The sequence below is a fragment of the Ostrinia furnacalis genome, unplaced genomic scaffold (assembly GCF_004193835.3).
Source record: "Ostrinia furnacalis isolate ACB-3 unplaced genomic scaffold, ASM419383v2 OfSCF1918, whole genome shotgun sequence".
Lineage (NCBI taxonomy): Eukaryota > Metazoa > Arthropoda > Insecta > Lepidoptera > Crambidae > Ostrinia > Ostrinia furnacalis.
The window spans coordinates 445730-734087 of NW_021132157.1; the positions used below are offsets into that span (position 1 = coordinate 445730).

At 35.7% G+C, this 288358-nt stretch overlaps 13 protein-coding genes across 17 annotated transcripts; 8 read left to right on the forward strand and 5 right to left on the reverse strand.

The window, feature by feature from the left end:
- Positions 1-1120: 1120 nt before the first annotated feature.
- Positions 1121-11263, reverse strand: LOC114354088 (RING finger protein 10). 3 transcript variants are annotated; one of them, XM_028306344.1, is made up of 12 exons: positions 10738-11263; positions 10274-10448; positions 9432-9635; positions 9107-9197; positions 6822-6949; positions 6556-6649; positions 5872-6030; positions 5283-5769; positions 4993-5129; positions 4784-4898; positions 4242-4474; positions 1121-2521 (listed from the first exon to the last, which is right to left on the reverse strand). In XM_028306344.1, exons 1-12 carry the CDS (start codon positions 10829-10831, stop codon positions 2288-2290), a joined length of 2151 nt encoding a protein of 716 aa, XP_028162145.1. In that variant the 5' UTR covers positions 10832-11263; the 3' UTR covers positions 1121-2287. The 3 variants fall into 3 exon arrangements, with proteins under 3 accessions (XP_028162145.1, XP_028162144.1, XP_028162146.1); XM_028306343.1 differs by lacking the exon at positions 6556-6649 and having other exon boundaries at positions 6728-6949; XM_028306345.1 differs by lacking the exons at positions 1121-2521; positions 6556-6649 and adding an exon at positions 3967-4052 and having other exon boundaries at positions 6728-6949; positions 10738-11262.
- Positions 11264-11479: 216 nt separating this feature from the next.
- On the forward strand, positions 11480-14323 carry LOC114354089 (zinc finger CW-type PWWP domain protein 1). Its single transcript, XM_028306346.1, has 6 exons — positions 11480-11700; positions 11973-12064; positions 12341-12528; positions 13138-13334; positions 13414-14050; positions 14149-14323. The coding sequence occupies exons 1-6, from the start codon at positions 11629-11631 to the stop codon at positions 14268-14270; spliced, it is 1308 nt and encodes a 435-aa protein (XP_028162147.1). The 5' UTR covers positions 11480-11628; the 3' UTR covers positions 14271-14323.
- A 3250-nt stretch (positions 14324-17573) lies between these two features.
- On the forward strand, positions 17574-20356 carry slim (scruin like at the midline). The gene is made up of 3 exons (XM_028306352.1): positions 17574-18068; positions 18158-18369; positions 18824-20356. Exons 1-3 carry the CDS (start codon positions 17736-17738, stop codon positions 19482-19484), a joined length of 1206 nt encoding a protein of 401 aa, XP_028162153.1. The 5' UTR covers positions 17574-17735; the 3' UTR covers positions 19485-20356.
- Positions 20357-20785: 429 nt separating this feature from the next.
- AdoR (Adenosine receptor) lies at positions 20786-100230 on the forward strand. Its single transcript, XM_028306350.1, has 3 exons — positions 20786-21886; positions 92907-93115; positions 99029-100230. Exons 1-3 carry the CDS (start codon positions 21460-21462, stop codon positions 99731-99733), a joined length of 1341 nt encoding a protein of 446 aa, XP_028162151.1. The 5' UTR covers positions 20786-21459; the 3' UTR covers positions 99734-100230.
- Positions 67225-68894, reverse strand: LOC114354097 (uncharacterized). Its single transcript, XM_028306354.1, has 2 exons — positions 68240-68894; positions 67225-67432 (listed from the first exon to the last, which is right to left on the reverse strand). Exon 1 carries the CDS (start codon positions 68810-68812, stop codon positions 68249-68251), a length of 564 nt encoding a protein of 187 aa, XP_028162155.1. The 5' UTR covers positions 68813-68894; the 3' UTR covers positions 67225-67432; positions 68240-68248.
- LOC114354091 (filaggrin-2-like) lies at positions 70698-73525 on the forward strand. Its single transcript, XM_028306348.1, has one exon. It carries the CDS (start codon positions 70851-70853, stop codon positions 73128-73130), a length of 2280 nt encoding a protein of 759 aa, XP_028162149.1. The 5' UTR covers positions 70698-70850; the 3' UTR covers positions 73131-73525.
- LOC114354095 (uncharacterized) lies at positions 77751-79383 on the forward strand. Its single transcript, XM_028306351.1, has one exon. It carries the CDS (start codon positions 77849-77851, stop codon positions 79160-79162), a length of 1314 nt encoding a protein of 437 aa, XP_028162152.1. The 5' UTR covers positions 77751-77848; the 3' UTR covers positions 79163-79383.
- On the forward strand, positions 81236-84067 carry LOC114354092 (prisilkin-39-like). The gene has a single exon (XM_028306349.1). The coding sequence runs from the start codon at positions 81326-81328 to the stop codon at positions 82691-82693; it is 1368 nt and encodes a 455-aa protein (XP_028162150.1). The 5' UTR covers positions 81236-81325; the 3' UTR covers positions 82694-84067.
- A 1916-nt stretch (positions 100231-102146) lies between the features above and the next one.
- Positions 102147-108001, forward strand: Or-54 (olfactory receptor 54). The gene is made up of 4 exons (XM_028306385.1): positions 102147-102311; positions 105977-106145; positions 106796-107007; positions 107318-108001. Exons 1-4 carry the CDS (start codon positions 102179-102181, stop codon positions 107962-107964), a joined length of 1161 nt encoding a protein of 386 aa, XP_028162186.1. The 5' UTR covers positions 102147-102178; the 3' UTR covers positions 107965-108001.
- A 1310-nt stretch (positions 108002-109311) lies between these two features.
- LOC114354122 (laccase-2) lies at positions 109312-122665 on the forward strand. Its single transcript, XM_028306382.1, has 9 exons — positions 109312-109628; positions 110347-110697; positions 111712-111925; positions 113904-114067; positions 117435-117586; positions 118767-118968; positions 119633-119830; positions 121752-121890; positions 122044-122665. The coding sequence occupies exons 1-9, from the start codon at positions 109505-109507 to the stop codon at positions 122276-122278; spliced, it is 1779 nt and encodes a 592-aa protein (XP_028162183.1). The 5' UTR covers positions 109312-109504; the 3' UTR covers positions 122279-122665.
- Positions 122666-122919: 254 nt separating this feature from the next.
- Positions 122920-125576, reverse strand: LOC114354110 (granzyme K). The gene is made up of 5 exons (XM_028306369.1): positions 125508-125576; positions 124946-125112; positions 124309-124460; positions 123706-123920; positions 122920-123326 (listed from the first exon to the last, which is right to left on the reverse strand). Exons 1-5 carry the CDS (start codon positions 125569-125571, stop codon positions 122920-122922), a joined length of 1005 nt encoding a protein of 334 aa, XP_028162170.1. The 5' UTR covers positions 125572-125576.
- Positions 125577-127172: 1596 nt separating this feature from the next.
- Positions 127173-199479, reverse strand: LOC114354101 (laccase). Of its 2 annotated transcripts, none has more exons than XM_028306358.1 (9): positions 199158-199479; positions 138327-138768; positions 136681-136965; positions 136112-136587; positions 135747-135931; positions 131213-131408; positions 130164-130376; positions 129324-129554; positions 127173-128805 (listed from the first exon to the last, which is right to left on the reverse strand). In XM_028306358.1, exons 1-9 carry the CDS (start codon positions 199252-199254, stop codon positions 128636-128638), a joined length of 2295 nt encoding a protein of 764 aa, XP_028162159.1. In that variant the 5' UTR covers positions 199255-199479; the 3' UTR covers positions 127173-128635. The 2 variants fall into 2 exon arrangements, 1 of the variants encoding a protein (XP_028162159.1); XR_003655982.1 differs by lacking the exons at positions 127173-128805; positions 129324-129554; positions 130164-130376; positions 131213-131408 and adding exons at positions 132050-132709; positions 132952-133501; positions 133592-133804; positions 133890-134085 and having other exon boundaries at positions 199158-199474.
- A 36284-nt stretch (positions 199480-235763) lies between these two features.
- Positions 235764-238438, reverse strand: LOC114354119 (myrosinase 1-like). 2 transcript variants are annotated; one of them, XM_028306380.1, is made up of 6 exons: positions 238389-238438; positions 237728-237861; positions 236928-237592; positions 236536-236844; positions 236155-236396; positions 235764-235948 (listed from the first exon to the last, which is right to left on the reverse strand). In XM_028306380.1, exons 3-6 carry the CDS (start codon positions 237531-237533, stop codon positions 235789-235791), a joined length of 1317 nt encoding a protein of 438 aa, XP_028162181.1. In that variant the 5' UTR covers positions 237534-237592; positions 237728-237861; positions 238389-238438; the 3' UTR covers positions 235764-235788. The 2 variants fall into 2 exon arrangements, with proteins under 2 accessions (XP_028162181.1, XP_028162180.1); XM_028306379.1 differs by lacking the exon at positions 238389-238438 and adding an exon at positions 238118-238369.
- Positions 238439-288358: the final 49920 nt, after the last annotated feature.

The window sequence follows — 288358 nt, forward strand, 5'->3', positions numbered from 1 at the left end:
CGGATTTTTCGAATATTGGGTAATTTTTTTAAACCATCAATTTAATTTAAATAAAACGTAGTTTTTTTCAAAAAGATGGAAGTATTTGAAAAAAAGCGTTTTATTTTATTATCGCGCATGGAATTTATTCCTCTTTTTTTCGGTTTGCGCTACAAGCTTTCGAAATTATTTGAACTTTGCATTATTTTTTTCGTTTTAGTACAACTGCATTTCAGAATAAAAACTTGCTTGTACCTATAAAATATTTTTTTTATTCTTCTTCTTGTCGTGTCGACAACAAACCTACACAGCGTCAGCACAAAACTCCGCCACAATAGTGGCGTTGTCAGTAGCCTTCATTAAATCTTCCTGCTTGCAGTTGTTTGGGCACGCAGGGCACGACATCATGTTCTTCGTCGACTGGGGAACAAAACCACACTTGCACTCCAAGTTTGATCCATCCAAGAATCCCCACCTGACACCTGAACAGANTCTAGGTGGTATTATAGTAGCCTTCGTTTTATTCCCATTGTCCCCACCGGTTTCTTTCTTTTTATTCCCCCTGTCCCCACTGCTCCGGCAGGTGGGGAATAAGCCTAGGCGCAGACTACCGACTTATAGTTGGCCTAGGCAATAAATTTTAATTTTTAACTGGTGGGGACAACGGGAATAAACCACCCCTTAATTCCCCTTGCCTTAGTTCGTGTTTATAGAGTAGATATTGGTTATTGGACGCAATGTTATAATAATATGTCCAATAACTGTTCAAGACCGATCTACACTACAGTGAAGTGGATCTAAGTAATCTAAGGCAATGAGATAAGTAAATGAAAAGTCTCGGTTCTTTTAAGTTGTATAAAATAATAAAATCACATTAGCTCAGCTGCTGGAGAACCTTATTAAAACACTTGCCTTGACCATGGACCGTGCCATGGAGTGCCCAAGTTAAAAGTCCCAGGGTTCACATTTCAATAATAAAACAACAATGTTCATGACAAGTTTTATTACCAATACATTTTTACATGTTCTGCAAAGCTATTTCGTACACAGTCACAGACATTGGTAAAACAAACATTGTTATCATGAATACTTTAATTAATTAGCTTCCTTTAAGCCCTTTTTAAAACATTTTACTTTGTCATTTTTTACATTTTACAATTGAATAACGTAATTAATCAAACACACAATGAGTTATGTTATTAAAATAGTCTATACATACATAAAATAAAGTATTTATTGCATAATTTTAATGATGGTGGCATTGGTAGTAAAATATACCTACATGTAATATTTTTAGTACCTTCTTATAGTTCAAGAGGCAAGCAGGGATTTATTTTAATTGCTTTTACAGTGTCAAATTATTTGGATTCTGCTATCAAATTTTGTGTTACAGTGTAATTTTATTTCCAGGGAAGTGGAAGGTTCAGAGGCAAGTTAGCATTATACATCCATCTGATTTATAAAAAATCATAACACAAAGACAGCAAAATCTTCCATCTTGCCCGCGTGTAATGGTTACAAAAGCACAGTATGCGAGGCTAATCAGTCGTTCCTTAACTTATGAATAGTTGTTCATATTTCATGTTCACTCTACGACTTTGGATGGATTCCATGACATACATTCAAAATACCAATAAAGTCCAGTATTGTACACACTTCACAAAAGTTGCGGTACATGGCGCGCAACTTGTATTCGAGCATAATTAATATGATATGATACAATATGATAAATATGTCCACAATCCTCAATGAAAATGTCTGCAATAGTGCCAGAACAATGTTGCGATGCCGTGTGCCGCAAGCATTGTGATAAGTGTGTAATAAACTTAAGTGTAACGGCATTTTAAGATACAAGGTTACAAGGATAAAAGACAAAATTATGGTTACATAAATCCCGTCGACATGATTCGAAATATATCGCTGACTGAAACTAACCAGATGATGAAAGGATGATTCTAACAAATATTTGATTCGAGTCAGGAAATTAAAACTAGTTAATGTTGGTTTATTATTTAAAATCAAAGTGTAAAACTGACTCCATTTATATCCTGCCTCAATTTATTTATTCAGAGCCATGTCGCGATGTGTATAACTATATCTTTTTCCGAATAAAATGAGGGACAGAAGACGAAACGACAAACGAAATATTGCTATCGAGAGCGAGTATGTAAAGTAAAGAGCGAAACATTGTTGCCAGCGGATTTTTGGGGTTGAGAAATCATGATTATGGTCGGCTTTAGTTCTACAAAAGTTCGCTGGCCACAACATCTAGATCATTGAGTGAAGATGTCGATTTAAAAAAACAAAATTATTCACGGGCTCCGGCCCAGTGTTGCTGCTGCATGCCAGTAGCGAAAAGGAGCTTCTGTTTGTTCTTTTTCTTCTTGCCTTTGGGTTCGGCGGCGGCGGGGGCGGCGTGGAGAGCGGCCTCGATGGCGTCGCTGAGGCAGAGCGCGCGCGGCGCCGGCGGCGAGTCGGACGGCGGCGGCGGCGGCGGCTCCACTGCCTTGCGAATGCGCCACGTGCCGCTCGCACTCGCCATCTGGATTTATAACAGACCAATTTTAGATTACGCAAAGAAAAAACAAAAATGGGACCACCCCGTGAATGTCGTAAGAGGCGAAATATTCCATCATCAGACCCCATCCGGGATAGGCGGGACGGGATAGACCATCCCGTCTGGCCAGCGTGGGGTGAGGAGTGTAGGTAAAATTAGAAAGATTTTTTTTGGTCTTCAATTTAATTTTTTTAATTTTCATACAAAATAAATTTTATAATATCCGATTTGTATGAAAATTAAAATAATTAAAATGAAGATATCAATTTTCTGACTTCACCATATCATTACATGACCATTTTAACATGGGCTAGTGTCGGCTCATAATTATACCCATTTACCTAACACCCTGTAGACAGCAGGAAAATGTCCTTTTCTGCTATATCAATCACCTTAGCAAACGAAGGTCCAGAAGTCGGCGGTGATACAGCGCTGGTGGACGGACTGGCCTCCAGAGACGTGGATATAGGCGGGTCCGGGCTGCCGAGGGCCGCGGGAGGGAACATCAGCTCGGAGCAGCCAGAAAACCGAGGCGTACACACTAAAAGACTCCTATGCTCTTTAACTTTAGGAAATATTACCTTAGCAAACGAAGGTCCGGAAGTCGGCGGCGATACAGCGCTGGTGGACGGACTGGCCTCCAGAGACGTGGATATAGGAGGGTCCGGGCTGCCGAGGGAATATCAGCTCGGAGAAGTCAGAAGACCGAGGCGTACTCACTAAAAAGACCCCGATGCTCCGTCATGTAGCCCTTTTCTGGTATAACAATCACCTTAGCAAACGAAGGTCCAGAAGTCGGCGGTGATACAGCGCTGGTGGACGGACTGGCCTCCAGAGACATGGATATAGGCGGGTCCGGGCTGCTGAAGGCCGCGGGAGGGAACATCAGCTCGGAGCAGTCAGAAGAACGAGGCGTACAAACTAAAAAGACCGTCATGTAGTCCTTTTCTGGTATAACAATCACCTTAGCAAACGAAGGTCCCGAACTCGGCGGCGATACAGCGCTGGTGGACGGACTGGCCTCCAGAGACGTGGATATAGGCGGGTCCGGGCTGCCGAGGGCCGCGGAAGGGAACATCAGCTCGGAGCAGTCAGAAAACCGAGGCGTACACACTAAAAGACTCCTATGCTCTTATCATTAGGTATAATTACCTTAGCAAACGAAGGTCCAGAAGTCGGCGGCGATATTGCGCTGGTGGACGGACTGGCCTCCAGAGACGTGGATACAGGAGGGTCCGGGCTGCCGAGGGAATATCAGCTCGGAGAAGTCAGAAGAACGAGGCGTACTCCAAGACCCCTATGCTCTTATCATTAGGTATAATTACCTTAGCAAACGAAGGTCCCGAACTCGGCGGCGATACAGCGCTGGTGGACGGACTGGCCTCCAGAGACGTGGATATAGGAGGGTCCGGGCTGCCGAGGGAATATCAGCTCTGAGAAGTCAGAAGAACGAGGCGTACACACTAAAAAGACCCCGATGCTCCGTCATGTAGTCCTTTTCTGGCATAACAATCACCTTATCAAACGAAGGTCCGGAAGTCGGCGGCGATACAGCGCTGGTGGACGGACTGGCCTCCAGAGACGTGGATATAGGCGGGTCCGGGCTGCCGAAGGCCGCGGGAGGGAACATCAGCTCGGAGCAGTCACAAGACCGAGGCGTACACACTAAAAAGACCCCTATGCTCTTATCATTAGGTATAATTACCTTAGCAAACGAAGGTCCGGAACTCGGCGGCGATACAGTGCTGGTGGACGGACTGGCCTCCAGAGACGTGGATATAGGCGGGTCCGGGCTGCCGAGGGCCGCGGGAGGGAACATCAGCTCGGAGGAGAAGTCTGGCCTCGGCGGGCCCTCCATGGCCCGGCGTAATGCCCTCTCCCGACGCTTTTCATCGCGCTCGTGACGCGCGCGGTTCCGGGCGCGACGTTCTAACTCTTCTGCAATAGGAAATACGGGACTAGTAAATAAATAGGGGTGGTTGGGTTGCTTTGAAAACTATCCAAATCTATAGTGTTAACTGAAGGTTCAGCCTTCAGTATACACTACAGATTTCTACAGAATCACAAATAACAACTAGCAAAATATAATCTTCCAGATTAACTCTTGCTTGGCTAATAATTCTCAAAATAAACATAATTTCATTATGTAATCATTTCTATTTTAATTTCAAAGCAAACCTTTTGAGAATAGTAAGAGAACAAAATAATAGCTGATGATTGTGATGTTTGAAATTACGAATAACATACCTGCAAAACACTTCAGTGCTGTAGTTGTCACATAGGGTGGTTGAAGGTCCATTTCAACTATGTCGAATGAACAATTTAGAGGCAAGTGAGATGTATACGGCATGTGTTTTCGAGTCTAAAAACAAGTACATATATTTTTAGAACATTTATCTTATATTTAGTACATTTTAAATAAAATATTATGTAGCTTTTATGTAGTTATCATTTACCTGTGCAGTAAGTGGTAATGTTTCACGATGCAGCACTCTGCCGCGGATTATAGGGGGCGCTGCAGCCAGCGCTCCCCATGAAGCGTTCAGAATACGCACGTTCAAACTGTTCAGGAACACTTGCTGTCCATCTTCAGCTGTGAAGTAAAAGTCAAGTTATTTATTCAGAAGTCATCATTGTTGCTATGTTAAAACTTGTTATAGTTTTCTATTTGGTTAACAATCAAATAGTCATCAGTTACAACCACATAATTACATTTTAATGTAACAAAAAGAAGTTGGTTAATTACCTTGATAAAAGTAAAAGTATTTAGACTGATTTTGTTTGTCTACATCTGTGACGGTTGGGCTGTCATCTTCAATAGTTTCGTTCTCATTTTCAGGACCCGAATAGTCAATCAATGGGAACTCCTCAGGTTGGTTATCATTCAAGTCACCATGGACAAAGGACGGGGCATCTGGATTTAGATTTGAGTCTAGCCCTATTTCAAGATCTTGCATCTGATCTTGAAGGACCTCAATGCTGGCTGCGCCTTCATCGTTAACATCAAACCAGTCAATTTTCTTTTCATTTACCTCCTGTTTTTCATAAACAGTCGGTATTGTACTTTCAGGTGTCTCAACTATAATAGGTTCATCTACTTGGGCTTCGTTATACATCTCCTTAGTTTTGAGCATGTCTAGGGCTTGCTCCATGAATACAATTTCAGTTGTATCAATTTCCGCCATAATCTGGTCTTGGATTTCTTTGCGCTCTCTTGCCAATATTTCTTGCACCTGCACAAAAAAGCAAAGTTTAGATATAGAAATTTCCATAGTTTAAAATGAAAATCTTAGGACTATTTTAAATCTTATGATTTCATGATGTAGGAATGTTACCTGTTGTTTATTAGCCATGAAGAACTTTGAATATGGTGCACTGTTGACATTTTCAAGAGGCTGCACAGGTTCTGGTGGATTCTGAGCTAACTGCCCACGCGGTGGGGCGATCTCAACCGTCGTAGTGCCTCTAAGACGACGCACCAAACGCATAGTTACCTGTAAATAAGGTTAATAATTAAAGTACAAGTGTTTTCTTTCTTTCTGAAGTTATCTAATCGATTTATCTCGTACCAGGCACTTACACTTCAAATCCTGGCTACAGCAGAAGTGTCATTTCTTACGATAGTCTTCCTACCGTTTTGGCACTCACCAACTGATGCTACTGTACCTAGTGACCGGACCTTGGCCTCACAGACCCCCGCACTATGACTCACTTCCTCAACCGTGGACTCCCACTGCACCATGCGGGTAGTACACGTGGCCTCACAGACTCCTGGTTATAACTCACTTCCTCAGTCGGGGATTCCCACTGGGTGCAGTGGGAATCCCCGACTGAGGAAGTGAGTTACTTCCTCAGTCGGGGACTCCCACTGCACCATGCGGGTGGGCTTCATATAAGTCACGTGCATGGGCGCGGCGCATACTGGACAGGGTGGCGGCTGCCTTTCGTGCCCCAACGTGTAGTGCAGTACGCATGCCCAGCAGTATACGTGGCCTCACAGGCCCCTGGTTATAACTCACTTCCTCAGTCGGGGACTCCCACTGCACCATGCGGGTGGGCTTCATGTCAGCCACGTGCATGGGCGCGGTGCACACTGGACAGGGTGGCGGCTGCCTTTCGTACCCCAACGTGTAGTGCAGTACGCATGCCCAGTAGTACACGTGGCCTCACAGGACCCTGGTTATAAGTCACTTCCTCAGTCGGGGACTCCCACTGCACCATGCGGGTGGGCTTCATATCAGTCACGTGCATGGGCGCGGCGCACACTGGACAGGGTGGCGGCTGCTTCTCGTGGGCCGCCGCGTAGTGCAGTACGCATGCCCAGCAGTACACGTGGCCGCAAAGGCCCACGCGCCCCGCCACTGGCGCGCCGAGGCAGATTGGACATTCCGACTTGCCAGTGCTTCTCACTACCTGGTGATTAAAAAAATGTTTTACTTCACATTGTTAGTGTGATAACAATGAAATTGACGGTTCTCTTTTATACAGGGTGGCCAAAACAGTGAGGTCTAAAAGAAAAATTTAGATTCCTTACATCAAGGTGTACCTAAATCATCCCCATGTATATAATACGATTGTGCTTAGTTTAGGAGATAGAGTTAATTTTGTAATATTTTAAAATTTTATGACCTTGTAGGCTTTAAACATTTTTATCTTTTTTTTGGGTTCACTTTTTTCAGATTTCTTTTTTTCGACAGATTTGTTATTAATTGCAGATGTTTGAAAAAAATAATCAACTTCCTATCTTTGATTTAAGATACAAAAGTTTTGCTAGAAACATTAAAATTATGCTTTTATCAGAACATTATCAAATTTTCTACTTAAAAGTTTAAGTAAAAAAAAGAACTTCCATAGGTCCAAAACCATTTTAAAAACTGCGCCGATTCCTGAACATTCATAATAATACAAAAAAACATGTACTTAATGGGCCACTATTTCCTGTAATCGGTCCACTAAAGTGGTAAGTCGGAGATTCCGTTACATGTTTTTGACTTTCTTAGAGTTAATTAATATTGGGAATCCTCTAAGTTTACATTACGTAGAACAGATTTAGAGCAGTAACTGGACAGAACATGTTTTTATTCTCAACGAGGAAGCTCTTGCCCTTCATCACACCCGGTAGAAACTGATGATTAGGCTCAAGGTGGAAGGGAACTTCAACTACAGAGGTACTATGGCTTCCTACCTCCAAATGCCGGAATACAGTAATGCTATTAACATTATTGTTATAGTGATAGACTTAGGAAAATACTTGCTAGCCAGGCAGACTTAGATCAAACCCTACCACCAACCAAACCGAACATAAAATTTCACCGCCACTGGGAATCAAACCCGGGACCTCTGAAGCTTACCTCTTACCACTTGAAGACAGAGGCAGTTGTTACATTTTACTATTACCCTTGAAATACCTATTACAGTGAGAAGAAAAAGGGAGGGATATTTGGTTTATGTTCATTAAGACTTACTTAAAATAACAATGTGTTCCGGAATTTGGAGGTAGGAAGCCATAGTTCCTTTGTAGTTGCAGTTCCCTTCCACCTACAGCCTAATCATCAGTTTCCACCAGGTGTGATGAAGGGCAAGAGCTTCCTCGTTGAGAATAAAAACATTTTCTGTCCAGTTACTGCTCTAAATCTGTTCTACGTAATGTAAACTTAGAGGATTCCCAATATTAATTAACTCTAAGAAAGTCAAAAACATGTAACGGAATCTCCGACTTACCACTTTAGTGGACCGATTACAGGAAATAGTGGCCCATTAAGTACATGTTTTTTTGTATTATTATGAATGTTCAGGAATCGGCGCAGTTTTTAAAATGGTTTTGGACCTATGGAAGTTCTTTTTTTTACTTAAACTTTTAAGTTGAAAATTTGATAGTGTTCTGATAAAAGCATAATTTTAATGTTTCGAGCAAAACTTTTGTATCTTAAATCAAAGATAGGAAGTTGATTATTTTTTTCAAACATCTGCAATTAATAACAAATCTGTCGAAAAAAAGAAATCTGAAAAAAGTCAACCCAAAAAAAAGATAAAAATGTTTAAAGCCTACAAGGTCATAAAATTTTAAAATATCACAAAATTAACTCTATCTCCTAAACTAAGCACAATCGTATTATATACATGGGGGTGATTTAGGTACACCTTGATGTAAGGAATCTAAATTTTTCTTTTAGACCTCACTGTTTTGGCCACCCTGTATATCGCGTAAAAACAGCCACATGCACGCTCAAACAGTAAGGCAGTGCCTTTTAATTTTTTTACTATCTGTAGTCACAAACTTCTTTTATTTTGATTTAAAAAAGACATAGATATTATAACATAATAGGTGCCTCCTGACCACTGAGACATTTCTGTTAAACATGTTTATTGTATGATGATTATGGTTCATTTTGACTTACACCTGAACCAACAAAAAGTTGGTAGCCCAGTTATGGTCATTGTCATGTGATGACATCATAGACACCAAATAAGCAATTTTCTTGCATAAAACAACAGGGTTACTTTGAAAGAACCATTGGCATTCAATAGGTTTAATGTTAATCAGACAGAATGTATAATTAATTTACTTACAATTTCCTCAATTTGCTCCCACTTCACAGGTATGTCAGGATCTAACAAATTCACGTTATAATCCCAACCCTTCTTCATCACAAATTGACAACTGAAATAGACATATAAAATTAGTTAGCAAAGGTAAATAACCCTCTTGGTGCAGTTGGGTAATGAATACAGAGTTCTTTTCAGATTTGTCACCTATGTTTTTGTTTATTATTGACTCATGAAAGCCATTTTTGTGTGTTACTTCAAAAATAGTTTTTTGTTGATCTAATTTGTAATGATTAGTATTAAAAATAATAAATCGTCATAAAAATAGAAAATAATACCAATTACTCACTAAGCTCGTAAGTAGAGATCATGTTCGTGACGTATCACAACTCTTTCGCGCTGCTGTTGAGGGCGGCGGCCTTGAGTCTGTGGTCCCCTGTGCTCGGCTTCTCGGCGGGTTGGGTACGTGAAGTTCAGCAAATGATTCAAATTTTGCTTCTTGCTTCCAGGCACAAAAACCGAGCCGATTTCCGGCTCTTGATCATCTTCTAACCTGTTAATTAATATATCACAGGCTTTGTAGACTAAAATGTGTAATCTTTATAAACATAAAAAAAAATATTCTTATTATAAGTTAAAACAGGCCTGTTCATCTCCGCGAGTTTACATCGAAAACAAAACACGCACGATGGCCCCCTACAGGGTTACTATTCGACAAGGCCTCACATATGAGCGAGCATTGACTCACGCACGCCTATTGTATGATGGAAAAAAAAGAAGAAAATGGTGTACTAAATACTGTGCAGTATTTAACTGCCTAAATAATAATAAAAACACAGAATGTACATTTTTAAGTTGCCTGAAGACACTGAGAGGTAAATAAGTAGTCAATATTATTCATGATAATTCATGCTAAATCATGTATTTCCTCCGCCATTTTCTGCAGTTTGGCACCTCACGTCACATCATTTTACCGAAGCCCTATAGCTTCGGCGCAGTACCGATCACTGACGTTTGTCAACAAAATGTTGCTTGACTCTTGAGACAAGCTAAATTACACCATATTGTTAATGACATTGAGCATACATTTTTTTAAATACCTTCGTGAAGTAAAACTTCTGTAAGTAGTACTTATTATTCTTCTCTGGTTAAAAGGACCATCAAACGCAATAAATACAATATACAACTTACCCGGTGTTCTGCGCTCCACCCACATTGAAACCAGTGGGACGAGTACGTGGTCTCCGGTCAACTGCACCCCTTCCACGCTGTGCTGGAACATTCTTGCGATATGGTTCATTTTTGGGAGCACCTGCAGGTCCTTCACGTTTCTTGTTATTCCGAGGCCAAGGTTTATGCGTCAAATCTGGAGAAATTATAATAAATGGTGAGTTGGGCACTCAATGTTTGATTATGTGTACCACTACTGGATATTCTTAAGTGTGTCTCGCAAAATTGCATCAGGTGTTTACAAAATATTCTTTCAAATTTCAAGGTTACTCATGCAAAAATTGCCAATTATTTGGGAACTTCATAATTTAGGGCTAATACTAATAGGCTAGGAAGATAATTTTGGGATTAACATAACTTCATGAATAGCAACAAGTCACGCAAATGATTTTGAGAGGTGAGTGATGTGACCTTTATTCACTCACCTGTGTTTTTTTTACAGTCGATGGCTGAAGCCCTCGACTGTGGTTGAGAAGATCGGTTCGAAGATTTCTTGTCCATTTTGGATTCCTCCAACATCCACAACAATAGCTGAGCGGGATACTCCGCAAGGAGATAACGATATTACGTGCAAGACCGACATTTTAGAAAGCCATGTTTATAATACGAAACAAAGAAAAAATATATTTTCCTTTGATATAAAGCTATACCCACGGGTAATAAAGGTAGATATCACTTTAACACAGAAAAGGGAGTATAATTTACTCCCTTTCGTCGCCACCGACGAATTTCTTTGTAGAAAACCCAAAACTCGCTCGCCACAAATATGGCGACCAGCCGGCAGCCAGCCTGATGAATTTAGATGCGCACTTCCGTTAATATTATTTTTAATATAAATTTACTTTTCAACTGGTTATTTAGTTAAACAAATAAATCTTGTTTTATTTTATTTACTAGTTGCTTTATCACTTTCCTTACTAATTTGTCTAAAATGATAGGTGTTCTTTTTTAAGTAATTGACATGACTAATATTTTGAATTTGAAGGTATTTTCGTATGTATCTGCAATAAATGTGGCAAGTAAAAACTAATTAATGGCTCTAAATTTACTATTACTAGATTTTTAAAGTAAATTAAATTCGATTACTTATATTAATTTTGTCATAATAATAATTCATAAGTTACGGGATGATTTTGTAGATAAATAATAAAGGATATGTATTTCTGAATTCATTGACATATTGAAGTATCTACCTGAAATTGGCGGGAAATGTCGAAAATTTATTTTGACTCTACCCTTTTTTCTTTCATAGATTTTTTTCGGTTCGTGTTGTGGCGCCTTTTTTTCTGAATTTCCTTTCACTTTAATTTTGAAGTATGGATCTGTTAGGCGATTTACCAACTGAAAAATCTGCTAAAGAACCCAAAGAAGGAGCTCGGCAACCTAAGGTAATAAAGAGATAATTAAAAATAATCAAATACATAAAAGATAAACCATTTTTTAGCTAGCCATAAAAATATAGTATGTACCTTTTGTATTTTTAAATTACGGGCACTTTTAAATTCTTGTAAAGATTGTAATTAAAAAAACAGCTATTATGGTGTGCTATGGTACTGATATTTTTCTTCATCTACCTGCATTTCAAAATATTCAATATGGCAAGGCGACACTAGTTAGAGTAGATTATATTCAGTTCTCATACATTATTATCTAATTTAAGAATATAATAACAATGTCACCTCCGTTGGAAAACAACAGACCGACTGAAACACAAATTTCGGAGGTTTCGTCTTCCCAATGTAGTAAAAAAAGGTAAGAAGTTTTTTGTACTTATTTCAATCAACAATCGAATATAAGTTAATATTCACCCAATGAACCTATTTCTATGTTGGGTATTTACCCCGGTTTCGCACGGGTGCTATGATAAACCTTCCTCTTGAATCAATCCTGTTGCTGAAAACTGCATTAAAATCCGTGGCGTAGTTTAAAAGATCTAAGGGCATAGATAGCGTGAGCGTCTCGTCTTGATAAAATGTAAAGAAGATAGGTAAGTAATCTAATATTGTTCCCTTCACACACGGTATGCAGTTCCTACAAAGATGCTCTAAGCCAGCCAGGCCCGGGGATGACGCAGAAACAGCGACTCCTGTGGCTTCAGAAGCGGCACAAGACCGGCCTCTGGGTGCAGTGCGACGACTGCGACCGCTGGCGGTATCTGCCGCATGTGCTAGACAGCACGGAACTGCCCAAGAAGTGGTACTGCAGGATGAACCCAGGTACACAATACATACAGACAATATAAGATTTGTTTTTTCTATGGTATAAGTATACCAAGCTAAACACTACCAATTTATCATAATGATACAATTAATATTTATATTTAATCTTCAAAGAATGCTTTGAGAATATTGATAGGGATTTTTTTTGTAAGCAACAAAGGCCCCAGCCATAAAGGATGGAATGCTTTGATACTTACCTATTGTGAGAGCAGCGTAGGTTAAAATTAAAAACAATAATGTTTACTTAGTGGAACTGCACAAATTGAGTTAGAAATTAAAATAACTAAATACTGACAGCAAGCTAAATTAAAGTAAAAATGTATTTATTTCCAAAAAATGACACAAATAATGTATAATTTTAATAAATAGCGGTCTCTGCACTAAGCGAAGCAAATGCTTGTATCGCAGTGGCCAGACACTCAATTACCATAAATGGATGATACATACCTACATGGTCATAGGTCTAATAAAGATTTTAAACATAATTAATTCTATATTCTGTCTGGGCTAAAAATAATTACAACAAACTCAATATAAATGGAATACAGAACTCCAGATTATGTTTGGTTTTTGTAAATTAACTGGTAACTAAGTAATATTTTTCAGATCGTTCCGCAGCCGACTGTTCAGTCCCTGAGGAGCCAATTTGCCTGCGCGGCGAAGAAGATTTGATTCACAGCGAATATTCAGCTGGGTCCATAGTACTGGCTCGGCTTGCGGGCTGGCCGTGGTGGCCGGCTATGGTCGAAGACTGCGCGGACACGGAACAATTTTATTGGCTTGATGGGTTTTCTGATATTCCGGTACAATTTCGTCAGTTTCTCACTTCTTACCCTAAAGTAGACCTAGGCCGTGTCATCACTATTTTTTAATCTTTTCCAGACTTACTACAATGTCGTTTTCTTCGATTCCTACGATGCCACAAGAGCATGGATAGCTCCTAAAAATTTGAAACCGTACAATGCCAACAAAAAGGCTACAAGAATTGCCGCCAGGGACACAAAATATAAAAAGCGCTTAGATGCTGCTTATCAACAAGCAGATGATGCCAATATGTTACCGCTAGCCGAGCGCCTGGCCAAATACAGTTTTTTGAATAGGTACAAAGGAACAATCGGTGAACCGAAAGAAATTAGTCAACAAGAGCTGATGAGGTTCAAGAATAAAATCAAAAGAATACTGAACATTGATTTATCTGATGAAAGCGCCAGTGACTCGGACGATAGCTCTAAGTCTGATAGAAGTGAGAATTCTAAGGCCAAAAAACGGGCGATGAAAAACCCGAATGTTATATTAGTAGGCACGCCTAAAAGAAGGAAACTTAATAACGGCTTAGTGAAAGCAGCACATATTTGCATTGACGCTACCAACGAAACAAATCAGAATTCTCCAGTACAAGTAGATGAAACTGTGAATTCTGCAGATCAAAGTCACTCGATTTTCAAGCAACCCAACTCTTTGACTGTTCAAGTTGGTAGTACGACAGTTCCTGATACTGATACAACGACGCTTGATGATGGTAAGAAATTAATTAGAATTACAAATTGCTTTGTAGATATTTTAAACCCTATTGAATAGAACCTACATGTACTTACCTACATAATTATATTTTTCCAGACACTTCCAAAACATACCTGCCAGAGAATGAAATGGCTCATGAACTAACGAATCCTTCGCAGACTGGAACGGAGATGCATGTTCGAGTCACTACACCCAGCAGCGACGACTTTGAATTTTAATTTTTTCTTTATTTTATTTATTTAAGATAGTCCTTTGAATTAATTGTAATAACAAAATACACTTGCGAGCAAAAGTATGGAATCACTTACATGAAGTTGTTTCCACGCGATCTTGTGTACAAACCAATTTGTTAATAACAAAAAAAGTAGCACCATTTTAAAGATTAAACTTTTAACTTTAAATTGATACCAAATTAATTTAAATCACACCAGTGATTAAAAAGATATCCCGGCTGATGTAAAGAAGTAAGGAAAAAGACATGTATCAACTGTTTGATACGTCGCGAGTTGCGGCCTATTTACCCCCCATAAAAGCAAGTGTTTTCGGATTTTTGCTTTCACACGTTGATCCATACAAATCTCCGCTTATTTTGACACTTTACCTGGGATTCTACACCTTCAGAAGCAGCACAAATCGTTGCATTATTGCAAGAAGGGCTCAGCCAGAGGGCTGTCGCACGTCAGCTCCACATAAGCCAGTCCTGGGTTTCGAAAGTTTTAAGACGCTTTCGGGAGACTGGTGGCTTTATCCCGAGACCAAGTTCTGAACATTGCCGGTGCACATCGCAGAGGGAAAATCGTTTTTTCATGTCAACTTCTCTACGAAATCGTCATTTGACTGGTATCGACGTCCAGCAAGAGCTCAGAAATGTTCGTAGGATAGCTGTTAGCAAGTGGACAGTTCGTCTAAGATATAAACAATAGAATTTGACTCCAAAAAGGCCTACCACAGGCTTGAAACTGACGGCAGGTCAGCGATAAGCACGCTTTCAATTTGCTCCTACACATCTCGATGGGAAGTCGAGCAAGCCACCCCCATAAGCCAATGTTTTAGCGAAGCAGGACTGCACAAATCGCTCCCCAGGCCGTCTATAGACCCGACCTCTTCGACTGCTGCACTGCAAAAACAGTCTGCATTCATCGGAGAACAAAACTCGCCTCCATTACTCGCCTTCCGAGTGCGAGCTAATTGAAAGCGTGCTTGTCGGCGACCTGCCGTCAGTTTCCAGCCTGTGGCAGGCCTTTTTGGAGTCAAATTTTATTGCTCATATCTTAGACGAACTGTCCACTCGCTAACAGCTATCCTACGAACATTTCTGAGCTCTTGCTGGACGTCGATACCAGTCAAATGACGATTTCGTAGAGAAGTTGACATGAAAAAACGGTTTTCCCTCTGCGATGTGCACCGGCAATGTTCAGAACTTGGTCTCGGGATAAAGCCACTAGTCTCCCAAAAGCGTCTTAAAACTTTCGAAACCCAGGACTGGCTTATGTGGAGCTGACGTGCGACAGCCCTCTGGCTGAGCCCTTCTTGCAATAGTGCAACGATTTGTGCTGCTTCTGAAGGTGTAGAATCCCAGGTAAAGTGTCAAAATAAGCGGAGATGTGTATGGATCAACGTGTGAAAGCAAAAATCCGAAAACACTTGCTTTTATAGGGGGTAAATAGGCCGCAACTCGCGACGTATCAAACAGTTGATACATGTCTTTTTCCTTACTTCTTTACATCAGCCGGGATATATTTTTAAATACTGGTGTGATTTAAATGAATTTGGTATCAATTTAAAGTTAAAAGTTTAATCTTTAAAATGGTGCTACTTTTTTAGTTACTAACAAATTCGTTAGTAAACAAGATCGCGTGGAAACAACTTCATGTAAGTGATTCCATACTTTTGCTCGCGAGTGTATATGTTTTCTGTAACGCCTGCTTTCTATAGGCCCGGTTACTATATAAATCAATCACAATGCAAATCCGTCCTTCAACTGTCTCAATCTCAAGATTTTCGATGTTCATCAAAATTTTGTGGGTCAGCTGGACGGATTTGGATTGGGTTTATTTGATCTAGCGGGCATAAGAAAATGAATTAGCGTATTATTATTAACTTATTATTAAGTTTATTTATATTAGTAATTACATATTACTAAGTGCAAGAATGTTAAAAATATTACATAGATATGTGACATAGTTACCTACTTAGGTAAGAATATTAGTAGAAGTGCCTGGTTATTCTTGAATATTATAAAATATTAATATTACTTATTAAAGCTCTATTTCTAAGTTGTTTTTATTTTTGTATTTCCTTAACATAAACGCGAGATGCATGTGTAATGCGCAAAATAAATCTATTTATACAATATAGAGATTCGCGAGAATGCTCATTTGATCGAAAAGAGTGTTAAAGCTATCAGAATCCCACGTACCTCGTTTCATCCGTTTTGAATCTCGCCGGGGTCCGAGTTTCTCCGGCATCCGACGCTCTGGGTCCACCTGCTCGTTGTCCGGAAGACACTCGTCCCCTTTGGCGCCAACCACCATCACGTACATGTCGTTCGCGGTCACACACGCGCAGTCAATTGCACTTTTTAATTTTAAACTTAGTATAAGAACGTTGAGAAATAAATTATTTCAGTAAAAATCTGAGCAGAGTTTCTGCTTACGATGTTGCTAGTTTGGAAGTTAAAGACGCTATGAAGAACTCCGAGCAAGCTCGCCCCCAGGTGACTAAAATGGCGGCAAACGGAAGTAAGTCAAATCAATTCCTATTAAATAATTGCGGAAATGACGTCATTTAAGGTATAAAATGAAAAAAAAAACTACACCGGAAGTAGACGCATCTCTCTCACCAGATGCTGTGCATCGTCACATGCCGAATAATAAAATAAAAACCGGCCAAATGCGTGTCGTGCGTGCCACGCGCAGTCTAGGGTTCCGTAGTGGTCCTTCGTCGTTACCACAATATATTTCAGAAGCAAGCAATTATTTCATCTAAAGTCACTTATAATATTTTCAAGGAATTTTTATTAATTTTAAATTTTAAATACATAAGTAAAACGGATATTACTCTTAAACTAACTAGTTTTCCTTGAAAGTTCATAAAAAGCTGTGATAAAAAGCAGTATTTTGTTTTGGAGTGATGAATTATACAGGATGTTAGGTAAATGGGTATATGGGTACACTAGCCCACGTTAACATGGGCATTTATAAATGGTATGGTGAAGTCAGAAAATTGATATCTTTATTTTTATTTTAATTTTCATACAAATCGGATATTATAAAATTTATTTTGTATGAAAAAAAAAAATGGTGATATCAAACTGACTTCACCATACCGCTTTATTAATATAAGACCATACCTACCATTTAAATGCCCATATTAAAGGGGGTTAATGTTTAGCACAGAGGATTAATGGTTAATTCTCTAAGATTTTTATTTACTAAAATAAAAAAAAATAAGACTTGGTTGTATGGCATTATGCCTTTTCCTACCAACCAACAAAAAAAAAGTAAACTGTCAAACAGCTGAGTGTTGTCAAATAAATCAATAATTTTTTACAAGGATTTTTAGCGCTAGCAAAATGTGGGATACCTAATTCATTTTTATGATCTAAATTGTAAAACTTAGTATTGATACTCATTAAACAACGTTTGTTTACAAATTTAATTTAGGAATTGTGAAGTTCAAGAATGTCTTTGCCACGAAAAGATTATATTTTTGAGCCTTTTAAGGTTACCGTAGTAGAGTATCGAGATCGAGATAATCGGTGTCCCAGACCCAGAAGTGGTCATAGGATCGCTTGTGATGATGCTAATATATACTGCTTTGGAGGCTATAACCCTTCATTACCTTTACCGAGATTTGAAAGAAACAATGCAACATGGACCCCGGCGCGACCACTCTTCAAAGAGCTATGGAGTTTTTCTATCGCTAGAAAGAAATGGAAGCGGCACAAGGTCATAGAAAATATGCCCGACGAACTAGCATCAAATGCTATGTGCATGTATGGCAGATATCTTATGGTTGGTGACATTTTGTTAATTATGTAGTTTTATTTATTATCCACATTAATTTCCATATGTTACAATTGTTACACTCTTTCATTTTGTAGATATTTGGCGGAACTGGTGCTCCCTTCGGCAATAAATGCAGCAATGATGTATTTCTGTGGCGTGCATACTCTGGTGAAAAAAAACTTCAGATTATGGAAGTATCAGGGACTAAACCTCCTGGATTATATGGACAGTCTGTGTTCTGTCATGATGGGTATTTCTATACCATTGGAGGGACTAATGGCTTTGCCTATAACTGTGATATTTTTAGGTAAGTAATGATACTTATTAATTAATTTGGAGCGTGCTATGCTCAGAGTTTCCCTGCGTGATCGAATCAGAAATGAGGAGATCCGTAGGAGAACCCGAGTGACTGACATAGCCTTCAGAATCGCTATAATCAAGTGGCAAGAGCTGATGGCCGCTGGGGCAGGAAAGTTCTTAAGTGGCGACCACGAGCCGGAAGACGTAGCGTGGGCAGGCCTCCCACTAGCTGGACCGACGATCTGGTGAAGGTCGCAGGAGGTGCCTGGATGCGAGCGGCGCAGGACCAGTCTTTGTGGAAATCCTTGGGGAAAGCCTTTGTCCAGCAGTGGACTTCTTTCGGCTGAAACGAATGAACGAATTAATTTGGTTTATTTTAAAAGGTTTAGCAAAAATATAAATGAACTTCTTAATTATTATTTTTTGGTGCTGTAAATTAATATCATCACTTATTGTTACAGACTTGATCTTCGGTCACAGACATGGGAGCAAGTCTACGTAGGCACTGGTCAGGAAGGAGAGCCTCCCGGACGTTACAGGCATGAAGTAGCTACGGTTGACAATAAATTTTATATTATCGGTGGAGGCACAGGAGAGTGGGCGTTTGAGCTCATGGAGATGCCTATGTATGACCTTAAATCTAAGACATGGAAGTTACTATTCCCAAGGCCAGATTACAGAACGGATTTTCCACTGGCTCCTTCGCCAAGAAAATGCCACAGTGCAGTCCAATTCGATACACCAGATGGGGTGCAGGTGATTGTGGCAGGTGGTTCAGATGGTCAGTTAGTATTTGATGATGTTTGGATGTTAGATGTCAATAAACTGCAATGGCATTTAATGCAGAAGACTATTTTGCCTCGTCCATTATATTTTCATGGATCATCCGTCACTTCATACGGTTGTATGTATATGTTTGGAGGTATAGAGCCGAACGACGATATAGTGGATAGGAATAATACTATGTATAAAGTGTGGGTATGCATACCAAAGCTAAGCGAGATATGCTGGGAAGCTATGCTTAGCTTGCATCCAAATTTACATGAACTAGATAGACCAACATTGTTGAATCTAGGAATCCCACTTCATTTAGTAGACAGGCTTCATTCAGATCCAAGCTAGATTATAACATAATATTAATATGAATATAAAGGTATGAATGATTTTTATACCTTTCAGTACAGTCATCTTATAAACATTTTATATGAATAAGAGTATTTCTATTGGACAATGATGGATATATTGTAACTGTATTTGATATAAAACATTTAATGGATATGAAATGCTTACTAGTAGCCAAAAGTTATGGACAAATTCTTGAATTGCTATTTGTTTTGTGTAGTCATGATTGGCCTCTTTTCCTGAAAAACAAAAAAAACACCTGTAAAAACACAATCGTGGTCGCAACATCGTCGTAGTCGCTACATAGCCTCCACCATTGCTAGCAAAAACAATGTATTGATTTTCTTTTGCATGCTTTTGCGAATGTTAAAATAGGAAGATTTTGTGCAGAAACTGTCCTCACGTCATTTGTAATTTATTGTCTACAAAAATTTCAAATTAATTAAGTTGTTTTCTGTTTACGGACTTTTAATGGGACTGTGTATATAATACATCTAAATATATAACTCAAAGGTGACTGACTGACTGATCGACTGACATAGTGATCTATCAACACACAGCCCAAACCACTGGACGGATCAGGCTGAAATTTGGCAAGGCATAATTTCTTTTGACGTAAGCATCTGCTAAGAAAGGATTTTACGAAACTCCAGCCCTAAGGGGGTAAAACGGGATCCACGCGTACGAAGTCGCGGGCGGCCGTTAGATTTTAAATTTGATTATATTGTAATGCTATGAGGGAATGGAATGAGGGCTTCCATAATTGCGTTGGCGCCACTTAGTGATAGGACCTTAGTCGCCAGTGGAGCCAAATTCTGAACAAAATTAAGGAAACTCTCATTGGATTTATTTATATTATATCTTTTAGAATAGATGTTAGTTAAGTACCTATCTATCATTCATCTTTACATGTAGTACCTAATTAATGTCTTGACATATTTTGTTAATAAACCATCATGCCATTAAACAGGGTGCATTTTATACGTTTTGCTCCACACATATCACTAAAACCTTGAACTAGACTGACAAGGAATTCCCTGACGTCAATATGAAATGTAAATGGTTGGTTGCTGAAATCTTTAGAAGAATGTAAACACTTCTTGCAATTTATTATTATTTAAACTATTTCAGTTATTGGCTACTTCAGTTTTTACAAGTGGCTCTGTTCAAATATTACTTGATGTTTAATAACAGAAAGTTATTGTTGTATTAATGAATATTAACTTTTAAATTAATAGATTTTTAAAATAAGTATTCTTGTAGAACTACATAATACCTATAATAAAAATAAACGCATTTATTTTGTGTGGAAATTATTAATTGTTTTATTGATAAGCGATAACCCCTCTTCAAGTCTCTGATCTTACTGATGATAATCGAGACTCTTTCTTTCTGAGTAGACCAAATTATGTGTCCGAATAGGTAATAGAACCAACTTGGCAATCAGTTGTCAGCAAGCCCTAATAAATTGGAATGCAACTTCCACAACTTTTTCTTAATGATACACAAAAATAATGAATGACACTCGATCCCTGGACTTCCAGTGCGAGAGTATTGCTTACAAGTGTTCTATTTTATCATCTACGCGTCGGACGTTCGTTAGTTACCAGCGATAACTATCTGCCTCTATTTACTAGTTACCGGCATCACGTTACGGACTCCTTTTCAAGGGTAAGGTGTCACTTGGCCGCAACAAGTGGTGCGTCGGCGTAGGGCGTCCCGGCGCTCGCCGTTTCGCGCCAATCGGCCGCAGTGGCGGGAAGCGCGCGTCGCGGGTGGGACACTGCTGCGATCTGTCCTCTCCGATCAGTGACCGAACACGAACTCGACAAACTAAATAATAACTAATTTAATCTTCATCCTAAAATGGCATTTCTAAAACTCAACTGTGATTGTGAGCGAACAAAAAATCAAAGATTTTAAACTTCAAAAAGTTTGATACGTAATAAAATATGGGGTAAATGTGTGTCGAGCTATGGCTGAAGACACGACGACTGCAGAGGTGTCCACGTTGGCACCAGCTCCTCATAGGACTCCCACTCCTGAGCTCCACGCGGCGTATACGACCCTGGAGATTTTAGTGGCGTTAGTGGCAGTGGTAGGGAATGCTATGGTGATCTATGTGTTCAGACGCGACCGGCGGTTGCGACGTCGCACGAACTACTATATAGTGTCTTTGGCAACTGCCGACTTCCTCGTCGGTCTACTGGGGATACCGTTCGCTATCCTGGCCTCAGTGGGCCTGCCGAGGAACCTGTACGCGTGTTTGTTCACCGTCTCGTTGCTGGTGATGCTGTGTACCATCAGCATTTTCTGCCTGGTCGCAGTTTCGGTGGACCGCTACTGGGCCATTCTTCACCCAATGTGCTACTCAAGGAATGTCCGCACTAAAACGGCAATTGGTAAGTTAATATATCATTTATCAGAGAGTTATTTTGGTTTATTTTTACGATGTTTAATTTATTGATATAATTAAAGACACGCTCAATATATCGTTCTATTTGGCAGTTATCTTTCCGCTGAGGTCAATACCTACTTAGTTTTATTACTATTCGTCAATGATGATTTGAATACAATAGCCCACAGGGCATCAGTTCCTTAAATGACCGCAAGTAGCTATTATCGATGCACCTAGTTTGTTTCAGGAGATAATAAAAAAGCGATTAACTAAATTACTTAGTGCCTGCTGCAAAATACGAGTAGGTAGGTACGTATAGTTATAACTTCAATTCAAAGGGTCAAAGAAAATCGATTTTTGATAATATTTGTAATTAGTTATATTTATTTTATAAGTCAACTTACTCATTTAGGGCTATTACTTATTTAGTAATAGTACTATGTATTAATTAATGTAAAATTAAATATTATCACCAAATAGAAAATTAGAAGTAACAAGTCACACATAAATTCTAGTTAAATTAAAAACTTAATAGGCGATTCGTAGAGAAGTATTAACCTATACTAAGGCTAAGTAACCGCAACTCGTGTAAGGCTTTCGTGGCCTTCACACTTTTAAATGGCGTTTGATAAATCGTAGGCTCACAATATGAAAAAATAATAAACTTAAGGTGAAAAAACATTAGCAATTCAAATCCAAAAAGATTTTGCATATTATAATACACACTCATACTTTTTGCAAAGTAAGTAGGTAGGTGATAACTTACTTTGGGTTGGTAATTGAATACTTAATTATATTATTCATTAAGTTAGTACGAGTAAATAAAATACCTGTAGTATAAAATAGTTCATTAAAGAAACCTACCTATCTAAACGTGCAATTTAAAAAGATTATTCATCCACGGATGTCGGATGCTCACCATGCTGAGATGTGTTACTCAGACATCCTGAGTAACTGAGTAACTCTATGAGGATGCTAGAGATTGAACAGTAGAAACATGCATGCAATTTAGCAGGCACTTACGCGTGCAACTGTCCTGGTATTTTAAATCACAGTTATCTCAGTGTGCAAGAATATGATACATACGCATCAGTGTCAAGCCAAAGAAGAAGAATTTCTTCATAGAGTCGGGCGATAAAATATTACCTTAGATTAAACTTTCGGCTAATTCAGCCGAAAAGAAGATTCAGATTCAGCTGAAATCTGTATGATTTGTGTGATTTAAAATACGACACAAAATTAAAAAATGCTACTCCCGAAAAATACTCGTCCAGGATAACGTCCAAAATAGAGTTCGACGATTCCCACAAAATATATCGAGGACTTGTTGATTTGTTACACACAAAGCGTGTATAATATTTTAATGGTTTTTATTTTATACCTAAAGCAGTCTTTCTTTCTATACGTGTTGTCAACTTTAACATGTTTTCGCACTCTTCCTGCATACATGGTTTCATGTGGGTAGTAGTAGTTAATAGTCCAAAGACGTCATAACCATCGATTTGCCATTAAACCTACCGTTAACTGACTCCATTATTGGTGCGGCAAACAAATCCAAAGTTATTTAGCGTTGGAAAGTGAGGCCATAGGACATAGCCATTAGTGATTCGCATCAGCCATGATTGGAATTTCGAATCGAAAGGTCAGTTGGAAAATAATTTGTTTGTGGTTTAGTCCCATCGCAGTTTTGGGGTTCTTAGTTTACTTAAGTAATTATGTTCGACGACTTTAAACTATAAATACGCACGAATAAACATCGAATTCGTAATGAAATCACTGAAAACAAATTGGAAGAGCAGATAGCTACGCTTCGCGCGACAAAATCTCCATGAAATTTAAACCAAACAAGGGATAAAACAGTATTTAAGATCAGGACCATAATGATACACCTTATCATAAGAAATATAAAGACAGTTTAACCTTAACCAATTAATCTTAGTATTGTATTGCAAAGTTTGTTAATTATTATAAAAATTATAATGTATGTTTTAACTTTTGTACCTTTCTGGGTTGGTTACGACGTTACAACAATTATAAAGTTGAAATGAGATTCATTTCGTGGAAAATTTCACTCATATTTTAATTTCTAGTTATATTTTGACAATTGCATTAACGTCTTATTTACGAGGGCTTTGACCTAAATTCATATTATTAACTTTCAGTGATCTTTCTAAAAATAGTTTTGATGACGTTTTAACGCAATACGCGTGCATAAATTACGTCTAAATGTATAAAAAAATAATATAAGATCAAATTATTTTAATTAGCCATCTGGGTTAGTAGGCACTTACCTGCTTGCTTTCATAAAGGCTACCATTATTTTTTTGGTAAAAAACCGTTTATTTTCAACTAGGTAATGTTTTACGTCGCAGAACTATGTTGGTACTTCATCTTTTAAATGTGTCTAATCCATTTAAAACAGGTGTACCTGCCTAAATCTTATGGGGAACATTAATATATCATCACGTAAACAGACTATAGAGTCGTGTATTCGAAGATTGCTAGGATTTATTTATTACAGTTGAAATAGCTTACAGTTTTATTCGCAGGTAAAAGAACTGTGTGCACACGGAATAATTTTAGAAGTTAGAAGAGTTACTATAGTTCCGAGTATTTTGGAAGTTTTCAATACACAGTACTAAACATCTGACGGCGTATAAAAACCTAATTGAGCGTCCCCAAGTTTTAAGTACGTAACTTGAAAAACAAAAGGAATGCTCAAGACTACAAAGGCGTAATTCGTAAAGTCGCTTTACTGAAAGTGTATTTCCACGGTTGGATTCGCTTTTCAGAATAAAGTTGTGCAATATTAATAAGGTCGTTTCGCTGTCGCTCTTATGATCATGGTACGAGTAGCATTGCTTTGAACAAATGTGTAACTAGCTGCTTCGCAATTTTTAACAAAAAATCTCTCTTGTTCCTTTACGCGGTTCGTGCCCCGGCTTCAACGCGGAAAATGTTAATTCCGCAAGGGTAAAATGTTTGTTTGACGAACCCGACCTAAGCTAAGCTACAAACCTTAATTGATTAATTTATTATATTCAAACACCTATGTGTATTTTAGCAAGACGCCATAGTAGAAACATGTAGACCCTGCTATCTAGAGACATGCAAATATCCTTGGACAGTTTTTTGGACTAACTATAGGCGCAATGTAAAATGTCTAAGGATATGTAATATGTGGCTAGATAATTGTACAGTAAAGTACATAGATACTTACTGCCCTAAAAATACTGGGACGCAATGTTTTCAACTAGATTTCAAAGCGCGTTTACGGCTTCAAGAATGTTATTTGAGTGCTCCATACGGTAATGTAGCAGTTGCTACGGATGCGGCGCTACGAACTTTGTAGTATTTTGCACTTTGGCTTTTTAGTCCTTTTCTGTAAATGAAAAATTACTTTATTTTTTATTTTGTTATATTGGTAATATTGTTTTGTAAGTATATTTATGTATTGTTAGTTGAAGGCTCTACATTGTACATACGTTCCTACTTTGCGGTCACAGAAGCGTAACTGATGATATTAATACTTACATACTTTTAACAAAAAAGAAACTTATATTAACATAATGAATGGAATGATATTACTAATGTGCGATTTTGTGCTACTTACATTTATTTTGACAAGTTTAAGCAATTAACTAATTTTAATACTTGCATGCTATAAAAAGCATGGAGAGGATAAAATAGATATTGAATCCTTTTTTAAACAGACTGAGGTCCACATTTTAGGGACATAGATAACCCGGGGTCAAAGTTAGGCAGCACTAGGTGGCTTTATTTGCTTGCAAGATTGCCTATTCTATTTGCCTTCAGTGATCGTGGAAATCCAAAATCGAATCTATTGTTACGACTCTATCCCCCGTTTAATATTGCACAGAGAGACATTGGCGACGAATTTAGATTTGAATGGGGTGACACACACCTTTCCTTTGATGTAGGTATACAGATAAAGTTAGACGTAAAGTTAAAAAAGTCGCCGCCGAAATTCACATACTTTTTGTGGGTGATTTCATTATGTATTCAGTATTAATTTACCCTTGTCAAATGGCTTTCTTATCTTAACACAGAAGGGTGAACTTTCTTTTGTTTGAGCGATCCGTGATCAATCAATGTCGTTCAAAGCCAGAGCAAAGTCGTGTTAGGATTCTTGATCGAAGATAATGTTTTGCTTGCTTTATAAAGTATTTCGATTTATGCATTATCAGCGATAACTTAATGACAAGGTTAATATAATAATACATTACCTAAACAGAGAATTTCGATTTAGCCCAATTTTTTTTATTTACTTCTGTAGTTTATAAGCTTAGCAATCTGTAAATCTAGCATGCCAGACTTATGCCCGTTTTCACCATCAATCCCAATTTTTATGTGACCCCTATGTCAACAAAATTCCTGTTATTTATCACCATAGGGATCACTTAAAAATTAGGGATTGATGGTGAAAACGGGAATTAATCATCTTAGTATCGAAATATACATAATAATTAATTAGTTCAGAGTAACTTTATCAAAAAATACATAATCGAATATTGTGCTCTAATCAGGATCGATAGGCAGGCAGTCTGTATTCTGTTACGATTGTCACCAATCTGGGGTGGTTTATCATTCATCCATCATGTGGTAACACCGCCAATATGTGATTTGGTAGCAATATGAACCTACAATTGGCAGGATATCAGCAGACTATACACTTAGTATAGAAAATACATCATGATTGCCTTGAAGTGCCGTGGTCCGTACCTAAGATTGTTTTATATCTACATTTAGGGTTGCCAGGTCCAAAAACACAAAAGCCGGACTCTGTGCTTCATTTGGCCGGACATTTTACCCTAAAAGCCGGACNTATATCTACATTTAGGGTTGCCAGGTCCAAAAACACAAAAGCCGGACTCTGTGCTTCATTTGGCCGGACATTTTACCCTAAAAGCCGGACATGCGATGGGGGGGGGGGGGGGGCAATTAATGAGGTCGCGAGTGAGTACTATCAGCATCGCTTGCAAACGTCCTGATGCGTGCGTACCTTATTCTGTGGCTCGACTTTCGCCTGGCGCGGTAGCCAGATAAAAAGCCTAACAAAAGCCGGACAGGCCGGACATCGGTTATTTTGGCCGGACACGCAATCAAAAAGCCTAACTATGTCCGGCTTTATCCGGACGCCTGGCAACCCTATCTACATTTATGATTGAAAGTAATGATAGGTAATAATAATAACTTATTATTCTCACCAAAGTACTTTTAATTAACTTACAAAAGTGTTACGAATCGACTTTGTGGCAAATCAACAATAAATAAACGACTATCACTAGCAGGTGGTTGACCACAATCTCACCAAGTTAATTATAGATTATCTGTGGCATAAATAGACGATAGCAGGATGGTACATGTAGTATGTATGTACTAACCCTTCTAACCACATAAATGTTTTAGACATGTTATGCTGACTATGGAATCATCCATGCAGTCGTGATATGGTACCGTTAGTTATATGAATTTCAGGCTTGGTGCCCTAAAAAAGTTCTACGTTTTATACTTAAGTACTCTATGTAGGTTATACGTAGAGTTTAGGACACGTTACACTTGAATGAATCACTCAAGAAATGATGGTAGGGCAAGATGATATTTGAGGCATGAAAGTGCCCTGAAAAGACTCTACATACTTTTAAAGAATTGGAACTTGTAAGATGTAGGGTGGGTGTACCAGTAACAAACCGAATAAGCGACATTTTAAAAGTAATTTTGATATTGCGACTCAATTATTACAACAATCATTGCAAAAAAAATTACTAAATTAAATTACTCCTTGTCTATCGTAGAATCAAGTAGCTTATTCAAATTTTCTTAATAGCTGTAAGGTTTATTTTTATTTAACAATCAATGTGGAAAGTCGCAATGTGCCTACCAAGTCGTGTTTGTCGCTTTTATTTATGACTAATGATTGGTAGAAGTACGGCAGTGCTACCAAACGTAACAAAAGTGGCGGGAAATTCGACAGATTGTTAATATTTTGATGTGAAATTAGAAATGGTGTACTATTGGTTCCTGGTGTGGGACTGGTGCACCCACCCTACCTAGTTCTTCGGTAATTTTTCTATTAGACACGGCACAAGAATGCATGTCATATCCATTACAGTACGACTATGATATGATTGAGGTAGTGGGCCAGGTGCCTCGCATCACGTTCATTCAATTACTCCGCAGAATAGCAATTGGTTTATGTTTGTTCAGTTGTTACTGTGAATTTACGTTAATCTTGTTTGTATGCTCTTTTAAAGACGGATACTATAGAATCTCGTAATGCGATGACTTTTCGTCATAAAAGTACTATTGTTACAGCAATGACCCTACTTTTTCTGCCGTTAAATGATAATGAGTTCAAAAACTTTCTAGCGCTTTTACTACTACTTTTACAAGCTTAGTTAAATGGGTTGTAGCATTTCACCCATTTTTACAGGACTTTCAGGAATGTTTTACAGGTGTTTACTTTGTACACAAAATGTGGACGAAGCCGCTACGTAAGGACCGTAGAATATTTATTACTAATTTTAATAATCGATATTTAATTTCCGCGTGATAAGATCTTTGGAAGAATTGGAAGGACAAATATTTATAAACGCTATGTCAATATTCCTTTTACTTTACTATAACTATAACAGAAATCGGATATCTACAATATATCAAGCGGTACAATTCCAACGTTTTCGCTTATTTGTGTCCTTGACAAAGCTATTATCTTAATTGGAATGGCGCTCTTAGGCTGAGTTGCACCAACGTACTTTGACCGTAACTTTAACAATAACTGTTGCTTTTTGTATGGAGTTTGACAGATTTTTGACGTTTGTCAAAGTTAAAGTAAGATGGTACAACTCAGCCTTAGTCTTCGTGGCTTGATACCAGCTCTACAAAAAGTTGAGTGGACGAAGAACGTTTATTTCGTAGCAAAGAACTACTGCTATTAAGTACTTTTATATCTTTAGTTTGTAGATTTTGTCTTTAATGGGTCGGGGGCGAGATAAAAGATAATTTCTCACATTGATCAATCGATTGTTTTGGACAAATAGAGTATAATGGGCTCCTGCTAAAACAATACTCACAACAATACTCGATTCAAACTTAAGTAAGCTTATAAAGTAGTATTCCGATAACCAGATCACAAACTTGAACCTATTCTTGAGAGTAGATTCGTACTTGAGGGTCATTTTATAGTCCGGGCCTATTTATACCTAAGCCTTTGCAGGTGCTGTCCTCTCCAAGGATTTGGGATCTTGTTATGAACTTATCCTGATTTGACCCGAAGTAAAGTTCGCCAAAACTTGAACTTTGAATTGGAAATCTTTGATTAACACTATTAGAACGTAAGCTTTAAAAGATCGTTTAAAATGATATTCTACTTTTAAGCGATGAATTAAGTATTAATGGCCTGCAAAGATAGCAGACAACATGACTTAACTATAAGTTACTAGCTTTCCGCCCGCGGCTTCGCCCGCGTGGAATTTNATATGTCGTATAATAAGTAGCCTCTGGAGAAATTCAGTTAATTAATAACAAAATGTGAGAAGCTAGTCTTATAATTTTCTCGGAATATAAGAGTTCCATTGGGTATAATTAAATTAAATTACATGTAAAAGGTAAATTCGAAATAAAAATATTAATTAATGGAGCTGAATTTAGGCCGATAGGCTTTATTTATAAGATACGCACTGATTTTCATAAATTAAATAACGTGGTAGTTAATTAATGGAAATGTTTTTAGAATTTGAGGAATTGCCCGACCTAAAGGGGGTAAAAGTTTTATGCTTCTTGGAAAATGCGTCGCAGCCGTTTGCAAAGTAAATGTAAAACAAATTAGCAATCAAGGGTAATAAAGTTCTCCAAATGTTTTGATCAAGGCGCCTTTTTACCAGCACTTGCATTGTAATAAAGTCCTTCAATCGTTCACTAATGAAATCATTCTTATAGATTTCATTCAAAACAAAAACTAAATATCAGCAAAATGAGTAATTTTAAAGAATGGTTACTATGGTTAGCTTGACCTTTAGTACAATTTTGACCTTATTAATTAATATTTAGCCATTCGTAACAAGAATAATAGTTATCAAGTTTATTTTAACTAAAAAACTGGGGCCAGTTTTTGATCCGTAGTTAAAATGAACTTAATAACTATTATTCTTGTATCGTCGTATCACTATCCAGTTAGCCCTAACTGGATAGTGATACGTCGATACAAGAATGATAGTTATTTATTTATTAAAAGACTTTATTGCACACACATAACAACGTTCCGTACAAAAAGGCGAGCTTAATGCCGTAAGTCAAGTTATGTTTATTTTAGTTAGGGCTAACTGGATAGTGATACGATAGTCAGTTCAGTACTTCATACTCAGTACTTTATCTCTACATACCTACGAGTAAAAATAACCATACTACATACATACTTGTACATAATATATTGTATCACCATTGTTGTGTTTTGATATACGTACGTAGTGAGTGATTTATATTAAACTGATGTTACTCGTACGTTCGTGTTGACAGGTAATGATAGAGCTTTATCATGGTGTACAGTTTCAATATTCAGGCTTAATCTATCTAGGTCACCCATTTTTCAGACTAATGTTAGGCACGTGAGCCACCTGTATTAGGTGTTCCAAAATAAGGGTAAGTCGCATGCTAAGGCACGTGTACTCGTGTCGTTTTAAAAAGTGTAACGATATACATATTATATTTTGAACACTTTCTTAATCATCATCACGTTCACTGCTCTACATTGGCCTCCCCAATGATTTTCATGGTGACCGGCTGGTATTTGGAACACTTTATTCATAATAATATTTTTGACTAGCGGCCGCCCGCGCCTTCGTACGCGTGGATCCCGTTTTACCCCATTCATCTATCTTAAACGCGGTTTAGATTTTTTCATACAAATGTTTTTCCCGCTAACTCCCGTTCCCGTGGGAATTTTGCAATATCCTGTTGTAACTAAGCTTTAAGTTTACTAAGGTACCTGCATGCCAAATTTCAAGCGTCTAACTTAAGCGGTTTAGATTTTTCATACAAACGGATTTTTTCGCTAATTCCCGTTCCCGTGGGAATTTCGGGAATTTCGGGAATTTCCTATAACCGGTGCTTTTTATTACAAAGTAATAAAAACCGGTGCTTTTTATTACAAAGTAATAAAAAGCACCGGTTATAGGGGCATTTTTTGGAGAAATTTATCAAATAACCAAAAAAACAAGTATTTAAAAGCAGTTTTTTTTCAAAAAGTATCATTTTTTATAATTTTTTGGCCTTTTTTGTGTATTTTATGTATTTTTTTACTATCGCCTGTAATTTAGCATTATTACTGTTTATTATTTTATCAGGATATACTGCTTAGTTTAAAAGTTATTACGTTTTCTTTACAATAAGTAATTGGAAGAAAAAAATTCTATAAAAAATAAAAAAAAATCTCAAAAATTTTTGGACCTCTTTTTTGTCGATAAAAATAGGTCTAGTTTCATCTATTTTCATATGTACACTTTAACGTGACTCACACTGTATTTAAAAGATAATATTTTTTATGACGACCTGTAAGTATACATAGTAAACTGTTACAGCAATCGGCAAAGACAAATTTCCCCTACTAAGTACGAACATGATGACCCACTCGCCATATTTCAGATACCTCCATCAATCAATTGTATTGAGACATTTTAGCAAAAACACACCCTTAGACAAAAAGTGATTAAGTGCGGTTCTATGAGAAACAACACCAAAAACATCGTGTAATGTACGGGAAAAAATCATGGTCGACGGGAATTCCTTTATTTTGTTTCGTAAATCTTCATTATTGTCCGGTACTTTAGCAACCCTGCATCATAAATTTTGCTACAATAGCGTTTTGTGCTGTTCCATTTTAACAGTCGCATAGAGGTCCATATTTATGTGATAGTTTACTAAGAACTTTAGTAACATGAAACGGTAAAGGTGTTTTTTTTATATTTTTGGTACAATGATACGTTTAAGCACTTTAAAGGTATATAAAGTACCTAAAAGGATTTGTCCTAATACGTGGCGATTCTTCTGTTGCCTCTCAACAAAGGGTGATTGTATACGCATTGTATCCGAAAGCCAAGAAACTTTGTATACATTAGAAACAGTATTATTTGTATGGAACGTTAAAACTCTTTGCCCAAATTGTAATACTAGTTGCTGTTACATACATTTCTCGGATTAGGATGGTGACCGCTTTAATACAGTGGCTGATATCATGTGAAATATAACCAGCACCTGCAAACGCTAAACGCGCGTGCGCACAATGCCTCCCACACGGCTTCCTGCGATACCGAGATGGACCACATCCTGAGCATTGTGAGGTCCTTGAGCAACACGCTCAGGCTCGTTAGCGCATTATGTCATCCTCATATGTCTTCACACTACAGAGGATATTGCTCTGAGTTTTAGGACTTGCGCAACAATGGATATTTCTTTGTCAACTTGAATTGATTCTACTATTTGTACAGTCTGTGGTATTGAGCTACTATATAGAACATTTGAGCCTTACCACAAAAAGTTCAACGGTATACTTTAAAGTGAAAGTCAAAGAAAGTTAGAATTGGATGAGATTCAAAATGTCTCTACTATAGTTTATTAAATGATGGGATGAATGTAGGATCAGATTCAAGAGTACCTATACACTTAAGTATTTATAGGATCTAAACCTCCTCCACCTACGCGTAAAATAATTAAGACTAAACATTTTGATAGGCCTATAGAACGGATAAAATTTCAAACATTCTAATTAACATTCTCTGCATATTCTACCCATCATACATTGCGGGCAATAAAATTAGTCTCCTATGGCCACAATTTATAAGAGCCTACGAACGAAATAGCCGGGATAAGTGGAAACTCGAAACTTCATTAGGCAACTTTTGCCACAATTTGGTTAACAATCTCAGAACCAAGTGACAGAAGTACTACGTAAAGTTGTATCGTGACATGACTTTTTGCTTTATATTTGTCGTGCATTCTTATACCCATTTACAATATTTTTCAGATAGAAGTAGAGTTTTTAAATTGATTTAATGAATAATTATTAGATAGAACATTACAATGTTCATGTTTTTTGAAATCGACAATCATAGTCACTTAAAGTTTGCCTTCTGTTATTAAATACAGTTATCAATAATTTTATGTAAAATCCGTAACTTAGATGTTACTTTACTAAGTTTAAAGTAAGTTCGCACTATGAATGTAACAACTTTCAAAGAATTACAGAGCATCACCCCCGTTTAGCTACAACATAACTAGCTCTTTCTAGAGATGTAAGAATCCGCCCTATTCATCTTGTGTGGGTTCGGGCGGCCGCCTGGCGCCGCCGAGTCTGATGCAGGGCGCCAGCGCCATCTCCCCGCGATGCGACGCCAGTCGCCCGCCGGGACCCGCCCGTCGCACGCACTATGCCTTCCTTCCAACTCTGCTGTGTATACCTCGCGTTAACCAGTGCCCTAACCTGTGCTAAAATCAGTGGCGGACCTCACGGACGCTTCGGCGGATCTGCTCAGATATCCTCACATCACGTCAGCGCGCGACATGCGCACTATTCCTACCATCCGCCCAATCAAATCAAATTCATATGCCGCCATTGTGCCAGCCCTGCCACCTACCCTGTGTACCACGGCGCCCCACCTTCATACGTCTACGTGTACAGGGAATCCGGCACTCGATACAGCGGCCTGTTAACAGGACTGGCCCTCTACAACCTCGGAAGATGCTGTGGAACTCATCACGATGCAAACGTTTACACGCCAAACAGGGACGAAAAGTGCTCGCTTCAAATCATCGATCGATCGCATTTCGAGGAGACAAAGTTTCCTTGTTTCATGATGTCGTCCTTTATGGAGCCTACAAATAAGACAAAGTTGGAGATATTATCGCAAACGAAGCCTAATCAGACTGAAACGCAGAAATCTGAATCGTTTGATATATTGGCGTCGCATGTTAATGTAAAACCGTTTCTGACAGCCAATGACACTGAGCTAGAAGTGCGAAGGGAGCAGGAATGCGTGATTTGGCACAACTTGACGTTGAACAGGGAGCGACATATCGTGCCTTGCTCCTTGCTCGAGCAGTATGCAGAAACTATGAAGCCCTCTGGAGTGCCTGTGTATATTTGGATGCCGGCACTGCTGGGAACTATTGTAGGGATATACATATTCTGCTACTGCTGCTGCAGAAAGAAGCCAAGAAAGGAAGACGCTCCGCTCAACCAGACGACAGTGGCTGGATATTGTTCTAATTATTAGCTTGAATTCGTATGAAGTGTTTACTTATAATCAAAGTTCCATCGTACCGCGGACTTTTAATTAAGACAGCCATCAAGTGTTTTACCAAATATTTTGTTAGCTAATGAACATTGCATTGACATAATTTTTCGGTTTGAACGTTTAATGTGTATAATGTCATACATGTATAAATGTTGCGTTAGTATTGTAGAATGAAAAGTAGACTTTTGTATTGTGTATAATCTAAGTATTCATGTTGATTTAGAGGTGTATTCAAAAATGTGTTAGTATTATATCACCGTGTAACTTACATTACCTAAGAAATGTATTTTATCGAAATAAGCGATGCAAAATGTTAACCTTAGAATCAACGCTTTTATTTCCGGTATTTCCGGTAATTGGACGGACACGAAAGAAAAAGAAAACGTCTTTAAGCTTCCTTTTTTGAGCGAAAGGGCCTCATATACAGCCAATCAATGAGGTTCTGAAGTTTATTTATATCGTTCTTCAAAGATCAATGCAGGACAAAATAAGATCCTATTTGATTAAATAACTTCCTTTTAGAGGCATCTTAAAACATCAAATACACCTTTTCTTATAAACTGATTGAGTACCTATTTCAAGTAAGGTACTATATCTTTGGAATAAATGCCTTTCCAAAAAGTTGTTGTTGGATTTGAGCAGTAAAATCATCTCTTAAAATGATAAAACTAATTAAATATGTATAGGAACGTATGTCGTACGTTTGGGGCTGTCGTTTAGCATAACAACCAAATTACGGTAAAGCCTGAACTTCCATAATTTTAATATGGTAATTAAGACGTGGAAATCGTAGAAAACTCATTTTTTGTGTAAAATTATGATAATAGAAAATTGCGCAATACTTTGATCATTTATTCACTTATTCGTAGTTAGGAAGGACTAGTATTAAGACATAATATACATACTACGAATATGTACTTAACTACTTAGTTAAGATTGGTGAGGTATTATAAGACCCATGAGTTTGGTATACATTCTAGTAATTGGTGTGTTCAAAATGTGATTTAATAATATTAATAAAATGTTTTGAAACAGGTAATTTTCTTCATTTTACTACTTCACCTACAATAAAAGGCGCTATAAGTCTTCTTATCTAAATGGCTTCCTAATGTCTCGAGAGATTTATGAGTGTAAGTTATACGAGTATTAAAATAAAATTCTTAGACTCGCTTGCACCATCTTACTTTGACTGTAACGAACGTCAAAAATCTGTCAAATTCCATACAAAACCACCGGTTATCGTTATAGTTACGGTCAAAGATTGGTGGTGCAACTTAGCCTTAGGATTTTCACTACTCGCATGAAAAGTCAAAAGCTATTACTTCACTAGATTTAATTTGGACAAGTAACGGTCTGAGGTTAAGTCAATTTGGAGCTGTCTCTCCGTTTGAGCATCATAATTGAATCAACAACTTGGAATTATAGTCTATTTCGCCCAACTTGAAAGCAATCAGTTACCAATAACGAAACGAAACACGGGTTTGGTTATCTACAGAATTTAATACTATCCACGCCACTGAAACGTGATTGCATTTCCGTGAGCTTTAAGCTAAAAAGCATAAGGTCGGTTTTTGATGCTAATGACGTGGTATAATCTAGAATCTAATCAGTGTCCGAAGAGTGATTAGTGATTAATATGCTGCGCGCGCGATAGCGTCATTTATCGAGAAATATGGAGGCTCAATGGCCTGTGTAGAGTCAATGCATGTTGCAGTGGGTTCTCTGGTCTGTCTTTTTGAGATCTATATATTTTGAAATATCACAAAACATATTGAAAATGAATGAGTCACTGATATGTAGAAAATTAACGAAATCTACACTTATTACCTGTTTGATCAAAAACCCTATCGACATAATATTATACCACTGAATTATAATTCTACGGTCTAAGTATGTAGTCGGAACGAAGTCCCTTGCCTACTCATGTGGGTATATTAGGATTCGCGCAGTACTACTGAATGCTTAGCACTCAAGACAATCTGGTGAAGAAGTGAAGATGTAGAGACAATCAACGGCTAAGGGTAGACTATTATTTATTCTGTGACGAAAGCTTAGCTGCTTAAACATGTTTGTTGTGTTCTCAAATGAAACACAAAACTCAATCAAGCTATTTAAAAAAATCTTATGCATAGGTTATCCTGCATTTACCTACTCTTGAATGTAGTATCATTTCATAATACGGGAGAAGTACGTCTGCCTTGCTTCTTGCATAAATGCAGGTTCATCAAATTCACGAAACCTGATTGAATTTGTAGTTCTGTTTGCAAAATTACTCTTAAAATACAAGAAGCGCGCTTATATTACTTATTACAGTTTCCTACGAGCGCGCGTCCTTCAGATATAAGCCTGTATAAGAGAGCTCTTGAGAGCGCGTGATATTGCCTTCTTAGGCCGTAACCTAAACCCTTATACACTAATAAGTGATATAAGTGAACGTAAGTGTTTAGAACTCGAAATTAGGAAGTTCTGTGTGATTAGCGCACCTACTGCTTGTATTTTTACTATGGTGCAGGCACAGATAATATAATACTAGGTGCAGGTAAGTGCCAATAACAAATTATCAGCGCGTCGGCAAGCCTTTGTAATGCATCTTGAATAATCACGCGCACGCATTATGGAATCATTTTTCAAACCAGAATATTAAAAAGCGAACGCTAAGCAAGCAAGTTGGTTTACTAATACCTAACATCGCGACAAGTGTAAATCGATTATTATATAAAATATCGTTAGCTACGTTTTGGTCGCAAACTCAAATACAAATATAAAATTCAATCATGGAGTCCGTAGAGCCGGATGTATTCAATTATTCATTGATACGACTACGAGTACATTTTGAAATCAATATGGGTACGAGAGCAAACATGGAAGAAAGATCATTTCAGAAATGGCAACTGAAAAAGGTTGCTTTCAGTTGTTATAAGATTTCACTAACCTGGTTCCGATTCTGTGTATTCGAAGAACGTTCGTTGTTTTAACCAAAAGACGTCCACTGCTGACAAAGGTCTCCCTATAGAATTTCCACCATCGTTCCTGCGCTGCCCGCATCCAGGTGCTTTCAGTGACCTTCACCAGATCGTCGATCCACCGAGGATTTTCAGTGTTTAAATAAGTAAGGCCAATCTATAAAATTGCTGTCAACTTCATATTCATTCAGTCACACAAAACAGTCATTACAAAAATCAAAATAAATTGCGTTAGAGAAGCACAGAACCCTCTCTAGTTTGTTTTTACACTCTATTTAACAAACGTGTGTGCGTAAATTATGACGTAGTAAACGTAAATACTCGTACATAAACCATTCATGTACAGTGATTTGCTGGAGCTTAAAATTGTAATCAATCATTATCTACTTGAGCGCAGATATTTGTCAGTGGTTGTAAGCTGCATATAACGTGATATCAGATAGTGGATACAATGACGCACTTACAACTGTTGATAAGTTTATATGTCCTTCATCATGTAGGTAGTAGTGTTATCAATATAAACAATGTATTACCTGAACTTATTGATTACTGACCCGCATTACATCTGGGTTGATTTCCCTTCGGCAATAGTTATTCTGAAATATTGACTTTGGCTAGAAACATAGTTTTGAATCGAAGCACGTTTTTGAATTTGTACCGATACCAGTTTCTATGAATATTAAACTAAATCTTCTAATCTTTCGGTGTCTGTATGTGTTATTGTTATTTTACATTTGTATATTAAGTTTGTGACAGTTATACTCGTAGTGTTCTTTATCTTTACCTTTAGTGTATCGTTCTAAGCTTTAATGATAGATCGCCCGGAGTCCTGCCAGCAGGACTTAAAGTACTTCCGGTAGGACGCAAAATTAAAAGATCACAGTTTCGTAAGTATACATTGTACAAATTTCAAATTTACACGAAAAAATAGAGTGTTTCTCTCTCTTTCACCTAATAGTGCCCAAGATCGAAAAACGCGACTAACCGTTAGTCGGAGCCCGATGGCGCACGAGTATACACGGGGGCAGCGCGTTCGCGCTCGCGCGACACATTTTGACGCGCCGGGCGTGGAGTCGGCAACATTTTGGAGATAATATTATAATGAATGTGAAGTATTCCAGCCTAATCAAACATTTATAATTTACTAGCTTTCCGCCCGCGGCTTCGCCCGCGTGGAATTTTGTCTGTCACAGAAAAACTTTATCGCGCGCGTCCCTGTTTCAAAAACCGGGATAAAAACTATCCTATGTTCTTTCCCGGGACTCAAACTATCTCTATGCCAAATTTCATCAAAATCGGTTGCGAGGTTTAAGCGGGAAAGCGTAACAGACAGACAGACAGACAGACAGACAGACNCTAATACAAAGTGACGTACCAAAGTAATTAATTTAAAGTTCCTTATTATAGTTCCTATTAGTTAAGTTGAAAGAAGATAAACAAGTTTATAATATATTAAGAAAAGTAAAATACTGGTTAAACAAAATGATTCTACGACATGACTTTTTATTTAATAAACACTAACCAAGTGTTTACTACTTCTGGTGAGGATGAGTTCAAATTTGAAGGTCACCGTACTGCTGGAAGGACCAGCAAGCAAACACGTACAAATTGCGTACTGCGGGCAGGACTTGCGATAATCTTCTGGCAGGACGTTTAGAACAAAAGACCAGTCCTTCCAGAAGAGCTTCCAGCAGGACAAAGCACCGGGCGATCTATCATTAATGAAATAGATAGTACAAAATCTGTTTACTAAAAAAGCAGGAGTTGCAGGAATCGCCTAAACTAGCCTACATATGAAAATACTTAAAGGTTACGCTACCCAACTCAACTACATAATGTTATTTTGGTTCTTTGAACTATGAGCAGGTACTTTAGAATAGAATAGTTGAATAATATTAAAAACTTTACAAACAAAATGTTTATCAAAATGTTAATTTAATAATAACCTTTTAATATGACTATCCTCTTCCATGGTTCAGACATTCCCTTGATTGGATGCCACGAACCCCTACGTGTTTACGAAGACTGTAACTAACGGCATGAGCGCCCTTCGTTCTTAATTAGCTTGCCTCATTAGCATAAATCCACGACAGAACGGGGTTTGCGTAACTACTTTGTATATACGTTAATGCATTTTTGGTATATTGTAGTTTGGTATATTTTATGGTGTTTTAGATACTTAGTTTCAAGTTCAAGTATATACAAAAAGAAAACAGTAAAAAAAAAGTACCTATATGATTGTATTATTGTACTGTTCAATCAATGTCCTGGTTTCAAAGTTTGAAGGAACATCCATCGTGTAACTTTTTCAAGGATGGGTCCCAGTTTTCGGGATTCTGTCCCTAAAAGAATTGGATCACGGAAAAATTATGCATTGGAAAACCCAAGCGAAAATCAAACCTAAGTGCTGCTCTATATTCTTCTACATACATCTTCAGTGGAAGATAGTAAATATATTACGCCAGAAACATGCTATTATTTAAAACTCCGTTGGGAATATTATCTGAACCGTATTATTTCTATTTTGAACCATGTCCGCTATTTTAGACATAAATATTTTTCGTGTTTAAAAACTCGTGTGTGTTTGTATTTCAGTCCGATGAATGAGTGAGAGCGAGAAAAATATTATTATTATTATAAATGGTTTTAATCAGAGTTTTTTCACAATAATTCTAGTACACGTGTGCTGCGTTCCTAGCACGAATTACTCTCGTAATCATATAGTAATAGTATTCTTTATGAAACCTAGTGGCACTTTTTTGTTTTTATACAAAAAACGTGAACCATATAAAGCCTGGTCCGTGAGCACGTAGAATTTTGTCCAATGACCTCAAGCTACCCATCCTTATCGCTCGCGCGTAATTATGTTACTGTCGCGCTCGCACACTCACTGCGGGCGCCCGTCGCACAGTCGCGACAGCAATATAATTACGCGCGAGCGATAAGGATGGGTAGTTTGGGGTCATTGGACAAAATTCTGCGTGCTCACGGACCAGGCTTTACCTACCATTCCATAACGGGAACGATATTTGATTGTGTTTTGGGTCTCCTGTACTTACTCGTAGTTTGTTCTATAAATAAGAGTGACGCCTACGTCTACAATTCTAAGCATTTATACGAGAATATTGTGCATATCAGGAAGTACGTAAATAACAGTTCGTTCTGAGTACAGTATCTTCGCCGAAATTGCACCAAATTACTCGGATGTTGGCGCCGGTCCAGCGCACAAATCAGCTGTTCTTGTAAATGTCAGTACCACGTTCAAGTAACCTTAGGGTAATTAATTTGTGGAATGTATAATAGAACTTTATAAATGTATAATATGCATATAACCATATGCATTCCCAATACTTATAGGGTGTTCTAAAACTTCCAGAAACTAGATCAATAGTTTATAAATAACTCATGTTTTCAAAGTGTAGCTAAAGTTCGCCAGGTTATGTAATTATTACTCAGCATATACGGCGTGTATGATCTATACTCGCGAGCAAAAGTATGGAATCACTTACATGAAGTTGTTTCCACGCGATCTTGTGTACTAACCAATTTGTTAGTAACAAAAAAAGTAGCACCATTTTAAAGATTAAACTTTTAACTTTAAATTGATTCCAAATTCATTTAAATCACACCGGTATTTAAAAAGATATCCCGGCTGATGTGAAGAAGTAAGAAAAAAGACATGTACCAACTGTTTGATACGTCGCGAGTTGCGGCCTATTTACCCCCTATAAAAGCACGTGTTTTCGGATTTTTGCGTTCACACGTTGATCCATACACATCTTGGCTTCTTTTGACACTTTACCTGGGATTCTACACCTACAGAAGCAGCACAAATCGTTGCACTGTTGCAAGAAGGGCTCTACCAGCGGGCTGTCGCACGTCAGCTCCACATAAGCCAGTCCTGGGTTTCGAAAGTTTTAAGACGGTTTTGGGAGACTGGTGGCTTTATCCCGAGACTAAGTTCTGAACAGCGCCGGTGCACATCGCAGAGGGATGACCGTTTTTTCATGTCAACCTCTCTATGAAATCGTCATTAAAAACGGTTTTCCCTCTGCGATGTGCACCGGCAATGTTCAGAACTTGGTCTCGGGATAAAGCCACCAGTCTCCCGAAAGCGTCTTAAAACTTTCAAAACCCAGGACTGGCTTATGTGGAGCTGACGTGCGACAGCCCGCTGGCTGAGCCCTTCTTGCAATAGTGCAACGATTTGTGCTGCTTCTGAAGGTGTAGAATCCCAAGTAAAGTGTCAAAAGAAGCGGAGATGTGTATGGATCAACGTGTGAAAGCGAAAATCCGAAAACACTTGCTTTTATGGGGGGTAAATAGGCCGCAACTCACGACGTATCAAACAGTTGATACATGTCTTTTTCCTTACCTCTTCACATCAGCCGAGATATCTTTTTAAATACTGGTGTTATTTAAATGAATTTGGTATCAATTTAAAGTTAAAAGTTTAATCTTTAAAATGGTGCTACTTTTTTTGTTACTAACAAATTGGTTAGTACACAAGATCGCGTGGAAACAACTTCATGTAAGTGATTCCATACTTTTGCTCGCAAGTGTAGTATAGTACTCGTAGCTTTTCATTAAAAAAATACGATGACACTTTTACATTGAAGTAATACCAAGTTACTATGTAACTCAATGCACTTTTATTCAATGTCCTTTGTATTGGTACCTCATCTTGTCGAGTTAAAAACTCCTAAATTTTTTACAGTTCCGCGGCCGTTCAGGCGCTAATCTACGGTTCAATTAACATTGATTACTCTGGTAACTGGAGGTAATGCAGTCGATTCTTCTAGATTTACCAGCTCCTTTGGGGACGGGTAATTTATTAACCGTTGTGTTAATTCTTTTGGTTTCGATCTTTCCAGAAGTTTGCCTAATCCTTGAAATGAACAGTTATTTTAAAACATGCTGCAAAATTAAAATGTTCGACAAAAATAACCTATAAAAATAAATTTAGTCGCTCCTGTACGTCACATGCTATATTTGACATATGTTTTATCCAGAATCTCATTTCGTAAGTTGGGATAAAATAATAAACTTTGCTTGTCACGTGTCAATCTTGGAACTTCGGAAAGATCCTGCTACGTGATAACGAGATAAGACTTTGTTAAGAAGTTAAATTGGAAACCAAAAATTATACAGATTAGATACATTGGTATATGGATCGTGTTAGTATGCTTATTTTCCTTATTTCCCTTGAGGTATAAATCCGAATGTTTACATAATATGTTACCGAAGCGCAGACTGTACAGCGATAGATTAATTTTGTTGTTTGTGTACAGTTCCTTAAAGTGTAAACTGTAATTAGAGTTGTTTGTTATTGTTTAGGCTTTAGATTATGTAATGAAGCTGAAGGTTTCCCAATTAGCGTTTTAATATTTAGGTATTGGGAGGTGTTTTTATACTTCTAGCATCTTAGTTCTAGGTACGAAGACTTCGGACCTATATTTGTTTAGAATACTGCTTTAACTTAGGTTTATTTATTACATAAGTACTTGTACGATCATCATATCGTGTGTGTGTTATTTAGAGAAGTCTCTCTATTATGACGTAGGCATCCGCTAAGAAAGGATTTTACGAAACTCCACCCCTAAGGGGGTAAAACGGGATCCACGCGTACGAAGTCGCGGGCGGTCGCTAGTCGACATATAATTGTCTAGTCAGACAGGCATGTCACATCATGTTCAAGGTATTTTTTCTGTAAAATAGATCTGTTATACTAGGCTGAGGTAAAACCTAATTGTGCTATTAAGATTATAACACACGAGTCGCCGTGAATCATTTACAAAGCAACACAGCAAAAGATTAAGTGCTCTATAACTATTGATGTATTTTATAGTTTTCGAGTTTACGACAGTAGTCGTGACAAGGCGCCGAACATTTACTGGGTATTAGCATATACATTACCGACGTTATGGCTACAGTCTTAGGTCACTATGGTTTATGATCCATGCTAGAGGGGTTAGTAGTAAGCAGTAGTTACAGTCCTTAAGAAAATCTGTACTATAATGTTGACTAGAGATTACGAAGTAGTTTTATTTCTTTATTTCGAGGTTGGAAATAGGCCTTTATTATAACTTAATAACTAAAATCTGAAAGTCATGACTGCCTTTTGTGCGCCATTTTTTATCATAAAGCCAATATGTTGTCCTGAAAAGAAGAAAGGTGGCAAGGTAAGCTGTATTCGGGACGTGTTTAATGCTTTCACTCTGTTTTAAAGAGGTGAGTGTGTAATAGTCAATATAAACTAAAAAATAAGAGGCGTACCTAAATACTTATAGTGCAAGTAATAGTTAAAAAAGATTCATAAATGACGAAACACTAAATATATGTATCAATATAGCAAGTACCGATAAGTGCTACAAGAGGAAATTGAACTCTAGGGGAAGTGAAAAGGAAGCGAAGTATGTATCTTTCAGAAGCAAGATCAAAAGCATGTTGAACCCTGTGACATCGATAGCACGTCTCGGCTTCTCGTTTTCTTTACATTGTCGGGTCAATGTCGGGTATATCAGATAGGTAGGTACCTATTCTATCATAAGATTTTTCCAATGCAGACTCCATAAAGGAGGCGCATTTTCCTTTATGTTTCGTAGTACCTTAAGCTACGAGATTATACTCGTAGCTTTTCGATAGGCGGAGGTCTTAAATAGGATCGTAGCACTACAAATAATGACTACGAAAAAGCTACGAAAACGGCGTTACGGAGCTACGACCCTTTTTATTTATGAGAATAGAAAAGATAGCGGCGCACATTACCATTTTGTTATAAGAAAAATATACAAATAAGTATATGTAATCAAAACCACATTCAAACTATAACAAAAGTCGTATATTTATGGCCAGTTTTCTTTTCTGCAAATGGAAGAATATTCCTCGCAATACGTGCAAGTTGTCATAACGAAAAATATACTTTTATAACACTTTATTGTTGAACAATAATCTATATTGAAAAAGTTATTTTGGCCTAGTTCTTCTGACCCGTTGGCTAAGTCCAACATTTTATTACAGTGCCAACTTTTTTCATCTAACCAACCACTTGTGATTTTCTGTTATGATATAGTTTATAGTTGAGGTCATATAGTTGTATTTGAAACACTAGGTCAATGACCGACGTACGTTTTGAGGAAAAGTGGATCAGTAATAGAATTTTAGTCTTTTAATACGTCGAAGTTTATGGTGAAAATAGGACAACGCGGTTTCAGTATCGGACTGCCAAATATAGAGGTAGTTCGAGTCCAGTCATCCATTGGACAACACAAGCATATAATTTAACTTTAGCTGGAAGGGTTAAAAGGACAAATTCTTATTATTAAAAATAATATTGGCCAAGGGAAATTAAAACCAGAACATACTACAAATAAAAGAAATTACCATTTAAAATGAGGCCACAGGTTGGTACCAATTACTCGTGACTTTCATCAACGTTTACCTTTTTCGGACAGCTAGACACGCAAAGAAACGAAAGGCAAACATGCAATAGAAATTGTACTAAAATTGTACTAAATAAAAGCGAAGAAAATGGTTCTTATCGTAAAATGTAATGCAAAGCTTTAGTGGGACGATACACAGTGGAAATCGGTAATGTTATTGCTTGTATTCACATTTCAAATGACACGATCATGCATGGCATAGTAACACAATGGTAATGCAATATTGCATCGTTATTATGACCCTTAAACTTTCCTTGTATTATCTTTTTTTCTCCATATACATTAATTAAAAGCTTGCAGTATCTGTGGGTTGATGACGTCATCACTAAGATAGAAAATTGTAGCCACAAATTATAATAAGTAAACCTCAAATGATTGCTGTCTGGCTCAAAATATTCATGAATGGCAATGATTCATAGTATTATCATAGCATTAGAGAAAAACTCATGTTAATTTTAATAAATGCGACTGTAGTAGGTACTGTTTGTTTGTTACGTTGCGTTGTCTTTTCTCGTTCACACCGATCACACAACCGATTTAAGATGATATTTGACATAGAGATAGATTGAAAGATAGGGTAGGTATTTTAAAAGGGTAGTAGTAAACACGAAGCCCGCGCGTAGTGAAATATCTGTGACAAATTCACGTAGGTGAAGCCGCGGGAAAAAGCTAGTCCGTAATAAAGCAAACCATGAAATAGCAAAAAGTCAGTATTGATGCCCTAAAAGTCGCGACACTTTCAAGAGCGAGACGGAAAATAATGTGCTTCACTCCAATTTCCTAAGTAAAACCTTAGCACAGTATACGTGCCAAAGCACAGTAAAAGTGTTAAGTACCCTTCATTTCTCTTGGCTAGTATCGCATGTATAATCTAAGAAAACTGCTTTCACTGTACTAGATTTGAGGATTTCTATAAATATTTACGAATAAAAATAATATGGTTAATTCCAAACAACCGACAAGTTAACCTCCTTCTGTTTTTGTTTTCGACTACCTAACTAATTTAGGGTAAAATGGGGTGACACTATCTCTATTCTATTCCACTGGGCAGTATCCAAGAACAGAGAAGTGACAATTAATAAATTACGAATGATTTAGGAACGGAGAGATACCTACTTTCTTCTGTATAAGACTTAAACAAAGCAATCCTGTTTAGTGTTCATTAAATAAATGTTTTGAATTTTAATACTTAAGTATACATATTAAGCAAATACAACTTACATTACAGGATTCACATATTATTATACCTACCCTCCGTAAACTTAAAGCTCCTAAAGACTATTTCGTAACGCTTAAAGCTCTATTCAAACTCATGCATAAACAAACTTATAAGCTTTATGTAATCATATTTTATTTACTTTAAATGCTCTATTGCGTTCTCGTTTTTAGTTAATACGAAGCAAACAATAACAAGACGTCGCAAATTTGTGACGAATTACCGCATTCACAACAAAACGTGGGTAAACTGGGGCGCGAAGCCCTAAGATCGTGGTCGCAATTCTAAACACTCGGCTTTTGTTCAAGATGACGTGGGCAAAGGCGCAAGGATATTGTTTTAATTGCTTTTCTGTGTTTTCTAAACAAAGGCGGTATTAATATTCTTTAATGTTAGGGCTTTTTTCAGAAGTGTGTTCAAACAACAACAAGACTTACCTACCAATTTAACTTATATTATTGTTTTATTGCGGAAAATATTATCTACTTATTACACTTTGAATTCGGCATGGTGACTTCAATACTTGTAACTTATGAAAATTAAATCGTTTATTAAATGGGTATTTAAATAAGGCTCAAGTTTTAATATCTGTTGGAGCGAAACATGCGAAAGAGAAAATTTGAAAAATCACCTGTCAAGGTCGCATCAAGGGTGTTTTCGCGTTCATTTTCCTCTGGTACGCCGTGACGTCAGGTCGTTACTGCTGTATCTATGTTGGTGTAAAATGACGCTGTCAATCAGCGTATCAGCGCTGAAAAATTTTAAGCGAGTCATATATCCATTAACGGTAGTGATAGTCAAACCAGCTAACCCAAAACTGGGGCACGATGGATGGCCCTTATTTTATATCAGAATAACTTTTTATATTTTAACGGGTGTGGCTGTGTTTTTTCTCTTTATTTATGGCAAGTTATTTCGTAGATAAATGGGTGTCTTAAGCTTTGTAATTTCTGGCTTCAGTAAGTCTGTGTCAATGTGTAAATATGCTCACCTGTTTCCTTCCATCAAATCCTAAAAAAAACAACTGTTCTCTCTTCTTAATTATTGATTGACAAAACGATTGACACCATTATTGACAACATTATACGTTTCCTATGCAATAATATTAGGTATTTAAAATAAATCTTGGCTAGACAATGATTCCAATTCCAAACATTTTTGTAGGTATAGCCAAAATCGTTTATGCAAAGACATTCGTTAAAACAACAGACGAAGTTAAGTGGCAAAATTTGAATGTAAGTAATCGCAAGTAGTTACTACGTAATAACATAGTTATGCTAATAATAAGGGGGAAAAGAAATGGCATTTACACTGACACAATCGGGAAAAGGGAAGACAAGAAGAATGCCTGTAATTTGAGGCGCGGGAAAAATGGTTCCGACGTGTTCTTATGTACCAAAATTAGCATTTCTTTTAAAATGCTTACTGTTTACGACTCTTGTGTTAACGTTGCAGGTCGATTAGATTTAAAGAAGTTTGTTTACGTGTGATTTTATTGATATAGTTTTTTAAGTATATGGGTTTACGATATAATAAATTCCACAGACGTTTTAAAAACATATGACGTCAACGAGTGCATCGACCTGTGAGGAAAATATTTATTTATGAAATGGAGTGCAAACTGATGGAGTGTAGCAGCTTAATCATGGAGTTAGCATTTCATTAGGTACTGAATATGGTGGGTCTTTCAGTATGAAGCTACTGATAAATGAGGGCAGTAAATATAGTGAAAGAAGCTTGAACTCCTGTTCTTTCCCGCTAAGTACTTCGACCGTGTGGGTTTCATTCTGTTCAGCCCTTGAAGTTTTTCACAATTTTACAATCTAAGTATTTTTTTAAAGCTATAGTATTGTATACCGATACCGAGTTAATTGGCAAAATTACAACGATAAGTATGTCGATATTTTCAATGATAAATTGAATTTCACGCGGACAAAAGCTAGTATTTAATATAGAATAAGTAGGTACATTTACTCAGTTCAAGAGTAGGTGTCACCACTATACTTAATTTGGCTGAGTGCTCTCAACATAATTTAATTTTGCAATCAAAGATTGGGTCATAGCCACTCAGGACTTAAGAGAATAATGTATAAGTTAGAGGGTAAGGGAGGGGTGTCAATATAACCTACGTTATTATTTTTTTCAAGATTACAATCAACAGTTCGCACCAATAGATTTTTTGAAAGTTCTTTGTACATTATCGTTTGGCACCATAATTTACTAAAATGCCCAAAGATAGCCTTAAAAGTTTCGACTGAAGTTCTAACAAACATTTATTTTTATACACAAAAGCAGCTAAAACCTCTAATTAGATTTCCGTCTACTTCATAAAAAGCATTTTACTTGAAAGACAATAGAAAATATAAACTTTTTTCATCTAAGGCTGGGTTGCACCACCTAACTTTGACCTTATAACGGTAACCGGTGTTTTTGTATGGAGTTTGACAGATTATTGACGTTTGTTAAATTCAAAGTAAGATGGTGCAACCCAGCCTTAATATCACAGTTAAGAACCTTGAAACAGTATACCCAACGGTAACAAGTTCGTTTATCTTGCCCTAGCGGCGATACGCTGACGTTTATTCGAAATAAGCAGAGTGGATAAGAAACAGCACTGCTTTTTTAAATTAGAAAGGAGACTCTTGTTTAAAACTTTTTTACATAAAGACATGAATCTACTTCTTGTACGATTAAAACCGGAGTTTATTAGTTAGTCGGAGAGCTTTCAGAGCCCTAACTGGTTCTGAAAAGTTTATTTTTCTTTGCTTTTACTGGGCCAAAATCACAGTGTGTATAACTCTGACAAAACGATTAGAATCTGTAACTGATTTCTGTAAGTTTTATTATGCCTGAAATAAGTGATAATGTTGTTATATGTGACCAAAAACTATCTCTTATTTCTATTGAGCACTTAGCTTGAGTAAAAACTTCACGTTTAGTATGTTCATTTCTGAGCAATGAACTTGTAAATAGCATCCAAATTTTTAGTGTATTCTGTCGCACCGTATGTACCTACTCGTACATGGTACATACCTATGAGTAATCTCTGAAAGAAAGTACTTAAGTTTTACATGCCCAGGAATAAAATATAACTCATTCGACGGATAAGAGGATGAGAGACTTACCAACTTGTGAGGGAAAGCCTTTTTAAGTAGGGTTTAAAATTCTTTGTTTACACCTTTCAAGATCTAAAAGGTAGAGTCTCATTTTATTTCAGTGTGCTTACCATGAGTTTTCGTTAGGTGTGCTCGCTAGCGACTGCGTAAAAAAATGACATTAATTATATTATTTGACGTATTGTGCAGCGCCCCTAGCGGCTACTTTTAAGGAATAAAATCTTCATAGATTTTTTTTACGTACTCGCTAGCGAGCGCACCTAACGTAAACTCAAGGTAAGCACACAGGTAAATGATATATTTCAAAAAAAGTAGATACATATTAAGGGTATTGTAAGCCTTCATGCATTACTGTAACTACTCCTAGGTTTATGCACTTTTTATTCGCAAATGTTTTCTTACTGTATTACTTACAAGAGAATGCACTTACGTTAGTTGTTATTGCGTCGTGGCTAGACGTCTAACTTTCTTCGAAAAATATTATGGCATCTTGCATAGCTTGTACAATTACCGTACATGGTTTTTCATTTAAGATAAAGCAATATTTGAGTAAGTATTATGTCTATGTCATAGACTAACTTGTATGGAATTGAAACTGCCTAGATAACAAAAGCTGAAGTTTACTGTACCTACTTGTGAGTATTACAAGTTCAGCACTGACCTCCATCTCACCAACCATATTATTGTCCTCAAGTGGCGGTAGAGTCAATGATAAAAACATGTTAGTTAGTAAAAGTATAAGTTTATGAAAAACAATTAAAAAAGAAGAAGGAATTTTATACGTCTCTCTCTGATAACAATTAAATATAGTAGAGACGTCAGTGACGTCTAATTTTCATTGAAGTGGTGACGTGACGTCACCACTTCAATGAAAATTACCTGTTTCTATAGGCTCTTAGTCACCAAAAAATATGAAAGGTCACTTTTATTGCAAGACTTGTAAAGGTGAAGGCTAAGTTTATTAATAGAATGCACTGGGTAAAGCCGATAACACACTTCAGCTGCAGATCTCGAATTCCCTCCGCTCGTTTTCTGTTTCAATTCACTTCGCCGGTTGAGAAGTGCGTGAGGGGAATCGTTACGCGATTGGCCGAGCCACTCGGATTACTTTCCTGTACCCTATTATGGCTATTATAGCACTTCCAGAGCACTTTTACGACGGAGAAGTTAACGGAAACTGGGGCTATATTTAGGTTTTAAGGCTCCACGCCATTTGTATAATTAAAACTAAGCACTGAATTAAAAGTTCATTTTTCGGAGTACCTACATGAAGTACAAGATTGGTAGTGTAGTTACTTTTTCAAAAAGTTAAAAGAGTTTCTACTGGTGCATGCATGTTAGGCAGTGTTGTACTTATTTTGCTATTGTTTTACGCGAAATTACATTGTAGTGAACGAAAACATTTGTCTGAAAACAATGTAGCATAGAACACTAAAAGACCTACACGAAAGACAAATCAACCACATTAGCTACAAGTCCGTTCCCATCACGTATAATTAATGTTATTCTTTTAGCAGAATGGGAGCCAGCTTATAACAATTTATCATCTTAATGTATTAGATTACTGCGGTTGTTGGTTCACTGGCAATGAAGATCGACCTAATAGCTGTCCCGATCGAAAAGTTATCACGAACACTTGTGAGGACAATACCTTTTTGCCTAAATAAAGTTTCGTTGTCAAAGTTGCGCTCTCGACGACAACTGGCCACTTTATTAGTTGACGGAAAGGATGAAACTTTTGATATGAAACCGCTTCTTGTTTAAATGGAAGGGGAAATTAATACAATCGTTTCTATAGTTTACTAGCTTTCCGCCCGCGGCTTCGCCCGCGTGGAATTTTGTCTGTCACAGAAAAACTTTATCGCGCGCGTCCCTGTTTCAAAAACCGGGATAAAAACTATCCTATGTCCTTTCCCGGGACTCAAACTATCTCTATGCCAAATTTCATCAAAATCGGTTTAGTGGTTTAGGCGTGAAAGCAGGACAGACAGAAACAGATAGACAGACAGAGTTACTTTCGCATTTATAATATTAAGTATAGATTAGAATTCAGCAGCGGCCGTCGAGCGTTAGTTCTCAATCTGTGGACAATTCAGTTAAGCGCGTCCCTTTGATTACTCATAACGCCTTTACAGGAAAATTCACCCCTCCTCGAATTAGGACTAACTAATTAAGAACTGGCTTACTTATTAAATGTAAGTGTGCTTTGTGAATATTGTGTCTTCTGAATATTGAGGCAAACAAAAATTATGCTTTTTGTCACTTATTTATGCTTATCGTGCCTTACAGGTTTCGGCCATAATTATGATGTTAAGTTTTATGAAATTATGCTTACAAAGGCTTATGGACAATGATTATTTAATTAGTAAGGCTTTTAGCATTATACATCATCAATTAAAAACGAAAAAAGTTAATAGGTAACCTAGGCTTCTTCTTGCTAGTTGAAGCTAGTTGCATGATTACTAAAATACATAAATATCTAGATACATATTACATATAATAGATATATTTATCACATTTCAACCTAAGTTACCTTTAATTGGACGTTCAAAGGATTTTGTCTTCAAAGTTACAGTCAATTATTAAAGTATTATTTAGCAGTGTTCCTAATGAAATATTACCTTAATTATGAATTAATAAATTTAATTAACTAAATCACTGTATGTATACTCTCCTCCTTTACTAAGAAATGTTCAATTTATGAGATGTCGGTGGAACGCCGTCGTGTCTGCCATGGGTAATACAATATTTTCCTTTATCTTCTAAATAGGAATCCATATAATATCTTTGTTTGAAAACGTGCCAACGCAGTTGAGTTATACAAATACGTTTATTTATATTAGCTTTACCCGCGACTTTGTCCGCGTATGATTTCGGTCAATCCCAATGGTTCGTCACATACGACACATTTCTTTAGTTTACTTCAAACACTTAATTTCTATAAGCTTATCATGAAACTATCAATCTGATTCAATAAATCATGGGTAGAGTTATTCTCTTCTAGCATCTTTTGTATCTAGTGTAGCCTACGTCTTTCTCCAAGATCCAATCTATCTTTAACTTATTTGGTTCAGCGGTTTAGATTAACATAACAAACAAACTTACAGACTGACTTACATATAAATAAACAGTCCCAAAATATTTAATAGACAACGGGAACTCTATTGGTTCTCATCTAATTATACCTATACCTTCGACGCTTGTATTTATCTTTTTTCTAAGATCTTTCTTTCGTTAGCAAAAATGTTTTATTTAGCGACACGAAACAACATAGAATTTTAACACGAAAATTACTTTTGAAAAATTCATAAACCTACCTACTTAAATCGCGATTTGTTTTCTAAGGAAGTTAATTCGTGAAAACGTCGTTCTCATTTAATATCATACAGACTTAGTCTTGTAATAAATCATTTACCGTCGTTTTAGCCCTGAAACGTCCTTGCTTATCAACTTTGTTAATTATAAAGTAGCTCATTATTTACAAAGAAATATACTTACGCGTCGACTTCCTACCCTTATCTTTAAATTTAGGGGGCACCTTTGGACAGGACTCACGAAGGGTTTCGTTTATTTTTTAAGTCAATTTGGAGGTGAGTAATAAACTTACAGTTAGTGGTGCGGTTGTTGACATAGTTACGGCAGCAAGGAGTGCGAGACCCTTTTATTAGACGTTTGTTAGGGTTGTCAGAAGTTATTTTAATTTTAAAATTAATGAAAAATATTTTTGGCGCAGAAAATACACCAACAACGCAGTCTCGAAGTAATAAACTACGGGTACAGTCGACGGCACCAGACAATTGATTTTGTAGCTAAATAGCCTCTAATGCAATAACATAAGATGGTCAGTTTTTAGCTTCATGAGCTGTCATTTGTACTACGATGTATACAGATTTGTCTCGGGGCGTCCCTCGGCATACCCAGACGCGAGACAGTTCAGAAATTATCGTTTTTAAATAGCGCACATCGGACATCTGAGAACCCTTGCGTTCAAGGCGAGTCATCGCGCGGTATCAACGGGCCATCTCGAACTAAATTTAACATTTTATATCGTGACATTCCCCCAGAACTTCCGTGTCTATTTTATTTTACTCAGTTTGCATGATTCTAGTTTCATTCATGTATTTAAACCAATTCAGTTTTGGATGATTGATCCAATCAGTATACACTGTCTACATATTATTGTTATTTTTAACCCACAATGGATTTGCTTTTGAAATTGATGGAAAGTGATGACCAGGCTGAAGCTAGAGCTCGGAATACTCAACTGTCAAAACACTATGTGGATTGAAAGTAATCTCAAATCTTGATGCCTTATTATACCTTTTCTTTTTGCCTGAAAGCTACATTTCGAAATGACATCTCACATTGTATTCAGTTCCTAATACCTCTAACTCACAACAACGATAACAATAGCCGACAGACCCGTAGAGAATAAATTAATTCCCTATTGTGTCCGCCCAGGCTAATTTGTGGTAGCCCTAAGGAAATCCACAGTTTTCCCCCTGACTTAACTGTCCCTGTGACCTTGGACAGCGAAGACATGATCTTACTAGCTACGCTTTTTTATGTGCATTTTATGCGGCAGATTATCCTGAGCTACAACCATGTAACATGATGTAACTGAGATTTTCCGAGTACCTCTTACCCTAAAAGCACATATCAATACAGAGAGTGCTTTTTATAGCACATGAAATCATATTTTCAGGGCAAATTGCATCAGAAATACATTCTAACAAATTGTAGTTTCTTTAGTAGTTCAAAAGAAAATGGCATGGGACAACAGGAAGATGTCACCAACGGACCATTGGTGTATTTCCCTACAATAGAAAACTTTTCCAATTATCTTATATCTACTCACTATATCTACGAATTCTGTAAATAAAAAAGGTTTTATTAGTCAACTTTCTTAAAAGTCTTTGGCTGCACAAATAGAATAACATTCATATCCATTGTAAAAAACCCAAATAACAATGGAAGCTGAAATACAAACCTGATTTTAGCTTTTATGAACATAAGCTGGCATTTTTGAGACTGAGCTTTTTTGCCAAAGGGAAAGATGGTAATTATAACTTTTACGTCAAATTTTAAATGTAAGTACGAGAAAGTAATAATTAAGCAATTATGTTTCAAGATTCTATAGGTAGGTAGGCGGTAAATACGGTACAGGAAGAATCAAAAGAACCAGCCAAAATGTATTACACTCAACTTATTTCAATAAAGATAAAAATCCTCTGAATCTACTTTGAAGCTGGCTATCAGCCCACACTTTTCGCAAGATTAAAATCTCAATAAGTTCCAATTCACCGCTTTAGAAATGTTTACCAAGCTATCTTATACAATCTACGAAATAGCCAAATCTTGTGTAAGACAGTTATTAATGGGTTCACAGCGAAGCGCTCCAAAATGAAGCATGAAAAAGGCGTTAGTGTTTTTTTATTCAAAACAAAAACATGTCATAATCACGACCTAAAGGCACAGCTAAAGGCTTGTCAAATTAGGGCAGCTTGCGAAAATGTTGTAACCAAAAAATAGGTTTTCTTGTTGTATCTGAAAAATAAAAGGTTTTAAATCTATTTAACGCTTGTAATGTTATTCGCAATAAGCTTTATGGATGGATGTTTCTCATTTGTAATACATAGGAAGATTGACTTTGAGATGTTTAAGTTTAGTTATTAGTTTTGGTTGGTTAAGTTCGTGTTTGTAGTTGTGAAGTGGTTTTCAACTATTCCTTACCAACTGTTCAACACGCAAATGAGGTTGAATATTTCGGACCGAGCGTTCATTCACTTACTGCTCAATGTAAAGAAAGTAGTTACAGACTCAATAATATCTTTTAGTACTCATTACTAAAGTTAGTAATAAGTTTAATGAATAAAGAGCAAATACCAGGATAATCCCAATGCTAAAATATAAGTGGTTTTTCAACACTTTCTCCCTAATATAAAAGTAGGCGGCTATAGCTATACATCAATCATCGTCACATTATCCTAGTCCAAAAGATAGAAAGAGCTAAAAGATTTTCTTTCTTCAGTAAATTAAATGACTAGGGTGAGAACACCGAGCTTAGAACTGTCAAACGAAATTTAGTGTTTGCCTTATCTTTTACGGTATTTTAACGGTGATGGATGGCATTGCTTTTAAACTACTTAGGACACTTTATTCGGGGCTTTTTAGTTTGACAGCGGAATCCTACTGTTTCATTCCCTTAGGACAAAGATTCCCCTATACATCTTTGGTTTTAGAGGACATAAACAATCGTGGAATCGAATTCAATTACTTAACGTATTATCACATAACAGTAAATATTATAGCTACTAAGCTACTCGTATTATAACTTCGTCCTACACAGACCACAATAGATCACATTTTTGTAGAAAAATGGTACCTATTTACAAGCATATACTCGTAAATACTAGAAGTGTTTACTTAACGTGTGCTTGGAAATTGATATCTTCACGCACATAATAGATTTGTCACCGATTCGCCAAGTGACGTAGGAAACTATTTAGTAGCGATAAGTGATAGTGGTTCGCAGAAAACGCTTTCTCTTAATGAACGATTGTAATTACTTAATATCACTGTAACCTGTGACCTCGTGTACGCGGCGAGCTATTAATGTATCGCACGTGTCACGTCACTATGCAGCCAATATCTATTAATTGTAATTCTAGGACGTAGGTTACTAGCTTTTGCTAAACGTGCCCATTATCTAGTGGTTAGAAAATTATACTTTGGATGACTTCAATTAAAGGGCTTAAAGGCGAGCATGTGTAGCACGTTGATCTTTGTGGCTAGAATCAACCTAACTGTCAGAAATCAAATTTTTTACCCGAATGCGCTAGATGGAGAGTTATTGGACCTTAAAAGTCCTTTAGAAATGTTTACCCAATATTTTTTGTAATTACAATCTAGATTTTAATTTATTAACCGTGAATCTTACTTTATTTGTACTTTACTAGCGTTACTTATACAGGAGATAAATCTCTCTTACTTTATCAAATATTTTAAATTCGTAATTAAACATAAATCACCAGACGCCTGGTAAATTCGTTCGATATTCTCAGTACAAAGAGTAGAGTATAATAATAGGCTGAAATTATTCTAAAATGACAATGGAATGGTGGTATTTCAGTCTATACCAGACGGGAGAGGATCTGCTCAATGAATATAAAGGGATGGATTTCTAAATGACTAAGCAAATCCAGAAAGGTGTCGGCTGGGCCTCCACCGACCCTATAGCGAAGTGCGGGTTTCTGTATTCAATACAATACTAGTAAATACCGAGTTATTATGTAAGGATGAAAACTGATCCCTCTCTGATGAAGGTCGCTGTGTGTTTGCGAGGTTCGTTCCATTTGCGAGCGATGCAATGGCGGCGGAATTGAATAGAATCGTTAACAGGTACAAACCAAGAGCAATCAACTCTTTTGAGCTTTGACATGAAAACGTCAAATCAACAATTTCCAATTGCATAACTAGGTTTTTTTTTTGCAAAAAGTGATTTCAATTTAACCGAAGCCACGTATGATGATTTTTTTACTACATGTTATTTGCTCTACTAAGGCTGAGTTGCATCATCTTACTTTAACTTTAACAAACGTCTAAAATCTGTCAAACACCATACAAAAAGCACCGGTTATTGTTATAGTCACTGTTAAAGTAAGTGGATGCAACTCGGCCTAAAGTTGGCAGGATATACGAGTAAGTATGAAAAATCTTAATGTAAAAAGTTGGCGGCTACAATGCCAAGAAAAATGCCCAGATATTGAGATATGGGACCAACTCTTTGTTCACAAGTTCAAAAGAAAGTTTTGAGATTTCTGCTACTGAACGTGTAATTCCGTAAGTGGTTACAGTAAAGTTCTAACGGTTGCTTTACACATTTCCTACTATATGATTTAATGTCGCGTTATAGCTATCTCTACTAGTTTTTGATTGTAAACGTTTTGATTGGTAGAATACGAGTAATAAATTACCAATACCACCAACCAATTAGGTACCTAGTCGATAATTAACCAATAATAATTCTAAGGCACAACTTCCCAACTAACACTTCATTTCAGCTCTGTAAGTCCAATTATTAGTTTCCCATCAACTGTAATATTAGATTTTCAGTAGCTTTGAAATCAATAAATAGCTAGTCAATTGAGTTAGCTAACTATTAAGTGGCGTAATAAGTTTCTATTGCCATACAAAATCTATAGAATAATTTTGACAGCACATAAAAAGTATGTCAATTAATTTGTACTAATTGGTGTCGACTTTCCAATTAACTTAGTTTTGTAACTAAGCTTTTGTAAGCTCTACTTAGTTGTTGGTTCTAAGCTAACGTGACCATTTATTTTCTGTGCCAGAGCGGGACAACTGAGGAATAGTTCTAAAAAAAACCCGCGGAATTATAAAATAAAACAAAGTTTTGGGAGTTTTACAAGTTTATAGAAGATTGAATAACACAAATCAAAGTACTAAACACAAAACAGTTAAGTAGTGGGGTGACTTCTAAGTCGTATTTTTGTATTTGTCGGCGGAACAAATTTGTTTTAGAATATAAGATACGATATTCTAAAACAAAAACGTTTTTAGATAACTATGGAACTCACTGCATGATTTATTTATTTTTATTTTCGTAATCAACATAGCTTTCATTACTGCTACACTTAGCTGGGTTTTATCACTCGTCCACATTTTGTTCATTTGAGAAAAAACTCTTTCGACTGGTGCGTTACTTCCTGGCAGACACATATCGTACTCGATAAGTATGGAAAAGTTTGTTACATCAAGAGTGTTGGTACGAATGTGCTGCAATAATTCGAGCCAACGGTTTTTAAAAACGATAGATGCATTCTTAAAGCTAAAGCGGGACGTTTTTGCTCTTGCGGGGGACAGCGGGACAGACAGTCTGAAAGCGGGGCAGTCCCGCCCAAAGCGAGACGTATGGTCACGTTATTCTAAGCAGAGTTTACGTCTAATGGCGATTTGGCGTAGTCCACTACTACCTACTATGTCGGCTATTGACCCATTCATATATGTATTAGTAAGTACATATCTTGACTGGATATTCACATAACATTGGTTCCCATTGGCATTCGAACCTGTGACAAGTGAAATAGACGAGGAGGCAGCAATTCAATTAGCTATGCTACATGAGTAGACATTAGCGTCATAGGTTCCTAGTAAGTTTATCGATTTTCCCCAATTCTTGGTAAAATGCCAGGCATCCTTTTCCCTTCTTATTCATATACAGAAAGACAAAAAATAAATAGCGACAGGGTGTAAATCATGTGGCGAGCATTTGCAATGTTTACAAGGTCACGTCCTACCAGGTTCACGTTCTGGGAACCATAAATCTAAAATTACTTTGTGTTAGGTCAAGATATATTATTTATTTAGCCTCTGGACAAGTTTACTTATAACATTATCATACTCTTACATGTAGGCTTTAAAGATTAGATTCAACTAAGCTTGGATTATGTTGTGGAGGTCTTTGAATTACCCTATGTTATAAATAATAATTTTACGACGAGTAAAAATACAATTTGAAAAAAAAAAAAGAACCATTATAGCTCATAAACTAAATGCGCCTAATGAATTTTCACATGTTACTGGCAAGTGTGTAGTGTTTTGGAAATATCAGGCGCTTTTATCTTAACAGAAAGCGCAAATAAGCTTATTCAAAGCAAATAGCTGAAATTTTTACATTATCCTCTTAGTTACGAAGTCTAGAGAGCAGAATTTTACAAAACCGATCTAGTTTATAAGTGGAAACAGTCCTTAAACACGAATAACAAGCGTGCTCCCGAGTTTCATGAGTTTGTTGCCTTTTCGTATTATAGTAGCAAAGATTTCACGTTCCACACATCTGCTAGTTCATTTGAGAGTTGTGTTCGCATTATTTTGATGAATTAATTGCAAAGCTAACAGTCGAGCTTTGAGAGTAATATTAACAAGAAACCAGAAACAATTATTCAACAATTTTGGCAAATCATTTTCGTTTATTTCGTAACTCTACGTAATAACTGTAGCTATTTGCACGCGCTCAAAATTGGTGTAATTTTTAGAAGACAAAATGATTGCGATGACTCAGTACATAATGATACCAATGATAGCTCATTATTTTTTTGTTTGGCGTAAATGTTCTATGCACAGGCTGACAACAATCAGGGAGTTAGTAGAGCTGTTTTTTCTCTCCATGGTTAGGTAGGTACTAAATACAAGCACTGACCTAGTGTAAAGATATTTGAGGACTTTTATGAAATAAGTGCCTTGTCCTACAGAAATTTCTTGTTGCAGTTGGGATTCATATCTACTTTATAATGTATAGGAAATATAATATAGTTACATACTTAAAGCACCTAAACCTCCCAATTCCAAAAAGCTTTCATACAAGTTGAGTTTAGATTTTCTAAGCTCTTAAGAGCTAAATAGTTGACTCAAGACTTAGCAACGGTCATTAGATGATTAACGTTTACTTATAGTACCAAATTAATTACAAAGAAACTAAAATAGATTACTAAGTCTTAACAAATAAGTAATGCGTCATTAACCATGCCGAAAATACCGTCGAAAATTAAGATGGAATGACTATCTCTAAATTATCAGTATGTAGGTATGTAAGCTTTAACGAGAATAATCCCAGTCCCAGTGGGCCAAACATTAATTACACAACGTATTTGCCCACTACGAGGGCATATTGTACGCACATTATGTTTATGGGATATTGCTGAACCAAATAAAACGTGTCCCAACCAAATGCCGACGGATTAATCATTATTTGTAACTCGTTTTGTGCTAATAATAGCAGAAGCATTTATTATTTATTACTCGTATTCATCTATTATTGGATGACCGAGTCTTCTTTACGTGTGGAGTTACTCGTATGTAAAATTATCACTTCACGGGATTTATTGCAACAATATCTATTCTAATAAATCCCGTGAAGTGATAATTTTATAGTAAAAACATAATAGTTTAAAATATTATACTCGTAGGTAAATCAAGTTAGCTTAGTACACTATGTACTTATAGTAATTTAAGGTACTTCTGAAGCGTTTTCAGTTTAAGGCTCTACCCTACCTATTATTAGAGGCCGGTCGATCTATTCTCATAAATAAAACACTGGATACTCATCTTTCACATTATATTGCCTTATTTTAGATACAATTCATCACATAGCACAAAAGCGCGCGGAGTCGTCTCCGCGCGTCCCTCTATTCTGACTTTTGATTCTCGTGTGACATTGACAATACGTCAATGTCACTATGACAGCAGCTCATTGGCTATAACGATACCGCTATTTTAACGTTTTATATTTTTTCACAATTAACACTATTTACGTTTAGTCCATGGTTTTCATGAAAAGACCAACGAGCATCCATTTATCCTGTGATGGTTGTAAATCAAGTGGATGATTATTACATTTACTTTTAGCGTATTCTATACCTAGTGTGTCCGGCCTAAGAACTGCTCGTATTCCAAAGTGCCTTCAACTAATTATACAGTCGGTATTATACTTTGATGGAATTTTTAGAATAAGTAGGTGTACATGACACAATGAAATCTATTCTTTTAATAAAAGCTACTTATCAGGTCATAAAAAAGCCAACGAAGCCTTTGGAGATGTTATAGCCTAAGTTGACAATGCGGTGTGCCCGAACCACACCATAAGACCCTCAATTTACCACAGCCGACTCAGACAAAGGTTGACCTAAATCTTTTATTGAAATAGTTCCAATGTTTGGAGTTTCCTTTATCAAATTCCAGCTATTATTTCCAAGATCGGTGTTAAGAATAGGAGGACTTAAAGTTCTAGTCACCCTGAAACTTGAAAACCTTCATAGCATTGTGTAGAGCACAATATTGAGCTGAAAATGGATGTAGATCAGAGTAGAGCGATTTTTATCGTCAGATGTAATAATTGCATACCTAATTAGGTAAATACTCGGGGGACCAAAGGTAGATCCCAATAAAGCAGAAGGCTCAAATACCAAGGCAACCCTTAACTTGTAATTAGCAAACTAAAAGTAATTTAATCCTTTAACAGAGTAAATTGAACCAAATGTTGCCTAATTGGGAGCAAGGAGAAAATGTTCCTGAACATCAAGATTGTCATATTTCAGCCTTTGAATCGGGATGCTTGAGTATGAATCGAGTTATTATTATTCGTCACCCGGACCCTGAAAATCTGAAATGATGACAGCTTAAAATCAAAACAAGTCTACAATAATTTATTTTTTATTGAGATCAAGATACTTCCAAGACTTGAACTATGAATAAAAGTGACAAAAGAAAGAAAGTGAATGAATAACAAATAACAACGAAGTAATTACCACGCTCTGGTGGTTTTATTAAGAACAGTGACTAACTCGAACTAGAGACTTAAGAATCTCCATTAGGAAAATATCTTTAAATCAAATAAATTGTAACATTTTCTAACAACCCGCTAAACACTTCATTTGCGTGTTGATTTTCTGAGCAATTAAAGTAAAAGTGCGAAATAAAATATTTTTTGCGGACTGAAGCCATTTATTTTCATAATTTATATTGGAACTTTTAATGAGTTTCTCGTTTGGAATTTTCCATTGATCTCCATAAATGACAGAGACCAATGAGTAGGTAGGAGTTAGCAAATATTTATATTACGGTGAATAATTTGGGAATATCAAAAAGGGCAAAAGGGCATTTACCTATTTCTCATAAATATGTAAAGTCAACCTTCATATCCTGTGAATTTATTTACTCGGAAGGTGACGAAAATGATGTTTGTATCATGACAATGTACTCATGATACCTATGTCTGCAATTTGATTATTCAGTCGAGGAAAGAAACCCGAGTCAATAGGTATGATTTTGCAGCAAAAATGTGTAGCAGATGAGCTCTATCGTGTCTTTATTAAGAAAACTGAGTCAAAATTGACCTTATGATAATATTATTTTCCTCAAAAGGTCTCTCTAACAAATGTGTGTGCATTGTCACTATTACTATTGATCCACTGTAGTATCCTTTTAGTGGTAGCTATGATCATTGAAAAAAGAGGGAAAGAGGAAGACCTCAAACCCCCTGGATGACGGATGTCCAAAGGCCATGAAAGTATTGGGACTCCAGGAACAAGACGTTCAAGATAGAATCAAATGGCGGCGCATGATTGGGAAAGCTGACCCCGCGTAACGGGATAAAGCGAGGCAGAAGAAGAAGAAGTAGCTAGTATTATCATTTGTTAGTAATAAAAATAGCAAGAAAGTTTCAAACGATTTCGAATTTCTCATGTTGTTTCACGGTTTGTACGCGTAACATATCAATTCGATTGACTTCATGGTTCATACGATTTGGTTTTCAATTACTGTCATTACTACTCGCTATTATTTAGTTGTCTAGACGATTTTGTGTGTTCACAACCACCTGTTTAACGCTTGGGAATTATCATATAACAATGTCAAAATAATAATTGATATAATCTTTAAAAAAAAAACTCTGTTGCCAACCCGTTCAACGTGATTTGGCTTTTTGTTTGGTAACAAACCGAAGCGAAAAAAACCGTATAACTTATTTAAAGTGTCTTTGAGATTTTGTTTAAAAGCTAGCGGGCTCTGAAATGAAAATTGAAAAATATATAAAAGTCATTACAAGCTTGATTAGTCAACCTAATTGATCAGTGATTTGTAAGGCCAAATTAAATTATCTAAAGTAATCATAGCTCTCGCTGCCTCACACGTCTGGTGGAGAGAGAACTGTGCCTTATTTGCCCATAGCAGCAACGTAATAAGGCAGGTAGGAAGGTGGTGGATAGTTGAGTCGATTGGTCTACCACACGATGTCTTGTGTACTATTCAGCAGGATGAATATACGTACTTACTATCCGACTCGTGCAATATCTGCAGAGTTGTAGAGATGGTACACAAGCTGTTATTTTGTTAATTATGTTAATTACGAAAATAAATTTGAAGTATATTCAACAATATGCCTCAGAAAGTACAGATTCTATCGCTTACAGCAATTAAGGTAATGCTTTTGATAGTTTGATGAGCCTAGCCTTAGTTTCCTTGTTGTACTCGATTCTACTTGGGTTTTTCCATGTTCTGTTTTGGAAAATATGACTTAAATTATTTGTTTATTTTACAGTTGCTTCCTTATACGAAAATACATTAATTCATGGAATTTGGCCAATTTATTTATCATATTATTATTATGTTTCGTCATTTAAGGATACTCAAACTCTGAGCTCATATACATAGATTTTAAACATTGTGGTTAAAAACCGCCAGTGGTTTATTTTGTTAAAATACAAATCAAAGATTTCATTGTTTATTTATTTTATTGTTTGAAGATGACAGTAAGTTAATAAATTGTTGCATTTTCTTCCACGTTATAATTCGAAAAACAAAAGACTATAATGTGTGTCTATATTTTGTATCTACGAGTAGGTAGAGTTCCTAATAAACAATTCCAAGTTGCTTCTAAGAGCATACAATATGTAGAAACAACTAGTCTACATTATTATTAGTACCATCTACAGCTGTGCTACTAAGTTGATTAAATAAATAATTGATTCGGAGATGCAGAGGATCGCTTAACGAAGATGAAAGCCACTTTATATGCAATTATGTAATTTATTGATTCTGATAACTTTAGCATTAGTCACAGTACCTACATATATTTGTAGTTTAACTTGTTGCTTTAGGTAGATTTCTATCTTTTCCAAATGAAAAGGCGAACGTCGAACGAATAACGAAGTCTTAAAATAATTGCAGCATTGGAAAATCCCTAAGATTTCATTTTAAGACAAACGTTTTAAAGGAAAATGTGTACAAAAACGATAGCAAAGAAATTAAAACCTCTTTTAGTAACAAATTGAGTTAAACAACTTACACAAAACCAAATTCTGACAAATATATTCTTACCCATATTATCTTCTTCAAACTAGGTACATATAGGTGACAACTGTAGGGACTTTTTCCACCTCTTGTAGGTACTACCTATACGGGTAGCACTATAATGTTTACATTATTTTGTACTTAGTTTGAAATGCAGATTTTTCCTGTCCAAATAAAATTAAAACTTCCAGAGCAAGTCTAGATTAAAACATAATCTGGTTTCACGACTTTAACTAGATGAAAAGATTATTAATGGTTACTTATGTTTATTTCAATGTTGTTCAGTCAATATGTCACAGTTACAATATGTGTAAACGTGATTATGTCATGGCGATTGGGTTTTAATTGCTGTCATTAATGGTTTAACAATAAAATAGTTATAAAATGTAAGATAGCTCTGCCCGTATCGTTAGTTAGTTGCATACAATTTTCATTTAGGTACATATTATCTACTAACATGAAGAGAAAATAAAATTTTTGCATTTTAACTTAAACGTTTAATTGCGTTGTTTTTGTCAAAATCGTGTGAGCTAACTTACCTATAAGTTAGACGTTCGTTTCTATAATATTTTGTTTGGATGGACTTTACGAGATCTGTTTATCTACAATAATATCTTAATTATCTTAACAATCTTAGTCAAACGTTAAGAATTAATGGTAAAACCTGGTTTCTTCTAGACAGCGATTAATTTTGTTTACAAACTTTTACATATTTTCCATATTTTGTGAATGTCATATTTAACTGTCCGTTGTCAGACTACAGTCGAACATAGAAATATTTAAATTATTGTACATCATTAATATCATAAACGAGCTTCAATTAAGTTAAACTATTAACATTTTTTGTTGGGATTCCCATTCTAAAAATAAAGATGATGAAGAAATTGATGAAAAATATATGTATAAATAATAAAGGTTAGACCAGACCAACGCGTGCAGCCGGCGTGCACGATGACGATGGCGATGGCGACCAGACAGCGTGTATGAATTTGTAGCGATGTGTTCACATCAACGCGTCCTGTCATTGGTCGCGGCGATCTATGCAGCGTCTGCACGCAGCGATCAGCGATCATCGCGACATTGGTTACTAAAGGGTACGTGGCTTATGGAAACTCACGTAGTCACTTTTGAATAAAATATAATATATTGTAAAATCTCCTATTTTACTACCTGACGTTCTCCTGACATCAACAACCCGGTTACCATCGCAACCGCCGTAGCCTATACCCGGCGCAAAGAGTTTTGCTTACCGCTACACTACCCCCCCACGAAGAAAGATAGCCCATGGCAAAAAAAAAAAACTAACTAAAAAAAACTTGGATCCACCATAAGAAAGAAAAAAAAAACTTATGAAACTGCGGGGACTTTAAACCTCACCCTACGGCCTGACCGAGTGGTATAAGCCTTCGTGATTGGTAGAGGAGGCACAATTGCGGCGGGTTGTGATGAATGAGGCGATGACGGTGGTGACGAAGATGGAGATGCTACAGACACCCGCGTGGATGATGCAATCGCAGATGGATCGACATCAATAAAAGCGGGCTTAACCCTATCCAAGCTTACAGAAACATTCCTCGTGCCGACATCAAGACTTATCGTTTTATCACCCCTTTTAAGTACCTGACGTTCTCCTGACATCAACAACCCGGTTACCATCGCAACCGCCGTAGCCTATACCCGGCGCAAAGAGTTTTGCTTACCGCTACAGTTACTGTGACGTTTCTGTTTTTTAAAATCGATGTAATAAATAGTAAGTAGGATCTGTTAAAAAGTTTTTACACAATTAAAAATGAATTATTCATAACATACCACTAGTCTGACCTACTTGAATAATAAAAAAGGTTTTAGAATAAAGTATCAATATCAGAATTTATTTTTATGTAATAAACAAATTATTCTAGTTTTCTCGAGAACCTGCTTCTTCAATGTAGTGTTAGGTTTAGGGTGTAGAAGACGGCAGTAGAAATTAAGTGAAACACATGTTTGATGTACGGTGTCTCTATATTGAATGTTTTAAAATTCACATGATTACAATGTTCGTAGTTTGCTAAAACCCTAAGTCAGCAGAACGATACGTGCGCGTGACCGGTTTACGGGAATTGGATGCTATTTGTAAAGTAAGCAATTTACATACTTCACCTCCCCCGAAAAGTAAAGGGTAGGTGCCTCCCCTTTGCAAGAAAAAAAAAGGTTTGGCCACGTATCATTGAGCTTTACATACATAAGTAGTCTATTGATAAGTAAGTACAATAACTATTTATTAAAATTATACATGACAATGTTATAATCACAATACATAACACATAACACATCATAATAATAAAACAAACTTTTTTTTTAGTTATTAAACAACTTAGTATTATTCTTATGAATAACAATTTCCTTATTATCTTTAAGTATTTTTACATTTGGCGAAATGTCTTGTATTACTTTATAAGGACCTTTATAAACACAATCTAATTTATTGCCTACTTGATTTTTTACTAATAATAAGTCTCCTGGTTTATATTTAAAATTACAACTGTTTTGATCATATTTAATTTTTCTAATATCTTTACAATGTAACAAATTTTGCCTAGCATCTTGTTGAGCTTTTTGTAAACGATATTTAAGTTCCTTGGGATAGTCATCAAAATTGTATAATGGATCTACATGCTCTGATAAGTTACTTGGTAAATTACAAACTTTGCCAAAAACAAGTTCATATGGAGTATATTTTGTTTGTGAATGTACACTAGTGTTAAAANTATCAACCGTCCGCGTTGTGTTTCATTTCCCCCACTGAGGCCAAGAAAGCCTTAGTGCAGTCCTCCTTCCTATCAAACCTTTCTTTAAATCTAATGAAAAGGTATTGTCAGGGCTCTAGGGACTACAAACGAAGCCAGAAATATAGCTTGGTTATGAGTAACCAATACCTACTACCTATACCGCATGTAGGTAATCCTGTCTCAATAATATATGGCCGCCTGAATAAACTTGAGTGAAAAAGTGTTTCCACTGTCTCAATTGCATCAAAAGCTCCAAACAAATCATATACGTAATTCAGTTTCCATTTTGCCGAATAGGCGTGATTGACAATATGCGTGACAGTTGTGGTGACAGTGACAACCTGCACGCGCAGTGATCGCCATCGCGGTCGCGGCAGTGTGAAACAACTTTTGCACGCGCAGTGGTCGTCATCGCCATTGCCATCGCTGCACGCGTTGGTTTGTCCGAACCTTAAGAGTTTTTACAATGTCTGGAATATACACGTTCGATTTCAATTGTGCGCGAATGAATGATCCGTAATTGGAACTAATTTATTGTCTACCTGACCTTCACTGCAGTGGATCTGTTCTTTGTCCATTTGTTCTTCGAAATGAAGTCAACAATAGTTCTTTACTCAATTGATATTGGATCTATAATAATGAGCAATGTCAAACGAACAGAAACGATTAAAGGTCAAATTACTTTAATTAATAAATAAGTTATCAATATTCATTAACAGTATCAAACTACAATCCAATTAATTTAATTTATAGTTAATTGATTGCAACCGTTGTACACTGCACTGGCAACATTTTCCTCCCTCAGAACGGGAAGGCCATATCATAACAATTATAAGGTCGCTTATGAACAATTGACGATAAAATTAAGTATCCCATCAAAAACAATACTTGTCAAAAAAACCAAGTCTCGCAACTCAGTTGTTCTACGGTAAAAAGTTGTGAGATCCATGTAATACCAAGTCCAGGCCAGGAAATCTTTAACGTTTTACATAAATTATTGACTTGGCCATCGCACTAAATAATTTAATTTACACGTGTTTTCATGCGATGGCCAAGTCAATATATTTATGTAAAACGTTAAAGATTTCCTGGCCTGGACTTGGTATTACATGGATCTCACAACTTTTTACCGTAGAACAACTGAGTTGCGAGACTTGGTTTTTTTGACAAGTATTGTTTTTGATGGGATCTCATTTCTTTTTGTATTTTGTAGACAGCAGTTATGTATCTAGAAAACTGGACCGAAATTGAAAAATTTTACTCGACTTGGCGGTTGCACTACCGTGCCCCCAAATATTTTAGTTTTTCCTTGATTCATACACCAAACACTACTTATATTCCAAATTTGAAGCTTCTAGGTCTGCTAGAAGTGCCTTAGAGTTTTGATGATCGGTGAGTCAGTGAGTGAGTCAGTGAGTCAGTGAGTCAGTCAGTGAGTGACAAAATTAAGTAACTTTGACCCGTTATAATTCTTAAACTACTGGTTCAAATTGAATGAAATTTTAAATATACCGTGTCTTTACAATGCCTGCATAGCTAATGAAAATTCAGCCTTCTAGTTTTATCCACAACGAAGTTACAGGCGGTCGAAAATGGCCTGAATTGCTTCGAGAAAAGGATGGTACGGCCGTGCCGCTTTTTTGCTCGACTTGGTGGGGGCACTGCCGTGCCCCCAGATGTGATGATCACATGCTAACTACAAGGAAAATACTAATGCATATCAAGCCGATGTGCACACGGGGTATAACAGCGCTACCTTGCATTCTTTCATTTACGTAGTACAGAACTCTTTCACAATTAACTTTGTAATTGCTCATCCCCTCTCGACTGTACATCACTATCTTACAATCTGCTTTCTTGCTCACATAGAGCCTCATACGCGTGATAGGGTCCAATACAGTGGTCAGCTTCCAGTCTTTGATTCCTTTCGGGTCGGTCATCGGTTTCGGCACGACATCGTCTTGAGATCGCGGCTCCTCGCTCCAGAGGCTCACGTCGACACCATCCTCAATCATCTTCCTCGAATTGTAATCGTGAATGTAGTTCCTTAGGAAACCGTGAGCGATGTAACAGAACAATGTCACAGTCTCCACCAGCTCCTCATCTTCGATCCTCAACCAGCACTGATCGGAGCGATCGTTTCGGTTCGGCATATCCAATGGTATCGGGAAAGAGCACGGCTTCGCATCTTTTATCACTTCACTGCTGTACACTTCACTGAATATTGTTATTAGCACACCGAGTAACATTTTAAGTGTGGTGCTTTGGCGACCGCATGATTGGAACTAACGAAATGCGACAGTTGCGACAAAAAGCGTGGAAGAATAGCGAGGCTGACTTCGTGAATGATTACAGGTTGAAGAGATTATTAGATTGCAATTTACAAGTTTTACAACTCATTGTTATGTGTTGCTAAATGGAGTCGCGTGATTGCCTTTGGTCTTCGTTACATTGGCTGAGGGTTGAATATTTAAGGTCTTAATTATTTTATTCAGTGCCACTCGACATTTAAGATAAAATAATATAATTATTTTCAGCAATTTTAATATTTTTTAGTTCCTGTAACTTACTTGCGTCTTTAAAGCTTTGGAAATGTAAAAACTAAGATATTGAATGCTAGAGTGAACATTAGTGAATTTTCCATTCGACTTTTAGCTGCCGTAAAGGCATGCGTGATAAAAATCTAGAGGATAAATCGCTAGAGATCTAAATAGTAATACACTACATAGGTTTATTGGTAGCTCATTAGTTCTAATGCACACGCCCATGGAATAATCGAAAATAATATGACCAAAAAAATACTCTTGTTGTCTATTGAAAATATTTTGTCTTGTCGAATGGCTGATAAGTAGAGATGGGCCGACTAGTCGCCGACTAGTCGGGAAAGCCGACTATTCGGCATCATTTGTAGTCGGCCGACTAGTGACGACTATTCGGCAAAATATGCCGATTATAATCGGCGCATTACAAAATTAAATATGTGAATGAAATGAAACTCATAATCACCAAGATGATATGAGGTAGACCAAGGGCTGACTGCAAAAAATCAGGAAAAAGAGGTTTCACCAGATTTAATATTTTGGCAGTCTAATTTCATACAAAGTTAAGATTAGTTAAAATTACCAGGAAGTCGTCAAAAATGTGTAATTTGTCCATATAAAAATTATAACATTTTTTTTCGGGGAAAATATGCATGGAATTGCATACCTGTCCTGCGGGGAAGTGGTAGATTATGTGGGGCTCCTCTCATCGGAAGGATGAGGAATACCTACATAAATAATAGCCCCTGAGCTCCGTCGATCGCCTTAGTGTGAAGAACTATGGGAATCCTGACAAAGCTATCAACTATCACAGTCCCTGTATGGCGAGCTTTGCCTATCCGACGGTGGTGGTAGTCCGTGCTATGCAGGGGGTACCCCCACGCCCCGAGCTCGCTGACCATCTCACCGTGGAGGGTGGAGGGAGAGGAATCAGTGGGCCTAGCATGCGTGCCGCGATAAGCGCAATTTTGCCCATTTGACGTCGATAAGTAAAAATAATATCACGGAGCGCATCTTAACCCAGCAGGAGGCGATCATATTGTCACTTCCTCTGACCCCTCCTCCGTCAAAAATTATGACATCTACTTTAGGTACTGTTAGGTGATTGTAATATTGCTTTTTATTTTTTCTCATATTAATTAATAAATCTCATTTCTCAAGAAGTTATATTTATCTCTTTAGAAATCTAGATATTCTTATTTCTTTGAGAAATCTAGATATTATTCTTTGGACAAGTAGGAATGATCGGCATTGCCGATTAGTCGGCCGACTAGTCGGCAATTTGAAAACCGATTAGTCGGCTAGTCGGTTAGTCGGCAAAGGCCATAGTCGGCCCATCACTACTGATAAGTGTTGAGATAAGTAATATTTAATATCATTAACAAAATTATTAAAGCATTACCGCTGGTTATAACCGTATAATTTTCTAAGAAAAAGTATTAGTCATATTACAAACATGTCATAATGATTTCGGTTAAAATACCTAGGTAGGTATATCCCAACCACAGTGATATAAACTATTAAGACAAATTCACGCGGTCAATTGTAGTTTGTTGACATGAATTTACGCTTATCAGTGACTACTGGTATAAATACCATAGGCAGCTTTAATTAATGTATACGTTCCCAGAATATTACGCTTACGTCAACAGCTCCCAGTTGACAAAGTTGAAATAATAATCATTCCGCGTTTAGTTCGGACGCAGAAGTGTATTTCTTTGCGCGCAGACAGTTTTGTTTACGCGAAATGGTCAACAGAAAAATTCTGTTGTGCCTATTCCTAGTTGCACTATTGGCAGTGAACTTTGTGGACTGTGGCCGAAGCAAAAGACGTGGTGGGGGGCGTTCTAGTGGAGTAGGCAGCCGTTCTCGAAGTAGCGGCAGCCGTTCCCACGGTAGTGGAAGCAGCGGCTACAAGTGGGGGTCCAGTGGTTCAGGAAGTAGCAGTGGTTCAAAGTGGGGCTCAGGCAGTGGAAGCAGCGGGTCGTGGGGCGGCCATTCATCAGGTTACAGCCCTAGTGGCAGCAGTGGCTCAAAGTGGGGATCAAGTAGTGGCAACAGTGGGTCATGGGGTGGGCATTCATCTGGTTCTAGTCTAAACAAGTACCCCTGGTCATCAACAGGACTATCGGGGTCAGGATCAAAGCCCAGTGATTCGTCGTTATCTTCAGGATATCTTGGTTCTAGATCAAAACTCAGCGACCCACCATCAAGCAGTTTATGGGGTGGGCTTTCATCTGGTTCCAGTCCAAACACGTACCCCTGGTCATCAACAGGACTATCGGGATCAGGATCTAAGCCCAGCAGTCCATCGTTTCTTTCAAAATGGTTTGGATTTGGATCTAAGCCCAGCAATCTGCCATCGTCTTCAGGATATAACTATCCACTTTCAAGTTCTGGACTATTAGGACCAGGGTCCAAACCCAATTACCCACATTCGTCTTCAGGATTATCAGGCACTGGAGCAAAATATCCACCTTCAATTACCGGCCTTTCTGGATCAGGGTCAAAACCCAGCTACCCAACGTCATCTACAGGCTTATCAGGCACCGGATCAAAGTATCCACCTTCAATAACTGGCCTCTCAGGGTCAGGTACAAAACCCAGTTACCCAACGTCATTTACAGGATTATCAGGCACTGGATCGAAGTATCCACCTTCAATAACTGGCCTCTCAGGGTCAGGTTCAAAACCCAGTTACTCAACATCATTTACTGGATTATCAGACACCGGATCGAAGTATCCACCTTCAATAACTGGCCTCTCAGGGTCAGGTTCAAAACCCAGTTACCCATCGTCATTTACAGGATTATCGGGCACGGGATCGAAGTATCCTCTTTCAATAACTGGCCTCTCGGGGTCAGGTTCAAAAGTCAGCTACCCACAGTTGTCTTCTTCAGGATTATTGAGAAAAAATATTTACCCATCTTCAACAACAACAACAACAGTGAAACCTTTTAGAAGTATTTTAAATACCGGTACCAACTCTGGATATGGAAATCAGAATAATGAAGGATTTAACACCGATCATCGTCGTACTCACATACATGACACACATTCAAGTCATAGGCATGGAGGTACATATCAGGGAACCTATAACCCACCGACTTATTCTACATATCCCCAACGCGTTTATGTAACTGAATACAGAAACTCTGGCAGTCGCTACGAAAACCTTCTAACTGGATTGACTTTATATAACTTAGGACGTACTCATATAAATTATCATGATCACTATTATTACGATGACTACTACAATCGAAGATATCAACATTCCAGAGACGAGCTTAACTTTTACAACAAGCCAAAGGAATCTGCTATATGCACGTTAAAAATTAAAGAACACAATCATATTGAAACGTTGAAGATACCATGTGAAATAGTTTCTACATTTACTGAAGGCAGTACAAAAGTTAAAACACAGAGCACAGTAAACACAACGGTATGTGTGACCAATATCATGGTGGAAAACAACAACGTAAATAATAATGCGACGTGGATAAAAACAAAGGTATCTAATAGAACTTCAAATGTTAATTTGCAAAATATTACGGAAAATATAACAAAGAACGTTACATTAAATAATAAAGTTACAATATTTAATGAAACAAACGCTAATGTTTCTAGCGAGGACCTATTACTAGTTCAACCTATCAAGCCTGTAGCTCCAATTACAACGACTGTTAAGCCTTTAACTTCAGTTACTAAAGTACTTCCAACTAAGCAGAATTTAACCAATGTTTCGCAAACAGTAAACGCTACAACTTGCACGACTGTTGTTAATGCAACCGATCCCTTAACCGTTAAAGGACAAGCAATCACTAATACTACAGGTATGGAGTGTACAGTAGAGATAATTACAAGTGACGCTGTGCTGCAGAATAAAGTGGATTGTCAGAAGTTGTTATTTTATGCGAAGTTGCGCGAACCAAATAAACAAGATAGTTCTTTGGTTCCCTCAAGGGGTACGCTGAAATCCTGGCTAAAAAACCCCCCATGGTGGACGGCTTTAATCATAGCTGGTTGACTAGTGTTAAAATAACATCTATTTCATTCGTTTGATATTGATATTTCTGTCAGTAATAAATACAAATATTGACAATTAAAACTTGCAGATTAACTCAAAGATATCGATTTATTATTACGAGTATTAGGTAAATAATTGTATCTAGTTATTACTTATGTTTATCTACAAGGAAAATGTTGTACAAAAATTATGTATTTAAAACACACAATAGTGGAATGCCTGAATTTTTGGTAGTTCAGTTAATTTGTTTGAATAGTTTAATTGGTTCTACTGGGGTATAATAAAGTGCCATAATACTATATCCTGAATTTATCGCTTTGACTTTTTTAAATTTGTCCTTTATAAGTATTCTGATTCTAATTAAATGTGATTTAATTTTAATAATCATATTTATGTGCAAATAAATGAAGATAGTGAAGTAAATAGATAAATAAGCATTAGACTCATTTGAAGATGAATGTGGTAATGAAATATTTGTAGCACATTAGTTGATTTTGTGTAAAAGTAATTCTTGGAATTTACTATTAACGAATGTTATAATTATGTTCTGTTTTATCCCGGGAAAGCGATTTCCCTAAGGAATAAACTACGTCATCATGTCATGGTATTTTTTGACAAACAAAGAATGGTTACTTAAGGAAAAAGCTATTGCTAATGAACTGCCGTATAAAATAAATACCTAAAATAAATTATACCATAATTGTTATATATAATATATTTTTATTGTGAGGAATACTTTTACTACTTACTTATAAGATCTTCAAATAAATATATTTGTAATAAACATACCTACTCGTGTTATTTGGTTCAAAGGACAATGACCAAAAGTGGTCCAAATGTCCACCACTAATCTTCTATACTTATAATAAATCTGTAGAGAGGTCAATTCTGTACATGAAATATATTTTCAAAATAACTATCAGGGGGTGATTAGTGATCGATACTGATGCCAAAAATGCAATCAGTAAAATTTTTGTCTGTCTGTCTGTCTGTCTGTCTGTCTGTCCGTCTGTATGTTCCTTATAGAAACAAAAACTACTCGACGGATTTTAACGAAACTTGGTACAATCATTCTTCATACTCATGGGCAGGTTATAGTATACTTAAGAATTCCCACGGGAACAGGAATTAGCGGGAAAATCCTTTTGTATGAAAAATCTAAACCGCTTAAGTTAGACGCTTGAAATTTGGCATGTAGGTACCTTAGTAAACTTAAAGCTTAGTTACAACAAGGAATTTCTGAAATTCCCACGGGAACAGAAATTAGCGGGAAAATCCTTTTGTATGAAAAATCTAAACCGCTTAAGTTAGACGCTTGAAATTTGGCTTGTAGGTACCTTAGTAAACTTAAAGCTTAGTTACAACAGAATATTGCAAAATTCTCACGGGAACGGGAGTTAGCGGGAAATAACATTTGTATGAAAAAATCTAAACCGCATAAGATAGACGCTTGAAATTTGGCATGCAGGTACCTTAGTAAACTTAAAGCTTAGTTAGAACAGGATATTGCAAAATTCCCACGTGAACGGGAGTTAGCGGGAAAAAACATTTGTATGAAAAAATCTAAACCGCGTAAGTTAGACGCTTGAAATTTGGCATGCAGGTACCTTAGTAAACTTAAAGCTTAGGTAGTTACAACAGGATATTGAAAAATTCCCACGAGAACGGGAATTGGCGGGAAAATCCTTTTGTATGACTGACTCACTGACATATCAGCGCACAGCCTAAACGGCTAAACGTAGGCACTTGAAATTTGGAAGGGACGTAGCTTAGGTACCATAGAGGTGCACTAAGAAAGGAATTCCCGAAATTTTCACGGAAACGGGAATTACCGGGAAAATCCGTTTGTATGAAAAATCTAAACCGCTAAAGTTAGACGCTTGAAATTTGGCATGCAGGTCCCTTAGTAAACTTAAAGCTTAGTTACAACAGGATATTGCAAAATTCCCACGGGAACCGGAGTTAGCGGGAAAAAACATTTGTATGAAAAAATCTAAACCGCGTAAGATAGTTGAACGGGGCAAAACGGGATCCACGCGTACGAAGTCGCGGGCGGCCGCTAATATTTAATAAAATTCATCTATAACCCCGCGCCACATGCGTCATGACATAACATGCGTAGATTAGTCCAAAATGTGCAATGGATAGAATGATATCAAGAACATTTTTCGGATGAATAGGTAAAAAACAGACTTTTCATTCAGTCATAACTTTTTACTGACAGCATATTTTTTATTGCGGTTTGGTTATAATGAATCAGTATTTAGTAGACTATTTTACTACATAGGTCTCGTTAGTGGACATTTGGACCACACTCCATACATTTTTGGTCATTGTCATTTAATTACTTATGTATGTAACTATGTTCTAAGTAGTCTAAGGATGTTTGGACTAAATAAAAATATTTTTTTTCTTTCTTTGTATTTATTCCGTGCATAAATGATGCTTAATAAATAATTACTAGTGAATTGTTTTAAATTATTTCGGGCTATTAATTATTTTTGTACTCCTGATTCAGTAGTAAGGATGGATTAATATTATTATTAATACCATAAAACGTTAGCCATAAAATGGACTGGCCGCGTAATTGAAAAGGTCATTTGCCGCTGTATGGCTTTATGACCTTATTTTTATGTTTACATTAGTTTACTATTACCAGGAACAACAATCTTCTTTATTAATTTCACAGTTACATTGCGCGCGGCCACTATTAATGGTCATCCGAAACCTTAAAGGCAAAAATGTCTTTAAAATAAAAAGCGACATTATGTTCAAAAAATAAATAAAACAGCAGACTGATTAAAAAAAAAAGTTAATTTTATGCGTGAGAGGCGTCTGTAATGGCTCAATATAACCAAAATCAAACAATGAACCCAGAAATCAGAACCTTTGACTAAATACTTAAAGGGAAAACAGTAATTAATCATAATTCTAATAGTACTACTACTACATTAAAGTAAAATAGATACCTAATAATAGGTAAACAGGGAAAAGTATTCTGTAGATAGATAGAAAATTTTACTGAAAGAAAACATTCCTTTATTTTCGAAAACTGCTTTCAAAGATTTCCGAAAATTCGCTTGCCCTACCCAGGAATCGAACCGAGTAAAATCTGTGAAAAATTACACCCTGTATTTTTATAGTATCGATCGTTAGGATTAATTATAAGAATGAAATTCTTTAACAAACTTGATAAATTAAACGAAAGGAAAACCATGAATGTTACATTATTTTAATTATTTACAAAATTGGTATGGTATGGTGGTTTAACGGCAGAAATCTTTGGATGAATTTCTCTTTCTTTTCAAAAATAAAGGAATGTTTCCAATGAGTAAAAATGTAGGTATACTCGTATCTACGTATACAGTATTAACAGTGCTTTCCCTTTAGGAGGCATTACAAAATTCCACCCAGTTTAATATTAGTTTTTACTTTGATAAAAAAAAATAGTGGTATTTTTTGTTTTTGGCACGTCTTTTAAGTTTATGCAACCTTACAAAGAGTTATAGGTACCAACATTACCAAAAAATGTAAATATAACAACTAGTTCTATCGATTTCCGCTAGATGACACTTTGTGCAAACGCACGTGGTCTGTCTATGAGTAAACATAGACAGCGCTTGTTGTTGGTCTTAAATTCAAAGAAAGAAAGAGATAGACTACTATGACGACCTTAGCAAGAATCCTTTCAATGTGCTGGTGACGGGTGACGCTGACGTATTTTCCCATCTGAAGGCGATGCGTCAAGATGATAAACAAAACTTTCTGTTTCTTTAACAGTGTTGTCAGCCGTAAAAAATATTCCCTGATAGTGGTAAATTAGTTGAGTACTACACTACTACTAGAGTTTTGAGTGGTTGTAAATTTAAATAAAGATTTATATCAGAATTTAATACATTTTTTTGACGCATTTTAAACAGAGAATTTGTAATCAGTATCCAAATTTTTAGGAGCGACTCAGAATAAGTAACTTAATCGATTTAAGTACGTAAAGAAATCATTTTTTTGTATTTAATTATTTTTATCCGCTGCGCGCGGTTTCAAAATTGGCACACATGGATCATTTACTTCGTTCATAGAAAAATACGTACACACAAGTAACTGCTAAGCTTAATAGATATTATGGTGCGCGAAAATAAGCCTTAACCTTTAAAACTTAAGATATGGGCACCCGCGAATTAGATTTTCAATATTTTTATTTCAGAAAAATACCACGATAAAAATAATTACAATAAAGTAGTATTGTTAATTTTTTCTATAGAACTTATTCATCTTATCTCATTTATCCAAATTGTTTAATAAGTTCTTATTGTTTACAAAATTACTCTGTATTAAAGTAATACGAATGACTGTAAAATAGATTTTAAACGGAACTATACTGTATTATTCACTATTTACAATCATTAACTAATATATTTTTACTAAGTACATACTGACTAAAGACGGAAAATACATCGTTACTATAATATCACAAATATTATTATCTAGCTTGTAATTATCAAATGCTTAAACTAATGAGTAATAGATGAATAGAAAAGGGACAACAAAACGTGACTCATTATTCATTAGTTATCTTAGGATAGATAATGACACGGAGTGCGCGTTTATGACATTTCGTCAGTGACCTGCAGCTTATTTTAAATTCAGTTGCGTTCAAACGCGAACCGAAGTCGTACCGCGTCCGCGTTGCTCAGTTGCTATACATAAATAATTTCATAATGGTGAAGTTAACTCGTGTGTTGCTTTTCGCATTTCTAGTGTTAGCTGCATTGGGACCTATAAGTGGTCGAAAGTCTGGTGCAAGTAAAAGTCGCGGAAGACAACCTACCAAGCCACGCCCTGGAATCTCAAATCGTCCCAGTAGAACTTCGCGTCCATCACCAGGTGGCAGTCACGATTTTATAATGTCAGAACGTTATCATAACTCTCATTCTCCTCCAGTTAAAGTAAAATCAACCACTCATAAAGTAACAGGAACTCATGGATTTTCGACAACAGTAAAATCAAGTGTCAGATATACAACTCCACCTAGCGGCAAACATTCTGGAGGACGTTCATCAAGCACACCTAAAGCACCTGCGGGTCATGTATCAGCAGGAACTCATAGATATTCGACAACAGTAAAACCAAGACATACAACTCCACCTACACGGAACGATATAAAGAAGCAAGAAATTTCAGTTAATAAGAATACTAAGCATATCACTATCAACCGCATCTACAACTACGCTCCACCGAAAGAAATCAGTTATGTAGAAAAGCCTGGACAACGACCGATTTCTTATCCAGTTTACCATGAAACGCCGCCGACCTACGTATATCAATACAAAGAATCAGGAAGTAAATACGGTACTTTACTTGCTGGCCTGGCGCTTTTGAATCTTGGAGCTCAAACCGCTGCAGCTACTCGTACCATTTCCGCCGCTAGCCAGAAACCAGCCAAAGATTCAAGAGATTCGAGAGAAAGAGCTAGTTCAAACTATAAGCCACAGGCTGGAGAATACTGTAAATTCGGCGTGAGGAAAGACAATGGTGATTATGACGAAACCAAAATCGATTGTCTATTGATAACAAGTTTTATATTAGAAAGTCAAAAACCGACAGCACCGGCTGGTGGCACTAACACGACCGTTGTCACCATCAGCACGAATGTCACAGTTGTGAACATAACAAACGGTGTAGTGGAAAAGACCACGACTCCGGAACCGCTTGTTTTGTACCAAATGTTGGCGAATGGTACTCTTGTTCCTGTGAATGTTACTCTTCCCGAGGCAGAAAATACAACAGCTGTTAATGCTACGGACGCGTCGAATGGCAGTGTGGCGTCATCGGTAATCGTAACGACAACAACGACTAATACAACAGTGACGAATGCTGTTGACGTGAAAGAGAAGGAGATTCAGGTAACGCCGGGGATGAAATGCTTTGTCATGAGACACACGCCGACCTCATACATGAAAAAGCCAGTGCCCTGTGACTTGCTGCAATCCTACGCCGATCAGTCCCTCAAGAAAAACTCAGCCGCTAAATAAAAATACAATGCTGTGAGCTGGCGTTGCTCTCATATTTTACTAATACATTATGTGAATAGTGCCAACATCTATATTATAAGTGTGAGTGATACGATATTTATTGTGCGAACTATTGGAAGCTTTAGTTGGTATTTCATTGCGTCTATTTTTGTGTTTGCAAGCTGTTTGAGATAACAGCAATTATTATTATGTAATAAAAAGCGTCTGATCAAAAATTTAAACTGTTATTTTTATTTTTACAAATTCCTGAATTAACACAGCTCTCTCAATATGTACAGACGACTGCACATCAGACTACCCATTTTTGTTCCAAATTCGCATCTATTACGACTGCATAAGATCCCACAGTGACCCAGAGTGACACCTTGACGTGCCGTCGTCTGTACATCTAATCACAGCTCTAAGAAGTCTCTTAGGGTCTACTGAGTAGTCAGTATTGCAGTAAATATGATTCATTGCATAGAAATGCACAACATTTTAAAAGGCACCCGAAATGCATCGTCCTGGGTGCGCGCTTCGGCCGCCTGATAAGATAAGTCCCTCATTAGTTTCTAATCATAACCCTAATGAGTGTTTTTCAACGATAATAATCTAAAAGCCAAATGAGGCAGCTCTTCCGCCTTTACAACCGAACTGGAATTTCATTGCTATAATATTATTATTAACAAAGGGGCATCATCTTAACCATTTGTAATTTTGATAATGGTATAGGGTAGATTCTATATTTGACTATTTTTGAGAAAATACTATTTTGTCTATCATACAATCTATCAGGATAAATGGAGAGCTCTTCAAACAACTTTAAGAGATGGTTGGAGAAGAACGACGTCGTAGTCCGGAAAAATCAGATGCAAAATCACCGTTTCATTACACTTTTTTTCAAGTCATTTTAGTGGATAGGAAGGTCGGATGGATTAGTTAGACATAAAAATTCCGGCTGGGCTTAACTATACTCGGCGCAAAGACTCGTGGCAGGCGGTGTGTACCTAATAATAAAACAGTGTCAGAATACCTATCACGTTTTCTCTCGCACTCACACTGGTTATGGGTGACGTCACGCATGATGGGCATAACGTTGTTGTAATAATTAAAAATATTGGCGAGTGTGCCTCTTTGTTTCAAAAATTACTTATGGCCCCGCTCACCACGAGTCTTTGTGTCTGCCACGAGTCACTGTAAATGATCTTTTATTTTGCTTTAGGGAGACTTTTATACGAGATAATTTATTTATGAGATAACATTACATTCTGTGTAATGGAGAATAGTTTAATCATAGTTATTACGTATATATCTATCTAGTCATACTACATTACAATAAATTTATAATTTATTTTATAATATGTAGTGGTTTCGGGTAAAGATATGAATAGTAATGCAACATTGCCAAGATTGTAAAAACAACTAGTTCAATCAATTTCCGCTAGGTGACACTGCGTTCGCATCTTGGTGGTCTTTTTATGAGTAAACATGCAGACAATGGTCGTCTCTGTTTGTTGTATATTCAAAGAAAGAGATAAGACTACTATGATGACCATGAAGAATCCTTGCAAAATGTGCTGGTGACGGCTGACGCTGACGTATTTTCCCATCTGAAGGCGATGCAGGTTAACATAGATAAAAAAGTATATTTTATAACAGTGCTTTCAGTCGAAAAAATATTCCCTGAAAGTGGTAGGTACAAGTAACTAGTACTTACCTAAGTGACACACTGGAAAAAAATGGTTCAGAATAGTTCAGATACTACTATAATTTTATACTATTAAGTTTTATCATACGTCACTTTCAAATTTTAAAAAATCAGCAATAGTAAATTCGTCAGCGTGTAGAGGAAAAAACTCATTCTTAATAATCTATGGTTCTAAATGTCAACGACCAAATCACAAAAATGTGTACTGTCAGCAATACTTTATCAACAATTTAATAAATATTACCGAATAAATTCTCTATCTGGCCTGTAATTATCCTATGTATAACTAAATTTTATGTAAGAAAACTAAACAAATAATAACAAAAAGTGGTAAAATGGTTTTCTTAGGATAGTAACATCGTGTGAATTTTTTGTGACATTTCGTCGGCGATCCGCAGCTGACTTCAGTTGAGTTGCGTGCGTGTGCGAGCCCGAGACGTACCGCGTCTGCGCCGCCGTAAATAAATAATTACACAATGTTAAAGTTAACTCGTGCGCTGCTATGCGCACTCCTAGTGCTAGCTGCATTAGGACCTATAAGTGGTGGAAAGTTCGGTGGAAGTAGAAGTGGTGGATTCGGTCGCGGTGGAGGACATTCTTACCCAAGCTCACACTCTGGGCTCTCAGGAAGCGGCTCAAGGCATTCCGGCGGACTTTCTGGTGGAGGCCACGGATACCCATCGTCGGGCGGTAGCCACAGTTATCCTTCATCGGGTGGTAGCCACAGTTATCCCTCATCTGGTGGTAGCCACAGCTATCCATCATCTGGTGGTAGTCACGGCTATCCATCATCAAGCGGCAGTCATGGATATCCATCGTCAGGATCAGGACTATCAGGATCAGGAGGCAGTCATAGCTATCCGTCTTCGGGAGGAAAATCAGGAACAGGATCACACTCATACCCCTCCGGTGGTGGACTCTCTGGGGGACATTCCCAGAGCAATAAATATCCTAATAGAGGAATATCTGGTGGTACGCACACCACCCATACCACCATCAACCACAACTACAACTACGCGCCACCGAAACAAATCAGCTATGCCGCCGCCCCTGGACAGCGACCGGTTTCTTATCCAGTTTACCATGGCGCTCCGCCGACCTACGTGTATCAATACAAAAATTCAGGAAGTAAATACGGTACTTTACTTGCTGGCTTGGCACTTTTGAACCTTGGCGCACTTGGAGCTACAGCTTACGCAGTTAGCCAGAACCATAATTCGCATTCAAGTGGAACAAACAGCTACAAGCCACAGCCAGGTGAATATTGTAAATTTGGCGTGAAGAAAGACAATGGTGATTATGAGGAAACCAGAATCGACTGTCAATTGATAACTAGTTTCATCCTGCAAAGTCAAGGTACCACAGCTCCGGCTGGAGGCACTAACTCGACCGTCGTCACCACCAGCACGAATGTCACTGTAGTGAACATAACAAACGGCGTGGTGGAACAGCAGACTACGACTCCGCAACCGGTTTTGTACCAAATGTTGGCGAATGGTACTCTTGTTCCTGTGAATGTTACTCTTCCCGGTGCAGTAAATACGACAGCTGTTAATGGTACGGACGCGTCAAACGGCACCGTGACGTCATCGATGACCGTGACGACAACAACGACTAATACGACAGTGACAAATGCTCTTGACGTGAAAGGGAAGGAGATTCAAGTAACGCCGGGGATGCAATGCTTTGTGATGAGGCATACGCCGACTACAAACATGAGGAAGGCAGTGCCCTGTGGCTTGCTGCAATCCTACGCCGATCAGTCCATCAAGAAAAACTCTGCTGCTAGAAACATACCAACTTTCACATTGCTGTGTGCCGTCGTCGCATATTTATTTCACTAACATGTGTGTATATTGATAGTGCCAACATGAATTAGTGTGAGTGAGACATTCAGCTGCGCGAAATATTGGTAGCTAGGTCTTAAGTGATCATATTTTTATTTTCTACTCGTACTTACATAATATCTGTTTGTGCATTAGCAATTTCAGTTAGTAGTAATATTACAACTGCATAAATTATATTTTTCTATTTGCATCGTTAATTTACCGCTGTCCTGTCCTAGTTAGTGTAAGTAAATGATAATCTCGAAGGTTCTTACTTGAGTGGGGTTAAAAATTTCATATCATAAAATGCCATTTATCTATTTTTTTATTTACCTCTACTTAATTCGTAAATAAAGTGTAAACTTTGTCCACAATGTTATGATTGGCTAGTCAGTTACTAAGCAGCTAATTACCGTTCAATTTACGGTTATTACTGGATACCCTATACATACATCCGACTTTAATACACTGTAGAAAACCTAACACTAAAAAATAATGTAGAATGGAACAAAATAATTTCTCTAAAAAATTAAAATGCATGGAAAATTATTCAGTAAATCAGAATAAGTATCTAGTTTACCAAGGTCATCTACCTTTGTGTACACTGATATAAAAAATCAGAAAGTACCTAATAAGTATAAATAGACGGCACTTTACTAGCTAGCCTGGCGTTGGTAAACCTTGCAGCTTTTTCAGGCAACTCCAGTTGATCAAACTCATCATTCGTATTTTATAAATTATACGTCCTAATGTAAATTTGACGACAAAAAAGTCGCGATTGAGGAAAACAGAATTTGATTGTTAATTTGATAATCTTAAATTAAACAATATAACGACAGCTCTGAACTGTGGCACTTGCTGACTGTAGTCACCACTACCACAAAATTGTTGTAAATAACGAATGGGCAGATTGGGCAGGCCTCTCACTAGGTGGACCGACGATCTGGTGAAGGTCGCGGGAAAAAGGAAGCATATTTATGTATTTCACTATCAATATCTTAAACTGTGAAAACGAACGTCCAATTTTATTAAGATCTACTTTATGTTTATTATTCCTCAATGATGCATTTGTATCTCAATTCTAAGGCTGAGTTGCATCACCTAACTTTAACCGTAACTATAACGAAAACCGGTGTGTTTTGTATGACAATTGACAGCTTTTTGACGTTTGTCAAAGTTAAAGTAAGATGGTGCAACCCAGCCTTAGATTTGAGAATGATTGTGTAGTGTAAGTTTATTGTTATGTCTCTTATTATTATTTTATCTACGACTCAAAATTGCCCTCAATTAAAATATAACTAAAACCACAGAGTGGGTTTAAAAAAAACTACATTAATCCGATAAACATGTTTGTAACTTCTATATTAGTTTTAGATTCGGTGATCAGACTTTTACAACATCACAGATTGTTTTCATCTGATTATTGAAAAGATCTTTACTATTTCTTATTATGTACTTAGTATTAATTTTAAAAATGTATGGCCAATGTGTGATATAAAATAAACACTGTTGTTGTTTTTTCGACTGAATTAATGCGTGTTATTTGACTCTACCAGAGTTATTACTATGTATAAGTTAAACGCGCGTTGAACACATTAAAATTAACATTAGATAAGGCTGAGTCGCTAGGTACTACCTTTCTTTATCCGTTACTATAACCATAACCGGTGATTTTTTGTATGAAGTTTGACAGACATTGACGTTTGTTAAAGTTATAGTGCGATGGTTTTAAACGTGTCAACGCGCGCTTAACTTTTTATAATAACCCCTAGCTGTCTCACAAAACAGTTTTTTTCCTGTCAGTGTGCGCATCTGCGTCATCAGGCATCGCAAACATAATAAGATCCTATTCATAATAATGAGCGTTTTCGAACGATACCTAAGCCAAATAAGGTGACCCATCCCTTCTATTATAATGGGACTTGACCGTGATTGCCTTAAAGGACATTGTCAGAAACCGCCTAAAAAACCGCCCAANCCTTCCACAAAGGGATATCACATAGGTACTACTCGTACAACCGATTGTGTGGGACGGTGTTACGCCTTTATTCTTTAGTAGTATGCAATTTGGAGAACTTTGGTCTATACAGGGTGTTAGGTAAATGGGTATATGAGCCGACACTAGCCCATGTTAACATATGCATATAAATGGTATGGTGAAGTCAGAAATTTCATATCATCATTTTAATTTTTTAAATGTTCATACAAAATAAAATTTATAAAATCAGATTTATCTGAAAATTAAAATAATTAAAATGATGATATCAATTTTCTGACTTCACCATACCATTTATATGCATATGTTAGCATGGGCATGTTATATGCATATACCCATTTACCAAACACCCTGTATAAAAAGTAATACAATTTCTTTTTTGTCTTCGGCTCATAGCTCCAGTGGATTGGTTTCAAAAATACTGAGTAAGTGTCCTTACCTAACTCAACCAGTGTGTTTACCATGAGTTTACGTTATTAGGTGTGTTCGCTAGCGACTGCGTAAGAAAATGACATTAAATGTATGACATATTGCGCAGCGCCCCATCGGCTACTTTCAAGAAATAAAATCATAGATTTTTTTGACGTAGGTACTCGCTAGCGAGCACTCCTAACGTAAACTCATGGTAGGCACACAGTACACAATTTCTCAATCGAATAGGTGTTTGATTAATTTAAAAGTTTTCTGCCATCCGTATCTAAACCGTTCTAAGGGCACCTTTAAAATTAAGAAAAAGTTTCTTTTTTATAAATTATTGGTTAGATAACGCCATCAAATGCCCAGTAACACAAGTGTTCAATCTAAACATTTCGTTGGACAATTGCCAATATTTACATAAAAATATTTCAATACAATCCAATCTTACGCGTAGATTCGTGTTAGTGTGTTATTTTCAGTCAGGAAAACACAGAATTAATTTATTTCAACATAAAAGTATAACAGTGTTAGATAGCAATGTTATACACTGTGATAAAAGTCACGCCATATTTATATTGACCAAACTTCCCTGTCCAGTGTTCATATAAAATGAGAGATCATGCTTGAATCACGATCAACTGAAAATAATAACTGAATTGACGACAAAGGTAAAAAATAAATTGAGTAGGGATCAGCCCCCCTAGACATAATGCAAAATATGACAGTTTTTATGTCGAAAGATGGTCGAAAAGCCTTTGGATTTTCAATTCGATGAAAAAGTACTACTTGTCTAGACCCACAGGATATTCTTTGAAAATCATTTTCTAAGTAATACTTTATAGGTACCTTTTGCCTGTTGACTGAAACATCAAAAACAGTAAAAATACTTTTATGTCGTATTATTATATTATGCGCATTTATATAGGATTACAATAGTGCATTAGCATAAACTTCGTTGATATTACGAGTGAATTTGAGATTATTCCGAATATTATACGACGTGAGGTCGAGTGTGATGCTCAACGACATATGATATTGCAAACCCTTTTCACTTTTGAGCTGTCATAGTAGGAAATAAGCTAATGGTAATTTAAACTAATACTATTTTGTCCCAACTAATATTATAAATGCGAAAATAACTCTGTCTGTCTGTCTGTCTGTTACGCTTTCCCGCTTAAACCTCGCAACCGATTTTGATGAAATTTGGCATAGAGATAGTTTGAGTCCCGGGAAAGAACATAGGATAGTTTTTATCCCGGTTTTTGAAACAGGGACGCGCGCGATAAAGTTTTTCTGTGACAGACAAAATTCCACGCGGGCGAAGCCGCGGGCGGAAAGCTAGTAATATTATAAAGCTGAAGAGTTTGTTTGTTTGAACGCGCTAATCTCAGGAACCATTGGTCCGATTTCAAAAAATATTTTTGTGTTGGATAGCCCATTTATCGAGGAAGGCTTTAGGCTATTAACAACACCCAACAGTCAATAAAGGCGGAGGAGTAAAGAAAAATGTTGCAAAAATGGGAATTATTATTCACACTATTTTCACGCATACGAAGTCGCGGGCACAGCGAGTAATATTAGTTTGATTAGGTCAGGTCGGTTGATGGATTCGTGTCCCAATGGGTTAGCACTCGAGCGAATCTGATAACCGTAAAGATAACCTATTTTCAAGCTAAAATTGCTTACCGGGCTGAGTAGGTATAGTGACACTAACGCCCGTATTCACAAACATTACAGTGCGCGTGGACGCACAGGGTGACACTAGGGCTTGAATACCGGAATTCCGGAATTTCGTAACTCCGGAATTTCGGATAAATTTTTTCCGATATTTCAATTCCGGAACTGAAGCCAATATCGTATTCCGATATTGAAATTTTCCATAAATTATTTTAAGTTTTCAAAACGTTTAAGTGTCAAAATAGATAATTCTTAGANAATCACAGAGCTCTATTCAACGCTGTGTGTTCAATTTGCTGCTTCACTAAGTAAGCATCGTTATGCTGCGTTTACACTGCGCGGAAATTAGCCAAGTCAAGTCAAAAAAACAGTGGAGTGGGGATGAATTATGAATGAATTTCATCCCCACTCCTCTGTTTTTTTGACTTGACTCGGCTAATTTCCGCATAGCGTAAACGCAGCATTAGTGAATACGGGCGTAAATACGTGCCTTATAGTTGACATAGTGAGTAGGTACAGTTTTCTAATCGGCAGTTCTTGGTGTGTATCTCACCCGATAGAAAGTGCTGAAGCAAACGCCCAGAATCGTCAACCATAGAGGAAAATTGAGGAAATGACATTCTACTTCCAGCTGGAGAAATGTAACATTTGTTATGATGAATTAGTTTTGAGTTTTCCATTAAGCTATGGATTCTCAGGGTTGTCGTCGTTTACGTCAAGTGAATTTTACGCTGTGAGTTAGCGTCATCCGTAGTAGTGAGTGTAATCGCCGTAGGTCCTGGGTCAAGTATGACAAGTGAATGCGAATTTTTCAATTAATGTCTGTTTGAGACATACCTACATTATTCGAAGTATCTACTTATGTTATTGTTTTTGAATGATAACCCAAATACGCCCACTGTTTCTTACGACCGCTGTGCTTATCGGCTGGGAAACCACAGCCAGATTGTCTGTACATACCAACTTAGTTATCGCTTTAGTGGTCATAATTCATACCCAAACGAAACAATATTCAAAACTTGATATAACGTCAAAAATATTCTAAAGGCTGAGTTTCATCACCTTAACTTAATTTTAACCGTAACTATAACTTTAACTGGGGTTTTTGTATGAAGTTTGAAAGACTTTTAACTTTTGTTATAGTAAGATGGTTCAACCAATCAAGGTTTCTTCCTTTATATCAGGACATTTTGGTGTGTTTTTGAACATACCATTCAATAGAATCAAAAATCAAAATCAAAAATATTTTATTCAATTTAGACCACTAGTGGCACTTATGAACTTAGAAAATCTAATTTCGCAATTAATTTATTTACGATCAAGTTATACAACCAAATCATTTTTATATCTGAAAAACGTGAAGTTCTTCATAACTTTTTCCTTGATTTGAAAATTATAAATAACTTGAAAAAATCGAACTGCCTAAGGCGGGAATTGAACCTGATTTCTTGAAATTGAATTTTTCCTTGATGTTATTAAGTAGGTATAATAATGTAATTCATAACTTAATTAGTCAATGTATGATATCATACATCTACGTACTATTTTCCCAGCTGCAAATTCCTTCAATATTAGCATTCTTAACAAAGGCATTGAAGAATATGTTTTGCCAGCCAGCCATTTTTTCACACTCTTTTACATGTAGTAGGTATAGTAGACAAAAAATAATAACGTAAATAACTTCGTAGCAAAATAGCATCTACCTCAAGAACATGAGATGCCACAGAGTTTAGCTTTATGTGTTGTCGTCTGTTTATATGACTTTTTAACAGCAGACAATGACAAAACTGACAAATCGTTTATTATCAACTAGCTTTCCGCCCGCGGCTTCGCCCGCGTGGAATTTTGTCTGTCACAGAAAAACCTTATCGCGCGCGTCCCTGTTTCAAAAACCGGGATAAAAACTATCCTATGTTCTTTCCCGGGACTCAAACTATCTCTATGCCAAATTTCATCAAAATCGGTTGCGAGGTTTAAGCGGGAAAGCGTAACAGACAGACAGACAGACAGACAGACAGACAGACAGACAGACAGAGTTACTTTCGCATTTATAATATTAGTTGGGATAACGTGGTTTCTCGCTCCGTATGTAACATTTGTGTGAGAGTTAATAATACGACTGTACCTATATTCATTTGGGTAACTACCTAAATGAACAGATGCGTATTAAAACCTATAAACGACTAAAGTAGGTATAACAGTGATTAATTTCACGTTCTGTCGTCAGTACTTAGTACTGTTTAGTCATAGGTTCTTCATGAGCTCTGTTTAAGTACTTCTTTTGTCATCCATCATATTAGTTAAAACATAAATAAACATTATCTAGGACTCTTTCAGTTTAGCCCTTAGGTTAACTGGAGGAGAATTTTATGTTTTATGTTATAAATTGGAATAAATAACTCGGCAAATCTTAGATTTGGGAGCCGTGAAACAACATTGTTTTTACACACCAATAATTTTCTGGGTGCCAGTCATTTGTTATTTCTTTCTCTTTGATTTGCGTCGTTAAATTCTTAACAGCGGTACGAGTGATGCGACATTATACAATGTTTCAAGTTAGTAGGTACTGCTGAATTTTAGTAGGCAATTGGAATGCTTGATTAGGTAAGCTCACACATCATCGTGCTTGGAATCGTAAAGTCTTCTTCTTTATTCTCAAACGATGCTAGTAGCTTAGAGTCCAAGTTCGACTGTTGCATTTCAAAATTCAATTTTTTTTATTGCAAATCGACACTGTTTTAGGTAGGTACTACAATGAGGAAGGTTTATTACCATTCGATTCTAGATTTAATATATTTTGTAACCTCCGTCACAGAGTTATGGAATGAATAAATAGTTTCGCTGAACACAGCTTGTCACCACGGCCATGAGATTCATTAGAAATAGAATAGGCTAAAGATTTTGCGATAAACTCGACGTCAAGTCTTGGGCTTACGTAAAGTGGCGAACAATAGATTAAGAATAAGTTATTCTTTTCATAGAATAAGAATTAAGTTAAGTACCTAGTCCTTTTCATAGAATAAGAATTAAGTTCTTTTCATATGCGATAAATTATACATTCATACTTTAGCTAGACATAACTGTCGGTAAGTAGGTATGTACTTATCTACACTTCTACACTAATATTATAAAGAGGAAAACTTTGTTTGTTTGTAATGAATAGGCTCAAAAACTACTGGACCGTTTTTAAAAATTCTTTTACCATTTGAAAGCTACATTATCCATGAGTATTTTTATTTTTTTTATATATTATAGGCTAAATTTTATTTTGGAAAAAAATAGGGTTCCGTAAAATATGTAGATATATCTAGTAACTTATAAGTTGCGATGGAGTCACATTTTTTAATTTTTGCAAAATATTTGCCGATCCCGCGTAATAGGAAGAGGATAATATTAAGACTAAGTTATCTAACAATTTGAATTTCAAATCCGACCCTTTTCTTATAGGGTTTCTTTATGGACCAATATTGTTACCATAAAGGTAACAATATTGGAGAGGAATTTTGGCTAGTTTGTTTAAAAACATGTTTGTGATCGCCTCAATAACCACGAAAATGTTTTTTTTTTCTGAAGTTTCATCGTGTTATCATTATTATTTTCAATCCCCATTTTAATTCTTTGAAAATAAGGGGCAGAATTTCGTATTTTTATGGTTTTGTAACTAAAAAGGAATAAAAGGAACTCTTAAATGACTTCGTTATTAATCCCTTGGAGCTGTGAAAAAGTTTATTTCGCATATTTTGATACTCGTCAGAAGTAGCAAGTAATGGGAAAAATCTGAAAAAGTATTTTTTCAGACTTTATTGTCATTTCAACTTATATTTGAACGTAAAAGAAAAATAATTCAGTAGGAAGGAACATGAACTCGCAGTACACGAGACCTTGCACTAAACTGTTCTTTATACACAGATGAGAGTAAGAAATAAACTCTAAGTTTTAGTGATAGTAAAGTAAACACTTGGAAAAATGGACCCATTTTCATAAATCGAGAAACTATTTTAATCTAAAACCACTGACGACGGTCTACCATTTTTTTTTCATAATAATACATCATAGGATTATTTATTAACGAGTTTCTTATCAACTTTAATGTGTTGCCAGTGTAGCTATCAAAGTATAATAAAATTTTAAAATTTACCTTCTGCGTCAACGGACCGTTCAAATACATTGGTTTTCTGTCAACTTGACTCATTCATTGTTCTACTTCTACTATCTCTGTAAACAAATGACTCAAGACTGTGTTAAATTGCATTTTTGAACAAGTCCGTGTTTTGTTCTTGTATCCATTGTCATCGGAAACTGGTATTTTGTGGTATTCTTTAGTATTCTTATGGAACTATTGTTTTCTATATCTATTATTTTAAATGAAAGAATGCTGCTTCTTTCTTTGTCAGTGTAATATAATTTTTGAACGAGAAAAATTGTGAGTTATTTTCTTAACAAGTATTGTTTCGTGAACACTGAATTCTTCGCTCACGAAAAACAAAACAAAGTATAGCAAAATAAATTTCGTTTCCGCTTGATTGAGATTCAATTATACAGTATAGGTATCAGTGAATAAAATGGCATAGTAGATTTCCCAGAAAAGGAAGACGAATAGGCAATTCGTAGGGTAGGACAAGGAAATGTCATTTCTTTTAGTAAAGGTCACATTTCCCTTTATACTAAGAAAATATCGTCCCAGAGTTGTAAAAGAATTGTTCCAAGGATTGTTGTATGAAAATATAGTGCTCGTAGCAGTTAACCGTGACATCACGTAGTAGGTACTTTTCGGGGCGATACTAGCTCCATTACCTAATATGTATACTTATTTCAATTGAAAATAAAGCAAGTGCATAGAAAACTGAAAGTAGAATAGAGTATTTCAGGAATATTCTCTATTTATATAACCATCTAAAAGATACGTGATCTAGCACAAGGATTACGGTCTTTTAGAGCTTAGTACGGGTAGGGATTCGCTGGGACATGCGATTTTAGTACTTAGTGCTAATTATTTCCCTCCTTTCTCCACCGAAGATTGCACAGGCACTTTCACAAACGTGATTCGCACGGGTTAACATAATACTGTGTATTGTAGAGCGAATGCACAAGAAGAAGGGAAGTTATGTGGTAAATAAATCGAAAATTTAGTTAAAAATCAACTTTAGTTTCGCCTGCATCTGCTGTGTAGCCAAGATTAATAGCCCCCTTGACCCTATAAAACCTAAGGCTAAGCAGGTATGTCCCACCAGGGGATATAGAGCTGCCATAGGAATAACAACAAAATTAATCAGAAGAAAAGTTATAAACTAATCGATTTACGTTTACTACGTAGCAGTGTTTATTACAAACCTTTCTTTGTTATCTGGAAGAGACGCTTCTAAACCGATTACCGCCTCAATGATGTCATTTTAATCTATTTTAACTGTATATGCCAATGGCCAGAGGTAAACGTAAATGAACAATGGCATAAACATTCACACCGCGAGAGAGAACGTTGACCAAGCTTCCGGTATTATTGTTTCACCCAGTCGACGTCGATGCAATTTTAAAAACCCTGTTCAATAGCCCATTATGATAGTGTATGTAGATGACTTCATATTTATTTTAATGTCTAACATAGAGCTAGCTCAGCTGCATTGAATGTGGACAATATATTGTATGAACATCTAGTCTAGTAGGTAAGTACATCTCACAATCACGCGATTTAAAACGCGCGAGTATAAACGCGTCATCTGGACCAGCTCTATGTTTTGGTTAATTGGGTTCAATTTAAAAACTAGCGAATATTCACGTATCTTGTAAAACTTGTACAGCATTTCTTTCTCTACATTATCAAAACAAAATCATAACATGCAATGTTATATTTACCAAATAAAATGTACCCCAGATTTTAAACAAATACTCGTACATTATAATGGTAGTGTAAACAAAACAACATAAAAGCAAATAAATACCATTTTTGAGCAACATTCGGAACGAAATTACCTCGGCCTTGGCAATCTCTAAAAAATGTACGTAATCCCACTGTAAAGAGTGGTATTATGTGTAGATAGCCCTAATATATTTTTATTATTGTTTCCAAATGTCAGTAATTGAATATGGTATTTTTGCTTTACCCTGGCTCTGGAAATTCTAATAAATTGTTCTTCTTGGTTCCAGTTATAATATCAGTATGCTGGGTGGCTGGAGCGGGTGTGGGCCTGCTTCCACTCTTCGGGTGGCACGCTGCGGAGTCGGCTACTGGCTGCTACTTCGTGGATGTCATGGACTACAATTATCTGGTGTTCCTCTACTTCGCCACTATAGTAACGCCGAGCGTCCTTCTTGCTGCCTTCTACGCTCACATCTACAGAGTAGTGGTGAAGCAGGTTGGTAACATTATTATGGATGACTCTTATGATCACACGCTGCGTAGTCGGTCCTTTGCTGCTATTTTGTGGATGTCATGGACTACAACTACCTGATGTTCCTCTACTTCGCCACTATAGTAACGCCGAGCGTCCTTCTTGCTGCCTTCTACGCTCACATCTACAGGGTGATGGTGAAGCAGGTTGGTCACATTACTGTACTGGATGACTCTTTGATCACACGCTACGGAGTCGACCCTTTGCTGCTACTTCGTGGATGTGATGGACTACAATTACCTGGTGTTCCTCTAGTAGTAACGCCGAGCGTCCTTCTTGCTGCCTTCTATGCTCACATCTACAGAGTGGTGGTGAAGCAGGTTGGTCACATTATTATGGATGACTCTTATGATTACACGCTGCGGAGTCAGCTCCTGGCTGCTACTTCGTGGATGTAATGAACTACAACTAACTGGTGTTCCTTTACTTTGCCACCATCGTCACGCCGAGCGTCCCTCTTGGGGCTTTTTACCCTCACATCTACAGAGTGGTAAAGCAGGTTGGTTACATTACAATACTATACTTCATTATCATGTGGAACCTAAATTGGAATCTAGAAATCAGTTGTTTCATTCTAAAATCTTATCGTTATTGAGGTCGATACAAGGTCGGGTTTGTTTTGGGCGAGATAATTTTTGCGACAGTTATTTTTGGTGTGTAGAGCGCTAAGCAAAAATTAACCGTCACCCTGTGGCTTTAAGCTTTAGATACGCTTGGATTATAAGGTTGGGAGTTATACGTTATCTAGAAGTGCTCCCGCGACTAGTAAAAGCTTGTAGCAAGGTTCCCTGTGAAAATAAAAGCAGTTCTATATCCTGCTGGCTTACAAAGGATTAACATGTAGGTACACTCAATAGCCACAACTATAGCATGATGATCTGATTGTACAGTTTAGTTGCAAAATCGCATCTATCACTAGTACATAATCTTGTCGGCCGTTTGGTGTAGTGGTTCGAAACGGACTACTATTCCGGAGGTAGCGGGTTCGATTCCCGCACAGTACAAACAGTTGTGTGCATGAACATATTTGTTTGTATTGGACTGGGTGTTTTCTATGTATAATAAGTATGTTTTTACAAAAAAAAAAAGTATTTAAGTATGTTTATATCCGTTGTCTAGTACCCATAGTACAAGCTTTGCTTAGTTTGGGACTAGAAGCGCAGTGTAAAATGTCTAAGGATATTTATTTATTTATTTATTTATTTATTTATAAGGTGCAACAGTGTTTACTTTTGTGTACCGTTGTTTGTACCCATAATTGAAGCTTGTTCAGTAGACATTCGTAGAGACGACATAATTTTACAACGCAATTATGTTGTCTGCTATATTTTTGAAATGTGTAAATGCAGTAAGAATACAGAGCCTAAGTGTCTCGAAAACTCACAAAGGAGTTGTCCCAAAATGTATGGAGCCTAGGCCCACAACCTGTACACCTACCAAAAAGAAGGGCTTTTAAATGTACAACAGTTTCTTATTATTCAATTTCTTTTAAATGGCTTAGTTTATTCGCTTAAAACAAAAAATTGTTAAGAAAATAGCAATACTCAACCACAAAAACCATCATGGTGGACGAATGTCATTTTGTTGACATCTGTCACTTTTGACATTAAGTCGTATCTTGGTGGAGAGTGACAGATGAAATCTGACAGCGACTGACGTTTAGTTAGTCTATGGTTCATCTTTTTTTTTTATCTGACGCCATACGCCATCTTGTGTATGCATTTGAGAATGATAATTCATGAACAGTTTTTGATTTTGAGCGGCTAAATTATATGCTAGATATAGTTATTCATATTTTTCCCTTAATCAGTAGATTTTTCTTGATTTTTGATATGGCGTACAACCTCTGGGCCGAAATTGGGACAACTCCTTTTACATTAACGTTGCGCAACATGTTTACCCATTACGCATCTTCTTCAATTATGAATGAATGAATCATAATATGTAGTTATGAATAAGACTATCATTTTATAAGTGCCACTTGTGGTCAACAGTTCATAAGTGCCACTTGTGGTCTAAACTGAATAAATATTTTTGATTTTGATTTTGATTTTGATTTTCCCTATTTTACGCGTCGGTAAACTCGGAAGAACCAGCGTAACTTCAGATTGCAGTTACTATATTGTGGGTATATGTATACAGGGTGTCCCATAATGGGTGAATCAAACTGCTAGGGGAGGTAGCTCTAATAATGTACTATCCCTAAAAAATTTAAATATTTTTTTGAAATCTGAACTTTTTTTAAATAAAGTGCTCTCTAAGCTCTAAACTCGAAATCTAGTAATTATTTTCAAAAGTTTGTTTACAGATAGACGAAGCGATCATGTACAATTATATTAGTAAGAAAAAAGTACAAATAAACTCCAAACGCAGCAATTATAGCCAGATACTTAGGCAAAGCTGATTTATGTAAAAAGTGTCCTTATGCGCTTTATTTTTTCATATTTTTTAGGGATAGTACATTAGTAGAGCTACCTCCCCTAGCAGTTTGATTCACCCATTCTGGGACAACCTGTATACATATACCCACAATGTGTCCCTGTATGTGTCTGTTCTTACGTAGGTTTAAAGAATCATAGTTTTACCCATTGAGTTATTTACCCTATGATAAATGCATACTACTTACTAGTTCTTTCCATGCATACTTCAGTCATGTAAGTAGTTACTAGTTACTTTGTGGTAGAAATATGCTCAACGACATAATGGATTTCCATCGTTAGGAGTCTCTCTCTATCATGCCATTAGCCACATAGAGTTTATAAAATATTTTTGGAATTATTAATGAAATACGCTCCTACTTCATAGACTACAGTCTACATACAGAAACATAATATTAAGTAGACAGTAGGTGCCTAAATACACAAAACAAAATATTAGTTTCTTGATACTAGTTTTAAAAACCTGTTCTCAAACGATGTTTTGTATTATCTTATCACTCTTAATGAGTCTAAAGGAGATACTCACTGTATTCTATTTCGATTCAAAATTGGGATCGTTTCGCTGATTAAGTTACGAATAACGAACGATCCAGTATTTAGTATATCTATGTTATATTATAGAATCGAAATCTACACGTTTTGTAGTCTACAGCAGGAGTAGTAGATCATCAGTCATAGTTTTCTCGGAATTGGTATAAAAACAGACGGTCAATACGGTCATGTGCATTAAATATACCTATGATAATAAGTAGAGAACCACTGATTGCGATGTAATATTATTAGATGCGTGTATAAAACTGTTATTATTAATAAGATTGTTATCAAATGGAAAAAAAAATAAAACCGACTCCAAAAAACCTACACTAAAAAGTAGAAAAATAATTACTAATTTCCTACTTATTTATTAGGACGAATTAATATTTATGTAGGTATACCATGATTGATACTTTTACCACTGAAGGTAGGCAGTACATTGACACCATATTCTTCATGTCAAGTGTAAATAATATTCCATACAAAATACAGGTTACCATATAGGAAACCTAAAAGACCTTAAACCGTCAGCCCACCTTAAAAACATGAAAGAATACAACTGTTGGTCTATTTGTACTTATAATATTTAAAGAATTTATTTATTTATTTATTTATTTATTCATTTGCAATAACATATTCAGCACATACAGGTATACATGCATTCATACATTGACCCTGTAAGGGTGTAGCAAAGTTACATTTATTTAATACTAGTTAACATCTACGAATTAAATTAACATTTACGAATACATTAACAATTACGAATGCTTAATGGTAATAATTAGCCTTAATAATAATTACATTATTTTATTGTACAATTATACATATAGTAAATTATATTATTATATAATTTATTATTATGAGTTGGATATTGCACTATATTACATTTTACTTTGTTGATAATATTGAATTATCCTCCAACTCCTAAGCATTAAGGAGTTGTACCTACCATGACCAATTCATCATGATGAGATGATGAATATCTGATGTAAACACTTGAATAACTTTAGAAACTATACTTATCTATAAAATTAAAAGAATTATCCTCCAACTCCTAAGCATTAAGGAGTTTTGCCTTCTATCATCAGCTCATCAATATGAGATGATGATTTCCAGGAGCAAATACTTGAATAACTTAAGAAAAAGTTTGAAAAACGATATACGTGCCTATAAAATTTGAGGGTTGCCCTTGATTTCCCTAGGATCCCATCATCAGATCCTGACTTGGTGACAATGGGACCACCTCAGAAGTGTACCCTATCGAACAAAAAAAAAATTTTGAAAATCGGTCCACAATTGACGGAGTAATCGGTGAACATACATAGAAAAAAAAAAAATTATACATATAGTAAATTATATTATTATATAATTTATTATTATGAGTTGGATATTGCACTATATTACATTTTACTTTGTTGATAATATTGAATTATCCTCCAACTCCTAAGCATTAAGGAGTTGTACCTACCATGACCAATTCATCATGATGAGATGATGAATATCTGATGTAAACACTTGAATAACTTTAGAAACTATACTTATCTATAAAATTAAAAGAATTATCCTCCAACTCCTAAGCATTAAGGAGTTTTACCTTCTATCATCAGCTCATCAATATGAGATGATGATTTCCAGGAGCAAATACTTGAATAACTTAAGAAAAAGTTTGAAAAACGATATACGTGCCTATAAAATTTGAGGGTTGCCCTTGATTTCCCTAGGATCCCATCATCAGATCCTGACTTGGTGACAATGGGACCACCTCAGAAGTGTACCCTATCGAACAAAAAAAAGAATTTTGAAAATCGGTCCACAATTGACGGAGTAATCGGTGAACATACATAGAAAAAAAATACATACAGTCGAACATATAACCTCCTCCTTTTTTGAAGTCGGTTAAAAATATGTAGGTATAGACTTCTACTCTGCGGATTACCTAATTGCAGAAAGTAGGTGTCAAGCCTATCTGTTGCTTTAATTTGTATGATTAGATTTGCTCTATTACCAAATCAACGAACGACCTTCATTGTTAATTTAAACGTGAATATAATTGTATCCTTTTAGAAAAATAAATATCTAGAACCATAAAACCATAACTGGAATGCGTTGTGGTCAACGCGCGTCAAACAAAATGTTATCAGTCGAGGAACCTGCTCTGCCTTTGTTTTTCAACATAATGCACCTGCGCTGTTCATACAGTTACTTGTACGGTAGCAAGCACAACAACCGACTCAAAATGACGATTTTGATCGATGATTTTAAACCTTATACTAAAGACATTCACTTCAAAATGCATTTTAGATTACGCCGTAATTTTGAGGAGGAATTGTGTATTGTATTTTTATCGATAACGAAGCCCTAGGCATGCGATGCAAAAACATACTACGAGTTCACGATATAAAATTCACGGCTAATTTTGTACCTTGAACTCCAATACCTTAATTTCGTCGTCGTAATGATTGATCTGTCAGTCAATTTTAAGTGGAATCATATTCTAATCTGGTCCAATATCCTGCCACAATAACGAGAAAATCGGGAAATCTCTTCAAATAAAATCATTAATATTTCAATGATTTTTTTATTTGAAGAGATTTAATTTCCTATATTTTTTCTGTTTAATTTTATGGGAAAAACTAATTAAAGTTGAGAATTGTATGGAAAAGCAAACAATATTGTATGAAAAGTTTTGTTTAGAATTTAAGTAGTCAGAAGCTTGAAAAATAGTAAAGGAACGAATAGTAAATACGAATGCATATTTGGCTTATTAGTATCTCAAGCAAGACAATATGACCTTCAATACCTCAAATACGAAACCGGTTTCCTCATACCTGGCTGTATAATGAAAACATTGATTTAAGATTATTTTAATGATGATAATATTAACAGGTTTTTTATTTACTTCCAGCTTAGCGCAGTGGTGACCGTAGAAGGAAGCAGGGGCAGACTCGCCGGAGGGACCATGCTTCGCGTGCTCGGGGCAGCACAGAAGCGAGAAGTCAAAGCCACCCAGAACCTCGCCATCATAGTATTCTTCTTCATCGTCTGCTGGATTCCACTCTACACCATCAACGCTGTGAAAGCCTTTATGCCAGACTTGGACATACCAAATCTCCTGACATATTTTTGCATAATATTCTCTCATCTCAATTCTGCTATCAATCCTTTATTATACGCATACCATTTAAAAGACTTCCGAGCAGCTTTGCGAGGACTCATCTGCTCTATCCTTGGAAGAGGAGTCGTGCCAATTCCTGCAGCTTACAGACCCCCTGTTCCTGTCAGGAGACCGGCTTTGGAACGGTGTAATGCTCTGAGAGAACGACCGAGGGTCTACGTGCATTCACCGGTATGGCTTCGGCAAAGGGAAGCAGAAATGCACTCCGAAGCAGCGACTGATGGCAGAAATAATGTGGCTGCATCGAATGCGTTGGACGCGGAGCCGTTTCTTAATCGGAACGCGACGGACAGTTCGAGTGGACGTCACACGCCTGAAGGTCGAGAGTCGGACGGGCCGTATCTCATACGATCGAATGAGGAAAGATGTCAGAGTCCATACAAACGAGTCGAGGACTTCCTAAGGCGAGTGCGCAGTGCCAACGGCGACAGCTGACACGAGCCTTGCCGGGGATGCCCGGCATACGAGTATAATAGCGTAACTTGAAGCTTTAAAACATGTCAAAGACATTCCTTTATCAACGTACCTCACTTCAGATGGGGTGTCGTTTGATTAGTATAATGGTCCATTCTCACTTTATCGGCGATCTGGCTGGTTGAAAATCGGAAGGTCTTCATAATGCCGAATATTCGTGCTGACGCAAAAACTAATTTATTTTCATTATTTACTGTGACTTGCACGTAATGTGAAGTTGTAGGGTGATTATACCCCTATTGTTATGGGATCCGGCGATTTTCTACTGATACCGATTCTTAGTGAGAAGGGCTAGAGAGTCAGTATGGATTTATTCTTGTATAGATGTTGCTCGTAAATTTTTACGAGTCATAGTTTTGTTAAATGAATATCTTGTAATGACCGTGCTGTATTTATATTGTTGCTTAAGTATTTAAAAGTTTGTCAATTGTTGTTGTAAAAGTAATTAAATATTTGATTTTCAGAGTTGTGCTTTTATTTTATACGCAAAACCAAAATATTTCTCCAATACTACTGCATTTTCAATCAACCTAACTATTGATTTTAGTCTGTAGATTGCTCGTAGTCAGTCTTTAAGGAAAATGAACTGGAAGGTTAATGCTATACCTGGCTGTTTCTTGGTCGATGTAATTTACGTTTCCAACATGGATAAGGAAACAAAATATCTACCTAGGTATTTACAAATTTCTTTTAAAAATCAGATCTGGTTGGCCATCACATCTTTTCATGAGTAAATATAATTTTATTAATGGAAAAACCTTGTGCGTATTCTGTATTATCTTGCTATTTTAATTCGAAGATCAACGCAGTAGACTGCTACTGGTTATTTAGTTTTTAGCACGTTGCTAGTTAAGGACACTGCAATATTAAATATTTATACGCGATATGATGCTATTCTAACGAGAATAATAGCAGGTAACAGAGGATTTTTTGTATACTCAGTAGTGAGACGAATTAATAATATGTTTAACCTCTACTGAACCAGGTGGTCTCGCTCTGGCTCAAAAAATATGCAAGCAAAATTATTCTCTATTGGTAACCACATAGAATATGATTATGGCGCGTGCTTACTCTGTTTAAGTAAATATTTAAACTTAGATGAATAGGTAGGTACCTACCACAGTATATATATGAGCTAACTGTGTACCTACTATGAAAACGAAAAAACAAAGTATCGAAAAGCGAGACAACAAATAACATTTATTTTCTTAATCTCAATCTAATAAGAAAAATCTTATTTTGGATTGCACTCAGCAGCGATTGTAAATCGTAAAGGCTGAGTATTGACAAACAACATTAACCTCCTTTCTTTTAATCGTCACACTTGAGTAAAATTCAATGTAATATTAATTGCCACTGCCATCTAGTTTTACTGGAGTGAAACTGTGTCATGGTTTAGTAGCGACATCTGTCGAGTGCACGCCTTTCTAGCTAATGTATGATACAGGGTGATAAATTATTATCTGTGGTACAGGCGTGGTTTGGCAAGTTTTGTTGCTCTTTCGTAGAATGAAGTACAGATTAACACCGCTAGATGTCGCTCTAACCCAGTCTCTTAAAAGTTTTATGTATTTGGGAACCCAAGTTTGGGAACCGCTGCATCCGTGTTACCTTGAAAATTTTTTTTCATTGGGGGAGGCCTATGTTCAGCAGTGGACGTCCTATGGCTGAGATGATGATGATGATGAAAAATTTTTACTGAAGTACTTATGAAAATAGTTACTAACTAACCTAAGGCAGTAATGCCTTTTCTGTAAGTTAGGAATAAAACTACATTTTTCATAATTACTACCTACATGCGATGTGTGAATTAATAATTTTATGGGTGTTTTAATGACAGAGTTCATTAGTGGCAATTGTCATTATTGGCGGGAGGTGGCTTAAGATTTAATTTTTGATATTCATATGCGAATTATTTTGTATCTACAGATATAATTATTGTAAGAGTATTTTGTTGAATTAGCCTAAAATATCATAGCTATTTAGATAGTTACTTTAATTAATCTAATTTTTATTTGTCACTTCTTTGCATTGGGAAAATTTGATCTGTAGCTATAGCTTCGAGCTCTTATTTTCTTTAAATAATTTCCTTCCTTGTGACTTATTTTTCTCTCGGGACTACTTAATGGCGTAGTTTCTTAGGAGTTGCAATAATGGAAATTATTCTTGAAAGAAAACGAGAAGCTAACGGTTGAATCTTTTGAAAGACAAGTAAGTAAAGCATGGAGTCTTCACTTGTTTTAGACTAGTATCGCTAACACGTTATTAATTCTGCCGCCCTTGTAATTGCCTATAATTATTTTTTATTATTGCTAATTTGTACTTTCCATGTTATCCGTCACATTTTTCACTTCATTTCATTGACGGAGTTGATTTGTCTTACAAGACAAGTTTGCATCGGCCAAAATGGAGTTCATAAAAAGGCATTATCGCGAATTTAGAAGTCGCATGCAAGATTATAGCTACGATAGTCTTTTGTCGATAGTGAATTTTGTGCCTAGTTTGGTTGGCTTTTCGATTCTTGGAAACAAAATTTCTGGTGTGTTTAAACTATTTTTTTCTTTTGAAATTTATCAAATAACCAAAAAAACACGAATTTAAAAGCAGTTTTTTTTCAAAATGTATCATTTTTTATTGTGTTGCCATTTTTTGTTTTATCAGGATATACCTCTTAGTTTAAAAGTTATTACGTTTTCTTTACAATAAGTAATTAGAAGAAAAAAAATTTATAAAAAATAAAAAAAAAAATAAAAAAAAATTTGATCTCTTTTTTGTCGATAAAAATAGGTCTAGTTTCACCTATTTTCATATGTACAATTTATCGTGACTCTCACTGTATTGTGCAATATTGTACCTACCAATTTTTATGCTAGATTAAGCTAGATTTTTGGAAATTTAAAAAATGATGTCGAAGAAAAATACTGTTTAAAATAAGGTTTTTAGGCATTATTTTTTATACAGGGTGTTTGGCGCATCGTGTGCCAAAATGATTTGGCGGATAGAATGGGTCATTTCCTATATTTTCAGCCCCCATAACACGTTCCATGCCAGGCGGCTACTTTTATATTAATTTCACCAAAATACCCAAATCGCATCATTTAATTTCAATTTAAAAAAAAACTACTAGGCGTAGCCTCAAAGTAAATATTTTGTGAAGTTTTTACCTGCTTTGAACTTATTGTAAAGTAAAAAAAAAGTTCAAAATTCAAAATTTGAATATAAGTCCGAGTAGAGTCAATGCACTAATTTAAGGAATTTGTGAAGTTGTTGTTATTATTTAAACAAGATTAGTATACCGTTTCAATGGGAATAGACTAGAGAAGTTTTGATAAAATCCGAAGATCGCTATCTCTTTTATTTTTTTTATTATAGCCATGTAAACTTAATTGTTCAGTCCATTTTTAACTTTTCGGAAAACTTCAAAGCTGAATTAAAAAAAAACTAGATGATATTTGCCAGTAAATTTAGATTTGATGCAACCCTACATCAATGCACGTCAAAACAAAATATTTACTTTGAGGCTACGCCTAGTAGTTTTTTTTAAATCGAAATTAAATGATGCGATTTGGGTATTTTGGTGAAATTACTAAAAAAATTCATATAAAAGTAGCCGCCTGGCATGGAACGTGTTATGGTGGCTGAAAATATAGGAAATGACCCATTCTATCCGCCAAATAATTTTGGCACACGATGCGCCAAACACCCTGTATTAGCTTAATTTTTTTAAACAAATTCGTTGCCAATTTAGCTTTAAAAGGCGTTTATACGCAGTAAAACAGCCGGTAACACGCAGTTTTTGAGTATTACACAACAATCACTGACACGAATCGGAACACATGCGTGTGAAGCAGCAGAAAAATGCTTCAATAGTGAAATGTGAAAACTGACACACGAATTATTTTTACTATCTTTTTAATTTTCTGTAAATATTTTTGCAATAGTGCAAAATAACATTATCCCGCAGCTTTTCCACCTGGGAAACTTTATTTTAGAGTAGAGTTTGAGAAATGTCTTCTTTTATTTGGTTTATTTGTTATTATTTAAGTTGTTCTTTATATTTACATCTTTCGGATTAGTGAGTGTTAGTAGAAATCGACTGTCATAAATCAATTTTATAGATTTAAATTAAAATAAAAATCACGTTTGAAATATTTATAGAATCACAACTAAATAAATCACAGCAAGTGTTATTAGATTCAAATATACAGACAAATAGCGAACGCGTTCACATAACACCCACCATGGTATCGCTAGAAAGTTATTTTAATATGAATTCGGTAGACTACGTAAAAAGAAAACAAGCATTCTCGATACACTCAATTAAGCTTTATGGACTAACAGCACATGGCGGTAATATGAGAAAACAACTTCAATGACGTAATGTTTCTTGGAATTAAAAGTGAGTTATGGGATTTAAAAAGTACTTACTGTTACGTTGCCTTTCTACCTTTGAGTGAAAATGCTCAATCTACTGGGGAAGCCGACTCTATTGTGTTGAGTCCACTCCTAACTCCTTTAGCTTAGCTGAAGGATTTAATAGTATTACTCTGGTAGATGGATGGCTCAATTGTTTAAATTTTTTGGTACCAAATAAATGTTTTTTCTTTCTTTCTTCCAATTTTGGTTAACCCTTTTCTTGGCATCGTAACACGGGTGATACATCTTAATTTAAAAAATCCTGAAGGCAGCGAAAGCATTAGAAATAATTTATTTTATACTTAACACGTTCCTCATATATCATAGCATGAGATAAAAAAAACTATTCACACAAAAATACATTTGGCTGTCAGTTATTGTCAAAATTGGATAACCTAAGCATGTTGGCTTCAAACGTGTGGTAAGTTTATTTGTTTATTGGCGATATCACAAAATATTTGTGTTATTTTCTGTATGTAATTTACAGAAGAAGGATTACTCTGAGTTTTTCGTTTGGTTTGGATGGTGTGTATTGCTACATGCCGATTTTATAACCGTCCATGTGCCTGTGTATCATATATGTTACATTGCCAAGTGCTTCGTGATGTATTTTTAAATCATAATTTAAGAAAAAATGCGTATTTTTAAAAGATATTAGTGTTACATTAGTAGGAAATACAGTAATTAGAGTGGACAAGCTTGTGGAGTGCAATTAGTTCATAAAAATCTATTAAACTCCATCCACCCTACCTTCTGATGCCCTCAAGTATGACAATGTTGGCCTATTTTCGCTTTTTGTGGAAAATATAAAACTAGAAAAATAGGCAGATTAAATATAAAATGCACAAAATATAATCAACTTTTATGTGTGGTAAAAAGTTATTCGATTTTATGACTTTTATCATTATTAGTAGGTATAAAAAGCAAGAGTCTGAGTAATTATTATTTGCTATAATTGGATTTGGCATATTCTTTTCACTCATGAGTTTCCGTTTTGTCAAGGAAGTTTAAAAAATACCTTTTTAAATTATTTATGTATGTTTTTGTTCATTCAAAGTTATTTTTTGAATATTTTAGCTTTTTAATTTTCTATACCCTAATCTTGGCAGTGTATCATATATGATACACCTGGTTTATGAAAAACTGAAAACAATATATTTTTTTAAACATTTTTATTGGCCTATTAGGATCATACTTAACTCATAAATATCATTTTTTTTTAAATCGTAGTGAATTTTTGGTCATGCCAAGATAAGGGTTAAAGGTCATAATTTGATCGTATTCGATACCTACTCGTATGTCTCATCCAAGATTCGGAGGGCCAATGCTTTTAACATCAGGGTTTGATTTAGAGAGCACATCGAAAGAAATTATCTAATGTGCGTCACAACATTGTCTGATGCTACTCTTTTCTAAGTAGGTAGGTAACTGCAGCAAGGATAGCGAACTTTTATGGATCATGTTTAAAATATTTGGGAAGTACCATCAAAGGAGTGCGTGCTATTGGCTTGATAATCCTCAACAGCAACGGAAATCTCGTTCCCAGCACTGCAACTCCTGCGTAGCGAGGATCTACAGCTTGACCGCTAATAAAAAATCCAACCAGTGAAGGTCAAGTTTGTCCTTGGGGTTAAACTTTCATTGGACCCGTAACGAATTTAATCAGAAGAACATAGGGAGTTCCATGTTTAGGTTCGACTTCCCTCCAGTGCAAAGCTACTGACAGGAGACAAAACAAGGGTTAACCTTCAACAGCAGCAGTCTTCTAAAACTAAATGTACTTTCTAGCTCCATTCTGGATCTTGCACTTGTCTCTCCTGTTCTACATCTACGGCGTGGGCTGCACGGTGTACCAGGTGAAGTACGCAGGGGATGCCCGCGACTTCATCAAGTGTTACGTCAACGTGTCACTCTTAATACTGATCGCCAACAACAGCCACTGGTTCTTGCTGAAACGGTAAGATATTACAACCTTTATGAGTGTGTTGTGCTTATTTATGTTGGAACTAGCTTTCCGCCCGCGGCTTCGCCCGCGTGGAATTTTGTCTGTCACAGAAAAACTTTATCGCGCGCGTCCCTGTTTCAAAAACCGGGATAAAAACTATCCTATGTTCTTTCCCGGGACTCAAACTATCTCTATGCCAAATTTCATCAAAATCGGTTGCGAGGTTTAAGCGGGAAAGCGTAACAGACAGACAGACAGACAGACAGAGTTACTTTCGCATTTATAATATTAGTTGGGATTAGTTGGGATTGCGCTTTTAAATGATCTTCTTTTATCCATCAAATCAATGTTTGTTTTTTGACGTAGGAACTTAGGCATTGAACATCTTCGCCTATTTTATTGTGACTAACGCCCGTATTCACAAACGATGCTTGCTTAAGTGAAGTAGCAAATCGAACGCATAGCGTTGAATAGAACTCTGCGATTGGTTTGTGTGTCACCCTGTGCGTCCACGCGCACTGTGACTACTGTGAGGCGTAAAGATACAATTTCGTTGTCGACTTTACACAGCAGCAGGAGACGACGTTTGTTTTCTTTACGTAAATCGATTAAGTTACTCCTAATTTGGGCACTGAGTACCAAATAAACCTGTATATTTGCAGCCCATTGCTGAAGTCGATCTTGCTAGAGATCAGCCAGAGCGACGCGCTGGCCACCGCCAACGAAGCCTTCCGCGGGAAGCACAAGCGCGCGGTGCAGCGGATCAAGAGGATCCTGTACATGTTCTACGGCTTCAATTTAACGAACGCCATGTTTGTGTACCTGCCCAACCGTATGGACGTGAAGAACAGCTATTCCATGACCCCTTGCTATGGTAGGATTTGTAGGTTAAGTTTTTACGAGTACTAGGTACTGTTGATATTTTGTTATTTCAGTTCTGATATTTATTTATGCCAGATACAGGTTAAAGCTCATTTAGATTGTAGAGATGAAATTTAAAATACTTTCCTTCAAGATATCATAATTATGTGGTGTTATTACAAAACACGTGTGACATTTCCATATTAAATGTCAATTTAAAAAAGTGTTCAACGCACGTTTTAACTATTTGTAATAAGTCCCAAGATGTCTATTGATGCTGTAATGTTACTTTGGTATCTATTGTAAAATATATTTTCTTTCAGGAATGGAGCCTTTGACTGCATCACCCAATAAAGAGATTTGCTCTGCTCTCCTTTTGATTCAAGAAATTTCAATCATGACGGTAGTTCTAAACTACCAAGCCCTCCTCGTGGTTCTGATAGCGTACACTGCTCTGTTATACCGGCTTCTTTCCGAAGAAATAATGACTCTCAACAACTATGATCGGCAGACTTACTTCAATAACCCCATTGCGAAAACAATGCTGCATGAATTGATAAAGAGACATGTGATACTTCTTAGCATCATTGACAAGTTGAAATCTTTATACAGTGGATCCATCGGCATAAATTTTGGGTCGAATGCCGTTTGCATGTCTTTATTCTTTTACCTGCCTCTTCAAGAATGGCTTCAATTTATGCCGGTGGTTGTCTATTGTTTCTTGGTGTTCTTTCTGTACTGCTTCTTATGCCAGAGACTGACAAATGCAGCGGAATACTTTGAGCAGTGCGTTTATTCGTGCGGTTGGGAGAATTTCGACGTGAAGGAGAAGAAAGCTATTTATTTCATGTTAAGACAGGCCCAGAGACCAGTGGAAATTCTGGCTGCTGATATCATACCAGTGAACATATCAACTTTCGCCACCACCTTGCAGGCGATGTTTAAGTTTGTCACTGTAGTTAAAGTTTAATTTCAATAGGTATGCACTTCACTTGAGAATAGATAATAAAGACAAAGCACAATAATATGTTTTATTTACTAATTCCCGTTTAAGACAAGAAGAATGATTGATTACTTGCAATATTAATGAATACTATCTAAAAAGACATTCGTTGAAATATAAATTAATGGAACAACAACGTGAGAATTATTAAGGTGCATTACTTTGAAATATGATCTCAAATGCATTGCTATTTATCTTTTCACATTTTACACGCTGTCAGTCTAATTCTCGACGTTCTAATATTTCATGTCGACCTTAACATACAAATTAGTGTCGTTTGTTGTGAAATACTCACTACAAAGAGTGCGAGTGCGGAACGAAGTTGCAAAAGTGGTTGCTGATGCTTGCACTTAGAACCTGCATTGTTCCGTTCTACACCCTTGAATTTTACCTCTTAAAAATAATATTTCGTTTCAGCCAAATGACGTCCACTGCTGGACAAAGGCCTCCCCCAAGGATTTCCAAAACGATCGGTCCTGCGCCGCCCGCATCCATGGCTTCTCCCGCGACTTTTACCAGATCGTCGGTCCATCTAGTGGAAATAAAAAGTAATATTACAACTTAGTATATATTGGTTTGTATACAGTCTTGACAATTTTCTATGCCAAGCGAAGCCCTAAAGTTTATTGCTACGTTAAAAGTTACTTAATGTGGTTTTATAGACACGTTGGAAAGCGGAAGGAAATACCTCCTCTTAAGGCACGAATGCACGATTACGTAATAATAGAATTAAACAGGTAATACCATTGTTCAGATCTTTTTTCGCTTATGAAATTCAATTAACATGCCATAAGAAGTTTATTTAAACCATTAAAGGTATTACAGAAAGTAGATAAGAATACAAGAGGTTTACCTTTGTAACACTTTAGGGAGGCAGTTATTACGAAAAATTTTAATGTTCATAGTACATATTATTAGCAACATCGGAAACGCATTCACCGCGATATCTAATTACTTAAAATACCTACTAGTTGACCACGAATTTATTCTCTTGAAAGTCTACATTTACTTGAGAAATTGCAAAAAGAATCACAAAATAATGCATCTATCAATTTTCGTATTTATAAGGACTTTAGGGCGTTTTTAAGAATCTTCACGTTAACTTTGTTTGCAAAGCCAAAGTACTTTTGTTCTTAAAGACATAATATAGCAAAAAAATGGCGATTCACACTTTTCCGCGTGTGTGAAACCATATTTAATAATGCAAAATAATCCATATAGTGTTACAGTTAATTGGATCTAGCGAAGGTGGTGAGTGAGTAATAAGCCAAATCGGAGATAGATCCGACTTCGGCAGCCGCCGTGCCTTTGCGCATATTTTGTCAGTTGCATTTGAGGCTCCGATGCTCTCGCGCACGTTTCGCGCAGGCGACGGTGTTGTGTGTGAATACGATGTGTCACTTTTAGACCTTCCTTAATTAAGAATCTTCCATAACATAGAAATAATTTAATCACAATATTTTTATTTTTTTGTTACAAAACGGATTTTAAAGTGCATGCACTCAAGATGAAGCTGCTGGTTTGCTGTTTAATGATAATAGTAAATATTAGCAACAATGGAAAAGCTTCCATCGAAAGCTTTACGCCGACAAGCTCCGGTATTCTGTTCGAAGATACAACGAAGAATTCAGGTAAAGTATTTAATTAGACTAAGACTTATTTAATAATATGATAAAGAACAAGTTATCAATAAATAAATAAAGCATTAACCTCGATTTAGAAACAACTTCTCAGTTAAAAGGAATCAGTTGTACGAATCTAGTCAGTATAATACCAATTGATGTACTTAAGTAGTATAGTAATAGTACTTAAGTACTCGTATATAAAAACAACTGTTATTGCATATACATACAATGTTTATTTACTATATTTGTGATGCTCAAATTAAAAGGACCTTACTCAGAAAAGCCATGAACATGTGTAGCTTATTCAAAGCCTATTATGGCTGATGTAGGATTGAAATTTTCTTGAATACAATTAACTTTAATTATAAACCATTCACATTAGTTTAAGCCAAAATTCGGCATGTTACTTTCATTAATTTCTCTGCTGAATAGGCATGAGAGAAAAATGAGTTTGTTAGTCTAATTCAAGGTTAATAATATGGATCTAACGCTCTACTTGCCGCTAATTGTTTACTTTAACAGTACATTGTAATTATCACAGAATATTTTAGCACTTTCTTTAATTAGCGTCCAATTTTAACTCCTTTCTAAAGTAAATAGTGTAATATTGTTCGTAACGTTAAACTGAATGCCAGAACTTTTTGGTCATCTGGAATTCACGAAAATACTTATTGCCCAATGCCCATATTTAAAACTAGACCTAAAAAAAGAAACAATTTTACAGACCAGTCGTGCCACCGTCCTTGCAAATTCAATGTGAAACCACGGAGGTGCTATTACAGTTTCGTAATAGAGCCAACCATACAAGAAAGCGGTAGGCCGGCCATTTCTATCAATGGGATGTCACCGGGCCCGGCGATCAACGTCTGCGTGAATGACGTCATCGTCGTAGAAGTCAAGAACAAAATCCCTGATCAGGATGAGACGATACACTGGCATGGGGTAGAGCAGAGAGGAACGCCGCATATGGACGGAGTGCCTATGGTCACTCAATGCCCGATAGCTTACGGAGCCACGTACAAATATGCCTTCATTGCTTCGTCACCGGGCACCTTCTTCTATCATTCTGATTCAGGTAAGTTTATTATCTTTCTTTGGTTAAATACAAAAAAAAAACAATGCGGATGATGCGCATAACGCAAACAAATACCTATGCTCATAATAACTTAAAGCTATAAGGGATGTGCTGCGTGACAATAAGTCGATAACTTTAGAACATTTGGCAACTGAAAATATGCTGGCAGATATTTTCACCAAACCTTTGCCTCGTATAAGGCATCACTTGCTGAGTAAAGGGTTAGGGTTGCGCGTACTCTAGTGCCTTGTATAAAGCATGAGTTGAGGGGGTGTGTTGATGAGCACCTTCATGCTGTATAACGTAGAGCTGGCTAGCTGGAACCGCTATGATAGAACTGTCATTTATATTCAAATGTGATGTTGTCTTTAGCTGTGTAATGGCTGTGCCGAACTCTCTATTGTAAATATTCTACGTGTGCTTTGATACCAATATATTTATTATGTTACTACCAACCACTGTGTTTATTGCTCTGTAGCGGACTTAATATATCCCTAACATACTTGATACCTGATTGGACTGGTACGACATAAGTTAGTCTGAAAGGCGATTGTTAAAGTGTATGAAATAAAGTAAATTACTATTGAACTTGAAATTAATAACTAGCGTTGTGAAACAAAGTGGCATTGCTGGAATCTTGACCTTAAATAGTTTCCACATACACCGGCCTGACTTGTGTAGCCAGTCGTTCATCGGAGTTTTGCTGTATCATTGGTTATGCTGTGATATAATCGCAGATAATCTTTTGTCGTGACATAATAGCGTAAAATAATTCCAAACACTTTATTGTCGTGAAGGTTTAAGTTATAGCATGCCCTCAAACGACAAGTTCCGGATTTGATTCGGTTGCTTTTACCATAATCGAACTAATGACTCATCATCAAATGACGTCCACTGCTGAACAAGGCTTCCCCTAAGGATAATTATCTACAACACGCAACCAGGATCTTCCCGCAGCCTTCACCAGATCGTCGGTCCACCTAGGAACTATGACTAAATTCATGTATTTTTCAGTGTCCCACCAAAGTGACGGCGTATACGGGTCGTTGATAGTGAACCAACCACAACCCTTGGAACCTCATTCCTCCTTATACGGCTATGACCGAAGCACGGAGAACACTCTCCTCATAGCTGCGGTGTTCCCGCAGTTGCTGACCGGGAATCTGGAGGATGCAAGTGGGATGCAACCGAATGCCATGACCATAAATGGGGATGAAGGGAACTTCAAGTGAGTATTAATACTGATTACTTTATTAAGATAGAATGTCATAGGATAGAACAGGCTAGATTGATAGTTTACTTACCTAAAATAACATTTTGTACGGGATAGAAACATACAAACAACAAACATGAAAGATATTAAAATTGCTACTTAGGTATTACAACTAGTCACAGATTTTTTTTGTAGATTTCGAAAGCTGCAATCTTAGGGAATTTCTCTGAAAGATGCCCTCCTCCTCTTTCTTTCGTTTCCTTTTCGGAGTTTACCAGCGTTGTATAATGACAACCGATGCTAACAAGTGAACCATAACCATATTTCTAGTTAAGTTTTGTTTTTCTATACCTTAGTAAAATATTCGTTTCTATTCATTCAAACAGCAAGGCACATTAAGCAAACTAAGGCATAATAATGTACGAAATTGTACTTTATTCAGCTGATAATATCCACCTCGAGGTCACTCGAATGCAACGCACTGCGCTGACCATCAGTTATGACGAAAACCCAAAGTGGGTGTTATTAAGTATTGCACGGTTTGTGACACTGGCCGAAAATATTAGATGTACTTATGCTTGGATCTTACGAAATACGTCCGGCCGTAATAATTTGGACTTGTTAGCCTCAAATTAATGTAATTTTAAACAAACATTATGACAGATATTTGCAGTTATTATCTGAAACAGTGAAGGCACTGAGTAAACGGTGACTGACTATGGAAATACTGCTGAAAGCTAATCTTCACAATTCCGCTCCGGTTACATTAAGCATCATGGCTATCTTTTTGTCTACGTCCATCTGCCGAAACACAACAGTCCTGTTACTATTGTTATTATGGAGATAGACTTAGGTAAGATGGTGGGCAGGCAAACTTTGAACAAACCATACCACCATCCTAACCGAGTAGAAACATTGCCCCGAGTAGGAATCAAACCTGGGACCTCTGGGTCTGAGAAAGTAGTCTAACCGCTAAACCACAGAGGCAGTTAACTGGCTGAATGTTAAATTAGTTATTCAGAATGACATTTCGTTTGCACAGTAAAAGAAAGCACCACAATCATCAACATGATTACTGTTGCATTCGAAATTGCTATGGGCATAAACAGCTATTGCAGCAAGATAATAAAAATATCTCAAATGCACCAAAGGCATTATTTTTAGAAACTCATTGTTGTCTTGTGCAATGCGAATCATGCACGGTCTACCAAGGCCAAGTAGAATGGAATGACCATGAATGAACTAGTAATGATGAGTAACATACACTGTTGGCGATGTCTGAACTTGTCTTTACGATGGCATCCAAGGGCATGAGTATCATGAACTTTGGAAGTTTGGACAAGTATTGACAATATTTCGGAAGATTCTTAACACTGATGGTTGATTCTATTTGTGTTTTGTTAAAAAAGTTTAGTAGGGAAGTCTGATGGTTCAACCTAAGGGGAAGAATAACACGAAGTTATAAAAGTGTGGCAATTAAGAATGCTCTTGTGATTTAATTTATCAGTCCATCAGCTGCCATACACTTTAACTATGAAATCAGCGTGCTCAGATGCCCATAATGTGCGAGGCTGTATGCGGCAAAGATCACCTTTCATTCACTTCATTTCACATCATCATTTATTTTCATCGCCGTTTAGCGGCGCCAAGACAGTTAGGGGTTGAAATGGTCGCCATGACTGAAATCGTCAACATCATCAGTGAAACCTAGCTTTCTATTCTAATCTTCCTATTTTTATAATGATAATCTTTCTACGTAATGACAAATTTTCGTGATGTTGTCGACAATTATTTATTTTAAGATTCGTGCATTTGTTTAGAGCGTTTAAATAAATCCGGTTCTCAATAACTTGTTTTCGATCCACTGGAACTTGTTTTAAACTTATTTGTATGACTTTTCTTTTATTGTCTTCATAACATTCCTTACATCCGAAAGTTATTTTTTTACTCTTACGAAGTTTCTAATAGTGTTTACCGACAATTTTTGTTGCAGAATATTCGTTATGCAAGGGTTTGCGTACAGGCTGCGCCTGATCAACGCGATCGCGGTCGAATGCCCGGTGCTGGTCAGGATTGAGAGACACGAGATGGTCGTCATAGCAACCGATGGGAGGTCTGTCAAGCCTGCAGCTGCTAGGACTGTCCTGATTTATCCGGGTAAGTGGAAGGAATTATATTCCTGTTGGCACCTAATCACTCTCTCTCTAATGTGTTACAATTTTAATGTGACATCAATTTGACGATGTGTAAAAACGCCTATTAGGATCCTATTTATTTATAGTGTAAATGATGATGATTAATTAATATTAAGAACCCAGTAGTCTGTTGAAATAAAGAAAAATTTTAGATCATTAAAGTCACCTTACTGTCTACATTAATCTTTTCAAACTGAAATTTTACTTGCTCTGCAGTAGGTAGGTACTTTTAGTAAAAGTTAACTTGAAAGTGTGAATGTAGTGATTAATTTAACTGAACACGATCAAGGTACTTTCCAGTAATTTTGTATTGAGTGACTTAACAAGGGCAAGCACAAAAATCTTACAACCTTCTGACAATTTTATTTTATGACTAGCGGCCGCCCGCGACTTCGTACTCCTGGATTCCGATTTACCCCCTTAGGGGTTGAATTTTGCAAAATCCCATCTTAATGAGCACCTACTTTCTAAAAGGAACCCCCATGCGAAATTTGAGACTCCTAGCACTTGTAGTTTCTGAGATTTCATGATGAGTGAGTTAGTGAGTCAATGACCTTTCGCGAGTAGAGAGATTAAACACTCGATAATAACATTAAATATTTTCATATTATAAAATATTTTATACAAGATTTGAGCAAGTCCAGTCTAGCATTTAGTTAGGTAGTATCATTAGACAAGTTAGGTATTGAGTAAGAAATAGGCTAGCAAGACATTGATGGATATCTATGAACTTCAACCACTGGACACATTTATCTGATACTTATCTAAAATATAGAGCTAATCTTAACATAGAGATTGCACAAGAAATTGGATTCTTTTTAAACACTACCGTCACTATAACGTTCGTTTAATGTAACTTCTATCAATGTAAAAACTCATCGCCAAGCATAGTAGCCTCCACATACTGATTGACATTGAGGGGTATTACAAGTTTTTGTATGAGACATGAAACTGCAGCATGTAGAATTTTTCTACCTACAGGCAAAGCATAGTCGAATCAAACTACAATGTATTATTTGCGTAACAGGAAATTATTTTATACCTACTTAAAAATATTTCGTGAACTATGCAATTTGCACATTCAACTGAGAATGTGCATAGTTTCAGGCTTTCTGTTGCATTTTTATTTAATGACTGCCAAACATTTGTAATGTGTAGCAAGTCGTGAAGGCATGACTCATTAAATTTAAGTAGTGTATTCAAAAATAAAAGTGAGAAATGACTTTTCACTGTCAGTGAGAGTGAGCAATCTGTCGCGCCGACCAGCGATCGTAGGAGAAAGTAAAATTTTATTCACAGCTTACCAATTAAAGTCAAACGGATAAAGTTTATCAATAAAATTCGCAAGTTACGATCTGATGGCTTGAGAAGATTATTTTAAGAAACTATAAATAAGACAGAAAATTAACGATCCTCCTTTCTCTCCATTAATTGTGCACGAAAAGGTTTTAACTGAAAATGAAGTTAATGTACTTTATCCATTGTATAAGTTCTGTTAGGATCATTAACAATATGTACACAGGTACGAGTCTCACATCCACAATTAAATTATTATGATTAATTATCACTAAATATTGTCTAATCGTAGACATTTAAGGATTGCGATTAGTTTCAATTAACACAGTAACCTTTTTTACAATATTGCAATTGCATGTTGCATTTCACTACTTATCTATGCTATAAAATTAAAAGCGCATTTAATATCATCGTAATAAATTGTAATTAATTTCTGTCAGAAGAATAATGTAAGCTGTCAAAATTTTTAAAGACTATTAATAATTTCAAGCTTCAATGGTAACGATTAGTATCGACTAGTGCTAATATTTCATTTCCTTTAACCTTTTGTTGTTACGAGTAAGTACAATACTCCGAAAATCACAAAGTGGTTTCGTTTTCTACTAAAACGTAACTTGGCGTACAGCAAGGCAGTGTTTTAGGCCATTAACTAATGCTATATTCAGCTAGCCGACATCCGTCGCCAGTGAGAGGAGAAAGGCTTTCACATGGGTGTGTAACTTGTGATCCAAGAGTTTAAGGTCAGCCATGGAACAGGTTTCGTTTGTTTCCATTTCACTTTCTATCTCATGGTCAATAAACTACATTTTAACCGCAAAGCATTGACGCTAACCTAGCCTTTGTGGCTTGGGAAATAAGAGTGGAAATATTAATCACTTTTTGATTGCATGCGATTTATAAGAGTGCATTAGCAGAGGATGGAATAACGTTCTTGTCAGTACAAAGGTTATTGCGATTTTACTTTCAGTTTTGCTGAATGCCTGAAGGACTTTGTGCATAGCATTTTGCAACGTAATATTATAAATATGCGAAAGTTACTCAGTTGTCTGTCTTGTTGTTACATTTTACACCTAGGCTGCTGATGATTTTGATTTGATTGAGATTAGGCATTTTGCTAAATATTGTTTTATTTGTCGATGACCGTGTGATAAATGCATTCTACTTTCTCTGACAAAATTCCAAGATTCGTGATCCTTAGCTTTGTGAATGAAATCGATCATCATTATCAGGCATTTTTTTTTGTCTCAGAACTAAACCCACGTAGGCAAAGCCGCGGACCTAAGCCAGTTTTAAATGTAGCAACGTCATGAATGATAATTAACAGTTTTCCAACAATCCGAAAGTTTGTTTGCATAAAAACAAAATTTCCCCAGTAGTACACAGGCTGAATGTCACAAAAAGTGCGACCTACATGAAATTAACAAAAGTACTCTTCTCATGTGTATGGTTATAAAGTTTTAAAAACAATAAAAGGCTTATCTAGGAAATCATTAGAAGTAGGAAGTTCATGACTAAAAGATGGAGTGATTGGTTTTCATTTATATGCAAAGTTAAAGCGGTTCGCAAGTAACAATAAAACGATTAAATTTTACGAGTGTTTATGATCTCTTCCAATTTCCACCAAATTGTTGATGTTTACTGGTCGCCCCCGACTTCAGCCGCGTGATTATTTAAATAAGTTTGATGTTTGTAAACAACACATTAAAATTGGCTCCAAAATTTTTTCGTTTTGCTGACAGACCGACGACATTGCGGTATTTCGAGTCATCTAACTATATAAAAGCGAAAGGTCACTGACTGACTCACTCCTCACAAAATCTCAGAAACTACAAGCGCTAGGACTCTCAAATTTTGCCTTTTAAAACGTAGGTGCTCACTAATAATAATAATAAATAATAAATGATTCTTTATTCAAGTTACTAGGACTCAGTTTGTTAATAACAATTGCACTTAAAAACTATGTTAGTTGAGTTGAAACAGAAACAAAACTAAGAACTATATTCTTCTTATAATTATACATCCGATCGTTGCAGGTGAGCGAATGGACGTGGTGGTGCGAGCGTCGCAGGAGACCGGAGGGTATTGGGTGAGAGCGCGCGGCACCGGCGCGTGCGCGGGACTGGTGGCAGACGCGATGCTGATCTACTCGGGCTTCAACTACACGTCTATGCTGCAACAGGGACAGGTAAAATGCAGGAATATCTGTATACATATTTATTTTATTCTTTCTTTAATTATATACTTGCCTATAAATTGCTACATAAGGTTTCTTTACTTTAGAGTAGGCGCACACCGTTGATTTTTCGTCGGCCGATAGTTTAGTCGGGCAGTTGATCAGTATGGGCATGTATGGGAGTGCGCACACTACGCCGATTCGATTTGGCAGATTCTTCATACAAATTAAAATCGGGCACAACTATCGGCCAACTAAAAATCAACTCTGTGCGCCTACTCTTAATCGACTTTAACAGTTTGATTAAAGTAAAGAAAGAGAAGCATTCGGCAAATGAGCAAAATGAGCGAAAAATGTGGGAGTCTCTATTTCTGGGAGGTGTAGGTTTTCTTCCAAGTTGTGAATGAAAACATAATAATGATAATGACGTGAGAATAATATATTTTCGGGTTCAATACCCATTTAATTCACTTGGATGCAGATACGCTCCAGGCTAGGTTATCTTATTTGATTATTTTCCTGATAACCGTTCTCTAAGTGGCTTGAGAAGACGTAGTCGACTTTTATTGCAATAAAGTACTGTACAAGTTACCTGCCACGTTAAAAATATTAACGATTAATCACCATCATTTGGGCCAGCACGTCTAGACGATGTATTCCGTGTTTTGTAAGCTCTGCAATGAGATTATGTCAATGAGGTCATATTACTAACTATAACTAACTTGCAGGAGTATTAAAAATTTGTGCAATAGTGTTTTTATAGACCATTAATTTCTATTAGGACATTATCATAATCAAATGGACGATGCTTACAATGTACTCTAATTTCTGCTCGTCTCAAACATTGATTCAGAGAAAATGCCATAATAATATGGCATTCAATTCGCCTTTTATATTCTGTTTTGGGCATTAAAGATTTAAATAAATTGATTCTTGTTTTCTTACTTTGCACCTGTGTGTGGTTGTTTTTTTAACTTTCGAATAGCTCATCTCGTTATTATAAGTTTTATCCGACATACATATAAGTCTGCAACGGGGCGTCTTAGCTAGCTCNCGGCCGCGCAGCCGTAGGGTTGTCAAAATCTCCGTGTTCGGTGCTAGGGCTGTCGATGCGTCGCGGGGCGCGTCACAAGTCTAGGTTACAAAATGGAATTATCACGGTTTTGTTAAAGCTTTTGTTTTTTTTTTTCAGAACGAATTTGCCCAAGATTCTGATTGGTCAGCAGTATCCGGTCAAATGTTGGAATCATTACAAGATGTCGCCGAGGGACCTGACCCCAAGACTGTTTATTTGGGAATTGATAAAAACGTCGTGGATTTCAAGGAAAACGACGTAGATTTTAGATACATAAGTGATGCGATACCAAAGAAACCTTTCTATCCTGCTTCACTCAGTAAGTCCTTTCCTTTTTTCATTGATATATTAGTTGCTTTCTAATCAATAATACCTATAGGAATCCACATTTATGATCATAATATTACGAAAACATCATTCTACAAATAGCTAATACTTTCTTTAAGCAGATTTTCATCGTTAAACTTCCAAAAAGGGTTATGGACGTTTAGCATTTCATACATAATTCAAAGATCTCAATGAAATAAATTTAAATTAACCTCTGTAACTTTCACTTTGGTGACTTCATCGATTGATCTCCCATCATTATGTTACTGGTGACATTTATTAGCTACTAGCTGACCCGGCGAACTTTGTTCCGCCTTAATGGCAATAAATAAGCAGAGTTTTTTTTTAATTTCGAACGGGATAGCTGACCCGGCGAACTTTGTTCCGCCTTAATGGCAATAAATAAGCAGACTTTATTTTTAATTTCGAACGGGATAAAAAGTATCCTATGTCCTTCTCCTGGCTCTAAACTACCTCCCTGACAATTTTCAGCTAAATCGGTTCAGCCGTTCTTGAGTTATAAGCGAAGTAACTAACACGACTTTCTTTTATATAATAGAGAATAGATATAGATGTTTTACAAGTCAATCGATATCAAATTAACATAAATAATATCACCATTTCTACTTCTAATATAAATATTATTTTCCTTCCAGCTCTAAAGGAAAGTGGCGTAGTTCAGATCAACAGCAAGAGCTTCCTTTACCCGAACTCTCCTATGTTGCTGTACCCTCGGGATGTGAAGGCTGACTTCACCTGCAAGGTTGGAGAGGAGGCGAAGAACCAGGAGCCACAGTGCGTGCTGACGATGGAGCCTGAAGGAGAAATGCTGGAGCTGGCTTTGGTCAACGAAGGTGGGTTGATCTGGATTTAGTTTCTTTTATGAAAAAGCTATTGCTATTCTACCTTTACTTTCATATGTTTTAACTTCTAAGAATAGAAAGAGCTTGTCAATTAAGTTTATGTTTTTTATATTAGTTACCTTAAAGAACTCTGTTATAAAGTGATTTGCAAAATACTTTTTTCTTAACAAAATTAATAACAATAAGTAGGTGTTATTGTTGATTTGACTGAATAGGCATCCTCATAGAAAAAACAAAAAACCCAACTGCTTAAAAATGATCAGAAATGATAGAAACAAGATAAATTGTGTTCACAAATGCAGTCGAAGGCATCAATGACTAGTTATTTTGTTGGTGATATGTATTTGATGCCTCCGCCTCTTGAACATTGTTTATTTCTAAAACATTCCTTTTGTTAGAAGTTTAATGTATATCATTGAAGCATAGTTTGCATGCAGTGGGCAGGCCTCCCACTAGGTGGACCGACGATCTAGTGAAGGTCGCGGGAGGTGCCTGGATGCGAGCGGCGCAGGATCGGTCTTCGTGGAAATCCTTGGGGAGGCCTTTGTCCAGCAGTGGACGTCTTTCGGCTGAAACGAACGAACGAACAGTTTAAATTATCATAACACGGATAAAACAGCGATCATTAACACTAACTTAGCCTTGGCTTACCGGGCCACGAGACAGTTAAGCGTGTGTTTTACGAGATTATTAATTTTCATTTCGCAATTTTTGTCATGAACAAGACATTTTACTATTGCGTAAATCGTAACTTTAATTTGGGTAGTTTTGTAACATAATTAGGTACTTACCTATTTCGTCAAAAAGTTATAAAAGTAACTATGGCCAAGGATATCATTTAACAGCTGCAAGATGCTATGAGCATTTCAAAATGTAAAGTCTTTATTATTATTCTATCATTATATACGTTGCATTTGGTTGCTCTTTGCTTGAAAATTTGAATAATTCATTTGCAAATTATTTGTTCACTTAATGGTATTTGCTACTAACAAAAAGTTATAAAACTATGATGCAAACCATAATAGACGCAATATGACTGCACGTTGATATTTTGAGCTTAAATTCTTATCGGTTTTCCATATGGATAAAGTGAAAGGTCCATAAATTGCATAAGGTTGGACGGTAACTGTCTTTCAGATGGGCCGTCCTACATTTTTGTTTCCTTAATTTAGCTGCAAATCTTTTTGTCTAGGTCTGCGACTACCTATTCGTAATAAGAAACATCAGATTTTATGTAAGAAGCTTGTATCAAACGTTATCAAGTATTGAAAACTAAACTTAAGACATTGAACGTGATGTGAGCAATATTATGATGATGAAACATGAAAATTCATTTGACAAATATGAATTGTTTATTTAGTATATTCGTAGTAGTAGGTATATTCGTCTTGTTAGTGTTTGGACAAGACATGTCTGGGATTAAAGTCAATTAAGTAGCAATTTGATAGTAAAACAAATGAAAGGTGCTCATTCAAACTATTGAGCACGTTGTTGCCTTTCATAAATGACTGATTTCACACCTGGCCATAAACAAAAGAAGAAGAAATGATTGATTGAATTCATCTTGAGAAAAAAGAAAAGAAACTTTTCTACAATCCATTCAAATAGGTTTCCCTCCACTTAAAATGTGCTTAGGTACTATAAATAGAAAATTGACTGTAACATTCATCAATGTTACATGGTGTTTTTGTTACTGCGTCTGTTGTGTTGTATAATACCGTGGACAGTTAAAGCTTTTGGTACTTACATTGTCTTTATACGTAAGACATTGTTATTGAGATTGTCTTTAGAATATGAAATGAATACCTACTAAACCTTCTTGTTGACAAGCTTAACCTGGTTTGGACTATAGAAGCCAGAAATGACACTATAATTAATAGCCATGTTTACTTATTTCTTTCACACGTTCCAGGTTTTGGCAGCAATGACTCATATACATTCCACATGCATGGGCTGAGTGCTCAGATCGTTGCAACATGGCAGAGTCCTGATGGAAAACCTATTTCAAGGGAAGACTTCGAAAAATTGATGGAAGATCAAAAAGTAGTGAGGTAAGTGACATGTTAGAAAGCTTGTAATTGTCATTCTATGAATGCCATTGTAGTCGTAGTAATGGGAGGTGACAAAAATTGTGGGGAAACTTCACATCACGCTAAAGATAGTACACCGGTTGTGTGCAGTAAATATTTTATTAATTTTCACAGAAACATTCGAAACCCACCAGTCAAGGACACGTTCGTCGTACCCAACAAAGGGTACACAATCGTCAGGATACGAGCCGACCAGGCCGGCAGCTGGCTCCTGGAGTGCAGGGCTTGTGCCTTGTCTTCCCTGCCCACGGCCGTCCTCATCAACGTCCCCCAAAAGATGCCCAAATCCATCATCAAGTCGTTAGCGAAGTGCGGGAACTACAGGCCTCCTGATGTCCTTCTAAATTAAAAACTGAACTGCTTGAAAGTCATGCTGATGTATGATTATGATACTCAAATTAATTTTAGGGTTAAGTATTAGAATTTACTGGAGACTGATAGTGTCAAATAACACGACGAGAAATTAATGTAAGTGTGTAGAGAATGTTACAAGAATTTATCAAAAGAAGACGAACTGTGAACAGTTTATCTTAGTAGATATTTTTTGTTAGAAGATTTTAATACAGGCTGTAAATACAATGCTTTTATTGTATTTGGGATGGTATAATAATTTAAAAAGGCGATCTAAATATGATGGTAAGATATTGATCTCGTATAGAATGAGGCCCTTTTATATGAGGTCAATCGTCAAAAAGTAGTTCCATTCTCTCTTTCTTTTCAAGATTATGAAATAAAATAACCGTGATAAAGTACTTAGGTAGGACTGTTACTGTACTGTAACCTGTTCTTACTTTGCTATTTTAAAACTAAGGCGAAGTTTTAGAAACTAGATTGAATCAAAATGCGTAGCCAAGCAGCGTATCAATTAACTTGAAATTTTTTATAAATTAACCATGCAATGTGTTAGTCCAAATGAAAGAGACCTGTAAATACTGAACTAATGTAATTTATTATTATAAAAATAAAAAGAAATACGCCTTTTATTTTCGATCACGAGTTGATATAGCTGTTTATGAAGTCCATATATTGAGACACATTTGTGTAAACGGTCGGTGCTCCTTTCTCGCCACAAGGAGATATACCCCAAGATACTACTCCAATCAAAACGGGTACTCTTGATTCTTGTTTTGGTTTGATTTCAACCTTTGAGCTAGGCTTTGCCTCTTTCTTTTGATTGTCATTTGTTTTTATTTCATTATCACCATTATTAGGTACGTCTACTTCTGTGGAATTAGCTCCAGTAGCTTTATCGTCTTGGAAAAGAACCAATGGCCCACCAGAGTCCCCATTGCAAGCTGCCTTACCGCCACCTAGTGGACCGGTACAAATGTGCACATCTTCATCAAGCGGGTTAATTTCATCAGGATCCAGGAAATCGATGATTTGTTTGTAGCATTCTGTAAGAAATACAAAAAATAGTCTTCTTTAGAATTCTGTAAGGACATTATTTAGGCTGAGTTGCACCACCTAACTTTGATAGTAACTATGACGATAACCGGCGTTTTTTGTAGGTATGGAGTTTGACAGATTTTTGACTTTTGTCAAAGTTAAAGTAAGATGATGCAACCCAGCCTTAGTCATATGAAAATAATGAACGGTTAAAAAACCGTTCATAATGTCACTGTTATCGACTTCAAAAATCACTACATATTTTCTAGAAGCAGTTACTATTTTCGTGTTTTCTAAAACGACACAATTTTTTTTCAGTTTGTAATAATAAATTTAGGTGAAAATATCATAATTTCATTATAAATTGATGTCCTAAGATTTACTTACGTTGAAAAGGCACATAAGTTACACTTAGTTCCTGTAATTGGCTTGGAAGGACCGGGATAAAGAACGTCGTCTTTAGGCTCCCCCAACCTGGCAGCATCAGAGAAGCATTGTCTACCACCAGAGAAGGAGACGGCAGACGTATAGGCCTGACTGCGCTGGTTATTTGGAACGGAGTTGATGTTCTGAGCATGGCAATGTCGTTTTTATCTATTCCTCTGAAATAGGGATGACATTTAGGATGTAGGTTAAATAAAGCAGGTATTTATTTACATTAGATTTGAACTACCTTTTGCTACCTCTGTAATGGAACGGCACACAGCAAATAAAAAAAATAGTCTTGAACATACAAACAGTATTAATAGTTATAGACGGCTAGCTGTCCTGAATTTCCTTAGAAAATAAATAGGCATTTAAAAATTCTGTTAATGGCTTCGGATACTAGTCGTAGTCATCATCATACTAACATTTGCCCGTCATGAATAAAAGACTAGATACCTACAGAGTATACATGTTCACGAAATGGAAATAGTAATAGATCACGGTTTACCTCAGCATTGTTTTTCTAATCAGTCTCTTTTAACCTGTGAACGATAAAAATATTACCCGATATAATTAGGGTGCGGTATCCGCAACGATATCGTTGAAATCTGCACTTCTGGGCCGAAGTTGTCGACGTCATGTGCCCCGGCCACGGCATCCATGTTCAGCCATCGAATCAGCAACGAGTCGGACACGCAGTGGCCTGCGGTCAACACCTAGAGCACAAGTTACATTCTGGACACATCAGCATCATCAGGTCATTAAATATCCACGGTATGAACATACTCTCTACAGCCTACCAAGAGATAATGGAGGTTTTGGCCTTCCTAAACTTTCTACGCTGGCCTGATGAGGCCTGATGTTTAGTATATTTCTCACTTAGTCATCTCTTACGATATACATACAGGGGGAGAGTAGGGGTGGTCCTATTCGTATTACCTACACTTCTTTTGCATGGTAGGGTTCATGATACTTTACTTTATTCTTTAGCCTTAAATATTTTTATTGCTATTCTTATCTGTAGCAAAGAAATAAATTCCATTTCCATTCAATTGAACTAATTTTGGTTTTCGGATTGTAATTAGGAAATTAAACTTTTAAGAAGTAGTAGGTACGCTATTCTGTTGGAAAAACTTTCCTTAACTTCTTATCTGATATTACTCTCACTCTTAATGGAATCTGTACTTAAAACACAACTCACCCATCTTTCATTAAGCAGTGTCCCGCCACACATGTGGGCTCGTACCCACAAGAACCTCAGCTGAAGTGATACCATGTACGGGTGGCTGTGGGGCTTAGCAGCATGACCGCCTACAATGCGGCCGTGAGGCTTGTTGTCCAAGTAGTTGGCGAACGTTGTTCGGGGCGCTACAATGTTTTTGACTTAAAAAATATCATGAGGAAAGTTAAGTACCTAAATCAAATCTAACAGTGACCTTCATACTTTAAACTAATGTAGAGATCATGTTTTTAAAAAAATATTGTTTGCCAAATTCATTTTACTACGGATCAAAAAACTGGCCCTAATCGATTAAAAATGTAAAATTTTTGCCTGAATTTTGTAAAAACTTTTTTTTTCTAATTATTCCACAAATGTTTGATTTTCCGAAAATAATTTATAAATGAAAACTAATTGATTTAGTTTCTGAATTTATTATGTAAATGTTTTCTTGCATCCTATAGGTATTTCAACAAAACAGAAAAAACCTAGTGTTATGTAAAAACACCTTGAACGCCTGACAATTTAAATAGAGTTAACTCACCAAATGATAACACTGAACATTTTGTCAGAGTCAACGCGATAAAAGTCACTATTAACAAGTTCATAATAAAAAAATATCCAAACAAGTTCAGCTGTGTTAAGGGCAGCCCCTTTATAACATTTTTCTAGACGGTGTTATCTGTTTACATATTTTCAGGTGTTCTGAGATGTGAAAAAGATTCAAAGTTCATGAAATACTTATTTTCAAACCTACCTAACATTGTATTGTATGCGTAAATCTACAATTACTAATACATGTACGCACTTGTTTGTAGGTAAGAAATGTAGGTAAGGAATGTTTACGAAAACTAAAAACTTACTAATTTTCAAGAAGCCATTTTATTTTAGAAGCCATTTTTTAAAGTTAATTTAAAGGGTGTGTTTATGTATGGTCCTAGCTCGTTTTTGAAGCATAACTTACTGTCTCCTATGTAATTACTATGTAACCTACATAATAAAGACAATTAATGACCTATAGAAGATTCTGGGTCTTTTATAATTATGAAAAAAGGTTGGCAACACCTAGTAATTGGTCGTTTAAATTATTTTTGCGCTAAATACTTTTGCGCTTATTTATACGGGTTATTTACAATTTTGGAGTAGGCCAAGCTATTTTATGCCAAGATAATAAATAATAATACGCGGTCACGTGTGTAAGTGAGAACAATAGTAAGTATTGTTTTCAGAAATAAGTAAAATTTGACAGTTATTTTCGAGTTGACCTGTTTTCCCTTCTGCGCTTTACGAGCTTATGAATTTGCATTTTGTGTAATTTTATTGCTAATTTTAAAGAATTCTAATGCTTTGAAAATACCTACGTCTCCTGTAATCCCTGTGCCTGGAAATGACTCTATCTCAGGCTAGTAAGGCCCTTAGGCTGGGTTGCACCATCTTACTTTGACTTTAACAAACGTCAAAAGACTGTCAAACTCAATACAATAAAAATTGTTTATCATTACGGTTAAAGTTGGCAGTGCAACTCAGCAGCCTAGTGTTGTATGAAAACGTTGATTAAAATATCATACAAATAATAATAAACATTGTATGCAGGTATGTGATGTCAGTGTTAAGAAATCAAACAAAAGTATTTTTGACACATTTATTCAGCATGACTTTGTTAAAAACATAAATGGGTAATTAATGTTTGGTAGTAATATTGCAAATTACAGGAATACATTACCTAAAACAGTAATCGATAAAATCTTTTAAAATCGATATGATCGAATTATTTTGTATCGTTAATTATATCGTTTTTTTCGATTATCAATCAATGCGTATATTTTTTTCGTTACTCATATCCCAGATACGTCAGATCGCAATAAACAGACCTAATTCCATACGTTCGAAAAACATTACCATTTTGTTTACAATTGGGTTGTAATGAACAAAAATGAAAATAAATAAATAAACTAACCCACTCAGATTGTACACAAGCAACCCAATGCACAACATTTATGAAAGGTCACATTATTTTTTATTTAAAATTTTTGTATAAAAAAATTAAAAAATTGTTAAAAAAATTATAATTGAAAATTAAAATTATAATGTAGGTACAATGACCAGGTACATTTAAAAACATTTTGGTAATTTATAAAATACTGTGGAAATAAATATTAAATAACTGTCCTTCCTAAGATAAGGATATTATCTGCTACAAATATGCAGCAATATTTTTTTTCTGTTTTTAGGGTTCAATTGATTATGTGGATTAATATTTGAACCTGCTTTTAAACCGTTTTACTATTACACAGGGATTATACTTTATAGCCCGTAAAAGGCTGATTCTTCTATCCAAATGCAATATTTTCAAATCGGTTTATAATTGCAACTTTTTTTTACATTACAATACGCCAAAAAGTCATTGAGTGCAGCGAACCAGCCCTTAAAAACTACATTTAAATAAACATCGATTTATTGATCAATGAGTGCATACAATTTCATTTGTATTTTGTGTATCCCTGTAACATTATACCGTCACACACATCATCTACTTATTCTAATTTATTTACACAAGTATAAAACGAATAACAAAAATACAACTAATTATAGTAACAACGTTTAGTTTAGTTATTGTCAAATGGCATCTTTAATCATCATTTGCCATTGAATTAAGGTTCGTTTTTCAATCGCGAGATTAATACAGGGTGAAATTGAAATTGTTGGCATTTTTTTTTCTTATATTCCCCAAATATGAAACAAATCCTTTTTGTCTTTATTTTTACTATTTATTTCTATAAGTGTACTCTTATAAAGAGTAAAACTATTGTATAAGGTTAAAAATTATTGTCGACCGACGAAAAAAAAAGAGGGGTGTTATAAGTTTATTTGTGCATTTGGTGAGTATTAAAATCTTATTTTAAAAGGAAGCCAACGATTTCAATTTCACCCTGTATACGAGTTTTACAACTGTCAATGTAAATAAATTAACCGCCATTATCTTGAGATTGAAAAATTGGCCCTAAAATCACCAACTACATAGTTTTGGTTGCTACAAGTTTGTTCAGTGTACTTCAAGCATGCCAATACTTTGAACCTTTTTTATTATAAAGGTTTTAAAAGGAACTTCAATACATATTTCACTTGGAACGATGAACAAATCCATGAATCAATAATAACTTATCATTGACACTTTTTTCTCAATTTGCGACAAGATTTTTAATGTCGACGGATTTTGGAGCTGACGAATCTTTTAATCGACCAGAAGTTCTTACTTTAAAATTAATTTTTCTGATTTAAAAATTACTTTATTTAAGTTGTTGACCACAATAATTCTCTTAAAGACTTTTTTGTTCATTATTGTCATTTCCATAAACCCGACGGCACACAAAATCTTATCGGGCCATAGCTTTGCCCCGGTATCCTTCGCCGTTCCTTACGCATAGCTCAAGGAAAGTACACTCTACCAAGTATACAGAGGAAAATCTACGCAATTATGAACCATGTTGTTAGACACATTAGATACAACGGGTAATATAACAGCACCTTAAAGTTATATGACCGGCAATGGTCTTATTTTCAATGATACTTCAAAATATGGCATTTGCGTTGTAACTAGGTTCGTAATCTTCATTTGGTTTGCAAATAAACCAAAGCGATGTGGGTACTTCGCCGAATAATCATGAAGGGGTTTCAATGGAGTCCTATGGGAAAGTGGGGTGGTGTTATTTCAGGTAGGTGGTTGCCGCATCGCGGGAAGTTTGGTGGTACGGGGGGTAAGTCCCGTTGCGTGCCTATGTGCAGGATTAGATTCATGCCTATGACTATGTGGTAGATGAAGTGGCAGTGGAACAGCCAGTACCCTGAAATAAGAAAAAAAACATTAGTTATAAATTTATTAATGTTTATTCGAGATCGTAATTTTGAATTACGAATTGTAAGTTTTTTTTAAAATATTTGATTAATTGCGTAGAGTCTTAAGTGCTGTCAACTGTACTATCGGCAACAATGTTAACTGCCCATTGCCGATCATGTCGTCTCGTTTTATCGCAAAGAATCACCATTTGATGAGAACGAGAGCAAAAACGGAAATGGATAGTTAACGGTCGTGTGATCATTGGCTAAAAAAATTGAATAATATCAAGATCTTATTAAATTATCCTCTAGGCAAATAATGTGGAATAAACCCTAGGACAATACATGTCACACTGGAAGCGGTCTGCGGTCATATAAATTAGCGGACTTGAGGCCCAGGTCAAAGTAAAAAACATGATGCGGGCTGCGTTTACTTTGATCTGACCGCAGACTGAATCCAGTGTGACAAATCCATAGGTAGAGTCTTGAGAATCGTATAAAATTAAAAAAAAAGTAAGTCTCTTACCTGGATTGTCAGCTTTTAGCCTCAACACGACGTATCCATTATTGGGCACGGCGAGCGTATCTTTGAAAGGTGGGAGGTTGTACTGTCGGTGCAGCAAGCCTTTTCGGTCCAGGTCCAACGCGTGCTTGAGATTGATCTTCTTTATGTTCTTGTCTGGCGACCGGCCCATGCCGATGACGTTGTATGTCGTTCCGTGCAGGTGGAAGGGATGAGATAAATTTGGTGATTGAACTGGAAGTAGAATAAGAAATGTTTGAGTACCGGGTGACATAAAAAAGGTTTTAAACAGAGTTGTTTTTTTTTTGCAGTTTTGAAATCAATTAATAGTCAATCAATTGAGTTCACGAGACTGTTCCCACCGCTGTAACTCCTGAGTAGGATCAATGAAGGTCAAGTTCATCCCAGGATAAAGTTAAACTGTCAGTGAACCCAGCAACGAAATTAAGTCATAGTCAAAACATTCGTCGACTGAGGACGTCATATTGCCCTGAAAATCTATGAGACTCAGTCGCGTTTTGACAGCTTATAAAAAGTGTCTCATTTGACTAGGGCAGGGGTCTCCAAACTTTGCAGCCTTGGGCCATAATATTTTTTTCGGTATGTTACAAGGGCCATAAGATTTTTTTTGCGCACCTATGCAAACATAGGCTTAGTCTAAAGTTGTCGTGGTTCGGATTGATGGCAGTGGTGGGCCGGATATGGCCCGCGGGCCGTAGTTTGGAGTAGTAGACTAGGGTATTATCTACCTCGTTATGAATGCCAATCTAGCATTTATGGTAGGCTGATACCCCGTAGACTATGCTAAAAGTGATAATGGTGTAAAGTAAAAAAGTAAAATACCTTCATCAACAAGAACGATTTCCACAATCGAGTTGAGCGGGACGTCGATCATGTGCGTGCAGCGGCAGTCGACGGGACAGTTGGCGGGACGGTTGTCCCCGTTGCAGAACAACTCCGGGGACAGTTCGTGCATCTGGGACAGGGGCGGCGCGGGGGGCGCGCTGTACGAGATCTCGTCGACTAGACTGAGGACGTGGTCGCCGCCGGGGGCAACTGGAAGAGATGGATTGTGATGTGAGTATGGTTTTTAGTATACTCTGGTCCGGGAGCACGTAGAATTTTGTCCAATGACCCCAAGCTACTGTCGCGCTCGCACACTCACTGCGGGCGCCCGTCCCACAGTCGCAACAGCAATATAATTACGCGCGAGCGATAAGGATGGGTAGCTTGGGGTCATTGGACAAAATTCTACGTGCTCACAGACCGGGCTTTAGTAACAAATGTATGGTTGTTAAACACAATTTTAGTTGAACTGTTCCAAATTCTAGTAATTAGTCACTTAGGGCCTTGTCACATTAGCGGGTTACAAGCATTTTCAAAGTGGAGCGGCTCCGCGGCGGAGATCTAGCGGCTGCGTGGCGAAAACGAGGCGAAAACTCTAGGCAGAAACGTTGTGCAACCGCGGCGTGCTCGCTGCGTCGCCTCTCCGCTTTGAAAACGCTTGCAATCCGCCTGTGTGGCAGCTCACTTAAAAGTAATGTAATTGGATTTACAAAATTTTCTACAGTCGTGAAAATACCATTTTCGTTTCTATAATCTGGTATTCCTTAATTCCAATACTCAATACTTTATTGCTTCAAAATCCAAAACTTCTCATGATTAGAAAACGAATGTGTTATCAAAAGTATTAATAAGTTAGAACTTTCACAAGTCACTGTTTGACGTTATCTAAAATTAGAAAAATATCTAAATGCAATCGTTCAATTAACTATCGCGACTATCGCGAGGTGTTTAACGATTGCTAATCTCTCAAGCAATCGCACTACCGCATAGGTATCTTTAAAGAAACCACTTGCTGAAGAATGCAGTTATTTCTGATTGCAACTTACCTAAGAAGTTCCTGTAAGTGTTTTCCTTGAACAGGTCTTTTGGCTTGTAGAAGTGGAATCGGAAGGGCAGGAAGATCTTTACGTCTGGCCTCTCTTGCAGTATAGCCTTGTCCACAGGCTTGGCAGACTTCAGGTTGCTGACGCACACCGCATCGTTCCTCTTTACATTGCAGATCGCGTCAAGTGGATTCATTACCTAAAAGTTGGGTAGCAAATTAGAATTTTCTTCGCGAGTTTTGGAAGTAACAAAATCTTAAAAAATAATTAAATGTGACTTGAAATACAAATGACATGAAACTTTTTTAAATGGCAAAAAGAGTCAAGAAATTGAAAAAATGAATTTTTCTTACAATAAAAATGTTTATATACAAACCAAAGTAATAAAATATACAACCTGTGTCCTGTGCATCTCATGGATACCCGCTACTAGGGTTTTCTTCTACGAACCACGACACTAAGCCTTATGCTAAAATACGGAATCAATTAAACCACTACATTACTATTCGAAATATACACAACTATGTATATTCAAATTAAGTGCACTTTTCTACTGAAGTGAAAAATATTTACATGTAACATCTACGACTAAAACTACAGGGTAGGTACAATGTAGCGCTTTAGGATTTCTAAATTTGATCTTTTCTGTAAACATAATAATTTTTATAGCACACAATTATTCGAAAAGATCAAAAATAAAAAAGCGGTGTATTATATAAATTTTATTGAATGGTATAAAAAATTTAATGTCCTTAAAATATTGACCATATCAAAAATGTTGTTATTCACTGCTAACGTAATAGCAGCCATAGCAATACTTTGTTTAGATAATTATTATACACGTTCGATTGACTGATTAAAAAAGTATGTGACATTTTCTTAGACTAGGACTAAATAATTCATGATAGAACAAGTTTCTGTAGATTAGGTTAGAGGCATCATCATAACTGGTAGAATTAATATTACATTCTTAGTTCTTAAATTATAATGGTAACCTGGAGTGGTAACATTATCTGGAGATATTATTCTATTCTCTACACATAGTTATATACAGTCTTCAAAAGTTACGGAAAATGTCGCGGTGTAGTCAAACTACATTATCGTGTATTTACATGTATTGCAGTATTCAGTTATTTACATTCACTAAGTTATCTAAATTTTGAAGCATGCATTGGGTTAGTATCAGGTTCAAACTTAAATATCTAGACAGTTAGAAGGAAGATTTAAATATATACACGTAATAAATATCCTTGGTGAAAAAATATTAATGGCAAGTTGTTAGTTACAGAACAAAGTCTGTGGAAAAATACCTTTCGGTATGCGAAGACGAAACGATACAAGGAGCCTCATAGGACATTATGCGAATTAAAGGCGATATCATCAATATTATTACAAAAATATCACCGTATATGGCATTTAAATGATATTTGAGTAATCTCAAAGAATTAGGCATCATCATCGTTAAATAAAATCACAAACCGTCATTAACTCCCATGGAATATTATGGCTAATATAACAGCTGTACTGTCACCCGCGTAAGAGGTTATATTTACCTACATTTTTGTTAACCTCCAATTATTGATCAATTGATCCTTTGGCATTTACATTTTAATACTTTTTTATTTACCAAAAGAAACAATGCTTACACGTAAAGCCTTCGCTCGCCGGGAGGAGTCCCAACTCCAACTGGCTTTGAGAGATTTGAAGGCAGCCAAAGACTTGATTGAGCAATTAAANGGAATCATTCTAATATAAAATAAACACAAATGGCGAAATCGAGCACTTCGATATCGCCGATCACATCACACAAAACAAACATAAATTTACACTTAGTTAACATAATAAATCAACTACTGTACTTGTTTTTGCACATACAGAACTGAAAAATGTTCTAGGAACCTAATTAGTTGAGCGAGATCGGAGGAAGGTGATCTCCGCAAGTGGGGAAGTTGGGAGGGACGGGAGGGATGTCGGCTTGGGTGCCGACTTGGAGCACGAGGCTCATGCCGATGACGATGTGGAAGAGGAAGTGGCAGTGGAGCAGCCAGAAGCCGGGGTTGTTGGCTCTGAAACGAACGATGACGTATCCGTTGTTGGGGACGGCGATGGTGTCCTTCGCGGGAGGCAGGTCCCCTTGCTTCAGGTGACGCTCGAGCAGACCTCTCCTGTCCAGGTCAAGAGCGTGCTTCAAGTTGATTTTCTTCACGTTCTGGTCAGGCGACCGGCCGATACCGATCACGTTGAATGAGTATCCGTGCAAGTGGAACGGATGAGATAAGTTTGCAATTTGAACTGGAAAGCGAAAGGAGCATAATTAATTTTTTACGTCCGTATTTTTAATTAGATAATTAAACTTGATTTGAAGCTTGGATAATGTATTACCTTCGTCTACGAGTACGATTTCGACTACAGCGTTGAGGGGAATATCGACTTTGTGGGTGCACATGCAGTTTTGTCCACAGTCCGCCGGTCGGTTGTCTCCGTTACAGAACTGTTCAGGGTTAATGTCGTCGTACTGACTGAGGAGCGGTGCGGGAGGAGACATGTAGGATATTTCATCAATCAAACTGATAACATGATCGCCAGACGGGGCCACTGTTAAAACAGGTTTAAGTGTTAATACAAATATAGATATTTACAATATAACGATTAAGGTGCAAAAGTTGTTTGAGTAGCTTACCTAAGTACCGGTTGTAAGTGTTGGGCTGGAACAACATCTCTGGCCTGTATACGAAGAATCGGAAAGGCAAGAAGATCTTAACGTCTGGTCGTTCTTGCAGAATGGCAGGGTCTATGTTCCTGGCGTTCTTCAATTGGCTGACGCAAATAGCGTCGTTTCTTGGGTTTTTGCACCTTGCGTCCAGTGGGTTCATCACCTGGAGAGTTAGTGGGGAGAAAGGTACGTGCAATGAAGAATGTTCACTAATTTTGTTTTTTAGCTTTCTGTATTCTCCGTTAAAAATAAAAAATACACGTGAAAGAATTATTTCGATACGTCAATTAGTTTCCAAGATATTGAATTTTAAAAGTGCGGGCGGCGGCCGGCCCGCCATTTAATGCGCGTGACGTCATATTACAACGACTGGCTCATATTTGTATGGGTGGAATCTTGCAAGCTGAATTAAGACCCACTTCCGGGCAACCGATTAAGCTGAAATTTCGCATACACATGCGATTTGGATGACCATGCAATATTATGAAGACGTGGAGCTGATCTGATAATGGAGCTGGAAGGTGGCCATAGGAACTCTATGATAAAACGACTTAAATCCATCGAGTTTGGGCTCGTTAGTTTTGTATTGATGAGTACTTTAATTCTATATAGTAATCAGGGTCTGATGATGGAGCTGGAAGGTAATTCGCAATAAAACGACACAATCGCATCAAGTTTGGGTTTGGTTCAATTTTAATTTCTGTGATGGGTCTGGGTGTTAATATGTATAATAAGTATGTATTTCCAAAAAAAATGTATTTAAGTATGTTTATATCCGTTTTCTAGTGAGCGGCCACTGTGAATGTACGTCACGCGGGGTCACGTGACCGTCGGCGGGTCTCGATATTTAAGCGAACTTTGAATGCCTATAAAATCATAACTACTTGGTATTTTTTAATGAAATAAAAACAAATGTATTTGTATATGTAAAAGCTTAACTGTAACATAGGTTTCAAGTGATTTTGCATACCTAGTAACATTCTCAATTACTAATTTACGTGCATATTCTACAACTACGCTACTTAAGGCAACTAGGTACTAATATTCCATCAGTGTTGGTAGGTACTGATCAACTACTGGGTACTGTGCCAATAATCTGTACCTAGGCATTTTGTATTTGTACAGATACCTTTTCTAAATACACGCAGTAGGAGCACTGCTATATTATTATGATCGTGATTACGAAACAGTGAAAATATTGCAGTTTATTTGGCATTTACGAAATTTACGCTTTCATAATACATGTTCATTTGATTCAACTGTCTGAAATTATATGTAATTTACACCGTCTTTCAATATTGCTCCAGAAAATATAAAATTGAATAAAACACGAGATTGCTATTTATAATGAACAAATCTACAGACATAATTGCGATAATAAGTCTTAAATTACATACTATTTACAAACGGCTCTAACTAGAGATCACGTGATTCAATTCGATCAGTTACTCAATAATTTAATTAGAGTAAATAATTTTGGTTTTAATAATTAAAGTAATAAAGTCATTACTGCGAAACTCGTATTTGCCGTGGCGTTCGTACTTAAGTTTGAGCAAGCAATTGCAACAAAGTCGAGCGCGGTAGATTTTATCGAGGTTGTCGTGTCGGCACCAAGAATCCAGTCTGCAATATCCGCCAATTAATAACCAACTACTGTCCTTAGTTTTGCGTTTAGCTAATTCACGGTAGCCCCTCTAAATATGTGGAAGTAACCCCCTACTTAGCTCTTAACTAAGATGATCATGTATATACAGCATCTAATTTAAACTGTCTGTTTTTGAATATGGTACAAGATTTATATACACAGATTTGAAAAGCACTTACTACTCCCTGTGGAATGCCGACGTCGTAGGTCGGTGCTTGCGTCGACGGTTGGTAGGGTCCCCTGGCGTACCTAAGGATGGCCAGCTGTTGGGCCCTCTTGACACCACACTCTCCCAAACCGCGCACTTGGATCCAATATGCTCCAGGAATGTTGTTGGCCTCGATAACGAAGTCGTAACGTTCACCTGTAACGTAACAAAGATAACGACTTAAATTTCTTGCAATGCAAATCATTAATGTTCTAAAAGTAATTATAAAAACGTCGTGGGGAGGGAAATTGGTAGTAATATTAACTTCATTTGCTTCATTATTGCCTAACAAGAAGATAAACATTAATAATTGAATAAATAAACTAAACAACTCACCTGAGAATGAGATGATTGTGTTGACCTGAACTGGGGATACTGGTTCACCGTCAGTAGCTATTACAGTGAGGTTGTGGCCTTCGAACGTGACTTGAGCTGGGCACACAGATGCGAAGGCGTTGATCATTCTGAATCTGTATCTCCTTCCAGGGGTGATGGTGAACACTTCAAGAGGTGTGTTGGTCATGAATCCAGTGTTGGGGTCTCGGAACTGTCCTTTGCCGTTGACCAGCACAGACTCGGGGTCCTGTCCGGTGTTGACGGCCAGACGGCCCGGGTACCTCTCAGCAGCATCTTCGTGGAGCCAGTCACTGATCAGCATGACGTGGGTGGTCAGATCGTAGTCGTACAAGTGGCTGTTGGGGTCCTTGGATGGGGGCTGACGGACGACGATGCTACCGTATAAACCGTCAAGTTTTTGAAGACCTGTGTGCGCGTGCCAGAAGTGTGTACCAGCGTTACCTTGCCATTGGTATCTGTAATCAGAGAAATTCAAACATTACATTCCTGATATGATTAACCGCTACTTTATATTGAATTTGAAAAATGCAATGTGGTGGTGTACGAACCTGAAAGTGTTTCCTTGTTGAATTGGACACTGGGTAACGAAAGGTACACCGTCGTAGTATTGGGATCCCCTCTGAGTGATACCGTGCCAGTGAATGGTGACTTCCATACCCTCCATGTGGTTTTCTACGTCGATGACCACTTTGTCGTTCTCACAAACTTGGATGGAAGGTCCAGGCAACATTCTGTTGGCGGTGAGGATACCACGCTCGACTCCATCGGCCAATACGCACTGGCAGTGGGACCACACGACGTTGGTTGCATTTGGAGTGCACACTTGACAGGCCCTGAAATAATATGAAAAAGGATGATTGAAAACGCATTTAGGTTATTTAACTTCTTGACAACTGGGTCACCAATCAGCCAATCAAAAAGTCAATGGTAAAAGATAAGGCGGTGCAATTTTATCGTCTACCGAGAAACTGAGGGCTAGCTGCAACTGTGACATAAGTTTGAAAGTAGTTTCCCTTATCAATTTTGTATGGTTGTGGTTACACCACAGTTTCTTCAGTCTATACTATCATGAAACACCAATGTTTGCATAAGGTCTGTCGTCACCTATCAATTACGTGCTTCAGCGGAATTTGGTTCATTCCACGTACATTCGAGTTCGGCATTGAAACCTATGCATTTAGCAGGCCGTGTGAAGTAAAGCGTAAAATGTGCAAAGTGAAAAAGTCGGTCTGTAGGTCGTTCTTTTCCTAGCACGACTTTCCGTGAGCCCCGAAAATCGTAGAATATGGGCATCGTGATACAGATGACTTGATTACGCGAATAGTTAGGTAAGGAATTACTTAAGGTTTTAAAAGATTTTGTGCGATAAGTCGGAACGTTCCCATTGTGAATGTGAATGTTGCTCTTGCTATTATTAAATTCAATGGAATTGTTTCCAGTTTAACTGTTTTGATCTTGAAAGGTAGCTAATATAATTCGGTGTGTACAATGCGGTTGGAATTACAGATTGATTTTCTATTGGTTTTATGTAATACATATGTAGATTAGTCTAGCTGGATTTGGTGTTACAATGGAAATGAGGTTTTCGTAAATAACTTAGAGTTCCCGGAATGATTTAGTTCACTAAATCGAAGTTTTGATATAACAGTGTGGTAATTATTGTTCGCTCATAAATTAAGAGTTGTTTTAATTAGCAACTTAATATTTATGATGCAATTAAAATATTATAACCATCAAAAACATACCTAGAATGCGTTTTATATAAATGCAATTATATAAGTGTAAATTAATGCTTTTCGAATACACATAGGCAATGTTTGGAACCATAATGTATTCATATTGTGTAAGTGAATGAATTACTTTCAGCGTTTAAGACTTTATTATTTTGTTGTATGATTAATATAACTTCCTGAAGTTAGATGACAGATATGCACTTAATTAAACCAACTAGCCATCATGAATTTTACGGTTATCAGACAAGGATTAGATTTGTTTTAGTGGCATGTAGTTAGATAGTAAAAGATTTATACTGAATGAAATTGTACTCAGTAATCATGATGAAATCATAAATGGTGACAACAACGCCGCTACCAATCGGGCAACATGGAAAGCATTGGGGGAGGCCTATGTTCAGCAGTGGACATCCTATGGCTGAGATGATGATGATGATGAATAGCAAGACAATAATACTTACGCTCCCAAAACGGTGTAGAGCTCAAGAGTGAAGTGGTAGTAACAGATCCTTGGGGGCTCGTTCTCTCGGCAAGCTCTCGCGCACTCATCAGGAGCAGACAACGCTGGGTTCCTCCTCAACTCAGCTGTGGCACTGCTGGTGAAGTCCAGATGTTTCAGAGTGGTCTTTCCATTGACATTTCTCGCCAGAGGAGGGAGTGGGTTGTTCCTGATTCCCCCACTGAGCGGACCGCTGCCGCTAGCTTGGGCGAACGGGTTGGAAGACGGCCCGATAGTGCTTCCAATGCTTCCGAAAGACCCGAAGGGGTCATTGATACCCGGGTGTGTCTGGACCAAGCCGTGGGTTGAGGAGAAGGTGTTCGAGCTGTCTCTGAATGGAGTCGCTGTTCCTGCTTGCCACCATGATGCTGAGGTTGACTGGTCATCGGCAGTGCTCAGGGCTTCTGTGGAAGAAAGAAAAACAAAACGTTATTAACATGTAATGTATGATTTCTTTATTTATGCAATCGTAATTACTCAAGTTCTTTATTTTTGTAATCTTTAGCTTGTTTGTTATTTAAAGTTTTCAAACATAGTTGTGATTTTTGACGAAGTCTAAATAAAGATCATGTAATACCGAAGCGAATTAAAACACGTAAATGGGATTGAAATCAACGTCCATCCATATATAAACTTTATATTTACAGTCGTATAATGTTATGTGATTTATTAGGCAACAGTGCTGTGTAAACAGCGATCCGCTCGAAGCCCTATCTGCGATCGCGGCGTTTTCTCAAGGCATTTGTCAGCCGCAATGCACGGTGATAAGTCCATTAGATAAAGCCTCGACAGGTGCGCTAATGTGAATTCCCTACGAGTCGCACAGTCTAGCCTGACGAAAACAAACAATAAACAAAACAAGTAAACAATCTAAAACACTTTACTTATCTTTGGATTACGATAAGATATCGGTAGTGGCTGGCGCAATAATACAGGTTGTTTTTTTTTGTCAAAACAATGAGTAAGTTACATTTCCAAAACAAAAACATTGCACACTACACAAAAACTAACAATTACAAAAGGTGAAACGATTCTCACCTAGTTATTTTTCATTCTAGACGCCTTTGCAAACTTATATTTTTTGGACTTTTCAGGTAGTACGGAAGATATTTCTAATACGAGTATTTTTCAAGGCAGTGAAATAAAATTTTGCGATTTGGTTCTAGTTAATTAATTTACTGACAATCTGACAGTTATGGCGATATATTGTGACGTGAGACTCTCTGCAAATCATAAGTCATGACGACCATGACCACTTTGTCAAGAGTGTAACAAATGAGTAGAACTTTTCGCCATGATCTGGTTGCTCTCGTTAACTATGTCTAAACATGCCACAGTTCATGTCATCACGACTATTCCGCAACATGGCCAGCAGGGGACTTCATTAAATTAAGGACTTTTACTTCCTTGTTACTGTTCACCATAGAACATTAATTGACCATTATGCATCCAGTTATAATCACCTACCCTGTATTACATTTCGATACAGTTACAGTTGCACAATTTGCATCGAACGATTGTCCGATATCGTTACAGTTTTGGACAAACCTTGGCTCGAGTGTGCTTTTATTTCCTTAACGTTAAATGCCTCGATATCGCCCGATCGAAATTCACGATTTTGATTACGTCACTCTATATTAAACCTTTGACTTTAGTTACTAATTTAAAGCAGCACATTTCAAAGCAGGTTATTATTAAATAAAATAGTACAACACACCTCACGTTGGAAAAATATCTTTTTGTTAAAATATGCTAACTCATTAATTTGGGAATTTTTCCTATTCTATCTAAGCAGTTTCCATGAAATCGAGGGGCAAGTAGTCACCGTTTCAAAGTTTCAAATATTTTGTTTTGTTTCCTTATATTAGTCACGTACCCCGATTATGTCAATACAACAGTTACCATAATCGCTCAAGGCTTTAAATTAGGCTCCATAAATATCCCAAGCCCAAGCATTATCTCCTTTAAATATTCCGCCTACTGCCCCACTTGGCTACCTTAGGGCTAGTTTATGAGTAATTTATTAGATCAACCGCGATAAATTGCAGCCAGACCATAGATTACAAATTAGCGATAGTTGCAGCGGCAACCGCGGTTGCCATGTGGTTTTAGTAATCGCCCAAAGAAAGTTTCTTCCTGATTTTAGAATGACTGAGAAGCGATTTTATGTGCAACATAACGCGCAACAATGATGTGTAATTACGTAAAAAATCGTTGTGACGAATTTGTAATAGGAAAAGCTCTTACGTTAGACAATGCATGCGTGGTAGATGGCATTTTTTGCCGCTTTATATAGCGCACGAGATGAACAATTTCCTCCATTTCATAATACTTCTAGAGTTATAAATAGTGATTTGTAGCTAATTATAAAGGACTTTAGTGCCGTACTATGAATTTAAACGCAAACGCAACGCATTTAACTTTATTAAATTGTATTATTCGTTGGTAAGACAACAGAACGATAAAAATTTTTCGATTAGTAGAGTTTTAAACATAACACTGGCCAGTGACTCAAAGTTATTAGAATAAAAACTTTTTCTTTTAGGGGCTAGATACATTACATGCATTGATGCATGTTCAATTAAATCGTGCTGGCATTCAATTTAGCTGTTTGCGATTCGTCGTGGCCATACTAAACCACGCTACGTCTCGTCTTGATTTTAATCGCTCTTCACGTGTCTACATTTGCACGTGAAAATTATACGTTTATTTCGGCGATTGTATCAAGATTACCTTTTTGATTAACGATATTTTACGCCGTTTACTATAAATAACAACCGAAAACGTTTATCTTGACCGCTAAATGTGTTGGTGAATTGAGTTTATTTTCATTGATGATTCTAGTGCTAATTTATTACTACTAGTGTCTTCTAATTTTTCGTTTGTACTGCCTCCTTTTCTTCTTCCTTTGAAGACGATGACGCTGTTCTAACAAGGTATCTCATTGACTAGAGGGCTTAGTGTGAGTTTACGTCAAACGTCGTCACTAGTGAGCACGTATAGATGACCCACGCTGAACTGTCCCGCCAAACTCAATGACAGGGGGGCGCTACCATCGTTCAACTATATGGTTTCCAACATGGCAAAAATCTGAACCAGCGATCCGGTATTGACGGTGGCGCCCCACTGTCAATGTCATCGACAGGACAGTCCAGTATTTTGGAACTATAAACAAATGTCAATAAATGTATGTATGACGGATTGTACAGCGCGCCCTAGCGGCAAGAACAAAATTTTTCATATGTTTTTTTAACGCGCTTACTAGTGAAAAGAGTAAACTCACACTACGCCCTCAGATGAGAGTGACAGGAGGAGGTTCGTATTCCGTTCTTTAGGCCCAAGCTTAAATTGACATTAACAGCAAAACTCTATATCATATTCTATTATCATGGTGGCGTTATTGAGGCGTCATTTTACTGATTGATTGTTTCTGCCCAAAGTGGGCGTTTAAGAAAGGATACTATCAAAAGGTCGTGTTTTAAATGATTACCGATACAGTCAATTAGGCGTAATCAAAATTCATTAGTTGAAGGTCGGGTTGCATTTTTGCATTGAACAATGAGAAGAGCTTATCAATCATTTAAGACAATGATTTCATTAAAATCAGTTGTAACTTGTAGGTAGTGAGTTATGGTTTTGCCTTCTTGGCCAAATTGAGCTTCGATTCTTTAAAAAGCTATCAAAACAGCTCTTCAATACATTAATCCTACTAGGGTATCTATTATCACGAGGGTAAGTACGAAAATTATTACATTAAAAATACAAATTGCGATTTTGACACTACCCTTTGCTTGTGATATAGGTTGACGTAAGTTTGTACCTAGAGAATGCGTGAAGTATTGCATATTTTTCTCTATCAAATATTGTTTTAACTGAACAGTTTTTGCGTTTAAGGATACTGGTTTTAATGATAATAAATGATTTGAATGGAGGCCGTCTGCATAAACATATTCAATGTAAAGTTAATTCGGTAATTTCATAACATCAAAACTGTTTAATGTTAAGTTTGAGTAAGCTTACAATTTAATCACAATGCTTTTAATGTAGCCGGCTGAACTTTTCTGCCTTATTACGCTCACTGAGGTGTACATATCGATCGTTGATCTCATTCAGCTGATTTAGTCGAATCAGTTTAACTTCGATATTTTATAATAAATAAGTATCCATAGATGCTTGAAGGTTCTTACTCATGAAATGATCTTATTAGTAATGTAATTTCCTTTAGAGGAAATTTCTGAACCGTTTGCTTAAGCATTTGTCGGTTATTCACAAATACTTGAATGAACGTTCAAATCCGTATGAATGGAGTAGTATGTATATAATTATGTCGTTTTAACTAGAAAAGGATATAAGTAATTAACATGCACATTTGCTGCGGCTCAGTATTGCATTTCAAGAATATTTTGCTCGGATATTTTTCTTTTAAATGTTTTTTCTTAGGGGCCTAATTTTTTAGAGCCACTTACTAACGCCTACGTATTTGATAGCGACAAAACTGGTATACCTTAGTGAAGTATGTGTAACACATTGCTCTGTGGAATTTTAAAGTGAACAAGAATTACTGTTAATTCTTTAATATGGATACATTTACAAATCTTAGCATTAATTAGATCCGTATAAAAAGAGTGTATAAATATTCTACCTATAGATGTCTAAGGCTGAGTTGCACCACCTTATTTTAACCGTAACGTTAACGATAACCGGTGCGGAGTATGACAGATTTTTAACGTTTGTCAAAGATAAAGTAAGATGGCACAAGCACAACTCTGTTTTTGTCAATGCTTGCTTAAAAGCACTTTCTCAATGTTTTCGATGTATTTCATGCACAACAATCAAACATGTTTTTCGATTCTGTAAAATAACTTTTACTTGTAATATTATCAGATTTGGATTCCCCAATTGAACATTTTCTAATTATTAACAGTATTTATTATTTAGCCTCACATGTTAAGTCTATAAACACACACATAAACATCAGCAATAAATGAGTATGGCCGAACTCGGAAGTCGTTAATACGGGCAGACGGTTACCTAATTGCATTTTCTTTTCACTATAGCTGTATATAAGTGTTAGAAGCACTAAAATTTTACTAAGTCTGGAGTCGTTAGACCGGAAAACGGTGAAAGTGAAAACTCTGAAGCGGATAACACTCAATGGATTGACTCGGTAGCGGAGATATCCGCAGGACGATGTAGATGGATGGCTTTTGTCTGGCCAGCATCCGTTTGGTGCAGTGGTTTACAACCTTTTTTGGACTAGGGGCCGCTTTGACTTATTTTTTGTTCACACGAGCTCTATCAACAAACTGTTTTAAAAACTAATATAATCTTATTATAAACATTATTTTAATGGAAAACATAATATTTTGTTTTTGAATTTGAGTCAATTTCGATTTAATGTATATTTAATGTCTTTTTCAATCCTAGGACTAATATTATCTCAATACCTTAATATTAGCCCGGCATAATTTGAAACCTTTCGCCAGCCATTTTTCGGTTGTTGCCGACCATGGGTTGGGAACTAACTGCGGTAGGTATAGTCACTCTATATTGAAGAAAGCTATAGTTTTTCGTTTAGCAACCACTTGTTTAGTGACGCGTCCATATTCTAGTGGTTTGTGAGTTGGACACTTTCGACGAAATCGTTACAGAAATTATTCCGGAAATGTGCTACTTCCCAGGCTGATCAGAGTGGGCGAAGTTATGTTAAGTTTTTTTATTTTTTTATTTTTTATGTGACAGGAGGAGCAGACCAAGGGGCGTTACAGGTGCGTTGCCGGCCTTTAAGGTAAAGATACGCTCTCCTCTTGAAGTAATTCATATAATACTGCCTATTAATAAAAAATACCAATTTCACTTGTTTCTTAATATATTACGTAGAATTCATTAACAGTAGTAACAACTGTTACATCCGGAAGGTACGTATTACATGATTGTTCCTAAAATCTTAATTAACTAATTAGACAGAATGTATTATACTTAAATCTACTTATTGATAATACATTTTACTACCGGCAGAAAAAATATAAATTCTTATCAACATTCACTAATTAATTGCCTAATAATTTATTTTTATTTTAATCTCTAAGTCGAGCCTAACTAGCTTGTCGACAATCACATTTATTATTGTATTTAGAAATCTTTTCCGAAGTTGTAAAACGAGAATGTAAAATAGCTAATAGCACCTACGATACTTATTGTCACTTATTTCTAAATGAGTAGATTCAATAATTTTAATTTTGCGTCTTAGCTAAACGTTCGGCCAAACCAACGCGTACAGCCTGCGTGCGCGATAGCAATCAGATGTCGTGTATGAATTTGTAGCGATGAATCCACATCAACGACATACAGAATTCGCCCTAAGAAGCAAAAATAAAATGCATACTCAGGACTTTTTCTCGATCGCTTGCGTTTGCATATGCGAACTAGTAAATAGCAAGGCTCTATATCGTTAGTACCTCTTTTGCAACGCAACAGAGCATCAAAACTTTTCAGCAACATCGTACTTTATGCTTAAACAGTATGAATAGGCTGCCGGTTTACATCAAGCTTGTAGTAGGTAACATTACACCGGGCCTTATAAATTATACATGTGAATGACTTAATCGCACGCTGTGGAGAGTGGAAATATGATACTTACACTTTGATTGCGCCTAACCTGTTCACTTAGAGGAAACGTGCGAAGTTGGATACAGTGTGAATTTTCTAGCGTGACTAGAAAGATTCGAAACTAGAAGCAAAATATATAGAAAAAAAAAGATACATACAGTCGAAAATATAACCTCCTCCTTTTTTGAAGTCGGTTGAATACTTGAATACTAATATATATCTAATTTTATTCAAATGCGGTAAAAAATAGAACTGCGTTTTTTATGCAGAACAAGACAGGCAATCGCACCTGATATTAAGTGAGATGCTGTCTAGGATGGTACATATTAATCTGCCCTGTTAGTGCCTATTCATTCTCGCCTTGAAAAGAACAGCTTTATTTCATCGGTTTTACAAAGGAAATCCTAATTTGGTTACGGGGTTCACAAGGATCAAATTCTAGGAAGTGGGTAATGACATACATGACTTGGTAAATTAGTGGGAAGGACTAACTTTTTAATCGCAAACCGCAACCAGTCAATGTACGAGTATGAAATAAAAAATGTTGAATTTAAAGGACACCCTTGAAAAATCAACCTGTATAAGAGTATACTGTATAATATACGTGAAGGCCACTTTCCAACAGCTGAGCTCTCTTACTACAATACAGCTGCTGCTGATTTATTTTATGGCGTATGTCATTTTGACAAATCACGAGTCAACACTACTAAGTCTAGCGCTTAACTGAGTCAGTGCCTGAGGTATGGGAGCGGCACGGGAGGGGTGACATTGACATATTATGACGTGACATATCATACAAATCTGACAGAGATCTGCTGACTGAAGTCTCGCTGACGTTTGACGTCTCAAAAGCACCATCCCGTGCCGCTCCCATACCTCTACCTATAGCAATAAGACACATCTATTTTTGCACGTAATAATTTAAACAGAGAAAAAACAATAATTCTTATCAGTACTTAACTAACCAACGAACAATTACGAGAAGCATGTTCTCTAGCCATACATTCAGTTCACTCTGCAATATAAATCAGCTCCAAATAGGAGCTAATATGCTTAACAATCTCATTAATATTCAAAGCTATAACTAGGTATGTAATTACCATTAGCAACAGTGCGCACGCGCTCCCGTGGGTGTGCAATCTTCGTGTTGCTTTCACTACGATAAACTTCGGGTGCATTGAAACTACTTAAAACAAATACCATTGTTCCTTAGACATATTTCAGGACTGTGGTCCTCAACATGGTAGTGGATGACTCAAACACGAATAATCACAATTCGAGTCCACGTACTTTTTTCGTGCAATCTTGTGCTTATGCTTCAATAAGTATATTACATATTTTTATAAGCTATAGAAGTCCAAGAGTAGCCTTACTGGGGTTCTACATTAAGTGAATAATAAGTTACAATAAATCCGATACTTTGAGAAACGTTGCTCTGTTTATCTAGGTGTAGAGTTAAGTAATGAAATGTGTCTATTATTTTATAAACGATGCTCGCAATTTGCTGTTAGTGCTTCTTAGTTTACTATTATTGCAGTTTATTTTACAATGATTACCTTTAAGTACTCGTATGTCTTAGTAATTAGTTTTGCTTTCAATACTAAAGACACTAAAGCGTAGTTACTAAACGTTTCGCGGGAGTTTTACCAAAATATGTATCGCAAAAGATATTATGCAATAAAATGTTGCAGCAATAATATTTTATGTCCGTTACGAATGTTATGGCGATCAGGCATTGACGCTGAAGGCTATTCCCATAATTTAATTAGTTAAGCCATAGCACTATTACCCATTAGACATAAATACTTACTGCAAAAAAAAAAACATCGAATACACAACGCTGGCGTCTTCTTTAAGAAGAAATTGTATATTTTTTATTTTGGATTCTTTCCAAAACGGCTGAGAACTCCAGTTTCAGATTTAGCCAACACACTTGCTGATGTCACATCACTTTAAACGCCGATTTATTTGTATAAAGCGAGAAGAGCCGCGCCAAAAGTTAGTAAATCTTAAAATCAAGAAGATAAATCGACTGTTGATTTGTTAGCTCCTTCTGAACGAGGCATGTCGAAAGTTGGTCTATCTTAATTTACGAGCGGCGTTATGTAAACAGTCAATCAAGCGATTGATTTCTTCTAGTTAGTACTAGTTAAAAAGTGATATCGATTTCGAGGATTTATTACCTAAGCTCGAGTTGAAAAGATTTTTATGAACCGTTTTTGAGTTTAAGCGATCGTATGTTTGGAATTAACGATCAGTTTTTAATTTAGTGCTAATTCATAAAAATGATGAGCTACAAATATCAGCGAAGGTGTCGCAAAACGGATTGTTAATGAAGATAATGTTTAATACTCGTTGAAAACATATTTTCCAATATTTGAAGTATTTAAAAATATTTATTGCTGATTCAAGTAAAAGTTGCATGAGATAGAGAGAGGTATTTCAATTGAAAATATGAAATAAAGTAGTAACGTATTTCGATATATATACTGATTTGTGGGTTTCTAACAGGACCATTCGAATTCCTAATAATCTTACTGAAGAAGGCACATCTATTTACATCCTTATCTAGTTGTAATTGGTGCTATATTGGTTCAAAAATGTATAATCTGATGTGCAACCGACATTGCTATGATCGCAGTCTGACTTGACTCATGCGCCGGTTTGTACGCAAGATGCAAATCTTATGTGTGAGGGTTGCGCAAGAGTGCAACTACCACGTGAATCACGAGAAATGAACTTGCAACCTCGAAACTACTCTAGATGCGACCGAGATTGTAAGTGTTTATGACATCTGTGTTTGTTTATATTATAGTTAAATAATTTTATTCGATAGCCTTACTTAAATCTGGTTATAATATTTGCAGTTTAGCGTATTATAGAAACATCTCTTTTGGTTTTAAAAGTATCAAGATAATAAATTGTTTCGAGTTCAATGCAATTTAGGTTGACCTAAAAGCGTATTTTGTAATTTAATTGAATTCAAATCTAATAGTGTACAGTACAGTGGATTGTGTATTAGGAATAGCAATAGTTTGATAATTTGAATATTTAAATTAAATCAAGATTGCACTAACCGCTAACATAAGTTTAAAGTTTAAGGAGATCGTTACAACGTGATTCTGGATGCATCGTGTGTTTAATGTGCAGTACCTACGTAATTGATCTTAGTTATTTAGTTAACTACTTCAAAATAAATGTAATAGACGTAGAGGTACTTAATCTACAATGTTTTGCTCGATAAGCATTGTTTACTATTATTATAAATATTTTCGAATAGCAACATTTGTCAAAAGCAGTTGATCAGTTGCACTTGTTGATATACTAAAATTGCAATATTATCGTACAAGCAACTAAATTAGCTACAGAGTTTAGCAGAGTTTTCTTGAAATCGTAAAAGAAAAAGTTTATTTATCATTCTACTTATCTATTAAAGATGTTTATCACTAACCAGTATCGTTAATCTTGCACGATGATTTAGTTAATTCATATTATTAACAGAACGAAGTGTCTTATTTGCGCGCAATTAGACTCTAAAAATGCTAATGATGCAGCTAAGAAACACAACATTTCAATTGTTACTCTTCAATTAATAGCAAAGTCAACACAGCTTGAAAAGTGAAAATCGAGTAACACTAATTAATAGGCAAACGCTAAAATTAACAAACAAACACAAGACTAACGATCGATTTCACTCAATCGGAACTCAGCCGTCTTCGCTACATTACGCAAATATCTGTAACACTGTATTTATCTTACACTCTTACTTACATAAACACGAGAATTTGATCTTATATCGTACGAATAGAGTTCGAAATGGCTTGGCTATTGCTTCACGAACATCGTGTGAATATGTCTACGGTCGAACTAGTGAGCTAATGAACGGATAAATGTGGTTTTGTACACTGGACACTGAGTTAGGGCATAGTGTACACAATTGTACCAAATTAGGTTGAAAGATCATTGAATATGTCAAAAAATCAGCTCGGAATTGAACGCCAGTTGATATTCAATAGCAGAGAACTTAAAATAGGTACATCTGAGCTCTATCCATCACACTGGAGATCGCCATATTTTAGTCTCTATTATTGTAAAATTACAATGTTCCTAAGGTTTTGAGGATCCTTATTCCTAACCTACATTTAGTAATGATAGATACGAACTAATGATACAATTAAACATTCAAAGCAACACGATACAGCAATTATATTACTCATATATCATAATCTGGGAAACGTTACTGCTACAATGCAGTTATGTAAAACTGCAAGTAATTATTAATACGCAATAAATCATAGCAAAAAGAGAAACGTAACATTGCATAGTATTATGTAGTATGTTCTAAGAAGAGATGTTATGTTGATGAACCGGTTAAGCAGTTGTTTAGCTCAAAGGCTTAGGCCTAAATATTCATATAAGTTATTTAGAGAAAGTTGACGCTGAGAATAGTCCTATTATCAATATGCAAAAGTTAGTTTGGTTTTGTGTCTGTTTGTGTTGTTTTCGCACAGGAATTGGGAATATTATGCATAGGATAAGGACATAGGCTAAAGATAGAAATAAGGAACAGATAGGGCCTTTTGTCGTAAAAATATCTTGAAGATAGAGTTACAAGAAATAGTCTTTCAAATTCTTTTTAGTAAAGTCTTTCGATGGATTAAAATTCAAGTGCGATACAAATTATGTAATAAAAGAGTTATGGAAATAGGTATCCTTGATATAGCTACTGGAAAAATTCATCAAGCTGTAAGTATTATGAGTGCATTGCACAGGAGCTGTCAATTATAAGGGCAAATTATACTAATTCGAATTGAATTGAAAATAATTACAACCAGACTTGAAACAGGAAAATTAGAAGTGAAGGAATGATTTGGGCAGTAGATGAATAGCAACAATTCGTTATAATCCTATTCAATGATTTCATAATATCGCTAAAAGATGACTATCATGACACCGATTATTTATTTATTCATTTTAACAATTTGCATGTCATTTTCTATTATGACCTTTCAACTTTTATTCGATCTTTGTGCTTAAAATTTTCTCCAAATCGAAATTTGTACATTTGGTTTAGGTGTCGTGAATTTGTTCTTACCAATACCTGTATAATACGATACCTTAACTGAATTAACTCATTTTCAGAAGGCTGTTTACTTTTGTTGCTCTAATTAATAGCATTGTATAATCATAATAAGTTTTTTAATTAAATTTATTTATATAATCGCAACAAACCTCCAATAAATGTATCAATTTGGTGTAAACAGTTCCGGCTGTGTGTAAAGATAATAAATAAAGGATAATGGCAAAATAACTGGACGATTACGTATCCAATAGTTTTTAAAACATGCTAGTTATTAAGGAAGCGAAATCTATATTTAAAGCATTTGATAGTTACATTGTCTGCACTGAGGATAGTGTTTATATACGAGTATACTTCCGTGCCTAATTTCAATAATAAATATGCATTATCGTTATTTATAACCACCCGAACTAACAGCCGGCTTTTTTAGGTTAAGTAGAAGTTGTTAGAAGAATGATTAAGGCTGAGTTGCGCCATCTAATTTTAACCGTAACTATAACGATATCGGGTGTTTTTTGTATGGAGTTTGACAGATTTTTGAAGTTTGTTATAGATAAAGTAATATGGTGAAACCCAGCTTTAATAGCACAAACGAAAAGCAAGTGACTTTATTGATGATTGTCCGTCCAAAAGATACACTAATGACGATTTAATTGACACAGGATTTCATAAACTTCAATTACAGTATCTGTATGAAACTGGCATAATTAGCGTATTTATTCAGGCTCCTAAAACACGCTCCCACGGACTTTCGCAACCACCGTTTTGGGCACAAGGACCATTATGGTAGAAATTCCATGGAGTTTTGTAGATTATGACATCTATTATGATATGAAGATATGAAGTTGTAATTTCATTCCTCGAGATGCAGATGATAAATGAAAATTACTATTTTGGGAAATTAATTTTCTTCCCTGTGTACATTACCAAGTTAGTCGTTCGTCCTGTACCATTCAAAGTAGTTACGTCCGTACCTGTAATAAAAAAGAAAAGTTATTAATATAAACAGTCACAGTAACGACATGGGAGTACCTACAAATTATTCTTATCAAGATATTGATGAATAAATTAGTTATTTTTCTGTTAGACCAAACTAGCATTCTAGGAACTAGCCACCAGTCCAGGCGACGGTCAGTTAATATTTTACACAACATAACCACAAAATAAACATAACTCAAATTGGCGTCATGATTTTATGCTAAACACGATTCTTTCTTAGTGCTCCTCAATTTAAAAAGTAACTAACCTTGATGATAGTGTTTGAAAACATTTAAACGTTTCGAAGTGGTTTACGACACTGGCGGGTAATGGCAGCAATTTTCTTTGCGTATCGTGTGTAATCTGCTTAATAGGCGTATTCGTCCACTTTGGTTAAGTCCGAAGCGAACAAAAAACAAATGAACATGCTGAATATGGTTTGTTATTTAAGTAGCAGGTTACAGAATTTGGTTACAGATTTTTCTATATTTTATAAAACTTACTATACTAATAATAAGTAGGTACAATTACAGAACAAAAAAGGTATAAATTGATGCTATAAATTGAGTTGGTATATGAAGATCGTGAAATCTTTCATCTATACTTATAATAAATCTGTAGAGAGGTCAATTCTGTACATGAAATATATTTTCAAAATAACTATCAGGGGGTGATTAGTGATCGATACTGATGCCAAAAATGCAATCAGTAAAATTTTTGTCTGTCTGTCTGTCTGTCTGTCTGTCTGTCTGTCTGTCTGTATGTTCCTTATAGAAACAAAAACTACTCGACGGATTTTAACGAAACTTGGTACAATTATTCTTCATACTCCTGGGCAGGTTATAGGATACTTAGGAATTCCCACGGGAACGGGCATTAGCGGGAAAATCCTTTTGTATGAAAAATCTAAACCGCTTAAGTTAGACGCTTGAAATTTGGCAAGCAGGTACCTTAGTAAACTTAAAGCTTAGTTATAACAGGATATTGCAAAATTCCTACGGGAACGGGAATTAGCGGGAAAAAACATTTGTATGAAAAAATCTAAACCGCGTAAGTTAGACGCTTAAAATTTGGCATGCAGGTACCTTAGTAAACTTAAAGCTTAGTTACAACAGGATATTGCAAAATTCCCACGGGAACTGGAATTAGCGGGATATTCCTTTTGTATGACTGACTCACTGACATACCCACGCACAGCCTAAACGGCTAAACGATGGCACTTGAAATTTATAAGGGACGTAGCTTAGGTACCGTAGAGGTGCACTAAGAAAGGAATTCCCGAAATTCCCACAGGAACAGGAATTACCAGGAAAATCCTTTTGTATGAAAAATCTAAACAGCTTAAGTTAGACGCTTGAAATTTGGCATGCAGGTCCCTTAGTACCTAAACTTAAAGCTTAGTTACAACAGGATATTGCGAAATTCCAACGGGAACGGGAGTTAGCGGGAAAAAACATTTGTATGAAAAAATCTAAACCGCGTAAGATAGATGAAGGGGGTAAAACGGGATCCACGCGTACGAAGTCGCGGGCGGACGCTAGTCAGATATAAAAATATGCATCAAAATCCTGTGAATCAATCGCTAAAGTTATTGCCTAATTTGATTAATTAAACTGTATAAACAAAGGTAAACGATGTTTGGCAATATTTTAACGACTTAATCGCCCTAGATAAGTTTCCTATGCAGGCTTAAAATAATTATGAAACGGCTGTAAACACCTTGTAAATAATTGTCAGTGATACCATCAGTCATGTTGACTGCTTTTCATAACTTTAATTAGACCCAGTTAGAGTAAAGGTTACCTCTTGAACCAATATCAGTTTACCATAATTATTATAAACACCAACTAACCAAGTCGTGAATCTGTTACGTCTACCTAAAAATCATTGGATTTCAATAAAAAATTAAGAATAGCATTTTAAAGAAGCTCAGAAGGAACATCGAAAGAGTGGCTTGTCAAACTGTCTATATAGGTATACTATAGTAAACTTTCAACAGAAACAAATTTCAGTATATTTATTAGATTTTACAGGGGTTGTTATTTTTTTAATCATATCATCAATGGTTGGCGGTCTGTACAGATAATTTAAAACAAAACTTTGTGTAGCCTTCAATCAAATTACATAAAGGAAATCACTACGCGACTGCGGTTACGAGCAAACTAATGCAACGTTTTCATTCCGAGACCTGTTCCTGTAATTTTCAATAGGTAATGGCTACAAAGTGGCATTATTTCTCTAACAATACCAAATTATGTCTCGTATAAAAACACAAGGGCATTTAATTAAACGACCACGGATCAGCGGTCCCAAGGTGCAAAAACACGAAATGAAAATAATTATCGTTCAAAACTACTTAAGGCCAGCTACTTTTTAGTTGGCATAAACATGTGATTGTGCAAGTGCTATTGCCCTCCACCTTAATTCGCGATTTGATAGCAACTGGACATGCGCAAGACAAAGAAATTGCGCTAAATAGAGTTGCGCTTGCGGTTAGGCTGCGTATCAACTGGAGTATTGTTTCGAAGCTCAGCGTGTGTTGGGAAACGGTCTCTTGATTACAAGTATGTACGAAGTCTATTCATGTTCTTGTAGTATTCTAGTGTATTCAGTCGGACCTCAAGGTTGTACTAAAATGCTCAAAATTAAGGTCAAGTAATCAGGTGTTAAAAATCACAGTTAAGAGTCATGATTGTCTTTTTCATTGCTATTTAGTTCAGAATTATAACAGACAGATAGAAGTAACAATTATAAGAGAAGGCCAAATGGCCCATTTAATATTTTATAGGCTCTACAACTCTATTTTCTTTTCAACAGAAACACACAAAAAAGCGCATAAAAATCTTCAGTTCTTACTTCAACTGGTTACTTACTACATAAACTGAGACAAAAAATGTAGAGATACCTATTCATAATTATATCACCGGGCTAACCCAAAGTGTACCAGTTCAAGGATCAAAGTATTCGATAACTATCATCAATCACTCGGTTATGCCTTATCGATGCCCTTGACATCGAGTCAACTGCGTTTTCGCAGTTCATGGTCGCCCACCGTCACAGCTTTTGTGCCAGTTTTTATGTAAATAAGTGAATGCGCTAAATTAATTGATCTTGGCCTGTTATACAAGATCAAGACTGGTTAAGCATCTTTTACAAGTAATAAAATGCTGCAAATAATTGCGGCAATAAAGCATGTTGGACAAAATGGACAACGTTTTAATGGATATTATGCGGATATCCTATCCGTGTTTTATGTAAATTAAATAATAAAATTCACATTTTATTAGTAAATAAGGCACTCACCAATCACCATTAAATACAAAAATAAATCATTATTAGAAAATCTTCTTTCAATACACTAAATTGGAAAATCTGTCAAACAACACAAACCATTTTCACAAAAAGCGCGCGAAAATCCGCAACTTTTTTGTTCAATTTTTTTTTGCGGAAAGGCAATGGCATTATGCCATACAGCCAGATGTTCAGTTAATAAAAGTGCTACTTTTTTTTGACCCGCGCAATGCTACCAACATGGCGGAAAGTAAACACCAAAAATTAATCTGTTTATTTGTAGGTCGTCCATGTAAGCACTTATTCAATAGGAATTCTACAAAACTATTCTTGAATTGAAAATGTAATCGATTCGTTGTAATGATATTAGGTATTTATTTTATAATAAATATTAATAACAAATTGTTCATTGCATAAAATGATTTAACAATTCGATATTGCAAAGGCAGATAAACATATCCAATAAACTATCGAATCTGTCCGACTGCTGTTCATTTCGATATAGGTTATCGCTTCTATTAATTTCGATTTGCTAACCTCTCGTAAAATGCGAGTGAACTTTATATTGGCGATTCTATCGGACACTTAAGAGAGACGTAAATATAATGCCCGTAACACGTTAAGCGCTTACTGTCTACTTATCGAAAATCTAGATCTACAGAGGCCATTTTATTTCAATTCGTTTGAATACTGCGGCACGCTTCTAGATGAAAGATAATTTCTTGCGCCTATCCTTTTATTGTAATGAGTGGATCATCAACGTATTTTAGAACGGGATATTATGTCAGACACGGTGTGCTAAACTATTTAAATGAATGTAAATACTAATACGTAATCAAAACATATTTTCTTTAAATATTGTAGCTAAGATATAAGTAGGTCTATTAAAAATCCTTCAAAGACTAAAACGGTCAATTTATTAATCTTAATAAAGACTTCCACAGACAATCTATCTGCGATTAGCGTCAAATCGTTACTCTACAATCGAAATCGCAAATTGCAGTGGGGCTACGATAATAAAATAATGAGGGCCCTAGTACCAGAATAACGACGTAATGGCAAGGCGTCGCCGGCGCAGGACTGTGTTCATACGATTGCGCCCCGCGGGGTCGGACAATTGGATGGAGTTATGCAAATAGGACTACATATTCCAAAATTGGAAGAATATAATGTGTTGTGTAGAGTTGCACAACGTCACCTGCTACTGTATAGGTCACTTAGGACTATTAGGGCTGTATGTATTTGAGCTTATATGAAGCATAATGTAAACTAGTGTGTGATTGTGTAAACGTTTCAAGAGATATTATCAGACATAAGTTTAAAGGTGAAGTGGGAAGTTAGTCGAAAATGAGCTACAGTGGCATAGTAATAAAGTCTTATCGTTTGGACGAGTCGTTTCAGGTAATCCCCTCGCATTAACCCCTGATCTTGCCTTATGTGACTACATAGTTATTTTTTCATCAACAAGCAAGTATACACTGGTCACTGACATCTGCCATCTACAATTGAACACGTTACAGGCTAGGAGTGACTAAGTAAAGTAAAACGTAGTTTAAATGTTTTCTAGTGAAACTTTCAGCAATTTTCATTTACCTTCTCGTAGTACCTGCGCTGGAAAAGCTTTTGCTCTAAGTCGGAAATTATTCGGTAGGTACTTAGGATATGAAACTGACCTCAATTAAGGTTATGTTCCTATTGTTATTGTTACATTTGTGTAACCATATCGACTGCGACTTGCACAATCCGTGTTGTTTCCCTTTGAACAGATAAATCGATTATTAGATAGTTTCAGCTCCAATTGTAAGTACTTAATGGAATGTCATTGCTTGAAATATAGTTTGCAATTCCGTGTCCGTGTCTCAATACTGATTTGCTATCGATTGCTCGCGATTATATCGAATGGATCATGTTTTGGGTTGCGCTGTCGAATTATATCAAGATATGGGACTTTGAAAGTAGTAGTTCGGACTGGTTCTGAATCGAATCTTTAATTTCAATCAATGTCGTACGACACTTAAATTTAATTGGGGGCTATAATTTGGGAACAGGTTGTCCTTAAAATTTCGTGCAAGAATAAATATTTTTGGTTTCACAAGTAATGAATCATAAACATTAAATAGACCGCCGCCGCTCGACTATTGTGGTGAACCTCAGTTCTATGATCTGAGTGGTGAACCCACTCATAACACAAGCATATTTAGCTTTCAACGAGGGGTTAGTGGGATTATTAGTAATTTGAATTGTATTTACAAATTGCTATTATTCTTAAAAATTTGAGCTTTTTAACGCAATTCATTTGTGGTTTATGTGGTTTATGTGGTTAATGTAGAGACAACCGACGCTTTGAAAAAGCTAAACACTGGCGCAGCTTATTAAGTTGTAATAGGCGAGCTTTTTCAACAGAAAATATGTTATAAAATATGTCTGTGCTGTCGACTGTACCATTAAAAACCAATTCCTTATAAGCAAATCAGAAATAAAGTCACTGAAAATGACACAGTATTGAAGGGGTGGTTCCATGGTTTAGTTACAGTAATCAAACGAAGAGGGCTGGCCTGACGTTTGCTCCATATTGACGTCGCGCGTCGCCGCGTCCTGACGGAAACGCAAGCGCATGGTATAACACTGTCAACACCGTGGCGTCAGTGACCGTGGGCTCCTTGCGCCCTCGGTCGAAACACGCAAGTCGGTCAGACCTGCCTTTTTATTAACCACTACCTATGCCCGCGACTTTGTTTGCGTTAATTTCGGTGGGTCACAGAATGTCTCCATCCATACATATTATATTGCCTATATTAATCAGGAATAATTTGAAATTCTAATGGCGAAAGAATTTTTCAATTCAGTCCAGTAGTTTCGGAGCCTATTCAAAACAAACAAATAAATCTTTCCTCTTTGTAATATTAATATAATAGACTGCTTTTGAAGTTTATCACAGATCGTTACAAATTATAACCTATGTGTCATTCTTGTAAACAATAATACTGTACAGTTTCATCAAAATCCGTTCAGTAGTTTTTGCGTGAAAGATTAGCTAACATACATCCTCATAAACTTTCGCATTTACAATATTATTAGGATTCGCGAGCATTTAACATCGTTATAACGATTTGCACCGACCGGTTTCACAGACAAATTGGGCAGCAGGTATATGCTGTCTAACTGTCTATCAAGTTTGAAGTTGGAAATTCTTTTAACTACCGTATTGGTAGCGTGATAGTGTTTGATTTTGTAATCATTATCATACGTAAAAAAGAAATTAACTATTACCTAATAACTACGAGTATGTATGTAGGCCACGTGGTGGAGTCTTGTTTTTTACATTTTACAGAAATATTGCCATTTGTTGGGCTTATTTTGGTAGAATTAATAGAGTTAACAGGACATAAGTTTTTGAGGACTTGCTAACTACTAAAGGTCGCAGTTTAGTGAGGGGTATTATACCTACTAATGCATGAATATCCTAATTTTCTATTAGTTCTGTAATAGTTGTGTATTATTTTTGTGTATAATTACCGCCCTAATATGTTTCATAACAATGTGTAATAGACTAATTTTGTGCGTGTGTTTCATTCCAATAAATAAAACATATACAAAAGTGTTGAGGAAACTATATTAAAATAGAATCGCATTTCAAAGAAGAAACGATTTGCTGAAGGTTGCAATGTAACAAGTTGATTTATTGACGCAAGTACCTAAATAGGAGTACATCGAATAGATTGTGTATAAATATGAATCGTACCTATATTATTACAAGGATTATTTTAGGTAATATCAGTCCAAATTACGTTAAGAAATTTTTCAATACTTACCGAGCGTTTAGATTAACCCTGATTAGTATTTAATAAAAAAAACTAGAAAATCGCAAATAATGTGACTTGTTTACTTTTTTTTTACAAATTACATAATTGTAATGAATGAACTTTACTTTTTGTGACTGAGGATGTTAATAAAATGTGGCAATATTTTTAAATTATTGCAGTTAGTTTAATTACATAATAAGTATTAAATAATTGTACTAATTTCCTATTTAATTATTGAACAATAATAGAGCTATTATTAATCTTTATAATAATTAAGTATTAGGTATAATCTACACAAACACACATTATGTCAATATCGATATCCGCTTGGCATGGTGGTTCATATATCGGGTGACAGCGCAAGTCGTGGGTTTGAATACTGTTGTAGACAAACGTCATCATGATCAAAGTATTTAGATCAAGGTCCTGTCGCTAGTGGCAACGCCCGTATTCACAAACATTACTATGAGGTCTCGCGTGGACGAACAGGGTGACACATAAACCAAGCGCAGAGCTCTATTCAACGCTGTGCGTTCGATTTGCTGCTTCACTCGGGCGTAAGTCAGTGGTGCCAATTGGTGAGCGCTGAAACCATCGCATTTGTACTCACCAGCCCCCCTAGACAAAACGCACTTTTTGATCGAATCGAAAATCGAATCCGTCAAAACTCCACACAAAAAAGGGGCTTTTCGACCACTTTTCGACTGGTTTGCGATTATAACTTGCACTTTGTCTAGACCCACAGGATAGCGCCAAGTAAGGTCCTGTCACTCACCAGTAGTGCCAACTGCCCCCCTAGACAAAACGCACTTTTTGATCGAATCGAAAATCGAATCCGTCAAAACTCCATACAAAAAAGGGGCTTTTCGACTGGTTTGCGATTATAATTTGCAATTTGTCTAGACCCACTGTTCAGTACAAAACGTCAAATTCGAATCAAACAACAATCGAAATCAATGTTGCCCGCGCCCTACACAATGCATTTGATTGTAGGAAACAACGTATGGGTAAATATTGACACCTTGAAGCAGCACAATAACTTCGTTACGAAAGTCTCACACATTACGATTTAAAATAACAAAGCATATAGTTTGTGTGAAGGTCGGACTGAGGCCACCCCGGCCAATTTACTACTAGGTGATGAAATTATTATACTAGTAATTGGCTATTTAGTTATTATGTTGCGAATTAAGTGTTTATGGATCTTGGCGATCAAGCGTGGGATAAAGATATTGTCTATGGTTTTTATAAGGCAAACTTTTTGCAGTCGATAGCACCTCAAACTATGCAGTTTTATTATAGCAGAATCGTATTTATTACAAACTGCTTAAGATTCTACTTTATTAAGCTTAAGGTACTGTCATCCATAGTGGACATAGAGCTGCAAAAATCATTAAAAAATTGTGGCACTGGTGAATGAAATTATTATATGATTGCGTTTCATCACTCTTTATAGATGGTGAGAGTGTCATCAAAACCAAATTAAGTAATGACATCCTATAAATTTTTGATTCAATGGCTGACGTCATAGAGATGAAAGCCAATGAATATTGCATAACGATTTGAATAATGCCGTTGACAGAATATTGTGCCAAGGAAGGAATGATTTAGTAGTAAATTTAAAAAAACTTATTATTCTATTATTTTTTTTAATCTTATGAAAATGCACATTTTTGTGCGTGCAAATGATGTATACAGGAAATAAACAAAATGCGTATAATTGTGATACTTAGTATGAAACATTGTGTAAAAACTCAGATTGTCGCTGATAGCTTTGTTCGAGCAAAGCCGTAAGCGCGTGCGCAGCGTGATTCGGAAGCAAATGCTGCAATATGAAGCAAAAGAGCATCGTTTAAAAATATTAAAGTGCATGTTGGGCCATGCGCATTGTACGATTCTATAGTTGACATAAAATAACTCTATAATGGTATATCCATTTGATGACACACCTCATGCCTTTACCCGTTAAAAATAAGTATCTACCTACCTTAAGAGATAGCCTTAGGTAGCCTGAAAGGTGCCCGAATCCAAATTGCACCTCAATGAACACCAGTGTGATTACAGTCAAATACCTGACTTGTTCTGCATAAAAAAAGAATTTGAAGTAAACAAAGAGGCATTTCACTCCACTCCAAAAACCAGCAACAAATTAAAATTTTCGCAACCCCCAATTGCAACGTGCTAACGACCGTCAGACAGATCGCTTGCAACCATCACTCTTTATAAACCGGCAATTAATATTACTTAACCCAAAACGAACGGCTCACGGTTCAGTTGCCACACGGTCTTTTTGTCCTATCGGGTTCCAGACGTATCGTTTTCACCGGCATTTGAGTGTTAAATCAGATATTCTAATCTTGATGCCTGATTTTACGAGTTCAGCAGCGGCGCGTGAAGTGGCTGGTTTAATTAAGATCTATAGAGATAGTTAACATGTGATGGGTTAACGTTTTGTTAATATGGGTTAATCATAACATACTCGTAACTGTTTACTGTTTAGTGTCTACAATGTGTGATGTAAAGCAGGATAATGTGTTTGTTTTAAGAACTGTAAAAACCCAACTACGACAAAAAACGACGCTAAAAAAGTATAAAACAAGATTTTCAGAATACTGAACTGAACTAAGTTGCTAATGTAGTTGCATAGTAATTTTCATGTTTGGAAAACCGCAGTCACACGTTGTCAAAGTGCTACGGTAGGTAGGTATATGTAACGTGTGACTACGCCTTTCCAAACATGAAAATTACTATGCAACTACATTAGCAACTTTGTTCAGTTCAGTATTCTGAAAATCTTGTTTTATACTTTTTTAGCGTCGTTTTTTGTCGTAGTTGGGTTTTAGTTTTTTACTTTTTATTTATTACTAGCGGCCGCCCGCGACTTCGTACGCGTGGATCCCGTTTTACCCCCTTCATCTATCTTACGCGGTTTAGATATTTTCATACAAATGTTTTTTCCCGCTAACTCCCGTTCCCGTGGGAATTTTGCAATATCCTGTTGTAACTAAGCTTTAAGTTTACTAAGGTACCTGCATGCCAAATTTCAAGCGTCTAACTTAAGCAGTTTAGATTTTTCATACAAAAGGATTTTCCCGCTAATTCCCGTGCCCGTGGGAATTCCTAAGTATCCTATAACCTGCCCAGGAGTACGAAGAATAATTGTACCAAGTTTCGTTAAAATCCGTCAAGTAGTTTTTGTTTCTATAAGGAACATACAGACAGACAGACAGACAGACAGACAGACAAAAATTTTACTGATTGCATTTTTGGCATCAGTATCGATCACTAATCACCCCCTGATAGTTATTTTGAAAATATATTTCATGTACAGAATTGACCTCTCTACAGATTTATTATAAGTATAGAAGATAGAAGATATCAGCTTAAATAAGCGATTTTACTTACATTGTTATACGGCTTACTTCTGGCTTTTNTGTACCATTTTGGTGTTAATGTGTATTTGTGGCGCATAATATTAACAAAAGTTAAATTGATGATGATAGTAAAGAAGCAATGAACGAAAAGATGTGAATGCAAATGCAATCAGCCCATGAATACAGATAAAGTCACAGGCAAATGCTAGTAATATATATATATTCAAAATTTACAAGTAAAGCCCTTTCAAATGATACCAAACACGGCATATTTATCTTAACTTTATTTTTTTACTCTGTATGTTATGTCCGCTAGAGGGCGCCACATTAGATTTTGTGAAACCCCATATAGCCTATAACCAGCGGACAATTAAGACGCTTCTAATGATATGTCATTTGTCAAATTCTGATAAGTAGTTTAGAAGTTACGAGGGAACAGATGAACATACATACATACATACATACATACATACATAAATCTGTCAAAATCATAACCCTCCTTTGGCTTTGCCGTAGTCGGGTAAAAATACACAGTGATGGCTTTTATGATAAGTAATTCCTAATAACAGAGCGAAGTATACGAATGGGAATCATACAGTTCATAGTTGTTTATTTGTAAGAATTTTAAAATCTAGAGTTGTGGCAAAGATTAAATGGTGACTAAACTCCTTCAGTGCTACGTCCAGAGTTATTTTAGCATTAAATTAGGTCTTAGACAAATGCCTACAGTCAATATTACAGTCAGTCGACGAATCATCTAACTCGCATTAAAGTATAGTTATAGTTTCATGAAAGCTCTCACACGACTTATTTGTAAAATAATGTCGTTCAGAAGTCCATTACCAAAGCATTCATCATTGACGGATTGAGTTGCACGTTCAAGAGCAACGGCCGCCGTGACTTGCACAACCTGGAAGCCACAAAGTAGCTGAAATGTAAGTATCTTCATTACGTGCAAAGATTTGGGATTTATGCAGTAAATCTGAATTTGTTTGAACGAGATAGAAAAAGACTGGAGACATTTGAAATTAGAGATGTTGGGATTAGTCAAGAAAAAGATATGCTTAGCATATAAAATGTTTCCAAAAGTGCTGTAGATTCGGGACTATAAATCATTGAAGTAGAATAAGAAACCACAAAATATTTTCATACTTATTTAGTCATACTTGTATTAAATTAAATTAAATGGTTCTTAATATGTCAGGTGTTGGTTTACAAAAGTGTTAACATAAAATACCTATTGTTGTAACAGCTCATTTTTTTATTTAATCAGCTTGGTAGGTGGAGGTTGTTAAAAAAAATTGATATGAAAAAATATTTTTCACCTATACTTCACGATTTAAATCGCGTTGGTTGTACACTGTGTACATAGTTTAGTTTCCGAAAGCGTCCAAGGAATGAGCTGGTTTCCATTCGATAGATACATTATTATTGTATCTAGCACGAGAGGCTACTTTCGCTAAGTGACGTTTTTACTCTTTTTCTCAGAATTGGTCGCTTAAGTATGGTGGGTGCCTTTTTCTTGTTTCTCCAGTGATCTTCGATTAAGATGGCACAGAGCTTTCTCGTTCTAACCCTGATCTAGATGGGGAATGCACGGAAGTTATCTGTTTTGTTTTAATCAATCTATGATAAGTGAAATAACTCTAAACTAATCTTGGAATCTTTGAAATTACTTGAATGGTGGACACGGCTGGCACAACTATCATTGATTAAGGCGTGGAATCCGACAATTTTACACTTTCTAGAGCAATAAAACAAGTAAACAATGTGTACACTGCGTTTTAGGCGTTGTTGATTCATGCAGTGAGTGAAGATTTATGTGACTTGTCCTAAGATCAAAATCAGAATATTAGGTTGATTAAAGTTTAAAGACGACTTAGTGGTCTAAGTGGCAAGAGGTAAGAATTTGGAATCTGCAGGTTCTATTTTGGTACAATTCCCAGATGGGATACATAAGTTGAAACCTGTTCGGGTAATGGCTCAGTTTGGTTCTAGGATCAAACTGATTGACGAGGACTTTTTCGGTGCTTTATGCTGATTCTCCGATTGAATTGTGTTAGACGATGTCAGCAGATTAAGCCTGACAAGGATAGTTGTGACTTCAGTTGCTACTAGTTGACAGAAGGAAGTAAGATGTACATTTAAATTACTTACTTGCTAGCTAGTTCTATTTCAAGCTCGCAAAATGTGTTATTTATTAAAATCATTGTGGTTACTATCTCGTCTTACGCAACATACACCAGAAAAACTAGCAGACGGTTATTACTAGAAAATAGGAAGGAAAACCGGACAAGATGTCGGGGAAACGGCCATGCAAATACACGGGGGTATTGACATGGGAATTGAAACGGTCATATCTTTGTCTTGTATTATGACGGAGAAAATTAAACGTTCTTTTTTCCCATGATTAGTCGAAGACCTATTTTTGATGCAATAGAACTCAAAATCGTACACGAATAGAAACAGTTACCTACCAATTACGTGCAGATTCGTATGCGGTCGTCGAATGTTTAAAATATGGCTTCTAGACTGACCTCTAAAATGTTCGGTTTCGTTTTCTTCTTTTGTCAATAAGTGAACCAACCTTGGCGAATATTTCCAATTAAAAATGACATTGATGGTTTTATGTGGGATTTGTTTGGGATTAAATGTGCTTTAGTAATAAACTTTAATGATAAACCAAAAGGAGTTAATAAGGTTAAGGCAACATCCATCTTTGAATTTGCCTTTAATATCATTTTTGACGCTATAAATGGTGTCTTCACGTTTCCATTTGTATGAGATTTAGTGTAAAGAATGAGATTTCAGCAAGCTGAAGACAATAAGGCTCAATTGTACCACCTTATTTAAAACAGTATCTAATTATAACCCTAACCAGTGTTTTGTATGGAGTTTGAAAGACTTGACATTTATCAAAGTCAAAATAAGATGGTACAACCCAGCCTTAGGCTGAGTTGCACCACCTAACTTTGACCGTAACTATAACGATAACCGGTATTTTTTGTATAGTGTTTGACAGATTTTTGACGTTTTTCAAAGTCAAAGTAATATGGTACAACCCAGCCGTGATCAGTTGCAATGTTTTCGCCTATGAAGTTATCATCATTATGACGTTTAACTGGCTACTGTTCTTTAAACTACAAGTCTACAAGTAACTGGTAGATTACACTAACTGTGAGATAATTTACTTACGTCTTACTCAAGATAACATAATAACGTTGTTTAACCGTTAACCACTACACCAACTGTTATTCTATTAACGGATTATTTCCGTTTTGTATCTACGTAATGTATAACGTTAATCGTTATATCAATAAAAGACAATGCCGGAAATTGGCGTCTTTTTTTTTCGCGCGGCCATCGACCAAACTTTGTTTTTTGATTACAAAATAGTATAATAAACCAAACTTACTATGACATGTATACCTCTAAACTCAGTCTGAACTGAGTTACGAGCATTAGAAGTTTAATGATTTTCATACTAGATTTGCTTTTTGCGCGCAAAGTTTTGTAAGAAATTGCAACAAAATAGTGAGATTGTATGTATAAACAAACAGTACCATCCATTAAAGGCTCCAGACATCAGTATGGAGCAGAATCAGCGCAACAAAAAAATAGCGCAATATTTTGTTGCAATTTCTTACAAAACTTGCGCACAAAAAGCAAATCTAGTATGAAAATCATCAAACTTCTAATGCTCGTAACTCAGTTCAGACTGCGTTTAGAGGTATACATGCTATAGTAAGTTTGGTTTATTACACTATTTTGTAATCAAAAAACAAAGTTTGGTCGATGGCCGCGCGAAAAAAAAAAGACGCCACTTTCCATACAAAATCTGGCATTGCCATTTTTTAATTGGCTCCGCAATAAATCGTACAAATTATTAATCTTATTGGTTGTCCTATTAAATAAATAAATAATGAACTATTGATTAAATAGATCAATACTTTATTAATGTTAATGTTCTAAAAACAAAAAGTGAGGCTGTATGTCAATTTTAATAAGAATTATGTTTGCTGACAATGGGGTATGCGAACTCTGTAAATATTTCTGTATTTATTAGCGATTTGTCTGCACTTGTGTCTGCTCACGTGGCCCTTGACTATAGATTATGAAAAAAATGTAGAAAAGTTATCTAGTGGTAGGACTGTAAACTCTCTGGACACAAACTTCCTGAGGTAATAGTTAAGACAACCCACCATAATCACGATGTCAAAGGAAAACCAAATGTCTTTAACAGGAAAAAAATTCAATGTCGTTTGCCCAACAAGTTGGTTATTACGAGTATTCCATAAGCATTAACGATTCTACTACAACCTGTAGTCCATTAATTTAGCAGCTCGTATGTACGGAACCCGTCTCAGTAAAAGTTGTTCTTCTGCCATACGTCAAACTGACAAGCGGTTGACAGCTCGACAGCAAACCCAGAGCCATCTGTGACAGGGAAACAAAGTTAAGTTTTTCTTGATTTATCTTTTCCATTTTCCACGTTAATATGTAGTAACTTGATAATTGCAACTGCTTTAATGGGGAAAGCGTTTAAGCTAAGTATTTTGAGGTAACAGTGACATAGCAGTAAGTTAATGAGGATTGGAATTTCCATCCTTAATTCTTGATTATTTCCTGGGTTTTTGGCTGGGCATAATTATTACGTTATTTCACTTAATCCGTTTTCCTATTACAAATTAGATTTTCTATTTGACAATTTTTGACCTTTTGCGCATTTAAAATCCATTGTGTCAGGAAATGTTAAACAAATGAATGTTTACTTTTACTTTCAAAGAAAATAAAGATTGTGCTGGAAAATCTTTTCATTCATTACAGTGGTTATTATAACTCATTGAGCTAGTTCAAGGTGGTGCATGCTGTAACGGCCGTCACTTAGTGCCCTTTGATAGCTCATCTCTTGGAGCTAACCTTCAAGTCCTATGAAGTAGATAGTACTAGGTACAGACGACAGCACGTCAATCTAAATGCAGCGTCTTAATCTGGTTATTAGTTAGCTAATTTGAAATAAAATGTAGGTATGGTCTGATGAGCAGTTGAGTGCACAATCTAACTCACGAACCCGCGTTTATGTCTTATTTACTTAATTTTATGAAGAGTTAAGTCAGATTGCAAGACTTAAAATATTAGTCAGGTGTTTCTCGTATGTAGGTAATAAATATCCCTCAGAATGTATTTTTATTTATGTTACGAGTAAAATGTGAAGAAGTACTAAATGGTAGAGTTGGTACTGCCTTTTTAAGTATATGACTTGGAACTATTCCTAAATTTCGTTTCTACCACTGCAACCCCTGTGTAGCCAGGTTCTTCAACTTGAACGATTATAAAAACTCTACTATGTACCTAGTCAAGGCTAAATTTGTCCCAGGGGAAAGATAGTAACTATCATTAGACCAAATACAAAATTAATCAGAAAAATATAGCATGATTCATAACAAACAACTCTTTTTTTTTTCAAACAAATAGCGAATTAGAGTCGTTAACCGTATTATGCCAATACAAAAGCCTTAATTGCCAGAGTACCTATACATTAATCTGTTTACTGAGTATACATAGGGTATTAAATTAGAGGTGGGTGTCCTAGAACGTAGACAATGCACTCAGGACTATTGTTAGTGCTCATTGTACGCTTTCATGTCCACTTTCTCGCGGTTTCCTGGCACTTTTTAAAGGTTTTAACTGTTGTTAATTTACGAATGCGCTATTTTTAAAGTAATGAATAAACATTTTTGTAATATATCTTTCTTTACATACACTTAAGAGTTTTATATGGTAACATTGATTTAGTAATAAGTCATAGTTTCTAACTCTTAAAAGTAGGTACCTACTCTTACACGCCGAAGCTCAGGACCAGCGACGCCTTTAGACTGCGGACTCGTTTCGACTACTTTGTTGTGTAGAAAGCCATAAAATTACTGTTAAAAGCTATCACGTATCAGAAACGTCATAATAAGACTTTCCTGACATCATGGAATTGTTACATGATTTTTAATGTAACAATTTTCCCATCACTCATTGTCCGCGAAAATCACGTTCGTTTCGCAAAACATAGAAAGTTGTCACTTGTCACATAGTTGAGACAGTGTGACAAGTTCACATCAGTCAGACATGAGTACCCTCGCCTGTCTACTTAATGTCACAATGATGCAAGACATCGGTGTCACATTATTATGATTCGTAGCTTCGTAAGTCGTGAGAGGTCAATGAACTAAATTAAAGTAAGGAGTCATTATGAGAAGGTCAGCTTTTTTGTTTTCAGACACTTAGTTCTGCTAACAGACCATTGTTTCAACCGAACTGCGTAAGTCATATAAAATTTGTTGAGTTACAGTCACGAAGATTTAAGGCTTTCAAGGCATATTTTGCGGATTTATGAAGAAACTAGCGGCCGCCCGCGACTTCGTACCCCCTTCATCTATCTTACGCGGTTTAGATTTTTTCATACAAATGTTTTTTTCCGCTAACTCCCGTTCCCGTGAAAATTTTGCAATATCCTGTTGTAACTAAGCTTTAATTTTACTAAGGTACCTGCATGCCAAATTTCAAGCGTCTAACTTAAGCGGTTTAGATTTTTCATACAAAAGGATTTTCCTAAGCTACGTCCCTTCAAAATTTCAAGTGCCTACGTTTAGCCGTTTAGGTTTTGCGTGCTTGATATGTCAGTGAGTCAGTCAATTTCTCCTTTTATATATTTAGATACAATAAAATAGTTCAAACCAGAATGACTCTTTTAATCTATACGGAAATCCGATAAACATTCAGATTTTAATTTGTAAGTAGACGATGATCTCAAGTGGTAGAGAACTTTTACTGATAGTCTTCTGTAGTAATTCTAAAATGATAACTGTAGGGGAAGACGCAAAGACACTTTGACCATTGGAGTCTATTCGTTACATTCAAGTAATTTTTAAGATTTATTATTATTTAAGATCAATTTACAGACAACGCTTCCTTATGCGCGCGCACTGAGTTATCGGGCAAGAAAGGTCGCAAAAGCTGGTGCTTTGTCGAGCACCAAGTTATTACTGTTACATTTTTGCTCTCGGGTGTAATAAAACAATAGGCAGTCGACATATTCTTGCACCTAGCGCCAATAAATCCGGCACGATTGGGTCGATAATGTCAGAACGGATAAAGTATCGTTCGCGCTGTGGGCTGCGGTCACGAGCGGGTGTGAGACCATAGTAGAAATAGACGTAGAAGGATATTCTATTTATTGCTGTTGACCATTTTAATACATGATGAATAACACCACAACAATTAAATTTATCCTAATTTATGGCATCCGTATAAGTCTCAAATTGCTCGACGTAGCGATCATCAATGTCACCTTACCTACTCGGTAGGTGTAAGATTGGATATAATATTAAAAGTTACTGTGGTCACTGATTTTGTAGAGTAGCTTATCAGATAGTGCAGAATCATCATTTTGAAGTCTAGTATGTATTTGTCTGTATTTTAAAGACTACTAATGATTAATAAATAAGCACAAGATAACCAATCAAATACAAAATTATCAACTTTGTAATAGTGTATAATTACTGATGATTACTAATAAACGGGGCTGCTGTACCTATCTCCATTGGTGTCTTGCTAAAACAATGTTCCGTTTCCATAATGAACATAATTGTCGCCCACAACACCAATTGATCCGTAATCCTTGTTCTCACAGAAATGTTCCACGTAATATATCCTTCTCGTGAATTAGGTCGCTTTTATAAGTTTTTTCGACTTGACTCATTTGCGGAAGTCTGAAATCACGTTTTTGTGAACCGTGAACGACCTCAAGTCCTTGTTAATTGCTTTGTTTCGTTTATTTTTCATTTCATTGTGATTAAAGTGGGAATTATTTTGATTTAGTACACTAATTGAAATATGCTTTACCCAGATATCTGATTTATACGGCGCAAATCGCCTACAAGGCTATTGTGTCAACGTTTAACAAACGAAAACTAATGAACGGCCATTAAAACAAAGTGAATAAGCCAAACAAAGTATGACCCTAAGCATAATAGTAATTTATCGTCATTAGAGCTATTACAACACTAACTATCCAATTTCGCGGCCGCCGGGGCAACCGCAAAAACTCATATTATACCAAATCTGCAGAACATGACAAATCCCAACTAATATTATAAATGCGAAAGTAACTCTGTCTGTCTGTCTGTCTGTCTGTCTGTTACGCTTTCCCGCTTAAACCTCGCAACCGATTTTGATGAAATTTGGCATAGAGATAGTTTGAGTCCCGGGAAAGAACATAGGATAGTTTTTATCCCGGTTTTTGAAACAGGGACGCGCGCGATAAAGTTTTTCTGTGACAGACAAAATTCCACGCGGGCGAAGCCGCGGGCGGAAAGCTAGTGCTTAATAATTTCCGGACCATTTTGCTGCACTCGCCGGGCAAGGCCGGGGCGTGAACGTACGACAATGCATTCCATTAGTTCTGTGTAGTGCTGTTCAAGTGTCGATAGTTTATCGATATCTGACCTTGATAAGTTGATACATGATTCATTCATTGATGCTGACGGATATGCAAGTAATGTAGAAGTAGTTTTACTTGATTGATATGGTTGTTCATTGATACTACTTAGGTATTGAAATTAAATAGGTTAATAACATTTATTAGACAAAGTTCCTCAAAAAATGATACTTATTTTTTTCCAAAACACTAAGGTAAGTATCACAATCAATCACCCGTTTTTCTGCTTGCTAACTGTAGTTATTGTTCGCAGACAATAGTTTGCTTCGACTAACTAATTTGTTTTCAATGACTGACAATCGACAGATTTTGAAATCTAAATAGCGGCATCACTAAGTATTCAACGAAATTTGGCAACTCGATTTGAATGATTGAAGTTCGATCATTTCGACACTTTGTATGACAATTTTAAAAGCGGATCCAATCGATCGAAAATAGACGGATATTGGCAACGCCCTTGTCTCTGACTGAATAAGGATTTATCGGCTGAATACTTGTCCGACTGATCTAAATACAATGTCGTAAAACAGTCTTGTTGCATAAAACCATGAATAGATACTCAGTCATTCAAGACACTGACTGCTGATGGATTGTCTAGACTCTAGGTCATTACAATATTTGCAGTGCAGGGATTAGTTTTTGCAATGACTTTTTGTTTGGACATAAATCAGTGATGTAAGCTTGTGCGACATGCTAAGTCGATATCGATATTAAATACATGAAACCACTATTTTACATATGTTATATTATAATAACTTTAATTTTATCATCTTGAAGGCTGATTGCTGTCTAGTCTGGCGTTACTAATTTATTCAAAACTATAAAATGTTAGACCCAACAACGGAGTTTCCTAAAAAGGGTATTTCGCAAATAAGGTAGCAAGATCTGCCTTTTATTAAAAATTGGTATTGCATAGCCTACACTTTTTATGTTCAAAATTGGAAATCTCAGGTCGCAAGAAGACTGGCAATGTTTGAAATTTCACTTAAATTACGAAAACGTCGAATGCAATTTATGCCAGACTATACTGAACTAGAATTACTTGGTTGCAAATGTCTTGGTTATTTATTTTGTACGACAGCGTGGGAACATGGCTGCCTGGTAGCCGTTGAGTGAATTAGATCATAGTCAAGCGCATACAACGCGACTAAATTGCATTGTTTTGAATAATACTCCTCGCATTATAATATTGCAAGCAAATGTTGTAGATTGATATATTTCTCGATTTAAAATCTTGGCGTCAAAATTGCCCCTTTAAGAATTAGCCTTTTCCTAAAAATTGGTAAACTAATGTGAAAGCTTTAATGCTGTCAGAAATAGTGTTGTCAACAAAGAAACGTATTATCCATCGATATTTTTCCTTTTATTGGTCGGTCTATGTATATTTTCTTAGTAGCGTAGTTTAAGAAGTCGCAAGGATCTTATAGGTAGTAAACGCTTAAAGAAGCGTACCAATAAATGTAATACAAATAATTACGGAACAAATCGGCGTCCTATAGTAAACCTGATTTCCCTCGCATAAAAGCAATATTAGCTTTTATTACTCGAAACTGTAACTTCTCTTTCAAAATCCGTATCCAAAAGCGCAGTTTGTTTACGAAATTGTTGCTTTACAAGTTTTACGAGCATTACGCTCGGTATGCGAGATAATGTTACATATCTGTGGCTTGCATAACAATGAAAGTGGTTTCTGGACTAAACGGCTGCCTTCCGCGGGTCACTCGGGCAAAATCGAACGGGATTTTTATCTTGAATTTAAAATGCTGCGACAGCTCATTTAAGCGCGGTAGAGCCTTTTGCGTTTTCGTAACTTAACACCGCTCACTGAAGTAAGCGATTTTGGGAAGAGGGGAAAGTAATTTTTGGAAGCCTAAAGGGCATCCCAAAGACATAACTTTGTTGTTGATTTTGCACTTGATTCATTATATGGATAGGATCTTTGCGGATGAGGGGGATAAAGGTAAAGGGAAGCACAAAAGATCCCGATGGGTCGACGTGCACTGCGCCCATGCGTAGCCCTGGATAAGATAAGATGATCAATATTTGAAGATTTAAGAGTATACATCCTAAAGGACGAGCAGTGGTTTTTGATGGAAAAAAAGCATCTTTACATGATGCCACAGTATTTAATTTCATCGGCCGTCATCTAAGCATCATGTAAATACTTATTTGATACGAGTATGTAGGTACTGAAATGGTCAGTGATATTCTATTCATAGCTAACGTTGTAATATGCCACGTAAATATGTCCTTACTTGTAAGCACGATATTGTATGCTCATGAGGCGGAACACAGCTGATTTGTACTATATTTGTATCAAATTGTTTTGAAACCTGTGATTTGCAGTGATATTTGAATATAATATGAACATGGTTTATTCAGGCATTATGAAAGAATCGATGAAGCATAAAGGTGCTGCCCCAACAATTATTACAGGCTAGGAAGTGTCAGTTAATTTTAAAAAGGGCGTAAAACTCTAACACCGTTTTGTGACTAAATTCTACCTATTTACATATTACATCAGAGAACCTTTGGTACACCGACAGCTATTAGCACACCTACCCTAATTGCGAATTATGCTAAATAACCTTTCAAAATGTTATGATTTAATGCAATTACCAATCTAAATCGCGATAACGAACTTCAAAGCGGTTTAAACTTTGTTTAACCTTTGATCACTACCTGAGAGTTGATAATGTATTTCTAAAAGTAATTATAAATCAATGCTTACTATTTTAATTGAAAATGACAAGTCACGAATAACTTATATTGGGGCCCTAGTTCTCAAGGCACAAAAACATTATTAATATTTTAATTTCCATTCGCGAAATACATATGCGAAGTGTGTTTTGTTATAATTTCATCTGGCTGGAGGTTAAATTAATCCCTAGGCAGAAAATGAATGACATTCCTTTCCGTGAGATACAACAGAAATGAAGATGATTTTATGTATACTGGAAGAAAATAAATAGTCCAGAGGCTTATTAGCTAAAGTATAGGCCTAGGTTTGTGTAGGTGTGTGATTATGATAGTGACAAATATTAGTGTACAAATCATAGCCGACAAGTCTGGAGTTATTCGATAATTCTATTCCTTTTTAAACCAGTACTGGCTTACCACAACACTGGTAATATTATTGGTAATACCAATATTAATCATAAAAAGATAATTTCCACCACCATAAAAGTCGATCGATCAGCCGATCGATAAACATCGAAAGTCAGCCAGTGAAATGACAAGTGCGTAATGCAGTGAGGTTGTTTCCCAACCTTGTCACCGGTGCTCCAGTGCAGACCCGTTGGGCAAGCCATTGCACTCGGCTGCACTACTTTGGCGAAAGTAAAAGTCACCGCAGATACTCGTTCTTGAACCAAAGGTTGGCTGGAGATTGGCGGCAGCGGGAGCGGGTTGGCCAAACATTGGTGATAGCGGGAGCGAGATAAAGTAAAGCAGAAAAGACAAAAGAGTGCAAATGGACTTGAGTTCTTGCCAAATGTTTGTTGGATGTGCCTACAAAAAACAAAAGAGTTCAAGAAGACTTGAGTTCTTTTGAAATTGTTGGTGATGAGGATATTAATTTGTATGATAATCTAATGTCAAATACATTCTCTGTTATTAAAATCACAATAAGATATATTATTTATCTGCTCTAATTTTGGATTGGCAGCTTTATTATGGAGATATTAAATGAATGGGAGTAGAAGCAAGAGGGAGGTGGTAACGATATCAAAAACTAAATTATGGCAATATGATTTTCTTATTTCTTTTTTATGGTCAATTTCAAAGCATTACTTTACTAGAAACCAAAGCAGAAATTTCTTCACTTGAATTAATGATACACTTAGTTAATGAAAGACTTAAGAAAGTTACAGGCTGCTGCGGTGTCGGTGGTCAATGTCGTTCAACTTCCTCTAGTCTCAGTAGTACGGTTGTTTCGTCCGGTCCCGGACTACTGATACTAATAAAGTCTCATTAGTTCGGTTAGACGTCATAACCGTACTAATGACACTTTATTAGTATCAGTAGTCCGGGACCGGACAAAACAACCGTACTACTGAGACTAGAGGTTCAACTTGTCGTTAGTACAGTCAGCGTCAAATACTTCGTGACACCCAAAGTAGCCAAAGTTCGCAACACGTCTTTGTTATAATTGGAATAAGGTTGGTTGTCAACTTTTTGGCCACTTTGGGTGTCACGAACTATTTGACGCTGATTGTACGGACGGCACAACAAGCTAACACTATAGGATATTATTCAGTTGTAATAGGTACTATTTTACATCAAAAATGTAGAGTTTGATGTACTAACTGAGGACTAACTTGAGAACCTGCATTTGAAATTTTGATGATCTACAAAAGAAAGGTGAGGTAAAAGTCGGTGCTTGAGCAAAGATGATCATCACTTTCAAGCTTCTTCTAATTCGTAATGATTAATTTTGTTACAAGTCCAGTGACATTAAGCTTTCTCTCAAGCCTAATTTAGCCATCGTTTCAGCAAAGTCAAATGACGTCCATCTCTACCATCACTGGTTGGTTAACGGTTGGTAAATATTTATCATACTAACATTTTATTTTGAAACAGGATCTAATTTAGATGTAACATTTTGCTGATAACATGATTAGCTTTGCTACTGTTAAGTCCAAACATGTTAACATTTTTAATTGCTTCAAGTTTTAAGCCTTAAAGACAAAAGATAAGGTTTGACCGATTTTCTTAATTTACGACACATTTTAGTATGAAACTAGTAGGTAATTTATTGCTAAAGTTGATTAAAATCTAGTATTAAAGCTCATAATATCATGCTCGAATAATCAGTACTATTACATTAAATTCAACATCTAGTTTGACATAGAAATTACCCTAATCATTTGAATGTAAATCATTTATTGGTATTACGACGAATGTGGTGCAATTTTAGGTAGTTTACTGGAGTTTTACTCTGATTAGATTTCCTGCCTATATACCTATTGATTACTTATGTAAGCGCAATATTAAGAGCTTAATACCTCATGGAGGTAGTAGGAAGGCGCTGGTAAAAGGCCGCTACCAACTGGGCGATGTGAAAATCATTGGGGGAGGCCTATGTTCTATAAGCAGTGGACGTCTTGTGGCTGAAAATTAAATTACGATAATGATGAATATTCAAAGTTAAAATGACAGATGTCAATTTTTATCTAGACGTCAGGAGAGAGTTTAGCGCGGGAAGTTCTCTTTGAATTGTTTGTTAACATTAGTAATACCTGTGGGTGGAATGAAAAGTTATGCGTCTGTGTACGAGTAGGTACTATGTATCAAATTACAGCGACCAAATACGATCCACGTAAAAACGCACATAGCTCAAAACTGGTATCGTATAAAATCAAAACGTATGAAAGTCTTGATTGATTTATATCTACTGCTTTCATTAGACTGGAACCAGTCGTGGGCAGCGATCCTTATGTGGATCGTAACTGGACTGGCCATTAAACACTTTCGTCCTCTAATTATTGGATTGGTAGCAGGATGGAATGGCGACGAAGCTAGACAACATAATTAACTCGAGGCATGTGACAGGTGGCCTTAGTTTTTTTACTAGATTTCTTATTAAGACTCTCAGACACTGCCAGATTTGTGGGCTACGCTGAATTTTTGATGGATGAAGAGGTAAGGAAAGGGGAAGCAGAAAAGACTCATTGAGAATACGTTTAGGCGTGATCCCAATTAAAGATAAGAGACTTCGGACTGTAGTGTGCAAAAGCCTTTATGCAAAAGTGTTGATATGTTTCGCTGATAAAAAGTAGGCGTGAATGTAAAGCTATTGTGCTATGTGACATAATAAATAGGAAAGTCTTATGCAAAATAAATTGAAATCGCTGTAGGGGTTTCGTTTTACACGTTGTTTTTTTTTAAATTGATTGTATTTCTAAATGAACTTTCAAATGAAATCGTTTTTTAAAAGAAAGCTTTTAAATCAATTTGAAATAACTAATAACACGACTGTTACTTTCACAAGTCATATCACAATGCAATAGGAACAATAAAATCAGATAGTCAAAGTAGCGAATAAAATACACGCAGCTCTAATAAGAGCCTATTTTTTAAATTTCATTTTTAAAACTTAACAATTTAACAATTGCTTAAAATGACATCCACCTATATTTTTAGATTCCACACGTTAATTTTTGTGCAATGTTCACAAATGCGAATTCTAACGTTTCACTGCAATGTTTACTTAGTTTGCCCAAAAAATTAACAATTGAATTAATTAAAAAACAGTATCATAAATCTATTTTGATTGGATACATCCTGTATATCCATAACGTCAATTAAGTTATACTTGTTAGTAAATCTGTAAGATCGTTAATTGTTCAGCAAATTCAGCAACACTAATACACTGCAATGCATAAGTTGGAAGGTTAATATTTTACTTTCGATCCAAAATGCCGCTTTAGTTTCACGAGTCGATTGTGGATTGGGTAAACTGTAAACTGAATAAGTTTTGCAATTTGACGGTAAATTCGGCTACACGACTTTCGCTTTGTTACCGACTTTTTGCAGAAAGGTTAAGTGATGTTCAATCAAGTCTTATTGAGCCAGGAAAAATAAAAATGTACTTACACTCCTTTCCTTTGGAACCGATGGTTATGTACTTTTATTAAGTCACAAAAATAAGAACATGCAATCTTTGACCGCTCTCACTTGGCGATGACGCTGACGATTGGCAGCCAAAAGGCCAAAAAGATCAACAAATGACGATCGGCCGCTGAAGCGATTTCTCAACATTATTACGACCATTTACCTGAAACAAAAGAATATCTGAAATAAGTTTATTGTTTTTATTTGATAGCCTAGATTGGTGGCTTGTTAACCGTCATGGATGTTTATAAGTACTCATAGCATTTTAGACTATACACTGTATGTACTTTATTTTGTATAAGCTTTGGTTATTTAGGGGTATTTATTTATGTACTGGTTTATACGTATCAGGTTGGTATCAAATGTTGGTATCAAACTATCAAGTACTATCAAGCGAGCTATAGAGTTTCGGCGCGTTGAAATCTTTTACATTATCTTTTTACACGCTCTTGTACACGAGAGTCTAATATATTATTTGTTCGCATTTCATTCAAATCGATCGATATGATTTTTTGTAGTGTAGTTAGTGTGCTTATAGATTGTGAAATTTTGACTCTATTTTTATCTTTGGAGAACAACAACTGGGGGGAAAAAAGTTATTTTTCGGGAAACTTCTCCGCACACAATTATTTTTAATTAAGAAAGACTGGATATCTTTTAAATAAGCCAGGTAGTTAATCAATATGCTACATACAATATACAATAGACTGCATCTCACTTAACACCAGGTGCGATTGCGGTCAAATACCTGCCTTGGCTAGCATAAAAAAAAAAAAAAATCAACAATACAAGGAAACTCGTAAAAAGTATACGTTATTCTAAGCTAATTTTACCGTTGTAGTAAATTTATTGTGCACACTTTCACTATTTATTACAGTTTATGTAACAGTGTCTTTGTAAGAAGTAATAGTTACCAATTTATCAGTAAGTAAGTGTCTTTTCGATTTGTTATTGAAATTCCGATTGCATAAGTGTTAATAAATTGAGATATTGTATGTAGTGTTGGCAATATTGATATATTATTTGTCTAGAGATATAAAGAGCGATAGATATGTGATAAGATCAATTTAAGATGTAGATACTATAAATATTTCGATTGAACATTAATATGTAGACAATATTCGTCTTTCGGCTGAAACGAACGAACGAACGAATGTAGATAATAGTGTCAGATATGAGTATTATCGATAAATAAATAAAAATGTTATAATTAAACTTGTTTTACTTTAGATCCTTTGATTTTTGTTTATTTTCCGTCGATTATATTAATGATCAACGTTAACAAATGTTAGTAGAGCGTAACTAACGTTTGTTTACTTATGTATTTAGTAGGGTATTGTTTTATTCATAATGTTTGTTATTGATGATTTGTGTGTATATATTAGCCATTTCCACAACTCGTTAATAAGTGAATTATTTTATTTATCATAATTAAACAATAATACAAAAAACGTACTACTTCTGATTCTATGAAAAAATAATATCTGCTTCCATTTTTATATCATTTAGGTATTAAATCAGATATAACGATAACGAGAAATATAATTGTTATTTGATCCATGAATATTTATGAGTTTTTTCCACTAAGAAATTAATGCAAAGGCTTCTGGAGTATTTCTTTTTTTAAACTGAAATCCGAGACATTTTCTTCAAATTTTCGCATGATACATGTACCCAGATAACAACATAAAATCGTTTACACAAGGCTGAGTTGCACCACCTAACTTTGACGGAAACTATGATGATAACCGGTGAATTTTGTACGGAGTTTGACAGATTTTTGCCGTTTGTCAAAGTTAAAGTAAGATGGTGCAACCCAGCCTAAGTATTCCTTTTAACCAAAACAAGTGGCATTATGCACTTAGCAACGAAATCGTTCTAACCTAAAGGCATGGGAACAACTACAACAGCTGTGCTCGACTTTGTATCGAGTAATAAATACCGAATCACATTCTCGGTCTGAATTTAATGCATTCCATCCACAGCCCAGATGGCGTTTCGAAATAAAACTAACATTAACGGTTAAATCAAAATTGGATTAAGATTAGCGCGTATGGTATTGGATTTTTATGAAATTGTTAATTTAGAAATTGGTCGGCTTTTTAAGGAGTTGTAAGTTATTGACTAAACTACATGACTAGTGATTAAATAAAGAGCTTTTGAATTGAGCGATTTAATGTAATGGTTGTCAGAAATACAGAGAAATAGATAGAAATGAACAATAGACTTTGTTGGTAACCTGCCTATGGGATGTCGTGCTGGAGTACAAAACCAGCTGTAGTCGTGAGTTCAAATCCCGATGAGGACAAATAATATTACAGTGACGAGCAAGAACATTGAGGAATACTTGGAATTATGAAATGAACTGAAATGAATTAGAAATTCCATAGTTGTAAATTGCGCTGAGTATAAGACTGACGCCCGTACTCACAAACATTACTATGAGGTCTCACAGTGCGCGTGGATGAACTAGGTGACACACGAACCATTCACAGAGCTCTATTCAACGCTGTGCGTTCCATTTGCTGCAAGCATCGTTTGTGAATACGGGCGTGAATATGTTACTTGGAAAAGAAGGTGCCAGTTCAAATTTCAATTACTGACTCCAATTAAAACAACAAACTACAAGTAATTATGAACAAGATCAATCTTTAATAGAACCTACCTGTCGTTTAACCGAGAATAAGGTCAAGAAGTCTATTTGTATTTAAATTACCAGAAAATCGGGTCAGATTATAATATGCAAGCCAATAGTCAATGATTAATGTACGGCTTAAAACACAATCAGTATCAATATTCTATGACAGATATAAACCCAACTGGAATGTCAATTAAGTATTAAAATGTAATTGTAGTCAAGGGCACAATACCTGTAAAATTGATTTAGTCAGATTTGAACCTTATTTGTAAGAGAATAATGATATTTTATATTTAACACTGAAAATACATCGAAAACTGAACCATAAGAAGTGGAAATAAATGATTAACTTTTTAAAATGACCCGCTTTAATAAACAAATGAAAGCCGATCTTCGTCTGCTTACGTCACAATTATGCTCTTTCTTGGCCAATATCGGTTCTCGAGAGTTCGATGACAGGAGAGGTGAACCAAGACTTGGATGCCACGGTCAGCCTGCTCTTGACCTAGCCGATGTGTCAATATCTTATCATGATCAATATTTTATTGTAACCTTGCAAATATTTTAGATTCATTAAAACGACTTAAAATTAGCTGGCCATGACATTGTGATCATAAAATAGATTTAAAATAAGCTATAGAATATATGATCAGTCTTGACCTATCTCAATGCATAAATCATCGTGCGATGACTCTATCAAGTTAAGTAGCTTTTAAAAACATTAAAGTTATAAGCATTAAACCTTTACATTATTATTGAGATGTTAATAAAATAGTTTCTAAGTGCAATTGCACTTTTAATGTGCAAAAAAAAGAAAAGTAAATCTAAAAGCATTGATGAGACGGAGTCTTTACGTAGAGTGACGAGTGATGTACACGTCATGGTCATACCGATTATGACCTATCCCAATGTATAATGCATTAATACCATATCTTCACATTTTATCTTGATGGCGATAAGTGCAAATAATCAACAAGATAGCACAGTTAAGATAGCACAGTTAATGCACTCTTTCCAAACCCTAGATAAAATAATAGGTAAAAAATAATAAAAAATATTGACTCGACTGAGTGTATTAATATAGAAAGAAAGAAAGAAAGAAAGAAAGAAAGAAAGAAAGAAAGAAAGAAAGAAAGAAAGAAAGAAAGAAAGAAAGAAAGAAAGAAAAGTATTTATTCGATGCTAGTACAAAATAAAATAACAAATAGATATAACAAAACCAAACAGTAAAGTACATGCACCAAAATGGCATCTGCTCAGTATAAGCCGTGACGGCAGAGAGAACGTCACGACCACTGGTATTCTGCGGATGCCAGTTGAGCAAAAGGGCGCAGCCCGCCCAAGAACAATCGGTTTACAAATAAGTGATTTTAAAAATTAATACAGCTTTGACAGGTAATTTAATTAAACAGCTTATGCGAAATTTTGATTATTAAATAGTAGCTTAGTTTTTGTGAAGAATAGAATACAAAAACCTTCAATTGTATTTAAAATGTTAATAACTGGTTTACGTAATTGACTTTACAGTATAGTACCTACTTTATATTGCAATTACAATAATTTAATACTGTTTAAAATTTATTGATATATTTTAAACTAAATATTCATAAGTTGGCATATTTTTTATTAGTTCACAGACTTCCTGTTGAATAAAAATAACTTTCCATGTCATTATATTTTTTTGCGTTATTATAGCGGATGTCACGTTTCGTATCTTTTGTTGGTCAAAATTCAATCAATTTTTTGTCTATGCCTATACCAGTAGATTCAGTTGGTCAATGACTGTAAGATATTTCAGATTGAATATTATATGGGCCAACAGTTTCACTTTTATTTTTATGCCAAATATTAAGGTACTGTATACTTCTAAGAATAGTAAGTAAGGTAAACTTTTTAGTTAAACAAAAAACTATTTAAAATATAATTTGAAAAGTTTATCGTAATTTTGTCTCAAACACAATATCTTTATTAACATTGACAGTCCATGCAACATATTAGACAATTGTTTTTCTATTGTATAATAATATCTCGTTGGTAATTTGTCAACGTACTAGTTGTAGAGTGGTTGATAAATAGTATTACTATTGCGCTTTGAGCTATTTAAACCAAATCTCATATATTTATTATTTTTATTGTCATTAGGCTTTGACTTATCATTATAGCAAACGACTGTAACAACAACTAAGCCAGTCATCTGTCATTGTTAATGATATTATTCTATTGCATAAACTGATGTATACGTTCAATATTAGATAGAGTCCAAGACTTAAAACAATAGAATAAGTTTAATGGAGCGTTAACGAAATGTTGAAAGTGAAACCCGAGCATCAATCGGGGAAAGTTAAATTATACATTGTGAGTAAACTGGTAAAGTTGACAAGATCTAAAGATGATGTCAGCGAGGACCGGCGTTATTTTACGGCAAGAGAAATTGTACTTTGATGCTGAGTTAGCCTGTTTTGGTAATGTTATAGTTTTAACGCAATAGCCTTTGCTGTTCAGTTAAATTGTGGGACACCACTTTGAGGCGAGTGAGTAATTTCATATTTGAATTAGTCATTGTTTGGTTATGAGTTCGCAATAGGATTCCTATGTAATTTCTGATGTATTCATATTCGTTCAGTTAGATTTTTATTTCAGCCTATTTAAAGTTTTTAAACATTTATTTTGTGAAAGCAGTACAAAAGATGAATAATATCTTCAACTTACTGTTTTTTTATTTGAAAGTGAAATCTGAAATCAATAAGGAATACCGTTTACAGCCTACGATGCCACACAAGAATGAAAGTCAATACGCTTATTACCTTCCATTCATAAAAGTAAAAAACAAAAACTTGCAAGTGCGAACCCGCGTCGCCACATCCGCGCGTATGATCTGAATATTACGCGACCACTTACGCAATATTTTATATTACGCGTTTTGGCTCCGCTCTGGGTGTCCACATTTAAATCGAAGTTAATTAGTAGCGAAGAAAAGTGAGATAAAAGAAGGCATGCGTGAAACCGCGTCACATCCGACAGGCAAGTCCGAGATTTCCATATTACGCAATGTAATGCGCATTTTTATCTGCGTGTGCTACATTTAAATCAATGATTTCATGCATGACAGTGACAGGTGTGTAGTAATAATAATAAGCTGTTCCAAACTATCACACTAATATTGGACATTAAGCATTACTGCCGTACAGATTTATTTTTTCGAATTTTTGTTGCTAAAAAATAGACACCGTTTTGATGTGATGTCAAAAATAAAAAAAACGAAAAATTTGAGCCATGATTGAATTTCATGAAATCGCCCCTATTAAAAATTTGTTGTTTAATTTATGTGCTGTTGTTTATAGTTTGTGCTTCAGCGAGTAGTACATGCAGAATTACAGAAACATGATTACTAGGTACAATTTCAATACATTTACTCGAGCATGTAAAGCAGTCCAATCAATGCGATGTTTCTTATTAATTTTAAGTACCATCCGCACTCGTTAACTTCTTATGTAATGTTGGAAATATGATTTTATTTTATGTGGTCGATATACATAAAATATGCTAAGTAGAAGGGTGAAATTTCCGGTTCATTTCAGTTCCTGTCCTTACTGACAGCATATCCGTCAGTTAATGTTCGTAGGAGTTTCGTAGTAAAGTTAAATGTCCTTTTCTTTAATTAATGCCAATTTCTGGTTGTGATGTATAAATTAATCGACTTTTCTGCGTAAATTATTCATAGGCCTTACAGTTATAAGAAATCGCCACCGTGGTAAAATGGTAAAAGAGTCATGCTCGAATGGAAGGTTGCTTCTAATTCCCAGACACTAGATTTTTGACCTCTGTTTTTATAATCTATGCGATGAAAGAAAAATAAGAATACAAGAGAAAGGAATTATTAGTACAGATTTAATTAACGTCAACCTAATAACCCTGTCTCTACATTATTTCAACACAAGGCCAAAAAACATTTTTACACATGTCTAATAATTAATAATATACAAATTAATAAGGCTAATGAGCCTACTTAGATATGCATAAGTAAAATGGTTTCCAAAGTGATTATACAACCATAAATTATATCAGCACTTAATTAATAAGCCAGCTTAAGTGTTTTTAAAACCGGACATGTATCAAAAGTGCGCCTGCGGCTGATTGTCGCGCGATTACACTGTCAGAGTTATGTCAAAGCCGTTCCGATATTAAAATCGATTTGAATGCTCGAATAGTGATATTGATCTATCGATCGTTTTCCGGTCTTTACGGACGTCAATCAATGCGTGAAGTTCGAGTACTTTGATCTAGTGATCGGTTTCATGGTCGAAAGTAGGGAAATGATATTTGTTCACAATGTTCTTTAATAATGAAACGTCGAACGCTTTAGAAAAGCGTGGCGCTATGTACTAAATCGATTTCGGTACTGTAGACTGAATAAAGTATTTAGTGACTTTCTTTAAAGAGAAAATGTGGAAGTCTAATGGACATTTGTTTTATTTAAATAGTGTTGCTCTTATTTCCCTTTTTATAGTGTGGACTGTGACAATCCATATTCATTTTCTTGAGCCACTTTTACTATCGTAGAATATAAAAATACTTCATGTCAACACAGCATGATTTAACGATTTAAAAATTACAAAAGACAAATGAATTCGTCCAACTCGGTATTCCCCAACACGCCCAACGCAAGGTCACAATTATTCAGTCACAATGCATTCTAAATTCTGTATACGTAACACCTCACCTGTGCGTATCCGCAAAAGAAAAAAACTTCATACGCAGTATCACGTGGTTGCATTTGCGCAACTAACTGCCACGCTCTGTGCACAGGGTTACTGGTTCTTCGAAATTGGAACTAGACAGTCTTTTGTTTACTACAATCGAAACAAAATAGATTTTGGAACTACGCAGTCTTTTGTTTAATAAATACAAACAAAAATACAATGATTGGAACTAGAACAGTCTTTTGTTTACTAATTGAAACAAATGAAGTGATGAAAATAAGTGTTCGTCACGTGCTGCACGCGCGAGAAATAGTTTTGAGTCAGGATACTCGTAGAAATGCACTGTAAGCAGATTATAGGATTCTAGATGATGAACGATTTGTTAGTTGTCTAAGAATGTATATGAATAATGATTATGTTGTAAGCTGTAGAGCAATTGCTTTGCACATAAAAAGCGGTCGTGTTGCTCCGATTCTATCTGAGGCAATCGATTTTTTCAAGTGATGATAAAATATAAATATGAATAAAATGCGATTTCAGTTCGAAATCATTCATATTTCATTCAAATATTGAATCTTCACAGCCCTACTTCTGAGTATACATAGCCCAAGCCCCAGTTTCCAGTGCCATTGTTCATTCAGTCCTGATCATTCATCGCGCATTAGATGCATACTGCAGTAATTATCATCGGAGAAGGAATTCCAACGTCTTGGAACTATTCCAATTCCAAGTTGAAGTGTCCAAGCATTTCGATTCAAGACTGACAAATTGATATTAAGTTGTAGCAATTATTTGTGCGTATTTGGAAGCGCTTTATAGATATGGTTAGAAGATTTTTATGGGATGGAATTAATCGAAATTATTGTATTTATCGGTTAACATAGTTAACGCACCGTTAACTTGTGACTTCAGTGTACAATGATTAAAAGCTTTTAACTATTTTATGTTCGTTCGTTTCAGCCAAATAACGTCCACTGCCGGACAAAGGGCTCTCCGAAAGATTTCCACAACGGCCGGTCCTATCTTATGTTAGCCACGATTTTTATTTTAAGTCAAGGAATCACTATGTTAACCATAGTGATAGTTAGGGAGAAGTTTGCTTCTTTTTCCTCTTACTACGAACTGTGTACTTATCGTGAGTTTACGTTAGGTGTGCTCGCTAGCGACTGCGTAAAAAAATTACATTAAATGACATATTGTACAGCGCCCTTAGTGGCTACTTTCAAGAAATAAAATCTTCATAGACTTTTTGACGTACTCGCTAGCGAGCACATACGTAACGTAAACTCATGGTAAGCACACTGAACGAAAAATCTTGGAAAATTTGAATTCCCTAACAACTAGACCACGGAGGTTTATCCATGTAAATAGATTAGCAATTGTAATGTGCGAAGCTATAATTTTGATCGCGATTCTATCAGCACCGATGAAATACCCCACGGTTGATTAAACTAGAAAGTGGAGCATCGCGAATTAGTCATAGGTTATTAGTAAATTGATTGATAATTTGCGTTATCAGTTAATTTAAACTCGTTAATTAGGTCATTCGATTAGCTTTTAAAACAAAAGTGCGTCGGAAAAGTTTTTGCAAGCAAACTCGATGAAATTGCCATTTGTGTTATTGTAAGTGTGAATAATATAATAGTATTTTCTTATGTTGTTTTCTGTGTCCGTTATTTAGTTAGCCAATACTTCTGTCTGTTCGATGTATTTAGTTCGCGGGTCTGTAACCCGGGCAATTTACACTATTCAGCTGTAGGTATTTGATTTATGTCTTTGAATATTAAGTGTTGACTTGATTTCTATTTATTAGCTATGATACAGTATCGTAGCGATTCATCATAATTATTAAAGGTTATCACATTGATACATCTAAATATTACATTTGTATTTCAATTATAAGTCAATATTAAATATTGTTTAATGAAAAACAGCTGCTCTATCTACATTACCATAATAATACAAGTGTTATTGATACAAATAACACAGCAGTGGTGTAGTTAATAGTGTCATTTTTATGCACTATTTCTTATTGTTTTTCAGACAGTCAGTCTGTTTTGTACCTATTTGGTATAAAACACATACCTACTTTTTCAAAAAAACTAAGGAGGAGGAAAAAGGGTATTTAGATTAAGAATGCAAAGTAAATTGAGCTATAATCATTGTCGGTTATGCCACAATTAACGATAGTGCTGATGCCTTAATCAGTTTTAATAGACACATCATTTTAATTAACGAATCGTTTCCTAAATTATAATAGGCGTAGTTATCTTCACTTAAATCTACATAACTAAAAATATTTTTTTCCTATAAATACAAAAATATGTGCCTTTTTATTAATTTAGAGACCGTGATTTAGTAATAATTAAGTACAAAGGTACTACGAAGTAAATAGAGTATAAGGATGTACGTATTACATAAATATTTAACAGGATGAAGTAACATTATGTATGTTAAATTTTTATGCAAATCCAAAGGAGGCCTTGTGAAAAGGGAAATACGGAAACGGAATCCTAATTTAAATTTTCTTTAAATGTAATTTAAAATGCACAGACGATTTGGGATGTTATTTATCGGGTTTTAGGTGAAATCACAAGTGAAAACTCTATCGTGTGATTAGAATATTTACTATTGAAAAGAAAGTGAAATAGAGCAATGTTTGCATGGTGACTACGCAATTGCCATCGCGAGTGATCTCATCGATATTAATGATATTCACGTAAAAGAACGGCATCGATTTTATTGGTCTTTTATAATCGATTAAGTCACTCGGCGATATTGAGTGTTAGTTACTCCATTTTGGTTTAATACGAGTAGTTCATCGGATCGAGACATAAGGGACTCAAGCATACGATGTCGTAACCAAGTGGGAACAATTATACAAAGCTATTTATTTGTAGATTTGGGAATCAAACCCACGAAATCCGGATCGAGAGAGTAGAACTCTGGTACTCAACAACCACACCTATGAGTGAAGTGTTACGAAGCTTTACCTGTCCAATCCCAATCATAAAAATGTTACATTTTTGCGTTGCATAAAAGAAAATTGTACTGGGATTATTAACTATTATGAAGTTGAATTTAAAAGCGATTGTGTAAAATTAATTTTATGTAACGATCCAGTTTGGGCGGAGGCCCGTTACGTCCTAGTTCAGTTAGCAAGTGAATTGATTTTCCTCAAAAAATCCAGTCATTCAAGTTGCATGATTTTAATTCCATGATACGTTGAAGCAACCGGCTGATTAGGTATAGATGACAGCACATCAAGGTAGTAATGGTGCATCTTATTCAGTTAAAACAGGTGCTATTTTGCAACCAAAATGTATTCTGATGTGCTGTTGACTGTACCTACTATTGTGATAGCGTCCATGGAAAAAATATTTGCTTAAGCGTTTGTGCATTACGGAACTTACTGTGAAACGTTCGCGAATCGAGTTCATTTCATTTGTGATTTTTTTATTGCTATTACTCAAAAATACAATTTTTTTTGCACTTGCGTTTGTCCTGTAATTACCTATTTCATATCTTTACCGAATATTAGGTGTGTCCTAGTTACGAGGACTAAAGACTCCAATTCGGAATCTCTAACATATTTCACTTATATTTCGTAAAATGACCAAATGTGTTATGTTTAAGTGATCACTTATAGAAGACAATACAACAGGTTTTCATATTATTTAAACCACACAAAAAGGCAATTTTTTCTTATTGCAACATTATAAATAGTTGTGGCCAACATATTTTATATGCGATTATGCAATGGACAACTATGCTTGTTTTCGCTTTGTGAAATAACATTATTCTCGGCTATTTGAAATTCGCTAAACGACGCATAGCACATTAAAATGACAGAAAACCACAAATACTTACAATGCCTATGCGCTAGCAACGAGAAAAGTATAGAAGTAGGTAGATACAGATAAAGTACAACCTAAACAATACTCCTTCGGGATTTCAACAGCCACCTTGCCCAACCACGATTTTCCAGATTTTTTGTTCAGGAACCAGCTGCTGAAAGCTATTTGCTCCTTTATTTATTATTCCTTTATTGTATTTGAAACTAATTTACAATGGAGTATTTCCCTAACAATAGTTACGCATACTTTTAACTTGAAAATCCTAACAGAAGCCAGTTTTACATGCATCCTTGGTGAAAGAGCGTTTCAGAAAGGCCGACAATTTGCTACAAGCCTTTCAAGTAGCAGCGAATTGAGACACAATAGAATTCAATTGTTTCCGCGGTCTCATGCGACCGGTTAGGCCCAGAACAGACAGTGAAACGCAACTGCAACGAAACTGCAACTTTGTGATGATTCTGATGAATGAAACTGAAAGTTTCAAACTGGTCGCGTCATGTGTGGTCTCTCAACGGACGCTATGGCAGAAACTTAGATGCAACTCAAAAGTAACTAGCAGTTGCAGTTTCTGTTCTGGGCCTTAGGGTTCCACGGGTTTAAATGGACTTTGGATTCTACTTCTAAACTTTTTTCGCTTGGTCACAGTGAAACCAGAATTAACAACATCATCACGACTTGTATTTATTATGATGAGCACAAGAAACCCGTTATTTTGAATTTATTATGCGACAAAAAGAAAGTGGCGTGTACAGATGAACATGAAATTGAGATTTTAACCGCTTTTGTGGCCTTGATCCTGCGCAATGTTGAAGATTTAAACATTAAGGCGTATTTACAGAGATCCACTTGCTTTACGTATGTAAGAAAGAACTGTTATTTATCTAGCTGTATTTTTCTTAAAGCTGAGTTGTAAATTACATACTTTTGCGAAGTTATTTGAAGTTTGGCGTTTGGAATCCGATTCAAACTTACAAGTAAAACTAAATTCAAAGCTTTGTTTGGTTGAGTCTCGATATTTGAATAAAACGAAACAAGTATCAAAGAGGTCATTATGCCCTAATCTACGAGAATTAGGATTTAGCAATAAAGAGAGCGTTAAAAATAGTAAATTATACTTCGTATCTCTCCCGAAGATGATTTTGTTTTACNAGATATCAAACATCACAGGTAAGTTCGTTTGATTCTTAATTAACACGCTATCCTTTACAGCGCAAAAACCCGAAGTATATATCATAAAGTCCGTCAAATCCACTTAATATGGATTTATACAGGATTATAGACTGTTACTAACACTTGTAAATCCCTTGTAATTACAGCTGTAATTAATAAATCGGTCCAATTTCACGTTTCGACAGGCCCTTCCTTGTTCTAATTGCATAAGTTACAGTCAGTCCGAGTCTGCTGTCAATTTGCACATAAAATAATAATATACGATTACAGAGTGAAAGAGACAGACTAAAACAGTGTTGGAAGTAAAAAGTATTAAATTAATGCATTATTTAAAACTTAATATTTTTTGCAAGACTTGTGCTTCGTTATAATAGGTGATGTTGTTTAAAACCACAACAATAATTGCTTTGCTACATAAAAGCGTGTGCAGTAGTGAATAAGGTAATGATGTTTTAATATTAATATTCACGGTATTTTCCCAAGCAAACTCGGGCTTACTTAATTTACTTCAACCTAATATACCTATAGCCTATAGGCCAGTTTTTAGTTGCCTCAGTTTCTTAAAGCTGTAGATTGACAAGTTAAGCTTGCAATACAATATTTATTGGATTTTAGTGCGCTACTAGAGTGGTTAATCTTTATTGGTTTAACCTAGTGTATATCGTTTAGATGCCTTATAAATTGGTCTTGTAAATAGGCCTAAAGCTGGAATGTTAAACAATTCGCAAAATTAAGGCGAATTATTAAGTGTAAATTATTATATGTAGTTAGATAATATCAAACTGGTATTCGGTCGTGGATTTTCTAAATCTGTTATTAATTGATTCCTTATTTATTTAGTTGCTCGTATAAGGGAATCCCTAATTTTACATCGATTAAGACATGATTATGTTTCCTAATTACAATTTTAGAAAATTATTTTGAGACTAATGATCGAATAAAATAAATATGGATCTTAGGCATAGTATCTACACGGCAGATTTATCCTTATAATAATAATAATAATATAATAAATTTCATTTATTCAGATTACAAAGATCCAATTATGTTAGTAACAATGTTCTTACATCTAATGTTAGTAGTAATATTTGACATTATTAATTATTTATATATATTTGCTCCTGGTTTATTAGAGCGGTGATCCAATGTCTTATCAGGACACTGTCCCACCTCCCCGCCAAAACCATTAGAATACTGTTGGGACTGTCGAGCATTCGGTTTTTGATGGAAAAGCTTATGCTGAAAAAGTAGTATTTATATGTACAACATACAAAAGATACCTACCACGGTGTTTATATTAATGTGCCGCCATCTGGGTATGCACATACAAAATTATAAAAAGTTCGGTTCCCAAGAAACTTATACTCATTTAAATGTATATCGTAGGTTTGGGTTTGAATAATGCAATTATAGTGAGTCCTAAGTGGCAGCGCACGTGTGTCTCGAATGTACAATGTAAAGCTCTCTAATTTACGTGCAAGCACGTGAGACTTGTATGTGAAACACCTATCTTATCGTATGGAGGCTCTATTGGCCTAGGGATATCTCCTAAGTTACCCTATTCTAAGTAATTTTAATGATACGTCGCTGAAAATTAAATAAGGCACGTATAGAGACACTTAATAGATTCAAAGCGCACTAAATTCCTTCTAATAGTTTGTAAACAAATAAATTTACTCTTACCTAATCATAATATTTTTCACACTGCGACGTGAATGCAGCACAAACAAACGATATTTTATATTATACGAGTATCACGTATTAAACAACAACCGGTTCGTCGTGACTTTGACCGTTGCAAATATCTGATTTCTACATTCATACAACCAATTTTCTTGTTATGTATTTGTTGTACAGATGACAACACATGAAGATAAATATTGTAGCATGTATTTAGAGGTAAATAGGTGCTGTTTTCCAACAAAAAAGATGACAGGACTGTACGTACGCTATTGCTGAATGAGTTCTATAAACTTTTCCCCTCTTTTTCCATTGAGTTTTCTTTGTGAATTGAATTAAAACTATAAAATCTTAATTGCACTTTTTGTTGGACAACCAAGCTGGCGTTTTACTGGCAGTTTTTGTTAACATCGGAGTTAATTGTCACGTCCTTATACAGATAGTACAATAGCAGGAAAACTCCGCAATCGTCTGCGATCATTTCGTTCGTAGTAGTATTCAATCCTTAATAAAAGTTAGACAAATTGTGTTAAATAGTAAGAGTGAGCGAGAGGAGTGATTTTTGTTAATAACAGAGGCTTCTGAGATGGCTACAAACTATGAAAACGTCACGCTACATTAAATTGACGCCCGCTGTCTGACTGCAGATTTAAATGTTCTTTTAAGCAACTAGGTTCTGTGTGCTTACCATGAGTTTACGTTACGTGTGCTCGCTAGCGACTCCGTAAAAAAATGACATTAATTGTATGACATATTGTGCAGCGCCCCTTGCGGCTACTTTCAAGATCTCCATAGAGATTTTTGACGTTTTCGCTAGCGAGCACACTTATCGTAAACTCATGGTAGGTACACTGAACACGTGCGTTTCTTACGATAAAAACTACTTGAAAATGGAACATTTAGGCTGAGTTGGTGTAACCCAGCCTTAATTTTTCTACCATGGGAATTTGAAAACGTAACAAATAGACAGAGTTACTATCGCATTTTATACCTAAGTAATTGTATTAGTATTACGATACTCATCAGATGTGCCTTTAACACTAATTATAACAATTCATCGGTAATAGCGGAACTGGCTAATTGATTTGATAATATATTTAAATATAAATCCATCTGTCAATTAAAAATTTGAAATACCAGACAATATCTATTTCATTTTAAAGCTAACACTGGTCCAGTTTAATTAACTATATCGATTCACGATATATTGATGTATTATTGATACTAATCAGTAACTGCGGTTCAAACGTCCGGTTAGCAATAATTGTATGACATAATACTTTTCTTATATGAATGCCCGAGTAATAATGCATTTCCGATTTCTTTTTGACTGACACGTTATGATAGAAAATGAATAGTTCTACGCTATTAGCAAAAGAATTAATATAAAACACGACGCACCTAGAAAGTTATTCTATGAAGAGAAATAGCTATACCTACTCATATATTTGGTATGTTCAATACAACAGGTATTGCTCCTATAGAAATAATTAAACTCTTGAAGGCGATTCCAAGCAAAAAATAGGTAGAGTCGCGTGCATTTATGCACCATCGCACAGTAAAGGTTAATCCCAGATATTTGGCAAGGTGGTGATTTTCCTAGTGGCTAGATTATTTGACTTTGACCAAAAGTTTTTGATTGCCATTATGACAGTTAGCACCAAGTCGTTTCATCCACGAAGACACGCCCCAAAAATTTTTGGTCGAGGGAAGCGCGGGGTGCGGGGAGTTTGATCCAGGCAATCCGAGCGTCATTATTGTAGTGTGGGTGTGCACTCATTAGCGTGTACTGATAACACTCAAACATTAGCGGAAGAAAGGAAAGGGGGGGGCGTCTTCGTGGATAAATCTATAGGGATGTAGAGTTCGACCCTTTTTTATTTAAAAAAATCATTTAACTAAATTAAATCAATATTGCCTTGAACTCAAAAATAGTTAATAAATAAATTTTATGTAACCAGAAGCTTGATTTGCAATTGGAATGCTAAATATAACTGGGCACGTAGTACTTCGGCAAATCACGTAAAGAGTGAGTTTATTGCCAGTTTTATGGTAGGAAAACGTCGACAGAACTCACTTTCATTGAATACTATATGGATTGTGTAACACCAATGACGGTCAGGTGTAAGGAAATAACTGCTAATGAGAGAATATTTTATTACTTACTTAGTTACCTCATAAGGAAAATTAAGATGAATACTTTAGACCCTTGTTAAATTACTTATTATCACCCTTGTTAAATAGCTTTCTAACAATTTTGCAAATATTGATTATCCAATTACATTAGGTACCTATTAATGAAGTAGTAAACCACAAAACGTTAGGAAATGCTGTTGATCGGATAGATATTTTTAGTTGACACATTTTTCGACATGTTGCTAATTTTTTACAATCACCGCTCATGTATTACAATTACAGGCTTATTTTTAACTTAAATCTTGAGTCACACTCCTGTTACTTAGCAACATTGTATTAAATTAAAACGTACAATTAATTATTGTATAACATTTAAACGGTTAATACTGTGTTGAAATAAATATTTGAAATTTCGCTCCCAATTGCAAAACTTAGCAACATTGTCGAGGTCAACATCTGTACCGTACAACCTGTTATAAATTTTGTTAATTAGTTAAATGATTTTACAGGCAATTATTAGCTTTAAGTCTATTTTGGGGTGCTGTGGGTAGTGTATGAGCTTACGTGTGGAGTGTTAATGATCAAAGGATTATTATCCTTTTAGAACTTGTGGGTGTCATAACATACTGTCTCTTGATGCAGGGTGCAGCCAATGAATGCCGGTTACGGTAATGAGGGATTTCGCGTATGAAAGATCCGCTAGATGGCGGGACGTGGATGTCGGGTCTAACTGCTGCATGATTGGTGGATTTTGAAATATCTGCCAATGTCATGTCAAAAATAACCAATCATGCAGCATTTGGACCTCGCGTCTACGTATTGCCATCTGGCGGATTTTTCATACACGAAAACCCTTATTGACAGATATTTTAATTAAGTAACTCATGTTGTATCTACGAAAAAATCAACTATATTAGGAACAGTGTCGTATGTCATAAATAATCAGAGACCATTAGTCAATCAAGCTAGACTAAGTTTAATTATTTTGTACATTATTATTGTGTAGAAATCCATCCAAAGAAAGACGTAAACGCTATAATAATGTACGACAATACTCCTTTTTTCTACAACTGACCGTGATTTTATGTCCTAACCTCGCTCTAGTGATTTACTTTTGCCACTACGCTAAGTCACAATTGATTCATACTTATTTAATTTCGGTCGAGTACCTCTCATACAAGTTCAGTGTTCTGCTAATGATTATTTAGGTTGAAGAAGCGCTCTAATAAGGTAGGTAACCGTTTTACTGTGCGAATAGATTACTGCTTATTAACAACAAATAAATCTTCCTTTTAAAGTGAATTAGAAATCGAGTCGATTACTATAACAGTGTTGAGCAACGTTGCATAATCAAGTATCTCGTGAATCATCATAGCAACTACATATACGTTAAATTATTCAGAAATGTAAATGTTAATACGCTAGACTGACGTGTGATTAATTTGAACAAATTTATCTATTGTCTTTTTTATGTAGTTACGTAGAAATGCACGTTTAAGGTAAGCACCCGCTCGGAATTAAATTTTACTTAATTATGTATTCTGATTTGAAGTGATTTCTAGTGTTTCATAATATTTAAGACTAGGCAGTTTTTGATTATAAGAAAGTAGGTATGAAATAAGTGAATAACAAAGTAACACATTAAAAAATATGATGTACGGCTCACGTGGAGTTAATTCTTTGTGATTTTATTTTTAGGTGTAGAGCTCTATGTGTAGGTGTGCCCGTTATTATTTTGTTTTGGGCACAAAAGCGTGTGAGTCAGTAAGGTAATTTGTTTAAAACCACAAACTCCTTTATTTGTTTGTTTTAAGTAACATGTCTTCTTTATAAACTTTTCGCACTCTCAACAATATATTTATAATGTAAGCCTTGAAATGCTTTTAGCATGCTCATTCCAAGAGTCAAAAGGTTTGTTCTGTTGCATGTTGTCTATATTTCGAGTTATTTAAGAAAGCTTTGGTGGTACGTGAAAGCTCATGGCGGTACGTTCAAAGCATTCGATTGGAGACAATTTTCTAGTAATTCGCGGAGATGCATAGAAGTAATTATTTGGAAAACGTACAGAATCGGCGCAGGCACGCGAGCGGACCGGTTGGACTCTCACTGATTACTCGCTCTTGCACTGTGCGCATGAGCATATGGGTATATAGAGTTTTTATAATACTTTGCATCTTCCATTTCAACCTTAAGCTCAGGGTTTCTTAGTGAGCCAGATTAAAGAATACTTGTTGTAATCGATCTTGAAAAAGGTGTGTTTCTATGAAAACCGTCAAATTAGTTTAGTTCAAAGTTTCGGCAATGATGAGTCAAGAAATAACGAGGATTTAATGCGATGTTAAATAAACAATTGAACGTCAATGTTCTCTCACATGCAAAGATTTGAATAAATCCTAAAATCAATTAATCTAGTTTGTACCTAGAAATAAACCTAGGTATGTACATGCAAAATATGCTGTAGACCAAAAGTATATTATTATGAGCTATTCCGACTCTCACAGCTGATACTAAATTATATGCATGACCTACTCAGTGCAATGCAAAAAATCGCCATCTAGCTCATCGCGGTATAATGTCATCAGCTAAAGATTGCCAATTTGTTCTTGCATTATAACTAATTCCAAACCAGTATCAGTATTTATGCTTGCATCCGTACGTCGATCTCTGGCTACAAATTAATAAATTTGTAACTAGATAAAACTAGTTTTGACCAGTTAGAATTAGGGTTTTCAAGCCATCAAAACTAGTCGAGTGTGCTTGATAGATGATTTCTCTAATCAGGTTAGAATGTTACTCGTAATATGCAATCATATTTTAGGTTATCAAATGATCGATTACGTAATTTTTGATAATACAATGTAGGTATGTTTATTAAGAATAAGGTTTTAGGCCCAAAACTATTTAGGTCATAAACGAACTCAATATGAAATGTGAAAGATGTTTAAATCAAATTTAGCAGTGTAGAGTTTACCGACCGGTCATTACCGTTCTTGTTTATTACCTACTTTATTAGACTTTAATTAGGTACCTATTTTAAATATATCCAAAAAACAAAAGGTAGTGCTTAAATTTGTTTAAAGTCACAAACACGATGTATTTAAGATTTCTAAGTTCCTAAGGTAAGCTGAATAATATGCAGTGCATATGCCAATAAGGCACTGGTTTATCTCGCTACCAATTAACTCGATGCATTCATTCATATTCCGGTCCATTAACCGGATTCATTCAAAGGACTGGATTAGTAATACGGTAGACACGAAATTAAGGACTGTATTAGTAATACGGTAGAAACACGAAATTTTATGAACGTATGTGCAAGTGTAATTGACATTTAGTCTTTGCTATGGAATAGGCCTTACATCGTTATGGTAGCAAAAAGTGAAGAGAAAATGATTTTGTGTTTCCCAACTACAAGGACATGTTTAATAAATGACTCTATAGTGTCAGGACTGCCAACTACTTTGTACTCAGATAGTCCTCTCTGTTGCCTTTTGTAAAAAAGAGACGGTCTAACTTTATTTCTTCTCCAAATTTCAAAATCAAAATTATCTTTATTAATGCATAGACTAATTGAATTAATTCTTACAAATCGTCAAATGCTCTTACATGTCTCATAACAGAGTTTTAGTGTACAAAAGTTAAAGTAACGAATAATCAAAGGGACATTTTTAGATTACGATAAAATGTGTCACAGTGTTGTTATTATTAATAAGATCTTAAAGATAAGAGTAACAATAACAGTAGACAGTTAAATCGGATTTTCTGTGGAAAGTGATTAATAAATACTTAAATAACTAAATACAAATACCTGATTGAAAGGGTTACTCTATGCCAGAACTAGGTACAACAAAGTGCAATAAATGCACTGTAGTGCAATAAGTAATCACAAACTAATTAACAATACAAATAAATGCACCTGTGTTTAAAGAAAAAAAGACAGCTGTTTGACTATAATTTAATTCAATGTGCAGCACAACAAGTAACGACTTTGCATTAATATATTTTTAAAGAAAATACGACAATATTTTTTTCTTGTCGATGCATGTAAATAATTCTAGGCATAGGTAAAATTTTAAATCCTAAAGTAATCGCAAGAAAATTTTCATTAATTTAAGTAGAAGTGATAAGCTAACTATTTTGAACTAGCTTATCTTTAAATCGGTTTCGATTCGAATCTCAAATTGAAGAAACATGCATATTATATGAAGTTTTCTTTTGTAAATAAAGCTAAAGTGGTTATAAATTTTTTTAAGTACAAAATTTTTCAGGAAATGTACCAATTAGTATAGTTAATTCCTTAAAAAAATCGGTGTATTAAAATTGTGCTATTTTTTACTTAGGCATGCTAACGACAAAAAATATAACCACCCAAGGAATGCAATTTGCGTGTATTAATTGATACAAGTGCGGTTAATGGCATTTAACTACATATTTATCGAATATTTTCTAACTAAACGGCACAGGATGTCCACGAACAACGACGGATCTTGGGAAATCGCCTGGATTCCTAACCTTGCAATTTATACTTAATGAGAAGGTGCGAAAGCCCACCTTAAACGGACCTATATGGGGACGTATTAGACATTGGCCATATAAGGCACCCACTGACTGGCCAAGTATAAGCCTACCTATTCAAAAACATTTTCACTGCGAAGCTGGCTTTAGAAAATGAAAATTCGAACGCACATTACAAAAATGTTTCTTGCGTCCATTTATTTTAAGCCATCTCAAATTGCGCGACCGCAGTGCTTCACGCAGTTATGTTTAATTATTTTAATTAAGTGTTAAATTTCGACAAACGTTTTTATGATAGGCCTATTTGAGCAAACATTGGCCAATTCGAAAATTATTAAGTATTGCACAAATAACATTTTTTGGAGCGTTTCAAAACTGTTGCAAGCTTCGTTTTTAATGTTAAAAAATAAATAATTAAATTGATAGTAAAAATTATGTGCTACCTATTTTTTAATTATGGAAGGATTTCTCAGTAGTAAAAGTGAATTAACTGGACAAGGCTTTTGCCTAAATTCGTTTTTTACCTGCTCTAAATTCGTTTTTTACCTGCTCTACATTGGGTAGAGCAAAAAGTGAAGCATGCTGAGATGTGGTAGAGCAACGGTACATCCATCATGACATTGTTAAGCCTTGCTTTTGATGCGAACAGCAATAAAAAGCTAAAACAATGTTTCATGTCAAGGTGACTACACACAAATTAAAATTACTCTCCGAATTCGGGCGCATAGCGGTGGTTTGTAAAAGCAGTCGGAATACAATGATAAAATAAATGTTTTAAAAGAATCTTTGACGAGGAAAGTTTTAAGCTGTCCCTAATTTTTTTAATCCGTGGACTCAAGTAAAGAGGAATTTCTCTAATACGAAAATACATTGGCGTGACGTAGGCTAAGTACGGATTATTGTTGTCTACTAATGATCTTAATCTATTTTATTGCAATTTAATTGCTCAATTGTGTAAATATTAAAAACACATTCTTAGTAGCGGATTTAGATAACATTTGGATTATTGAAATAATAAATAATATGGTTGGATTTTCTGCAATAACAAATAAGAATTTGTACAGTTAATTAGTTGTAATCTAATTAGGTATATTAAATTGGTAGCTTATGAATTTAGAAATGAGTAAACGTATAGTTGAGAAATAATTTTCATAGAGCTTTAATTTGGCAGGTAGTTGGTAAATAGGTTTATAGGTAGGAAACGTTAGGGATCAAATTAAAGGGGTCTAAAGGATATCGTTAATTAATATGAAAATATTATTTTTGGCTGATACATTTATGTATTCTGGTATAAAATGAATAAATTAGGGATGAAAATAAATTTACTAGGCCAAAATAAATTACTTAGTTAATAAGTAACTCAGGTTTTTTTTACTGATGATGCAACATAATTTCTTTTTTTATAAGAAAAATATTATAGCTTTATGGCGCTAGTTTTTTTTTGGGTCATTAAATCAATTATAATTCATTAAATCATTAATATTAAACAACTGTAACATGCTTACAAAATACATTAAATTAGAGTAATAAATTATATTGGATTCTAGGACAATAAGTGAATAATACAGCTTTTAAGGTTAGGTCATATCGATCGTTACTAGATTTATCATTACAGCATTACAGCCTATGTTGAATGTCAGGCTATTGCCATGACTGTTTGCATTTGAATGTAGTTTATTAAGTACAAAATTACTTTAACAAAAAGGTATATAGCACTGTTACAAAAGACCCCAAAAATTGCGTAGAGCATTTTTCGAGGCGCATTGTTTACATTTTATGAATGATAAAAAGAAACATACATCAACATTTCTCAAAATTTGTGATATAGTTTCTCAAAAAATCCCGTATTTTGTCCTTACCTTTTTTCCGTTTGGGCATCACTCGCACACCAATCGCATTCTCAGTCACAAGACACAAGGATAGAGCCAGTAAACAGTATCTCGCACTGCACCCCATGGTAACACAAAAAGTATTTGCCTCTAAATCGATAAAAATTAAATAGGCACTAAATCCGGGAGCATTTGCTCTCGCGGTTTTCGGGACGCACTTACGCACTAAACCGTCGCACGCGCACTCACGAGTGGACCGTCCGACTACCCTATATTTTGACTTATAGCAATTTGACTGCGCAAATTTCAGTTGTATATAAAACCTTTCGCCGGCAGAAGGCGGGCGGCTATTGGTCGGATGGTGCAGCGTGCGCGCAAAGGTGAAGGGAGCTGGAAGTGTCTCCCCCCTCCGGTAGGGGGGCGCCAGGGTCGCCTCACACTTTTGCTATCGGCGGCTCGATAGCTATCGCGGTACCGTTGTGTTACGTCACACCGCTACCGCGTAGACTGACCGCGTTATACATTTTACGCGTTTTCGATATGACAGGTGGAGCTTTGAAAAAATTTTCGTTGCTACGAACTTTAAGAGCAAAAAATTGAATTTTTGTACTTTGAACTTTACCAGAAGAACTTTTGACATAATCATAGTTACGAGAATATTTGTCATGTATCACAAGCGTCAATTAAATTATAATTGGGGTCATATAATTTTTGACTCTACAATTACAATCAGAATTCGACTGTCGTAGTCGGTGATATTGTTATACATTTTCATATTTTACTTTAAAAATATCATGAAAAACTGTAATTGAAACATATGTTTGGGCTGTTATAAACAAGTTAATATTTTACATTGACGTATATTAAATTCAATAATATTGGCGAACTCGTTAATTCGTAGAACTTTTAATGTCACCTTCATTGGTGAAACATTGGGTTGACTTAGCTGTTCGTAATAATTTAAAAATTAAAAATATTTATTTATCAATTTGTTTTTTCTTAATTCAATTATTTTCTCATTTAGGCACGTAAGCCTGAAAAAAAGAAAAGAAAATTTGCAAAGTATTTTTGACTTTTCGTTTTAGTGATTAGCCATGAGTAGTTTTAATTAAGTCTTATGAAGTTATCTAGATAAGTACTGCTATTTTTAAATAAGGTACTTTACCAATAATTATTTCAGATAAAGATAGTTTACACCTCTTTTTATCATGTGACTAAATGAAACAGCATAACATTTTTTATCAAAAAAATGCTTCCACATACTACCTATAACAATATAGCTAACATGATGACTGCACTTTTGGCCATTAACATTTAACATGTCCAGCGTTGCTGACCCGTGACCTTACATTGTCGAGGTTAATTTTATATTATCTCACTTAACAATGATTGAAAGCGTTGCTTAGCAAACAATTAAGCGATCCATTTTAGTATCGAGTGACCACGCCCTAACATGCGAACCTTAATAGTTCAATAGGGTCCAATTCAAATGCAAGGCATTAATAACATTTTTGGTATGCTTTGAGTTTGAAGAAATAATAAATACTGAGGAAGCTGTTAATACTACTTAGTTTTTACAGATATCTAGTAGGAACATCGGGTATAAGGGAACACATAGAATTAGGATTTTCCGACATCATAAAGTAGTATGCGAGCCGGAGGACGTAATGTGGGTAGGCCTCCCACTGGGTGGACCGAGGATCTGGTGAAGGTCGCGGGAGGTGCCTGGATGCGGGCGGTGCAGGACCGGTCTTTGTGAAAATCCTTGGGGGAGGCCTTTGTCCAGCTATGGACGTCATTCGGCTGAAACGAAAGTATAGTATAATTGACTAACTTGCTCTACATTAGTCGTTTTCCACTTTTCGTATGCCTAAGAACCGGTTAAATAAATATGTAGTAAAAAATCCATGTCTTCAAATGCCGGAAAGTTGCCGGAAGAATCACGGATATTTTCAGGACCAGTCTTTTACACTCCGGTTATTCAAAATGCTAGTTGAATTAAGCTCATTTATCTTAGTCATTAAGATTGTTATCTGAATATCTGAACATAATACCTTACTCTTAAGTTGCCAGGTTTGAGTCATATCACTGGTCACCAGATGCTGATACAATTTTTTCACTTCAGATAGTTTTTTTGGTCAGTTTCTAAGAAAATCTTGACGATACTCGGAAGTCTCTGATAAAAACTGAATATTTCTACGGTGATTCATAAAACACATTATTTTACCTACAAAAGTTCGCGTCAATGACTTTAAAATTTGTAAAAAGGATAAAGGAAAATTTTATTTAAACAGAACTATCTGTCTCAGAGATCTCATAACTATACTAGCGGCCACCCGCTACTTCGTACGCGTGGATCCCGTTTTACCCCCTTAGGAGTTGAATTTTGCAAAATCCCGCCTTAGTGAGCACCTACGTTCTAAAAGGAACCCCCATGCAAAATTTGAGACTCCTAGCATTTCGCCTGGGTTTCATACTGATAGTTCTAGTTTCTGACATTTCGTGATAAGTGAGTCAGTCAGTCAATCAGTGACCTTTCGCATTTATAGATATAGATATCACTTCCTAATTAAATACTGTATACTTTGTCTCAAAGTCTGCCAACAGAGATAGTAGGGGATCTTTTAAGAAGCTTTTCCGCCTCCTCCTCATTTCACTAGACCATCCTCCTTAACAAATACATTACCTTGATATCCTGCATTATTATGGGCAATGGGTATTTAGCTTAAAGTAGGTCCGCATACTTACACTAGTTGCTTATAAACTTCATCATCATCATTTCAGCCATAGGACGTCCACTGCTGAACATAGGCCTCCCCCAATGCTTTCCACGTTTATCGATCGATTGGTTTATAAACTTGCTACTTGCTAATCTATTGGCAAGACTTTTCTAGATAGTCATGCAGTAAGACCGTAGGCCGGTACAAGCCATCATAAAATCCAGGCAAGAGATCCCCAGATAGTCTTATAGACCTTAATTAGTACAACGACGGCACATCTAGGTAAAAAATGTAGCATCTAATATAGTTGTAGTAAGGGTGATTTTATTAAGAAATGTGTAGTCAGATACGCCGTCGACTGTACAAGAACTATAATTATTGCGTTTTACAGTTATGTTTTTATTAGTGGGAGTTAAAGCAAATATTAGAACAATCAAGCCTTTATTACACTGGCAGTTAAAAGTATGAGTTATGCGTCAAGTAAAAGTTGGCCTATGTTTTTGTTGCGGTAATAGTCCCGTTAATTAATAATTAAATGTTGTTGTAAATTAAATGTTAAATGACTTTTATCATCAAATGATTTAAACGACAAATAATTAACCTACACAAATCCTAAATTGGAAGCAGTAATTTAACTTTAATGTTTTATTTTTAGTAGTACAATGAACCCTATTCGATTTAATTAGGGCCGAGGATCTTTATTATTTCCATGTTGCACAATTTAGGAACTTCATTAAACGGCCGTGACGAATGGTATTTTCCACACAACAACCTGCGTGTTTGGAGAATACGTCGATATTTTTATTCTATTTTTAATAACTTACGAAATGAGTCAACTAGTGTGTACTTTCCCCAAGAAACTTGGGCATAACCATCGATAAATATACTATGCTCTGGATCACGATCCGAACAATCGATTTATTCGATATCGACACTTATTTGGTCGCGAGACAACTATACTCTGTAAGCATGTTTTAATAGTTTGGTTAGAAAAAAGAAATGTTTAACTCTGCAACGAACTTTACTTGTAATTATTTTCAAAATAGAGTAAGATATTTTGCTTACGGTAGCTTCTCTATGCTTTATAACTCTAACCTTCATTCACAAACATTATTATGAGGTCTCAGAGTGCGCGTGGACGCACAGGGTGACATACGAACCAATCACAGAGCTCTATTCAACGCTGTGCGCTCTACTTGCTGCTTTACTTAAGCAAGCATCGTTTGTGAATACGGGTGTAAGTGGGCTAATAAAAAGATGTAGGAAATAACTCGCTCTTTATGAGTAGGCGTAATCTGAAAATGCGTAAGTGGGATCCACTTATGTGCTTTTAATTGTTACGCGATATAATTACTTTATTAAGTAACTACGAAAGGCGTTTGAAATTGTCTGATTTTCTAGTTGGCAATACAGCACAGAATGTAACATAAACTTTTGATACAGTGGTTAGTATAATAAAGTCCGTAATAGCTAATAAATGTAGGTATTCTTGATTGCAATTTCATTGGTGTAAACATAAAATATATGTCACTCACACCTTTAATAGCTTATTTCTGGTCTTTATTGCACTCTCAGGCTTTATGGGTACCATATCCTTGTCTGAGTATGTTTTTCATTGTCATAAGGTAATTGATTGTTGACAGACTTGTTTAAGTACCTAATGTGTTAAAAAATAAAGTGAACGTTGTCATATTTAAAGCCATTTGTCATAGGGCGTGTATTTTTTTCTTCCTGTAATGTAATTATGTCTATTCTATGCTAATAAAACGGTCAGTGCAAATATTTTTTCTTTAATATTTTTTTATATTATAATTTAACATGTTTTATGCGCAACAACGCACGTATCTAAGTGAGATATCTAAACTTGACCGATTACAATTATCGATTAAAAATAATGAGTAAGAAAGAAATCCCAGTGACTACTATACTACTAGGATTAAATAGATTTGATTTCCAGACAGACAATAAGTAAATAATATTTTTTATCTTCGTAATCTAAGTCCCTTTGTGCATGTGCATTATATTACTCGTATCTAATTGATACAAGTAGATGACACATCTAAGTTTTTCCCTTAGTGATAAAACTTAATGCCAACCAAATTTTCTATGTCTTATAGAGCAAAGTAACAATTCCGTATTCCACATTTCGCTCAAACGTAACAAAGTAAATAGTAATTTACCGAATATCAACGCAAGTGTCATAACCGCCCGTAAGAGCGTTGTTGCGCTCCAGTTGGCTCATCATGCGTCAACTGTTTAATGCCTTTTGTTTGGTAACGTGTTAAAAGAAATTACGTTATTTTAATGTATAAGTATTTTTTAATTATTTAGGGCTATACTTACGTCATAAGTAGGTACATGTACGATGTATTCGTGATAGCAACGTCTTTATTAAATATCCGATAATAATAAACGATTCTTTACATTTATAACAATATTTTTGTCCCATTGAAGGGTAATAAATAGGTAGGCTACAATGCAAGAATGCTAGCTTTTATCACTTGAAAATATCGACAAGGAAACTCATGTGTAACCAGTTTAAGGTTTAGGTTTAAGTCCTTCTCTTAGGCCTTAACTTAATATTCAATTTAGTTTAAGATTCGCCGCTGATGGTCTAAATAAGATGGTCGCTGTGAATATTAAAAAACCCTTAAGCTAGCCCTATTTATTGTGTCATAGGAAAGTCAAATCAGTACTTGCGAACTGACCAAAATACTTTTCCTTAAAATAACATTTTTTTTATCCACAATGAGGAAGCTCTTGGCCTGTATCTCACCTGATGGTAAGTGATGATCAGGCCGAAGGTGGAAGCGAGTTTCACCCGGAATCCTAAACCACGGAGGGACTGGCTATCTTACCTCTAACTGCCGGAACACAACAATACTGTTAACATAATCATATTGTTATTTCACATAAAAGGATCAAGATTAACACAGTAAGTGGCTAGAGCGGTAGAGTCAATCGACTTCATTGCAGTTTGTTGTTTGCTACTTTGACCTCTGACCTGGGCGTAGAATACCTTAATACCTGGGCAACACCAATCTAACAATGTCCACTTTAGGCATTGAACAAATCTAGTATACAGCACTTAAAGAAAACGTTGACAGCGTTTATAGATTAAAGTTTTTGCCCGCGGCTACTCACGTGAAATTCACGCCCGTATTCACAGATATTACTATGAGGTCTCACAGTGCGTGTGAACGCACAGCGAGACATACGAACAAATCATAGAGCTCTATTCGCTCAGCGTCCGATTTACTGCTTCACATAAGCAAGCATCGTTTGTGAATACGGACGTAAGTTTGTTATTTCTTACCAAAACATAGATTAATGTTCATATTCAGAAGTTAAGAAATCAATGGTTTTGTTTTCACGTCCTATTTTACGTAATTTAGTTTTTCAATTTTTTTCTGCAGATACCAAAATTTATGTAACTTGGTTCTGTGGAATAGACGCATAGACGTGTCAAATAAAGAAATACCCAATCACAGTAAGGCATACTTTTAGTAATAGTACCTATTACTGATAGTTCGTTCCTAGCTGTAAGTAAAGAAAACTGAGGTGTTTTCTTGGTTTCTTCATTTTTGGTTTATTAATATTTTCTTCGCACATTAGAGTAGCACAGTTATACAGTTGTATGAATCGACGTTCAAAACTTAAAAAGAAATCACCTATTTCATTCTGAGATTATTATTTCATTTGGACCAACCACATGCCTGAATTTGTTTTTGAAAATACCTATATTCATATTTCCCTTCGTTCCATAAACGGTCTCAAGTTTTCCAGAAAGAAAACGTACTTCCAATATGTGTATTACCTTATTTTTACAACAATTAGCAACACAAAGAGCAACACTATGAAAACAAGGTCAACAAATAAAGTAGGACAGTAATTTAATCAACAATTTCTAGATTTTTACTTAATTTTACTGACTTCTATGGCTGTAAGGGTAAACAAAATATAATTTTGCATTTTTTATATTCTGTTGTTGACTGTACTCTCTTTGCTCTGTTTACTTTAGAAGTATTTAAAATGTTAATGTAATAAGGTGGTAACTACAGATTACTATCAAAATAATATTATGATTATTATAATAAATTGTCATGTTTGTTTTATCAAACGCAATCAGAGTTCACAGATTACGACCTACAGCCAGCATTTAAACAGCTCTATAATTATTATTTTAATCAAACCATTTTTGTCTTATCATATTCAATCAGTAGTATTCAAACGGTTAGGTATTAAAACATGTACCTAGGTCATAATCTTGTACCTAAATACATGTTTTAAGATAACCTGTTTTACATTTACTTTCAACTGGAATGCTCTTACGAAATGTATCGAGGTGACTTTGGTTTTAAGTGCAAGGGCTTACAAACGATTTCTTAATTTTGGTTCGGTAAAAGTAGCAATTATACCATTTTGTGGGCTATGGCGTAACTCCGCTCTACTTAATGTCTGTCGATATGTCAACTGGTTGGATATGATACATTTTACATTCGAATTTTTATTGATAAGGCATAAAATATGGTTCTGTTTATTCGTTTTTTTATAGTCCGATAAATAGAAGTTTTAAACTACTGCATGCCTTCAACATTAGGAGGCTTTTGATTTGCTACGTATTTACACATTTTCTTATCGTTCATTTCAGCCAAATGACGTCCACTGCTGGACAACGGCCTTCCCTAGGATGTTCACTAACAACCGGTCCTGCGCTGCCCGAGTCCAGGTACTTCCCGCAACCTTCATCAGATCGTCAGTCCACCTTGTGGGGAGCCTGCCCACATTTTCTTACACTTGGCACTATTTAATGCTTTATTGGTTGATTAATGAAATTCCCCATATCCGTACTGCTACAACACTTAACTATCGATAAAGGTTGGCGTTGTGTTTGCTATTGACACCACGTCATGTCGATCATATCGCGTCCACATCCCTAGCCCTAAGCAACAATTAGAGTAGACGCACACCGTTGATTTTTCGTCGGCCGATAGTTTAGTCGGGCAGTTGATCAGTATGGGCATGTATGGGAGTGCGCACACTACGCCGATTCGATTTGGCCGATTCTTCATACAATTTAAAATCGGGCACAACTATCGGCCAACTAAAAATCAACGGTGTGCGCCTACTCTTAATATTTCTCAATTTCTGTCTATTGCGTGTTAGTTGACAGATATAAAGCACAAGAAAATTGGCTCCGGCGTATGGAAATAACAATATGCTTGAATAATGACGATGTAATGAATAGCAGGAATTAACTAGTTATGCTTTTACATAAACTAGTAATTCATAAATGATACGTCATTAATCCACAATGGCCTGAAGGGTTTTACATTAATAGTTTTAATCCAATTATATTTCACCGCAGCGTTATTAACGTCTGCTGTTCTGCGTCAAAACTCTAAACTTTCCTCACTTTGGACGATTCCTAATTAGGTGGGACATGGGGAATTACATATTTTATTCGTTTTCCACCTACCAAGGTTATTCTTTCCTTAAGTAAGTTTGATATCTCAGGTCACCTTTTTTCTTTGCATGAGTCATCCTAGAATTAATTAGTTTACTGAACTTTACTTCTAAGTAAAAATTTAAAAAATATGAAGTGATCGTTATGTTCGCACTATGTGTAAAAAGAGGACGAAAAATGCGATTTTTAACAAAAAAAATACTATGTAGTGGACCAAGGAATACAATTCAATCAAGAAGTGCTTTGTTTAAGGTTGTTCTTGGATGGACAATGAATATGATTAATCATCGTTCGTATAATGTTAATTCGAATTGCAGATCCAGAACCGAACCACTGCAATTGGTCCACTCATTCAACTTTGTAAGTAAAAGTAGCTCTCTTCGGCAACCATAGAGCATACCCGCGACTACAAAGTTACACTTGTTCTTCAAATCCTCGTTTTCACACACGGCTATCATGTAATTAAAAATTGTTTCGAACAATAGGGACGTTTCCGCGATGGTCCGCGAGATAGCGCTGTTATTAAAATGTGAAATTGTCCGTCGGACTATCACAGTAATGTGGGAGGGCGAATTTCTTTGAACTATTGTTTTGGTTTGTTACTTGGCGGTTCTCGTGTTAATTTTTATGTTACTTTTTTTTCCTTTCGCTTACGTGATGCTTCAGTAAGCACGTTAGAAAAAAAGTTTTATTCACACCTTTATACTATAATCTCTTTCACATCTTCAGCGACATTAAATAAATATGAGTATGATATTTATTACTACTTAACATAGTCATCAGATTGTGTGTGCTCTATGATAGAAATAATTATAGGAATGGCTAAAAAAGGTGTGGGTACAAAACATCTCTACCTCAATGACAGCATCAAGGAAATCATAGCACACATAAATGTAATAAATAAATAAATAAATAAATAAAATGGTAACCGAAAATTTGTGGTAGAGTGTTTTTCCAGTGTCTAATTTTACACTTGACCTTCTTCTGGAGTGTAATGTTGTTACCACTTAATTTGTCAATCACTTAGTCGACTTTACAGTTCTTTCTTTTTCTTCTACGAGTTAGTTACATAATTATTTTTTCATTCATTTATCTTCACCCTCGCTTGATTTTAAGTATTCATTACTGTTTATTTTGGCAATAGTTTTGGTGTTCTAAAACAAGGTTTATAATATTGTGTGATTACTTAAAATGATTAAAGACCAGAAGAAATAAGTGTTCTTACAAACGATAGACAGTCGCTTACGGCAAACCTAACTGCTACTCTCGCCGTCTACGCGTAGACGGCTTTTGTCGACAAGTAGTGACGGCCACGTTATCAGGTCGTCAGCAAATTATCGTCCTTCTGTTAGAGCCCTAAGCGGAGCTTGTGGAGCTAATGAATGAAAGGTGTCTTAAGACTCTATGATCAACATTGCTAGATAGTCCAGTCATTTAAGCTTAAATTAGGTAAGAATCTCGGAATTAGAGATACCCAGCTGTAAGTCTGTAAATACTTGTATATTGACACCCTAAAAGTTGTCTCAAAACCTACATATGGTAGGGTGTAAGCAACTATTGAATTTTAAGGTCAAAGGTCACAAAAATCGGTTTTTTGCGCTTTTTTTGGAAATATCTCATTTCCTATGGGTTTTTTGCTATTTGTATTTACTATCAATATTGTAGAATACTAAATTCTCTACAAATTTTGTTAAAAAAAATTTTTTATACGGTGAACCGTTTTCGATATAGAGGGCGGAGAGCGCGCGGTCACTGCATCACTTCAGGTCAACTTAAGCGGTATAGGTTTTTCATACAAAAGGATTTTCCCGCTAATTCCCGTGGGAATTTCGGTAATTACTTGTTGTAAATAAGCTTTAAGTTTACTAAGGTACCTACATGCCAAATTTCAAGCGTCTAACTTCCGTTAAGCGTTTAGATTTTTCGTACAAAAGGATTTTCCCGCTAATTCCTGTTCCCATGGGAATTCCTAAGTAAACTATAACCTGCCCAGGTGGGCAGGTTATAGTATACCTAGTACAACAAGGAATTCCCGAAATTCCCACAGGAATTAGCGGGAAAATCCTTTTGTATAAAAAATCTAAACCGCTTAAGTAGACCTGAAGTGATGCAGTGACCGCGCGCTCTCCGCCCTCTATCTCGAAAACGGTTCACCGTATAAAAAAAGGTTTTAAACAAAATTTGTAGAGAATTTAGTATTCTACAATATTGATAATAAATACAAATAGCAAAAAACCCACAGGAAATGAGATATTTCTAAAAAAAGCGCAAAAAACCGATTTTTGTGACCGTTGACCTTGAAATTTAATAGTTGCTAACACTCTACCATATGTAGGTTTTGAGACAACTTTTAGGGTGTCAATATACACGTATTTACAGACTTACAGCTGGGTATCTCGAATTCCGAGGTGAACTTACTATAATGACTGGACTATAGAGCTAAGTATTGATGTTGCCATTCGATAGTTTTGATGTAGTGTATTCCATACACTGCTAAGAAATGCATATTAAATGGAAAAAAAACTTTACAATTTACATTTTTTGAAATATTTATTAAGTAAGATATGGAAAAAAAAAGATATGGGAAACAATAAGGAATATGTGTATGCCTCATCTGATTGACAAAGTGTGAGGTGAGAGTGAGTGATGAGATGACTATCATCAGCAAAACTAAATGGTTCTTTTCCAGTCTCCTGTCAGTATTGCCAGCATCGTACCAACATTGAATGAGAAAGATGGATAAATCCGAAAATTCAAGATTCGTTTTAGGTATAAAATTAAGTCTAGATAAGATCATGTTAAAACTTCTTAGCGGATGCCTACGTCATAACATCTACCTGCATGCCAAATTTTTGCCCGATCCGTCCAGTGGTTTGGGCAGTGCGCGTTGATAGATCACTATGTCAGTCAGTCACTCAGTCTCCTTAGAGTTATATATATTTATTTAGATGCTTATTTCTCAACCCTTGCCAAACAAATCGCAGTTAACTGAGCATGGCCAGTTACTGTTATCTAATTGGTGGAAGTTAACCAGAGCTAACATTTCGAAAGTGGATCTCACGTCAAGGTGTCGGATTAAAAAGCCTGGACTTAACCATAATGGTGATAAGTATCAATAACTTTCGTTGTTAGGTTGAACTTTTTATAAATGTGTTGTGTTAACGTAATTGAAATCAAATATTCTAATTTTCATGGGAGCTCTTGTTTACTAAGATGATTGAAATATTGGTTCTTGACTCCAAGTTTTCTGTTCAACAAAAGTGATTAATCAAATCATTTAAGTAACTTAACATTAAACTTATCTATGCCTCTACTAGGTCATGCAGATTATGGAATCGTATTGCTAGTTGCATCTCTATAAAAATGAATTTGTTTTTCTATTTCTTTCTTCTCCTTTCTGTTTCTTCAAAAGTCTTCCATTACGTTACTGTTTGTTTCTTACCTTAATCAAGTCTTTGAGGAACCTACTGAGAAAATAAATGGCAATTTATCATTTTATAAAAAAAAGTGTCACATACGACAAACATAACTGATGATCACTATGACTCATCAAACGTAAGAAGAATCACGATTGGCACGCGACTCGATACATCATAATCGGTAATATACGTTATGAAAGTTGATGCAACAGCAAAAAACGGAGCAGTTGAAGATAGACTTAATGCATTAAGTAATAAAGTTTAATATCGGCTACAAGGGCGTGGTCGCAGTCTCGCGTGCGATGTATTCCGGCGTACGCGCAGCCAGTGCAGCGTTAAGCAACCAAAAGGAAGCATTGTTAAACGTGACCTCATCGGTTTTCTTTGTGAATGCCTGATTGACTTAGGTTCTGTATAAATTTGATTTGAGTGTATGATATTTATAATAATATTCAGCTTTTGTATTTGTTACGTAGTAGCGCTGCAACCAACCAATAGATTCACGTTGACATAATCAATTTTCGTTTTACCTACATATTTTTCTTAATAGCGATCTAATCACTACCAAAAATTATTTACTACTTATTAATCTTTACTTTCAATTGAAGATTACGTGAATTAATTAGATAGTGATTTTTGGCGGAGACTATAAAAGAGCCGCATTCTTTATAAACTTCTAAGTACGTAGCTACGCCGACTCATGAAGGAAGGTTTATTTAAACAAACAAAGTTACATTTCTTTGTTTTTCTTTGAAGTTGAACAATCTGTTGTAATACTAAGCTTCTTTTAATGTTAAAAGGTTTAATAATTTCATTGGAGGTTGGGAAGCAATGGAGACTTTCGAGCGAAGTCTTTTAGCCCCAAACAAAGCTTCTACGACCATGTAGTACTGAAAATAAATGTTTTATTATCACCTTCATACTTTACAGAACTCTGCTTATCAGTCTGAACGTTTAATTATCAAACGAGTGCATCGACTTCAGAGCGAGGCGTTACGCTGCCCAGCTTGGAAACGGACGCACCCGCTTACGACGAAAACTGCAGGATCTCGCTTGTCTACCGAAGAATTAGATAATAGCCACATTATGCAGTTATTATGATAATTGTGAAACTCTTTGTGCAGTATCGATCTTGAAATGTTTCGATCGGTGATGAAATAAGATTCTGATTCATTCTTTAAAGGTTGGACAGTAATGTTTTGAGTGGGTCTCATTTAGCGTTATATGTATTCAATCTTTTTATTAGTTTAATTTTGTCAGTCATGGGAAAACACACATCATCTTTTGGGTTTGAATAGGTAATGAATTAGTGTTATCATAACAAGCGTTCACCAAATTTGTTAATGTTTCCTTAATCCTCCATCATCTCGTCTAACCATAACTTTGATTTTCCCCCAACCTTTCCTATATCATATTTCTGCATTATCTGCGGTCTACCAACTGGGATTTTGTGCTCAACAATTTATTCAATATTATACTTGGTATAATTCCTCACTCACAAGAATGACTAAGAAATCTGAGTGAAAGTAAAAATGCAAGTTCAGTAGGTCGTTAAAAAAGGTCAAACTGTAAAAAACAGTGATTTATTGCTTTCAGGATTTTCCACGATCGGAATTCTCGTTCACGCCTCGGTTCAAAAGCATGCCACTTACCTTAAATGGAATGAGATTGCTATTTTCAATAACAATAGTGAAGAAAAAATCTACACGAAAGCGTGATTATTGTTGCTTATCTCAAATTCAAAACGTGCTAAGAACTCTTACTGGGTAGACGTGAATAGAAGAATGCATAGAATCATCAACATCTCGATCTAAGCAAAAACTAAAATATTTCTTTATTATAATTAAGCATATAAAATGATGATGATGAATTTTGAGAAAATTACCGTGATTCCAGTAACAATATTTACTTATTTTTATATTCATGGTTACATTTTATAACAAACTAGCGGCCGCCCGCGACTTCGTACGCGTGGATCCCGTTATACCCCTTTATGGAGTTTCGTAAAATCCTTTCTTAGTGGATGCCTACGTCATAACATCTGGTTGGGATCACTATGTCAGTCAGTCAGTCAGTCACTTTTGAGTTATATATGTTACGGCTAGAGATAGGTGTGAACATAAACTTAAGATTAGCCGGCTAAACTTAAGTTTATATTCGACGAGGTGTTAATGTTAGTTTCTTCTATCTTTAGCCGGCTAAACTTAAGTGTAACCGCAGGCCCTTGGCTAAAAATGTAGAATAAATGAAAAAGGAAACAATGTAATAATGTTTACTATTTTGACACGAAAACTTTATTAAAAAATAATCATTTTCATTACACATACACATACTTTTATGTACGTATGTATGTAGGTATTCAAAATTACAATTATTATAGTAACAAAATATTAATTACTTAAAAAAATATCTACCTAATCATTAAAATAATATAATAAGGTAAATCATTTGGTCATTACAGAATCTTCTGTAGGTATTTAAAATTACAAAATAAAACTGCGCACGCGTTGTCTCCCCACCGTCCCCTCAAGCCCTCCGCCGGCCTGGCGCGCCCATCGAATACATTTTTAGCCGTTTCGTTTTGGCTAATGTGCACATTAGCCGGCTAAAGATGGAATATCACGACACAAACTAACATGTTATCGAACTTTAGCTGCTTCTCGAAGATAAACTTAAATTTAGCCGGCTAATCTTAAGTTTATGTTCACAACTATCTTTAGCCGTAACATATACATATATTTAGAATATCGACTTATTACTATTAAATGACTATTTAATAGTTTAAATTGAAAAACCTAATTTCGGATCACGGAGAAAGAATTGAACTTGAGACCGCTGGTTCTGAACGCGTTAAACACACCAGATGTCTATTATGTAACCCATAATTTATTAACCAATGACTACATAATGGTCACCTTACTGACCAACCTTCGAATAACAATCATTGAAAATGACTCTTTTGAAAGCTACGTAAAAGATTATATCCGTTTGTGATTAGTAACTAGGCGTTAAGGTCGTAGTTATGTGTAATTGGACGTTAAATTCTTTTTTACTTAACGCCCTGTAGAGGAAATGATTAAGTCAAAAAGGATACAAAATTGGTATTGACTGTTAACACTGATCGATTGGTTAATTGGGTTTTAGAGAAAATTATAATATATTGCACCTGATTTAGAGCAGGTGTAATTTATCATTATACTTATTTGAATAGTTTAAAGGACAAGAGGGCTTGTCACGTTTACCATAAAACCGGGTTGAAGTTTTAAGCACGTGGAAAATGGAGGTCGCTTCGAGTTGACAAGTGTAGTTAGTAGTCGGCTTTTGAAGTTCATGAAAAAGTACAGCCGTTAGCTACAACTTCTTAGGGTGGGAGAACCTAGATTACCTAACGAACCAATATCAAAATCCGAAAAAATAATTTCTGAAGTTGTTTTCTATTCAATGTAGGTAATACCTAATTAAAATAGCATAATATCATCAAATTCCATCAAACCATTTTGAAAGCCCCTATTAATTTATATCACTTTTTATTATGCAATAAGTAGGTATTAATTTGGATACGAGTACGAATACAATTACAGTAACCAATTTAAATGTTACTTTAGATATTATGTTTCAAAAACTATAATTATCATCAATTTCATGTCTCCTTCGGTTTAGAAACTGACAAATGTAGTTGACAGTAAGTAGTGCAGACGGTATTTTCCGTTGACCGCCTGAGGTTAGTTTATTTCAAGGTGAATAGTAAAATTTCTTAATGCACACGCCATAAAGGTCGGCTATGTCTAATGCCATATGGTGTCTAAACCAAATAACTAATTCATATCTACGATAATCTAGAGTAACTCTGACAGAAATCGACCATTTTAGCGCCACTATGTTATAGCAAAATTACATGATAATTTATTAAATCTGTATGCCTACAATACCTATGTATAAATGTAAAAGTTAGTACTAAGCATGAGTTTTTTAAAAACTTCAAAAATAGGTAGCTTCAAGTGGAAGTAGAACCGAAGTTTCTATTTACTTGTACCTGTACATATAATTATGATAAAAATCATTTATACAAGGACTGAATTGCCTCAATAAACCCAATTTTTTTTCAATTAAGCTATTAATTTAGCTAGAGCCGACTAGAAATCTGGCCTTATTTATTTGTAAAATTGGTAAAGCTTATTGGCGCGAACTATACTTCATTTTACCAGTAACGTTTACCATTTGATATAAGCTATGATTAACAGACAATAACCAGACATTTGATTTGCCGTGGATCCACGTTCCGGCATGCAGCGATTAAGTCTGGCCTTAAATTTAATATTGCCAGTTTGTGATTAAATAATGCTTAGCAGGAATTCTTGTCATACCCGTCAGTAGTCAAAGTTGATGGTAACAGCAGGGCTACTTCAAAAATGTTATGCGAAGTTTTGAATGTTGCCATCCCTCTCCCGCAAAGTGAGATGCCAGCATGAGCAACGGTGACAGATATAGATCGTTTCATCCACGAAGACGCGCCCCACCAATTTTTGGTCGAGGGAAGCGCGGGGTGCGGGGAGTTTGATCCGAGCAATCAGAGCGTTATTATTGCAGTGTGCGTGTGCACTCATGGATTTTAGTGTGTACCGATAACACTCAAACATTAGCGGAAGAATGGTGGGGTGCGTCTTCGTGAATGAAACGATCTATAGACCCGAAACTACCTAAACAGCGTTTCAGAGTAGCCCTGCAGGTCTGGCCTCAATGTTGCCAGTTTGATTAAATAATGATTAGCAGGAATTCTTACACCCGTCAGTGGTCGAAGTTGATGGTAAGCAGTGCGGACGTGGTATGTCCACGTCGCCTCGGGTGGCCGCTGCTTCAAGGTGAATAGCAGACTATTAGATCTCACGCTGCAGATAGTTGACCGCGGATCTGGGCGGGTGCACGTGTCCATTACCCTACTACTGTTGGGGAACAATAATTGGAGTGGCATTCCTATGGAGAGGAGACTCTTGGAGAGAGGTTAGGTATCATAATGTGTTCTACTGTAACGCAATTTTGTAAAGAGACAGAAGAAAGTAACAACCACTGCCCAGCTACTGGCACAATGGTAACATGGCATATCTGTTTAAGATGGCAGTTTTGTTTTATTTGTTTCTGTTTCTTAGTCACAGTGGGCGCCGTAAACAAAAGATGTAGTGTTACGGGTTAAAGGAGGCTCTCTTAATTAACATACCATACATAATTATAATTACTTCACAGATTGCTGACGTCTTTTTGAATACTCGTACTGTTAAATCAAGCCACTGGTGGTCTGATGGGCGGCCACCTTAAGCTTTGAAAAACAATTGCATTAACGTTTTCATGTATATCACGTAATGACGAATAAAGTGATTTAATTTCATTTCAATATAATATCCTTAATATTCTTAGACATTTTACACTGCGCTTCTAGTCCCAAACTAAGCAAAGCTTGTACTATGGGTACTAGACAACGGATATAAACATACTTAAATACTTTTTTTTGTAAATACATACTTATTATACATAGAAAACACCCAGTCCAATACAAACAAATATGTTCATGCACACAAATGTTTGTACTGTGCGGGAATCGAACCCGCTACCCCCGGAATAGTAGTCCGTTTCAAACCACTACACCAAACGGCCGACATAATACTCGTATAAAAAGTATTAATTAACTAATTTATTTTCCACAGACAATGGAAACGTGCTGCCGTCACCGTGCCGTGCCGAATGTCGTGCTCTTAATTTCGGTAAGGTTACGGCTCAACGACGCATATTGGTGGCAACGTAGAACAATGGTGGGGCAAAGGCCGAGCAATAGTGATGTGCCCACTCAGCATGTCTTTGCTCCGTTTTTTGACACGGAGATAATACTTTGCGCCGGGGACAGGACAGGGTGGTGTGTGGGATTCCTCTGAAAAAGGCGCTACTCCGTCCTGAAAAGAACGGGGTATACCCACTAAAACCTCCGCGGCGTTCCGTCATCGCCCGAGTGAGAGTGTCGCGAGTATCCGGCAGTAGCCTTAGAATTCCGCGAATGTCTTTGTTTAGTCTAGAATCGAACAATTAATACTAAATGACACGTTTGAAGAATTAAGCGGATATTTTCACGCGTGGTGTTTAATTCTTTGTGTAGTAATTGAAAAGCGTTTCACACACGTACCGCTAATTGAATGTTACACGTTTTTGCTGACATCATGTTCATAATAATTTATTATTAACTTGTAATTATTTTTTTCATACAATATCTTAATAATAAAGTAAGTAGGTTTGCTACATTTCTATAAAAACGTATTACAATTTTTCACAACTATGGGAAAGAATAGGTAGGTCACTCACAACTTTCAACAAAACGTCTTAAGACAGATAGGCACGGCAAGTATTTCCGTCACATTTTGTGCCGTAACTGTGTTGTCGTCATGTGCTCATTTCTCAAGATTTTTATGAACTCATTACTCAATCATAAAGACTAAAATTAAGAGCTGCATTTTTCTCGAAAAAAGTTTTCTTAATCATCAATTTAGAGCACCTGCCCAAATAGAACATGCACGAACAGAATTTAGCCTACTCCATGAATAACAACCAATTTATTTCAGTGGATTTATTTTTATAAATACATTTTTGAAGTGTTCTTCTCGGTACTTAGTCCCGAAAAAAGTACACCGAAATAGCACTAATTGTAAAGTTCCGTTGCTGGTACTTTTGAGGTGAAAAACTTCATTTTTGTCAACGTCCTGTCCAACAAATACATTATCAGCCAGCACTCGGCTGCTGTGTTGTAGATGTTGTTTGTGGACAAAAATGTATAAATAAATATGAATAAAGACATGTTGCTCGTGCAGGTGCTATTCGGGCGCTCTAACTGGACTACTGCCTCACATCACTAGTCCAAACAATGTTTTCGGATTAACGATTGATTAACAAGAGCGGTGATTTGAATGACCTCACCGGACAGGTGCGGAAAATGTCGGCACCCACGAAATAACCATTTATTATCGTATTGTAGCGTTATCAAGCCGCCTGGTCCGGGTTTGACCTGTTATCGATACAATTTGATTATGTAGTTCACAGTCGTGACCGTGGGTATGGGAAGTCAGTGGTAGCCAATCTTTAATGCCGCCTGCTATATAATTAGCCAATTTATGAAAAAATTACACATTATATTAAATTACAGGAAAACAACCCTATAAAGAATAACAATGCTGTTTTGGGCATACTCTCCTAATTGTTCTGTTACAACATACTGAAATAGTATCATCATCATTTCAGCCATAGGACGTCCATTGCTGAACATAGGCCTCCCCCAATGCTTTCCATGTTGATCGATTGGTAGCGGCCTGCTACTTAAATAGTATATAATACAGATTTTCATTTACGTAAGAAAGGCAAAAAGGCTCTGCGTAGGACGTCCACCCACAAGGTGGTAGCAGGCCGCTACCAACCGGTGGAAATCATTGGGGGAGGCCTATGTTCAGGCGTCCTATGGTTGAAATGATGATGATGATGCACGAGTTTTGAAAGTGGCGATTTTCAGATTACTTCAGTAAAGTCACACTTAGATGTGTGTAAACATACTCGTATTGATTGATCCACAGAAGCAGTTCTTTTTCCATTATACAGTTCTGCCTGAGGTTATTACCCCGATTTTTCCCAATTTCTCACGACTTGCCAGTTATGGTCTATCAAAACAGCCAGAACGCCATAAAATTACCCCATAAATGGGTGAACTTATAAATCTGCCCGCAGGCCAGTCCATTAAACATCGAGAGGTTAACTAAAAGTCAGTCGTTGACATTAGTAGTTCCTTTCCACTTCCACCTGCCTCTCACTGGTGGACTGCAGTTTTGTTTGTTGTAGTACAATCACTATAATTATTAAGTATTAAAAAAAACAACTATTTTTTGTACAATATGGTTTTCAGTCCACAGATCTATACTTTTAACTAAGAACTAAAGGAAAACCTTAAAATAAGGTTAGCCAGAGTTTTCTATAATTACTATTATGTGATACGCTACAATTTTTTTTTCATTTTTAAACTTACAAGCTTCATGTATAGTGCTTTTGATAGCCAATTACCAACCAACCAACAAAGAAATGTTTGTTAAAAAATGCTTAGATATTGATTCTGAAAATAGATCCGCAATTAATTTAATCCGACTGCAATTCTCTCATTACTTTGTAACTAATGTTCCCATATTGATTTCCTTATGCTTTTGTTGGTAATGCTATGTATTGTTTCACATTCGACGCTTTTAGTTGGAATGTAATGCCGCGTTTTTTTATAATTATAGCAATTTATATAAAGGAACGCTTAGGAACAGACATAGCCATTAGGAACAGTGAGGTAACAAGGCTTAGTTTTCAGATCAATTAATACAAGTTAATCTGGTGATAGATACTAAAGCGTCAAGGTTTTAGAATCATGTTTTAATTAGTTCTTATTTACACGTTTAATAAAAAAAAAACAAAAACAATTGAATCACTTAATTTCTCGTGGCTTCAAAAATAGTTTAAAACGCCATCTAATAGTAGAAATCGGAATTATTCGTGAAACTCATAAAATGGAGCAACTCGGTACGTAACTCAACTTGTTTTTTTCTTTAATTTTTTTTCCATCGATTTCTCTACTCATGCAATTTTTTAACTCTCCTTGGAATAGATTTTAAAATTACAACAATAGCTAGCAGTTTAGTTACGCGCCAAGAGATGGCGTGAGCTGCCTTTCAAATTCTCGATTTCACTTTTTTGTGATAGTTTTTTTATTTGTATCTGATTACAATTATTCAATGTTACATTGTGGTTAAATATTTGATTTAATCGAATTTATATGCAATCACGGTTTCATTTACCTACGAGGTCAGGCAAAGTAAATATTTTATCAGTATCCATAAATCTGCATTTAGTTCAAAAATCATAAAATATCTTATAGTAAGTAGTAATAAAACAAATAATAATACTTATACTTAGATGTTAATCTTTTCGTATTGTCTGTCAGTGTCAACCCTAACTTATGTTTTCAGTTTTTCACATAATAATATAAAAGTTTAAAGTGTTATCGTTAGAACCACACGACGCGTAGCCCTCCCGTAGAGTGCTTTTCTGTTGCTGTTGTCAATTTGTTACACTTAAAGCTACCTGTGGAGTCGTAGGATAACCTGTTGATTAATTTGACTACTTACCACCAGCAGTTTGTAGGGTTAGGTAAGGTGCCTGAAAAAAGAGACTGATGGAGGTTAGTAACTAATATTTAATTAGAGTTCCAATATTACCACCAAATTGTAGGTACGATGGCATTTTCAGTTAAAAATAGTTATTTACCTTCTTCTACATAAAAGGGTAAAATATTATGTCGGGTCATGCAATATTTCACCTAAAAAGGTCATTTCACTTAATGTAAAGAACCCAGTAAGTAATACATAAGGTTCAATGTGACACAGTGGTAGTAAATTGTGAACAGTTCTCGCTTCCTTAACAATCATGCTTCAGATAAGACTCCATTTTCGCTGTTAGCGCCCGCCTACCACGCGCCTTCCTTTGATGCTATCGCGGCGCCTGCGCAGGACTGCTTTACAATGTGGCTTTGTTGTGATTAATAGGTTTTCTTTTCATAGATAGGACAGTGGAGGAATCGTAAGTCTGTGAGTCACTTCTTCGTGACACTAAGTCGTAGAACTACGTTTTTTAATTGATCCCAATCTCTCCCCATTGGCCAAAGGTGAGATTACGAGGGTCGCGGGAGGTGCCTGGATGAGGGAAATCCTTGGGGGAGGCCTTTGTCCACAAACGTACGAAGATGCCTCTATTGAATCATTCTTAGGATGCTTTATAGGTTCTGCAAGACTAAGAATTCTTGCTAGTGGCGCCAACTAGCGAGAAAATACGATAGCCTTGCCATCGTTGAAAGCCCTCACGAATGACAAGACTTTACTCGGCAGTACTTAGCGCCAAGTAATGTGCTCAACTACGGTAGCTGCTATTCAGTCGCAATGCATTATTTCGTGCATCTCCATAATTGTGCGTTTGCCGCGTACAGGCAATTTGTGAGCATGTTATTGATTTCGAAATTGTTTGTATAACTCCAAAAAGTCGTGGAATGTAACTGGTCTAACAGCTGCAATTTAGTACTAAATAAGTTGCTTAGTCATCGTGGGTCAATTGTTTTAAGTGCTTGTTTCAGGAGTTACATTCAAAACACGTTTTTTATGTTATGTTAAAAAGCATATTATTACAGCAGCGCTAATTTTAAAATGTCCACTTTTTACTGGAATTAAAATTATGCGGGTAAAACCGCAGGTAGCAGCTAGTTTTGGATAAAACCTAGCACCACTTTCACGGCTTTTCAGCTAAGTGTTTAGAAGCCATGTTGCTTAGAATGGGATTTATGTTTGCAATGATTAGGGTAAAGTGATAAAGCATTTCACAGTAAAGGCTTGGTCTTGAGTGAAATATTTCATTCTGCGTAGGAAACCTGCAGCTTATTGGAACTGCCTAGGAATTCATTATTTAGTGGAACACGCATATTTGTGGGCTAAATAAGTTAGTTTCAAACAAAATATCGCATTGACGATCGTTTAGTGGAAAGTTATAGTTTTTTTTATTAATTGAACTAATTTAAAACTAATTTAAAATAAAGCATATTTTAATGCTTATCTTGTTTTTAATATAAATTTTAGGATTACAGCAAGGTAACTTTCCATAGGGCGTAAATGAAAAATATAGTTTCGTATCATTCAAATTCATTTGAAGTTTTTTTAATTAAAGAATAACGGCGGAAAATATGTTTTAAAGTTGAGTGTACTGAGCCATGCTCTTCCGAATCCACGCCTTTACGTGAACACGTCAAATGTATTTCAGTAACCAAGTTTCACTTTCATTTTGGACTTTATCTCCAAATTGTGTAATACTAAGTAGCAGTACCAAGTAATTATTAACGAGACAAAGAGCGATTGTTGTATGAGACTGCTCTCACACTTTACTTGTCTTAAATAATAAAGCTTAAAGTATTATCGCCTTTATAAAAGTAATGATATAATTGCTCTGTAATTGAATAGACAATTTAAATCTGAGATTAAAATATGGAGATTGTGGTACATTCATGACTTCCAAATAATCTTACAGATGATTCAAATATGCTAGGTTTGAAATAAATTAAATATTTTGTGCAGTTTATTTTATCATTTCAAAACGTTTGGGCATCTTACTTATGTAGTTTTAATTTTCTCTACTTCGAAGAAGAAGAAGATTTTTTTTACTTTACAACAAACATAAAATAGTCTAGGTGGACCGACGATCTGGTGAAGGACGCGGGAAGAACTTACCCTGGATGCGGGCAGCGCATGACCGGTCGGTATGGAAATCATTTGTCAAGTAGTGGACGTCATAATATTTCGCTGTAACGATGAACGACGTGCTGGTAATTGTTCAAAAATCCATACCCAATGGTTCTGAACTTTGTTGCAACTACAAAGTAAAAATAATTTTAACTGGTCACATGACTACGCCTAGGAACTGATATGCACAGAATGCAACAAAAAATTTATTTCGATACCAATCGCTCATATAAGAATGACAATTAACATGTAGGTACAAGTAGTTGTCATAAGTTCGTATTCATCAACTGCAAGCTAAAATTATAACTCTATTGGTTCTATAGAACAAATTGTTTTAATATCAAGATTCAGATTAGTGATCTGTGTGTAGGTAGTATAAAAACTTGGAACAAAAAATGAAATGAATTCAGTAGCTCTAAATTTTTTTTAATTCTTATTTCTACTTATTTTAACGCTGTACAAGGTTTATTATTTTTCCACTTTTGCTAATGAGCTGCCCTGTTTCAGGAAAATGGTTGCATAATGTATAGTTAATTCTTCAGCTATTATCATGTAAAGCAAACCAATTTCTTCCACTGACAATGAACTATGTACAGTCAGGGTCAAATAGTTCCTGACACCCAAAGTGGTCAAAAAGTTGAAAACGGAAAAGTTGTGTGAAAACAAAGACGTGTTGCAAACTTTTTGGCTACTTTGGCTGTCACGAACTATTTGATACTGACTGTATCTACAAAATTCATTACAGAAAACATTCACTTTTTATCGCTACTTTAGTTCTGTGGGAATTAATTGCACAGAAACACAAAAAAGTCATGTTATTGATAGAAGAAAGTTAGAAAAAAGTGTATTGTTTGAATTGTTTCAGACGAGACAAGAGCGCAAATAATGTTTTTTCTCATGCTCGTGTCTTTAATTACTTGAAACATTTTGATTACATAGACAATGAGAGGTGTATAGACTATGCCGTTCTGACGAAGGCATAAAAATGTAAGACGAATTAAAGGAGAACCAGGTATAGCTAAACATTGTATTCTTTAATGTATTTGTAATAAGGCGAGTTTAGAACGAAAATGTTACCTTTTCTATGACGTGTATATCTATTTAATTGTTTTTCAGTTAGCAACGTACCACATGTAGGTATTTTGGATTAATTACCTTAACAAGACATGACATGTTGTTCAGACATGTTGATAGATAAGCGACTGTTTTTTATTCGAATTTAAATGAACTACTTCGCGCATTAATAAGGTTTTAGAATAAACTACAGGCTGTTTCAGTGAAATTTGCCATATTAGGCCTCTTTCCTCGTATTTTGCAGGATCCCGTTTATTTTATACGTGTTTTAATAACAACAATCACACAAACATCCCGTTTGGCATGTCCCGCAAAAACTCAATCCTTTCGAATTTTGAATTCAAATTTCAAATACACACTAGTGTGTTCACACGACAGTTCAGTTTTTGGGGATCCTTACTGGTTCCCGTAAAACTGGATTGCCGAGGGAAAGGGCCCTTACTTATTTTATTTTAATGCAATACAGGAACAATAAGGCTGTGTTTTTCTCATTATCGAAACCCGACGCGAGTTGCGGGTCTTTTGAATAAACGTCGGTATTTTCAAAGGAGTTTTATCTGGGGGAATAGCACAGATGCCAAGGACCTTTTCATTCTACAAAAAAACTGTGTTAGAATAATAGTAAACATAACTGAAACTGAAAGCTGTAGAAAGCACTTCACATCACTAAAAATATTAACACTAACATCAATTTATATCCTAGGTCTATGTAAATTTGTCAGAGAGAATAAAATTATTTACTCCCAAGCAAAAGAACAATATTCAGCACCCCGTAACTTAAGATACAAAGATAGATTAGCATTACCCGACACTAAGCTTCACCTGGTAAGATCAGGAGTCTACCACATGTCCATAGTAGTCTATAATAAACTGCCTACCTATTTAAAAAATATTGAAAAAGACTCATTATTCTTGGCCAAGCTAAAAGAGTTCCTTATATCAAAATGTCTTTATAGTATTCAGGAGTTCTATAATTTGAGTAGGATGCGATGATGAAAATTATGTATGAATAGGTATGGAGAAACATTATTGTATTTTAATTGTAATGTAAAATTATGTAAACTAATTAATTTTATAATTTATCAATATTAATAATTATTACTAACTATTGTAGAATATTTAGTAATGTACCTACGATACAAGATTTGCAACACCCTTACAGGGTCATAAGTTGAGACTAAGTTTAAGATCACCACCTATGTACACTTATGAAGCAATAAATAAATGATTATGATTATGATTATGATCTTTTTGTTATTACGTGTTGCAAACTGCACTTCGACGGCTATCAGCGGTGGGTCTTTTTAGGTGCTTGCTGTTAGTTTGAATTCAAATTCAAATCAAAAATCGCCGGCAGGCAGCTGCGAAAGTGCAATCGGACTACGTTTAAAAATGCAGTTGCCGGCGTTGAATGCATAGCTTTCAACGTTCAAGTACCTATGATGCTTTGGTGCAGTCAGCGTCATATTATAGTTCGTGACACCCAAAGTAGCCAAATAGTCCGCAACACGTCTATTAGTATAGGACATAGGTATTACAATAAATTGGAATGAGGTTGTGATGTCATCTTTTTGGCCACTTTGGGTGTAACGAACTATTTGACGCTTAATTTACAAACAACATCACGTGAAACTAAACACTGCAGGGTTTTAATGGTAATAGGTGATGAGATTTTGAAACAAAAACTTGATAGGAGTAGCAAAATCTGGTACTATAACAGTCCATAGAACGTTTTAGCGCGTGAGCTGTTAATTGCATAACTTTCATTTTAAAATAATGCCGCGTCGTTTTCGGGTTTTACTGATACCCTCAGTTTGATCTAGTAGGCCCAAAGTAAGTATAATTTAGACCAAATGATATCTAATCATGCAAGATCTCAATATTTTCATCAATCAAAACGTACTATTTTATTTATTTTTACTGCCCTCTAAGGCTCAGATTATCCGCAATCCATTTTGAATTGTAGCCGCCTGATAATTAATTCCGATCTTTCACGAGATTTATCTGCAGCCAGGCCGGACCCGCAACAGGTTACTTTATTACCATAAAGCGTGCACGACCTTCCTAGCACTTTGTTATGCAACAAAACGGGTGTCGATTGGTGTCTTGAAAAACAAAAGACTGCCTACTCACTGCCCACCATTCATACAGGTTGTCCCAAAAAATGTGTGCCAAACTCAGTAGATGAGAGACTAATGGATCTACTAAAATCATCTACAAATCACCTACAAAAAAAAAACTTTTCAGAAGTACGATTATTTTTCATGTTTCTAAAAATCCCCAATTTTGAGCCTATTTCTAGTTGCTGTGTGTACAAACGAGCAGATATTCTTCGAGAATATTTGACAAGAATATGAAAAATATCGGCTCATTTCTATCATCTCCTTATAGCCTTGCCACACTGGCGGATTACAAGCGGTTTCAACGCGGAGCGGTTGGCGCGGCGCGGTATGCCGCGTGTCCGCGGCGGAGACGCTGCAGCCGCGGCGCCGCTCCGCTTCCAAACCGCTAGTGTGGCAAGGCCCTTAAGTATTAGCACGAAATTTTTGGTACACCCTGTATAAACGGGTACGTAGACAATGTAACGATCGTTATCGATAGGTAACGCACACCTACTGCCCCAATGAACAAGGTAACATCGTGACAGATTCTATCTCGCAATTGTACAAAAAAAGTAGAAGCGAAGTGATTTTGAAATTGAATGTCATTAATGAGGTAGATTCTTACACCAGAAGTCAGATGGAAACCCCTTCATGTCCTTATTAAGGACATAGTCATCTATTTAATATCCTACATAAATGCATAATAACTATGTTCTTCAGAAAAACTTGGGCTTGTTTACATTACATTACTTTTTACAGATTATAAATAAATTGGAAATACATTAGTAAAAATTCTATAACGGGTAGAAAGATCGATACAAATATTTGGACGCGTTAGACAAACGTTAGGCACGTGTCGTAAACATAATTAATTAATTATGTATTCAGCCAATTAAGATTTTGGTACTTTGCAAAATCAACACATTAACTTAATTTTATTGCAAGTAAAAGTTTTCCTATTATCAAAAACATTGGCAAATCAGCACATTGACTTAATTTGATCACAAGAAATGTTTTTATTTTATCGAGACATTGTGCTACGAAAGTTATGAAAAAAGTAAGTAATTTAATTGCTTCAAATGCTTTTAAAAACACTTTTGTTTTGCTGATTTTTTTCTTTTTATCTCAATTGTTTTTCCTTTTAAGTTTAGTTGACTTGGTGTTACTGGTGTTACATTAACTTGATTCTTATGTAATGCGATATTAGAGCTACAATTCTATTGACAACAATAATCCCAACTTCTCTCTCTTAGAGACAAATTGACGTATTATGCTGAGTGATGACGTCAAATGCTAGAAAAGTTTTTTAAAATTCTAATTACTTTTTACCTTAATTGCCCATTAAAAGTTATTAACCGTAACTAACCAGTTCAATTTATCGAATAGGTAAAACCAGCTTTTGTCTTTTTTCATATTATTATTTGACCTATCATGAGTCTGACCTACAATTAATATTTGACCCTGACTTAGTGTAGCTTTTAACTTTGTAACGCAATCTAGAGGAAGTTATGTGATTTATGGGCTACCACACCCATGGAGAGTGAAAAGATGTGCAAGTTACGATGGTTTGACTCTTGTTTGTGGGCATTGACCGTGAAAATAGCATAGTCATGTAATTTTGACGGCCTCTGTGGTAAACAATGCAACCCAATTTTATATTTTTTTAGTTGTCTTCAGATTTTTTCCTTAAAGATGTTATACAATGTATGGGTCAATTACTTTTTGCGTTGTATTTTACACACTGAATTCATATGACAATTAAGTCATAAATTGAACATGGAGTCTGCTTCAGATCTATTTATATTATTTTGACGACTATATTTAAATTTGTTATGATTTTTATTATACCCTTAGGTTACAAAAAATAATATTAATCTTACCATTGCCACCTGCTGTTTTAATTGTTAGTTCGAAGTGTACTATTAATTGTAACTTCGAGTTTGATCAAGACATTAATGTCTTGGTGGCCGTCAAAAAGACAAATGATTCATTTTGGTCACAGTTACTTGTGAGTGAATGGTCAACTTCCCTGAGATACTAGTTAGAATAATTATTATGAGTCCTTGTCTAATAAAGTCTGAACTACATTTGTCTGACGCATTTTCTGTGGTTTCTTTGGTTGTAGGGTTACAATCAGCAGAAATTATTATGTATCAAGAATACAAAAAAGCGTCTGCAACCAAATTAAATTTCAATATTAGTTATTTTCGTTTGTTTTTGCTCTAACTTTTCTTGCTTCTAATTTACAATTCTTGAAATACCTAATAAAAGAGCAAAAACGAACGAAAATCAATATTTGATATCACATGATCTAAGACCGTGTTATTAGTTTACTATGTCTTGCTTGCTGGCGGCCGTTTGGTGTAGTGGTTCAGAACGGACTACTATGCCGAGAGATCCCGGGTTCGAATCCCAGCCGGGCAGAAATTGAAATGATGAATTTTAATTTCTGTGACGGGTATGGGTGTTACTACGATGTATATTATGTATGTATTTAAAAAGTATATAAAGTATATTAATGGCTTACTTTGCGGATTGGGGCTAGATGGCGCTGAATTGTCCAAAGATATTTATTTTATTTTATTTATTTTCTAATCTTCCCCAGATTTACCCTAAAGATACCTAAGCAGATATTTGACATATGGCTCATATAATTTAAGTAATTTTGGCCGAATAGTTCTACTGTACGATGTCTTCGTTGTGGCGCATGCATAAACTTTTTCCATCGCGAGGCTGCGTCCGCGCACGCAATTGAGACAATTATACATCCGCGCAGACTACGAACGAATTCGCTCACATTGTGTTCTTATCTCGCTCGTGGTCGTGTCGCTATCCGGATTAAGTTATGGACATACTGTTACCTAATATTAATTAAAAATTGGTAAGAAATAACCTGAATAAAACTTTGCTTTAATGTAGAGTTGATTGACAGTACTAATTAAACGATTAAATATAAAAATAAGTTACTAGCAAGAGTACAAATTAATAGGTAGCTAATTTTAAAACAGTCGTCTGGTGAAAAATATCGTGTGGGCACCATTTTCACTTAAGGCAATCAATCTAATTAAATTAAAAAGAGGCAGTCTTTTCTTTAAAAGTCATAACCATCAATAATCATTAGTTATAAGTACTCAATCATTTAATTGCTTCTGTCGTGAACTAATAAACTATAATACGTATAGAATTATAAATGCAGAAAATCTAACAATTAATTATTTAAGTTTAAAATCAAAGCATTGACTGAGAAATAGTCAACATAAAAATTCCTACTTTCTGAAACTGTCATCAACCGAATTATTCCACCGAGCCATTCACCGCCTTAAAACGAATTGCGTCAATCAAAATTAATCTTAATAAGCATTATTTGCCAATGCGCACCATGCCTAAACAGCTTCCAAAACTCACACGCGCTTTCTCACTCGATTTACGTAACGATTGCTACATTTTACTCGATTCCGCCTTCTTTGTATCGGCCTTGATACGGTTTGCGCCTAGCGCGCGACAATAAGCGTGAAGTTTTGACGAAACGACGAGTCGTTTTGGCACCCAGCGGTATATCGCGAAATAATTTAGTTATGGTATTGCAGACCAAGTCCTTTCATGGGCCTCAGGTTTTGTTACGAAAAATACTTAAGATTACGCATTAATTTTAATGTTTCATTAAAGGTTGCTCTTAATAATCTCTTGCCTTTTTATTTGAAATAGCGAGCCGTCATGTCGATATTTGCTGGTTATTTATCGATTATTCAAAAATGATATAAACTAGCTTAATTGTAATTAATAGTTCTTAATGAACATTCGTCTCGCTCATTAATTCTAAATAGACCTTAACCAGACTACTAAATAAACTTCTTTAGTCCGTGCTTGCCAGTGATAAGGAAGAGGTTTGGTAACAATTTTTTCCTACATTTTATCTTGGTGACCCTTTGGCTCTTATCATGGATTGTCTGTTAATATTTTCTTATCTGTAGGGTTAGTTAATTTCCCCAGTATCATCATCTTCATCATCTCGGCCATATTACATCCACTGCTGAACATAGGCCTCCCCAATGCTTTCCATGTTGCCCGGTTGGTAGCAGCCTGCGTCCAGCGCCTTCTTGCTACCTTTTTGATGTTGTCGGTCCACCTTGTGGGTGGTTTCCCCAGTAGTCTAAAAATATATTCACTTGCTACATCAGGCTTCTAAGGTCCGTAGTGAGTAACCACCTTTACCTGCCAATAATGTAACGATAAAAATAATCAATAGCAATCACGACTAAAGTTCATAAGTCATTTAGGCCGCTTTGTCTCTATGATATCAGCACAGTGCAATATGATAGAGTTATTCAATCGATTGTCGGCGCACAAAGAGAAGTCGAGTCATAGCTTTGCCCTTGGATTCGTTCGATTAATTAAAATTCGACTCAGTGACTTTTACTTCTGTTATCTCGCGGTTTGGTATGATACCCTGTGGTCATAATCATTGTTGAAATACTTTTCTGACGTTAATTTGCATCATTAATTCAGTAAGTATTATGTATTTCATTCTTCAATATTGACTGATAAAAACCTGCTTTAAAGATAAGTAGTTTGAGGCAAATGACAAGTGAAGATTTATAAGTTGAGAATAGTGTTTTACGGCAGGAGCTAAAAAAGGTTACACTGGTGACTACAGCAACTTTTACTGTAGGATCAAAGAGGGCGTCATGAAATAATCAGCGGTCAAAACTAACAATTCCTGCAACTTTGAACTTTTGCCCTGTATGTTACTTAAATAAGATGCCAGTGTTTATTATTACCACAAAGTTTCAATTGTTAATTGCAAACTCCTCTACATTCTACCTAATAAGTCTTAAGTGACTTCAACTCCTACCGTATTGCTACTAGCTCATGTAGTGGTACTTAATCAGCCCTAAAGAGTAATACGGCTGCGCACATGCACGTCAAACGCGACCATGCATCAACCGCCAATTACCGTGCGATTAGTACTAAAACAGATTTAGTCACGGTGCATAATTTCGTTGCGGTACTGCAGTCGTGAATGACATACGATATTGCGTTATGAGCTAATCTGACAGACATGTCATGTGTGAACTTTGTATCGATTGAAATAAACAGAGGTTTAACTCTATTTTGCATGACGTAAATAACAGTCGTTTACAACATTTAGTTGTGCCCGCGACTTCGTCATGTATTTTTTTCCCATAACATTTTCACTGACACTCCGCTTCTATTGGTCGTAGCATGATGTTATAATAGCCTTTCTCGATAAAAGAACTATCCAACACAAAAATCCTTTTTTTGTTCTTTTCGGACCAGAGTTGTTCCTGAAATTAGCACGTTGAAATAAACTCTTCAGCTTTAAAAGAGTACGAGTAGTATAGATTTAGATGCAGTAATTTGTTTCAGGTTTTATTTTCCGTTTCAGCTTCCAAAAAAGAACCTTAATAAAAGTTACACGTGCGTGAATAATGAGTCTGACATGCTTTAAAATATTTGCATAAAATTAATTTAGCTTTAATATTTACACAAGTCTTTTGACTTACTTCTTTCTTACATCACAAAAAGTTTGAAAATAACTTGAACAACTTATTTGTTGCAAACTAATATCTATTACAACTGACATAAGGAGTAACAGTGATTACCTTGATGTGCTGTCGCGTATGAAAGTTGTAAATAAAATCTGCTTGTTATATTTTAATAAGCGCTTCATGAGGCAGAACAATTTTAAAAAACATGGCCCGAATACGAATTTCAAAGTAATTTGGTTAACTGCATAAAGCCCAATCAAGCTGTATCAATATTTCAGTGCTTAATTAATAAACTCTACCCACGGAATATGAAATTGGAGTTCCCTATAACTCGGTTATATTATTACATGCAATGTAGGAAAAAAGATGTTCCCAAATCACTTATTCACCTCAAAACCGTGTCATGTTAATTGCTTTAAACGCAAGTTTGGTTTCACACCCTGTTTACTACGAATTTATCCATTTCTAAACAGTAAATAGTTTATGTCATTTATTATAACCAGTAATTGCATGTATTGCGATTTCTTACACCATGATTACTGAGAAATATATCACTACCGCCTATAGTTATTTAAATCACATAAAATTACATCTGATTACAAAACTAAGTGTTGAATGTTACATTTTCCGCAGGTTGACCTAATCTGACGCAAACGACACATTTCCGTCACGAATGTGTTATATTTCATAACATTGTATACTAATAGTAATAAGAACACTTCGAAATTGAGCGGGCATCGAGTGTCGAGTGGGTTGTTGAACATTGGACAACCCGGTGGGTGTCTTGAAACTTGCTTACGTGCCATAACTCCACTGAATCCATGAAAAATCAATAGAACTGAAACACCCATGTTCTATCAGGTTCTATTGATAACATTATATCAATATTTTTCACACTACATTGGCAGAAAGAAATAAGTTTGGTTGGTACTCAATAATAAATAAAATAAAATATATATATAAGAATTGACTTTACAGATGCTTTAATGCTGAAATGCTAGGAGTACGAAGGTAGGACGGCGGCCTGCTAGGCTAGGATGCGCGCCGTAATAAAATCTTAACGATCAATTTAGACGATAAATGTATGGGCTTATCGAATAAAATTCATAAAATAGCGCGATAAAAGCTTACAACATAACAAAATTAATAAGTTCAAAACCAAATAAACCCATTAAAGTAATTTTTGACTCGAAATCGCGGGCAAAATCTCGTTATTCATAATAATAATTTTCTAAGTATATCAGATTTAAATTAAATTCAAACAAAAATAATGTATCTAACAGTAAGTAATTTATTGTAGTAAGTACACTACATTTTGTTGACTGGTAGAAAGTGTCCAGCGTGGAAGGCCGACTTGAGTGACTTGAGGTCACCCGGATATTTGCTAATAAGCGTACCCACGTTGAATTCATTAAGTATTTTGTACAATGTTCATAGTAGGTAAGCTATGCACCTTATCTTTTTGAAGTGGCGTGAAATTTTAAATTATACAATTATTTGTTAAATTACTATAAGTCCATGAGTTAGCGACTAATCATGACAGATTTATATAGAAATAGCTGACGTTGAAACTAAAGACAGTAAGAACAATTAGGTACTAATAAACGACTCGTTGGAAGAAGTAACTGAATAGCTAGGCAAGTAACCCACCTCGCGCAGTCGGGTAAAGAGTCACTAAGAAACCAATGCCCGTTTTCACCATCAATCAAATGTTTTTAAGTGACCCCTATGGTAATTGATGGTGAAAACGGGCATAAGTTTTATCTGTAAGAAAACTGGTAATAGACATTCTTAACAATTTAAGCTTCCTTTGCTACTAATTAAGGGAGAGTCCGCTAATTTGGACCAGTTTTTTTCAATCCCATTTTACACATAGTTTTCTTTTGTTTTTGCTAATGTCCATGGTATATAATAAAAGATACATTATTCAACTTACTATTTCATAAATATTAATTAACATGATTGTTGTATATTTAGCACAAATCAACGAAGTACGAGTTCAGAGCTTCGGTCCAATTTAGCCAACCGGTTCGATAATTTGTACCACAGGGTTACTAAATTAGATTTCAATAAATTTCAAGCCTATAAAAAAACTATGGCAAAATATTATACGATACATTCTTAACAAATTAGGAAACGAAAAAGTGTCATTTTTTTATAGTTACTTTTGTGAAGCCTCAATGTAACCTTGTTGGTGTTCAAATAAATAAATAGATAAATAAAAGGAACAGTAGTTGATAACATAGACAATCGATATTGTTTTACACGTTATCACGATTTTGAGTACAAGTTTTGTAATTCCAATTATCGTAACGCACACTTGTACCTAATCTACTTTGCCAGTCTTTTGCTTTCATTTATTGTTAGTCAAACATAACTACGCTATTATAACTTCAAAATATGATTTACTAAAAAAAANCTAAACATGTATTGTCAAAAGTTACTTGAAAACAATGAAAAAATACGTTTCAAAATAAAACACACGTATTTGTTGTCACGGCAAAAACCACATGGCCGATATTAATTGATTTTAGTTGTGTATCGCTGAGTGTTGCAATTACAGACATTCAATAAATACTTTACGAAATATGGGGGTGGTACAATTTACCCGGCGGTACAATATACCGAACTCTCCCCTATTACTAAAGTAGTTATTATAACTAACTCTATCTTAGTCGAATTAAGATACAAAATAAAAAATATTTTACGCATTTCATGAAAGTGGTGTCAGGATATGAAAGTCCACACAAAAGTCGTAATTCACATTCTTGTTCACACCAAGGCCTTCAGAGGTCGAAGTATCCGTCATACGCCGACTATTTTTATACAAAATCCGGCGACATGCGGGTTTGTTTGTACGAGTACGTACGATTACACATTCTTTGTTTTCCATTCAGGATTTCCCCTGAACTGGAAATAACACAATTAATTTATGGAAGCGGACTGTATGTAATTAAATAACAGGATTTAGTGGAGTAGTAGGTGTCAATAGCTTCTCAGTACAGTCATCGTCAAATAGTTCGTGACACCCAAAGTGGCCAAAAAGTTGACAACATAACCTTACTTCAAATGTCACAAAGACGCGTCGTACATTTTGGTGTCGTAGTGAACTATTTGCAGCTGACTGTACATGTCAACTGCACCAGACAGTCTGCCAATAGAGAGAGATGGAGGGAGATCGTCCGGAGAGTTGTATCCGCCTCTACAGCCGATGTGAACAACGCCTCAATGTGACCACGACCGCTCTGCCAAGAGCGTAACGAATAAGAAGAAGAAGTACATGCCAATGCAATCTTGTGTACGAAAAGCCCTCATTCTCTTGTAAGGTAAGTTGTGGGAATGATGAATGATGATCATTACGATTGCCAGAACTTCAGCTTTGGCATGCAATTTAATTTTGTATAACGAACAATTACATAATGTAATTCATCAAAATCATTCATCAAGTTAATATAATTTTTAAGCCTAAGATTACAAAATATCCAAATCGGTCGCAGTGATCGGATTCCATTGAACTAGAACAACCGCTCAACAAAAAAAAGTGTAGATAAGCTGACAGCTCGTGGTGCTTAATGCAATGTTACGTATCACATGCTCTAGTGGAGTGTAACAACGCATGGTAAACACTATCGCTTGACACGTGCATGACTGACCTGTCAAATCTGTCACACTTTGAGTGAAATGGCTGCTGCACTGTTACTGAGCTTTAAGGTTTGTAACGTTCTACGTCCTGCTACTTGCCATTGCAATTTTCCGGTTGCTTGGATCTCTTATAAATTGTAATAGGAGCAATTTGACTCTAAAACGTGTGGTTGGATGTGAGTGATGTAGCCCACTTTATATTGGCATTTTTCAATACTAGAGAACAAACTCCAATTTACAGAGTCGCTTTCCGTAGGTTTTTAGGTTGGTGCGGAATTTATTTGTTAAGATATAGTTTACTAGGGATCCCCTTTTCGGTCGTTATTGTGCTAAGGTTTCAGTAGGTTTATTATAGGTTTTGACGATTCGAGTGAGTCCGCTCACACGATTCTCAACTAGTCAGTTTGCCTAAAGCGACGGTTATGCGTAAGGCATTTTCCTACAAAAACATAATTGTATTTTCAAAACCTTTTTTTAAATTACTGCCTAAAACATAAACTAGCTAACGGAGGTCATTGAAAATGTAACACTTAGATTAATCCAATAAATCAATCTAAAACTCATTTGCATGTACGTAGGACATGTCATTGATATTGGATAATAGCGTTAAAACAAATTTATTGTTTTATATTTGACCATGAATTGGTAACAATGCTATAATTTACGAAAAACCCTGCGTGCGTTTTCTTCCGACTGAGCTGTAACATATTATTTAATCAGTGATATCGATCATATTATGACGTAGCAATTAGTTAACAACTAAAGTATTACACTTACGGCAAGCCATGTCGACGCATGTCCAAGTTTTGATCAGAACGACCAATCATCTAAAGTATCCGGTTCCGTGACACGGATTAGTAATTGCGTAGGTATTGTCGAACTAAAGAAAGGGTTTTAGTAGTTATCTAATTGGTAGATACTACCTACCCTGTATTAATTAAATGATACTTGTTAAAGGCGAAAATACATTTGAAAATTTCGACGAGCTCAATGTCTACGCTCGCAGCGACGGTACCCGGCAAGCGAAAAGTTGTGAGTTCAGTTGCCGCCGAGGCTGTCGAATTTTTCAGGTTTGAAAATTAGCTTGAGATAAATTAATAAAGTAAAAAAATAAAATTAAAAATAATTTATTGTCAGACAATGCAGTCCATATTTTGGTTAGTAACAGATCTTAGAGACTATGTTAGTACAGCTTATTTGTTTAATCTCTTAATATTTTTAATTAGGTGATAGATCGAGGAGCCATCACATTAACATTTAACCCCAAACATCTAACCCACAACCACAGAGACCTAACAGGACTGAAGGAATCATGCTAATACCACGATGATTAACTGTCCCTCAAGTTTCTAAATAAAGTAAAAGTATATAATAATAACGTAGTTTATTTGTCATCAGTGTCCTTCGTCAATAGTCATCACAGAGGTGTCGGGTTCGAAGCCGATGTCGAGCGAGCGCGTGCGCACAATCTCCTTATACACGAAGGCGGACTTGCGCGGGGTTCGCGTGCGGTTCGGGCTTTCGAAGTCCACGTGGTAGATGCCGTATCGGACCCTGGAAGAATAAGGACGTTATTTATAGGTACTTAAGGTAGATTATCGCTATAACTTTTAGCTGCTTATTGAGTCTTCAGACCAGTTTTTCAAGCGGCTAGCTTTTAACTAAAGAACTCCTAGACTGTCCGTTATTTTTGAGTCCTAGGCTAGCTGTAGTTCTTATCTATTAACATTACATATGAATTATTTCAAATGAGAACTCACGTGTATCCCTTAGTCCATTCGAAGTTATCCATGAGACACCATGCGGTATACCCAATGATATTAGTGCCATCATCAATGGCATCCAGCACGGCGCCAATGTAGCCCCTATAGTATGTTACTCGTTCGTCGTCGTCCAACCCAGTATAGTAAGTTCCGAAACCATTTTCAGTTATAAATATAGGGGGGTTGTCATATTCTTCTCTAAAGTAGTTTAGTAGTTTGTAGAATCCCCAAGGCACATACTGCAAAAAAAGAAAGAAATGTAATCATTGCGCAGAGAACAGGTCCAATCCACATGGTATGCATAATTACAAAGGATGCGATATCGATGACAAATATCATTAAACATAATGACAAAATTAAAACAAGAAATCAACTTACGTCAGTTGAACTAAATTCGGATAAAACCCATTCGTTTAGTTTGAATACATTGACACCAATATCATCGGCCCGGGAAGGAACTGCATAGCTATTGATGGTGTCCTCATCCATATTCACGAAGTAACTGGAGTAATGATTCAGTCCGAAGAAATCTGACGTTCCACGAACGTATTCTATTTCTTCAGGAGTAAAGTCAGGAAGTCGGGATCTGGCAAATCCTTGTTCTGCACTTTTGCGAGCTACTTTCTCCTTTACAATTGAAGGCCAATCCCCCTCCTTTGAGAAGATAGGATGAGCATAGACTCCTGACTAAAAATTCAAAAAGAAAATAAAAATCAACATAAGTTAGGGCGGTAAGTCATTATTCATTAATTACTGAGGTAGGCACTTACGTCAAATTGCAGATATTCTCTTGAAGCAGTGGCATACAATTCAGACTCAGGTTCATACCACTGAGCGCTGAGTGTAATGGATATATTGCCTCCCTGAGACGCTCTAAATTCTTCATCATAGATATGGTAGGCCCGTGCGTGAGCTAATAGTAAATTTTTAGAGCACAAATAATCAGCCACACCAGGAATATTAAGCCTAGGCGCTAACAAATTTAATCCATAGCCATAAAGGCAAATTTGAGTGGGCTCGTTGATGGTGATCCAATATTTAACCCTGTCTCCGAACAGTTCGTAGGCAGTCCGTACGTAGTCGCCGTACCAGTCAACAATATTGGGATTTGTCCATCCCCCCATCTCTTGAAGCTTTTGGGGCATGTCCCAGTGGAAGAGTGTAATCATTGGTTTAATGTTGTGTTTCAGTAGTTCATTAATCAAATTGTTGTAGTAGTCAACTCCTGCTTGGTTGATTTTGTCTGGGAAACTAGTAGGCATGATCCTGGTCCAGGACAGGGAAATTCTGTAAAAGTCAACGCCCATTTCTCTGACCATCTCTACGTCACGTTTGTATAAATGATATGAGTCGTCCGCGATGTCTCCTGTAGACATATCATCGATGGGGCTGGGTATCTTGTGAGTGTCATGATCCCAGATACTCTCCGATTTACCTATGAAGAAAATATAAAGACAATTAACAAAATAAAAAAATAATTTTCAAAAGATTCTTTTGTATGCAGAGTTGACTGCAGGGAGTACAAAGAATAGGTACTTAAATGTTTCTTGAGCCTCCAAATCATACTCACCATCTTCATCCCAAGCCCCTTCCACCTGGTACGAAGCGGACGCAACACCAAACAGGAAACCGTCAGGGAATTTCCTTACATCTTCTCGAATTTCAGGTGTTTTTCCCAACACCACGTGGAAACAAAACAAGGATCTGTAAAATATTTTCTGGACTGAGTGAAGATCGATATGTATGGCTCACATATTAGATATAACGGATTTTGACAAAACTTCAAGAAAACTAAAGCTGAATTGCACTAGGTACCTAACTTTAACGATGTAATACAAAACACAAAAGTTTGAAAAAAAGAAGAAGAAGAAGAAAAGTAAAGAGTTTGACAGATTTTAGACATTAGTTATAGTTAAAGTAAGATGGTACAACCCAACATTGTTTAAACTATGCTACTCACAGAACTATCCTTTTGAGAAACATTTTTGTTGCACGATCACTTTTGTTATGACAGTAAGAGCAATCATTCGGTTATATAACTTAGCAATATTTTTATCATATCTCATTTAGAGGAAAGATAATTCCGAAGATGAATATCATAAGTACTTTTAAATTTTTATCGTACTTATATCACTTGATAAAACGATTTTAGTATGGGGAGTGGAGCGGTGCTAAATTATATTTGCGAAAAATGAACTGAAATGAATGAATACTAAAAATACGTCAAATACCTAAGCTACTAACAGTGGTAAACAGGTAATCTAAACTGGCACCTAAAATTCTATGGCTCCGAATTAAATACAAAATTGGGCGAAAGAAATACTCAGTAAACGACATAAACATTAATTGGGTGATTATTAAACCGGTTTGAGTTAATATATGAAGTAGGTACTTCATAAAATAGAATTTTGGGATGTTTAAAGTGTACTGCATTAATAATATCGATAAAAACAATTGTTGTAATATTTTTTCTATTTTGGCTTAATATTCTCTTGAAAATAGCATACTGGGGTAGGAGCTACAAAGCGACAACGCTGCTGTGCAATGCGGGAGCATAGCTACATTAGCTACTTCTGATTTTAACAGCTTTTTTGGCAAATAAAATTCAATTAGTTATTAAAAAGAAACGTACAGACCCCAACCCACAACAATTATTTAAGCTTTTAGTAACTTTATTATGGGCCTCTTATTAAGACTCAAGGTCACCCAAAAGGCGATGGAATGTGCTATACTCGGAGATTCCCTGCGAGATCGAATCAGAAATAGTGAGGTGATTCGCAGGAAAACCAAATAAACCGCCATAGCCCACAACCACGGTAATAATATCATACAGTATTGTAACTTCATATAAACAGACGAAACGAGAACTTTCTTTCGAAATTCAAATCTCGGTATGCGCTCGGTATGCAAAAGTCGGGGGTGTCGCGAATGCGAATGTGCCGAATGGACGTCGGTGGCCAAGTGTTAAAAATGACAAAACTGATTGAATTTGACTGACCGTCATTTACGGTCAAATTGGTCAAAAATTAGTCAAATTGACATTTTCAGTCAGTTTGATTTGAAATGAAAATTATATTGTATTAAACCAGCTTTTGCCTACGACTTCGCCCGCCCGAAATTAACGTAACAGATCATTATGATTATTAAAGTTTCAAAATTATTTAAGTAGATTTTACTAAATTAAATCTACTAGTTAATCACAAAACAACACACATTTTTAACCTATTCCATTTACAAAGTATTTTGTTTGTCTAACTAAATAAAAAAATACAATCACAAAACTATACAGGGTGTTAGGTAAATGGGTATATGAGCCGACACTAGCCCATGCTAACATGCGCATATAAATGGTATGGTGAAGTCAGAAAATTGATATCTTCGTTTTAATTATTTTAATTTTCATACAAATCGGATTTTATAAAATTTATTTTGTATGAAAATTTAAAAAATTAAAATGATGATATCAAATTTTTGACTTCACCATACCATTTATATGCCCATGTACATGGGCTAGTGTCGGCTCATATACCCATTTACCTAACACCCTGTATAGAAATTCTAAGTAGGCAGATGTAATTAAACTGGGAACTGTAGGTGGGCAGCCCTATCGCATGTTGTCATACAGTGACGTACCGCGCGACTGTTGACATTTATTTCAAAAATATGGCCGAGTTGGAATACTGTATAGATAGTATTACCGTGCCACAACATAGCTAAAATCAAGTGGCAACTTTAGTTCATTGCTCAACATAATATTTGAAACACTTCGATTAGAGTAACGCAGCACTTTTGCAATAAAATATTTACTAGATGTTAAATATTGTGTGAGCTGCAAAATTATTACTCTAATATCATAATTATTGTTGCCTAAGATTATACTGATCGATCTGATTAACCCGTAACTCAAATTTATATTTTCAAGTCACCGTTTTCAATATTTCTATCCGCTCTCAGTCTTTCGCTCATTTGGTATTTCAGTGCACTATAATCAGTATTTTAGATACCCTAAATTTGAATTTATAGTCGATCGCTTAAATACCATCCTTTTAGTATAAGCTAAATTCGGTTAGAGCCACAGGGGTTCTGTTATGAAATGATATAAGTATAAAAAAAAGTATTTTCTATGATATTTGCTGATAAAATAAAAGGGCAACAAGATAATAATTTCAAGTTGTTTTGACAATGCTACTCAAACGTCAAATCTATTACCTACGTCAATAATAGGTTTTCAATAGCAACAAGAGCTGCTATAGTGATTAGATATGAGATGATGATTCCAGCTGATTCCAGTATGAAAATACGAGTACCTAATACCTACAAACATTACCTACGTACTATATATGTATATTTTGGATATTAGTCTCTAATATGTAGGTGGAATTTATTACTCATCGTATTTGAATTTTGAATATTTGCCCTTAGCGGGATCTGAATCCACTTTTGCAGCTGAGTTTGTATTCGATGGAATTTATCCATTAGGCCTGGCTGGCCTATTTAAGTGTTTTTAATTATCATCCCCAACCTTTTACATTTAGTATGACATGACAAAAAATTAAAATATATTAATTTATTTAAATAACAGTGGGCCCCAAACTAGGCATAGCCTGTATCTTGGTGGCCCAAGCAGTGCAGTTTAAAAAATTTATATATTAACACTTTTATTTAAATTTACATAACTGATATAAAGTGTAAGGTCAAGGCCACAGCTAAATTCCTTTTCAACGTAGCGCTCTTACAACAATGACGTTATCGTTATCTGTCAGTCGATACTCAAACCTGCTAGGAAATTCTCAAATGTCAAGTGTTTACAGTAACATAAAAGAGATTGGCCGTTTTCCTTGCAGTTATTATGTAATTGCATTGTCTACTGCCCGCCCTTATAGCATTATAGACCACGCCTCTATACCTATGCAGTCACGATAATCTACTCTATCAATCGAACCTTCAGCACGTTCTGGCCATAACAGCTCGATTGTCGAACTAACACTTTAGATTACACTATAATTTTGAATATCTGGACTTAGCCTGTTGATTTTCAAATAATAAAACTCTAAATTACAAGATTGCAAGTGCTTAGGTAAGCAAGAGTGCGGCTACGCGATCCATCGTAGATCTATTCATCATTATCATCATAATTTTAATCAAAAGCCGCTCACTGCTGAACTTCGTACTGACTTCCAAATTAGCTGAATACAAGTGGCCCGTTAAACTTTTCACTAAATATCACGTATTTTAGTGCTCTATTTTTATTTAAGAGTTCACTACTGATTAAAACTACCATTATGCCTTTAAAGTCTTACCAATTATGACTCTCTCTTCATTCACTAGGTACGGTACTATATTAATTGTATATTAGTTAGCAAAAAAAGATACATACAGTCAAACATAGAACCTCCTCCTTTTTTGAAGCCGGTTAAAAAGGTCTTACGTCCATAAAAGGACAAGCCAATAGAGTTAAGACTAACCCCGAGGAAATTGGCCCTTTTGTGAGCCAAACGCGCAATTAGAACCAATAAAAATAATTGCACTGATTGCCTTGTGCGTTCTGTGCTGGACGCATGTCATTTGCAACTGGTAAGGTTTCGAAAAACTAGTTGATGCTTGTTTTACTACAATAATTATAAATTAACTACAAAATTAATAAATTTTATTTGCAGCGGCAGCAAATAAATATATTTGTCGTAAGTGCTTTTCGTTCGTTAGTTTTTAATTTTGTAATTAAACTGTTCACGATGCATGCCGTGGCAGCCTCTAATTAAGACACCATTTAGTTTTTAACATTTTTGGTTATAATAATTCATTTTCTTGTATGCATGTTTGTCTAGTTGGTTGTCCTAATAAAAAAAAAACTGTATTATGTTATTACGCGTACCGGAAAACGCAGCGTGTGACGTCTACCCACAAGGTGGACCGACGACATCATAAAGGTAGCAGGAAGGCGCTAGACGCAGGCCGCTACCAACTGGGCAATATGGAAAGCATTTGGGGAAGCCTATGTTCAGCAGTGGACGTCCTATGGCTGAGATGATGATTATGTTAAAGGCTTATTACAATAACAAAGAGTCTCTGAAACAGCCATAAAATATTACTTTTACACGGTAAAAATAAATGACATCGATATTTTTAATCTTTATTGTTTTAATTTTAAGGCACTCTTCAGGTCAGCCATAAAAAATTAAGAAAAAAAAATCGCTCCAATTAATAAATCGATAAAAAATCGGATATACTAAGCACATCCCTACAGAGATATGTAAATAGTGTTTTGAGCATTGGTGTCGATACCATTTCACGAATTACATCTACTTGTAAATAGCTAACTGCGCGTTAATGTAATATCCTTTTGCAAAATCAATGGGCAAAGTTTGACAGGAAGAGGCCAGCGTAATGGCGCTACATTTAATTAAGGCTTGCAATAATTAGGGTTAATGGTTTGGGTTAAACCATTAAAAATACTGGGGTAGGTGTTGGTACTCCAGTTTGTGTTGAGCAAATTGCACAAAATGTTGAACTATTTCATTATCGATATCCTTACATTAGTTGCACCACCTTATTTTAACTGTAACAATACATTATCCGGTTGTTTTTGTATGGAGTTTGACAGATTTTTGACGTTTGTCAAAATTAAAGTAAGATGGTGCAACCTGGCCTAAAAGTTCTTACTTGATTGACAGTTTACTTCTATGAATTCTGTATTCTTATGAACTCTACACACCAAGCGCCGACGCCAAGCCGCCAGGCTGTCGGCGGCTTTATTTCAAAAGATAAAAGTGGATTCTTGTACTCCCATGAGTTTTGACAACATGTTAAAAGTCGATGACTGTGTCGGCGAGTCGGCAGCTCTGGTATGTAAGCTGCATTAAGCAGATATTGTCCTTTAAATATTTTGCCACACTGGATACTTTCTGCGGTCTGCGGTCAGGTTAAAGTGAACGCATCCATTGTGATAAATACTTATGTTACTTTCTTTCCAGTAGTGACTGAGTTTCTTGTGCTGCTTCTTAGTTCTTATAGTGACTGAGTTTCTTGCGCTGCTTCTTTTCAGCACTGGCCCATTTATTGTCTCGAAGCAGTGGTAGGGTTAATATTGGGACGTGTAAAAGTGCTTTTTAAAAACCTATTTGTAAAAATAAATGAATTTTTTGAGTTTTCTCTCAATTAAGCTTACGAAATAGTGTCGTATTCTGTTTATGGCTTATGTTATGGTCTGCATGAGCATTTTGTAATATTCAACGCTTTAGTTTTATTACTCCCATCCATCGCATAGCCCCATCCATCTTGCTCATGAATTTCCCACGAAACGACAAAACATTGCATATTTGCACATTAGCCACATGTGTTATTGTGTGGTAATACGATGCTCAGACCACTATACCGCGTAGAGTCCGTAACACTACATACACACGTACATATTTCTGTGATATTTTTAGCAATATTATTCACATATTTCCACTTTTTAATGTATCTCAAATAGACCTCATAAAACACCACTGGTTTCTTGCTCGATAGTGAAGGCATATAATGATTGCATTGCATCCCATAGACCTGCCCTTAAGGTCTTCAATATGAAATTAGTCTCATGAAGCTATGTAAATAATTTGCTAGATTTAAGAGTGCTAGAGAGAAGTTTTTTTATGCATAACAAGGCAGGTATTTGACCGCAGTCACACCTGGTGTTAAGTGAGATGCAGTATAGGATGGTACATATCTGCCCTGTAAGTGCCTATTCACTCTTGCCCTGAAAAGGCCCAGATAGTTTATAATTTCCACGAATTTTTGACTTTTTCAAGACTTGAACCTTTAACGGATGACTTTAATTCTGCCTAATATAATGCTCTCTATGGCGGGTAAGTGGTCTGCAATACGATGTTATCTGTCGATACGAACGAGTTGCATTCGGCTCATACTTCATTGTATTTAAATGTTTGAACACCTCCCGATGTTAAAACAAAAAGCATTTCGGAACATTTGATGGTGTTACTCAACTGTTAGAAAATTATAAGCTGACATTGTAACGACATGGCCCATAATCTCTTTTGTCCCTGACAATACTTAACATAAATTCAAGGTACTTACTTACGATAGCACTTCTGACTATATTTACATTTTTATTACAAACTAGCTTTCCGCCCGCGGCTTCGCCCGCGTGGCTTTTTGTCTGTCACAGAAAAACAATATCCCGCACGTATTTGCTCACCGTTTAGACCTACCCTGGACTACGACAAACATTTTAAAACCAAAATCAGCTCAATCGGCCCAGCCGTTCTTGAGTTTTAACCCATTAACGCCCAAATGAAAACTACGGTCAATTTCACATAGCCAATGTTTATTTTCTTTATAAAAATACTTCAGAAATAATACTAAACAGAAAGAAATTCAAAAACAAAATCAGAAGTTAGGTTTTCAGGGGTGTACTAAGTTTAGTACAATGGGCGCTTATGAGTCATATTGAGCAAAGTCTTCTCCATCCTGTCACAGTGTTTTCAGGCACTTACTTGCAATAAGCTGTTTTGACTCTATTGAAACACACAGTAATTTTAAGCTGTCAAATCAGCTTGTTTGCTGGTTTATTTTGATTATAACCATTATTTCATATTTTTTCTCCACCAACTAGAGCAAGACTACCTACTTTTATTTATCTTTTATAGGTCAAATATGTGCGTACTATATATTTACGGAATGCTAGCTGATCTAAGCGACTATATGGGCTTACTATGCAGTGCAGTCTGCATGCATTTGAAATTGTCATGTCCACCATATAAGCGAACAAGACCCATCCACCGCTTTTTTTCCTTTTACCTCAATTTGGTAAAGTTCTATAGACTAGCCATCTGATCAAACCCACTGATCTTCTTATTATACTGGAGCTGGACACCCTGTGGTGCCTAACTCAACTTTTTTTTTTCTTCTCAAGAGACCCCATATAATGACCTTTTCTAATGGTTCTAAAGCATCAAAATTTGTTCCAATAGTACACACATTATTATCTTTCAATCAATACTAATAAAATTATTTTTGCCTTGTCGAATCTGTCTCTAGGCTTTTTGTGAAAATCTTTATAAGTAATCAAAGGATACCGTTTGGTTCTGTTTTTACGTGTGGTTCCAAAAACTATGTAACTAAGTCTCTTTAGGTCGACAAACAGCTCGTAATTGGGAAAACAATATGTTTCTTTTTGTTGTCTGTAACCCCATAAATAAAGAGCCATGTTATCGAAAAAAGAAAACAATGATTACATATAAAAACTATGAAGAAATAAGTAAACACTCTAATAATAATGCCGTTACTGTACTATTTTACGTAACATGTCAAGCGCCCATTGTACTAAACTTAGTACAGCATCACTTTGGGAGTTATAGCATGAAAAAAAATCCATGAAATGAACTTTTCTACGTATTTTTTATTAGAATATGTTGTTAGCTAATACACAAACAACATATTTGGTATTTTGTGTAACTTAAACCTTGCATAAAAAATTATCAAGTACCCACTAGAAGATACGAAAAAATCACTGAAACTAAATCGCAAAATACCCCCTTAAGATTGTATAATTGTGGTATGTTTCATCTCAGGATATAATGCATAGACCTTTGTTTACCGATTGGAATTATTTCCAGAGTAAAAATACCCACTAAATCAGATTTATCGTCACTTAAAGTTGTGTACTATTTATTGTACGGCGGGCGTTAATGGGTTAATCAGAATAACGAACATCAATTCATTTTTATTTATATAGATTCGTCCTTATCACATCTGTAAAAGAGATCTCAGTGTTAAGTTTTATGTGCTGTCTTCTGTACTGACAACAAAACAAAGATGGGTAATTTGCAGTAGAGGTACACATAGCTCAATTCTGGAAGTTCAGTAGAGAGCTTTGTGTTCAGCCATGGACTTCCTATGGCCGGTAATGAAGACAAAAACGGAGGTAAGTAGACAATAACTTTTATACTTTTAATAGAAACCAATTGACGACCAACTTGGTTTCGTTCTCTGATAAATTTCGTTGCGGGTCCAATGATAGTTTAACTTTCCCCCGGGTCAAACTTGACCTTCATTGGTTGGGTTTTATGGCGGTCAAGCTGTAAGATCCTGGCTACACAGGAGTTGCAGTGGTGGGAACGAGAAGTGGGAATACTCGTAGTCCCGACCTACTTGGTTTCGATGATCCACGGGAAAAGACATCAAAGGTTGAGGTAGGGCTAAAGGGGATGTAGAGTTTCGTAAAGTTAGAAATACGTTACAATGTTAGAATTTTGAATAATTAATATTTATTCGTCGATAGTTAATGAAATTGAAAGAGTTTTTCGAAACGTGATCCACATTAACAATATTGACATGAGCTAACCAGTTTATTTTACCCAAGAGCACCTTGTGAAATATTGTTAATGCTTTCAGTAAAACAATGCAGACGCACTTTATTTTAAGGACTTTACGAAACAATTTAAGATTTTTAAAAACCAATCCAAAGCACTTATGTAATTTCCATTCGCTCCATATTCATATTATTATGACGTAAACATTTTTGACTTGTAGATAAACCGCTTTTTAACTAAGTAAATTATAATTAGTATTTCGTTTTTTTACGCAACACTATGCAAAAGATATAAAAACTATTTGGGTTCATTAAAAAAGTGGACTCGCTTGGAAATAGACGTTTGTATTATGTGTGAGTAACACTTAGGAAAAGAATAGGAATGTTTATTTATAAATTGACACACTTATATGATCTATCGGTTAATGTATGTAAATATTTATTTGTGTCATCGATTATTTTAGGCAAAAGCGCCAAAGATCACAATGACTTGATCATTCATTTAATTTGCAAATATTTTTTATACCCTACCTTTTTTTAAATGATTTAAGGCTGATTTTTCAATCGCTGGTTAACTTTTAACTGAAGAATTAAGTTTGGCACATTGACAGTTTCAGTATAGGAAATAATCAAAATGACCATTTTATTCTTCAGTTAGAAGTTATCCGACGATTGAAAAATCAGCCCTTAGTGATACAGCTACCTACACGTATAATTAGTTATTTTGTTAAGTACCTACTTAAGTATCATTGTTAGTTGTTACTAAATATAATATCTTTTTTTCCAGCAAGTGAAATAATTATCATCAAATTAGACTAGTATTTATTTTTGTTAAAAAGTAACACCTACGAGTATGTATACTAATAAGCTACATTAGTGTTTAACGAATAATTCGTAGTCCGTACATATTAAGTTCCAACATCCATTACTCATACCGTCTAAAATGCAATGTTGTTAAGTAAATAAATAATAAAAATAAATATCTTTTAGTTACTTTTAACTGTTGTCAATTTATCATTTTGATATAAATCGCGGATATTGCTGCGCTAGTAAAGTATGAGGCCTTGAATTTTTTAATGCACCAACCTAAATAGATCCTAATCATGCTATAGGAAGTGTGTAAGTATAACATAGGCTTATATTTTAAGCGTTCTCTTTTGTAAAAACTTCACTAATCAACGCTAGAATTCAACGTAATTTATTACGCGCAAATATTTCATAAATCAGCCTTAATTAGTGAGTTATGTCTAAATTATCTATTCGCGAATCGTTTATGTTATTAATATGGACATTTATGGACAACTAGCTGTTGCCCGTGACTTTGTCCGAGTTGCGGGTTTAATATTTAATTTTGTTACACATTTTAAATTAGGTTTATATGATTTAATGTGAACTTAATTGAAGTAACAGCCAATTCGTGTTAGCTCTACATGGGTGGTCTTTTTTAAATACATAATATTTATAGTTTCCATAAATATACATATGAATATGAAATAATGAAAATTATTATGTAACCCGAAAAAAATACATAGTTAAATCAGATACTAAGTACCTACATAGCCAGACGGGTTGCGGTAGGCCTGATTTCAGCATATTTTTCTCTTACTCGCAATTTAACATAGAGCGTCAGCTAAGACAAAAGCTGAGAATCATCCTCGTACAAATTATTTTCCTCAAGATTTAGTTTAAATATTATAAAGTACATTATGTATGTAGGCAAAACCCTCCACCATAGTGGAGGAGGCTCATAGTCCAGCAGTGGACTGTAAAGGGCTGTTGATGATGATGATGATGACATTATGTATACCTCACGCTGTACCTACACAGGACACCTAAACTCGGTTTCTACACGGCAGCTTATGCAAATACTGTATCCTAGCAATTTATGACTGAGTTATTTTGCGCAAGTCATTTAAGTAACAGAAAATTTGAAAGTTTATAGGAAGTCGATTGCGCCTAAGGTCGCATATCAACCTGTTTCGGCCAATTAAGCGACACTTCTATGTTACTCGAATGTTTGTATACTCGATTTTATTAAGTAGAAAGTGGAACCGAGCCGACTAAGCGGAATGCATAATTAGAAATATATTACGTATCATCCTACAGTCTTACGTGAGGACAAACGAATTTTAATAATTAAAATGGACTGGTTTTGATATTGCATGCCTTAAATTGGCTTTTTGTGGATGCTTGTATCTGCCTGCGACACTCGATTGACAAATACATAATAATATGTAATGTGTAGAAACTGGGCTAATTTCGATAGCTTTGATTGTGGGGGTTGTAATAATTGGGTAGTAGACGTCATAGTATAAAATTCTGATACAACACGGATTTGATTATACCTATCTTTTGCCATCGCTTTGATCAGTTCAGTGAGCCTGCCTTTCTGCGAGTCCCCAACGTCTGTCTACCGTAATATCCCCTCAGCCCTCTTCCCATCAAATACTTAATGCTCACTAGAGCGTTTAGTTTAAGTCTTGGTTTCATGTCCTGGGCATAGCCACGAGACCTCACAAACATTGCTCTACAATCGTATACACCAGTAGCTTTCATTCATCATAACTCATGATTCAATGAAATAAACTTTATTAATCTATGGAAATCGTATTGCCAAATAAGTTTATTTCAAAGACCAATATCTCTCATTTACTAAAGATAGCTTCGTAGACACACGAGTAGATTCATTCACAAAACCAAACCAAAAGAAGTAGTATTTCCCAAATTAGCCCATTTGTAAGTGTGCCATCAAGGCAACAAACCCTTATTAAGGAATTCAACTGTCTAGGCCTTAAGTACTTCCCTTCAGTTGATGACCAGCCACACTGGCATCTGAAGCAATTAGCTCCAAATAAGGCAGCCGTAATATAATCTGCAAGTGGCCATAACAGTCTAACTGTCACATTTAATATTAAATACTAGGCGGTTTTGGGTAACAGATTGTTGGTATGTAGGCGAAATAGAATAGAAAGCTCAAGTAGTTACAAAAACAAAACACGACTAGCTACAACTGGTTATTTTAAAAACTCATTCTGTCGTTACGCAATATCTTTTTTCTTTTATCCTTGCAAAAGTATAGGCCTAGAATATAAATGACAGGCCGTTATCTCCATCCATTAACTGAAGATTGTAGAAAAAAGAGCCAGTCCATTTAATTTAATCGAAATCTAAGGAATGGTAAACTATTTTTTTTTTCAAGTATTGTTTAACAATTCTTTACGTTTACTGAAAAAAAAATATATCGATAATAAAAAAACTTATCTTAACAGTTAATAGCAAAGGTTTATACACGTATTTACGCCGCGCGCGTTGAAAGTTTTGTGTTTGGTATGAGGAGGCTGATTTCTTTTAGCTTTATTTGCCTTGAATGCTACACATTTTTGTCTAATGGATTGTAGTTACGGTAGTCAGATTTGGCGCTATTGCACCAATTATTTAATTGGTTTAGTTGACATTTATATTAGATTAATGTGAGAATTCGTTTAGCAATGAACAAACATTACCGACAAAAACATGTGTTACCTAGTTTAAAATGTAGTTACATACTTAGCACATACGATTACATTTACTCGCAACTACACATAGAGCAAGATTTTAAGATAAAAGAAAGACTCAAACTCTAAGCAAACTTCTTCACTCTAGGCACAGCTATAGGACTATACCTACCTCACGTTCACACCGCTGCAACTCCTGTGTAGCCAGGATCTACAGCTTGACAGCCATTAACATCTTAACCAGCGAAGGTCAAGTTTGTCCCAGAGGAAAGTCAAACTGTCATTGGACAACCCGCAACGAAATTAATCAGAATGACAAATAGTGTACCGCAAATATGTATCGCAAATCCTTTATAAGAAATACATAGGTATTCGAAAACCACACAACGCTGTCAATTTGTGTCGCGTTGCTAACACGGCTGTGTTCGTAGCTTTAACACTATTTGACATACAAAGTGCTAATCTAAAACAAATGAATTACCTTATTCTGACCCTTATTTATATTTTTATTTCACAAGCACCGGAACAAATGCCAAATGATACTACAAACAATAATGATACAAATGGCTCCGGCATGGACAATGCTATGGACAATGTATACATTCAACAAAGGAATGCCATAGAGCTGCAATGGATGGAGCTCTCGCAAAACAAAATTATGTTAAAACACTGTTAATTTACCTTAAGCGATGATGTTGGTAAAATGAAAGCTTGGAAAATTTGGAAATGCATTCCATTTTGTGTAAGTCGACTGAAAATTCATAACTTTTTGCTGTAACAGTTTCATGAGCATAATTTAATTAAGGGATGAATTAATAAAAAATATGATTTTCTGTTACCCTTGCACGAAGATTGTTCCTTTAATTTACAGCATTTACTTAATTTATGAGTGGAACGTTTTCTCAATAATAATTATCAAAAGTAGTAAGTAGGTAAGTTGTAGTTATCTTTGTATAAAAATACACTAGAATCGAATCTATGCTTTGTAGCAAATGAAATAAAGTGGGAACTCTATACATTTACAGATCCCGAGTAGTATAATCTGGTGTATAATTTATTGTCATAGTGCAATAAATGCCACGATAAGCTTTACTTTTGTTTTCAATTGCAATTAGCACAAGGACCATGGGTCGGTTGATATTGAACGAGATAGTGTCTGTAATTTGAAAGATTTGCGGACGTAGAATAAGCCCGGTTATTATTATTACCATACATTACTATACTTTAAGTAAAAATAGCTATCTACGAGTACAGTGTCTATACTTAGTTTAGAAAATGTACTAAAATTTTATTAAAGATAAAAAATATTACTAACGAAATAAGTAATTAAAAACATATTTACCCGACTGCGCCAGAAGGAGGTTTATGTTTTTTTACTTCGCTATTCGCTACAATAACCCCTGGGCCATACACATCGCAATAACCCAGTGTAGCTAAGTATTCGCGTATACTTCGGCCTTTTTTTTGCAAAATCGCGAGACTTCGCTCCGCTATCAAATCAGGGTTGTGTCGTCGCCCGAATTTTATTGCCATGTGTGTGGCCCAGGGCATAACTGGCATCTAATGGGCAGTTTGACAGAATTACGTCTGTCTGGTTAGCTAGACAGTTTTTTTTTATTGCAAGATAATGTATGAAAACTAATATAATGTAACTCTTGCGATAATGCAAATCTGACGTCGAGGCTAGCGAGTGGTTACCAATCTAAGTCAATCATTTGACAGCTAACTTTTTTCATAATCAAAGGCACATTAATCCAAAAGTAAAAACTTGTCATTAAAATGCGTTCTAATAAGGAAGTGAAACTAATTTATATTCAAGTAATTCTAGTCCGTCTAATTTGAATTCTCAAAAGTAAAAGAAATACAACGATTTAAAACGATATACATTTCAATTCACACCTTAAATTAAGAAATCACAACACAAGTTTCACATTAAAAACTGAGAGGAGTAGATTGAATCATTACGTAATGCCGAGGTTGTCATGACAACGTATTTTTTCTAAAAAAGACAAATATTTGCTCCAATGTTGGATGTTTAGTTCCGAATGTTTATACCAAATTGGCGAGTCCTTCTTTCCTGTCGCAATGGTCGCAACAGAACGAAATTAAATTAAATTTTTGAATCGATTCAATAAGTAATTTTCTTTACCTAACTTCAATATCGTGACGGTCTCGATTTAAAGAAGATAAAGACATTTCTTAACAATTCAAGTCACGATCGATATCAGTTGGTAAAAATCGTCTAATTGTTTTTCTGTGACTCGGACGATTTAAAAAATTAGCCAATTTATGAAATAGACATCGTGGTTAAGCAATTGTGTAATGTTATTGTTTTGTACAGCTCAGTGAGCAATTAAAAGTGTAAGGTGCTTTCTTATGAAACAGTCAAACAAATACATTTATGACGATACATGTATCATGTAGAGTCATTCATGACTCATGTTCCTATACATCAAAGTATTACTTACAGTTAATTCAAAGGTTTTATTTTCATAATAATTATGATACGATTATTAAACGTAACTTAAAAATTATACTGAAAATTAAATTTCCGTACTAAATGGCATCTTGAAAGAAAGTATGTTGCACCTAACAATTGACTGGAAAGAGGCTGACAAAGGTGACTGAGTTTCTTCCGCCACTTCTTCTCAGAACCAGCCCATATGTTGTCCCAGAGAGGTTGGTGGTAGGGCAAGCTATATTTGGGACAACTGGAATACATAGGCCCTTTCCAGGGCCAATAGCTTATTCAGTACATAGGCCCTGGAAAGGGCCTATGTACTGAATAAGCTATTTCATTTCAACGCTGATTCAAAGCAATCTCAATATCCTTATTTTTAAGCATCACAATTATGTTTAAAGACAACGATCTGACTAAGTAAGCACAGGCGATTATAGTTTGTATTCAACGCCTACTGCGCTGCCTACAGTCTGTGGTTCTATATAATTTCGCCCACTTTGCATTTACACATTTCACTATTTTACTAGTTACTGTGTTGGCCCACAGTCGGTGCGTGTTGCATGCACAATCAAAGTTTATTCTACGAATCGTTTGTGAATAAAGCTAAGTAAATAATTATAGCTGTTTGTACAACACTAACCCCCTTACTAATAAAAAGTTACACACGTGTTGAATACTGTTATAAAGTGACATTTCCATACTAAACGTCACTATAAAACATTGTTCAACGAGCGTGTATTTTTTATAAGTGAGGGGGTAGGTCTTGGACTTCATTCTTTTAGTTAATATACTTAGTTAAACGACTAAACTGTTTTTATATCATAGACAATGTGAAAGAGAAACATGCAGTAGGTATAGCTGAATTGAGATCGTTTATGAAATGATTTAGTCAAAGTCAAAGTCAATTTTTTTTTATTTGTTTAGTCTAATAAATAGTTCTTACAAATCGTCATTTTGCTCTTTACGGAGCCTCTACATGTCTCATAATCTTTTTACCCTACCAGCGCTTCGAGACCAATATAGCATAGCATAAGATTTAATAAACACAAAGCTCAAAGAGCTAAAAGAAAAACCGGCCAAGTGCGTGTCGTGCCACGCACAGTGTAGGGTTCCGTAGTTGTCCTTCGTTAACACAATATATTTCAGAAGCAAGCAATTACTTCATCTAAAGTCACTTTTAATATTTTCTTCTAAGGAACTTTTATTAGGCATACCTAATTTAAATTTCATAAAATTTTATAATACATGAGTAAAACGACTATTACTCTTAAACTAACTGATCTATCTTAACCACTATAGTTTTCCTTGAAAGTTCATAAAAGCACTAATATCTATCATGAATTTTTTCAGATATTTCAAGCCAACAGTTTAGTATTTAGAGGGGGATCTAATCGAACAAAAATTGGCACTTTAAACTTTAACATTTTGCAAACGGATCCCTAAATCGAAAAATGATCTTAGAAACCCATAAGCCATTTTAAAAGACCTATGCAACGTTATCCCACACAATGGAGTAGAAGATGAAAAAAAATCATCCCCATTTCACGTGTAGGGGAGCTACACTAAAAAATATTTTTTTTTCAAAATTTTATTCTACCGTTTTGTCGGCGTGATTATTAAACATACCTCCACAAAATTACAGCTCTCTAGTCTCTAGTGCCAGTAGTTTCCAAGCAAAATCTCGGGCAGACAGACAGACATATCGAAACTATAAGGGTTCCTTGTCAGGACTACGGAACCCTAAAAAAGGTTCTATGATTCAAAATACTAAAATGGGTTTATCACCTTTTGCTAAAAATATACATTCTCTCTCTATATCACATTATAGATACCATGGAGAAAAAAAAAAATTGTCTGTTGAACTAAAATAAAAAAAAAAAACAAGTTTAGTTAAAAGCAAATTTATATCGTTTGATGATTGCCTTGTCTCTGCCCGTGATTTGTTTAATGGCGTATTTAGATCACTTTACACTTTCATTCTACATGTACATTTTAGTCACGTGTGTCCACTCGATCCGTCTTGTAAGATATGCTGATGCTACAAAATGATAATATTTATTTACTTTTCACGGATATAATATTTCGAAATAGTTTATTATAAAATGTAATTTAATTGGTAGCTTCCTTGATAAATTGGAGGGGAAGTAATGGGCATAAAATAAATGAATGGCATGTAGTACAAAATAGCTTGAAATATGTAGATAATAATTAAGGCTTACCTATGTATAAATGAAAAGAACTGGAAAAGTTGAATAAATTTAATATTTCAAGTACACGTTTTAACGAACAAAGATTTCCGACTTAATTTTGTAATATTTTTTCTAGTTATATTATTTAATTACTTAGCCAAATAATGCCAAAGTCTGCGACATACTTTACAAAACTCAACATTTTACGTGTATTACCAAATGTAGAGTCGCTGCATGTGAACCCACCTTTACATTATATCAACAGATGCTAATACGACGTGCACCCGCGCCGCCAGTCAGTAACTCGTTCTACTGAACTACACATGTCTTATTCTTTGACAGAGTTAGATCACTTGGCACAATACACATAACGTTTTATGCCGGCCACTTGTTTCCGATGTTGTGCAACAATCCATCAACATAAATTTTGTTGTGAAGTGACATTTCATTTGAAATAGGCATTGTGTATTTCACCGAAGAAATAAACGCACTTTCTGAACGTTTATCACAAGCTAAGTTTACGATATATGAGTTAGATTTTAACTGTCAGTTGTGTTTCATTTCTCTAATTTGCATTTTCGAAGAACTAATGTAGGTACTTCCTTGTTGCAATGTACCCGCCGTTTATCAGTATGGGTGTCACGACTCACGTATAATCACTTCATGTATTTTGACTTAGACTTGATTACCTATTGGACGACACGGCGCTTTATTAAGTTTGACACCAGGGTTGATTTAAAAAAAAACGAAAGAAGTTTAACTATAGGTACACCAGAAAATACTTATGATTTTACCGAAACACGGACGAATAGATGTTACGAATTACAAAAAAAATATAATTTGTATGGATAAAATGGGAATTTTTCCTTTAAAATAGTTTCAAGGTTAAGAGAAAAACTGAAGGTTAAGGTTCCTCCTGTCTGAATAAATTTATATTCTACTAAACTAGACCTTTACCTATTTAAGCTTATTTGCAAACCCTACGTGAAGTTCTTACAGCTGCCTAGCTGTGGGCATAACTAAAGTATAATAATCCCGCATTATGGATATAATATGAGTGTTATTCTCTACATGGAGATCTAGATGTAATTAAGTTTTTGCCGCCTCTAATGAGCGAATGGTATGAGATATAATCCACTTCTACAATTTAATGTTAAATCTGTGGTAGGGTGGGTGTACCAGTGACAAACCGAATAAGCGACATTTTAAAAGTAATTTTGATATTGTGACTCAATTATTACAACAATAATTGCAAAAAAAAAGAATCAACTACTCCTTGTCTATCATAGAATCAAGTAGCTTATTCCAATTTTCTTAATAGCTGTAAGGTTTATTTTTATTTAACAATCAATGTGGAAAGTCGCAATGTGCCTAAGGTTGACCAGATCGTACCAAGTCGTGTTTGTCGCTTTTATTTATGACTAATATTATTGGTAGAAGTACGGCAGTGCTACCAAACGTAACAAAAGTGGCGGAAAATTCGACAGATTGTTAATATTTCGATGTGAAATTAGAAATGGTGTACTACTGGTTCCTGGTGTGGGACTGGTGCACCCACCCTATATTATTTCTAAGCCGCGAAATAAGTGCCAATCATAATAACTGTGATTAGTTTTTTTGTTTCCTTGATACCTACATGAGTTGTTATAAATATCAAAAGTATGTTTTTTGTTAACCCATTGCATGCAAACATTATTTTGTTGACCCTTATTTATAATTCAATCAATTTTGTTCCAGTCGGTAAATCACGCAACTACTTCCTGGTTCAGATTTGATACGATTGATTGATTTAGGGTGGATAATAATAATTTTACACAAAAAAGCAAACGGATGTAGAGACTTAGTGGCCTATTTACGACATGAGCTAGCAAAAGTAGTAATTTTACTACCTAATTATGGGTTAATCGAGGTTAAGTGACCACACTAATTACTTACGAACACAGAAGGCTGTTAACTGAACTTACGATACGATCTGATGACAAGGTTAACAATTGCATTGGTTTCATTGTGAAACTCCTTATTCAACACCTGTCCGATTGTCCGGATAATTCGTGCAAGTCCAAGCTTGCAGATTGCAGTTGCATAACGATTTGCAAATATTGCATGCTGCAGTGCAAAATCCGTATCAGTTCGTGTTTGGAGTGTCGACACAGAAATCAGTGTCAACAAACGATTTGATTTGACCTGAAAGGGGTAGACGCGAACGATTAGTAAAGGTGTTGCTGAAACAGTGGCTAGAAGTGGATATTGACAGGTGAGGTAATTTATTTCAGAAGAGAGAGTAGTCACGTACATGACGTGACGTGACTCTCTCTTGAATGGAGATCACGTCTGGACAACGTAGTGTGAGAACGCCCACCTGTTCGATGACCTCTAGAGAATAACTGATAGTGAGTCGATGAAAAAAGTGGAGGGCATTCCTCGGGGAGGTCTACTATCAATGTCTTGGGCTTAATGATAACGTAACTATTCCGGTAGCGATGAGATAGCGGCTATTGTAATGTATTAGGTTCTGGAGAACCATAACAGCTCTTGCTGTGTATTGATTGTAGTTAGTCGCTCGCTTTTGTTCTTGTTGCATTAAATATCGAATTATACGAACAAACAATGGTTTTATTTAGATCTAGAACAAAGCCCCTTTAGGCATCTCCAAAGCTTTTCCTAATGTCTTATACTATAAAATATTGTATTTAAAACCAGTGTGAAACTACACTTCTAGGAAGAAAATAGTGCCCAAGCATGTAGGTGGGCCAATTAAAGGGTCTGAATTAGGGTTTCTACACAGTATGGGCTTCTCCTTATAAGAACAAAGCGGCAATTCAATTATTGCTATGGTATGCGAACGAGTATCGGTTTAGTCATATTAAAGACACGAGCAGTAAACTCCCCTTCTCAATTTGAGGATATTCTTTAGACTCTAAAGAATAGGTTAAAATGTCTTTAAAGCTAAAGTTTAGACTACTGGCTTAGTAAAAGGTATGTTTTTAAGTATTTTAATTATGATTTTAAACACAAACTCAAACTATAGTGCAGAAATATATCAACAATTTTGACTTTTGCCTCGGTTTTATTTGGCAATAGTCAAAATTTTTGTCTTTTTTAATATTTTGTACCAGTTTGTATTTCAGTGGCTCTTCTGATGTTCTCTACACTGTGGTAGAACGGACCAATGTTCACGATTGGCCAACTGGCGTTCAAACACGCCGTGTAAGGGCGCCCGATAGGGAAGCATACTTTAATTGTATTGTTTTAATGCAGGGATAGCCAACCTTTATAGTTATTTTTGTTATTTCTCCTTAAATTAATTTTGGCGTTGATTCTAAAGCCTTGAATGAAGAGTAGGACCTTATTGTAGGCATACTGTAGTAAAAATAGTTATTATGTGGATGAGATGATAAACAGTTGAATTCACAGGCAATTATTGTAATAAGTAGGTACAGTAGTGTTAGTTCTCTACATAGCTTATTGCATAATAGAAGGATAACTTTATCGTACTGAAGTTCATAATGTTCAAATCACGTTATAACTGTAACTTTGACTTTGAAACTTAAGACAGTGAAACTGTTTGCGACTTCTGTTTCAGGCCAACCGCAAAAGTTAGGCCTTTTGCAGGTATTGTTACGTTTGATTGATCTTTTTGCTGTAATGGTACACGATGGCAATTAAAGCTACGTTTGTTCTACTACAAGTGGGACTTGTTAGTGTTCAAATAATACAATTATTTTCATTTCGTAAGTCTAACATTTAAAATACCAGGGCCTGATTTCCTCTTCTCTATTTCAGAATCGTGAAACGATAATTAAAGCTTGGAAAATTAATTTGGCTGAAAGGAAATGATGTAATTTTCAATAACTAATAAGTAATTAGGTAGCTTTCCTTGTAAAGGATGTCTAAGTAAAGTTCCACAAATAAAAAGATAAAAAACAAGCCATATTGTTCACAAATGCAGTCGGAGGCATCAAATACATATCACCAACAAAAGAATTAGTCATTGATGCCTCCGACTGCATTTGTGAACAATATGGCTTGTTTTTATCTTTTTAGTTAATTTTTACGCAGTTGGGTTTTTTGTTTATTTAATCATTAAAGTAATTTGCTTAGACTGAAATAAAAATGTTTGCATACGAATACTGAAACGTTACGTTAGAGAAAATACACTCAAAAATTATAATAGTAGGAAATACTTTAATTTCAATATTTGGGTAAAAGATGTTGACTCTAAGAATGACTTTGCCTCGAGTTTTAAGCTTCTACTTTTAGACTCTTACCAAATGAATGCTCTCTTAATATACCAGTTTTAAAGGCACAAAATCGTTTAACAAAAGAATTTCTTATCGCTTAAAAACCGTATAATGCGAGTGCAGCCTATTACTTTATTTCATATCAAAATTTCGAAAGCTTGCTAATGATTTAGACGCCCACGGAGTGGTTCATTTGAAACAGCCTTGAGTTTGCCTAAAATATATTTATCTTCTAACAAGAGCCAATTATTATTAAGGTCGATTAGCGAGTCAAACGAAAGATCTAGCTAGAAGAATGTGCTTGGAATGATTGTTTTGAATTTAACAATAGATGCTGGGTGGGTTAAGCATTTACTGAAACGGTGAAGATTCATGCAATCTTATTATTAAATTATACTAGTAATATTATCTAAATAAACTATATTGAGTATACCTATTATAAAATGAAGAGCCAATAGCGTTACATTACAGTTATCAGATAAACTTGTAGTACAACCACACACCTACGTTCTACAGTAGGTAACACTAATTTTATAAGTGGTTCAACTGTTTACTTTAGAATATAACAACTCTTGAAAGTTTGTAAATTTCATGCATCTTATGAAGGACGCATTTCTCATTTTTACTGAGATATCTCATACGGAGTTCTTGACAGAATATGAAGCGAAGAGAGGTTATTTTGCTCTCTGTTGTTTGTTTAAAAAATGGCTTACGAGACACGTGTGTAGGTAGGTTAGTGCGTGCGTTCACGTACATTATAATGATTCAATAATCCACTATTTTTTTAATTTAACACAATTGAAAAGGTCTCCTCAGTTATTTGTGTTATTATTCCATACTTTATTTAGTAAAGTAACAACAAGTGGGCGGAAATTCGAATCAATGTTGTAAACTGCCTGTCGGGTGGCCTTTGCTTAGTTTGATACATTGAACAATACAGTAATATCTATCATTATCTCGTTCCATGGGAATACCACATTCGTGCACCTACACGATGCAGTAAAACTGCTCATTATTGCCACATTGCTAAGTACCATCGCTAAGTTATTAATTCAGCCAGCTCACTTCATTCATAGCCAGAGGAATTCTCCTAAAAGATTGAGCCATTTATGAAATTAGGTACACTTTTCAGCTTAAAATAAAATTTTCATACACTTTTTGAAAGTTTAATTTAGTTTTGTAACTAACTTTGTTATAAAAAATTGCTTAGGTACCTTTGCATTTTAAATACACGCATCCATCAAGACACAGATATTCATGAATCCAAATTGGTTTGAAGCCATCAAAAGGTACTGTAGTACTCGCGAAATCAAATTAGAATTTATCTGTTTCCATTGAGAACTTAGATGACATCTACTTACATATATATCTATTTATTGACATAGTAACAGATAGACCAATAAGTCATAACGTGGCTGTTTTATTTGGTCTTTTTACTAGTGACACTGCCAGCACAAGGTCTGTGGCGACGCCCCGCCTCTTAACTGTCACTTTTGGTTAATGAGCAAGAAATAAGTGCACCGAGGCAACGTTGTTTACTATGAGAAATTTCACAAATATGCGCCGACCTTGCGCGGCCTTTTAACGATATCATAACTCGTTCTTACGATTATAATCCGTTTACTGGAGCAGCTTGTGACAACTACATAAGTGTCATAATACGAATTTTATTGTCGCAAGCTTTACATTTCCAAACTGTCGACAAAAATAGTAGTTGACCCCAAATATTTCCCGCTAATTAATTAATGTAATTTATTCAGTATTTACAATCATAAATTATTGATTTGAAAGAAAATGCTACCATGGAACCAGATCATGAGCTTGATTTACATAGAACGTTATGATAACGAATTCATTATGGGTGGAATGGTCATAAATTGCATTATATTAATACAAGGGCCGACGTTTTAATCGGATATGACAATCAAAGTTGTAATTTAATTTGGTTTAGAGTTAAGTAAGATATTATGAAGTATACCATCTGTTAACTAGTTTATTCCTCAGAAGTTTAATCTTGATTAATTTCTTATGGTATAGGTAAAGTCTTTTATAACTAGGTATTACTTAACTATTTAAATTGCCTACTTAATAAATATCTTTATGAATGTGAGTAGCTTTGTCAGTCAGAGATGAAATTAGGAAATAATAGTAGACCACTCTAGGTACAGGTGTTATTTTGATCGATTGTTTTTGATTAATTATAATTACATTACACGAATGTCCGATAGAGCTATGTGTCTGCCCACGTGTACGAACTCGCGGACAGGGCCTACTAAATAATACTAGATTGTGTAACGCAAGTGTACTTAAGTTAAGCTCTATTCCCCCTTTTTGCAGCTTAAAGCTGTAGATCCTGGCTACACAGGAGTTGCAGCGGTGGGAACGAGAGGTGGTAATAGTATGTGTTAATGATAATACTTTCCGAAATAAACTAACTAAAGAAGATAATAATAATAAATAATAACCTTATTGACATAAGACAAGTACTGTATAAAAATGTAGACTTATGTGATAAAAAATTATTCTGCGAATGTAAATCATTATGTAAGTACATCACTTACAAATGTCAAAATCAGGTATTTTGTTTTACTTCTACAGATAAACAGAAAAAACCAGTTCAAAAGTCAGATTCGCCTCGATAAAAAATAGATTTACAAGTACATACTTAAGTAGCAAAACGTTGCATTTTTTAAAACTAGATACTAATGCATTCTCATCATGACCGCGCCATATGATAGCTATTTATATTTAGTTCAATGCCCAACAGATTTGATCCATAGTAATATTGACTGATAAGGGCTGAACCACACGCCTTATCAGATTGCAAATGTTTACGTCAGTCTTAATCATACCTTATGTACAAACTGAGTGATACTTTAGCGACTTCACACATTGGTAATTGAGAATAAATAATAGTAATTTTAGATTAGTTTTAAAAGCCTTTTTTACCCAGGAAAATGGCTTATCCATACCTACCGCCGGGGGACGGCAGGTTATATGGTGCTCGAATCCACTAAAAACCTGGGGTGTTCCTTCTGCTGCATACCAAGGCGCCTTCCGCGGACGTCCCGCCCTACACGGCGGGACCCATCATGTCCCCACTTCATGGGGGGAGTTTTAAAAGCCTGAACTGTGTATGGCCAGCGCAGCGTAGAGATTATAGGTCAAATCCTCCAAGTGCCTCTGGTAAATTAGAGAGGGTCAGATCCTGCAGTAGAGATAAATGAACTAAACCTGTACAACAATAGTCATCGGCGAAATTACTTTTATATTAAAAAAATAACTGTCGACAAAATGTACTACTTAAATATGAAGCAGTACCTATAGCTATTATATACGTTTCTCTAGAAACTTTCTGCCCCGTACAACCAAACTGTGGAATGGACTGTCGTCTGCGGTGTTTCCGGACGGATACGACCTGCAAGCTTTCAAGAGGAGAGCGTATCTTTACCTTAAAGGCCGGCAACGCACCTGTAACGCCCCTGGGTCTGCGGGTGTCTATGGGCGACGGTAATCACTTACCATCAGGTGATCCGTTTGCTCGTTTGCCTCCTATCACATAAAAAAAAAAAGAACTGCAGTCAACTTCCCCTACCCTCTGACAGGTTGTTTTGTGTTTTCAGAGATCTAGACAACATCACCTTTCCACGGAACTTATCCACTCCTTACGTTGCAAGTTATTATTAGCCCACCAGGTTATGTATTACTGTAGAGAAAAGGGTATTACGGACCTCTAACAATTGTTGAATATCGTGCACTATTAGTCAGTTGGTTCACAAGTCAGTTCACATTTTATAGCTTTTCCGAGGTCTATAAATCAGTTTGCCAGACAAAACTGACATTTTAGACGTAATAATGCCCATGTGTTGGTATGAACAAGAATTATTGGAAGTTTAGTGTGTCAAGAGCCTTAAACTGCACTTTTAAGAACACCCTTTTAGTCTTAATCTAATAGAATTAAGCGTTTAACAAGCTAATGCCGACCACATAAATATTTAAATACTCCTTGTTAATGCCAAATTAAGTAATAATTATAGAGTCGACTGCCTTTTCAATTTAGTTCAATGGCATCTATGAAATAAAGGATTGTTATAAATATTTTGTACCAAAAGAGAAGTCAGTTAATAACCAAAATGAAAGTTAACTGACGGATAAGATTACAAGATAAACCCTTACTAAAAGTGGACCATTACCACACAAAATTAATACTATCTATTGCAACAATCGATAGATAGCCAATCTTCAGTCTATCTAGCGAGAAGGCTGCGCACATATTAGTAACAGTGTTCCATACAAAGCTAAATTTGAAATTAAAAGTCTGCTTTAAAGCTTTGCATTCTGACGACCAAGTATTGTGCCTTGATAGACAGAAGTTAATTTAAAAGCTCTATACTAGAAACGGAAGATCTATCACTTATGGTAACATTACATGCGTTATTTTCAGGGAAAATTCAAAGTAGTTCAAACCTATGGTAGGTACCTACTACTACTCTACTAAGTTACTACTTCGTAGACGTTGTTACAAATTATATGAATTATGGATATTCTTCATAGGATTCTTCAATTTGAAAATAAAAAAGTTACGCTACCCTATAAGTTTAAATAAAAGTAATCGTGTGATTATTATTTTTAGTGTACAATTGATTCATGTGTGTCTGAAGCAAATAATTTTTGAATTACATTTTGATATGCTGTGTGGTACTTTACTAACATATTATGATCTGTCTGTTGGAATAATTCAACGATAAGTATGATTACCTAATCAGCACAGGACAACCTTAAAATCAAATCACTCGCCTAGGTTTTCGACATGACACCTTATATCGCACTTGATACCAAGATGTGGAATGCAGGCACGTGTAGTGTAAACTCCACCTGACACCGAATATCTGGTTTAATTATTTTAAATTTGGTTCAAGTCTAAGATGTCTTAAGGCGGTTTAACACTGCCATTAAGTAATCGGTGGTATAACCGAGTCATTTGAATTTGACATACTATACTTATCTAGGTTAGCTATATTTAGATAGCATAGTCGTCATGTACGGGGTGTGTGGAAAAATGGAGTAATGATAGGCTAATAATACACAGTAGGGTCAGTAGATAAGTTTTATGTTTAAATATAAAGTGTAGCGAATCCCGAGGGAAAGTACTTTTTTAAAAAGACAAAAATGACTTCGCACTGATTTTAATAAGAAAACAAAAATTACAATCAAAAATAATTAACACACAAAATACAAAATCCGAGAGCTCCGATCGCAGCGACGGCTGAAGGCAAAGTGAGCCCGAGTCGCACTGCGCGCTGGCTTATATAGGGACGGTCCCCGCAAATCTTCACATCTCCTACACGGCCTCTCCTGNTCTCCTACAAAAGATTATTTAATTAATTCTCTCTTATCTCGTAATACTGAGGGAGGCAGATATACGGCTAAATAGGGTCAGTATGAAGTATGAACATCATAGTGTCTCTGCTGGACTTTAACAAGTAGGACCTAGTGACGCCCGTATTCACAAACGATGCTTGCTTAAGTGAAGAAGCAAATCGAACGCAGAGCGTTGAATAGAGCTCTGTCATTGGTTCGTGTGTCACCCTGTGCGTCCAGGCGTCCACGCGTACTGTGAGACCTCATAGTAATTTTTGTGAATACGGGCGTGAGGCACCACCCAAGTCAGGTTTTCCGTGAGGCAAAAGACACTACATTATTTTTACGGACTGTGGACTTCTGATGTTCTTAAAAACGTAACTTAGTGATATTTTAGCTTTTATCAACATGTTTAAGGTTATTAGGATAATATTAAGCTTTATAACAGTCACACCGATTGAAAGTAGACTCAACAACTATAATAGATTAAGACAAATAACACGAATTTGATATCAACCTACTTATTTCCGCTAAACCGCCGAATGATAGATTGCAGAGCCGTCAGCAGGTTACTTAAGCTTTATTAAGTTAGCTTTAAGTGATACCACTTATTAAGTGAGCTTAGGGTACTAATCTGCGTTGAATTGGATCTTTCACTGCGTGTTTGAGTGGCTTATTATGTAAATATAAGCTGAGAAGTGAAATCGCATCAAAGTAGGCCTGTGTAACGATGCAAGTGTGATTTCGCAATACTATTAGGACTATTTACTGAGCCCCGATATATTGTTTCCTGCTGAGCAAACTTCATTAAATGAAATCATTAGCGGTAATGCACGGAGCGATGCAATTTCAGTGGTACTCCAGTTTGGTATGCATGTATGTGTAAGTAGGGTATAGGAGATAAAACGGTAATTTTCTTTGAGAATTTCTTATGTACATACTTATAATGAAAGTAGCACTTGACTGTAAACATTGTAGAAGGGTGATTTTGTAAAAAAAAATAGCAATTTCAGTCCAAGAATTCTACAATCACAGTTGATGGCAGGTCGCTAAGCTACGCACGCACCTAAGCACTGTAGCAAGTTAATTTTTATTATAGTTTTAATAAATGCGATTTTAAACCAAGTATTAGTATGATGCACTATCTACTGTAGTTACCTTTTATGAAAGAGACTCTAACATTTTTAATGAAGGGAGGGCGCAGTTGCATGCTCATGCAATGATTAAAGAAGAATAAATTATGAGAATATGAGAAGTTTAGTATGTCCTGTGTTCAGTTATGTAACTGTTTCGGAGTAATGAACTTGAAATCAATCAATAATTTAAAGAGGACATCTCTATTAATCAATAATGTATCAATAAGTCGTTAATATCGATGATTATGTGTAATTTATTAGTTGTTTAATACGCGGACGTACGCGGTGCGCGACAAAGATTGATAATAAGCCTACTATGTGTATAATCTGTTACATAATAATCAATTAACTGGATATTACATACCGGGCGGCTGATAAATTGTCTAAATAATTGTTGAGTGTGTCCATAGCATTATTTATGTATACAGGCTGATCTTACTCCAATTTGGACCCTGAGACCTTTTATTTAAAAAACAGTTCTGTACTAGAATAAGCCTGTTTTATGTAATTTAGTTAATTAAAGTATTTCACGGTTTTGCTATTAGTTAAAACGTACAAATAAGACAAGAACACTAATTAGCTGAGATCCCTTGTAAGGGTTGATACGGTTCTTAATTAAACAATGTCAGAATTCAAACTCGTAGTTTATTTGTACTAGATAATTAAATCAATGATCCTTTATGCGATTAAAAAATGAACTCTATAACGCCACTCACATGACACTGGCCGAACAGTGTGCCAAGAGTTCACGTATCAACAAAAGAAGAAGAGTTTTTTAATTAGTCCGTTAACTCATTATGATAAGCTAAATAAGCATGTGTTACGAGTGGGTTCTTCACCACAATAGTTGTGTGACGGCGGGGATCGAACTCGCGTTCCTCGGATCACGAGTTATCGTCGCTTAAATTAAGAGTTAGGTATATACTGAAAGTCTAAAAAATATGATTAGTTATGACGACTTAACTATAAAGTGTAATACCAGCATCATAAACACAGTTGCTAAAACCCACACGATGGAGGAGATAGCTTCTATGCCTATAAAAATCATTTACTTGCTTATTACGTCAGAAGTATTCAGTAACATTTTATCACTGCATTACGAAGCCTTTTGATTAGAATTAGAGTTAACTAGATCGCTATTACATTAATATTGCAAATAAACTCACTGGTACTTAAAGATTATTTTAATCTATCTTCTAGTGTTTATCTAGAGTGAAGTCATTTAGATGTGCCGCACACTTGACTACCAGTGGCCGCAACTTACCAATCTACCTACATGTTTTAAAGTCAATTTGCTAAACTACTACAACAGCTAGTGACTGAATAATAGTCACTACTAGTAGTTAGATGTGTCTCTATTTCCATCCAAGTAGCAGCAATGCCGATGAATGCATAAGAAGGGAGTGGCGACTCCATAGCATACTTCTATAAGCTTCTGGAATGGAAGCGATTCGACCGTATACCACCAAAGTGGGGGGCGCCCCCCCCCCCCCCCAGGGGAGGCGCAAAGACATTTAAAGGGGGGCGCGGGCCATCTATGTAGTTAAGTATTCAAAAACCTGCGACCGCTGAGACAATACATTAAACCGACCAATAAATAATTAATCGTGACTGGAGGCATTTCTCCATCCAGCTCAGGGGGGCGCGGATGTTTTTTTTTGGTCGAAAGGGGGCGCGTCTTAAATAAGTTCGAAAACCCCTGGTCTACTTGGTTAACTGAATAAATTGTGGCAGCCCGTATTCTGCTAAACAAAATTAAAAATTTAAAAGCTTTGAGACGAACGTTTGGCAAGTGCTAAGAAGAAGCGCCGCATCAACCTCAATCACAACCGCCACTGATGCTAGTCATGTCCGATGTTGCGTTATGATTCAGTGTACCGACGAATGACCATTAATTATGTCTTGATAATTATGCTAAGCTTAAATGTAAGTTACTAAACAGCCCTTAGTAGCCAAGTGTGCGTACCGCCTATACAACGTCATGCCCGCGACACGTAACGTATAAAAGTTAGTACTAAACTTCAATCATTATGAGGTACGAAAGTAGATCTTTCGTAAGTCTGGTAATCATCGGTGTAAGTACAACGGTTTCGATCCGCTTAGCAAAATAGCGCAGTTATAAGTAAGATTATTATCAGTGAGTAATTTACTGCTCGCCGCTCGCGGGAAAATTGTTTACTTAGTAGATGGTTGTTACTTTCAATGGAGTTAATCATTTGTTGGCACGCGCATTATGGTGTAGGTTCTATTAGTTGTTTACTTGGTGGTGGATATATTTGTGATACCAAATCTGAATGTTGATAATAAAACACATTACACATCTGTATAGGTAGTATAAAGATATTAATGATATTTTAGGAGGCAGGATCAACTTGAAAATTTCAAGCCTTTGATTTTTATAATTAACTTGAAATAATGGAACTGTCTAAGGCGGGAAACGAACCCACGACCTTTCGCTTTCCGGGCGAATGCTCATCCATTTGAGCATCCTAGATACTGGATGAACCAGTCAAATTTTCCAAGTGTAATACGCTGTTGCAGCGTCGTTTGTTTCATCAATGTTGGGTAGTAGGTACTACCCTTAAATCCCCTTTGATTTTATTCTTTAAAAAAATCAACCGGCCAGCTAGACTTTTTTGAAAAATTACCAATGTGACTAATGAGAGTCGCATACGCTAGTGTAAGAGAGGTGCGTGTGAACGTGCGATATCCTTTTTTATGAGTACAATTTGCGCATAGATTTATAGTTATAAAACCAATATAGTTAGTCACTTTACTAATAGTTTTGTTGCACAAAAACATAAAACATTTATATACATACTATGAAAAAGGCTGGATAACAATCAAAACGTCGAAATAAACGACGAAGAAAGACAAATAAATACTTTATACCACGTTACGTACAGTAGGCAATTAAGTTGCGTCAGTAGATTATACAAAGGCGAACTAATTGCTTTTAAGGCTAACTGTGTATTTAGTGGTTTTAATTATGATTATAGATATTTTTAATTGGGATACCCAATACACTTCCGAGCAACCAAGTCAAGTCAACCATTAAATGTTTTGAAAAGTAAGTTTACTAATTATTTTACATAATGTTGAATAGAAATTGAAATAGGGAAACATTTTCAAAGCTAATTAACTGTGACTAATTTTGACTATTTGGACAAATTGATTATGCACCTACTAGTCATACTTGTTAAACTTCTGAATCTCAGGACTAAGAGCAATTATGTATTGCTAAAACTTACAAAAGATGATGATTTCAAACGCCTGTAAAATTTTTTTTCAGACAAGTCACCTTTTAAATAAAAATTTATATTAATATTGGTTCATTTGTGCCACGAGTTATTTTTCATGTTTTCTTCTAATCATATTGTAAGCCAGTCAAATAGTAATAGTACCTATCTACCTAAATATTATGGGTATGATCATTTAATCATGGGGAACAATTTGTTCACTGTTGGGTTGGCCCAACAGTAAACAAATTGTAATAAACAATTACAGAACAAGTAGCTCTTTTAGTTTGTGAATCAATCTGCACTGCTAACAATTTCCTAATAATTTAATAATCCCAAATTTAGTTAAGTAGATCGGCATGAATAAATATTTTCTAACTAGGACGTCACTGCGTGCATGCGAATAATTCCTCGAAAGAGTATGCAAATGCTATTAGGTAAATAACTTTATAATGCACTTAGAAGCATAAAAACGCAATGTTTACATGACCAGCTAATGGACTTGTCAGGAAGTGATGTATAAATTACCAAAGAAATTGATTTGTCATCACATTATTAACATAATTCATAGCCAATTTAACTTCTGACACCAATAAATATCTTGAGTGCTCTAGTGAAGAAATATGTCTGATTCATTCTTGATATTCTTATCATTATTAGTTTTTGGGTGATCATTCCCAGTCGCATGGTGATTAATATTTTGTTGACTGCAAAACGAGTAAGTAATTATTTTATGCTTTAGGCCCAGAACATACGGTGAAACGCAACTGCAACGAAACTGCAACTGCTAGTTACTTTTGAGTTGCATCTAAGTTTCTGCCATAGCGTCCGTTGAGAGACCACACATGACGCGACCAGTTTGAAATTTTCAGTTTCAGTTTCATTCATCAGAATCATCAGAAAGTTGCAGTTTCGTTGCAGTTGCGTTTCACTGTGTGTTCTGAGCCTTAATCAACCAAATTTTTATAGTTACAGACCAGACTATACATTTTATTGCAAGTAAGATGCCACAATATTTTAGTCTTGGTGTGCCCATCTTCTTACATGGTATCTTAAACTGTAAATGAAACCTGTTTTGAGACGAATAAATACTTTCTATTCTATTCTATTCTATTCTATGCACCACTTTACTTTGTATCTATGGTATAGTGACTACAACTTTACTAAATTAAACCGTTTTTCAATTGTTTTTCCTAACAAGCGGAATCCGAAGTTCCAACTGCTATTAAGATAACATCCAGCTACCAAACCTTAGTGTGCCTTCAACCGTTTCACAGCCGTAAAATACGTTATCATTCCTTATAACGCTATTTCATATATTGTTAATTACACTTATCGTACTAACAAGTTAATCGCGGCGCGTTGGCGGTGGGCATACCAGTGGCAGGTCGTGCGTAGCCTATGAAGTGGCTTAAGATCGTATTATGAAACATTACTATGAGGTCTCACAGTGCGCGTGGACGCACAGGGTGACACACGAGCCAATCACAGAGCTCTATTCAACGGTGTGCGTTCGATTTGCTGCTTCACTTAAGCAAGCAGCGTTTGTGAATACGGGCGTTAAGATCGTATTATGAAACGGAGTTCAAGTAAGAGTCTATGCTTAAGATTAGATTCAAGCCATTGGTCTAAAGGGCTGATTTTTTCAATCGTCAAATATCTTGTAACTGAAGAATAAGCTTGTCATTTTGATAGTATATTTCCCATCCTGAAACTGTCAATGTGTCAATCTTATTCTTCAGATAAAAGTTATCCGACGATTGAAAAATCAGCCCTACTCGTAAATATTGAGGCCGATGTTGTGAATCGGAGCTGAAAATTCGATTGAATCTCAAGCAAATATTTAGACCTGTAGCGATGTTGAATAATCACAGAATTGCATCCGTTTTTGAGAGTAGGTTCACAATTGATTATCATGATAATACGCTCTATTATTATGTTTAAGTTTGAATCAAGTTTAGAGTGTCATTTTAATACTTTATTGATCGCACAAAAAATATTATAGCTTACTTATAGATAAATCTCACAAACAATATCAACTCTTTGTTTTTGGTGATATTAAATAAACCTATATTTGATTGCAGATTGAAATCACAGACACTACTGAGACAGTTCCAATATCTGTTTCAGTAGATTTTTATCATATCATGTTTACGAGATTGCCAAATCAAAAAGTGCTGATAATGACGTAGAATTAGACACTTACTAATCTTTAAGCAGTTATCTAGATTTGCAATATTCAAACGCAAAAAGCAAGCAAAAGCTTATTTATATTCAGTTATGAAAAGATCCTGAATTTCAGAATTTTGAAGCCACGATAGCTGAACGGTAATTTGTGCAAAACCGAAAAATTACTAATAATATTTTTAATATATATAAAAAAAAATCATAGACACGTTTTCAAGCAAGATTCGTTTAATCACTATCTCCTGCAATCTCCTATTTTTCCATTTAGATACCTAGTTATTTTTTCCTTGAGGCTGCGACCGAAGTTTCTTCCGCCATTTCTTTTCAGCACCAGCCAATTATGTCGTCTCAAAGTGGTGGTAGAGCAAGCTATACTTGGGACGCAGTATAAGTACCACACCTACAAATAAATATTTTTATTTTATTTGATTTGAAGGACCTGGTTGAGGCCAAAAGAAAAGGCTTTCAATAGACTTTTTGAAATAAAAATAGAGGCCTCTAAGGTAAGATACATCTACAAAAACATACTTTCAAATATAGGTAGGTTAGTTAAATGATTTAGTTTAGGCTGAATGATTTATTGTTATAAAACCAAGGCAATTTGTTACACGTAATAAAATCGTATATATTATGACAAGTGCTGATAAAACGTTAAGTAATTAAACGGCCTAGAGTGATTACAATTTGCATTTTAAGTAACCAATTGATTTTATTGGCCAACTATCCAGTACTTTTAATTATAAGTGCGTAGTTACTGGACCATGTCGGGGGTCGAACTTTAACCGTTGTGCGCGCACGCAGTTTGTGCGCACGAGTTGATGGCATATTCAAACGCGTGGTAATAATGCAGCTTAGTAAGCCATCTAAAATATGTGGTTATATCAAGTTTGTAAAATAATGGAGTTATTTTGTACTGTCGACGACACAGTAGCTATACAGAAAAATACTATGTTGCAAATAACTGTATACCATCCCATAGTGTTCAGATTGTGTATTCGAACATTTGACATGCACGACATTTTATTTTATCTGGGTACAGCACTAATCAGCTGAAATTCACAAAGAAGACGTAGCGTGGGCAGGCCTCCTACTAGGTGGACTGACGATCTGGTAAAGGTCGCGGGAAGAATCTGGATGCGGGCAGCGCAGGACCGTTCATAGTGGAAAACCTTGGGGGAGGTCTTAGTCCAGCGGTGGACGTCATTTGGCTGAAACGAACGAACGAACGATGAAAAGTTTATGCAGGGTACAGATTGAGGCATTTAATCATGGTGTCAACTATTTTATAGGTGTGATCTATTAACTTACTAAAGTTTTATTGTAGTGTTAACTGCTTTTAATGGAATATAATAATTATTGTACACTTACGACAGTGCTATCAACTTTATGACATCTATAAAATTTCGTTGTTAGCTGACCCTTAACTTTACATTCGCTAAAATGCGCCTTAACAAGGGCAATTTAAATGGTGCAATATTCTTAATTACTCTTACTTTGGTGCCTATTACGTTCTTCTGTACTTTAAACCAAGTTTTGAAATAATTGCTTCAGATGCACCATGTTTTTCATCATAATACTTAGCGCGATAGAGTTTTTCTTTAATTTATTGAAATTCATGCGGATAGAGCCGAGGGTAGGTTACTAAATAATTAGGTATAAATTCTAGCAACTTTTCAACATAGCTACATATATTTTGATGTGATGGCGATTGCATAAAGTATGTAATAAGAAAATGGCCCATGATTGGCAGCGCAATATTTGGTCACTTTAATCTCATCTTAAATGTGAGTTTGTTCTAACCGTTTTAAAGAATACAGATAACTAATTAATTTAGTTTGAGATGCGACTCTTAACGCTAAAAATTAAATAACTAATTAATTTATCTTTACAAAATCAAAGTAATACTTGATCACATAAAACACATTGTGGGTGGTGTCCATTTCTGGTGCATTTGGCAATGCCTCAGTCACGAATGACGTTGCGTTGTACTCACATGATGGAGGATAATCGATTTGGGTGATGACAGCTCTGGAACGTATGACTTCCTTGACAAGTGCAGTTGAGTAATAGTTGACCACACACTTGGATTAAGAAGATGGATAACCAAAACGCTATGAAGTTAGACCACGAAGAAATTTACGCCCATATTCACAATTAATATGAGGTCTCACAGTGCGCGTGAACGCACAGGGTGACATACGAACCAATCACAGAGCTGTATTCAACGCTGTGCGTTCGACTTGCTGCTTCACTTAAGCAAGAAAAGCTTTCTTAAAAAGAATTTAAAGAGGTTTTCATATCTAACGATTCATTAGGTGGAAAACATTTGGTTCACTTGGGTGGCTTGATATTTGAATTTTTTTAACATAAATATTATAATCACCAATTACAACGCTAGAAATAAATACTAGAGTTTGTAGATATAGCCATCAATCAAGCCTACATGAAGTATTAGCTAACTAATAGACCGAAATTATACCTGTCTATAGCAAGAATAGGCACAGTCAATTTACGACTTTACGTTAATTTGATCGATTAATTTCAAGCTGCCAGTCAAATATTTTAATTGAAATCTCCACTAAAAGGGGCCATTATAATGAGGTCGCCATGGTTGAAAATACCCTATACCTCATAATTATGGAGAAGTGCAATGTAGATAGAAAATATTATGTTTTCTTAGGTGTCATAAAGTACAATAGATACCTAGGTAGCTGCCTGGGTTGAAAAAATTCTCGGTAAGTAGTTCATTACTAACTTACAATATTTTGAATTATAAAAACTGCTTAATTATTGAAAATTATAATGAATTACTTATCTCACTTACCACTTTCAGTGTGCAACAAAGTAATATACTATCTTGTTTAAGTATTAGTAGTTCAGACATTAAAATATCTAGCTAAATAGTGTTAGTTTCGAAATAAATGTTTAGTAAGTTTATCAATATTATCTTAAATCTTTTAATGAGGGCTAGGCCTTGATATAAACATTAGACGTACTTACAATGTTAGCTCTACAAAACGATATCGCCACAATAAGTGTCGTGACTGCTCCCGACTCAGTACTGTCATGGCCGACTGGCCACTTACTAATAAAATATAACATTAAAAATGCTACAATTACTAAATTGCCAGTTTATACCTAGTATTAATATCTGCTGTTGACATACAGAGCAAGTAATTGACAGTAGTTTATTCTTGACTAGTGTAGTATATCTTTCTGCTTACAGGTTTTGTTCAGCTGCTGTATTAAGAGTAATAACACCAAATTGGAATTTTATATTTATAGTGTTAACGTGCTCAACACAAATTAAAAGCCAAATACATAAAATATTTTTCAAGAATGCAAAACATTCAGATTGATAGAGGCGTGCGGTGTAGTTATGTAGTTAAACCTACCCGCAGACCACCGACTTTTAGTTGGCCGATAGTTGAGTCGGGCGGGCTGTTAATCAGTACCTATATGGACATGTATTGTGCGCACATTACACCAATTTGATTATCATAGAAATTAAAATCGGGCCCAACTAACGGCCGACTAAAAGTCGGTGGTCTGCGCCTAAGCTAAGACAATACTGTCTTAGCTTAGGCGTTACTATCAATACAGTTACTTGCTAGATGTATATCTAGCAAGTAACTGTATTGATGAAAGTTGCTGTACAAAGTTAATACATCCTACTACCTAAAAATAAATGAAACGGGCGCCTAAAATATCTTATCTACTTTATAAACAAATTTTCTGCAAGTTCTCTAATTAATATATAACTACGTTATCTGATTAAAACTTATTTTATACTTCCAAATAAACAGGATACTTCCTTAGAGGCTAACACCCGTATTCACAAACATTACTATGAGGTCTCACAGTGCGCTTAGACGCACAGGGTGATACACGAACCAATTATAGAGCTCTATTCAACGCTGTGCGTTCGATTTGCTGCTTCACTTAAGCAAGCATCGTATGTGAATACGGGCGTAAGTTTTAGTAAGTAAAGTTATAAAATGTAGGATCTTACGCGGTTTGAATAGGAGTTATTTTGCAATGGAAATTTATAATATAATGTGCTTGTTATTGTACATATGAATAAAATTCAATGACACAGCGATATTATCAATTCGTTAACTTAAATTAAACTGATATTAATGACTCTTAAATATTGCTTATTGTTCATGCAGATATGAACATGCGGCTGGACCGATAACATATTTCCCACGAATATCACGTCATATCTTTTAATTGCAACGCAATTGTTTGGACGTAACTAGTTTAATTAAATTTCAGATGACTATATTTTTTAGATTTAAATATTAATTTGGTTCCTGCAATATTTCAGTGTTTTTAATGCACAGACGACGGTACTTATGTCAAACTAAACACTGCGTCATCTTGCGTATCATAAACTTTTTTTAATTGAAATGCTATAAATGCAATTTCCATCACAAAACATCATCCTTCAAGATCTAATCTGAACGCTTCAGTTAAATTGAGATCTAGATCCAGGTTTACTGTTTTTGTTTACAAAAATTATGTGGTCCTGGTAAAGTAGAAAAGGATGACCCCTTTCTGTGAATGTCATAAAATTCGACGTATTAGTCCTAATGTTGCGACTAAATGATTTGATGATGATTATAATTATGATCTATTTTGATGAAGATTCATCGTATACCCAGGGAATAGAATTTTTGAGGTTGAGAGCCATCTGCGCTCACCTATTGTCAGGTAAAGCTGAAAAAGCCACTCACGTCTATCGGCATTGTCGGTCCGAAAAGAAAACCCAGGGCAACTATTAATATTATATTTAGATATTATTAACTGATTTACTCTGCTCTTAAATCAGTACAGCCTTACAAAGCCTGTATTATGTTATCAGTCACTGCCCTTGTTACAGATTTCTTTCACTGTAATATTTCTTTCGCATTAAGAAAGTTATGCCAGTCTGAGCTAATTTTTCAATGTCGCTGCAAGCGATTGCGTGTTGTATGATCCTGATATTATGGTCATATTTGTTTTGGCAGGTTGTTTGATTAAATGGTGCAATCTGGTACAATTGGAGAGTAATGAGGAAGGTTCGGAAACTAGAAAATTAATATTGAAATTTTATACAAATAAATTAATATTGGTAGAATTAGATTTAGACGAAGATAAAGCTATAAAACTTCAATAACACACGTATTCATAACCTTGTTATAGATAAAAAAAAAGGTTTTTGTTACTTTCAGTGTTTATATTGCACCTATATCTGTGGTAGAGTGGACGAACGGGAGAGCTGCTGCTGTTTCGAAGAACGAAATCATAATCCCTTCTTATTGATAACAATTACCCAGGATTTTTCAATAAGCTGGGAATCTAACCCAAGATCCCCAGACAACAGGTACTTAACTCTAAGCACTAGTCCACTGAGTGTTGCTCTGTGAAGCAGAGTTGTGTTATTGTATATGAGTACCCTTACTGCATTACAGTTCTGTTATAATCCAGTTGAATTTAATTGCGCAAACTGCAAATTTGGTCACAAATGAAAGTAAGTTCCAACAGACTGAAATAATATTGATAACGAGTTGATTAGCATCAGTAACAGTTAGTTATTAACACAGCACTAATGAGTCAATCAAAGTTTGAACAATTTAGTTTCATAACTAGACTATAAACCTGATTATTTACCTAATCTAATAATCTACAGCATAAAAATTCAAACATAAATTATAACTAGTAAGGTGTGATTCTGGGTTGAACGCATCAACTTTTTAAGGAATAAAAACTATTCTTTCTACTCTACAAATAAAAATTCACAGTTACACCAAGGGCGTCATTTGTTGTCAAGCAACTTTACACACTCTCAAATTGCTCACATTGCCAATCATCGAATGATATATTACCTACACGTCAAACACCAATTATTCAATTTATCATTCACTTAGCGATTAAGTACCAAATCGATGTTTGGTAAATCACTGCCCAGCCCGTTAGGTTAATCTGGGCCACTTATCTAAATAGTGCTGTTGCCAAAAACCGATAAATGATCAATTGTAAATCAGTCCAAGGACCAAAGAAGCGCGTGCGCACACCCACGTATTGCCGGCTAATCGTCTCGGTGATCTCTTAACCTGTCGTGTGCCAGCATGAGACAATAGAAAACAACTGGTCGGTTCTGTAGCGTTAACACCGGTTGATAAGATGTTAACCACGGCAGTTTATCTTGTAAATACCTTATTATTGAAATCCAATTAAAGAAGAATCTTACTTTTAAACTCTTTAAAGGATAAGTTTAAGAGTCGAAAGTTTAAATGGAGAAACAAGATTAGTTATAGCTGTTAGACTATTATATTGGGAACTTCAGGAGCACATTATTATAATATTTATGAGATTAGAAAATTTTAAACGATTTTTTATTTAACAAAAATATAAAATCATGCTAATTTATTCAAATCTGCAGAATCAATAACACATAACATCACACTATTGATAATACATCTGTCAAATAAACTGACATAATTGTGACACGTAATCGGCTGTTAACGTTCCAATATTTGGTTTGGAATCATAAAATGTGATTGGCGTAATAAACAACAATTTATATGGGCTATAATTGCACAGAGGTATGCGTCGATAGAAGCATGGTGGGCAAGCCAAAAATATAAAATTCAATCATTCAATCAATGATTGCGAGTATGTACAGTCAGCGTCAAACAGTTCGCGATACCTGCAGTGGCCAAAAAGTTGACCACACAACCTTATTCCAATAGTAACAAAGGCGTGTACCGAACTTTTTGGGAACTTTGGGTGGCACGAACTATTTGGCTGAGTGTACATAACGAAAGAGGCTGATTGATGATTCATATCGGTGCACCGTGGGTGTAGCTAGAGGCAGCAATTACATTTTAAGCCAGTTTTACGCGTGATAGAACTTTGAATTTCGTGTTCGTTACAAAGTTTTATTTAAATTAGTTTCATAAGCTCTATATTTGGAGTTATTTCTGTAACAAGCGTTGTGATTTAATTAGGTACCTAATTATGCATTATGAAAATGCTATCTTACCAAAAATTCATTCATTGTATAAAATGTTGTCAAGACGAGACCATTAAGGTCTCGACACAAATTGTGAAAAAGTTATCAGATCTTATGTAGAGTCTTGCTTCTAACTCTACACGCCTTAATTAAACAAACTCTACACCTGGAAGGTTAAAGAGGAGGCCTATGTTAGAAGACGAACCTCAAAGGCTGATATAGATAGCATACCTACAGATAGACGGCCGTAGAATACTGCCGTAGGCTCGTTGTAGATAATAATACAGATAACACAGTTTTCGACCTAAGGCTGCCGAGATTAAGCCAATTTATTATAACACCCATCAATTAACTAATCCAATTCAAGCCTAATGAGGTAGGCGCGACAATACACTAATTATAACATTCACAGCACACGATAGATCACTCGAACAGGGTCAATGTCACGCACTGACCTGCCAGGTTATGCGCATTCGTAACATTCACCTTGCATTGAATGTGCGAGACTTGTCAACCTGCGCATTTCTTGCATTTTTTAACTTTCGGTAATGAGGCAAATAAAAGGGTGTGGCTGGTGGTACACGTGTCATTTTTTTTTTTGTAGTAAAGACACTTAAGCGACAATTGCCTAAATATGAAGGTGACTCGTGATCCGAGGAATGTGGGGTTGAAACTCCGCCGCTGCTGGATTATTTATTTGAACCCACTCGTAACACAAGCACATATTTAGGTTACCACGTGGGGTTAATGGTACTATGAGTAATTTATGCAATACAAATTACTAATTAAACAAAATATTTTATTGGCAAGGTTGAATTTGATCTCATTTACACACAAATACTTAACACGCTCTACTTTTACAGAAAATGTATTTAAAATTATTTATGTCAGAGAGTTGCAAAGAATGTTATTGGCAGAACACAATTTAAATACTGACTGAATTGTAATTTATCGCTAAAGTTACCGAAAAGTTGCTATTCAAGTTTTATCAGAACCGTACGGGGGCAATCTCAAATGCAAATTGGACTGCAGTTTTGAGAGTAAGTCACCGACATTGACTCACTGTCGATAGTGGGGCTGGATTTATAACGTGGAAATACAGGATGCAGGGGAACAAAAAACATAACCCTCCTTCTGGTGCAGTCGGGTAAAAACACATGTAACGAAGAAAAACTCTCCTTTTGCGTTGCCGTAGTCGGGTAAAAATAAAAGATCGTTTGTAATCTAGGGTCTACACCTACTCCGTTCATCCAGTCTAATAAATTGGACCTTAGCAATAAAAGAGCCCCTGTAGCACATGACCCAAGGCATTTAGACAACAATTTCAGATTCACTTCATTATAAAATATAGGTTTTTTTATTCAGGATGGAACAATTCCCTTAAACACCCTAAGTAACTCAGTATGTAATTAAATATAGTCAGTATTTAATTCTTGTAACTTCCAAGTAAGGCGATGTAGATCAAGCCAAATTGAAAGATCTTGAAACAGCTACTGGTTAGTTGCCTCTGTAACCTACTGACCGAAATTAAATTTATTACAAAATAGAATACCATCTTGTGAGCATTATACTTATTTCGGGATAGGCACGGGACTATTCCCACCTCTCGTTCCCACCGCTGCAACTCCTGTGTAGCCAAGATCTTGACCGCCAATAAAAACCCAACCAGTGAATGTCAAGTTTGTCCCGGGGGAAAGTTTATACTGTCATTGGACCCGCAACGAAATTAATCAAAAGAATATAGGAGGAGTTCGAAGTTAAGATTCGACTTCCTTTCATTGCAAAGCGGATGGATTTCTGGATAGGTACATACTAATTAACTTATTACTAAGAACAACGAAATTCAAATATACTGTATTTTCACCAATAAAACACCTTTGTTAGTTGTTATTGTCTAAACTTTATCTATATGCACCTTATGACTTTGCCTTCAAGAATTCACGTCATAGTTTTACATAGATAATAATATGTAGTTAGGTAGGTACTTATGTAAAACAGTTTTTTTAAACCCAACCATGAGTTCAATTTTGTACCTATAAAAAAATATTTAGATTCCGAATACGCGTTATTGATAAACCTCTTAAAACTTGCAAAAAGAACATTCTGAATAAAAAAATTAGTAATGGACATTCAATAAAAATAAATAATAATTTAAATTATTAGGTCAAGCTACCAGTTTGTCGGAACCAATCGTAATCAAGGACATATAAATCAAAGGTCCAATTCAGATAAAAGTGGTAGAAACAACTGGACCACGCCCTGGCCATATTTAGATTATAACTTGTACAGATATTGAGAAATAATCTTTATAAATTACATACACAATCATTCTTTTTGAAAGTAGCAGATGTAAAATTCATTGATCTGTACCTACATCTTATGAGTAAGTTTGACAAGCTATATTTTTGCAATGCAAAGTTAAACATTCACGTGAACAAAGCCTACGCCCGTATTCACAAACATTACTATGAGGTCTCACAATGCGCGTGGACACACGAATAAATCACAGAGCTCTATTCAACGCTGTGCGTTCCATTTTCTGCTTTACTTGAGCAAGCATATTTTGTGAATACGGGCGCTAGTTAGTGACTAGGGACTAGTCACATACCTTATTGCATAATTTATATGCCTCCGTCTTCTGACAGAAAGCTTTTCAATAGGTATAAATAAGATAAAAAAAGATACCTGTAAACATATGAATTAATTAAAGCGTAATTCCAATTTTAATACAGTAAACATAAAATAATGAAAGTGTGCAATATTGGTTTAAGCATAGCCGCCTAAAGCAATGAAACCGTTCATAAGTCTTGTTGATGTCAAAATTTCGTAGAATAAGTGTACTTTAAAACGGTTATAAATCTTTCTTTAACCTATTATAATGGACTATTTACACGAGGCCAATAAAAGACAACCTAATATTAGCAAGATATAAACAGTGACAGTCCAATGCAATCGAATTCATTTCTTTAACGTATGAACAATAATAGCGAAAGAGATTGAATCAGCAAAAAGTTTGTTATAATTTCGTGTGTTAGGTTCTGTTAGCACAATGCGCGATGATGAGACTCCTGTTTCTTCTGTAGTGTTGATGTAGGCATAGGCATGCGCACCGCGATAGGCGTTTATCGAGCCATTTTATCGATTTTACGCGATAAGCCCATACGTTGATCGTCTAAAATCATCGATAAGATTTTATCACGGCGCACATCCTAGCCCCGCTGGTGTCTGACGTACTTTTCACGACGATCACGTTGATCCAAGTCTGTATTGCTTAATATTTTAGCTAACCTCCGAATTAACACTGCGAGGAATAAAATTGTCAAATAGAGTTAGATCTCTAAGAAATCGATGCCAGAACTTCTGAGTTAAGAGGACCATGAAGCAGTGTGTAGACTAATCGACAGCCCCACCCTTGTTGAATGAAGCTTCGCTATAGGAACTGCATAATAATATATCACCGCCGTAAAGTGGCATCTCTAACGGTTTTCTACGGGCTACACTTTGCCTGCTCCTGTCTTTCCCGAACTCTATATAATCTGGACCTTTTCAAGGCAAGAGTGAGAACTTACGGGGTAGATAACGTACCATCCTAGATAGCATCTCTCTTAACATCAAATGCGATTGCAGTCAAGTACCTACCTTGTTCTGCATAAAAAGGGTCCTAAATATCAGTTTATGGATTTATTAAACTAATAGCTGACAACACAGGCAGTTTATTTCAATTACAAAACTCTATCAAAAGGATCTTAGTCCATGATAATTGATACTTGAATGATTTTTCAAGTAATATGACTTGTAAATAATTTCTCGTACTAATTAATTTTATTTAATTCTAATGAATGTATATGATACGCTGGGTGCAATTCTTGAATACAACGTCAGTTTCACTTTTAATTAATTTTGTCTTTAAACCTAAAACTTCCTTGTTATTGACGAATTTGCATATTGATTGACAGCATTTCTGGCGCCTGTTAGATTAGATAGACTGTTGATTAGAATCAAAATATTTTTTGCTGATTTTAGAGGTCTGTCTTCATACTTGTTGTAAAATAAGTATCAACAATACATATTTTTACCTTGGGATGATTACCATATCTCTATGGATTAGGCAAAATTTTAAAATTTAGAGTCAATCTCTTTTTTTATACTTACCTACCTATGTCCCTAACCTAGAAGTAGTATGGATGGATTAAAGATTTTCTTCACCATTGAACCTAAATAATTTTTTTTTTTTACTTTTTAAGAGCGATAAGTAATGATTTCCATTAAATAAATGTGGAAAAGGGAACACTTTAGAGTAAAAACCTTGCCTGAAAGCAATCTCTACTCATTCCAAGATTACTTCTGTTCGAATTCAAAGTTTCCCGAGTTCGATATAAATCAAGACTTAATGGGTCAAAGCGACTGGCTGTCTGTACCTTCACAGTTATGCGATCAGATATTCCTGAGGCTCTTATTATGATGGCAGTAGAGACTAATATGTAACCGTTAAAGCTGGTAATGAATGGACAGTCAAAATCATTATCATACTTGTCTTTAGCGGAACAAGCATTCGAACCTAGATTGGTACAATTGCGCTTGCTTGCACGTTCTTGAATATATTATTTGTAACTATTTTTCAGACTCACTCTACGTAGCAGAATTTGGCATTATTAGTTAATCCTTAGGAAGTCTTCGAGTCAAAGCACATGATGCGTTCCCGGCAACGTGTGGTACGTTGCCGGAGCGGTGTCGCTGCGTTCTCACATGGAAATATGTGTGGCGACACACGAGCGGTGCGGCACCGCGCCGCGGCGGTATGCTGCGTTTACACTGTGTGGAAATTTGCCAAGTCAAGTCAAAAAAACAGTGGAGTGAGAATTTCATCTCCACTCCTCTGTTTTTTTGACTTGACTCGGCTAATTTCCGCATAGTGTAAAAGCAGCAGTACGTTGCCGGAGCGGTGTCGCTGCGTTCTCACATGGAAATATGTGTGGCGACACACATATTTGCGATAGCGCGAATTCTTTGCGGTGTGGCGCCGTGTACTTTGGCTCTTCCACAAAATAGAAAGCTCTTCCTTGGCTCTAGTATCTAACAAACATTTTCAGAAGAGATGTGTGGGCCAATGTCGTAACTTTTTCCCACATACGGGATAATGTAGAACTTTGTAATATTGGGATATTTAAGAAAAAGATTTTCAGACAAAATATATTAATAGGAATTCGAAACTTCATTAAATAACATTGATTCAATTAATTAGAACTTAGAACTTTACCCCCTTCGATAAAAATTTTAATGCGCACCTTGAACCTAGTGAATTTTAACACTTCAAATGTAATTTTTAAACGCGCGTTTTGTGGTTAGGCTCTATTACTCGTAGTTTTTGTAATTCCTAAGAATTTGCGTGCTGGTGTACATGTAAGCTTTTTGTTGGCTTATACAAGCTTGTAGCTGTATTTTCGTAACCACTAATGTTTAACATAATGGTCAGTCTCGACCAAGATTGTTAGGCAGTGTAATTAATAGTTCGTTTTAAATTAGCCTTATCGCGTTTACTTGGTGTTGATATAATGAATTAAATCTGAATACATGAAACAGCGAAGTTGTACACTGTTTATTTTGGTATGGTTGTATGAATATACTTTTGTAGTGTGATTTTTCTTATGGTACGGTAATACGTAAAGAAAGACAAATATTTTTATAATATTCTATTTATTTTAAATACAAAACCCTGTGTTGAGCTAATGATGTTATTGTTGATGAGCACCTTCATGCTGTATAACGTAGAGCTGGCTAGCTGGAACCGCTATGATAGAACTGTCATTTATATTCAAATGTGATGTTGTCTTTAGCTGTGTAATGGCTGTGCCGAACTCTCTATTGTAAATATTCAACGTGTGCTTTGATACCAATATATTTATTATGTTACTACCAACCACTGTGTTTATTGCTCTGTAGCGGACTTAATATATCCCTAACAGTTATTAAGTATTGTAAAGATAAAAATTGAAAGCTCAATAAATAATTTATTTATTAAATAGCATTCGGATTTTATTTTGGTTAGATCAGTCAACTGACATGGGACTACTTACATGAAAAACCAACTTCGTTTTCAAAGACATTTTAAAAGAATGGCCCATTTCTTCTACCGAAGCAGTGGTAGGGTTAATACTGGGACGTATAAAACTGTTATTTAAAAGCCTACTTGCAAAAATAGAATGAGTTTTATGAGTTTTTTTATGTAACAGCCAGTCCTCTACCACGGTAATACTATCTATACAGTATTCCAACTCGGCCATATTTTTGAAATAAATGTCAACAGCCGCGCGGTACGTCACGGTATGACAACATGCGATAGGGCTGCCCACCTACAGTACCCAGTTTAATTACATCTGCCTACTTACAATTTCTATCTAGTTTTGTGATTGTACTTTTTTATTTAGTTAGACAAACAAAATACTTTGTGAATGGAATAGGTTAAAAATGTGTGTTGTTTTGTGATTAGTAGATTTAATTTATTTAAAACTACGTAAATAATTTTGAAACTTTAATAATCATAATGATCTGTTACGTTAATTTCGGGCGAGCGAAGTCGTGGGCAAAAGCTGGTTTAATACAATATAATTTTCATTTCAAATCAAACTGACTGAAAATGACAAATTGACTAGTTTTTGAACAATTTAACCGTAAATGACGGTCACTCAAATTCAATCAGTTTTGTCATTTTTAACACTTGGCCACCGACGTCCATTCGGCACATTCGCGACACCCCCGACTTTTGCATGTCGAGCGCATACCGAGATTTGAATTTCGAAGGAAAGCTCGCGTTTCGTCCGTTTATATGAAGTTACAATACTGTATGATAGTATTACCGTGCCTCTACAAAGGTCGATAAAAACAAAACTGCAGTCACTTGTAACTTAATAACCGTTAATAGAATAACACCTACAAACGGGTTCCTATTAGATTGAAATGCAATCTGTTAAGAACTAAAAGTAACTGTCAAACCCAAGTAGTTATTAGTTACGGCAATATTACGGAAGTTTTTCCTTGTGAATGTTTAAAATCCATCATCGCAACTAGTTATTAGGCCCTATTGATTTCAAAAGACATTTCGCTAGACTGCATACATTATTGCAAGTAGCACTACATTGTAAATTAATAATATTTAATTTGCGTTCAGTTAAAACTTGCGTTATACGATAAAAGCTTTCTAGCTTTTAAGTACTTATTTACTAACACTATGATCTGTATGTGGTCGAAATAAATAAATTTATTATTATTATTATTATATGAGTTGATAATAAATAGTGAGGAAGTAAAGGGTAAAACTCATCTTAACACTACGCAAAAAAATTATGTTATTCATAGTACACTCAACATCAAATAAATCGCACCTCCCGCAACAAGCACTTTCAAACGGATGCATCCCCACTTCCCACCAATATTGGCACCATTTAAAAGCCTAGTTCTAAACTTCATCTCATTAAAGGAAAGGTTTTTACCCCAAAAATGTGTCTTTAGAAGGATCCAGAGTCACTTCTTCAAAAAATAGGCTATTACGCTTGAGCCAACTTTTATGGCTGTAAAACTGTTAAGTTGGGATTAATCGGTATGCATCTGTTAAAGAGGACACGTATGATCATTATTTGGTTTTATAACCATAAAATTTGGTCTAATTGATCCCAGAGGTGAGCCCAAAGTGAGGTCTCTTTTCGAGTCACATTCATGGTATATGATAATCATTTATTTAGAAATTAAATGTGTTTTTCTTTAAGGATATTTATTGGGCTTTCAAATAACACCAATATTGTTGGGGCACCATGATTGTGTCAGAAGAAAATCTTTAAAATTCGCGTCGCGGAAGGTGCGGTTTATTTGATGTTGAGTGTATTATGAGTTAATGCTAAAAATTCGAGTATGAATATGTAACTAAAACTACAAACTTTTTTGTAATTTTTCTCTACTACATAAATATCTATGTCAGTTTGTAAAGTTAAAAAGTGCGATATTTAAAAGTAATACATACCTACAGATTAATTATTTTGTATTAACTCGTATTACTCGTAATACCTAACTAAAATTACTGTTTTTTAATCAAAGTTATTGGAAATAAAATTTATTGCAAAGAACCTTGCAAATAATTCACTGTTAAACATCATTGTTGTAACGAAGAACTACTAAATATTGTATTTTTTGCAAGTTACATCTCTGCGACGAAAGCTAGGCCGCAAAAAAATGGTGTCATTTTTTCAATGCGCCCAGTGGAGCGCGAAATGTTACATTACAGGTCTACGACGAAGTCTAGGTAACTAGGTAACTTAATAAACTTCCAAAATTGATGAATAGTATCGTGGTGAAATATCTTGCACTTGTAATGTCGACTCAATTATGGATTGGTAAAGTCGATTACTTATAATTTAGATTAAATTATGATTGCACGTGCAAAAGCAAATCAGGAAACTGTTAAGATAATTTAAGTTCACATAAAAGAAACGGTCCAAAGAGATGCAAGCGGCAAATGAGATGAAGGTGATAATAATAATGCCAACTACTACCACCGCATTATTAACGTTTCAATTTTAAAATTTCTTGATATAGTTAATTATTTATAATACATCTAATAAATTACCATACAACATGCAAAATATTTTCAATATTCCGAAATAAGAAACATTTATGCATTTTACCGGGGCAAGCGCATTCAAAACAAAACATTGCATTGGTGTGGTGCGCTTTTGCTTCTGCTAGAATGTTTAATCATTGCGTCAGTTACAGTAATTGATTTTCTTTCTTTTGTTAAGCGGCCGATAGGTAGGTCCATTTAGAAAAAGAGTTAGGTACGACCTACTTCGGCAGAGCGCACTGGCCGGCGAGAATACTTTTTTTGTGAATATCGATTCTCTTTTGTTTTTATCTCGGGATTTTTCTTTCGTGCGTTCCGCGTTTAAATAATTTTGTTATTCAAAAATGCAAATGAAGATGATAACGTCAGACTAACAATATACAGAAAGTGACATTTTAATTTGCACAATGAGGTGGAAAATCGAGAGGGATAGTCCGGAAAACTAACACCGATAACACGAATAAATAAAGTAGGTAAGTAGGTATTGTGTAATTTATCTCACTGCAAAATATTAGAACAATCTTGGGACAGACTCAGGTAGATCTAAGATCACGTTTTGTTCGCAATTGAAATACCATAGGCTATGTAATTAGCTAATAGTTATTACTACCTAATTATATTAACCTAACTGGCTATTATGGCACATATTTGTTCCCATGAATACTACCTATTGAGACCTAATTGAAATAGGTCGTTTATGGAAATTACTAAATACGAGTAACATAATTTTGTGGTAAGTACTTGGACATAATTGTTGCTAATAGAAAGATTCGTTGTTCTTAGCACACAACTCTACAATCGTTAAATGGCATTTGGGTAAGTCTGCAGAACTTATATGATGATCTATGTACTTAATTAAATTATAGATATTAACACTCACTACCTTGTTTAATATACCACGCAATTTTGTATACCTATTCTTATAAGATACACCATACAAGAATGCATGGTAAATTCAGTGAACTGCTCCTGAACCGAATGTACCTACTACCTACTGCTATTTCTATTTGTTTATATTAACCGGCAGACAGTGGTGACTGAGTTTGTTGCGGTGCTTCTTCTCAGCACTTGCCAAATGTTGCTCTCGAAGCGCTGGTAAGGTAAAAATATTATGAGACATGTAGAGGCTCCTTAAGAGCAAAATGACGATTTGTAAGAACTATTTATTAGTCTAAACAAATAAAGAAATTTTGACTTTGACTATACAAACTAATACTAGTTTGTATAGTCAAAGTCTTTTTTCATTTCATTGACATTCATTGACAATAACTGCTCTACAGACGTAGAGCAGTTATTGTCAATGAATTAGTATCTATAAAGTGCTCTTGCTCATCACATTAAAAATGTCTCTTACAGAATATGAACCTGACACTGCAACAACAATCTGAAACTGGCGCTTATCAACACTACTTACAGGATATCAAAACTACGAGTAATCAGACATCCAGTTTGATAAAAATGCAAATCCACACTTCAAGTGCTTGAAGTAATCTAAAGAATGTAAGTTTCGTCAGTCCATCAGATAGAGCGGCGCACGCGCAGCGTTGCGTCTCCGATCGGTATGCACCGCGACACATTGATTTATGCGACACATCTGGAACTTTAATCACTTTTTATAAGAGTTTAGATAGTTGAAAGTGATTAGGGAGCATTTGAAATTCATTAGGTTAAAGATACCTTGGATGTTTGGTAGAGCTGTGGTGCGATGCTACAAAAATTAAAAATACAAACAATAAAATGACCCATCAGATTGTGTGACTTTTTCACACTCGTCTCGCATTCCACAAAACTTGCTATCTTTCATGCCTTATTTTTGTGTTGCTGTTTTGTTTGCTATAGAGTGTAAATCTGCTGATAAAAAGTAACTAGGATGAACTAATTATTATTTCTATTACTTATTTGTCTTATTTTCATTGTAGATCAAGGCTAATCAAGGTCTTACACATAAGGGAACTTGTGAACTTGTTAGCTAGTTT

Excerpts from the sequence above, each read along its gene's own strand:
- LOC114354119 (XM_028306379.1), bottom strand. The coding sequence starts at position 238,140 with ATGTTTCTCAAAAGGATAGTTCT. Across the intron at positions 236,845-236,927 it reads GAGAATATCTGCAATTTGAC|TCAGGAGTCTATGCTCATCC; the intron begins GTAAGTGCCTAC and ends TTGAATTTTTAG. Across the intron at positions 236,397-236,535 it reads CCGAATTTAGTTCAACTGAC|TATGTGCCTTGGGGATTCTA; the intron begins GTAAGTTGATTT and ends CTTTTTTTGCAG.
- LOC114354091 (XM_028306348.1), top strand. The coding sequence starts at position 70,851 with ATGGTCAACAGAAAAATTCTGTTGTGCCTATTCCTAGTTGCACTATTG.
- LOC114354092 (XM_028306349.1), top strand. The coding sequence starts at position 81,326 with ATGTTAAAGTTAACTCGTGCGCTGCTATGCGCACTCCTAGTGCTAGCT.
- LOC114354110 (XM_028306369.1), bottom strand. The coding sequence starts at position 125,571 with ATGAACTTGTTAATAGTGACTTTTATCGCGTTGACTCTGACAAAATGT. Across the intron at positions 125,113-125,507 it reads ATGTTCAGTGTTATCATTTG|CGCCCCGAACAACGTTCGCC; the intron begins GTGAGTTAACTC and ends AAAACATTGTAG. Across the intron at positions 123,921-124,308 it reads CCGCACCCTAATTATATCGG|AGGAATAGATAAAAACGACA; the intron begins GTAATATTTTTA and ends TCCCTATTTCAG.
- LOC114354089 (XM_028306346.1), top strand. The coding sequence starts at position 11,629 with ATGGATCTGTTAGGCGATTTACCAACTGAAAAATCTGCTAAAGAACCC. Across the intron at positions 12,065-12,340 it reads TCCCAATGTAGTAAAAAAAG|TTCCTACAAAGATGCTCTAA; the intron begins GTAAGAAGTTTT and ends CACGGTATGCAG. Across the intron at positions 13,335-13,413 it reads ATGGGTTTTCTGATATTCCG|ACTTACTACAATGTCGTTTT; the intron begins GTACAATTTCGT and ends AATCTTTTCCAG.
- Or-54 (XM_028306385.1), top strand. The coding sequence starts at position 102,179 with ATGGAGTTCATAAAAAGGCATTATCGCGAATTTAGAAGTCGCATGCAA. Across the intron at positions 106,146-106,795 it reads CACTGGTTCTTGCTGAAACG|CCCATTGCTGAAGTCGATCT; the intron begins GTAAGATATTAC and ends GTATATTTGCAG. Across the intron at positions 107,008-107,317 it reads TTCCATGACCCCTTGCTATG|GAATGGAGCCTTTGACTGCA; the intron begins GTAGGATTTGTA and ends ATTTTCTTTCAG.
- AdoR (XM_028306350.1), top strand. The coding sequence starts at position 21,460 with ATGGCTGAAGACACGACGACTGCAGAGGTGTCCACGTTGGCACCAGCT. Across the intron at positions 21,887-92,906 it reads CCGCACTAAAACGGCAATTG|TTATAATATCAGTATGCTGG; the intron begins GTAAGTTAATAT and ends TCTTGGTTCCAG. Across the intron at positions 93,116-99,028 it reads ACAGAGTAGTGGTGAAGCAG|CTTAGCGCAGTGGTGACCGT; the intron begins GTTGGTAACATT and ends ATTTACTTCCAG.
- slim (XM_028306352.1), top strand. The coding sequence starts at position 17,736 with ATGTCTTTGCCACGAAAAGATTATATTTTTGAGCCTTTTAAGGTTACC. Across the intron at positions 18,069-18,157 it reads TGTATGGCAGATATCTTATG|ATATTTGGCGGAACTGGTGC; the intron begins GTTGGTGACATT and ends TTCATTTTGTAG. Across the intron at positions 18,370-18,823 it reads TATAACTGTGATATTTTTAG|ACTTGATCTTCGGTCACAGA; the intron begins GTAAGTAATGAT and ends TTATTGTTACAG.
- LOC114354088 (XM_028306344.1), bottom strand. The coding sequence starts at position 10,831 with ATGTTGGAGGAATCCAAAATGGACAAGAAATCTTCGAACCGATCTTCT. Across the intron at positions 9,198-9,431 it reads GATCTCTACTTACGAGCTTA|TTGTCAATTTGTGATGAAGA; the intron begins GTGAGTAATTGG and ends TGTCTATTTCAG. Across the intron at positions 4,899-4,992 it reads CATTACCACTTACTGCACAG|ACTCGAAAACACATGCCGTA; the intron begins GTAAATGATAAC and ends ACTTGTTTTTAG.
- LOC114354097 (XM_028306354.1), bottom strand. The coding sequence starts at position 68,812 with ATGTTACTCGGTGTGCTAATAACAATATTCAGTGAAGTGTACAGCAGT.
- LOC114354095 (XM_028306351.1), top strand. The coding sequence starts at position 77,849 with ATGGTGAAGTTAACTCGTGTGTTGCTTTTCGCATTTCTAGTGTTAGCT.
- LOC114354101 (XM_028306358.1), bottom strand. The coding sequence starts at position 199,254 with ATGGGGTGCAGTGCGAGATACTGTTTACTGGCTCTATCCTTGTGTCTT. Across the intron at positions 136,966-138,326 it reads CTCTACACCGTTTTGGGAGC|GGCCTGTCAAGTGTGCACTC; the intron begins GTAAGTATTATT and ends ATATTATTTCAG. Across the intron at positions 135,932-136,111 it reads CACAATCATCTCATTCTCAG|GTGAACGTTACGACTTCGTT; the intron begins GTGAGTTGTTTA and ends GTTACGTTACAG.
- LOC114354122 (XM_028306382.1), top strand. The coding sequence starts at position 109,505 with ATGAAGCTGCTGGTTTGCTGTTTAATGATAATAGTAAATATTAGCAAC. Across the intron at positions 109,629-110,346 it reads AGATACAACGAAGAATTCAG|ACCAGTCGTGCCACCGTCCT; the intron begins GTAAAGTATTTA and ends ACAATTTTACAG. Across the intron at positions 117,587-118,766 it reads CTATGCTGCAACAGGGACAG|AACGAATTTGCCCAAGATTC; the intron begins GTAAAATGCAGG and ends TTTTTTTTTCAG.